The sequence below is a fragment of the Rhinolophus ferrumequinum genome, chromosome 7 (assembly GCF_004115265.2).
Source record: "Rhinolophus ferrumequinum isolate MPI-CBG mRhiFer1 chromosome 7, mRhiFer1_v1.p, whole genome shotgun sequence".
Lineage (NCBI taxonomy): Eukaryota > Metazoa > Chordata > Mammalia > Chiroptera > Rhinolophidae > Rhinolophus > Rhinolophus ferrumequinum.
The window spans coordinates 100,000,871-100,276,429 of NC_046290.1; the positions used below are offsets into that span (position 1 = coordinate 100,000,871).

At 38.1% G+C, this 275,559-nt stretch overlaps 3 protein-coding genes and 2 pseudogenes across 8 annotated transcripts; 1 reads left to right on the top strand and 4 right to left on the bottom strand.

Annotated features, from left to right (window-relative positions):
* Positions 1 to 2,403: 2,403 nt before the first annotated feature.
* MRPS17 (mitochondrial ribosomal protein S17) lies at positions 2,404 to 5,272 on the bottom strand. Of its 3 annotated transcripts, none has more exons than XM_033110864.1 (3): positions 5,152 to 5,272; positions 4,372 to 4,513; positions 2,404 to 2,827 (listed from the first exon to the last, which is right to left on the bottom strand). In XM_033110864.1, the coding sequence occupies exons 2-3, from the start codon at positions 4,492 to 4,494 to the stop codon at positions 2,558 to 2,560; spliced, it is 393 nt and encodes a 130-aa protein (XP_032966755.1). In that variant the 5' UTR covers positions 4,495 to 4,513; positions 5,152 to 5,272; the 3' UTR covers positions 2,404 to 2,557. The 3 variants fall into 3 exon arrangements, with proteins under 3 accessions (XP_032966755.1, XP_032966756.1, XP_032966757.1); XM_033110865.1 differs by lacking the exon at positions 5,152 to 5,272 and adding an exon at positions 5,002 to 5,145; XM_033110866.1 differs by lacking the exon at positions 5,152 to 5,272 and adding an exon at positions 4,955 to 5,145.
* A 24,646-nt stretch (positions 5,273 to 29,918) lies between these two features.
* On the bottom strand, positions 29,919 to 86,217 carry ZNF713 (zinc finger protein 713). 4 transcript variants are annotated; one of them, XM_033110860.1, is made up of 6 exons: positions 85,884 to 86,217; positions 57,018 to 57,108; positions 55,958 to 56,046; positions 46,225 to 46,351; positions 45,084 to 45,176; positions 29,919 to 33,465 (listed from the first exon to the last, which is right to left on the bottom strand). In XM_033110860.1, exons 3-6 carry the CDS (start codon positions 56,042 to 56,044, stop codon positions 32,435 to 32,437), a joined length of 1,338 nt encoding a protein of 445 aa, XP_032966751.1. In that variant the 5' UTR covers positions 56,045 to 56,046; positions 57,018 to 57,108; positions 85,884 to 86,217; the 3' UTR covers positions 29,919 to 32,434. The 4 variants fall into 4 exon arrangements, with proteins under 4 accessions (XP_032966751.1, XP_032966752.1, XP_032966753.1 ...); XM_033110861.1 differs by lacking the exon at positions 85,884 to 86,217 and adding an exon at positions 85,720 to 85,825; XM_033110862.1 differs by lacking the exon at positions 85,884 to 86,217 and adding an exon at positions 84,744 to 84,872.
* On the bottom strand, positions 52,660 to 54,511 carry LOC117025086 (interleukin-13 receptor subunit alpha-1-like; annotated as a pseudogene).
* A 28,675-nt stretch (positions 86,218 to 114,892) lies between the features above and the next one.
* Positions 114,893 to 230,834, top strand: SEPTIN14 (septin 14). Its single transcript, XM_033110640.1, has 10 exons — positions 114,893 to 114,958; positions 115,607 to 115,675; positions 141,654 to 141,774; positions 142,153 to 142,348; positions 172,477 to 172,663; positions 174,335 to 174,496; positions 204,092 to 204,188; positions 206,781 to 206,949; positions 207,822 to 207,954; positions 230,655 to 230,834. Exons 2-10 carry the CDS (start codon positions 115,622 to 115,624, stop codon positions 230,832 to 230,834), a joined length of 1,299 nt encoding a protein of 432 aa, XP_032966531.1. The 5' UTR covers positions 114,893 to 114,958; positions 115,607 to 115,621.
* On the bottom strand, positions 155,026 to 155,855 carry LOC117024930 (40S ribosomal protein SA-like; annotated as a pseudogene).
* Positions 230,835 to 275,559: the final 44,725 nt, after the last annotated feature.

Consider the following 275,559-nt stretch of genomic DNA (forward strand, 5'->3'; position numbering starts at 1 on the left):
ATATAAGTAAACACATACTTGAATGAAAACATTTTGGATGAAAACATTCTCCAGTTCCCGCATAGGCTTGGAACTCCAGTGGGCAGGCAGGCACAAGCCCCATTTCTGCTCTTAAGCCGTCCCAGTTTAGTGGGGTAGAATGTGAAATGATTGGATCAATTGTTGACTTGGAGAGATTCAGAAGACGGGAAGGGAGCACAGACCCGAGAGCATGTGGCTATGGAGGATTGACACCTAGAAGCTGACAGGACAGCACAGTCCCAAGGGAAGGGAGTTGACCACTGGAAGAAGGGAGGGCATTTCCCGCCAGCAATGGAATCAACTTCAAGGCGCGGATCAGGATGGTACTGTTTGGGGGACAATGTATCCTGCCGTAAGGTAAAAGAGCCACAAATGTAACCATGAAAACTGCAATCAAGAGAAGGTGGACAGAAAGGGAGCTAGACAGAGAAGGGGGAGAAGCCGGGAGGAGCTGAGGCTCAGCCCCTAAAGAGAGGAAGCATTTCAAAGTCAGTATCTTCAGAGGGCAAGAGGAAAATGCCCTCAGGACTGGGTATTTTCTGAAGTTTCTGCTACCCAGGCAGGCGTGTGTAGAAGGGCTGGGGGCTTGTGAACTGAGGGCTTCTCTGGAACTGGCCATCTTAAGAGGCGAAAGAAGCATGAGGGCTTAAGGGGTGCAGTTTTCTGACTGGGGCAATGTTTGAACACCTTAATATGGCAAGGACCCAACAGCAAGGACAGAAATAGGTCCTGTAGATGGAGGAGTGGCAATAAGGATTTGGCCCAGACCGGGGACATGCATCTGTCTCTTGAAGGCCAATGGAAAGGAGGCCAAAGGACACAGGGGCAGCAGGCTAGAGGCTGTGTGGCTTAAGAGAGTTCCCTGACTTCAACTGGCTTATGCTTAGTGAGGCTGTAGAGGCTGGATGGACCCCAAAAGGAGGCTGAAGTGAGCTCCCTTCCCCCAAGGGGGAAAGGACATGTCCCAGTCCTACACAGGGGGAGGCTGGGCCTCTTCAAGCCAGTGATGTCAATATGCCCTTGTGACTTTCTCACACCTCTCCCCAATTTCTCAGCTGCATTTCAGGAGACAAAGGCTTTCAAATCTATTTTCCCCGAAATGTAAACTTCGTAGACAGTTCTTTGCTGACCTTGGTTTTATTTAGTATTAGGCCACTCGTTCTGCATTTTTTTTCTCACTATCATTTTGCTCTGGAGTTCCATTAACCTTTTACTGAAGGAGGTACTCTTTTTTTCACAAGTGTGTGGCTTAGGTTACTCAACACCATAGAATGAATGTGGGACATCTTCCTGAAGCATAATTTTTACACCAAGATTTTCAAAAACTGTAAGATAAAAATGATACATTAGAGTATATGCAAACATTTAAAATATTTGAACTTTTAGAGATGGCTTGGACAGGTGTCCTGTCCCTTCCAGGATAACTGGTACCACACAGTCCACCTGCTAGAGACCTAGACAGTCTTAAATACTTCCCTTTCACTCACCCTCTCTGGTACCAAGCCCTGAGAGGTCTACTTTGGAACATCATCTAGCCAACCACTTTTCATCTTCCCTGCCCAACTCAGTTTACTTCTTAGGACTAGTCTTTGAATAGGTGACTGTCTCCCAACCTCTAATCTTTCCCCTTCCAATCCATTCTCTACACTGATGCTATTACTTGTATTGAAATCTAATTATAAATGTTAAATAACCCACCACCACTTACAGTGTAACTTCTATTTCTCTACCTGATTCCCACCCTTGTTCAAAATGTCCCAGCAACCCTCACTGGCTTCCAGAACCCCTTGGTTATGCTTTCTCTTATACTTTGAGGACTTTATACTTTCTTCACTCTGCCTGGTATGCCCTTTCCACATCCCTCATCTATTGGCCTGGAGACTTTCTTTAAGATGCAGTTCTAGCACCATCTTATCTCTTTGGGGAAGTTACCCTCATTTCTTCCCATTCAGGTGCTGCTTTGTTTGCCATGAAGCCCCTGTGTACATCTCCCCACAGGATTATCAGCTGTACGAGGGTTGGCAGTGTCTATGGTCATTGTTGAAACCCTGTGCTTTTCTACATGTCAACATTCTTATTAATACAGACTTTAATCTGATATATTATCTGACCCCAAGCATGTTGATTATGTCCATCAGAGAAAAAGTTTAATTTTGAATACCATCAAAAATATTCACTTAATGTGATTTATCTGTTTATGATATCAAAAGGGTTTCTTCTCTCAAAATAAAGATTCTAAGATAAATTCAAGATTCCTTTGAATGAAAATAAAACACATCTAAAACAGTCAGCTTAAAAAATAATGCAGCAGATTGCCAGGCATACTTAGTGTAACAGGAAGTATGTTCCCTGAAAAGGAAATCTGAAACATAAAGCGTCATGGAAAATTATAACAAACCCTTTATTCATTACTTTTTGCTATTTCATAAATACCAGAAGAGAAATTGGTCAGTTTGTGATGAAACTTAGAAAAATATCTTTTTCCATAAAGCAAACTTATAAATCTTTCCCTTTGGCTCCTTTTTCTAATCCTCCTTCATTGTTCTGAAGAGACACTGAGTTCTTCCAGATTTTTGGTTAGGTGGGTGGTTTCCAAATTAACTGGACTCTCCAGGTAGGTAGTTCCTGCACAGGGTTTTCCCGTCACTGGATCTATGATTTGTCCAACTTTGAAAATGATCTCAGCCAGCTCATGTTTCACATGCTTCGTTCGTGGAACAGGTAATGCTTTAAGAAGTACAATATCCCCAACTGTGCACTTTTGAAGAGCATCATGAGCAAAGTAGGTTTTTCGTTTATTAAAATACTGTTGAGAGAAGGAGGTACAAATCAGTAGTTCCCATCTGTGATCTGGCAATGCAGTACAGACTATGAAAAAGTAATGCACAGAAAACAAGCTGGGACTTGGGAAAAAACAGATAACACGCTTAAGGAGTCTTCCAATACACCAATTAGCTGCTTAATTTCTGGAAAACAGCAATGACTTTTCCAGAGCTGATGCCATTCCTGAGCTCTTCAGTCTATTACCTTCAGGACCCTTACTCTTATCAATGATCATCCTTCCCTCCACTATTTAAATTCTTCCTTCCCAGTGGAGCATCATCCCCAGCCTGTGAACATGCCACTCTCACCACTAGCTGTGTGATTTAGGACAAGTCATGTAATAACTCCAAGCCCAGTTTTTCTCCACCATAACATGAGCCTCTAATACCTGTGCCTCTAAAGTTATTAAGATAATTAAACATTATAATGTACATAAAGCACTTAGCTCTGTACCCAGCTCAAAGTATTGCAAATAAGCCACAAATAATAAATAGAATCATCTATTCCTCAAAACAACCCTGCCACAGCAGGTACTCCCATTTACAGATAAGAAAAACAGGCTCAGGGAAGTTATACATAATGTGCATAGCTAGAAAACAGTCAGTACTCTAAGGTCTTCTAATTCAAAGACCAGATAATGCCATCATCTGTCAGCTTGTTCCTGTGTTTTTAAAGTTCCTGTGTCAGCTTGTTCCCGAATAACAAGCAACATTCCTACCAACCCGTGTGCCCACCCTTGAATGCAGAAGTATCCTTGGCACTTCCCCTCCCTCCCTTGCACATCTAACAAATCAAGGACTCTGTCCCTTCTTTCTGAAATGTACTGTCCACACTACATCCCCATTGCTGCAAGGCCTGTTCAAGTCCTTGTTGTCATCCTCGACTTCTGCAATAGTCTCCGTACCTATTTCCTCACCTTCAATCCTCATCCCTCCCCATCTCCAAACCTTTCCTTTGCTTGTAGGATAAAATCCAAAATAAAACATAAAAGACCCTTCTCAGTGCAGCTCTGACTGTTCTTGCACTCATTCAACAGTGCCTCCTTAGTGCCAGATTCTGGGCTCACCCTTGCCAAAACACCTGCTGTTCCTGTAGACTGTCATACACTTTCAAGGATAAAAGAACTTCTGCAAACTACTCATCACAGCCCGGAATGACTTCCCCCAACCTGGTCCCCTGGAAAAAATCCTTTCTGAGATTCTACTTAAATGTCGCCTAATTGAGGACGCTCTCCTTCAGAAACCTGGGAAGGAAGAATGAGATGTCCCACTCTCTGCTCCCACAATACATTCATTGCACATAGAAAGACTACAGCACTTATTAGACGGAATTGAAATGAACTCTCCATGTCCCTAGAATGTGAGTACAAACCATACTCAGTTCACTTTGTTACACTCATAGACCAGACAGGCCATTGAACAGCAGATGCTGAATGCACTTTTACTGATAGGGAAGTGTTTTTCTGCTTGGAATGCAGAACATGTGGGTGATTTATCAATGCCAACTGAAAACAGAGATGTTTCTCACCTTTAATAAGTAAGGATCCAGAACAAGCCTGGTGACTTTCACTTTAGCAGTTTTTTGCATTGCTGTCCCAATCACCTTCCCCACGATCCACTTGGCATGGACAGATGAACGAGCTACTGACATTTCAGGTGGCTTTAGTCACCTGAAAAACAAATTTCAAAGTTTACTATTCTGGTGGTTATTTACTAGCCAAGTGAATTTTGTCACTACAACTGCCAAAGTTCGGAAACAGCTTTTGTTGGCCTTCTGGAATCATCAAGTCAGCGATATTACACGTTTCCTTATCTCCTTAACTACCCAAACTCCCATCCTTACACTGTTTGCAAAGCTGTAATTTTAACCCCTCTAAGCCTCAGCCCCCTCTGCAAAATAGGAATAGCAGGGCCTATTAACAGGGGTGCTTCGAGCATTTAACTTGTAAGGCGGTCAAAAGGGAGAATAAAAACTCTGGCCTTTACTGGTGTCCCTAATTTCTTTTTATCCCGCTGGGCTGCCTCTCCCATGGCTAACAACTCGGCTACTGGCGGAGCTCAAGGCCTAGGGGAAGCGGCAGAGATGTCCTTCCCACTGAGCGAGACCTTGCCTTAGGGCTGCTTTCGAGGTCAGTTAGTAATACTGAGTCTAACCCACTCGGCCTGGAGAAGGTTGGGGGACGACTGATCCCTCCACCCTGCACAACTCCGAGGTCAGGCGACTCCACGCTCCCTGAGGACTGTAACAGGCTGGCGCCTCAGACCCCGAGTCCACGCCCTGCTGCAACGACGCGCAGCCCGCACTCACCCTCGACTCCACCGTCCCGGCGCACGACTCGCGGAACGCCAGTCGCAGCGCTGTGGCGTCACGCGCACGCAGGCCGCTCCACCCCGGACCGCCCCTTTCATTGCCGCAGGGCCGTTCAGCTCTGGGAGGGGTAAAGGCAGGACTCCGCCCACTCCCCTTTAAAAGGGTTCGCGTACCGTGTGTTTCACCAGGACCTTAAATTCTCTGTACCCCACGTCCACCGAGATAAGAATGTGGGGAATTCTGGCCTTTCCTTTCCCTATTCCGTTTGGTTTCCTCTTCTTCCTTTGAGCTCCCAGGCATTGGACAAGGCCTTCCAAATCAAGGAATTCATTAATTCAAACACTGAAACATCCTACCCTGCTAAATGCTGAGACGTAAATACTTAAGCCTACCCCCACAGCTGCTTTTAAGATAAACTAATGTAGATTTTTATGATTTTATGTGTTATTTCTCAATATCTGTGAGATGGAGAGAAGTCTGGTGTGGATACATATATATGTGCCAATTACGAACGAATTAGATGGACCATAAACTGGCTGCTTGGTGCCTTCTCAGAGAGGGGGAAATTTGGGAAGGTATTAGGCTCTTATTTGGGAATTGATAAGAGGTACAGAAAACAATAGGCTATTGGCATAGACAAATTGAGAGCCAAATTATGGGTGTGGTCAATTGTTTTTTTGTCATTGAAACATCTTAGCAATTGGTGAGGAGAGGCTGGGAAAACAAGAATTAATCCGTACTTTAGTCTGTCCAACACTCAGTTTTTTTTTTAAGCATACATTTATGGAAAACTTTGACTCTCTGCTAGGCATTGGGGACAAAAAAAGATGAATCAAAGGAGACCCCATCCTCAAAAAGCCCACAGTCTAGTAGGGACAGGTGAGTAAAGAAACAATTACAAAACAAGCACAGGTAATGAGAGCATTGAGAAAGGAGTGCCTAACTTTGCAGAGAGAGGAGACTTGATCAATCGGGAATTTGATCCAGGGGCCAGAGCTTGAGAGGAGAGGGACATGGGATATAGGGAGGGCATCTGAGGCTTAAAGAAGAGCAAGTGCAGGGCTGCTGGGATGTGAGAGAACGTGGTAGGATAAGCAGGAGTCCAGGACTACCAAAATATAGGGTGAGGGGAAGAGTGGCAGGGATTGAAGCTGGACAAAGATAGGCATCTACTCCAGGACGTATTTCTTGTTAAGGACCTCATTTTTTCTCCTAAATGATGGGGAGCCTTTGGAAAATATGAGTGGTTTTGCTAGCTTTCAAGATCATTCTGGTAGGAGTGTGCAAGAGAATAAAGGTTGGAAAGATTCATGACTGGATGTTCTGTTAGGGAATGGTGAAGACCTGAACTGGAATGGTTGGGAATGAAAGAGAGAAAGTGAGTTGGAAAAGTGACTGGGAAATTGGCTGTGTGAGGAAAAGGGACAGAGAGGAAGTAAGTGTGTGTGTGTGTGTGTGTGTGTGTGTGTGTGGCTTAAATAACACATTTATTTTCTCATGGTTCTGGAGGCTAGAAGTCTAAGATCAAAGTGCCATCAGAGTCACTTTCTGGTGAGAGCTCTCTTCCTGGTTTGCGGATGGCCGCTGTGGGGACAGAGCCCCAGAAAGCAGTTTCCAGGCTCTCGGCCTCACATAGAAAGGTGCTGGCTCAGGTAGTAAATGGCCATCGACTGTTATCAAATGGCCATCAGCTGTGGCTAGTTGGCCGTCAGCTGTAACCAGTGAGCCATTAGCCATGAATATAACTGCCGTGGCTAGGCTAGCAAAAAATAGGGGCTAGCAAGAAGATGGTGGCTGAGCCTGCAAGCGGTGTAGTGAGGGTTGAGAATTGTGTGGCTCCTGTTTCCTGTTTCTCCAACCCAGCTGCCAGCGAGAGTATAGTGGTGTGACTCCCCTACCTATGGCTCCGTGGGTGTTCCTTTTTGGCCTAGCCATATCCTGCGTTCTTGTGTGGGGAGCGGGACCAGAGACCCCGCAGGCTGCCCTGCATGACAAATGGCGCTGTGAGCAGGATCTCCCGCATGACAGCCGCCTTCTCACTGTGTCCTCACATGTATTTTCCTCTGTGTAGGTGTGCACAAGGAGAGAAAGAATGCATGCTGTTGTCTCCTCCTCTTTTTTCCCATTGTTTTATAAGGACAACAATCTCATTGGATTAGAGCGCCATCCTAATGACCTCATTTAATCCTAATTCCTGTCCAAAGGTCCTATCTTCAAATGCTACCACATCAAGTGTTAGGGCTTCAACATATATATGAATTTGGGGAGGGGGCACACTATCTCACAGTTCAGTCCATAACAATAAAATCAAAGAAGTAAAAGCCTTGTAATCTTAAATTTGAATTGGAAATACAGTGTGAACTCATGATTTATTTTTCTAAAAAAAAAAAAGTCTTTCCTAGAAAGTCTAGAAACAACAATAACCTAGTCGCAATCAGTACACCAAGTACCCAGATTGTGGTATCTATATCATTTGGTATCTATATCATTTGTCTCTAAAAGGCACCAAGGATCCTTGAGAAATCCTTACCTCAGGTCTAGAGCAGAAGTGTATGAGTTAAACTTGGGACATCTTCTTGTCTCAGAAATCAAGGGAGCTATCAAAGATAAATGCAATCAGGTCAAAAGCCAACTTGAAGGAGTTCCCACTGAAGTAAGATGAGATTATATGAGCCTAAAAAGAACAATAACTGCAATGGATTGAAAAACATGTACAATTCTATGTGTTCATACTGGTACTTTAAAATAAAGCCTCATTGGTTATTTTGGAGATTCCTAAGGGACCAAGTCAATAGTTTAATAAATAAAAGGAAAGATCAATATATCCTGAAATATGATACCAAGTACATGTGAGAATGACCAAATAATCAATGCATAAGGAATGACAGAATTGGAAAATATCTTTTTTTGCAACCACTAATGAAATAATGAATAATGTTAACAATAATACCAATAATATCAACAATACCAACAAAACTGTTGGGTGAAAGATTGATGAGGAACTTTATAATAAAGAGAGCAGACTAATAGTACTTGAATCCCCAATTAATATTTGAATTTGTAGAAGTAAGTCAAACTAAACATTACACATCTTTTGGTGTAAAAGAAAAGGAATTACACAGCACCACATATAAAATATTAATGCATAAAAAGTAATCAGAAGCGAATCAATTTACTAGATATTACCCTTATTTTACAAGAAATACAAGAGATACAGAAACAAGTTAGCATGATGTCATAGAGTATTCATTGCTCTAATTCAAGCTCTGACATTCTCATGCCGACACACAAAAACATGCAACAACAATAATGAACGTCACTCAGCAAGACACTGCCACACGTGAACAAGACACTTTCGACATGAACACAGCTGTGAGACACTGATATACCAAGGTTGTGAAACCTTCCCAAGCTCTTTGCTCAGGGCTGCCAATGTAAGTGCACGGTGGCAAGTTCACAAACCTAATTTTCAGACCTTGTACATTCTTTTCAAGCTCACATGAAGTGTTTTCCAGGATAGGTCACATGGTATGCCTCAAATTTACGATTGAAATCATTTCAAGCATCATTTCTGACTACAATGGTATGAAAATAGAAATGAATCACAAGAAAAAAGCTGAAAAACACTGATAAAAATGAACAGAAACTTTAAGAAAACAATCAGTTGGGAGGGTTTACGGGAGGAGTTAGGATTTATAAAAGTGTTTGCACTCTATGTCATCATGTGAACTCTACATGGAAGAACCTACAGGAAGTACTCTATGTTTACAATAAAGTCCATGGTTCTAACTTCCCCCTTCCATTAACTTTCTTTTCCCTTCTATAAATACCCCTCCATCTTGACACACAAGCCAGAGTGTGCACATGGCTTGCCATGTCTGCATGTGCTTGGTTGCAACTCTTTTCTTTCTCCTGAATAAATCCTTTTTGGGATGACACACCTAGCCAATGTTATTTTGCTGTCGACCTTTTGGGAACTCATCTGGGATTACAGAGAACAACACTTGACAGCTTCAAGGTAGGTGAGCAACCAGGTTCTGGTGCCCCACATCGTCACTTTGGATCTCTGTTTGCTCTCTGATTTGGAAGTTCAGGGTAAGTCTTCTCCTGGAATCGAGCTTCTGCTTTTTACATTTTGAAGCTCTTTGAGCTTTATCCAGGAATTGTTTAGAAGGTGTGTGTGTGTGTGTGTGTGCGTGTGTGTGTGTGTGTGTGTGAGTGTGTGTTAAAAAGGCCTCACTTGTTTGTCTGTCTGTTGTCTGTGAATACTCAGTTTGGCATGTTGGCCTGATTTCTTCAGAAACAGGTTGTCCTTTGAGACAAAACTTGTTTTTGCCTAAAGATCTCTTTGGGGACAGATGTCATTTCTACTGAAATTAGTCAGTTTGGCCCAGTATTAGATTATGCTGTCTCACTGAGAGGAGTGTTATTCAGTTCAACTGGAGTCTCCAAGGGTTGGTTACTTTCCTAGAACTGACCTTTGCCCTGGTCCTCTGTGATCAGACTATTACAGGGTGGGGCTGGTAGGTGTCTGACATGCAGGTTGCTCGAGCTGTTGTAAATTACTTTGGACCCTTTGTTCTAGAGAAAAGTTTCTAAAAAATGGGACCCCAGCTATCTAAATATTTTAGGACCTCCTCTGCTAGGGACACTGGTCGAGTACATGATTAAAAGCCATAGACAAATTTCATGAGCATATTTAACTAAATGGATGGCTCTTACTAAAAATAATTCAGCAAATCAGTGGCCACCTTAGGGAACATTTAAGATTCCCAGACTTAATTTTCTTAAAGACAAATTGGACAATAATAGCACTAAAATTGGTAAAACTGAGTGAAACTCCTATTTTTGAATGGTATTTTGAGGCTTCCAAGCAAGACCAAGAACCTGAAGTTGCCTATTAGCAAAATAAAGTCTTAAAATTAACAGCGGCTACTGAAAATTTTAAAAGAGAGAAAATGACATCTGAAGCCACATATTCTTCCTCTGCAGCCCTGTCTTGCCCCTTCCCCTCTACTCCATTTTCTCAGGATCCATTTCGGGTCCACCCTATTTTTCTATGGATACTTTGCCTCAGGCTTCTTCTCCAGCTTGCGCAAGCACTTTTTGCCCGACTCCTTTGCTTCAAGCTCCATCTTCAAGGTCATCTTGCCTTCCACTACCTTCATTACCTTCCATTACCTTCCTTACCTTCAGTTCTGTCTCTGATGCGATTTTTCCCTTGAATCCTCTCCTATTTTTTTTCCCTCTGAACTTATCAGTACTTTCCCATTTAAAGTAAAACACTCTGAGGACCCTAACAGACCCCAAGTTTCGTATGTCCCCAGAACTAAAGCTGAGTTATGAACCATTGTAAAGGAATTCCCTAAGGTAACTGAGGACTCTCACAAGTTTGCTGAGGAATTTGGTGTTACTATTCAGGCCTATCAGCCTGCTTGTCCTGATCTGTATCAGCTAATCAATATGTTAGGTGGTGAAGGCCAGGTTTGACGCTGGATAAAAATTGCTGGATGGGAACATCCCAGAAGAGATTTAGAAGAGCAAACTTCTAATTTTGGGTAAGAGGCTACAGAACTTGCTCAAAAACTGCACCAAGCAATTCCTAAGGCTTTCCCAAAGCCTGTTAATTGGGCAAAGTTCAAACTTGCTCACAAAAGTCTGACGAATCTGTTTATGACTACTATAATAAACTCCAGGTCATTTTTAAGGAAAATTTTGGTCTTCCTTCAGATGTTGACTCCACTCTAACTTTTAATTGTTTGTTAATGAGCTGAACAGTGTTTTTTTCCTCCTAGTTAAGAGAACCAGGATGAAATGGGAGACCATGGCCACCCTGGATTTGGTGAATTTGTCAGCTTACCTATATTCTAGATGAGCCCCCTAGAAGTAATATTGTCAAGATTTTTAATTTTCAGCCTTGGCAAATGAGAGGCCCTATGCAAAACTGAAAGACTCCGAACTTTTGCCATTATTGCAAAGAGCCAGGACACTGGAAAAGGGATTGACATAAATTTAAGTATTTCAGATGCTCTGAGCCCTCTAACCAGCTTTTTAAAGGTCCTTCTAATCCCCAGTGATGGGGCTCTGAGGAATGACAGGGGCTTTTTCCAGTCCTTCCTCTTAATCAGCTTGGAGAAACTTCTCTTCAAGTTGGTAAGGAAACTTTCTGTTCTTATCGACACTGGTGCTACTCTCAGTGCTCAACCCCACTGTCATAAAACAGCTCCTGCCTTGGAGTAATAAAAGAGTTCAAATAGTGGGGATTTCAAGGAAACCTCAACACGTTCATATCTCTGGACTTATTCCATTTTGCTTAGGCTTCTGAAGAGACACACACATTTTTCTCCTTAGTTCTTCTGCCTCTACCCCTTAATTAGACTGAGACTTCCTGGAGAAGTATAATGCTGGAATATCCTTTTCCTGAAAGGGAGAAATAATGTTAGAGTTTGATGATAACTGTCAGAATGGCCAATTGGGTGAATTAAACGGCCTTTCAACATCTTTTATTTGTTCTGTTTTACAGTAGCTGAATCTGAGAGCACTGACAAATTATCCCTATTGAACCAACTGCCATCTTCTTTACAGGCAAAATCTTCAACTGATGTTGGCAGAATCCATATGTACCTCCTATTAAGATTCATATTAAAAAAAAAAGATTCAAATTGATCCTTCAAAACCTCTTCCCAGAATTAATCAATATCTTATAAGAGACCCTTCAATGTATAAAGCCCATAATAGATTACATGAGGTCTGACAATTAGGTTTGCCAACTTGCCACTGTGCACTTACTTCGGCAGCACAGTATTAGGCAGTTCAGTAAGGTTTCACAACCTTGGAATATCAGTGTCTCACAGCTGTGTTCATGTTGATGTGTGGTGGTGTCATGCTGAGTGACATTCATTATCGTTGTCATGTGTTTTTGGGTGCCATCGCGAGAATGTCAGAGCTTGAATTAGAGCAACAAACAAACATTAATTTCTTTTTTTGTTTTTTTTTAATTTTTAATTTTTAGTTTTTTTTAATTTATTGTGGTGACAATTGTTAATAAAATTACATAGATTTCAGGTGTGCAATTCTGTATCACATCATCCATAAATCACACTGTGTGTTCACCACCTAGTCAGCTCCCCTTCCATCACCATACATTTGATCCCCCTCACCCTCATCCCCCACCATCCAACACCCTTACCCTCTGGTAACCACCAAATTACGTTCCCCAGATTAATTTTCAAACCCGTGGCCATCCTGTGGTCACCAACTGCCCTCCAATCCCCTCCCCCTCCCCCCCACCCCCTACCCCTCCCGCCCATCTAGCAATCCTCAGTTTTTCCTCTTTGTCTCCAAAACTGTTTCTGATTAGTTCATTCACTTATTCTTTTCTTTAGAATCCGCAAATAAGTGAGATCATATGGTACTTATCTTTCTCTGTCTGACTTATTTCGCTTAACATAATGTTCTCTAGGTCCATCCATGTTGTTGCAAATGGTAAGATTTCTTTCTTCTTTATGGCTGCGTAATACTCCATTGTATAAATGTACCACAGTTTCTTAATCCAGTCATCTACCGATGGGCATTTTGGTTGTTTCCATGTCTTAGCTATTGTGTATAGTGCTGCAATAAACATAGGACTGCATAAAGATTTTTGAATTGGAGTTTTGGGTTTCTCCGGATAGATACCTAGGAGTGGAATTACTGGATCATAGCGTAGTTCCATTTTCAGATTTTTGAGATACCTCCATATTGTTTTCCATAGTGGCTGCACCAATCTGCAATCCCACCAACAGTGCACAAGCGTTCCCTTTTCTCCACATCCGCGCCAGCACTTGTTATTTGTTGATTTATTGATGATAGCCATTTTGACTGGGGTGAGGTGGTATCTCATTGTGGTTTTTATTTGCATTTCTCTGATGGTTAGTGAGGTTGAGCATTTCTTCATATGTCTGTTTGCCATCTGTATGTCCTTTATAGAAAAATGTCTCTTCAAGTCCTCTGCCCATTTTTTAATTGGGTCGTTTGTTTTTTGGAGTTGAGTTTTTTATAGATTTGTAATACTAATCCCTTATCAGATATATCATTGGCAAATATCTTTTCCCATTCAGTAGGATCCCTTCTTGTTTTATTTATGGTTTCCTTTGCTGTGAAAAAACTTTTTAGTTTGATATAATCCAACATGTTTATTTTTTCTCTTACTTCTCTCGAGCGAGGGTATATATCAGTAAAAATCTTCCTCCGGGTAATGTCTGAAAAGTTTCTTCCTATATTTTCTTCTAGGTATTTTATGGTTTCAGATCTTACATTTAAGTCTTTAAGCCATTTTGAATTTATTTTTGTATATATTGTAAGGAGGTGGTCCAGCTTCATTTTTTTGCATGTGTCTGTCCAGGTTTCCCAGCACCATTTATTGAATAGACTGTCATTACTCCATCGTACATTCTTGCTTCCATTGTCATAGATTAAATGGCCATATAGGCGTGGATTTATTTCTGGACTCTCTATTCTGTTCCATTGATCTATGGGTCTGTTTTTATGCCAGTACCATGCTGTTTTGATTACTGTAGCCTTGTAGTATAATTTGAAGTCAGGTATTGTTATACCTCCCACTTTGTTCTTATTTCTCAAGATTGCCTTTGCTATTCGGGGTCTTTTATGGTCCCATATAAATTTTAGGATTATATGTTCTATTTCTGTGAAAAACGACGTTGGCAGTTTGATAGGAATTGCATTGAATATGTATATTGCCTTAGGCAGTATGGACATTTTAACTATATTAATTCTTCCTATCCATGAACATGATATGTGTTTCCATCTATTTATATCTTCCTTCATTCCTTTCTTCAATGTCTTATAATTTTCTGAGTACAGATCTTTTACTTCTTTGGTTAAATTTATTCCCAGGTATTTTATAGTCTTTGGAGCGATTGTAAATGGGATTGTTTTTTTAATTTCTCCTTCTGATGTTTTACTATTGGTATATACAAATGCCACTGATTTCTGAATATTAATTTTGTATCCTACTTTACTAAATTCATCTCTCAGCTCCAACAGCTTCTTGGTAGAGTCTTTAGGGTTCTCTATATATAGTATCATATCATCTGCATACAATGATAACTTTACTTCCTCCTTACCAATCTGTATGCCTTTTATTTCTTTTTCTTGTCTGATTGCTGTGGCAAGAACTTCCAGCACTATGTTGAATAGAAGCGGAGATAGTGGGCAACCTTGCCTTGTTCCTGATCTTAGGGGGAATGGTTTTAGCTTTTCCCCATTGAGAATGATGTTAGCTGTGGGTTTGTCATATATGGCCTTTATTATGTTGAGATAAGATCCCTCTATTCCCACTTTCTTAAGGGTTTTTATCATAAATGGCTGTTGGATTTTATCAAATGCTTTTTCTGCATCTATTAATATGATCATATGATTTTTATTTTTCATTTTGTTTATGTGGTGTATCACATTAATTGATTTGCGGATGTTGAACCACCCTTGCATACCAGGGATGAATCTCACTTGATCATGGTGAATGATCTTTTTAATGTATTGCTGAATTCTGTTCGCTAATATTTTGTTGAGGATTTTTGCATCCATGTTCATTAGAGATATTGGCCTGTAGTTTTCTTTTTATGTGGTGTCTTTGTCTGATTTTGGGATCAGGGTGATAGTGGCTTCGTAAAAAGTGTTTGGGAGTCTTCCTTCCTTCTGGATTTTTTGGAAGAGCTTGAGGAGAATAGGTGATAATTCTTTTTTGAACGTTTTATAAAATTCACCTGTAAAGCCATCTGGTCCAGGGCTTTTGTTTGTTGGGAGATTGTTGATTACTGATTCAATTTCCGTGGTGGTAATTAGTCTATTCAGGTTTTCTGTTTCTTCTTGAGTTAGCCATGGAAGGTTGTACGCCTCTAGAAAATTGTCCATTTCTTCCAAATTGTCAAATTTGTTGGCATATAGTTGCTCATAGTAACTTCTTAAAACTTTTTGTATTTCTGCAGTGTCCGTTGTCACTTCTCCTCTTTCATTTCTGATTTTATTAATTTGGGTCCCCTCTCTCTTTTTTTTTAATGAGTCTGGCTAAAGGTTTGTCGGTTTTGTTTATCTTCTCTAAGAACCAACTCTTGGATTCATTGATCTTTTGTATTGTTTTTCTGGTTTCTATTTCATTTATTTCTGCTCTGATCTTTATTATCTCCTTCCTTGTGCTCCCTTTGGGCTTATTTTGCTGTTCTTTTTCCAAATCCCTTAAGTGTGAAGATAAACTGTTGATTAGTGATGTTTCTTGTTTCTTTAGGTAGGCCTGCAAAGCTATGAATTTCCCTCTTAGGACTACTTTCGGGGCATCCCATAGATTTTGGGTCGTCGTGTTTTCATTTTCGTTTGTCTCGAGATATCTTTTGATTTCTTCCTTGATCTCCTGCTTGGCCCATTCATTATTTAGTAATAAGTTATTCAGCCTCCATGAATTGGTGTGTCTTCCAGTTTTTTTCCTGTAGTTCATTTCTAATTTCATAGCATTGTGATCAGACAAGACAATTGGTATGATTTCAATATTCTTAAATTTATCAAGACTTGTTTTGTGGCCTAACATATGGTCTATCTTGGAAAATGTTCCATGTGCGCTTGAGAAAAACGTGTATTTTGCAGCATTGGGGTGAAATGTTCTGAAAATATCGATTAAATCCAAGTGGTCCAATGTATAATTTAAGGCTGTTGTTTCCATATTGATTTTCTGTCTGGAAGATCTGTCCCTTGTTGTCAGAGGTGTGTTGAAGTCCCCTACTATGATAGTGTTACTGTAGATCTCTGTCTTTATGTCAGTCAGTAGCTGTTTTATATATTTAGGTGCTCCTATGTTGGGCGCATAGATGTTTACTAGGGTTATGTCCTCTTGTCGGATCGATCCCTTTATTATTACATAGTGCCCATCTTTATCTTTTAATATGTTCTTCATTTTAAAGTCTATTTTGTCAGATATAAGTATTGCAACTCCAGCTTTTTTCTCGTTTCCATTTGCATGAAATATCTTACTCCAACCCTTCACTTTCAGCCTGTGTGTGTCTTTTGTTCTGAGGTGAGTCTCTTGTATACAGCATATACAAGGGTCTTGCTGTCTTATCCAGTCAGCCACCCTATGTCTCTTAATTGGAGCATTTAATCCATTTACATTTAAAGTGATTATTGATAGGTACATAGTTATTGCCATTTTTAAATTTGTAGTTAGGTTGTTTTGATCTTTCTTCTATTTACAGAAGTCCTTTTAGTATTTCTTGCAATGCTGGCTTGGTGGTAATAAATTCCTTTAGCTTATTTTTTTCTGGAAAGCTCTTTATCTCTCCATCAACTTTAAATGATAGCCTTGCTGGATAAAGCAATCTAGGTTGTAGGCCTTTGTTTTCCATCACTTTGAGTATCTCCTGCCACTCCCTCATGGCCTTCAATGTTTCTGTAGAAAAATCATTTGATAGTCTTATGGGAGTTCCCTTGTATGTAACCCTCTGTCTTTCTCTTGCTGCTTTTAGGATTCTCTCTTTGTCTTTAAGCTTTGCCATTTTAACTATAATGTGTCTTGGTGTGGACCTGTTTGGGTTTATCCTGGTTGGAACTCTCTGCACTTCCTGGGCTTGTATGTTGGTTTCCTTCATCAGGTTGGGGAAGTTTTCAGACATTATTACTTCAAATATGTTCTCAATCCCTTGCTTACTCTCTTCACCTTCTGGTATTCCTATGATGCGCATGTTGTTGCGCTTGAGGTTATCGCAGAGGTCTCTTAAGCCATCCTCATTGTTTTTTATTCTTTTTTCTTTCTGTTGTTCTGTTTGGGTGATCTCTGCTACCTTGTCTTCTAAGTCGCTGATTCGATCCTCTGCTTCATCTAACCTGCTGGTAATTCCTTCAAGTGAGTTCTTAATTTCGGTAATTGTGTTCTTTAGTTCTAACTGGTTGTTCGTTATGATTTCTACATCCTTCTTTATGTCTTCTCTAAGCTCCTTAAACATTCTTATCACCAGTGTTCTGAACTCTGTCTCTGAAAGGTTGGTTACGTCTGCTTCATTTGGTTCCAGTTGTGGAGGTTTCTTCTGTTCTTTTATATGGGACGTGTATCTTTGTTTCCCCATTCTGGCTGACTCTCTGTGTTTATTTTGATATATTAGGTAGATCCCCTAGAGTTCTTAGTTCTTGCTAAGTTATCTTATGTAGTATTTGTCCTTTATATTTGACTCGCACCACGTCGTCCTTCTCCTCTGCGTGTGTTCCAAAGGTGACTCTGGTGTTGTGCACACTGTCCCGTTCAAGAAGATCTTTAATTGCTTTTTGCTTGTGAGTAGGTGGGGTTAACTCCTGGGCTGAGCTGTTGTGAGACTTGGCTCTGCCCCCCGCAGGGCGCTCTGCTGCATGAAGGTTGACCACCCAAATGTGGTTTGGCCTCTATTGGCTCCAGTGCCTGCAGAGAACCCCCTCTGGGTGTGTGACCTGCAGGTCAAACCTGGCAGCACTCCGGTTTGGTCTGGAGTTGTCCCCTGGATATGCTGAATCCCGTGCCTCTCAAGCTGGGTCCTGGCAGGGCAGTTTCAGAACAAAGCAAATCACCAAGCACAACAGCAACAACAACAAGAAAGAAAAAAATCAAATACATTCACATGCAAAAACACCCGATAACCCCCACTCGACAAAGGCAAAGATGTCAAAGATATAAAGACAAAGCAAAACAAAACAAAACAAAGCAAAACAAAAAGCAGCGACAGTCTAGGCCTAAGCCCACCAAGCCATGTCCAGGTTGTCCTCTGCTGTACCAAAGAGCCCCCTGCTTATTGCGCAGGCAGAGCCGGTCACCTGGTGCCCAGAGTGACTTTGGGACTGTAGATTTAAATATGTGGGCCTGAGGGGTCTGGATGATAGTTTTTACAAAGTCAATGCAGTTTCTGCCCTTTCCTGCACATATGCACACTGAGAGTAGCACCACCAGACCCGTGTCCAGTACTCCTGAGTCTTATGGCACTTCTTCAGTGTGTGTGTGTATGGGGGGGTGCGGGAGGGAGATTTCTGATCTGCTGAAAGCCCAGAGCTGCGCCTGCCTTACTGCTGATCTCTGGGTGTGTTTCTGCAGTTGCACTTGCCCCGCCCTAGGCAGGCCAGAATGGGTGGGGGCTGGGGATGGAGGCGTCTTCTCTCTCCCAGCCCAGCCACGTGTCACCCTCTTCCCGCAGGCCAGAAAAGGTGGTGGCTGGGGGTGGAGGAGTCTCTTCTCTCCTAGCCCAGCCAAAATCACACACTTCCCAGTCTCCCTGGGTCAGAGCTGCCTGTCAGGCTTCCCAGAGTCTGAGCACTAGTACGGCTCCTCTGTAATCTGACACTACTCCTCAGTTCAGGGGCCAGTTTAAGTCTCTGGAAGGGCGGGGGTAGGATTGAAAGAGCGGGGCGGGGGAGGGGCCCAGGTATGGAGTCTGTGTTCTTTGTCCGCCCTAGGGCCCACTAGCCACCCTCCCGGCAGGAGAGATCAGCCGTGGGATGCAGGGAAAGAGCCCACCTCCTGGCCTCTGTGCTCTCTGTTCCGCCCTGGGATCTCGTGCGTGGCCGGAACTGCGGGTGCCACCGCGGTTTTCGCCGCCGCCGACTGAGACTCTGCTGTGGGCTGGGATTTCCCGCCGCCCGCAGGCCGCGCGTTTTCACTCCGCTCCCTTCCTTCCTTCCCGTGCTCGCCCAATTAGCGCACCTTCAAGTAATCCTTAGATTCAAGTAATCCACGAGTCTCTTAGCTGTTCTGTGTGATGAGCAAAGAGTTCTTTGATGGGTTATAGGTCCTGTTTGTAATAAGATCCGGAGGAGAACTCAGAAAGTGTGCCCTGCTGCCGCCATTCCTATGACGTCACTCCTCTTAAGGGTTTTTATCATAAATGGCTGCTGGATTTTATCAAATGCTTTTTCTGCATCTATTGATATGATCATGTGATTTTTGTTTTTCATTTTGTTAATGTGGTGTATCACATTAATTGATTTTCAGATGTTGAACCACCCTTGCATACCAGGGATGAATCCCACTTGATCATGGTGTATGATCTTTTTAATGTATTGCTGAATTCTGTTTGCTAATATTTTGTTGAGGATTTTTGCATCCATGTTCATTAGAGATATCGGCCTGCAGTTTTCTTTTTTTGTGGTGTCTTTGTCTGATTTTGGGATCAGGGTGATAGTGGCTTCGTAAAAAGTGTTTGGGAGTCTTCCCTCCTTCTGGATTTTTTGGAAGAGCTTGAGGAGAATAGGTGATAATTCTTTTTTGAACGTTTTGTAAAATTCAGCTGTAAAGCCATCTGGTCCAGGGCTTTTGTTTGTTGGGAGATTGTTGATTACTGATTCAATTTCTCTGGTGGTAATCAGTCTATTTAGGTTTTCTGTTTCTTCTTGCATTAGCCTTGGAAAGTTGTACGCCTCTAGAAAATTGTCCATTTCTTCCAGATTTTCAAATTTGTTGGCATATAGTTGCTTATAGTAATTTCTTAAAATTTTTTGTATTTCTGTGGTGTCTGTTGTCACTTCTCCTCTTTCATTTCTGATTTTATTAATTTCGGTCCTCTCTCTCTTTTTTAATGAGTCTGGCTAAAGGTTTGTCGATTTTGTTTATCTTCTCTAAGAACCAACTCTTGGATTCATTGATCTTTTGTATTGTTTTTCTGGTTTCTATTTCATTTATTTCTGCTCTGATCTTTATTATCTCCTTCCTTGTGCTCCCTTTGGGCTTATTTTGCTGTTCTTTTTCCAGATCCCTTAAGTGTGAAGATTAACTGTTGATTAGTGATGTTTCTTGTTTCTTTAGGTAGGCCTGCAATGCTATGAATTTCCCTCTTAGGACTGCTTTCGTGGCATCGCATAGGTTTTGGGTTGTCGTGTTTTCATTTTCGTTTGTCTCGAGATATCTTTTGATTTCTTCCTTGATCTCCTGCTTGACCCATTATTTAGTAATAAGTTATTCAACCTCCATGAATTGGTGTGTCTTCCAGTTTTTTTTCCTGTAGTTCATTTCTAATTTCATAGCATTGTGATCAGAGAAGACAATTGGTATGATTTCAATATTCTTAAATTTATCAAGACTTGTTTTGTGGCCTAACATATGGTCTATCTTGGAAAATGTTCCATGTGCGCTTGAGAAAGACGTGTATTTTGCAGCATTGGGGTGAAATGCTCTGAAAATATCGATTAAATCCAAGTGGTCCAATGTATCGTTTAAGGCTGTTGTTTCCATATTGATTTTCTGTCTGGAAGACCTGTCCCTTGTTGTCAGAGGTGTGTTGAATTCCCCTACCATGATAGTGTTACTGTTGATCTCTGTCTTTATGTCAGTCAGTACCTGTTTTATATATTTAGGTGCTCCTATGTTGGGTGCATAGATGTTTACTAGGGTTATGTCCTCTTGTCGGATCGATCCCTTTATCATTATATAAATAATCTTTTTACTGTATTGTTGCATTCGATTTGCTAGAATTTTGTTTAGGATTTTTGAATCTGTATTCATCAGAGATATTCGTATGTAGATTTCTTTTCTTTGTGTTATCCTTACCAGGTTTGGTATGACGGTAATGTTGTCCTCATAAAATGAATTAAGGAGTACTCTCTTCTCCAATTTTTTGGAAGAGTTTGAGTAGGACAGATCCTCTTTGAAGGTTTGGTAGAATTCAATAGTGAAGCCATCTGGTCCCGGACTTTTGCTTTTGGGAAGGTTTTGGATGACTGATTCAATTTCCTTACTGGTGATCGGTCTATTTAGATTTTCCAGTTCTTCATAATTCAGCCTAGGAAGGCTATATGTTTCTAAGAACTTGTCCATTTCTTCTAGGTTATTGAATTTGGTGGCATATAGTCCTTCATAGTATTCTTGGATGATCCTTTGTATTTCTGTGGTGTCCGTGATAACTTCCCGTTTTTCATTTCTGATTTTGTTTATTAGTGTCTTCTCTCTTTTTATCTTAGTGAGTCTAGCCAAGGGTTTGTCAATTTTGTTAATCTTTTCAAAGAACCAGCTCTTTGTCACATTAATTTTTTCTATTTTCTTTTCGTTCTCTATTTCATTTAGTTCTGCTCTGATTTTTATTATTTCCTTTCTTCTGCTGACCTTGGGTTTCGTTTTTTCTTCTTTTTCTAGTTCTTTAAGGTGTAACGTGAGGTTGTTTATTTCGGATTTTTCTTGTTTCTTGAGTTAGGCCTGTAATGAAATAAATTCTCTCTTAAAACTGCTTTTGCTGAATCCCAAAAATTTTGGTAGGATGTATTTTCATTCTCATTTGTTTCTAGGTATCTTTTGATCTCTCCTCTAATTTCTTCTTTGACCTAGTCGTTCTTTAAAAGTATGTCGTTTATTCTCCATGTAGTCGTGGTTTTTCCTGGTTTCTTTTTGCAGTTCATATCCAATTTCAAAGACTTGTGATCAGAGAATATGCTTGGTATGATTTCAATCTTCTGAAATTTGCTAGGCTAGTTTTATGTCCCAATATGTGGTCTTACATTGAGAATATTCCATGTACACTAGAAAAAACTGTATAGTCTGATGTTTTGGATGAAGTGCTCTATAAATGTCAGTTAGTCAGTTTCATCCAGTGTGTCATTTAGGGCTACTAGTTCTTTATTTTCTGTTTGGATGATCTATCCAAGCTATCAATGATGTATTTAGGTCCTCTAGTATAATTGTGTTTTGGTCAATTTCTCCCTTTAGTTCTGTTAGTAGTTGCTTGGTATATTTTGGTGCTCCCTGATTGGGGGCATAAATATTGATGACTGTTACGTCTTCTTGTTATACAGTCCCCTTTACCATAATGAAATGTCCATCTTTGTCTCTTATATTTTTCACCCTGAAGTCTGTTTCATCTGATCTTCTTATGGCTACACCTGATTTTCTCTGGATACCATTTGCTTGGAGTGTCGATTTCCACCCTTTCACTTTGAGTCTATGCTTGTCCTTGTAGCTGAGATGTGTCTGTTGTAGACAATATATGTCTGGGTTTAGTTTTTTGGTCCTATCTGCTAGTCTGTGCCTTTTTATTGGTGAGTTCAGTCCATTTACATTTAGAGTGAATATTGACATGTGAGGATTTCCTATCATTCTATCTTTAGCTTTCTGGTAAGACTGTGTCTCCATTGTTTCTTTGCCTTTTTGTTGTTATTATTTCTGTGATGTGGTATTTTATGATTTTTCTCTCTGTTTCTTCTTTTATTACAGTATATATTTCAGATCTCGATTTTTTTTGATTCTTTACTAATAAGTTTATGTAAAAGAAAGATTGATATTTAGAGTATTCCATTTTGTTCAGCATGTTTACTTTTCCACTCCGGTCCAGGCCTTTACTGTCCCCATTTTTATGTTTTGGTTGCCACAAATTGTTCCTGTTGATGGTGGTTGAATAGTCTCCTTTAGTATTTCTTGCAGTGCATGTCATATATTAGAAAATTCCCTCAGCTTCTGTATGTCTGGAAAGGTCTTTATTCTTCCTTCATATCTAAAGGATATCTTTGCTGGTATATCATTCTTGGCTCATAATTTCTCTGTTTTAATAGGTGTAATATTTGGTTCCACTCCCTCCTGGCTTGTAGAGTTTCTGCTGAAAAATCTGATGATAATCTAATGGGCTTTCCTTTGTAAGTTACTGTCTTCTTTTCCCTGGCTGCCTTGAGGAGTCTTTCTTTGTCATTGATTTTTGACAGTTTCAGTACAATATGCCTTGGACAAGGCCTGTTGGGGTTGAGGTAATTAGGTGTTCTATTTGCTTCTTGGATTTGAGGATCCAGTTCTTTCTACAAGTTTGGGAAGTTCTCGTCAACTTTTTGTTTGAATATACTCTCTGTTCCCTTCTCTCATTCTTCTCCTTCTGGTATGCCCATTATTCTTATATTGCTCTTTCTGATGGAGTCAGAAAGTTCTTGTAGAGTTCTTTCATTTCCTTTAAGTCTCAAGTCTCTTTCTTCTTCCATCTGTGTCATTTCCAGATTTCTATCTTTGATGTCACTGATTCTTTCGTCCATCTGGTCAACTCTACTACCTAAGCTGGCTATTTCATTCTTAATTTCTTCTATTGAGTTCCTAATCTCCAGAAATTCTATTTGGTTCTTTTTTAAAATTTCAATCTCTTTCGTAAAATGCTCATGTTTTTCTTTGATTGTGTTTCCGAGTTCATTAAACTGTCTTTCTGTATTTTCTTGCATCTCGTTGAGTTTTTTCAGAACTGCAATCTTGAATTCTCTGTCATTTAAGTCACATATTTCCATATCTTTAAGTTCCTTTTCTGGAGACTTTTCACTTTCTTTCTGAGCTGTCTTGTTACCTTGGTTATTCATGGCAATTACTGATTTATTATTTCTCTTCCTAGACATCTACAGGAGTAGGTTCTGCAACAGGTTGATAGGAAGAGGTCTTTCGTTTTCCAGTACGTGTTGGTAGAATGTTTTATTTTCTCTCTGACTGCAGACTTTTTTTCTCTGTCACACTGTAGTGTTTTCGCCTGTGTCGTAAGGCACCGCGTTCTTGTGGGGATGCAGAGAATTTTTGAAGATCCAAAGCTCTTCCTGCACCAGATTCAGAGCCCTTGGGTTTCATCAGTTCTGTTTACTCCTGCAGGGATCTGCCCAGATAGGTGGGAACAGGGGCAGGGTGGGTTGAGAGGTGGCCCAGAGCAATGGAGGCGAACACCACCACAGCCAGTCCTGCATCCACAGCTCCCTCCCCTTTGCTGGAATTAGTTGGGCTGCGAATCTTTGTCTGCGAACCACAGTTCTCAGAATTGCAAATATTCTGTTCTTTTGATCTGACACTGCTACTGTTCCACTTCTAGCACTGGGCAGGTGGGGGTAGGGCAAGCTCTGCAAGGGTAAAGAGCTGGTGGCTATTCTCAGTGCCTAAGGCTTCTGTTCTCGGCAGTGAGGGCTTAAACCACTGCCTTCTTCCTTCAGTCTTTGCTCCGAGGTTTCTGTCGTGTGCATTGGGTTCAGCCGTGTTATTTGCTGTCCCCTCAGCCCTGTGGGACATAAGCGGAGTCCTAGCAGTCCGACTTCTTCCCTCTCCCACAGCTGCGGTAGTTCCAGGATGTAGCGAGCTCAGAGCACTGAGTTAGGTCTGCATCCTGCGCCCGCGCGGTTCCGTCTCCGCACTTCTCCCCTCCATCCTTCCCTGATCGCGCAATTTGCCCACCTTTGGGTGAATTCAATAGTGAATCTCTTTGTCTTGCCTGTCTGCTGTGCAGGGAGTCCTTTGAAGAGTTACAGTTGTTTGATTTGTAGTAAATTCCAGGGGACATTTTCAGTCTCACCTTGTGCCGCCATTTTGATGACATCACTCTAATTTAGTTCTTTTTCTTTGGTTTTATCCTGTTCTTTCATGTGGGATGTTTCCTTGTCTGATTTTGGCTGATTCCCTGTGTTTGTATGTATGAGATAGATCTGCTCTGTCTTGCTGTCTTGCCAGAATGGACTTATGTAATAGGTATCCTATGGGGCCCAGAGGCACATTCTCCATGGTCACTTGAGTTGGGTGCTCCAGGGGTATCCCTTGTGTGAGTTGTGTGTGACCTCTTATTGTAGTTGAGCCTTGATTGCTTGTGGATGGGACTGACCCTTAAGCTGCTGACTGGGAGAGCTGGCCATGACTACAGCAGACAAGGTGTTATGCAGGGGCTGACCCACAGAGCAATTGATTTAGTGGGACTCTGATGCCGCCAAGTCTGCCCTTTGGATGTGTCATTTGTGGAGTTAGTTGGTGGTGCAATGATTTTGTTTGAAGCTGGCCATTAGATGTGTTGGAAGGGGCTCCAGTGCAGACCAAGGTCAGTTTCTACTTGTGCCCTGATTGGGGTCACTTGGTGGGAGCTTCAAAGTGATCTGACATTGGTAGCCATTTATGATGGGCTTGGTGGCTCTTTGGAGAGGCTATGCAGTGAGCTGAGGCAGGCTTCCACTAGTGCCAGGCTTGGGATCCTTTGGTGGATATCACTTGTGCTGGGCTTTTGGCTACTTAGTTGAATCTATGTTCCAAGCTAACATTGGCCATAGCTTATGATATGGTTGGGGCCATCTTATGGGTGTTATTATACAAGTGGAGACCAGTTTCCATTTGTGCCAGGCTTGGGGTTGCTTACCACTGTATAGGGCATGCCAAGGACAGCTGCTACATGTTTGCGGTTGTGGACCTTTGAGAGATTTCAGTAATGTTTGCATCTATCAAAACAGGTGTGTGTAAAAGCTGCTGGAAGAGGTTTGACTGGATTTGTGAGTTGTGTGAGTCTGGATCTAAGGTAATCACCAGAATGGGGCGAAAGGCATTAGCCAAACTAATGGAGAGCATAAATTTTGTGCTTGCCTGTGCCTGCTGGTTAGATGGGAGAAGTATTCAATAAAGGAACAATGGTGACTGCCAGCACTTCTGTCCTGGTGAAAGCTGCCATGACCCTTGCCCTTTCAGCCATCACCCTGAAGGTAGTCAATTTAATTCTTTGCCACATGTCCCTGGAGCATTTTGAGCTGCTATCCTTGTGCTGAAGCCCAGATTGAGTGAGCTTGTGAGTGTTTCCATGCCCGGGCCCCTCAAATGAAAACCTAGGACTCCATAGCTTTGTTTCACTTGAATGCAATCCCTGCTGGTTTCTGCAGGCAGATGTTGTGGAGACTCCTCTTCCTGACATTGAGATGCAATGCTGGGGAGCCCAGTGTGGGACTGGGACCCTGCGTTCCTTAGTGGGGACTTCCGCGGCCAAGATACCCCTCCCAATTCTTAACTCCCAAACTGTGGTGTCAGACCTGCCCAGTCCTCATCCCCACCCCTCTTATCAGTCTCATCATGTCTTCTTCTTTATATTCTTAGTCATAGAAATTTTGTTCAGCTAATCTCCAGGTGGTTCTCAATGATGGTTGTTCTACAATTTAATTGTAATTTTCATGGGGTCATGGGAGAAGGTGAGCAGAGTCTATCTACTCTGTCAAATTGATGGAAGGCCCCCGTATGATTATTTCATTTTTAAAAGTAATATATATATTACTTTTTAACTATATTTTATATATTTATATATTTTATATATATATATGTATATATAATACAGTCTTTTCTTGCTAAATATGTACATATGCATTGTATATTCCTGTTTAATCAGTTAAGAATAAACATAGGGTGCTGGGCAAGCCAAATAATCATGAAATATATTGAGCCTTATCAAGAAAAAGGAAGATTTTTTTTGTTCTATTTATTTAAAAAATGCCATTGGGATTTTGATGGGGATTGCATTAAATCTGTATATTGCTTTGGGTAATATGGCCATTTTAACTATGTTGATTCTTCCAACCCATGAGCATGGAATGTCTTTCCATTTCTTTGTGTCTTCTTCAATTTCTTTTAAAAATGTCTTTAGTTTTCAGTGTATAGGTCTTTCACATCCTTAGTTAAGTGTATTCCTAGGTATTTTATTCTTTTTGCTGTAATTGCAAAATGAATTTTTTTTAAATTTCTTTTTCTGAGGTTTCATTGTTAGTACGTAGGAATGCAATGGATTTTTGTACATTGATTTTGTGACTGGAAACTGTACTGTATTCGTTTGTTTCTAATAGCTTTTTGGTGGAGTCTTTAGGGTTTCCATAAAATGGGCAGAGGACCTGAATAGACATTTCTCCAAAGAGGACATACAGATGGTCAATAGACATATGAAAAGATGCTCAACATCACTAATCATCAGAGAAATGCAATAAAAACCACACTGAGGTATCACCTCACTCTAGTTAGAATGGCTATTATCAGCAAGACAAATAATAACAAGTGTTGGAGAGGCTGTGGAGAAAAAGGAACCCTCATACACTGTTGGTGGGAATGCAGATTGGTGCAGCCAGTATGGAAGGCAATGTGGACGTTCCACAAAAAATTAAGAATAGAATTGCCATATGACCCAGCAATTCCTCTCCTGGGTATATACCCAAAAAAGCTGAAAACATTTATCCATAAAGATATATGTGCTCCAATGTTCACTGCAGCTTTACTTACAGTGGCCAAGACATGAAAACATCCAAATTGTTCTTCGATAGATGATTAGATAAAGATGATGTGGTATATATACACAATGGACTACTATCCTGTCATAAGAAAATGTGAAATAGTGCCATTTGTGACAACATGGATGGATCTTGAGATTATGCTAAGCAAAATAAGTCAGGGAGAAAAAGTCGAGAACCATATGATTTCACCGTTATGTGGGATACAAAACTGAAAGCAACAAAGAAATAAGACAAACAAAGAAACAAAAATGGACAGACATAGGCAATAGTTTAGTGGTTACCAGAGGGTAAGGGGGGGAGTGGTAGATGAGGGTAAAGGAGATCCAATATATGGTGATGAAAAGAGAACTGACTCTGGGTGGTGAACACACAATGTGATATATATCGTATTTCTCTGAAAATAAGACCTAACCGGAAAATATGCCCTAGCATGATTTTTCAGGATGCTCATAATATAAACCCTATCCCCCAAATAAGCCGCAGTTAAGATCATCAGCCAGACGGATGCATTTAGTATGTCCATTGTAACACACGACAGACATATTGAATTATAAAATAATGTTTATAATTAAATACAAATAAATAATATTGACATTAATGCTTAAATGATAATATAAATTATAATTAAGTATTCGTACATACCCAAGTGGGTGCCTTTGGATGAGAGGTAAACGCCTATGTAAACAGATGAACTCTAGATTTATTGCCAAATAACCAATCAGAGTACAGACACAATGCACGAATAACGTGTGTACTTAATAACAAATGAACGTGGTTGTGTCTAATATGAATCTTCATAATTCAAGACATCATGTGTTGTAAGGGATGTACTTAATGCACTTGTGTGAAAAAACATTTTCTGAATTTTGGTGCCTAAAATTTTTTGTCTCTTTTGTATGGCCCATCATTCTTAACTGTCATCATTTTTGTTGCCACTCCTGTCTTGTACATCTTTAATTAATACTTGATTTAATGGTAGATTTAAAGGGAATAATATTTTGACCCCCAGACAAGATGAGTGCAAAAAGAAATAGCTATTCCATTGACTACAAGACAGAAATAGTGGAGGACTCCTGGGGCAAGAATTTTACGGCTTTCTGCAAAGAGAATTTGGATCTCTGAATGGTCCGAAAATAGCGAGCAGAGTACAATAACCTCAGTCAACAGTGGATGAGGGAAATGCTAAGAAGCACAAGTGTGGATCAGCTCGGCAACCATTATTTCCTGAGCTGGAAGACATCATCTGTGAATGGATTGTTGACAGGAGAGCAAAGGCTTTGGTTGTGTGCAGGGCTGATATTCAAGCATTTGCCCTTGCAATGGCTCCATAGTTAGAAATATCGCCAGAAGAATTCAAAGCATCACAACACTGGCTAGATGGCTTCATTCAGTGATATGAACTGTCTCTAAGATCGACAACACTGTTCAAGCTGGAAGATACTGAAGTTATTAAATATGTACTTGCATTCAAATATGCACTTGTTGATGGCATCAACTTTTCAGAATATAAACTCTTGAACATGATTGTTATGAATGAAACTGTAGTGTTTATGGGCCAAGGATCTCAAATGACAATTGATCAGAGGGGTGCCTCGTCAATCTACATTCCCTCCACTGGTTACAAAAGTGCATGTGTTACCTTGGCAATTCGTCTGGATGGAAAGAGAGCCCCACCTCTAATAATCACTAATGGCAAGAAAGATAAAGTTGAACATGTTTCAGGCATTTATGTTCTTGAAACCGAAAAAGCCTCATGCACACAAGCAGTTATAAGGAAGTTGGCCAATTTAATGCTGCCACTTGTTTTACAAGGTGGCCAAAGAAGTATGCTAGTCTGGGATTCAGCCAACACTCACTGCGCTAAAGACATGAAGAACTTCCTTGCAGAGAGAAGAATAGATCAAATAATGATTCCCACAGGAATGATTGCCTATCTCCAGACTCTTGATATTGCAATAAACAAGTTATTCAAGGACCGTTTGCGTGTGGAAATCAATGACTACATTGAAAATAGAATGGAGAGAAATCAGCATGGAAACTTTGTGAAGCCTAGCCTGCAAGAGGTTGTGACTTGGATGAAGAATTCATGGAATAAAATCACTGACAGCTGTGTTGCCAATGCATTAGAGCAAGCTACATGGACAAGACATGCTCATTTAGGGACAGTTCTACTGTTGGACATGAGCAATTGGGGCCAATAGTTCTACAGAAAATGGAGTCGCAAGAAATTCAAGCTGGAATTCGAGGTTTGGAGAGTTATGACGATGTTCCAGAAGATGACGACATGACTGTATTTGAATAAATGTATGTACATGAATAAATGAATAAATGTAGATTGTTGTACATGAAAAAATAAGACATCCCCTAAAAATAAGCCCTAATGAGTCTTTTGGAGCAAAAATTAATATAAGACCCAGTCGTATTTTCAGGGAAATATGGTAGATGAGGTATTACAGAGTTGTACACTTAAACCTATGTAACTTTACTAACCATTGTCACTCCAATAAACTGTAATTAAAAAGAAAAAAGAATGTCAGTTAGTTTCTTAAATTAATAAATTGAACACTAATCAAAATACAAATGAGTATTTTTGTCCAAGTATAGAAGCCTTTTGTACATAAGAATCTATCAACATGATGCTTCTTTAATATTCTGAGGTTCTTAGAAATAGTCACACAGATTTTGGTGTTGAACAGCAATCTTTCATTTTATTAATTTTAATATATTTATCAAATATTTTCAGAATGTTATAAAACACTGTTCTAGGCACTCTTCACATCTACTGGGTTAGGAATAAGATAATCCATGTTTGAGTGACATTTCTTTCTGAGAAACACTGAATAATAAATCATTTATTATGTATGGGCTTAAGTATCTCTTTTCATAAAAGAAGGGCAATACCACCTGGTTGGATGGACCAAATGAACTAATATATGCGAAAGGGTCATGTCTTGCCCTCCTAGACAGAAATGTCATAACAAACAGGTTTTGAATGAGTACTCCTCCTCTGTCGCCCCTACTCCAAGCACCAGTATTTTGATGTAATTAATATATATTTAGGGTTCACTCCTTAACTTGGAATATTTTGAAGAGAACAAAAGACATGAGAATGAATTCACACCAGAATGACATAGTTTACTGTACAATTAACATAAGCATAATCATTTATGATATGTGATATTATATAATCATATATAATAGGCTTCTAATTCACGAAGAATTGGTGAAAATCCTTGGCCAACTGTGGTCTGGTTTAGTCCAGACACTTCTTTTCTGGGTTGTCCAAATTCTGTTGATCCTCTTCTGAAAATTCCATATTGTTCTTGTTTTTCACCTGTCCTGAGATACACTGTATTAAGCTTTTTTATTTCTGGTTGCAAAACTAAACTTTGATCAAAGCCTTACCAGTTGTAATTAATCATTACTTCTTTAATACATACCTTTGCTGTCAGACTTCACCTTGGCTCACTCTCTTCCTGAAATCTGAGTACCCTATATCCTCTGTCTCCTTATGGTAAATGAATGTTAAACATGGCTCCTTTTGGTGAAGAGATACTTCCAGAACTGATCTGCCCTGAAAATGGACCTCCACTACACAAACATTTGAGCAAAAGATACTGTTAGAAATCCTCCCTGACTAGAGTAACTCAGGATTTTATTAAACATTTCATATCCACTGATGTATGGAATATAAATGTACTTTGAAAAGTTTAACTTCTGTGATAAACTGAGTTTACTTTATTATTTCTTGGCGATTTGTGTTTTAATTTTTAAAAGTCTTGAAATCATTTCAGTTTTGGCTCAAGGGCTAAAAAATCTAGTCCTTCGTAGGGAAAAACATTAGGGAAATCTTGAGCTGGGAGAGATGTTAGAAAAAAGGTGAGAAAACAAGGGGACTTCATTCCTACCTTAGTCTCATAGCTTCTTTAGCCATGCCTGAGAAGACCAAGAGAAAAATGAAAAGGCAAGAAACTGAAGCAGCCTCATAGTTACAGCTACTTATGGGTTATGGGAGTTTATATTTATAATGCTTTGTAACATCAAAATGTAATTTTTGTCAAAAAAAGGTAGTAATTAGAAAAATTAAATTGAATCACCTAAATTCTTTTGAGAAAAAGTTGTTACATAAATATCTCTCAATAAATAAAATGAATTGCAAGCCAATTGGTAATACTTCCTTAGTTGTTTATATATAAAGACATTAAGGCTGTTCCCTGATTCTTAGCCTCAACATGACACTGTACCGCACCATGGTCCCTTACTTCTTGTCTTCCACAGTGGTGCTAGGAGGCATAGAGATTCTTAGCCTCTGGTCATTATTAAAAATAAATAAATAAATAAAAATTGTGTATTCAGCAATAAACTTTAAAACAAAACAAAAAACCTTCTCTCTATTCAAACCTCTATTCAAATATAGCAGAAACATTTTTAATTCAAGAGTCTATGTTTACTATAGGGAGATTTAAAATAAGAACAATACGATAGAAAAGTACACTTCTATGAATCACTTTTCAAAGTTCATCAACATGACCCTCAGTCTCCTCCAAGACTTTTCTTAAAGTGATCCTAGGACTCATTTGAGGAGAATAATTGAAGGATTGGAAAAAAACAAACAACAACGAAAAAACCCCAGAAGAATGTTGCCATATCCTATCACATTGTTTCTCAAATAATGGAACAGAGATTTAGGTGATACATCAATGGATATTTTAAATTTCAGGTATATATTTATTTTGATGGAAATTAGAACAAACATAATTAACACATAACAGTCAATTTCCATAAACAATATTTCCTAGGATAAGGCTGAAAATTGAGTCCCTTTAAAGAAAAATATTAAGTAAACACTAAATATGGTAAAATCTGCAAATGAAACATACAAATAACTAAAGTTTGAGAAATGTCTCTTTTCTGTTCATTTCAAGTTTATGTGACTGTCTACACTACATCATTGCCTTGATTAATCAATGTTTATGTAATTAAACATTTTTATACCATAAAACTTACAGGTGAATAATTACAAGTTATTGCCTACAGAATTTCTGGTCATTAAAAAACATTTTACATCAGATTTGAAACATGACATAAATTATTTTCACTATTTATAACCTCTCCTGGGAAGATAATAAGCTACTAGTTCAAAGTCTAAATTTGTTTTCTATGCATTAAATGTTTATTTAGATGTTTTCTCTCTACCATGAATAATTTGATATTGAATGGGATGGAAAGATCTGACAAAAAATTTCCTACATTTATATATTCACATGATTCCCCACCCCATGAGTTAGGTGCTACTAAGTGAAGGACTGTGACTTAAGGCGTTCTCACATTTATTGTATTCACCTAATTTCTCCCGAGTATGGATCTTTCTATGTTGATTAAGGTGTGCACTCTGGCTGAAGGCTTTCTCACATTCGTTACATTTATAGGGTTTCTCTCCTGTATGAGTCCTCTCATGCTGATTAAGATGTGTCCTCTGGCTAAAGGCTTTCCCACAAAAACTACATTCATAAGGTTTCTCTCCAGTATGAAGTCTATGATGTTCAGTAAGGGATGTGATACGGCTAAAAGCTTTACCACATTGATTACATTTATAGGGCTTTTCTCCAGTATGAATTCTTAGATGTTGAGTAAAGGATGAATGTTGGCGGAAGGCTTTCCCACATTCATTGCATATAAAAGGTTTTTCTCCTGTATGAATTCTCTGATGTTGAATAAGATGTATCCTCTGGCTGAATCTTTTCCCACATTCATCACACTTATAGGGCTTCTCTCCTGTAAGGACTATTTGAGGTTGAGTAAAAGATGAGTTGTGGCTGAAGGTTGTCCTACATTCACTGGGTTTCTCTTCCATATGAACATGATTAGTAAGAAGAATATGTTGACTGAAGATTTTTCCACACTCATTATATTCATAAGTATTTTCTCTTACATAGTTTCCCTGATAGTCAATCAATCCTGAATTATGTTTGATGCTATTTCCACATGTGTCGGAATTAAGGGGTACTTTAATTGACGAAATTCTCTGATTCATAATAATGTTTGAGTTCATTTTATAGTTTTCCCCAAATCTATTACATTCAAGGCTTCTCTCCTGTGTGATCTTCTTTTGGGTGAAAGATACTTGTTCTAAATGTCTCTGCTGGTTTTCTTGGTTAAACTCTAACTGGTAATCAAAATCCCAGAGTCCTCCTAGGATGGAGTACCAGAAACTGTCTCCTGTTAGTCTCTCCATTATCATGTCATGGGTTTGATTGTCATCAGAAATATTCTGTTTTGGAGTTGATTTTTTTATTTCAGGTCTATTTTCCCCATCTAAAAGTAATTCAGAACATACAAATACTTTGCAGTATTCTCTATGTTTTGAAAAAGACATTGTTGCATAATAAATTACCAAATGAAATTGACAGTAATGGGAGCAAGGCACTGAAGAGTTTTAAAATAATGTGGCCATGTAACAAGCGAAAAGACTATAAAAAAGATGACAAGAAGCAGTAGACTAGAGGAAATTTTAAAACATGTGGTAATCATAAAGAGATAATCCAGGAGTATCCATGGTTAAAAAGAAAAAACAAAAAAGGAAATGGACAGGAGAATAAAAAATATCAGAGAATGATCTGTGTTCAGAGGTGGGAGATACTAGAGGAAAGCCTGTATTTATCAAAGACAGGTCTCATCGGTAGACTATTCTATAGTAATGACAGCTACTTGTTTATTTAAAAAGTATTTCTTCCTATTTTTAATCTTTTGTTTAAAATAATAAAACTAACACTTGTTTATAGTAACATATTCAAATAATGTGGAAAAAATAAGAATTCTATTTTTTTATTAACGTAATCATTTAAACGTAATCATTGTTAATAGTTTGGGACCTATCTTGCCAGGCTTTTCCTATGCTCACACAAATATAAATGTAAACCATATTTAGAACAAGCATGACTCATGGACTGTTAGAAAAACAAAATTTCATTTCAGTCTCCTACTACTTTAAACTTTATTTAATGGGGGCATTCTTCCTCTGCTTCTAGATGAAGATTTGGGCAAGTCACATGACTTTTCCTCTAATTCTTATATAACAGATACTCCTACTGTTATATTAAATCATAAAGTCTCTATTCAGTAATTAAAATGTTAAGTCATACTATGTAATAGTCAAAACCCTAAAACTCCCCTCCCCTGGGTCTGTTACAGAGTCATATACCTTCTTCTCTGTCCCTGCCTGCCTCTTCCCTCACTCTACTTTCTTCTTGTAAACCGCTCCCCGCACTCTCTCCATTCTAATCTTTTCTCCAACTCTATTCTCCTCTTTCTCCACTTAACTATTTCCCTGCTCACCTCTTCCATCACTCACTACTGTTGTTTAGTTCCATTCTAACAAGGGGAGGAGCTGTGTGGAGGGGGAAGAAATAAGAGATAGGGCAATTTTTGTATGGCTGGTGGTTTCATATATTCTCAGCTTAGCAAAGGGTTAAACAGACTCACTTTGGGGAACTTTTATGACTCTTGGCAGGCATTTGCTGGATCCTTCTCTCTCTTGTAATTTCCACAATCTAGATAGAGACACCTCTATTTTGGGTAGTTCCTTGGGACCAGTCCAGGGCATAAATCCTACTGAACAAGATCCAAGATCATGCTGGCTGACTCATGAAAACACTCATGATACCTTCTCCCAAAAAAACTTGTACGCTGCTCTTAACAGCTTCTCCTAGCTCACGACCAAAGTTATTTCATTAGTCAGCTGTTCTTGGGCCTTGGGCTGCTTTAGCTTTTTAGATTCACACACTAGTCTTGGTCTTCTATCCACAGGGAATGTACTAGCATACCTCGTTTTATTGTGCTCCATTATTGCACTTTGTTCCACTTTATTGTGCTTTTACAAACTGAAGGTTTGTAGCAACTTTACATCAGTCATGTTTATTGACACTATTTGCTCACTTTGTGTTTGTGTCATATTTTAGTAATTCTCACAATATTCCAAACTTTTCCATTATATTTGTTATGGTGATCTGTAATCAGTGATCTTTGATGTTAAGATTGTAATTCTTTTGGGGTGCCATGAACTGCACTCATGTAAGACTGAAGTTAATCTGTTAAATGTGTGTGTTCTGACTGCTCTGACTGGCCCTCCCTCTATCTCTCTACTTCTCCTTGGGGCATCCTATTCCCTGAGAAACAATATTGAAATTAAGCCAATTAACAATCATACAATGGCCTTTAAGTGCTCAGGTGAAAGGAAGAGTTGCACATCTCCATCTTTGAATCACAAGCTAGAAATGATTAAGCTTAGTGAAGAAGGTATGTTGAAAGCTGAGACAGGCTGAAAGCTAGGCCTCTTGTGCCAAACAGTTAGCTAAGTTGTGAATGCAAAGGAAAAGCTCTTGGAGGAATGAAAAATGCTACTCCAGTGAACACATGAATGATAAGAAATTTTAGTGGTTTGGATAGAAGATCAGCCACAACATTCTCTTAAGTGGAAGCCTAATCCAGAGCAAGGCCCTAACTCTCTTTGATTCTATGAAGGCCGTGAGAAGTGAGGAAGCTGCAGAAGAAAAGTTTGAAGCTAGCAGAGGTTGGTTCATGAGGCTTAAGGAAAGAAGCCATGTCCGTAACATACAAGTGCAAGGTGAAGCAGCAAGTGCTGATGGAAGAGCTGCAGCAAGTTATCCACAAGGTCTAGTTAAGACAGTGAATGAAGGTGGCTAGAGTAAACAACAGATTTGCAGTGTAGATGAAACAGCCTTATATTGGAAGAAGATGCCATTTAGGACTTTCATAGCTAGAGAGAAGTTAATACCCAGCTTCAAAGCTTCAAAGGACAGGCCCTCTTTTTATGGGCTAATGCAGCTAGTGACTTTAAGTTGAAGCCAGTGCTCACTTACCATTTCAAAAATCCTAGGGCCCTTAAGAATTATGTGAAATCTACTCTGCATGTGCTATATAAATGGAAAAACGAAGTCTGGATGGTAGCACATCTGTTTACAACATGGTTTACTGAATATTTTAAGCCCACTATTGAGACCTACTGCTCAGAAAAAGATTCTTTTCAAAATATTACTGCTCACTGACAATGCACCTGGTCACCCAAAAACTCTGATGGAGATGGACAGCAAGATTAATGTTTTCATGCCTGGTAATACAACATCCATTCTGCAGCCCATGCATCAAGCATTAATTTCAAATTTCAAGTCTTATTTAAGAAGTACACCTCATAGGGCTATAGCTGCCACAGATGGTGATTCCTCTGATGGATCTGTGTAAAGTAATTTGAAAGCCTTTCAGAAGGATTCACAATTCTAGATGCTATTACAAACACTTGTGACTCATGGGAAGAGGTCAGCATTTCAACATTAACAGGATTTTGGACATAGTTGATTTCAACCCTCATGGATGACTTTGAGGGGTTCAGGACTTCATTGGGGGAGGGGAGTAACTACAGATGTGGTGGAAATAGCAAGAGAACTAGTATTAAAAGTGGAACCTGAAGATGTGACTGAACTGCTGCAATCTCACGATAAAACTAACAGATGAGGAGTTGCTTCTTATGGGTAACAAATTAAGTAGTTTCTTGAGATAGAATCTACTCCTGGTAAAGATGCTGTGAAGATTGTTGAAATGACAACAAAGGATTTAGACTATTACATAAACCTAGCTGATAAAGCAGCAACAGGGTTTGAGAGGGTTGACTCAAATTTTGAAAAAAAGCTCTACGGTGGGTAAAATGTTATCAAAGAGCACTGCACGCTACAGAGAAATCATTCATGAAAGGAAGAGTCAATTGATGCAGCAAGCTTCCTTTCTTACTTTAAGAAATTGCCACAGCTGCCCCAACCCTCAGTAACCACCACCCTGATCAGTCAGCAGCCATCAGTATGGAGGTAAGACCCTGCACCAGCAAAAAGATTATGACTCACTGGACTCCCAGATGATGGTTAACATTTTTAAGCAATAAAGTATTTTTTAATTTAGTACTTATGTTTTTTAGACATAATGCTATCACACACTTAACAGACTACAGTATAATGTAAACATAACTTTTATATGCATTGGGACATACAAAATTTATTGTGACTCACTCTGTTGTGGTGGTCTGAAACTGAACCAGCAATATCTCTCAGGTATGCGTCTAAGGTTTATCAAAACTATAGGAGTAGTGCACTTGATTATTGTCCTAAAGAGGGCATTTAACAGTAGGAGCACCATTAATAGTTATGCCAGGAACTGTTCTGGGGAAATTATATGGAAGTATACCATAATACTGTTTTGTAGTTTGCTTTTTTTACTCACTGCATATTATGAACACATTTCCATTTCAATAATTTCCATATAATTTTACGGCACTTGAAATTATCTAATTTATGGATGTAGTGTACCAAAGTATTTTTAATCAATCCACATTTAGGTCACATTGAACTTACTGTTATCACAAACAGCACAGCAAAATAGTTTGTTGGCGGAACATGAATAGAAATTTTAAAAAGAAAAAAGTCTAAGTCATAAAATTGTGAAAAACAGATCAATATGCTCAAAGATGTACAAGAAGATACATCAACAGAACTTACTTTGGTCTAAAATTATATGTGGAAAAAAGTGATTTAGAAGATTTATTTTGAACCAACTTATCATTTCAATCAAATTATCAACTGGACCACTTTATTTTCAGCTCAAAAGCTTTTGTCTGCTCAGGGGCTTTGACTTTAAAATGTTTGAAATGACTGGCTGGAGCTCTGAAAACTGTCTTTCACATTCTCTTAGCATCCAAATCCATAGCTGCAGGCCTGGCTCCTGGAAGCACAGATAAGTATGGTGCTCTGGCTCCTACTGCCTAAGAGCAGAGTTGCAGACATTAATTCCCTAAGGCCTCACTTCCAGAACTTGTGTGTTTCCTTGTAAACATGGCAGCCTGATCAATGTGACTATGGCCACTTTTGTTGATTTCCTTCTCTTCTTGGCTTGTCTGAATGAGGGGAAAGGGAAAACTTGCTGCTGGTTGACAGACTTGCCACCTACTTGCCACAGTCTGTGATTGTACACAGACTGTACAGGTACTGCTCCCCCACTGTGGATACCCTCAAGGCACGTCAGATCTTCAATGACAGGGTTGCCTATCTATCTTCCAGTTGGCTGCCAGCAGACTCCAGATTGAGACAATGATTTTTTTGGTCTTCAAAGCAGTTCTGAAGAACAAACTTTAATCATTTTTACCCCAGCTCCTCACCTAACCTCAGCCCCCATGTTAGTAGACATGACTGCAAGTGCCTTTCAGAGGAGGGTGGACACTGGTGAGGGTGAGTGCCCTAATCATGCCATGTACATGGGTACATGTAAAGGTGCTGTGCACTCATTACCCACTATCTAGTTCCTTCCTGGTTGGGCCTTACCTGTTGAGAAACCCAATCATTCACCGAAACCCCCAAGCCCTACTTTGTACCTGTTCCTAATCCCCTATCAGATTTCACACCAACACCGCACACACCCCATTGTCTGAGTTACAGACAAAATTGATACTTGGGAAGAAAGTGTTTTCAGATATGGAAGCAGAAGAGCTTCTGAATACACTGCAAGAATGACATGCAATCTACCTTGTGCCCAATCATAAGTTAAATGAGTATAATATCTGTGTCATAGCTACAGACTAAGGCACTGTAGCTTATATATGTCATATAGCATCAGGATTCTATCATTCGTGCAGGGGCATAAGGGTTCTTCGTAAAGAAAAATGGGATTTGCACAGACTACCATAGTCTCTCATGGTTGCTATTCGTCCCCACTGACTCCATTTTCTTCCCTGTATCAACTCTAGGAGTTAGGGTCTTTAATAAAATTAGATTTCTAGGGCACTTAGGACCTCTTTTGTACTGAAGAAGGGATACCTCATCTAGACAGGCCGTTGGTCAGTGTCAGCAAATTGCGATGCCACTGGGCAACTTGGACAACGTCTTGCCAGGCCTCCTGCACTACTTACTGCACACCTCATTAAGTAGATACTTACCTGCTCAGCCCCACCTAATGCCTTCTGAACTGAATTACTCAGGAAGTAGGAAGGAAGAAAACAGAGGAAGGGAGAGACAGAGGAAATGAGGAGTAAGAGAATGAAAGAATTAGGGAGAAAGGGAAGGAGGGAAACAAATTTTTAAAAATTTATCCTTTCTACTTGCAAGTGTTATGATATTTCTAGTTCTCTTTTGTTAACTTAAAAAATGTTTCATGATTTATAGTGGGTTATGATATTAATTTAGTAGAAAGAAATGAACTAAAAAATGTATCAGAACAGACTAAAAGAGAATAGAAAATAGAGTTCATCAGACATAGCAATAAGGACAAATGTTATTGGTAAAACTGTCTCAATTTTACAGCTTATATAGATCTTATGGGTTACAATAAATATGCATTTATTAATGAGAGTGTTAGTCATAAATAATGACTTTAGTAGAGGTTGACAAGCTTTTTCTGTAAAGAGTCATAATAAATATTTCAGGTTTTGTGGGCCATACCTGTTTTAGTGTGAAAGCAGCCATAAACAATATGTAAGAGAGTGTGGTCTGTTTCCATAAAACTATATTTAAAAAACGTGACTCTAGACTACATTTTGTTCATTCAAAGGGTCTACAATACCAAAAAGAGCATCTGGACAGGGAGCCCCTTGATTAGGACATCCTTTTGTTGACTGGTGGTTCATCTTATACCAGCACTGTATGAGACTCATCTTTCTTCCCTATGGACTCATCAACAGTGTGTATTGTCAAACTTTTGGACTTTCGCTAATCTGATAGGTGAGAAAATGTAACCTGGTATAGTTTCAGTTTGTGTTTCTCTTATCATGAGTGAGACTAAACATTTTTTATATGGTAAGGTATTTGAATTCCTTTATCTAAGAACCATTCATATTTGTGTATTTTTCTATTGGGCTGTTGACCTCTTATTGATTTAGAGGAGCTTTCATATATTAATGGGAGATTAGCTCTTTTGGTATAAGTTGCAAATATTTCCCCCATTGCTATTTATCTTTTTATTTTCCTTATTATTATACACCAGGCAGAATATGGGATTTGTACGTATTTAATGTATGAATTTTTTTTATGGCTTCTAAATTTTGAATTATAGTCAGAAAAGACTTCTCCATTTTAAGGTTAGAAAAGATTTCCCCTGTGTTTTCTTCCAGGTCTCTTATTGTTTCATGCTTTACATTTAAAGTCTCTGATACCTTTGGAGTTTATCTTGGTTTAAGGGGCAAGTAAGCTCTGGATCCAATTTTCTCTCTTTGCAAGTGGCTAATCATTATTTATTAAAAGGTCTACATGTTTAATACCAGTTGTCTGAATACCATTTATTAAGATTGCTACCTTTGCCTCCTAATTTGAAATAATTATATTTATCACGTTATGTTATATATCATATCATATCTTTATCATATATTAAACTCCTGTTTACTAATCTGGGTCTATTTCTGGATTTTCTGTTCTGTTCTGTCTTGTTTTAATTTGTGAAATTTTACTGTATATTATCTATAGGGATAATCCCCTTATTGTTCTTCCTTTTAGAGTTTTCCTGATTACTTTGTGTGTTTTGTTTCATATGAACTTTAGAATAAGCTTATCTAGAGCCTCCCATAATCTTGTAGTCACTTTTTATGGGTTTATACTACATGTACTACATGTACAATAGAGAACTGAAATCTTGGAATGTCCATTTAGTCAAGTCTATTTTTGTGTCTGTCAGAAGTGTCTTCAAGTTTTCCTCCTGCAGGTGTTGCACATTTCTTGTCAAAAGTTTATTTCTAGGTGTTTTATCTTTTTATTTGCTATTGAATGGGACTCTTCTTTTCCATTTCATTTTCTAACGATAGTTGTTTGTGCATTTACCTTCATTGTACTTCAACAATCTACTTACCTGGCTAAACAGTTATACTCTGAACTTTGCTCCATATAAAAAATCTCAAACTCAGTGTCACACTTTCCTGCCCAGTGAATGGACTCATGCCCTTATTCACATTCTGCTGGCTTTCTGACTTCCTCTAGACCTCCATTTCCTTGACTCTTTTGTTGTCTTGGTTTTCAGTCCTCTTCAGACCTTACTTTACTTCTTGAATTAAGTAACTCTCACGGTTTTCCTCCTTTAGTTCCACTGGTCGAACAGCCCTCAACCTAGGCTCTACAAACCTCTTCCAATGATAAATATAACAGGAGAAATGGCATACCCATGGAAATTAGAAACCACATATGTATAGGGCAAAATCTCTTTTGGCCCTCAAAGCTGTTCAGTAATCCCTTTACTATTCTTTGGTCATCTTCCTTTGACCTATAGCAAATGCTTCTCAAGTTCTCTACTTGGCCTTCCAATTCCTTTACATTCAACAGAGAACCTTGTCTCCTTTTTTTACCAAGGAAACAGAAATTGCCATGCATGAACTCCTTCAAATCTTCCATGAACAAACTTATTTATGTACAAAATCACCCTAATCTCTCCAATTCAAATCCTGTTTCTTCCAGAACCTTGATCCATCTTCTGTATCTAGTTTACTTACCCTCTCTACTGACTACTTCCCTTCAGCCATTATAAGCATGCTAAAATCATTCCTGCTTAGAATGATCTTCTTCTTCTTCTTTTTTTTTTTAAAGCTTGTAAGAATTTATTTGAGCCAAACTGACGACAATTGCCAGGAAGCAAAATCTTAACAAATTGAGAAAATGCTCCGCAAAATGATAGTTTGCAGCTTATTTTATATATAGAATCAAAGGAGGAGGGTTATATGAAATCCATTGGTAGTAGATTAAGGGGGTGGGAGAAATTAAGGAAATCTCCAGGATTGGATAAAAGTAAATTGGAAGGACAGGTACTTCTCTTACATGGGTGGGTGCAGGACAGTTAATAGTTCACATAGAGATGTTAATCAAGGGACAGGAATAATAAGGAGGGATTCTGTACTTTCCTGCTCTGGTCCGGAAAAGGGAAAAGGGGATTGTGGCATTCTAAGGATGTCAACTTAGGTGCAAAAAGACAACAGACAGGCACACTTAAGGTGAAGATTGACTTTAGGAAGGAAGCTTCAGGCTAAAGATGTTGACTTCTTTCCATAGCCCACCTTAATTATAAATTTTTTTATGTTCATGCCGTCTTATGTGGTTATTTTCAGTCTCCTGACTTTGTCAGGTTTAACCTGTGGCTCCTTTTCCAACCTCAGTTTCCCCTTTTGGTCATAAATGAATCTGAAGGATGCATTGATGACCAACCTTTTGGTTGGATAGTGTGGTCCCACGGTGATAGGAAGGCTCATTGCTAGGAAGTCTTAGTGTCAGCATTTGTCCTGCTGAATGAACCTTATATGGCAATCAAGGCCAAATTTAGAACAATCCTCTTTTTTTAATTTATTTTTAATTTTTTTATTGGGGAATATTGGGGATCAGTGCGTTTCTCCAGGGTCCATGAGCTCCAAGTTGTTGTCCTTCAATCTAGTTGTGGAGGGCGCAGCTCAGCTCCAAGTCCAGTCACCGTTTCAATGTTTAGTTGCAGAGGGAACAGCCCACCATCCCATGCAGGAATTGAATCAGTAACCTTGTTGTTGAGAGGTCACACTCTAACCAACTGAGCCATTCGGCCGCCTGACCCTCCGGAAGCTCAGCGGCAGCTCGTTGTCTTCAATCTAGTTGTAGAACAATCCTCTTTTGATACTACCTTCTTATTCTAGCAAATATCCTCTTTATTGTCTCCCCTTCTCATTCCTGCTTCTTGTAAAGAGTACTGTACACTTACTAGTTCTACTTCCTTATCGCTGTTCACTCAATGTACAAATTGATTGTTCTTCTAATTACTGTCCTGTAATTTATCTTGTTAATATAATTACTAACCTCTTTGCTGAGAAATCCATTGGATGCTTTCTAGGTCTCGGCTAGGAAGAGATTTCTAGATAAATAGACATCAGCAGATGTCAATAATAATGAGGCAAGCAGAACCCCACAGAGCATACCAGAATTAGGTTACAAAAGCCAGATCATTCTATTTCAGTCCTTCCATCAACGGAAATGTTTTACCACATCCTCATAAGTGGAACCACTGTGTCTCACAAGATAATGCAAAAATGCAAAAGTCTCCTTGGAGGAGACTGCTAGCCTGCTTGTCTCTGACAAGGAAGATATGAAAAAGAAATCACCTGTTCAAGTTGATCTATGAACCAAGAGCCATGGGTATCCACATATAAATGCATAAAGATGTCTGGAAATTTTCTTAAGTCAGTAATTATTTTCTCTAGTTGAGGGTCTTGTGGGTAGGGACATAATGGGAGACAGTGTGGATCCTACACATGTCAGCATATGAAACCATGGGAAAGAATAGCTCTGCCTTCTGCTGTAGATGCCTACCCTGGCAATTTACCTGAGAAGGGAGTTTTTAATTTTATTTCTTTAGTTTCCTACTGTCTAGGGTCCAGGGTATGGAGATTCACAGAAATAAAGTCACCCACTGTTGTTAGGGAAAGTGCTAGGTGTTCTTGACAAAATGTTTTAATTACCAGCCTCTACTCATTGAATGCCAGCACTGGTCAGGCCAAAATTGATATTCAATGAGGCTGAAATAGGAACAAAGTTTCCTGCCCAAAATAACCTAGAGCACTAAAAGCAAGGAGGACAGCCAAGTCAAAGTCAAATTGAAAAGGCTGAAGTTTGAATGACACAAAACCATGTAGAAATAATGAAACAAGGTTCCAGACCAAAGAATCAGAGTAGAAAACTAGACAGAGATGGGGTAGGTTAGCTTAGCTTCATGGACAAGAGTGGAAAATAGTATACATTAGAGGTCAACTATTTGCTCATATAACCCAAGTAGGAGCTATGCCAATGATAGCAAATTAAGGAGTGTTTTTTTGTTCATTTGTTGCTTTTTTTTTTTTCGGTCAAGAAGGCTCATATTTAGAGAGATGTTTTAAAGAAAGGAGTATAAAGTCAACAAATCCAGGTTTTGAAATACAGTACTTAATTAAAATAAAAACATGACATTCAAAAACCAAAATATAATCTAAAATCTGGAAAAAGAATTTAGGCGAAATACTTATAGACTAGAAATGTAGTAATGGGAAAATGACTTAAAAGCATTGTACTACAGAATGAAACACAAAGTCCATAAGAAGACACACCTTTAGAAGAATGCGTCTTCTAAAGGAGGGAGAGAAGGTAGTAAAAGGAGCAGGTAAAGATACAGAAGAGGCTGGAAAAGGCAAGAGGAGAATGTATCACAAGCCAGGGTAGAAGAAAATTTCAAAAGAGTAAAGTCAACACAGTCAAACACAAGATCATAGGAGACACAGCAGTCGTTTTTGTAGCCACTAGATATGATTGGAAGGAGGTTAGTGCTAATCTCCAAGAAAATTTTAGTAACGTAAGCAGGATAGGTCATATTGCAAAAGTGAGTGACAGACAAACAATCAGCACTGTGGATTTCAGCCTAGTTTAAAGAGTTTGATAATAAAAGGAAAAAGAAAAAATGAAAAGTAGGTAAAAATGGCAGAGGATATTTGATATTGAAAAGAAATATTTAAAGAATACTGAGAATGTGTGAATAAAAAAAAATGGAAGGAAAATGCTATGTGGAGATTTGCAACATCAAGGTATTTATGGACATTCAAATTAATACTTCACTAAGTAACTTTACTAACAATTGTCATCCCAATAAACTTTAATTAAAAGAAACAAAAAAACACACAAATTAATACTTCAAAATAACTTGTATTATGTAAATTTTTTAAATAAGTATATATAATATGTTTAATCAGAAAAAAATGAGAGCCACTTCCACTTTGGAAAAGTCAAATATGAACTGAATTTTTAAAAAATACTCAGTATTCTTTAAATCCCAGAGGGAGAGATTTGGAGCACAATCAGTTGAGTATTTCAAAAGTGACTATTTCTCTTCACTCAGTAGCAAATGCTAAAAGACTTGCTTCTCACCTGGATGAATATCCAGTGGGCTATCTCTTTCCATCATCCACTGCTCTTCTTGCTCCAATTGAGTGATCACCTCTGGCTTATAAAGTTGATGCCCTGTTCATAGGAAAAATGTATCTCAGAAATTTATACTGAGAACAAAAACTTCTTTCAGAACTCATTTCCAACCTTTTTAGTCTTTAAGGGCCTCTGATTTGGAAAGGGGAGGCTTCAGAGGGAGAAAAATAAAGCTACCCATCTCAAACTCAACAAAAACTTTACCTGAGGAGAAAAAGCAGAAAACAAAGGTCTCTGTCTATGAAACTGATTATCATTCTTTTGTCCTGGCCTGAACTATATTCACAAAGGCTTTGGAAGTTTTCACTACTTGAGAAAATAGTCACCCCTTGTGTACGGTTTCACCTACAGTGGTTTTAGTTACCTGTGGTCAACCACGGTCCAAAAATATTAAATGGAAAATTCCAGAAATAAACAATTCATAAGTTTTAAACTGTGAGCTGTTCTGAGAACTGTGATGAAATCTTATGCCATCCCGCTCTGTCCTGCCGGGGACACGAATCATCCCTGCGTCCAGGGTATCAACACTGTAGATAATGTGCACCCCTTAGTCACCCAGAAGCCATCGGATTAGTAGATGGTATTTACCGTAACAACAGTATCACAGTGCTTGTGGTTAACCAACCCTTATTTTACTTAATAATGGCCTCAAAGTGTAAGAGTAGTGATGCTGGCAATTCAGGTATGCCAAATAGAAGCCATAAAGTGCTTCCTTTAAGTGAAAAGGTGAAAGTTCTCAACTTAATAAGGAAAGAAAAAAATTATATGCTGAGGTTGCTTAGATCTAAGGTTAAGAACACATCAATGTGAAATTGTGCAGGAAAAAGAAGTTCTTGCTAGTTTTGCTGTTGCAGCTCAAACTGCAAGTTACGGCTACACTGCACGATAAATGCTTAGTTAAGAGGGAAAAGGGCATTAAACTTTATAATAGGTGCACAGGAACAGGAAAAAACACAGTACATGTAGGGTTCAGTACTCTCTGTGGTTTCAGGCATCCCCTGTGGTGTTGGCCCATATCCTTGCAGATAAGGGGATGACTGTAAACCCATTAGAATGGCTTCTAGTCTTACAGGGACACCATCCTCACCCAGTGCGACCAGATTTCTGTAGTTTTCCAGCATCACATCTCGGTAGAGGTTCTTCTGAGCAGGGTAGAGCTGGTCCCACTCCTCTCTGGTGAAGTTCACAGCCACATCCTGGAATGTCAGTGATTCCTGAAACATCAAGTACATCACTGCTCAGCCAGGACCCATTTCTTCCTGGGGCCTTAGGGGATGGGGCAAAAACATAGCAGTAGACAAAGGTTAGGAGGTCTAAGCCATTGTGAAGAGAGTGGTCAGGGCTCTCAGTAAGCCACCTCAAGATTTTTGAAACAACAATTAGTGTCTGTCTTTCTATCATCTTTTAAGATATATATATATAAAACATGAAATAATGCTTGCTTTTAAGTTGTTTAGAATTTACGGCACACTTGAAAACACCTCTCTCAACCATAGCTCACACCCAACTGCACCAAACAAGTTGAAACTTGTCACACACTATTATGTGTCACACTGCTTCCCATATTGAAGATCCCTGCCTTTCCATTGGATGGCACTCGGCAGCAGCATTCACCATATATTTTGATCACAATGAAAAGGCTCTGTATCACACATTGCTTCTGGTATATGGCAATTTCTATCAAATAAAAACATTACGGTGTGTCCTCATCCACCTTATTCACTGGATCTGGCACCAATGAAGAGCAACTTTTGTCTCTTCCCCAAAGTCAAAATGATTGAGGACATCGAAGCAGCCACTGTATTAAAAGTGTATTAAAATAGCACTAATGGTAATCACTTTGAACACCTCTTATAATTACAGAAGTCAAATGTGACTTGTATTCATCTTTTGTTATTGGTATATATTGAGTATTACAATTTCAATAGTTTTTTTCTTTCTTAAAATGTGTATATATATTTTTTGGCACCGTGTGTGTGTGTGTGTGTGTGTGTGTGTGTGTGTGTGTGCAGGCGCACACACACACATCCCCCTCCCCCTGCTCCTTTATTACCCAACAACCCCTCCCCAATACAACCCATTTCATGGGTACAATAACTCCTCAATTCTTCAGAATGAGTAGAGTGTGGTATTCCAAATAAGTGTTCTTTCCCATAAGTTAAGATTCAATATTTAAGTAAAGTACTGGCATTTTCTTTAATTTGCATGTTTTGATAACACATCTTTCTAAAATATAATTCAGTGATGAAGGCAATTTAGAGATGAGTCACTAAGGCTAGAAGAAATTAAATAACTTATCCAAGGACATACAGCTAGTAATTAGCAGGAACAGAATTTCATCTTAGATCTTATTCTAAGATGAGAATAAGACTTATTCTAAGTCCAAACTGTGGCCCGCAGGCCAACTGTGGCCCGCAATCCATTTTTAATTGGCCCGCAGCAAATTCCAAAAATATATTTAGTTTACTTAAATAAACCAGGTGAGGCAATACGTACTTCACCTCGAGTGAGTGGCCGGCTGTTTGTGTATTTTACCGCATATGGCCTTTGGTGAAAAATGTTGAAAAAAGTTTGGACACCCCTGTTCTAAAGCCATCTCTTTCTAAAGCCTGTTCTCTTTCCATCATACCACAAAGACGTCTTTTCTGCTTTTGTAATATCTTCCCTTGGGATGATTTTTATTTCTAATTTCCATTCAACTTTTCCCATGCTTCTTTAGTGAAGCACCAGGATGAGGAAAATTATGAATTATAGTTTACATTCTTTAATATCAATATATGTAGTTCTTTTTGACTGTTTTAATCAGTACCATGCCTACAGTTTCTGCTTCCTTATATACCTTCTAATGATGATCTTGTTTGCACTTGGTTACCTGTTTCTTGTTTTTCCTGTTTGCTTCTTTTTTTCATATCCATATTTGAATTCTGTTTTCAGGCAGATAATATAGTAGTATGGTTTAGAAACAAAAACATATTAAAAAGATTTAGTAAAAATCTCTCCCAGGCTTCTTTCCTCTCTGTCCAGCTTCTACTCCCAATAACTAATCATTACTTAGTTTTTAGTGTATTTTCCAAAATTATTCTTTGTGCAAATATGAATACGGATTCTTATTTCCTCCCACTTTTTTTTTTTTTTTTACCTCAAAGGTAACATATTTTATACACTGCTTTTTAAATTAACAATTAATGCTGGAAATCTTTCCATCTTAGACATATTAGGACATAGAGAGCTACGTCATTATTTTTTTTAATTAAAAATATTTTTTACATGATTTCAGATTAAAAAAAATTGCAAGAATAAAAGAAATTCTTCCCTCTCCTCTCCCTTTTACTCTCTCTCTATAATTTTTCTGGACCACTTAAGAGTAAGTTGCAGACATGATACCCCTTTATGCCTAAAAATTTAGTGTTTATTTCCTAAAAAACAAGGAATTCTCTTACATAATAACAGTGCAATGATCAAAATTAGGAAATTAATACTGATACAGTACTCTTGTCTAAACTACATAATTATTCAGATTTCACCAAATGTCCTAATTATGTCTTTCATAACAAAAGAAAATTCAAGATCATGCACTCCATTTGGTTGTCTTGTATTTTTTGTCTTCTTTAATCTGCAATGATTCCTGAGCCTTTCTTTGTACACTGACATTTTGAAAAGTACAGGCTAGTTATCTTGAGAATAACCTAAATTTGGGCTTGCCTAGTTTCTCCTCCTGAGTAGATTCACACAATGCACATCTGGCAGGAAAAGTACAGAAGAGATGCAGGATTCTTCTCAGTGAATCAAACAGGAGGCTCACCTTGTTGACGAGTTTCATTACTGGTCTGCAATGTTAACTTTGATAACCTGGTTAAGGTGGTTATCTACCAGTAATTTCCACTAGAAAATTACTATCTTACCCTGTAATTAATAAGTGTCTTGTGGGAGAGATACTTTGAGACTATGTAAATATTAATATCTTGTTCCTCCTCAAACTTTCATCTACTGGTTTTAGCACCCACTGGTAATTCTTGCCTGAATCAATGGTAATTATGATGGTTACTAAACAGTGCTTTTTTAATCCCATCATTCATTGTATATTGTTAGTTGGCTTTCTACTGTCCTGAAAATATTTCCTTTCTCATTCATTCATCAATTTATATCAAATGGATTTATTTATTTTATTCAATAAATTATAATCATCTACTACCACTATTTTAATGCTCAGATTGTCCTAGATTTAGCTATTAGGAGCCCCTTCAGACTTACTTCTGTGACCTTTTGACCCGTCCCTATCATTCTTGGAGCATTTCTTTACTTCTGGGGACAGAAAATGTTCTTTAAAGAAAGGTTCATCTTGTGTTTTCCTGCCCCAAGCCTGGACTCAGCCATTTCTCCAAGGATCCCTGGTTCCTTTTAATGGTCAAATACTGAGTGTGTCTGCTTCCAACCAGAGTACCACAGGGTTGCAGTGTGTCGTGTTCTGCTCTGCTGATGTAGTACTGAGTGGCTATGTCTCATTTTTTTTTAAATGTAGAATGGCATTTCAGAACTCAGATTTGGGCACTAGGTGTGTCCAATGCTACTGGAGTATGATTGCTTCCAAGCCCTCTCAGTGGCTGTATCTGGAATGTATGTATATAATAATATATGTATATAACATAAAGTTAATACACACAAAATTCTATGTATAACTATATGTATTAAAACTATATGGAGGTTAGGAGGTCTAAGCCATTGTGCTGAGGATCTTCAGGGCTCTGAGTAATCCGGGTCAAAAATTTTAAAACAACAATATCATCTTTCAAGACAGATATAAAACAGGCATAAAAAAGTACTTTCTTTTGAGGTTTTCACAATTTGTTCCAGGGAAAAGTTCTCATATCATCTAAAGAATTAAAAATATATATAGAAAAGATGTCACTGGAGAGGTGACATTTGAAAAAAGATTTGAAAAGTTAACAGTACAAAGGTCCAAGGCAATAGTGTGTGAGGCCTGTGCAAGGGAGGAGAATGAGCCCAGGGTGGCTAGAGTGGCGTGAGCAAGGGGGAGAAATAATGATAAAGTAGGAAAGGTGACAGGCTCAGATGCTAGATTCTGTAAGACTGTTTAGGCATCATAAGGACTTTGGCTGTTACTCTGAGTGAAACAGGAGCAACATATTTTGAGCAGAGGAGTGACATGGCCTTACTTATCATTACCCTGCCCTTTCCTGGGCTACCTTTTTTTGAAATCATCGTTTTTTCTCCTTTGCCTTTACCCCTCTTGCTAATATCTGCTGTTTCCCAAAGCAAAGCTCTCGAACTCACCTATTTTTCTCCATCTTCTAGTTTTAAGCCATCATTTTCTATCATCTAGAATACTCAACTGCTTCCTAAGTGGTTCTCTCCCCTTCCCATTCTTGCCTCGCACAAATTCACTTACTACACAGCATGCACTAGGATGGCTTTTTCATCCTGCCTGAATTCTCTCAAAGTCTTTTCACTGCACTTAGAATGAAACCCATATTTTTTATGGCCACAAGGCACTGCTTACTTAGTCTGTGTATGCTTCTCCAAGCTTATTAGGACAGAAAAGGGGCCACAGGTTAAACCTGACAAGGGAAAATAACCACAGAAGATGGCGTGAACATAAAAAACTCATAACCAAGGTGGGCCACAGCGGGAAGTCACATCTTTAGCCTGACGCTTCCTTCATAAAGTCAATCTTCACCTAAGTGAGACTTTTTATTGTTGTTTTGCACCTAAGATGACATCCTTGGAATACCAGTAGTCCTTTTTTCCAGACCAGAGTAGGAAAATACGGAATCCCTCATTATTAATCTTGTCCCTTGGTTAATATCTCTATGTGAACTATTTACTATAATGCACCCACCTATGCGAAAGAAGTACCTGTCTTTCCAATTTACTTTCATGCAATCCCAGAGATTTCCCTGCTTTGCTTTCTCCCACCCCTTTACTTTACCACCAATGGATTTCATGTAAACCCTCCTCTGATTCTATGTATAAAAAATAAGCTTCAAACCACCATGTTGACACTTACCTCTAGTCACTCTCTCCCTCTCTCCACTCCTACCACAGTGGTGTTATTTTAATTTTTCTAACATTCATAAAAGAGATCTTAAACATTTTATTTTAATTTAAAATATATAAATGTATATTCATTGGCTCATCTTTTGATGTAAAGCTAAGAATAAGAATGAACATTCTTACTGTAGGTTTACTTAGGTATGTGGAGAAAATGCATGTAAACGTTGGAGCCTTGGATGCTGGCTATCAATTTAAGACACAAAACCTACTACTAACTATCTGTGGCAGTAAGGGAAAAGAAGAAAAGATAAAACTATTATTTTTATCAAGCAAACAGCAAAGTTTTAAGTGAAGGTAATACCTCCTTTCTGTTCAGAAAATATGTAGAGAAACAGTAAATGCTGAAAATCTTCAAATAAATGTGACTCACACAGAATTTACAAAATATGCAAGCATTCATCAATGTTTCTACTCACTCTTTACCTGAGATGCAAATCACCCTGCTCCTTTAGGTGTTGTGAGCAGATTTAGATTCTAATATCTAAGGAATGGTGAAAGACTACATACAATGAGGGAGAATGCAAAAGGGAAAATCGGTGTGGGAATTGGGAAGTTGAAAGGTCTGAAACATGACTGGTGGAGAAAAGTAAGTTGAGAACTGAGGAGTCCCAACCAGACTAGACCCTTGGAGAGGCCTGTGCCTCACACCTGGGGGCCTACCACAGTAAATACTGTGGGGGACACACAGTAAATACTTGATCTGAGTAGCAGATGTGAAGAAAAAACAATGTATCATTAGAGACTCTGAGGTTCAAGCTCTAATACCCAGTAAATTATTCTGTCTCTGCTGTCCTTAAAACCCTGCAACGGCTTTGAAAGGCCTTGGTAAAAGAAGCAGTCTCTGCTTTTTCTATAGTTCTCTTCATCAGACCAACACTGCTGTCTGGGCCTTTCAAAGCACTGGGAAATGCTGCTGAAGGAATGAAGATTCAGACTCTTAAGTTTTAATAGCCACAAACATTACTTAATGGGATCTCAAACAACAAAGAACAGATTTTGTCAATTTTGTTTGTTAGGCGTTCTCTGTGACTCAAGTTTGGCATTAGCATTTGCACCCAAAATGAGTTCCCCCACAAATAAAATTTGTTGGTATTGTTTGACACCGAGAATACAAAGCAGGCATAGATCTCACAGGAAGTTGTTACAACTCTTGATAAGATTAACTCTACTATGATCATCACTTTTTGCTTTGTCCCCTTGTTTGAAGCCTTCACAAAAGGTATCTGCTTTTATAATTCAATGAGAACGACTCCACTCTGTTCTCCAAAGGGCCCATTATTTTTGGTTTTTCAGCGCATAGCTCAACATAAAGACGTGTGGCTCTTATGAGCTACCTGTTTTTAAATGATCCAGTAGTTTCAGTTTCCATTTAACAAGTTCCCACTTAACAAATGGAGAATGGGATGAGTCTTCACAAAGTCACACTGAAGGTTAAAATAAATTATGCCCATCACCAAGAGGCTCTCTTCAGGTTTTCTATCAGCACCACAGAGTCATTTTCTTCTTGGGTTTGCTTTTCATAGATGTCATATTTCTTCTGGTGCAGGGTATCATCATTCTGGTCTCCAAACATTTCTTTAAAAATCTTGCCAGGATCAGGAATTGGAGGGAATATAATGATCTTGAGTCTTTTTAAATAAAGCAGAAGGACTATGATTGCATCTGCAACGATCACTGGAATGATGAGCAACATGGTTACAGAGAATGTGGGATTGAAACAGGGCCTGGTTGGGAGCCCCAGAAAAGAGGCTCTGCCTCTCCCTGCCCTAGAGCTTAACGTTTGAGAAACCCCCGCCCTGCAGTTTGAGCTTGGAATGTTCCCTGTCCCAGTTCCTGAGCTTAGGATGTCCCCTGTCCCAGTTCCCTGCTTTAGATAATTACCCTGAAACTTATGCTTGCTTACTAGTCACAATGCCCCCTGTGCTTGCCAATTACAATCTTATTTATTTATTTATTTTTTAATCTGGGAAGGGGAACAGGATCTTTATGGCCTAGCATTCTTTCCAGGTATTGTCATCACTGCTCCTGGGTTGGTGATAACTTTAGAGAGCCACAACGCCAGAGGGGAGGCTCCATGCAGTCCCCCAGAACCATCACGTAGCCTTTAGAGGAATGCCCAGATTTTCCCTTAAATGCCCCAGGCTAGTCTGAGAATGTGAAGGCAGTTTTTGGAGGTGTTAACCCACTGCCTTCTCAGACCACCGGTGCTCTGATAATAAACGCTTATTCTATGAGCCAACTCCTGTGTCGGTCTATTGGCTGAGCGGTGCAGGCAGCACGAGCCCTGGACTCGCTTGGCCTCCATTTTCAGGATTGGCCTTCTTACCTGTATTTATCGCTGGACTCCATTACTGTAAAGTTTGTCCTCCTCATAGCATAAGTTGTTTCTTTTGATTCTTATTCTATATTCAAAGCATCAGGAAAAACACCAGGGATCCAGAAACAACTTGTAGCCTCTTAAGTTTCCCTCAAATTCTAAATGATCACATTTGGGTTCTTAAATGAATAAAATGTAGTGGGTCTCAGTTTGGCTGTTCTTGGCTTCTACTTGATAAGCATCTGGTACAAAAATTCTGTGGAATCTTCCCTAGAAAGTATAAGTCACCACGTGGAAAGAAGGTATTTTTCGTATGTAGAGGATGGGGTTGCACATGAGAAATTAAAGGCACTATATTGAAAGATGGTCTAATTTTTCCTGCATTATCCTTGAACATTACTTGGACACTGTGTTGGTGAAAACTGGAATCCTTCATTTTATTCAAAGCAAAGGAACAAGAATGTGCTGACCTTCTCTATAAAAGTTCTCACATTGAAGGATTTCCCCCGGCTCCTGTGCTAGTAGTAGACAGTATAGTTTCAGGACGTGTGTTCCTTCCAGGGAGCCAAGGACACTCACGTAGCTCAGGTTGTGCCGAATGCATTGTAGCTCAGTCACAGCTGACTCAGATCACCTTCAGGGGTGAGACACACTTTTCCACCAAAGTCCTGGGATTGTCACTTTCATTGGTGCTAAATTGAGACCCCACTTGCAAACAAATCCTCTTGTTCAGGGGCACTTCTTTCGAATGATGAGTTTCTGGAGCAATTTTCTTATCCTGCTTGTTGCCAAAATGACTAAAATACCATAGACTACAATTCATGTTGGCTCCCTCCAGAGGATTCCATGTCACCATGCAGAGGTTTTCAACAGAAACACTCAAATTCGTCCCTGGTGGCTGAGTTTCCATGGGTGTGGAGTTCCCGCTGCCCATGAAGCAGGGCAGCAGCACCCACAGCCCACAGAGTGGAGCTGTCAGCTCCATGCAGCCCCTCGCCCTGGAGCCCAGCAGGCGGCGGCCTCTCCAGTCTCCCTGCCCTCGCTCCCACCCCCACTGGACCTGCGCTTCAGGCCCTGGAGACCCGGGGCCAGCACAGACGGGAGTGGGGGAGATTCTGATTTAGTAGCTCTAGGGTGGAACCTGGACATATATGTATTTATATCCGTATATTTTTCATCTGGGCTGAGTGTAATGCAGAGCCCAGACTGAGAACCACTATATAGGTTTTCTACATGGTCAGAGAAGTTCAGTCGGCTTTTTGGAAGAGCTTGGGGTAAAAAGGAAAACTGTTATGCCCAGAGTCATTTGTCATCTGAATTGATTACAATTCTAGTATTCCTTAGGCAATCATGGGAATTTGTTACTTTCCAAGTATCATGGTTAGTTGTTTGAAAAGGACTATGGCAATCCGAACAGGCTTCTCTGAACAGGTCTGTGTGTATACTGCATGAACAATTACACACGGTTTGGGGGTGGGGGGGGGAATGGTTTTCTTTTTTGTTGTTGTTCTTTCCAATACAGATATAATAAGGGAAATTATGAGAAGACAGGGGATAAGATTAATGACAACAACAAAAAGGAAAAGGTAGAGAACGATGACTAAGAAAGACTGTAGAACAACTACTCAGAAGCTGGGGGCGGGGGGGTGATGGCTAAGAGTGATTTTAATGTCTGAGTGCCCATATCCATATGCATCAGTTTCTGTTTCATTGAAGTGCAACAAGCAAATGACACTTGGGAAATAATATAGGTGTAGAATCCTCTAAGATTTTTATGATTTTCCCTCAGTTTTTTACAGTTTTGCTCATACCTAATTTGATAGCATTTCAAAGAAAAATAGCTGGCATTTACTGAGTCTTTCCAAAAGATTCAACTAGTTTTCATAGAAACAACGTTTTCATACAAACAGTTATACCTCATCGGTTTACATAATACTTAATCAAATTATAGAATTGTAACAATAGGCTTAAACAGGTTTGGAAGAAATACAACAGGTCCTTGATGAAAATTAACTTGTGGCATCAGATGTCCTCACGCATCTTTAATAATACAATTAGCGCCAAAGAGTCATAGTGACCTGGGCATCATTCATTGTTTACAGAGAGAATGGCAAGTGTTGTTTAAATTCTGGTGAGCTACTTAATTGAAGGGTGATTTTAAGAAAGTCTAGGGCTTCTTTTGTTTCCTTTACAACATCTAGCACAGGTGTGAGTACATGATTTGGTAAAAATGCTGGAGGGGAAAATAGCTATAAAGGGATATATAAGGTGAATGGGAAGCATCCTATAGAGATTATCATCTGTCACAAGAGTTTCAAGGACTCTGTCTGTGGAGTTTTGGGGCTCAGCACTTCTGAGAATCGAAAACTGAAAAGTGCACACATTCTGAGAACTAGAACAGCATTTCAGAGGAGAGTAAAACTGAACTAACCTGGGACCTGACTATCTGTGATTCATCATTCATTTCCTTTTCCTCCACGTTGCCCTCCTGGGAAAGTACAGCATTCTGAGAAGGCATAACTGGGAAAAAGAGAAAAGAAGCATCTTGTCAATACATGGAATTAAGGCTGAACCTAACCTTTGAGCTGTTGCTTTGTGTTAGGATGGCAGAGAGTTCAGAGAGAAATCCTCTAAGACATAAGCTTTAAAGGTTGGATGACTTAACTGTGGCATTCTCATTCCTCTACTACATTGAGGAATTCAGTGGAGGACTTCTGTCTTCTGTGGTACAACTCCACTTACTGTGGCACATGGGAAGCTCAAGAGAGCTCAGTGGTTTTCAGCCCTTGCTTCACACTTGGGGGATTTTAAAAAGATGCCAATGTTCAGCCCCTATTCCCAGAGATTTGGGTAAATCCAATTTTATCCAAATTGGTCTGGGGTGGGCCTGGGCAAGAGCATTTTAAATTCTAAAGTCTCCAAGTGATTCTCAATGGGAGACGAGCTGAGGTGACACAAAGAACATATGTTGAAAGCCTATTCTTACTCTTTAAAGGGGATAAATTCAGCCCCAAACTCAAACTCCAGAGATCTCCTCTCCTCTGCTCTCTTTAAAGTGATCCTCCTACTATACAAAGGATATTCCACTCTTCCCATTTTTCAGAATGTTCACCTTCCTGTTTGAATACCTGGATTCAGTCCTCTACCAGGATTACTGCACTCTTTGCAGTTCTTAATTTGTAATGTCACCAAAGCTTTGTTTTCTTCTAGCAGGACAGTCAGGAAATATACCAGTACTAACAGACTCAGCATCCTTGTTAGTCCCTGAAAGCTGATTTTCCTTGTGGGGAACAGTCTCCCCCAAGTATTAAAGGTGCCTCATTTCTGATGAGAATCTCAGGAGCCAATGAATATTCACAAGAATGATTTCTACTTTGCAGGGGCAGCCAGCCACTCTCAGAATCTTGCCTTGTTCAAGGAGGCTATTATTATTATTATTATTATTATTATTATTATTATTATTATTATTATTATTATTATTATTATTTTACCTAAGGCATCAATCCTTCATGTACAGACTCTATGATATCGAAATCTGTCTTCTGGCAGGGATCTTGTAAGCTGTAATTTCATGTTGAGCACCTGCAATGAGATGTACCAGAGTCAACATAAGAAAATCCAGCAGTCTCGATCACCTATACAACTACAGTCTATAAAAAGTCATATAAACTACTCATTCATGAAGACAGAGCACAGTAGGGTGTAGAATTCTTTAAAAGAATAAAAAAAAACATTTTTAGAATTTCTCAGATTTATACATTACAGAAAAAGCAGAAATGTATAGATGCATCAACTACAACAAACTTTAGCCTCAATCCTTTCCCACCCCTTTTTAGAATAGAAAACATGGTCCGTTCGCAGTAAAAAACTTTCAACACCAATGACAGATTAAAATGTACTGATTTGCTAACAGTCATGAAAGAATACATTCTTTTTCTGTTCAGATCAACAAAGTTGGTCTGAAAAACTCTCAAAAACTAGTGATGGAATTAAAGAATGAAGACATTTCCGAGATGCACTTTTTGGAGAGAAACTGTAGCTCCTGTTGGATGGCCCTGTTAGATAAGGAAGTCACTCACTGCCCAAGACATGGTGCGAATCTAGCATTTTACCACCAGTAAGAGGTAAACTTCTCAGGAGTGATTTAAAAGCACTTTAAGAACCACGCCATTATTTCACCAATCAAAAGCTCTAAAAGTCCTACTGTCTGAAGAGCCAGACAGAATATGTGAGAATGCCCTGATGTTTCAAACCCAATCACCTCAAAACCATTTATTCAGGACAACAAAAACTACATTTACCAACTTAGGCAGAACAGGGTTTCTCCTTCATATGTGTGAAATCAAGGGGATGAAGAGCATGTCAAGTATGTATTGTATGAAAATTTAGTTAATTTGAGCATTTTCTTTACGGCATCTGCTAAGAATAAGGTTCCATAGAACACACAATTGGAAATGCTGATTCAGTTCTCAGTTCCTCCGTCTAATGAAGGACTCTAAAGTTGAAGCTTACAGAGCTAAGTGAAAGGGAGCTGCTTCTAGAACCCAAGTCTCCTGAGTCACAATCCTGGGTTCCATCTAGTACACTCTAAAGTCCTACATATTCTTAGTAGTTGTTCTCTATCTTTTCCTTTTTTGGGTTAATCTTATCCCCTTTCTTCTCATAATTTCCCTTATTATTCCTGTACTGGAAAGCATAACAACAAAAAAGAAAACCATTCCCCACCCCCAAACCATGTGCACACAGGCAACACATGCAATACACAGGCAAACCTTTCCAGAGAAACCTGTGGGATTGCCAGAGTCTTTTCAAACAAGTAACCATGATGCTTGGAAAGTAACAAATTCCCTTGACTGCTTAAGGAATACTAGAATTATAATCAATTCAGATGACAAATTACTCTGGGCTTGACAGTTTTCCTTTTTATCCTAAGCTCTTCCAAAAAGCCAATTGAACTTTTCTGACCATGTAGAAAACCCATGTAGTGGTTCTCGGTCTGGATTCTGCACTAGACTCAGCCCAGATGAAAAGTACACAAATGTAAATACATACATATCCAGGTTCCGCCCTAGAGCGACAAAATTAGAATATGTTGGGGTGAAGTCTAGCAACACATTTTTTAAAATGACCTACAAGTTATTTTGATGCAAACAAGAATTCAAACAGCTTTCAGAGCTTTTCATTTCCTTTACTTCCTCAATCCCAATGATTTTCACTATCATTCTACTTTAGTCACCCACTTCTAGAGCCACACCACTTCTGATATCTTTCTTGCCTTAGAAAATACTATATTATGAATCAGGAGACCTAGGTTCTAGACTTGATGGGGAAGAAATTGAAGATAGGAGTGGCTTAATAGATGGGGGAATAGAAAAAAAGACAAGTATTTATCAAAGTGTGGTCTGCAGATCACTTGAATCATGGTATCTGATGAAAGCCGATCCCAGACCTAATGAAACAGCATCTCTGGTGGGTACGAGGTTTGCAAATTAAGTTTGCGAACTTGTTGCAACGATGTTGCTAACTTTTTTTGATTTCAGAGAGATTTTCATTATGAATTTGTACCAACTGGACAAACAGTTAACCAAGTTTACTATTTGGAAGTGCTAAAAAGGCTGTGTGAAAAAGTTAGACAACCTGAACTTTTCACCAACAATTCATGGCTCTTGCATCATGACAATGCACGAGCTCACACAGCACTGTCTGTGAGGAAATTTTTAGCCAGTAAACAAACAACTGTACTGGAAGACCTCCCTACTCACCTGATCTGACCCCAATGACATCTTTCTTTACCAAAGACAAAGGAAATATTGAAAGGAAGACATTTTGATGACATTCAGGACATCAAGGCTAATACAACACCAGCTCTGATGGCCATTCCAGAAAGAGAATTCCAAAATTTCTTTGAAGGCTGGATTAGGCACTGGCATTGGTGCATAGCTTCCCAAGATGAGTACTTTGAAGGTAACTGTAGTGATATTCAGCAATGAGGTATATTGCACTTTTTCTAAGATGAGTTTGCAAACTTAATTATTAGACCTCGTATTATCAACCCAGGAATTTGCACTAAAATGTATTTCTTCCCTGGAATTATTCCATTTTCTAGTGTCCCTACAGGCTTGAATCTATCACATATCTTCTCATTCCTATATCATGAACTTTATTTTTCAACTTTATTGACTCCTTCCTATCATCAGTAATTTAGTGTCTATCCCAACATTAAAAACTTTCACTGGCTATACACTCCTTTCCAACTACCATACTTTCTTTTTCTTTTCTTTTTTTGTTTTAAGTTAAAGTTTATTGGGTGACAATTGTTACTAAAGTTAAACAGGTGTCAGGTGTACAATTCTGCAATACATCTTTTATATACCACATTGTGTGTTCACCACGCAGAGTCAGTTCTCCTTCCCTCACCATATATTTGATCCCTTTTACTCTCATCTACCACCCCCCTACGCTCTGGTAACCACTAAACTATTGTCTCTATGAGTTTTTGTTCCTTAATTTGTCTTGTTCCTTTGTTGTTTTTAGTTTTATATACCACATACCAGTGAAATTATATGGTTCTCAACTTTTTCTGTCTGATTTATTTTGCTTAACATAATAATCTCAAGATCCATCCATTTTGTGACAAATGGCACTATTTCATCTTTTCTTCTGGCAGAATAGTATTCCGTTGTGTATATATACCACAACTTCTTCATCCAATCATCTATCAAAGAAACCTTTGGTACAATTTTGTTTAGGATTTATGCATCTGTATTCATCAGAGATATTGGTCTGTAATTTTCTTTTTTTGTTTTATCCTTATTAGTTTTCGGTATCAGAGTAATGTTGGCCTCACAAAATGAGTTAGGGAGTATTGTCTCTTCCTTAAATTTTTGGAAGAGTTTGAGTAGGACAGGTATTAAATCCCCTTTGAATGTTTGGTAGAATTCACTAGTGAAGCCATTTGGTCCCGGATTTTTGCTTTTGGGAAGGTTTTGGATGACTGATTCAATTTCGTTACTGGTGATCAGTCTGTTTAGATTTTCCAGTTCTTCATGGTTCAGCCTTGGAAGGCTATATGTTTCTAAGAACTTGTCCATTTCTTCTAGGTTATTGAATTTGGTGGCATATAGTCCTTCATAGTATTCTGGGATGATCCTTTGTATTTCTGTGGTGTCCCTGATATCTTCCCCTTTTTCATTTCTGATTTTGTTAATTAGTGTCTTCTCTCTTTTTATCTTAGTGAGTCTAGCCAAGGGTTTGTCAATTTTGTTAATCTTTTCAAAGAACCAGATCTTTGTCACATTAAATTTTTCTACTGTCTTTTTTACCTTGATTTCATTTAGTTCTGCTATGATTTTTATTATTTCCTTTCTTCTGCTGAACTTGGGTTTCATTTGTTCTTCTTTTTCTAGTTCTTTAAGGTGCAACATGAGGTTATTTATTTGGGATTTTTCTTGTTCCTTGAGATAGTCCTGGAATGATATACATTTCCCTCTTAAAACTGCTTTTGCTGCATCCCAAAAATTTTGATAGGAAGAATTTTAATTCTCATTTGTTTCTATGTATCTTTTGATCTCTCCTCTAATTTCTTCTTTGACCTGGTCGTTCCTTAAAAGTATGTTGTTTAATCTCCATGTATTTGTGGTTTTTCGTGTTTTCTTTTTGCAGTTCATATCCAATTTCAAAGCGTTGTGATCAGAGAATATGCTCAGTATGATTTCAAACTTCTTAAATTTGCTGAGGCTGATTTTATGTCCCAATACATGGGCTATCCTTGAGAATGTTCATGTACACTAGAAAAAATTATATGGTCTGATGTTTTAGGATGAAGTGCTCTATATATGTCAATTATGTCCATTTCACCTAATGTGTCATTTAGGGCTGCTATTTCGTTATTTATTTTCTGTTTGGATGATCTCTCCATTACTGTCAATGATGTATTTAGGTCCCCTAGTGTAACTGTGTTTAGGTAAATTTCTCCCTTTAGTTCTGTTAGCAGTTGCTTGGTATATTTTGGTGTCCCTTATTGGGGGCATAAATATTGATGACTGTTATGTCTTCTTGTTGTATAGTCCCCTTTACCATTATGAAATGTTACCTTTTTCACCCTGAAGTCTGTTTCATCTGATATCAGTATAGCTACACCTGATTTTCTCTGGATACCATTTGCTTGGAGTGTCAATTTCCACCCTTTCACTTTGAGTCTATGCTTGTCCTTGTAGCTGAGATGTGTCTTGGAGACAGCATATTTTGGGGTTTAGTTTTTTGGTTCAATCTGCTACTCTGCGCCTTTTTATTGGTGAGTTCAGTCCATTTACATTTAGGGTGATTATTGATATATGAGGATTTCCTATCATTCCATCTTTGGTTTTTTTGGTAGGACTGTGTCTTCACTGTTTACTTGCCTTTTTATTGCTATTATTTCATTGTGGTGGAATTCTAAGATTTTTTTCTTTTATTATGTTATATATTTTAGTTCTAGATTTCTTTTTTTAGAGTGGTTACCATTAAGTTTTTGTAAAAGAGAGATTCATATTTAGAGTATTCCATTTTCTTCAGCATGCTTACTTTCTCCATTCCCTTGGGACGGTTCAGACCTTTACTCTCTCCCCTTTTATGTTTTTGTTGTCACAAATTATCCCTATTCATGCTGTGAGTTGGTTTCTGTACTGCAGTAGCAAGTTGTATTTTTCCTGTTTTTTTTTAAGTGTTTTGTTTTTCTTCTTTACACTGTATTGTATGTTTAAGTGTATAGTGTCCTATTTGGTATAGGGGTTGCTATTTGTTGCTTCTGTCTGTGTGTTCATAATACTACTCATGGTTTTGTATTCTTTTGCTTGTTTTGTTTCAGGTCTAATAAGCCTCCTGCAATATTTCTTGTAATGCAGATCGTGTGTTAGAAAATTCCCTCAGCTTCTGTATGTCTGAAAAGTCTATTTCTCCTTCATATCTAAGGGATATCTTTGCTGGATATATTATTCTTGGCTCATAATTTCTCTCTTTCAATAGTTTGAATATCTGATTCCATTCCCTCCTGGCTTGTAGAGTTTCTGCTGAAAAATCTGATGATAATCTAATGGGTTTTCCTTTGTAGGTTGCCGTCTTCTTTTCCCTGGCTGTCTTAAGGATAATTTCTTTGTCGTCATTTTTTGACAGCTTCAATATGATGTGCTTTGGAGAAGGCCTGTTGGGATTGAGGTAATTAGGTGTTCTATTTGCTTCTTGGATTCAAGGATCCAGTTCTTTCCACAAGTTTGGGAAGTTCTCGTTGACTGTTTGAATATACTCTGTTCCCTTCTCCCTTTCTTCTCCTTCTGGTATGCCCATTATTCTTATATTGCTTTTTCTGATGGAGTCAGGAAGTTCTTATAATAGAGTTCTTTCATTTCCTTTATCATTATTCATTTCTTTTACTGAGTCTTAATCTGCAGAAATTGTATTTGGTTCTTTTTAAAATTTCAATCTCTTTGGTCAACTGTTCATTTTGTTCTTTGATTTTGCTTCTGATTTCAGTAAACTGCCTGTGTGTGTTTTCTTGCATCTCACTGAGTTTTTAAGAACTGCAATCTTGAATTCTCTGTCATGTAAGTCACATATTTCCACGTCTTTAAGTTCATTTTCTGGAGACTTTTCAGTCTCTTTCTGAGCTGCCTTGTTACCTTGGTTGTTCATGGCAATTAATAAATTATTATTTCTCTTCCTAGGCATCCTGTACAGGAGTGTGTTCTGCAGCAGGTTGATAGTAAGAGATCTTTCTTTTCTTTCCAGCAGTGTTGGTGGAATATTTTATTGTGTCTTCCATTGTAGCCTTTTGTCTCATGCTGTAGCAGTTTATTTTCTTCTGTTCCAGCTTCTCACGCAATGGAAAGTATGCTTCTCCTCTCTGAGCAGGTCAGCTGTGTCTCAGGGCAGTGCCTCCATGGGGTGGGGGAGTGGAGGGTGATAGAACTCTGATCTTTTGAAATCCTAGTGATGCCGCTGCAGCCCGATGTAGAGTCTATGTGTCTCAGCAGCTCTGGTTGCTTCTATAAGGATCCACACAGAAATGTGGAGGCAGGTTGAGCTGTGAGAGGCAGGTGGTGCATTTGTGGCTCCGAGTAATGTTGACTACCCGCCCACAGCTCTCTCATGACTATAGCTCTTTCTCTGTCCCTGGAATAAGTCGCACTGTGTATCTGCTTCTGTGGGAATGTTGCTCCAGTTCTCAGGGCTGTAGATATTCTGTTCTTTAATCCAACTCTATTACTGTCTCTTCTGGAACCTGCTTCTGACACTGGGAGGGTGGAGGTGGGGTGAGCTCTGGGAGGTTGGGGGGATGGAGGCGAGTCTCTGTGTCTTTGTTTTCTATTTTCTGCCTGGCAGTGAGGGCTTCAACCACTGATCTCACCCTCTGTATTTGTTCTTTGCACCGAGGTCTCTGTCCCAAATACTGGATTCAGCCATATTATATGATGATCCCACAGGCAGGACTGTAGGCATCAGGGAGTTCTCCTGAAGCCTGAATTCTTCCCTCTCCCAAGACTGCAGTGAGCTCCAGACTGCATCCTGTGGCCTGCAACCTGTGTGTCTGCACTTCCCCCTTCCCTCCTCCCCTGTTCATCCACTTTTCCCACCTTCAGGTGATTCGATATGTGGATCTCTCAGATGTGCTTGTGTGTTGCTTAAGTTATCTTTTGTTGAATTATAGCTGTTCAATTTATTGTAACTTTTAGGTGAGATTTCATGAAGCAATCTTCACAATGCCATTTCTGTGACATCATCGACAATGCTCTTAATAACATTTATATATATATATATATATAATATGTATAATACATAATTATAATACATATAATATATGTATTATATGTATGTATTACATATATGTATTATACATATATATTACATATATATATTACATGTATATGTTATATATAATATATATATCTCTCCTCGGACAAGTGAAAGAAAAGAAAAAATAAACAAATGAAACTGTCAAACTGAAAATTTTTGCACAGGAAAGAAAACCATCAACAAAATAAAACCTACTGAATGGAAAAAGATATTTGCCAATAATACATCTAATAAGAGGCTAGTATCCAAAATTTATAAAGAACTCATGTAACTTAAAAGCAAAAAACACCAATTAAAAAAATGAACAAACAAAGGACCCAAAAAGATACGAGGTATGATCACAAAATACAGTGAATGTTTAAATAAAAAAATTTATTATAGTAAAAGATACATTGCCATTAATCCCCCTCAAAATACTCCCCCTTGCTTCGAACACACTTATCTCATCATCCTTGCCACTTTCTGAAGCAGTTCAGAAGTCCTCTTTCATGTCTTTATTTGCGCTGTTGTGGCTGCCTTGATGTCCTGAATCAATTCAAAACCTTTAATTTTCATGGTCTTTTTGACTTTGAGGAAGAGTCAGAAGTCACACGATGCCAGATCCAGTGAATAAGGTGAGTGAGGACACACGAATTTTTTATTTGACAGAAATTGCCATATACCAGAAGTGATGTGTGACATGGAGCACTGTCGCGATGGAGGATGAAACCCTTTGCTCATTCCTGAGGCTGTTTTCTATGCACATTTCTTAAATGGTTAGTAATCCCATATAATATTCAGAGTTTACCATGGTGTTCCTGGGTACAAACTCAGCTCACACAATTCCATCAAGGTGAAAAAACACAATTAACATCACCTTAATTAAAATCACCACTTTCCATATTGAAGATCCTTGCCTTTCTGTTGGATAGCCCGTGGCAGCAGTATTCATCATATTTTTTTTTGATCACACTTTGTATTTCTCAAAAGAGGACATACAGATGGCTAATAGACATATGAAAAGATGCTCAAGATCACTAATCATCAGAGAATGCAAAATAAAAACACAATGAGATATCACCTCACACCTGTCTGAATGGCTATAATATATTCATCAACGAACAACAAGTGTGGGTTAACATATGGATAAAAAGGAGCCCTTGTGCACTGTTGGTGGGATTGCAAATTGGTACAGCCACCACTGAACACAGTATGGAGATGCCCCACAAAATTAAAAATAGAACCAACCTACGACCCAGCAATTCTACTTCTGGGTATTAATCCAAATAAATCCAAATCACTAATGTGAAAAGATATATGCACCTCTATGTTCACTGCACCGTTATTCACACTACCCAGATATGGAAGCAACCCAAGTGCCCATCAGTAGACGACTGGATAAATAAGATGTGGTATATGTATATCATGCAATGTTATTTGGCCATAAAAACAAATGAAATCTTACCATTTTTGACAACATGGAGGGGTCTAGAGCGTATTATGCTATGTGAAATAAGGCAGACAGAGAAAGACAAAAACAAAAACAAAAACCAACCAACCAAACAAACAAACACTAAATGAGCAAATAAAACAGAAACAAACTCATAGATACATGGAAGAAACTGATGGCTGCCAGATGGGAGTGGAGTTGGGTGACTTGGAGAAAAATGTGAAGGGATTAACAAGTACACACTGGTAGTTACAAAATCGTCACAAGGATGTAAAATACAGCACAGGGAATACAGTCAATAACATTGTAATAATTACATTGTGCCAGGTGGGTAGTAGATTTATCAGGGAGATTACTTCATAAGTTATAAAAATGTCAAAACACTATACTGGAAACTAATAAACTTGAATGTCAACTGCAATTGATAAAAATAAGAATAAATAAAAGAGAACCCCCTAAGAAAATTTAAAGAACTCTACAAGAACTATCTGACTCCATAGAAAGAGTAATATTAGAATAATGGATGTAACAAGAGAAGGAAAGAAAGCTAAGGGAACAAAGAACCTACTCAAGGAAATAATTCACGAGAACTTCCCAAATCCTCTCATTCAAGAAGCTAACAGAACACCTAATTATCTCAATGCAAAAAGACCTTCTCCAAAACACATTATATTAAATCTGTCAAAAGTTAGTGACAAAGAAAGAATTCTCAAGTCAGACAGGGTAGAAAAGACTGTTAACTATAAAGCCAACCCAATTCGACAATCAACAGATTATTCAGCAGCAACTTTAGAAGCTAGGAGAGGGTGGAATGAAATAGTCAAAATATTAAAAGAGAGAAACCACCAGCCAAGAATAATATATGCTGCAAAGTTTTCCTTTAGATATGAAGAAAAACTTTTCCAGACAAACAAAAACTGAGGGAATTTACCACCACATGACCTACATTTGAAGAAATCTTTAAAGGAGCTGTTCTACTTTTGTGTATCATAAACATACACAAAACTTTGAGTAAGATTACACACAGACAAAGACAGAAAATTGCAACTCTATTTCAGAATACGGTATTAAACAATTACAACAAAGTTTAAAGGGGGAAGAAGCATTTTAAAAAACAGTACAACTTCTGCAATTTGGAAATGAATGACAGTATAAAAACGGATAATTTGTTACAACAAAAACATAAAAAGGGATGGGGTGGAAAATGTCTGAACTTGCACAGGTGAATGAAGATAAGATGCAATCAGAAGAAAAAGGACTATTGTATGTATGAAACATTTTTTTTTTTTTTTACATAAACCTAATAGTAACCACAAAAAAAAATCTAGAGTTGAGACATGTAAAAAAAGAGGTGACAGAGACGTCATCAAAATGGTGGCGTGAGGTGAGCCTCTGTAAAGCTCCCCTGGAATTTACAACTAATCGAACAACAATAACATCACAAAGGACTCCCTGCACAGCAGACAGGCAAGACGAAGAGGCCCACTATTGAATTCACCTAAAGGTGGGTGAATCTCGCCAGCGGGGGAGGAGAGAAGGGAGAAGTGAGGGGACGGAGCCGCGCGGGCACAGGACGCAGACCTAACTTAGTTCTCCGAGCTCGTTGCATCCCGGAACTACCACAGCTGTGGAAGAGGGAAGAACTCGGACTGCTAGGACTCCACTTATGGCCCACAGGGCTGAGGGGGCAGCATATAACACGGCTGAACCCAACGCTCACGGCAGAGACCTCAGAGAAAAGACTGAGGGAAGAAGGCTGAAAACGGCTAAGCAGAGAATGGAAGCCTTAGGCACTGAGACTACCCGCCCCCTCCCTACCCTCCCAAAGCTCGCTCCGCCCGCACCTGCCCGGTGCTAGAAGCCGAACAGTGGCAGTGTCAGATCAAAAGAACAGAATATCTGCTGTTCTGAGAACTGTGGACTGCAGACACAGATTCGCAGCCCAACTAGTTAAAAAAAAGGGGAGGGAGCTGTGGAAACAGGACCGGCTGTGGTGGTGGTCGCGGCCATTGCTCTGGGCCACCTCTCACAACTCACCCCGCCCATGGCCCCACCTATCTGAGCAGATCCCTGCAGGAGTAAACAGAAATGCTGAAACATAGGAGCTCTGAATCTGGTGCAGGAAGAGCTTTGGAACTTCCAAAGCTCTTCGCATACCCACACGGTCACTGTGCCTTGTGGCCCAGGCGAACTATTAACAGAGAAGAAGCCCGTCTCCCAGGGAATCCCCCCATTGTGTGAGAAGCTGGAATAGTGCAGAGAAAACATGACACTACCGTGTGAGACAGCAAAAAAAGGCTGCAGTCGGAGAGAGAAAATAAAACATTCTACCAACAAGTACTGCAAAACAAAAGAAAGACCTCTTCCTATCAACCTGTTGCAGAACCTACTCCTGAAGATGTCTAGGAATAGAAACAATAAATCAGTAATTGCCATGAATAACCAAGGCAACAAGACAGCTCAGAAAGTGAAAAGTCTCCACAAAATGAAGGTATGATATGGAAATATGTGACTTAAATGACAGAGAATTCAAGATTGCAGTTCTGAAAAAACTCAACGAGATGCAAGAAAATACAGACAGGCAGTTTAATGAACTGGGAAACACAATCAAAGAAAAATATGAGCATTTTACAAAAGAGATTGAAATTCTAAAAAAAGAACCAAATAGAATTTCTGGACATTAAGAACTCAATAGAAGAAATTAACAATGAAATTGCCAGTTTAGGTAGTAGAGTTGACCAGATGGATGAAAGAATCAGTGACATCAAAGATAGAAATCTGGAAATGACACGAATGGAAGAAGAGAGAGACTTGAGACTTAAAAGAAATGAAAGAACTCTACAAGAACTTTCTGACTCCATCAGAAAGAGCAATATAAGAATAATGGGCATAGCAGAAGGAGAAGAAACAGAGAAGGGAACAGAGAATATATTCAAACAAATTGTTGATGAGAACTTCCCAAACTTGTGGACAGAACTGGATCCTGGAATCCACGAAGCAAATAGAACACGTAATTACCTCAATCCCAACAGGCCTTCTCCAAGGCACACTGTATTGAAGCTGTCTAAAATCAACGACAAAGAAAGACTCCTCAAGGCAGCCAGGGAAAAGAGTAACCTACAAAGGAAAGCCCATTAGATTACCATCAGATTTCTCAGCAGAAACTCTACAAGTCAGGAGGGAGTGGAACCAAATATTCAAACTATTGAAAGAGAGAAATTATGAGCCAAGAATAATATATCCAGCAAAGATATCCATTAGATATGAAGGAGGAATAAAGACCTTTCCAGACATACAGAAGCTGAGGGAATTTTCTAATACACGACCTGCACTACAAGAAATACTAAAGGAGGCTATTCGACCACCATCAACAGGGACAATTTGTGGAAACCAAAACATAAAAAGGGGGAGAGTAAGGCCTGAACCAGAATATGGGAATGGAGAAAGTAAGCGTGCTGAAGAAAATGGAATACTCTAAATATCAAACTTTCTTTACATAAGCTTAACGGTAACCACTCAAAAAAAATACAGAACTGAAATATATAATGTAATAAAAGAAGAAACAGAGGGAAACATCATAGAACACCACCACACAGAAATAATAGAAAACAACAAAAAGGCAAAGAAACAATGGTGACACAGCCTTACCAGAAAACTAAAGATAGAATGACAGGCAATCCTCACATATCAATAATCACCCTAAACGTAAATGGACTGAACTCACCAATAAAAAGGCACAGAGGAGCAGATTGGATCAAAAAACTAAACCCAACCATATGCTGTCTCCAAGAGACACATCTCAGCTACAAGGACAAGCATAGACTCAAAGTGAAAGGGTGGAAATTGACACTCCAAGCAAATGGTACCCAGAGAAAATCAGGTGTAGCCATAATGATATCAGATGAAATAGACTTCAGGGTGAAAAAGATAATAAGAGACAAAGATGGACATTTCATAATGGTAAAGGGGACTATACAATAAGAAAACATAACAGTCATCAATATTTATACCCCCAATCAAGGGAGCACAGAAATATACCAAGCAACTACTAACAGAACTAAAGGGAGAAATTGACCAACACACAATTATACTAGAGAACTTAAATACATCATTGACAGCTATGGATAGATCATCCAAACAGAAAATAAATAACGAAATAGCAGCCCTAAATGACACATTAGATGAAATGGACATAATTGACATATATAGAGCACTTCATCGTAGAACATCAGACTATACATTTTTTTCTAGTGTACATGGAACATTCTCAAGGATAGACCATATATTGGGACATAAAATCAGCGTCAGCAAATTTCAGAAGATTGAAATCATACAAAGCATATTCTCTGGTCACCAGGCTTTGAAATTGGATATCAAGTGCAAAAAAAAAGCAGGAAAAAACAAAAATACTTGGAGATTAAACAACATACTTCTAAGGAACGACCGGGTCAAAGAAAAAATTAGAGGAGAGATCAAAAGATACCTAGAAACAAATGACGATGAAAATACATCCTACCAAAATTTTTGGGATGCAGCGAGAGTAGTATTTTTTTTTTTTTAAATTTATTGGGGTGACAATTGTTAGTAAAATTACATAGATTTCAGGTGTACAATTCTGTATCACATCATCTATAAATTACATTGTGTGTTCACCACCCAGAGTCAGTTCTCCTTCCATCACCATATATTTGATCCCCCTTACCCTCATCTCCCACCCTCCACCCCCTTTACCCGCTGGTAACCACTAAACTATTGTCTATCTTGTCTATGAGGTTTTTTTTTTCTTAGACGTTTATCATTTATATCCCTCACACTGTGGACTCCCCTCCCCCCATCCACTATCTCTCTGACATCGCACCGAGCCATCCCATTTCCACTGTCTCCACTCCAAATGCTGTACTCTGCCTCTTGTAAATGTATACATACCTATACACACACACACACACACACACACACACATATATAAAATTATAGTTGGCATTCATTATTGTTAAGCTTCAGGTGTACAGTGCAGTGATCAGGCATCTACATCTTCCCTGAGATGGTCTCCCAAATGGGACACATGTCTATCGAATACCCTACAAAATCTTTACAACATTATTGATTACGTTCCCCAGATTAATTTTCAAAATCCCGTGGCCATCTTGTGGTTACTGATTGTTTTCTACTCCCTCACCTTCCCCCTTACCCCCACCCCCCAGCCCATCTAGCAACCCTCAGTTTTTCCTCTTTGTCTCCAAAAATGTTTCTGATTCATTCACTTATTCTTTTCTTTAGATTCCGCACATAAGTGAGATCATATGGTACTTATCTTTGTCTGTCTGACTTATTTCACTTAATATAATGTTCTCTAGGTCCATCCATGTTGTTGCAAATGGTAAGATTTCTTTCTTCTTTATGGCTGCATAATACTCCACTGTATAAATGTACCACATTTTCTTAATCCAGTCATCTACCGATGGGCATTTCGGTTGTTTCCATGTCTTGGCTATTGTGTATAGTGCTGCAATAAACATAGGAGTGCATAAAGATTTTTGAATTGGAGTTTTGGATTTCTCCGGATAGATACCTAGGAGTGGAATTACTGGATCATAGGGTAGTTCCATTTTCAGATTTTTGAAATACCTCCATAGTGTTTTCCATAGTGGCTGCACCAATCTGTAATCACACCAACAGTGCACAAGCGTTCCCTTTTCTCCACATCCCCGGCAGCACTTGTTGTTTGTTGATTTATTGATGATACCCATTTTGACTGGGGTGAGGTGGTATCTCATTGTGGTTTTTATTTGCATTTCTCTGATGGATAGTGAGGTTCAGCATTTCTTCATATGTCTGTTTCCCATCTGTATGTCCTTTATAGAAAAATGTCTCTTCAAGTCCTCTGCCCATTTTTTAATTGGGTCGTTTGTTTTTTGGAGTTGAGTTTTTTATAGATTTGTAATACTAATCCCTTATCAGATATATCATTGGCAAATATCTTTTCCCATTCAGTAGGACCCCTTTTTGTTTTACTGACGGTTTCCTTTGCTGTGAAAAAACTTTTTAGTTTGATATAATCCCACATGTTTATTTTTTCTCTTACTTCCCTCACGCAAGGGGATATATCAGTAAAAATCTTACTCCGGGTAATGTCTGTGAAGTTTCTTCCTATATTTTCTTCTAGGTATTTTATGGTTTCAGATCTTACGTTTAAGTCTTTAAGCCATTTTGAATTTATTTTTGTATATATTGTAAGGAGGTGGTCCAGCTTCATTTTTTTGCATTGTCTGTCCATGTTTCCCAGCACCATTTATTGAATAGACTGTCTTTACCCCATCGTACATTCTTGCTTCCGTTGTCGTAGATTAAATGGCCATATAGGCATGGATTTATTTCTGGACTCTCTATTCTGTTCCATTGATCTATGTGTCTGTTTTTATGCCAGTACCATGCTGTTTTGATTACTGTAGCCTTGTAGTATAATTTGAAGTCAGGTATTGTTATACCTCCCACTTTGTTCTTATTTCTCAAGATTGCTGAGGCTATACGGGGTCTTTTATGGTCCCATATAAAGTTTAGGATTACATGTTCTAGTTCTGTGAAAAACGTTGTTGGTAGTTTGATAGGAATTGCGTTGAATATGTATATTGCCTTAGGCAGTATGGACATTTTAACTATATTAATTCTTCCTATCCATGAACATGATATGTGTTTCCATCTATTTATATCTTCTTTCATTTCTTTCTTCAGTGTCTTATAATTGTCCGAGACAGATCTTTTACTTCTTTGGTTAAATTTATTCCCAGGTATTTTATAGTCTTTGGAGCAATTGTAAATGGGATTTTTTTAAATTTCTCCTTCTGATGTTTTATTATTGGTATATACAAATGCAACTGATTTCCGAATATTAATTTTGTATCCTGCTACTTTACTAAATTCATCTATCAGCTCTAATAGCTTCATGGTGGAGTCTTTACGGTTCTCTCTATATAGTATCATATCACCTGCATATAATGATAATTTTACTTCCTCCTTACCAATTTGGATGCCTTTTATTTCTTTTTCTTGTCTGATTGCTGTGGCTAGAACTTCCAGCACTATGTTGAATAGAAGCGGAGATAGTGGGCAACCTTGCCTTGTTCCTGATCTTAGGGGGAATGGTTTTAGCTTTTCCCCATTGAGTATGATGTTAGCTGTGGGCATGCATGGCCTTTATTATGTTGAGATATGATCCCTCTATTCCCATTTTCTTAAGGGTTTTTATCATGAATGGCTGCTGGATTTTATCAAATCCTTTTTCTGCAACTATCGATATGATCATGTGATTTTTATTTTTCATTTTGCTAATGTGGTGTATCACATTAATTGATTTGCGGATGTTGAACCACCCTTGCATACCAGGGATGAATCCCACTTGATCACGGTGTTTGATCTTTTTAATGTACTGCTGAATTCTGTTCGCTAATATTTTGTTGAGGATTTTTGCATCTATGTTCATTAGAGATATCGGCCTGCAGTTTTCTTTTTTTGTGGTGTCTTTGTCTGATTTTGGGATCAGGGTGATAGTGGCTTCGTAAAAAGTGTTTGGGAGTCTTCCCTCCTTCTGGATTTTTTGGAAGAGCTTGAGGAGAATAGGTGATAATTCTTTTTTGAAAGTTTTGTAAAATTCAGCTGTAAAGCCATCTCGTCCAGGGCTTTTGTTTGTTGGAAGATTGTTGATTACTGATTCAATTTCTGTGGTGGTAATCAGTCTATTCAGGTTTTCTGTTTCTTCTTGAGTTAGCCTTGGAAGGTTGTACGCCTCTAGAAAATTGTCCATTTCTTCCAGATTGTCAAATTTGTTGGCATATAGTTGCTCATAATAATTTCTTAAAATTTTTTGTATTTCTGTGGTGTCTGTTGTCACTTCTCCTCTTTCATTTCTGATTTTATTAATTTGGGTCCTCTCTCTCTTTTTTTAAATGAGTCTGGCTAAAGGTTTGTCAATTTTGTTTATCTTCTCTAAGAACCAACTCTTGGATTCATTGATCTTTTGTACTGTTTTTCTGGTTTCTATTTCATTTATTTCTGTTCTGATCTTTATTATCTCCTTCTTTGTGCTCCCTTTGGGCTTATTTTGCTGTTCTTTTTCCAGATCTCTTAGGTGTGAAGATAAACTGTCAATTAGCGATGTTTATTGTTTCTTTAGGTAGGCCTGCAATGCTATGATTTCCCTCTTAGGACTGCTTTCGCAGCATCCCATAGATTTTGGGTCGTCGTGTTTTCATTTTCATTTGTCTCGAGATATCTTTTGATTTCTTCCTTGATCTCCTGCTTGACCCATTCATTATTTAGTAATAAGTTATTCAGCCTCCATGAATTGGTGTGTCTTCCAGTTTTTTTCCTGTAGTTCATTTCTAATTTCATAGCACTGTGACCAGAGAAGACAATTGATATGATTTCAATTTTCTTAAATTTATTATGACTTGTTTTGTGGCCTAACATGTAGTCTATCTTGGAAAATGTTCCATGTGCACTTGAGAAAAACGTGTATTTTGCAGCATTGGGGTGAAATGCTCTGAAAATATCGATTAAATCCAAGTGGTCCAATGTATCATTTAAGGCTGTTGTTTCCATATTGATTTTCTGTCTGGAAGACCTGTCCCTTGTTGTCAGAGGTGTGTTGAAGTCCCCTACTATGATAGTGTTACTGTTGATCTCTGTCTTTATGTCAGTCAGTAGCTGTTTTATATATTTAGGTGCTCCTATGTTGGGTGCATAGAAGTTTACTAGGGTTATGACCTCTTGTCGGATCGATCCCTTTATTATTATATAGTGCCCATCTTTATCTTTTAGTATGTTCTTTATTTTAAAGTCTATTTTGTCAGATATAAGTATTGCAACTCCAGCTTTTTTCTCATTTTCGTTTGCATGAAATATCTCACTCCAACCCTTCACCCTCAGCCTGTGTGTGTCTTTTGTTCTGAGGTGAGTCTCTTGTATACAGCATATACAAGGGTCTTGCTTTCTTATCCAGTCAGCCACCCTATGTCTCTTGATTGGAGCATTTAATCGGTTTACATTTAAAGTGATTATTGATAGGTACATAGTTATTGCCATTTTTAAATTTGTAGTTAGGTTGTTTTGATCTTTCTTCTATTTACAGAAGTCCTTTTAGTATTTCTTGCAATGCTGGCTTGGTGGTAATAAATTCCTTTAGGTTATTTTTTTCTGGAAAGCTCTTTATCTCTCCATCAACTTTGATAGCCTTGCTGGATAAAGCAATCTAGGTTGTAGGCCTTTGTTTTCCATCACTTTGAGTATCTCCTGCCACTCCCTCATGGCCTTCAATGTTTCTGTAGAAAAATCATTTGATAGTCTTATGGGAGTTCCCTTGTATGTAACCCTCTGTCTTTCTCTTGCTGCTTTTAGGATTCTCTCTTTGGTTTTAAGCTTTGCCATTTTAAGTATAGTGTGTCTTGGTGTGGACCTGTTTGGGTTTATCCTGGTTGGAACTCTCTGCACTTCCTGGGCTTGTATGTTGGTTTCCTTCATCAGGTTGGGGAAGTTTTCAGACATTATTACTTCAAATATGTTCTCAATCCCTTGCTTACTCTCTTCACCTTCTGGTATTCCTATGATGCGCATGTTGTTGCACTTGATGTTATCCCAGAGGTCTCTTAAGCCATCCTCATTTTTTTTTTTTGTTTTTTCTTTCTGTTGTTCCGTTTGAGTGATCTCTGCTACCTTGTCTTCTAAGTCGCTGATTCGATCCTCTGCTTCATCTAACCTGCTGGTAATTCCTTCAAGTGAGTTCTTAATTTCGGTAATTGTGTTCTTTAGTTCTAACTGGTTGTTCGTTATGATTTCTACATCCTTCTTTATGTCTTCTCTAAGCTCCTTAAACATTCTTATCACCAGTGTTCTGAACTCTGTCTCTGAAAGGTTGGTTACCTCTGCTTCATTTGGTTCCAGTTGTGAAGGTTTCTTCTGTTCTTGTATTTGGGATGTGTATCTTTGTTTCCCCATTCTGGCTGACTCTCTGTGTTTGCTTTGATGTGTTAGGCAGATCCCCTAGAGTTCTTAGTTCTTGCTAGGTTATCTTATGTAGTATGTTTCCTTTATATTTGACTTGCACTACTTCGTTCTTCTCCTCTGCGTGTGCTCCAAAGGTGACTCTTGTGTATATTGTCCTGTTCAAGAAGATCTTTAATTGTTTTTTGCTTGTGAGTAGGTGGGGTTAACTCCTAGGCTGACTCGTTGTGGGACTTGGCTCTGCCCACCGCAGGGCGTTCTGCTGTGTGAGGGTTGACCACTTAAATGTGGTTTGGCCTCTATGGGCTCTAGTGCCTGCAGAGAATTCCCTCTGGGTGTGTGACTTGTAGGTCAAACCCAGTAGTACTCTGGTTTGGTCTGGAGTTGGCCTCTGGATATGTTGAATCTTGTGCCTCAAACTGGGCCCTGGTAGGGCAGTTTCGGAACAAAGCAAATCACCAAGCACAACAGCAACAACAACAACAAAGAAAAAAATCAAATACATTCACATGTAAAAACACCCGATAGCCCCCACTCGACACAGGCAAAGATATCAAAGATATAAAGACAAAGCAAAAGAAAACAATACAAAGCAAAACGAAAAGCAGCGCCAGTCTTGGCTTAAGCCCACCAAGTAATGTCCAGGTTGTCCTCTGCTGTACCAAAGAGCCCCCTGCTTATTGCGCAGGCAGAGCCGGTCACCTGGTGCCCAGAGTGACTTTGGGACTGTAGATTTGAATGTGTGGGCCTGAGGGATCTGGATGAAAGTTTTTACAAAGTCAGTGCAGTTTCTGCCCTTGCCTGCACATATGCACACTGAGAGTAGCACCACCAGCCTTGTATCCAGTACTCCTGAGTCTTAGGGTACTTCTACAGTGTGTGTGTGTATGGGGGCGGGTGAGGGCGGGAGATTGCTGAGCTGCTGAAAGCCCAGAGCTGCATCTGCCGCTTACTGCTGATCCCTGGGAGAGTCTCGACAGTTGCACTTGCCCTGCCATAGGCAGGCCAGAAAGGGTGGGGTCTAGGGATGGAGGCGTCTTCTCTCTCCCAGTCCAGTGGCGCGTCACCCTCTTCCCGCAGGCCAGAAAAGGTGGTGGCTGGGGGTGGAGGAGTCTCTTCTCTCCTAGCCCAGCCAAAATCACACTCTTCCCAGGCTCTTCCCTGGGTCAGGGCTGCCTGTCAGGCTTCCCAGAGCCTGAGCACTACTATGGCTCCTCTGTAATCTGACACTACTCCTCAGTTCAGGGGCCAGTTTAAGTCTCTGGAAGGACGGGGGTAGGATTGGAAGAGCGGGGAGGAGGGGCCCAGATATGGAGTCTGTGTTCTTAGTCCACCCTAGGGCCCACTAGCTGCCCTCCCGGTGGGAGAGATAAGCCGTGGGCCGCAGGGAAAGAGCCCACCTTCTGGTCTATGTGCTCTCCGTTCCGCCCTGGGATCCCATGCGTGCCCGGAGCTGCGGGTGACACCGCAGTTTGTGCCACCGCGGTTTCTGCCGCCGCCGCCGCTGCTGGCCGGGACCCCACCGCTGCCCGCGCATTTTCACTCTGCTCCCTTCCTTCCTTCCCCTGCTCGCCCAATTAGCGCACCTTCAAGTAATCCTACCACGAGTCTCTTAGCTGTTCTGTGTGATAAGCAAAGAGTTCTTTGATGGGTTATAGGTCCCGTTTGTAATAAGATCCGGAGGAGAACTCAGAAAGTGCGCCCCGCTGCTGCCATTCCTATGACGTCATCCTCCGAAAGTAGTTTTAAGAGAGAAATTTATATCATTACAGGCCTATCTCAAGAAACAAGAAAAATCCCAAAATACTAACCTCACCTTACACCTTAAAGAATTAGAAAAAGAAGAACAAGTGAAACCCAAGGTTAGCAGATGAAAGGAAATAACAAAAATCAGAGGAGAACTAAATGAAATAGATAATGTGACAAAGAGCTGGTTCTTTGAAAAGATTAACAAAATTGACAAGCCCTTGGCTAGACTCACTTAGATTAAAAGAGAGAAGACACTAATTAACAAAATCAGAAATGAAAAAGGGGAAGTTATCACAGACACCAGAGAAAGACAAAGGATCATCCAAGAATACTATGAAGGAGTATATGCCACCAAATTCAATAACCTAGAAGATATGGACTAGTTCTTAGAAAAATACAGCCTCCCTAGGCTGAACCATGAAGTACTGGAAAATCTAAATAGATCATTCACCAGTAAGGAAATTGAATCATTCATCGGAAACCTTCCTAAAAGCAAAAGTCCAGGACCAGATGGCTTCACTAATGAATTCTACCAAGCCTTCAAAGAGGATCTAATACGAATCCTGCTCAAACTCTTCCAAAAAATTGAAGAAGAGACAGTACTCCCTAACTCATTCTATGAGGTTAACATTACCCTGACACCAAAATCTGGTAAGGACAACACAAAAAAAGAAAACTACAGACCAGTATCTCTGGTGAATACCAATGCCAAAATCCTAAACAAAATTCTAGCAAATCGAATACAACAATGCATTAAAAAGATTATTCGTGATGATTAAGTGGGGTTCATCCCAGGGGCACAAGGATGGTTCAACATCCGCAAATCCATCAATGTGATACATCACATAAACGAAATAAAGGACAAAAATCATATGGTTTTATCAATTGATGCAGAAAAAGCATTTGACAAGATAGAACATCCATTTATGATTAAAACAAAAAAATAGGTATAGAAGAAAAATACCTTAACATAATAAAGGCCATATATGACACACCCTCAGCTAATCTCATAATTAACAGTGAAAAACTGAAGCTCTTCGCTCTACGTTCAGGAACAATACGACAGGGTTGTCCCCTATCACCTCTGCTTTTCAACATAGTGTTGGAAGTCCTTGCCAGAGCAATCAGGCAAGAGAAAGAAATAAAAGGCATCCAAATTGGGATTGAAGAAGTTAAATTCTCACTCTTTGTAGATGACATGATGCTATATATAGAAAACCCTAAAGACTCCACCAAAAAGCTATTAGAAACAATCAACGAATTCAGTAAAATTGCCGGCTACGAAATCAACGTACAAAAGTACATTGTATTCCTATATACTAACAATGAAATCTTAGAAAAATACAAGAGATAATTTCTTTTGCAATTGCAGCAAAAAGAATAAAATACCTAGGAATAAACTTAACCAAGGATGTGAAAGACCTATATGCTGAAAACTGTAAGACGTTTTTTAAAGAAATTGAAGAAGACACAAAGAAATGGAAAGATATTCCATGCTCAGTGATTGGAAGAATCAACATAGTTAAAATGGCCATATTACCCAATGTAATATACAAATTTAATGCAATCCCCATCAAAATCCCAAAGGCATTTTTTAAAGAAATAGAACAGAAAATCATCAGATTTGTTGGAAAACACGAAAGACCCCAAATAGCCAAAGCAATCTTAAGAAAAAAGAACAATACTGGAGGTATCACACTCCCTGACTTTAGCTTGTACTACAGGGCAACAAGAATCAAAACAGCATGGTATTGGCAGAAAAACAGACATAATGGAATAGAATTGAGAACCCAGAAATGAAACCACATAAATATGGACAGATAATTTTTGACAAAGAAGCAAAAAACATACAATGGAGAAAATACAGCCTCTTCAATAATTGGTGCTGGCAGAATTGGATAGCCACGTGAAAAGAATGAAACTGGACTGCTATCTGTCACCATGTACCAAAATTAATTCAAAATGGATCAAAGACTTATGCATAAGGCCTGACACAATCAACTGCATAGAAGAAAACATAGGTACGAAACTTATGGACCTTGGGTTCAAAGAGCATTTTATGAATTTGACTCCAAAGGCAAGGGAAGTAAAACCTAAAATAAACGAATGGGACTATATGAAACTTAAAAGCTTCTGTACAGCAAAAGAAACCATCGACAAAAGAAAGAGGCAACCAACTGAATGGGAGAAGATTTTTGCAAACAGTGCCTCTGATAAGGGACTAATATCCAAAATATACAAGGAACTCATGAAACTCAACAACAAAAAAACAACCCAATTGAAAAATTGGCAGGCGACCTGAAGAGACATTTCTCCGAAGACATACAAATGGCAAATAGACACATGAAAAAATGCTCAACATTACTAATCATCAGAGAAATGCAAATGAAAACCACAATGAGATATCGCCTTACCCCAGTCAGAATGGCTATCATCAACGAGACAAATAGTAACAAGAGTTGGAGAGGCTGTGAAGAAAAAGGAACCCTCATACACTGTTGGTGGGAATGCAGACTGGTGCAGTCGTTATGGAAGGCAGTGTGGAGGTTCCTCAAAAAATTATGAATAGAATTACCATATGACCCAGCAATCCCTCTCCTGGCTATCTACCCAAAAAATCTGAAAACATCTACACATAAAGACACGTGTGCTCCAATGTTCATTGCAGCTTTGTTTACGGTGGTCAAGACATGGAAACAACCAAAATGTCCTCTGATAGATGAACGATAGTCGGATAAAGAAGTTGTGGTATATATACACAATGGAATACTATTCAGCGGTAAGAAAAGATGATATAGGAACATTTGTGACAACATGGATGGATCTTGAGAGAATAATGCTAAGGGAAAGAAGTCAGACAGAAAAAGCAGAGAACCATATGATTTCACTGATATGTGGTATATAAACCAAAAACAACAAAAGAACAAGACAAACAAATGAGAAACAAAAACCCACAGACACAGACAATAGTTTAGTGGTTACCAGAGGGTAAGGAGGTGGGGGGTGGGAGATGAGGGTAAGGGGGATCAAGTATACGGTGATGGAAGGAGAACTGACTCTGGGTGGGGAACACACAATGGGATTTATAGATGATGTAATACAGAATTGTACACCTGAAATCTATGTAATTTTACTAACAATTGTCACCGCAAGAAATTAAAAAAAAAACTACCTTGAGACAAATGAAAATGAAAATACAACTTTATGAAAATTATGGGATGCAGCAAAAGCAGTTAAAAGAGGAAAGTTTGTAGCTATACAGGGCTATGTCAAGAATCAGGAAAAATCCCAAATAAACAATCTAAATTTACATCTAAACAAACTAGAAAAAGAGGTACACACAAAACCCAAAGTAAGTAGAAGTAATGAAAATAATAAAGGTCACAGCAGAAATAAATGAAATAGAAAATAGAAAAATAATAGAAAAGATTAATGAAACAAAAGAGTTGGTTACCAGAGGGTAAAGCAGGAGGAGAGATGGTAGAAAAGGGTAAAGGGGGTCAAATATATGATGATAGAAGGAGAACCGATTTTGGGTGCTGAGCACACAATGTGATGATATATAGATGATATATTATGGAAATGTACACATGAAAACTATGTAGTTTTACAAACCATTGTTACCCCAATTTAAAAAAAAGAAACAAAGAGCTGGTTCTTAAAAATGATAAATAAAATTGACAAGCCTCTAGCAAGATCTATCAAGCAGAAAAGAGAGAGAACACAAATAAATAAAATCAGGAACGAAAGAGGAGGGATTATAAGTGACACTACAGATACACAAAGGATCATTAAAGAATACTATGAACAATTATAGGCCGACAAACTTGACAATCTAGAAAAATGGATAAATTTTTAGGAACATACAAACTTCCAAAGCTAAAGCAGGAAGAAACAGAGAATCTGAATAGACTAACTAGTAGCAATGAAACTGAAGCAGGAGGAAAACAAAAAAAAACTCCCCACAAGCAAAAGCCCAGGTCACGAGGGCTTCACAGGTGAATTCTACCAAACATTTAAAGAAGAATTAGTACCTATCTTCAAACAATTTGAAAAAAAAATTGAAGAGGAAGGAACACCTCCAAACTCATTCTACGAGGCCAGCGTTACTGACACCAAAACCAGACAAAAACAATACAAAGAAAGAGAATTACAGGCCAATATTTCTGATGAACATATATGCAAAAATTTTCAACAAATTATTAGCAAACCAATATTCAATAGTACATAAAAAGGATACACCATGATCAAGTGGGATTTATACCAGGAATACAAGAGTGTTCTGAATAATATCTTCAGAACAATTAATGTGATTTATCACATCGACAAAACCAAGGATAAGCATCATAGGATTATCCCAATAGGTGCAGAAAAAGCATTTGACAAAATTCAACATCCATTTACGATAAAAATTGTCCACAAAGTGGGTATAGGAGGAACTTACCACTTTGATAAAGGCTATATACAATAAGCCCACAGCTAACATCATACTCAATGGTGAAAAGCTACAAGCTTTTCCTCTAAGCAGGAAGAAGACAAGTATGCCCACACTCACCACTACTATTCCACATAGTACTGGAAGTCCTGGCCACAGCAATCAGTCAAGGAAAAGAAATAAAACACATTCAAATTGCAAAGGAAAAAGTAAAACTGTCATTATTTGCATATGATGATACTATATAAAAAAAATCCTAAAGAATACACTAAAAAATTAACAGAATAAAGAATTCAGTATAATAGCAAGATGCAAAATTAATATACAGAAATTTGTCACGTTTCTAAATACTAATAATGACCAATCAGAAAGTGAAATTAAGAAAACGATCCCATTTACAAGTGCATCAAAAAACTAAAATATCTAGGAATAAATTTAATCAAGGAGGTGAAAGATCTGCACTCTGAAAACTGTAACATTGAAGAAAGAAATTGAAGAGGACAGATAAATGGAAGGACATACAATTTTCATGGATTGTAAGGATTAATATTGTTAAAATGACCATACTACCCAAAGAAATCTACAGATTCAATGAAATGCCTATCAAAATACTAATGTCATTTTTCTCAGAACTAGAACAAATAATCCTAGATTTATATGGAACCACTAAAGACCTCAAATAACCAAAGCAATCTCTAGAAAGAAGAACAAAGTTGGAGATATCATGACACTTGATCTCAAAATATACTACAAAGCTGTAATAATCAAAACAGTATTGTACCACTACAAAAACAGACACAAACAGAATAGGGAGTCCAGAAATAAACCCTAGCTTATATGGTCCACTAGTCTATGACAAAGGAGGTAAAAATATACAATGGACTAATGACAATCTCTTCACCAAATGGTGTTGAGAAAACTGGACAGATACATGCAAAAACAAAAAAAAAAAAAGAGAAAGAAACTGGACCACTCTTACGCCATATATAAAAATAAACTCAAAATGAGTTAAAGACTTACGTGTAAAACCAGATACCATAAAACGAGAAGAAAACATAAACAGTAAACTATTTGACATCAGTGAGTAACATATTTTTGGATACATCTCCTCAAGCAAGGGAAACAAAAGCAAAAATAAACAAATAGGACTTCATTAAACTAAAAATCTTTGGCACAGAAAAGGAAACATTGAAGAAAACAAAAAGACAACCTACTGAATGGGAGAATATAGTCGTAAATGATATATCCAATAAAGAGTTGATATCCAAAATATATAGGAAATTCATACAACTTAATAATAAAAAAATCAACAATCTGATTGAAAAATGGGCAGAGGACATGAAAAGACATTTCTCCAAAGAAGACATACATATGGCCAACAGATAATATGAAAAGATACTCAATATCACTAATCATCAGGGAAATGCAAATCAAAACCACAATGAGATATCACCTCACTCCGGTCAGAATGGCTATTATCACAAAGTCAAAAAATAACATGTGTTGATGAGGATGTGGAGAAAAGTGTACTGTTGTGCACTGTTGGTGGGACTGCAAACTGGTGCCGCCCCTAAGGAAAACAGTATGGAGGTTCCTCAAAAAACTAAAAATAGATATACCACAAGACCCAGCAATTCCACTTCTGGGTATTTATCCAAATAAAACAAGAACACTAATTCAGAAAGATATATGCACGCCTATGTTCACTGCAGTATTATGTAAAATAGCCACGATATGGGAGCAACCTATGTGCCCATCAATAAATGAATGGATAAAGAAGTGGTGCATATATATACACAATGTAATATTATGCAATAATAAAAAAAATCAAATCTTGCTATTTGCATTAAAATTGATATATCTAGAGAATATTATCCTATGTGGAATAAATCAGGCAGAGAAAGACAAATACCGTCTGGTTTCGCTTATATGTGGAATCTAAAAGCACGAAACAAGTGAACAAACAAAACAAAAACAGACTCAGAAACAGAGACCAAAGGGATGGTTACCAGAAGGGAGTGGGTGGGGGAATAAGTGAAAAGGGGAAAGAGAATATAGTTAATAATACTGTGATAAGTGTGCATGGTGACCAATGATTACTAGAATTAGTGGGGTGATCACATTGTAAGTTATAAAAATTTTGAATACTATATTTCACACCTGAAACTAATATAACCAATATAATATTGTATACCAACTATACGTAAATAAAAAAAATTAGTATCTTTCAAATTGGGGTGATTATTATCTTGGGAATATTTCTTATGATTATTTACAAGATTTATGTATGCTGTACAAACACTAAAAGAAAACCAAGGCATGTGCCAGTTCATGCTGTGATCACTATAAATTAGCTCATTGAACACAATTAGCCATTGATATGTAAAAATAATTGGTCCTTTCCTAATGCTTTAACCTAAAATTGGCATAAATTTTGGTGGGTTATAAGACCCATAAACGGCAAGTGGGTCTCTAACTGATATCCTCCCTCTGAAGGACCAGGGAAGGCATTGCCACCCTGACAATGAGGGACTTTAAAATGTTTTGTTTGATGTTTTCTGAAAGAAAAATCCTGATCAAAAGAGGGAAATGAGGAAAGAGTGAAGATAGGGAATATATAAAATGGAGTCACTTTAACCAAGCTGCTAAAATTATTAATATAATTGAGGCATGAGGAAAGACTATTCTTATAACTAGCCTGGGAACTTAAATTTTTAAAAAATTTTCCAGTCCTGTGTCAATGCCTGGAAATACATCTGGACCTCCAGATAGCGCTCTACTTACCCCTTCAAAGGACTCACTTATCCAGACCAGCTGATTACCCCATGATTACATCCACCTGACATCCATTATCTGGACAACGGGATGTGACCAGACATCTGGTGCCCATCTTCAGGACCACCTGACATCAGGACCATCTGGCATCCATCATCCTGACTGTAATCTGAGTGACAACCATACGGGACCAATCCTAGAGCTAAGAATGCAGGGCGGAAAATTCTTAAGAATATACTTTTTACTACAATAACTTTTTTTTAAATTAAAGTTTATTGGGGTGACAATTGTTAGTAAAGTTACATACATTTCAAGTGACTTTTAACTTTTCTTTCTTTTTTGGAACAATTGTAGGTTTTTGCCTAGCTGTGTTTCCAGTTTGCAAAGTCTAAGACTCTTGAATAAATCTCTATCACTTAGGTATTTCTAGCAAAGCCTCCAGAGTCTTTTTGTTTCTTTGACAATTCAAGACAACAGAATTGTCTTTTTGTTTCAAGACAACTGAGGAAAAAGGCATACTGCTACCTAACACCACAATATTAATACCCAATAAAATATGGGTAAAAAAGTAAAAATGAAGATATTTTAAAAATCCTTTAAGAGTATTAGAAGAAAATAATGGTGTTTTAACATTTTTTAAAAGTTTATTGGGGTGACAATAGTTAGTAAAGTTACATAGATTTCAGGTGAACAATTCTGTATTACATCATCTATAAATCCCATTGTGTGTTCACCATCCAGAGTCAGTTCTCCTTCCATCACCATATATTTGATCCCATTCACCCTCATCTACCATCCCTCCCCCATTACCCTCTGGTAACCACTAAACTATTGTCTATGTCTATGAATTTTTGTGTTTTAACATTCTTGAGATGGGGGAAAACTTTCCAAAAAATGATACCCACCCACACCTCCACAAAAATAAATTGCAGAAGATATTAGAAGAAAACACGTTTATAATCTTGGGATGGGGAGGCGGTCCTACCAAAGAAGGAACACAGGATCTCCAAGAAGATTGAGGGCGTTGCTGGGAGACTCCGGTTCCCGCGCAGGGGCGGCTTCCATGGCAGAGCACCCACGGCCCGCCCGCCCTTCCCTGCGCCCGCCCTTCCCTGCGCCCGCTGCTCGGTCCCAGGCGGGCGCACTCACCAGCCTCCACAGACAAAGGGCGCTCCGCCCCCTGACACCGCCTCCGCCCCCAGTCCAAGCCGAAGCGGGAGAGGGTGAGAGCCCTGATGCCGGAGCCAATGACTCCCAGTGACTGTGCCGTGGGCTCTACCAGCGCCCGGCGCCAGGTGGGCTCTGAAGAAACCCCCGCAATGGCGTCCACGCTCCGCTGGCTTTGGATCCCCAATACGCATGCGCCAGTGGCGCTTAGGGCGGATCGCTTCCCACCTGCCCCGGACCTCCTCGCCGCTGCCGCGCTGTGTGCTTTTCACCAGGGCGGGCTAACCGAGGAAGCGTGGGCCTCGGCCCACGACCCTCAAAGGATTTCGCGTTCTGAGGGGGCCCAGGAGGAGGTGGTGAAGACCCTCCCATAGCCCTTGCCAATCAGAAACATTGGACTGCCTGGCTCCGGCGCGGTGTCCTCTCTTCGTCCCCAAGGCAACAACACAATCCATCGTTCTACTCAGTCCTGGAATACCGCCCCCCTCTGCTCATTTTATATCCACGAAACTCTAAATGTAATAATAATTGGATACATTTTTATTTTTTGCAATACAGGTCTACTGATGAGAATAATGAAATCCTTTTAATGAGGATAACATTTTGCTTAATTGGGATTCAAAATTAGTTCTCCATCACCAAAATGGATTGCTAAGGTTCATCTGTTAATGCTGGTCTATAATAAGATTTTAGAGAATTACATCTTTGAAAAATTTTCAAATAGATACTGCCAAATACTGGTATCCGGAAGCATATGATTTAAATTGAGCATATTCATTGCTTGGAAGGCATTTATAGAATTTTATTATATTCTCTTGACATTTGCCTTTTAGCACCTCATTAAACTGTAGATTAATCACTTCTAAGTTTAGGTTAAGTAGCAGCTCCTCAACTACACAGTTAAGTGTATTTAGAAATACAGAAATGTCGTTTGTACTTGCACAGAGGTGCAAAAGTGCTAACAATAGTTAGTGCTTGGAAATGTATCCTCTGCTGATTTTGCATGAGGTAGAGATCTCACTTCTTGTTTTAATTTTTTTCCGTATAACTTTGTATTAATTTCAGATGTGCAGCACAGTGGTTAGACATTTGTATAATTTAAGAAGAGATCCCCCTTACTAGTCTAGTACCCACCTGGCACTATACATAGCTATTACCATATTATGACTAAATTCTCTATGCTTTACATCCTCATGACTATTTTGTAACTACCAGTTTGTACTTCTTAATCCCTTCACCTTTTTTATCCTGTCCTCCAAACCTTCTCCCATCTATTACCCCAATAATTCTAGAACCCATCTGACCCCATACTTATTACAATATTATTGATTATATTCCTTCTGTAGGGTATACCCTACATCCCCATGACTACTTTGTAACAACAAATTTGTATTTCTTAATCCATTCCCATTTTTACCCATCCCCTCAATACCCCTCCCATTTGGCAACCATCAAAATGTTTTTGTATCTATCAGTGTGTTTCTGGTTTTTAAAATTTTTTTTAATTTTTCTATTTTTTTAATTAAAGTTTATTGGGGTGATATATAGGTTACATAGGTTTCAGGTACTTATGTAATACTGTATACATCATCTATATATCACATTGTGTGTTCACCAACCAGAGTAAGTTCTCTTTCCATCACCATGTATTTTATCCCTTTTACCACCCTCCTTCCCCCCCATCCACTTGTAACCACTAAACTATTGTCTGTGTCTATGAGTTTTCTTTTCTTCATTTGTTTGTCTTGTTCTTTTGTTGTTTTCAGTTTTACATACCACATATCAGTGAAATCACATGGTTCTCTAATTTTTCTCTGACTTATTTCGCTTAGCATTATAATCTCAAGATCCATCCATGTTGTCGCAAATGGCACTATTTCATTTTATGGCAGAATAGTATTCCATTGTGTATATATACCACATCTTCTTTATTCAATCATCTATTGAATGACACTTTGGTTGTTTCCATGTCTTGGCCACCGTTAATGAAGCTGCAGTGAACATCAGAGCACAAATATCTTTACAGATATATGTTTTCAGACTTTTTGGGTAGATACCCAGGAGAGGGATTGCTGGGTCATATGGAAATTCTATTCGTAATTTTTTGAGGAACCTCCACACTGGCTTGTATAGCGAATGCACCAATCTGCATTCCCACCAACAGTGTATGAGGGTTCCTTTTTCTCCACAGCCTCTCCAACACTTGTTATTATTTGTCTTGTTGATGACAGCCATTCTAACTGGGGTGAGGTGATATCTTATTGTAGTTTTTATTTGCATTTCTCTGATGATTAGTGATGTTGAGCATTTTTTCACGTCTATTGGCCATTTGTATGTCCTCTTTGGAGAAGTGTCTATTCAGGTCCTCTGCCCATTTTTTAATTAAATTTTTTTTTTTTTTTTGGTTGCTGTTGAGTTGTCTGAGTTCCTTATATATTTTGGATCTTAGCCTCTTGTCAGAGGTGTTGTTTGCAAAAATCTTCTCCGATTCAGTTGGTTGCCTCTTTATTTTGTTGATGGTTTCTTTCCCTGTGCAGAAGCTTTTTAGTTTGATATAGTCCCATTCATTTATTTTAGCTTTTACTTCCCTTGCCTTTGAAGTAAAATTTATAAATTACTCTTTGAACCAGAGGTCCTAAGTTTAGTACAGTGGTACCTCGGTTTTCGAACATAATCCATTCTGGAAGACTGTTTGAGTTCTGAAACGTTCGAAAACAGCGGAGCCGATAGCCAGGCCTCAGGATCTTGCATTCAGTGGAAGCCGCATAACAAGTTCAACTTCTGAGGCGTGTTGGAAAACCTAAGCATTTACTTCCGGGTTTACCGCGTTGGTAAACTGAAATGTTCGTCAATGGAGACGGTCGAAAACTGAGGTACTACTGTATGTTTTCTTCTATACAGTTTATTGTTTCAGGTCTTATGCTTAAGTCTTTGATCCATTTTGAGTTAATTTTGGTACACGGTGACAGATAGCAATCTAGTTTCATTTTTTTTGCACGTGGCTATCCAATTCTCCCAGCACAATTTATTGAAAAGGCTGTCTTTTCTCCATTGTATGCTTTTGGCTTCTTTGTCAAAAATTATCTGTCCATATTTATGTGGTTTTATTTCTGGGTTTTCAGTTTTATTCCATTGGTCTATGTGTCTATTTTTCTGCCAATACCATGCTGTTTTGATTACTGTTGCCCTGTACTACAAGCTAGTCAGGGAGTGTGATACATCCAGCATGGTTCTTTTTGCTTAGGATTGCTTTGACTATTCGGGGTCTTTGGTAGTTCCATACAAATCTGATGATTTTTTGTTCTATTTCTTTAAAAAAATGCCATTGGAATTTTGATGGGGGATTGCATTAAATCTGTATATTGCTTTGGGTAATATTGCCATTTTAATTATGTTCATTCTTTCAATTCATGAACATGGAATGTCTTTCCATTTCTTAGTGTCTTCTTCAATTTCTTTAAAAATGTCTTATAGTTTTCAGTGTATAGGTCTTTTACATCCGTGGTTAAGTTTATTCCTAGGTATTTTATTCTTTTTGCTGCAATTGCAAAAGGAATTGTTTTGTTTTGTTTTGTTCCTTTTTTGAGATTTTATTGTTAGTATATAGGAATGCAATGGCTTTTGTACATTGATTTTGTAGCTGGCAACTTTACTGTATTTGTTTATTGTTTTTAATAGCTTTTGGCTGGAGTCTTTAGGGATTTCTATATATATATAGCATCATGTCATTGGCTAAAAGTGATAATTTAACTTCTTCATTCCCTATTTGGATGCCTTTTATTCCTTTCCCTTGCCTGATTGCTCTGGCAAGGACTTCCAACACTATGTTGAAAAGAAGAGGTGATAGGGGACAGCCCTGTCATGTTCCTGAACGTAGAGCAAAGGGCTTCAGTTTTTCACAGTTAATTATGATATTAGCTGAGGGTTTGTCATATATTGCCTTTATTATCTTAAGGTATTTACTTCTGTATCCATTTTATTAAGTGTTTTAATCATAAATGGATGTTGTTTCTTGTCAAGCACTTTTTCTGCTTCTGTTGATATATAATCATATGAGTTTTGTCCTTTATTTTGTTTATGTGGTGTAGCACACTGATGGATTTGCATACATTGAACCATCCTTGTGCCCCTGGGATGAACCCCACTTGGTCATTATGTGTAATCTTTTTCATGCGTTGTTGCATTCGATTTGCTAGAATGTTGTTTAGGATTTTTGCATCTGTATTCATCAGAGATATTTGTCCGTAATTTTCTTTTTTTGTGTTATCCTTACCAGGTTTTCCTATCAGGATAATGTTTGCCTCATAAAATCAGGTACAGTATTGTCTCCAATTTTTTTTGAAGAGTGTTTAGGACAGGTATTAGATCCTCTTTGAATGTTTTGTAGAATTCACTAGTGAAGGTATCTGGTCCCGGACTTTTGCTTTGGGGAAGGTTTTGGATGACTGATTCAATTTCTATTTAGATTTTCCAATTCTTCATGATTCAGCCTAGGAAGGCTATATGTTTCTAAGAACATGTCCATTCTTCTAGTTTATTTAATTTGGTGGCATATAATTCTTCATAATATTTGGATAATCCTTTGTATTTCTGTGGCACCCATGGTACCTAACCCTCTGTCATTTCCGGTGTTGTTTATTTGTGTCTTTTCTCTTTTTATCTTAGAGTTTAGTCAAGGGTTTGCCATTTTATTAATCTTTTCAAAGAATCAGCTCTTTGTTGCATTAATTTTTCTATTGTCTTTTGGTTCTCTATTTCATTTAGTTCTGCCCTGATTTTTATTATTTCCTTCCTTCTGCTGACTTTGGGTTTCATTTGTTCTTGTTTTTCTAGTTCTTTAAAGTGTAACGTGAGGTTATTTATCTGGTATTTTTCTTATTTTTTGAGATAGACCTGTAATGATATGAATTGCCCTCTTAGAACTGCTTTTGCTGCATCCCCAAAATTTTGGTAGGATGTATTTTCATTCCCATTTGTTTCTATATACCTTTTGATCTCTCCTCTTATTTCTTCTTTGACCCAGTTGTTCTTTTAAAATATGCTGTTTAATCTCCACATATTGTGTTATTTCCCTGCTTTCTTTTTGCAGTTGATATCCAATTCCAGAGAATTGTGATCATAGAATATGCTTGGTATGATTTCAATGTTCTTAAATTTGTGGAGGCTGGGTTTATGTCCCAGTATATAGTCTATCCTTGAGAATTTTCCATGTACACTGGAAAAGAATGTATAGTCTGATGTTCTAGGATGAAGTGCTCTATAAATGTCAATTATGTCCATTCCATCGAATGCGTCATTTAGGGCTAATATTTATTTATTTTCTCTTTGGATGATCTATTCATAGCTGTCAATGATGTAATTAGGTCCCCTACTATAATTGTGTTTTGGTCAATTTCTCCCTTTTGTTCTGTTAGTAGTTGCTTTGTATGTTTCAGTGCTCCCTGATTGGGGGCATAAATATTGATGACTGTTATGTGTTCTTGTTGTATAGTGCCCTTTATCATTAGGAAATATCCATCTTTGTCTCTTGTTACCTTTTTTATCCTGAAGTCTGTTTCTCTGACATTATTATAGGTACACCTGATTTTCTGTGAATGCCATTTGCTTGGAGTGTCAATTCTTACCCTTTCATTTTGAGTCTATATTTGTCCTTGTAGTTGAGATGTGTCTCTTGGAGATAGCATATGGTTGGGTTTAGTTTTTTGATCCAATCTGCTACTCTGTGCCTTTTTATTGGTGAGTTCAGTCCATTTACATTTAGGTTGATTATTGATATGTGAGGATTTCCTATCATTCTATTTCTGATTTTCTGGTAGGATTTTCTGGTAGGATTTCCTATCATTCTATTTCTGATTTTCTGGAGATTTTCTGTCTCCATTGATTCTTTGCCTTTTTGTTGCTGTCTGTTTTTTCAGTATGGTGTTATTCTATGATTTTTCCCTCTGTTTCTTCTTTTTTTTTAATGTTATATATTTCAGTTCTGGATTTTTTTTTTTTGAGTGGTTCCCATGTAAATGAGTGTTTCATTTTAGAGTATTCCATTTTCTTCAGCATGCTTCCTTTCTTCATTTCCTTGTGCCAGTTCAGACCTTTACTCTCGCCCCTTTTATAATTTTTTTTTTCTCACTAATTATCTCGGTTAATGCTGTGAGTTGATTTCTGCACTGCTGTAGCAAGTTGTCAAGTTGTCTTTTTCCTCTCTATCTCTCTCTTTTTTTGTGTGTTTTTTTCTTCTTTACCCCATATGTTATGTTTAAGTATGTAGTGTTCTATTGATGTAGGGTATGCCATTTCCTGCTTTTGTCTGTGTGTTCATAATAATACTCATGGTTTTGTATTCTTTTGCGTTTTTGTTTCAGGTCGAATAGCCTCCTTCTGTATTTCTTGTAGTGCAGGTCGTGTGTTAGAAAATTCCCTCCGCTTCTGTATGTCTGGAAAGGTCTTTATTCCTCCTTTATAGCTAGAGGATATCTTTGCTGGATATATTATTCTCGGCTCACAATTTCTCTCTTTCAATAGTTTGAATATTTGATTCCAATCCCTCCTGGCTTGTAGAGCTTCTCCTGAAAAACCTAATGATAATCTAATGGGCTTTCCTTTGTAGGTTACTGTCTTCTTTTCCCTGGATGTCTTGAGGATTCTTTCTTTGTCTTTAATTTTTGACAGCTTCAATACAATGTGCCTTGGAGAAGGCCTGTTGGATTGAGGTAATAAGGTGTTCTATTTGCTTCTTGGATTTGAGGATCTAGTTCTTTCCACAAATTTGGGAAGTTCTCATCAACTATTTGTTTGAATATACTCTCTGTTCCCTTCTCCCTTTCTTCTTTTTATGGTATGCCCATTATTCTTATATTGCTCATTCTGATGGAGTCAGAAAGTTCTTGTAGAGATCTTTCATTTCTTTTAACTGTCAAATCTCTCTGCTTCCATCTGAGTCATTTCCAGATTTCTATCTTTGATGTCACTGATTCTTTCCTCTGTCTGTCAGCTCTAGTACCTAAGCTGGTTATTTCATTCTTCATTTTTATTTATTTCTTTTAAAACATTTAACCCTGGTCTGTGACTCAGTTTTTTTTCTTTTTTTTTTTTTGGTGGGGGGAATATTGGGGAACAGTGTGTTTCTCCAGGGCCCATGAGCTCCAAGTTTTTGTCCTTCAATCTAGTTGTGGAGGGCGCAGCTCACTGGCCAGTGTGGGAATCGAACTGGCAGCCCTGCTGTTCTGAGTCGTTTTGTAACCAACTGAGCCATCCGGCTGCCCCGTCATTCTTCATTTCTTTTATGGAGTTGTTAATCTCCAGAAATTCTATTTGGGTTTTTTTTTTTCAATCTCTTTGGTCAAATGTTAATTTTGTTCTTTGTTTTTCTGAGTTCATTAAACTGCCTGTCTGTGTTTCTTGCATCTCGTTGAGTTTTTTAAGAACTGTAATCTTGAATTCTCTGTCATTTAAGTCACATATTTCCATGTCTTTAAGTTCATTTTCTGGAGATTTTCATTTTCTTTCTGAGCTGCCTTGTTACCTTGGTTATTCATGGCAATTAATGAATTATTATTTCTCTTCAAAGGCATTTACAAGAGTGGCATCCTCAACAGGTTGCTTTCCAGTAGGTGTTGGTAGAATGTTTTATTTTTTCTTCTGGTGTAGCCTTTTATTCTCTCTCATTCTGTAGTGTTATATTTTCTTTGCACTGTTTCAGCTTGTCACACAATGAGGGGGTTCCCTGGAAGGTGGGCTTCTCCTCTGTGAGCAGGTTGCCTGGGACTCTGTGCAGAGCTTCTGAAGTTTCAAAGGTCTTCCTGCACCAGATTCTGGGCCTATGTATTTCATCTCTGTTTACCCCTGCAGGGATTTGCCCAGATAGTTTGGGGGTAGGTGTAGGTGTAGGATGGATTGTGAGAGGGCACTCTGAGCAATGGCAGCCATCACCAGCACAGCCAGTCTTGCACCCAAGGCTCTTTCCCCTTCCCCAGAACTATTAATAGTTGGGCCATGTGTCCATGGCTGAGGGCTGCAGTTCTCAGAACTGCAAATATTCTGTTGTTTTGATCTGACACTGCTACCATTCAGCTTCTAGCATGGGGAAGGTGGGGGGTGGGGCGAGGTCTGGGAGGGTAAGGAGGGGTTGGCTTGGTTCTGTGCCTAGGTCTTCTGTCTTCTGCCTCGCGGTGATGGCTTAAACCACCATTTTCACTCTTCTTCTCTCAGTCTTTGCTCTGAGGTCTCTGCCATGAGCATTGGGTTCAGCTGTGTTATATGCTGATCCCTCAGGTGGGACTGTGGGCCATAAGGGGAGTGCTAGCAGTCTGAATTCTTCCCTCTCTCATGACTGCAGTTGCTCCTGAATGCAGTAAGCTCCGCTCTGTGTCCGTCCTGCAGCCTTCATGTGGCTCGTGTCTCTGCACTTCCCCTTTTCTCCTCTCCCGCTCACCCAATTTGCCCACCTTTACATGATTTCAATTGTACATCTCTTCGTCTTGCCTGTCTGTTGCAAAGGACAGGGAGTCCTTTGTGGAATTATAGCTGTTCAATTTGTTTTAAATTCCAGGAGATATTTCCAGAGGCTCACCTTACGCTGATGATGTAATCCCTGTTTTCTTTATGTTGTTCTTTAGATTTCAAATATTAGTGAAATCACATTGCATCTGTCTTTCTCTGTCTGACATACTGCACTCAGCACAACACCCTCCAGGTCCATCCATGCTGCTGCAGATGGTGAGAACTTGTTCCCATCCCTGGCCGAGCAATATTCCATTGTATATATGTACCACCTCCTCTCTATCCATTCTTCCATCAACAGACACCCAGGTCTCCACATCTTGGCCATTGTAAACAATGCTGCAATGAACATATGGATACACACATACCCTCTGAGTAGCATTTTGGGTTTCTTCAGATAAATACCCAGAAGTGGGATTACTGGGTCCTTCTTTGTCTCTTGTTATAGCCTTTGTTTTAAAGTCTATTTTGTCTTGTATAAGTATTGCTACACGAGCTTTTTTTTTTCCATTTCCATTTTCATGAAATATCTTTTTCCATCCTTTTACTTTCAGTTTGTGTGTCTTTCAAACTGAAGTGAGTCTCTTGTAGGCAACATATGTAAGGGTTTTGTTTTCATATACATTCAGCCACCCTGTTTTTGATTGAAGCATTTAATCCATTTACATTGAAAGTAATGGTTGATATGTAACTACTGCCATTTTATTCTTTTTTTTTTTTTTTTTTTTGTCATCTTAAAGTCCCTCTAACATTCTTTGTAATACTGGTTTGATGGTGATGAACTTTAGTTTTTTATTGTCTGGGAAGCTTTTTATATATCCTTCAATTTTAAATGATAGTCATGATGGGTAAAGTACCCTTGGTTGTAGATGCTCACTTTTTCTCATGTTGAATATTTTGTGCCAATCAATTCTGGCCTGCAAAATTTCTGTCGAGCAATCAGCTGACAATCTTATTATAGGAGCACCCTCATAAGTAACTAGTTAATTTTCTCTTGCTGCTTTTAGGATTCTCTCGGTCTTTAACCTTTGCCATTTTAATTTAATATGTCTTGGTGTGGGCCTGTTTGGGTTCATCTTGTTTGGGACTCTCTCTGCTTCCTAGGCCTGTATATCTATTTCCTTTGCCAAGTTAAGAAAAGTTTTCAGTCGTTATTTCTTCAAATAGGTTTTCAATCCCTTGCTTTCTCTTCTCTTTCTGGTACCCCTATGATGTGAATGTTGTTACGTTTCATGTTGTCCCAGAGGTCAGTTAAAGTATCCTCATCTATTTTTATTCTTTTTTCCCTTTTGCTGTTCCAATTGGGTATTTTCTTCTACCTTGTCTTCCAAATCATTGATTTGATCCTCTGCTTCATCTAGTCTGGTGGTGACTCCTTTTAGTGCATTCTTCATTTCAGTTATTGTATTTTTCATTTGTGACTGGTTCTTTTTTTATGGTTTCTATGTCATTTTTTACACTTGTTATCTCTTTGTTGAATTTCTCACTAAGTTCCTTGAGCATCCTTATAACCAGTGTTTTGAATTCTGTCTCTGGTAAGTTGGTTGCCTCCATTTCATTTAGTTCTTTTTCTGGACTTTTCTCCCATTCTTTCAGTTGGCACATATTTCTTTGTTTCTTCATTTTGGCTGCCACTCTGTTTGTTTCTATGTATCAGATAGATCCGTTATGTCTCTTGCCGGATGGCCTTATGCAGTAGGTGCCTGTGGGGACTTGGCACAGTCTCCCTGGTCATCTGAGCTTGGTGCTCCAGGAGTGTACCTTGTGCGGGTTTGAGCCTTGATTGCTGTTGGCATGTCAGTGGGTGGGACTGATCCTCAGGCTGTCTGGCTGAGTGGTTTGGCCACATTCACAGCTTACAGGCTGCTCTGCTGGGGGGCCAACCACACAGAGCAGGATTCACCCCAGGGGGCTCTGGTGCCTGTTGATACCACCTTTGGGTGTGCTGCTTTGGGGGCTAATTGGGTGGTGCTCTGCTGTCCTCTGAAGCAAACCTCCAAGTATGTTTGTCCTTGGGCCTCTTGGGAGGGTCTAGGTACAGGCCAACTTCAGTCATTGCCTGTGACCGGCCAGCAAGTACCTGGTAGGAACTACAAAGCAATCCACAGTTGGTCACTGCCTGTGCTAGACATGGAGGTGTGTGGGAGAGGCCACACTGTGAACTCAGGATGGCAACCACCAGTACTGGGTCTTGGGAAGCTCCACAAAAAACCACGATACACCAAGGCCTGCTGCCACCTGCCAGCTCTGGTGAGGTTCAGCTGCAGATAAAGCCACTTAAGGTATGGACTTGGGTATGGTGGGGTCTCAGTGAGTCAGCAAGGTGGAGCTGCGGAGCTCACCAGGCCAATCAGATTCAGATTTGGCCATACATGAATGGTGCGGGCTCAACACAGGAAAGATAGTGCCTGCCTGCTGGCTGCACAGGAAGAGGAACCAAATAGGGAAATTGCTGACTGTTTTCCAGCCCCCTGCACCTCCCCGCCAAGGCCACACACCATAGTCTGCTTCCCCAAACCCTGTATGCCCCTGACACTCCCTGAATCACCATCCCTCCACCAGAATCCAGGGTGAGTGCCTGCAGCAGCCCTTTAAGAGGATGTCTGTGTTTCCCACAGCCTTCCCTCCCACCCAGGCAATTGGAATCCCCATTGTTTTTCACAGCCAGATGTTTCCCGGCAACAGCACTCCTGGATGGGAAGCCTGGTGTGTGGCTGGGGTCCCTTGCTCCTCTGTGGGGAGCCTCTGGCCAAGATCTCCCTCTAAACTTTCATCTGCCACATGGATGTTTGGGGCCAGCCTGTTTTGCATCTCCACCCCTCAAAGTGGCTTCTTCATTATATCCTTAATTATAAAACTTCTCTTCAGCTAGACTTTAGATGTTTTCCAGGTTGGTTGTTCTATAATTTAGTTGTAATTTTAATGTGCTCACAGGATGAAGCAAGCACAGCATTTATCCACTCCACCATCTTGGATCATTCCTCTCCTTGCTTTAACTTTTGACAGCACTGCAAGTGTATAAAGCAGTTTGCAGTTTGACCTTACTTGTGATTCAATGTTAGTTGTCATCAAAATGACTTTACTGCAGTACAAGTTATACCCTATAAGCTTTGCTTTACCTTGTAATTTTAGGATGAATTCATTAAGAAATATTATCAAGTTAGCAACAAAAGCTAATTTCCAAAGTACCTGCCTAGCAAATTCCACTTGATGTAGTACTGAATGAGGGTTTTCTCAATATCTTTGAAAATATTCTCTCCTGAAGTTGTACACAGATTATTCATAAAAGCTAATTCTTCAGTCACTTCAAAATTCGCATTGACTCCTGAATAAACAAACAACAACTGAACAGAATCTATAACATATGTTGACTCATCAGGAACCAAGCAAATTTACTTTAGTTGCAGACTTATTTTCATTTTTTTAAGTTAAAATTTATTGGGATGTGTAGGGAGCGGGCTGTGAGCTGACAAGGGCCTTGCAGCCTGCAAGGTCATTCCCATGGGAAGCCTCGCCTCAACATCTTCCCAGAAATTACAAGATAACACTATGCAGCCACAGACATAGAAACTTGCCAATACACAAAACAAAATGTTCTACTGATACGTGCTTGTTTTGCTAACACTTGTTTGTATAGACAACTGTTCTAAGACTGTATATATACTGTATGTGAAATAAAGACTGTGCCACTGCTCTGCCATCCGTGGACGGTGGACCTCCCGATTCCAGCTTTCCTGTCTCCTTGTCTTTTCTCAATCTCCTCGCCCTCAGGCCAATCCCTCCTGGCCGTGCGGGCTGCAGCAGGGATGACAATAGATAGTAAAATTACATAGGTTTCAAGTGTACAATTTTAAAAAAATCCGTGAAGAAATTCTGGTGTGATGAAGTATTTCACTTTTGAATTTTCTAATTTTTCTGACCATTGATTTCTGACACAATTATGATAATATTTGGCCTGCAGTCAGCTTGCCTAAAGGATCCAAAGTGAGAGGGTGGTTTGGCAGGTTCCTCGCAGCTTATAATTATCACACTGTTACTGCTGTAAGCAAAAATCCAGGTATAGTGTCATTCACCTGGGTCTTCTGCTTAGAGTCTTGCAAGGCTAAAATTATGATGCCAGCAGAGTTCTGTTCCACTCTGATAGGTCTGGGGATGAATATACTTCAAGTGTCATTCAGGTTGTTGGTTGAATTCAGTTCCTGCAGTTGTAGGACTGAGGTCTCCCTTTCCTTCCTGCCTGTCATCAGGAGTAAGTCTTTGTAATCCTACCAACAGTGCTTGAGGGTTCCCATTTCTCCACAGCCTCACTACCACTTGTTTGTTGATTTATTGCTAGCTAATAGCCATTCTCACAGGTGAGTTTTTATCATAAATCAATGCTGAATTTTGTTTCAATGTGCCTTTCTCTGATTACATTGAGCATCTTTCATATGTCTATTGACCACCTGTGTGTCCTCTTTGGAGAAAGGACTATTCAGTTTCTCTGCCCATTTTTTAATCGCAGTGCTTGTTTTCTTAGTATTAAATTGTATGTGTACTTTATATATTTTGCATGTTAACCCCTGATTGGATGTATGAAGGGCAAATATCTTCTCTCAATTGCTAGATGGTCTTTTCATTTTGTTCATGGATTTCTTTGCTGTGCAAAACATTTTAGTTTTTTTCACCTAAGTCCACATACACTTCTATAAGAGCATAACTTGTAATAAAGGGTTAACAAAACAAATTAGTTTGATGTTGTCCCATTTGTTTATATTTTCTTTTGTTTCCCTTGCCTGAGGAGATATATAACACACACACACACGAAAGATTACTAAGAGCAATGTCAGAGTTTGCAGCCTATGTTTTCATCTCAAAATTTTATGATTTTGGGTCTTACATTGAATTGTTTAATGAATTTCGAGTTTATTCCTATATGTTGTTTAAGAAGGTGGTCTAGTGTCATTTTTTGCATATGTCTGTCCAGTTTTCCCAACACCATTTATTGAAAGGCTGTCTTCACCCCACTGTATGTTCTTGCCTCCTTTGTCACAAATTAAATAACTGTATAGGCATGGGTTTATTCCTGGGCTCTCTGTTCTGTTCCATTGATTTAGGTGTCTGTTCTTATGCCACTACCATGCTGTTTTGATTACTATAGCCTTGTAGTATAATTTGATATCTGGTAGTGGGATACCTCCAACTTTGTTCTTTTTTTCTCAAGATTGCTTTGGCTATTCAGGGTCTTTTATGGTTCCATATAAATTTTAGAATTATTTGTTCTATTTCTTTGAAAAATACCATTGATATTTTGATAGGGATTACATTAAATCTATATATTGTCTTAGGTAGTATGGGCATTTTAACTATATTAATTCTTCCTATCCATGAGCACAGTATATGCTTCCATTTACTTATATCTTCTTCAGTTTCTTTGTTCAGTGTCTTATAGTTTTCTGAGTATAGATCTTTTACCTTCTTGGTTAAATTTATTCCTAAGTATTTTTTTAATGATGCAGTTGTAAATGGGATTGTTCTCTTAATTTCTGTTTCTGATAGTTTGTTATTGGCATATAAAAATGCAACCAGTTTCTGAATAATAACTTTGTATCCTGTTACATTACTGAATTCATTTGCCAGTTCTAATAATTTTTGTGTGTGTGTGGACTCTTTCAGGTTCTCTATATATAGTATGTCATCTGCAAATAATAACAGTTTTACTTCTTTTCCAATTTGCATGCCTTTTATTTCTCTTTGTTGTCTGATTGCTGTGTGCAAGACTTCCAAAACTATGTTGAATAACAGCGATGAGAGTAGACATCCTTATTGTTTTCGTGATCTTAAGCAAAATGTTTATAGCTTTTCCCCATTGAGTATGCTGTTAGCCATGGGTTTGTCATATACCTTGTGTATTATGTTGAGGTACTTTCCCTTTATTCCCCATTTGCTGAGAGTTTTATCATAAATCAATGCTGAATTTTGTCAAATGCTTTTTCTGCATCAATTGATACTATCATATGAGTTTTACCCTTCACTTTGTTTATGTGGTTTATCATGGTAATTGATTTGCAGTTATTAAACCAAACTCGCATCCTGAAAATAAATCCCACTTGATCGTGGTGTATGATCTTTTTAATGTATTGCTGAATTTGAATTGCTAAAATTTTGTTGAGGATGTTTGCAGCTATGTTCATCAGGGATATTAGCATATAATTTTCCTTTTTGCTAATGTCTTTACCTTTCCCCTTTTTACTGAGCCCCCAATCCCTTTCCCATCTGGCTATTATCAGTTTGTTTTCTATCAATGAGTTTGTTTCTGTTTTGTTTCTTCACTTATTTTGTTTATTAGATTCCACATATAAGTGAAATTATGTAGTATTTGTATTTGTCTGATTTATTTCCCTTAGCATAATACTCTCTAGTTCCATCCACAGGTCAAAGATGGTATAAGATTTCCTTCTTTTTTATGGCCAAGTAATGTTCTATTTTATATATGTGCCACATCTAGTTTACTCATTCATTTTTTGATGGACACATAGGTTGCTTTCATATCTTGGCTATTATAAATAATTCTGCAGTAAACATAGGGGGACAAAATTTTTTTGAACTAGTGTTTGGAGTTTTTAGGTAACCAGGAGTGGAATTACTGAGTCATATGGTATGCTCACAGCAGTTCACAGCAGCTCTTGCTGGTTGCCGGCCACTAACGCTGGCCTCCGGCCACTCAAGGCAGCACACAGCAGCCCACGGCTGCTCACGCTGGCTGCCAGCCTCTCACACTGGCTGCCGGCCAGTCACACTGGCCACCGGCTGCTCCTGGCAGCACACGGTAGCCCACGGCAGCACAGCAGCCCCCGGCAGCCCACAGCAGTTCACGCCAACCTCCTGCGGCTCACGGCAGCCCAGCTCCGGGGAGAGTTGTTGTTTACAATCTTAGCTATAGAGGGCGAAGCTCACTGGCCCTTGTGGGAATTGAACCGGTGACCTCAGCATTAGGAGCACGGCGCTCCAACCACTTGAGCCACCGGGCTGGCCCCACATTCAATATTATTTTAATTTCAGGTGTATAGCATAGTGGATTAACATTTATATAATTTAAGAAATGATCCCCCTGACTAGTCTAGTACCCACCAGGCATACTATTAATTACATTCTCTATGCTCTTTACATCTTCATGACTATTTTGTAACTACCAATTTTTACTTCTTAATCCTTTCACCTTTTTCACCCTGCCTCCTAACCCCCCTCCCATTTATTACCCTGATGAATCTAGTACTCATCTGACACCACACATAGATATTACAATATTATTGACTATATTCCTTATGCTATACCCTACATCCCCATGATTACTGTGTAACAACCAATTTCTACTTTTTAATCTCTTCTCCTTTCTCACTCACCCCCCTCACATACACACACACACACAGCTGGCAACTATCAAAATGTTCTCTGTATCTATGAGTTTGTTTCTGTTTTATTTGCTTGCTTATTTTGTTCTTTAGATTCCACATATAAGTGAAATCACATTCAAAGTGATTCTCTGTTTGATGCTCGACTCAGCACATTACCCTCCAGGTCCATCCATGCTGCCACAGATGGCAAGAACCTATTCGTTTCCATGACGGAGGAATATTCCATTGCATATATGTACCACCTCCTCTACCCAGGCTGCCTCCAAATCTTAGCTACTGTAAACAATGCTGCAAAGACAACATCCCCTTAAAGTAGTATTTGAGTTTCTTTAGATTCATACCCAGAAGTGGGATTACTGGGTACTTCTTTGTCTCTTGTTTATATCCTTTGTGTTTTTTTTTTTGTTGTTGTTATCTTATTTTTTTTACTTAAAGTTTATTGGGGGTGACAATTGTTAGTAAAGTTACATAGACTTCACGTGTACAATTCTGTATCACATTATCTATAAATCCCATTGTGTATTCACCATCCAGAGTCACTTCTCCTTCCATCACCATATATTTGATCCCCTTTACCCTCATCTACCCCCCTCCTCCCCCCTTACCCTCTGGTAACCACTAAACTATTGTCTGTGTCTATGAGTTTTTGTTTCTCATTTGTTTGTCTTGTTCTTTTGTTGTTTTTTGGATTACATACCACATATCAGTGTCTGACTTATTTCACTTAGCATTAAAATCTCAAAATCCATCCATGTTGTCACAAATGGTCCTATACATCTTTTCTTACTGCCGAATAGTATTCCATTGTGTATATACCACAACTTCTCTATCCATTCATCTATCGAAGGACATTTTGGTTGTTTCCATGTCTTGGCCACCGTAAATAAAGCTGCAGTGAACATTGGAGCACATATGTCTTCATGGATAAATATTTTCAGATGTTTTGGGTAGATACCCAGGAGAGGGATTGCTGAGTCATATGGTAATTCTATTCGTAAGTTTTCGAGGAACCTCCACACTGCCTTCCATAGCGGCTGCACCAGTCTGCATTCCCACCAACAGTGTATGAGGGTTCCTTTTTCTCCACAGCCTCTCCAACACTTGTTACTATTTGTCTTGTTGATGATAGCCATTCTGACTGGGGTGAGGTGATATCTCATTGTGGTTTTTATTTGCATTTCTCTAATGATTAGTGATGTTGAGCATTTTTTCATATGTCTATTTGCCATTTGTATGTCCTCTTTGGAGAAATGTCTCTTTAGGTCCTCTGCCCATTTTTCAACTAGGTTGTTTTTTGTTGTTGCTGAGTTGTACGAGTTCCTTGGATATCAGCCCCTTATCGGAGGCACTGTTTGCAAAAATCTTCTCCCATTCGGTTGTCTACCTCTATTTTATCAATGGTTTCTTTTGCTGTGCAGAAGCTATTAAGTTTGATATAGTCCCATTCATTTATTTTAGCTCTTATTCCCTTGCCTTTGGAGTCAAATTCATAAAAATGCTCTTTGAACCCAAGGTCCATAAGTTTGGTACCTATGTTTTCTTCTATGCAGTTTATTGTTTCAGGTCTTATGCTTAAGTCTTTGATCCATTTTGAATTAATTTTGGTACATGGTGACAGATAGTAGTCTAGTTTCATTCTTTTGCACATGGCTTTCCAATTGTGCCAGCGTCATTTACTGAAGAGGCTGTCTTTTTTCTATTGTATGTTTTTGGCTTCTTTGTCAAATATTATCTGTCCATATTTACGTGGTTTTATTTCTGGGTTCTCGATTTTATTCCATTGGTCTACGTGTCTGTTTTTCTGCCAGTACCATGCTGTTTTGATTATTGTTGCCCTGTAGTGCAAGCTAAAGTCAAGGAGTGTGATACCTCCAGCATTGTTTTGTTTTTTTCCTTACGATTGCTTTGGCTATACGGGGTCTTTTATGGTTCCAAACAAATCTGATGATTTTTTTGTTCTATTTCTTTAAAAAATGCCATTAGGATTTTGATGGGGATTGCATTAAATCTGTATATTGCTTTGGGTAATACGGCCATTTAACTATGTTCATTCTTCCAATCCATGAGCATGGAATGTCTTTCCATTTCTTTGTGCCATCTTCAATTTCTTTTACAAATGTTTTCTTTGTTTTTGTTATCCTTACCAGGTTTTGGTATCAGGGTAATGATGGCCTCATAAAATGAGTTAGGGAGTATTGTCTCTTCTTCAATTTTTTGGAAGAGTTTGAGCAGGATTGTTATTAGATCCTCTTTGAAGGTTTGGTAGAATTCACTAATGAAGCCAACTGGTCCCAGACTTTTCTTTTTGGGAAAGTTTTGGATGACTGATTCAATTTCCTTACTGGCGATCGGTCTATTTAGATTTTCCAGTTCTTCATGGTTCAGCCTACCGCCCATTTCTTCTAGGTTATTGAATTTGGTGGTATATTGTCCTTCATAGTATTCTTGGATGATCCTTTGTATTTCTGAGGCATCCGTTATAACTGCCCCATTTCATTTCTGATTTTATTTATTAGTGTCTTTTCTCTTTTTATCTTAGTGAGTCTAGCCAAGAGTTTGTCAACTTTATTGATGTTTTCAAAGAACCAGCTCTTTGTCACATTAATTTTTTCTATTGTCTTTTTATTCTGTATTTCATTTAGTTCTGCTCTGATTTTTATTATTTCCTTTCTTCTGCTGACCTCGGATTTCATTTATTCTTCTTTTTCTAGTTGTTTAAGGTATAATGTGAGGTTATTTATTTGAGATTTTTCTTGTTTCTTGAGATAGGCCTGTAATGATATAAATTTCCATGTTAAAACTGCTTTCGCTGCATGTCCAAAATTTTGGTAAGATGTATTTTCATTGTCATTTGTTTCTATGTATCTTTTGCTCTCTCCTCTTATTTCTTCTTTGACCCGGTCGTTATTTAAAAGTATGTTGTTTAATCTCCACATATTTGTCGTTTTCCCTGCTTTCTTTTTGCAGTTGATATCCCATTTGAAAGCATTGTGATCAGAGAATATGCTTGGAATGATTTCAGTCTCCTGAAATTTGCTGAGGCTAGTTTTATGTCCCAATATATGGTCTATTCTTGAGAATGTCCACGTACACTAGAAAAAAATGTATAGTCTGATGTTTTCGGATGAAGGGCTCTATAAATGTCAACTATGTCCATTTATCTCATTAGGGCTGCAATTTCTTTATTTTCTGTTTGGATGATCTATCCATAGCTGTCAATGATGTATTTAGGTCCTCTTCTATAATTGTGTTTTGATCAATTTCTCCCTTTAGTTCTGTTAGTATTTGCCGGTATATTTCAGTGCTTCCTGATTGGGGGCATAGATATTGATGAGTGTTATGTCTTCTTGTTGTATAATCCTCTTTATCATTATGAAATGTTCTTCTTTGTCTCTTGTTACCTTTTTTTACTCTGAATTCTATTTCATCTAATATCAGAATGGCTACACCTGATTTTCTCTGGATACCATTTGCTTGGAGTGTCAGTTCTTACCCTTTCATTTTGAATCTATATTTGTCCTTGTAGCTGAGATGTGTCTTATGGAGGCATCATATGGTTGGGTTTTGTTTTTTTGATCCAATGTGCTACTCTGTGCCTTTTTATTGGTGAGTTCAGTCCATTTGCATGTAGGGTGATTATTGATATGTGAGTGTTTCCTATCATTCTATCTTAAATTTCTGGTAAGGCTGTGTCTCCATTGTTTCTTTGCCTTTTTGTTGCTGTCTATTATTTTTGTGTGGTGGTATTCTATGATTTTTCCCTCTGTTTCTTCTTTCATTATGTTATATATTTCAGTTTTGGATGTTATTTGAGTGGTTACCATTAAGTTTATGTAAAAGAAAGTTTGATATTTAGAGTATTCCATTTTCCTAGCATGCTTACTTTCTTCATTCCCATATTCCAGTTCAGGTATTTAGTCTTCCCCCTTTTTATGTTTTGGTTGCCACAAATTACCCCTATTGATGTTGCTCTAATAGCTTCCTTCAGTATTTCTGGAAGTGCAGGTCATGTATTAGAAAATTCCCTCAGCTTCTGTAGGTCTGGAAAGGTCTTTTATTCTTCCTTCATATCTAGAGGATATCTGTGTTGGATATATTATTCTCGGCTCACAATTTCTCTATTTAAATAGTTTGCATATTTGGTTCCACTCCCTGCTGGCTTGCAGAGTTTCTGCTGAAAAATCTGATGATAATCTAATGGGCTTTCCTTTGTAGGTTACCGTCTTCTTTTTCCTGGCTGCCTTGAGAATTCTTTCATTGTCTTTAATTTTAGACAGCTTGAATACAATGTGCCTTGGAGAAGGCCTATTGGGGTTGAATTAATTAGGTGTTCTATTTGCTTCTTGGATTCGAGGATCCAGTTCTTTCTACAAGTTTGGGAAGTTCTCATCGACTATTTGTTTGAATATACTCTCTGTTCTCTTCTCTCTTTCTTCTCCTTTTGTTATGCTCATTATACTTATATTACTCTTTCTATGGAGTCAGAAAGTTCTTGTAGAGTTCTTTGATTTCTTTTAAGTCTCAAGTCTCTTTCTTCTTCCATTCGTGTCATTTCCAGGTTTATATCTTCGATGTCTCTGACTCTTTCCTCCATCTAGTCAACTCTGCTACCTAAGCTGGCTATTTCATTCTTCATTTCTTTTATTGCGTTCTTAATCTCCAGAAATTCTATTTGTTTCTTTTTTTAAATTAAAGTTTATTGGGGTGACAATTGTTAGTAAAGTTACATAGATTTCAGGTGTACAGTTCTGTATTACATCATTTATAAATCCCATTGTGTGTTCACCGCCCAAAGTCAGTTCTCCTTCCATCACCATATATTTGATCTCCTTTACCCTCTTTTACCTTGCTCCTCCCCAATACCCTCTGGGTTAAAGAAGAAATAAATAACCCGTACACAAAATAGGGCACTATACATTTAAACATAACGTAAGTGTAAAGAAGATAAAAAACATTAAAAAAGAAAAGAAAAAATAGAAGAAAAAGAAAACTTGCTACTGCAACTCAGAAATCAACTCACAGCGTAAGTAGGGATAACTTATGACAACAGAAACATAAAAGGGTGAGAGGATGAAGGTCTGAATCTGCAAAGGGGAATGGAGATAAGAAGCGTGCTGAAGAAAAAGGACTATGGCACATATAAAACTTTCTTTTACATAAACTTAACAGATTTTTAAAAAAATCCAGAACTAAGATATATAACATGAAAAAAGAAGAAACGGAAAAATCATAGAATACGACCACACTAAAATAACCAACAGCAACAAAAGGCAAAAAAACGATGGAGACACCAAGCTACCAGAACACAAAGACAGGATGGCTATAGGAAATCCTCATATATCAATAATCACTCTAAAGTTTAATGGACTGAACTCACCAATCAAAAAGCACAGAGTAGGAGATTGGATCAAAAAACAAAACCCAACCATATGCTGCCTTCAAAAGACAATCTCAGCTACAAGGACAATTATAGATTCAAAGTGAAAGGGTGGAAATCAATACTCCAAGCAAATGGAATCCAGAGAAAAGTGGTATACCCAGAGTCACATCAGACAAAACAGACTTTAGGATAAAAAAGGTTCATTATTTAGGATAAATAATGATAAGGGGGACAATACTATAAGGAGACATAACTTATCAACATATATGCCCCCAACACCATAGTGATAGAAGGAAAACTGCCTCTGGGTGGTGAGCACAGAATGTGATATACAGATGATTTATTATTGAATTGTATACTTGAAACCTATGTTATTTTACTAACCATTGTCACACCAATAAATTTAATTAAAAAATGAGCTATGGATATCATATTAAAGTATATATGTATGTGTGTGTGTGTGTGTGTGTGTGTGTGTGTGTGTGTGTATATATATATATATATACATATATATATATATATATATATATATATATATATATATATATATATATATATATATATATTCCTCCAGTCAGGGAGCACCAAAATATACAAAGCAAGTACTAACAAAACTAATGGGAAAAATTGACCAAAACACAAATATAGTAGGGGACATAAATACTCATTGATAGCTATGTATAGATCATCCAAACAGAAAATACATGAGGAAAAGTCAGTCTTAAATGACACACTAGACCAAATGGATATAATTGACATTTATAGAGCACTTCATCCTAGAACACCAAACTATATATTCTTTTCTAGTGTACATGGAACATTCTCAAGGATAGACCATATGTTGAGACATAAAACTAGCCTCAAAATTTCAAGAAGATTGAAATCATACCAGGCATATTCTCTGATCACGAGGCTTTGAAACTGGATATCAGCTGTGAAAAGAAAGCAGAAAAACCCACAAATATATGGAGATTAAACAACATGTTATTAAAGAACGACTGTGTCAAAGAAGAAATAAAAAGAGAGATCAAAAAGTACATAGTAACAAATGAGAATGAAAATAAATCCTATCAAAATTACTGGGATGCAGCAAGAACAATAATAAGAGGGAAATTTATATCATTATAGTCCTATCTCACGAAAGAATAAATATCTCAGATAAACAACCTCACATTACACTTTAAAGAACTAGGAAAAGAAGAAAAGAAGAACAAACGAAGCCCAAAGTCAGCAGAAGAAAGAAATAATAAAAATCAATGCAGAACAAAATGAAATAGAGAACAAAAAGATAATAGAAAACATTAACGCAACAAAGAGCTGGTTCTTTGAAATGCTTAATAAATTGACTAACCCTTGGCTAGACTCACTAAGGTAAAGAGAGAAAAGACATAAATAAACAAAATCAGAAATGCAAAAGGGGAAGTTATCATGGACACCACAGAAATACAAAGGATCATCCAAGAATACTATGAAGGACTATATGCCACCAAATCTAAAAACCTAGAAGAAATGGACAAGTTCTTAGAAACATAGTCTTTCTAGACTGAATCATGAAGATATGGAAAATCTAAATAGACTAATCAATAGTAAGGATATTCAGTCAGTCACCCAAAACCTTCCCAAAAGTCCAGGACCAGATGACTTCACTAGGGAATCTACCAAACATTCAAAGAGCACTAACACTTGCCCTCAAACCCTTCCAAACAAATTGAAGAAGAGGCAATAATTCCTAACTCATTTTATGTGGCTTACATTACCCAGATACCAAAATCGGGTAAGGATATCAAATACAAAGAAAATTACAGACTGATATCTCTGATGAATATAGATGCAAAAATATTAAACAAAATTCTAGCAAATTGAATACAACAACGCATTAAAAAGATCATACATCATGATCAAGTGGGGTGCATCCCAGGGGCACAAGGATGGTTCAACATATGCAAACTGATCAATGTGATACACTACATAAAATAAAAAGATAAAAATCATATGATTATAGATGCAGAAAAAGCACTTGACAAGATACAACATCAATTTATGATTACAAGACTTAATAAAATGGGTAGAAAAGGAAAATACCTTAACATAATAAAGGCCGTATATGACACACCCTTACTAATATCATAATTAATGGTGAAAACTGAAGACTTTTGTTATAAATTCAGGAACAACACAGTGTTGTCCCCTATCACCACTGTTATTCACCATAGTACTGGAAGTCCTAGCCACAGCAATCAGGCAAGAGAAAGAAATAAGAGGCATCCGAATTGGGAATGAAGAAGTTAAATTGTCACTTTTTGCAGATGACATGATTATATAGAAAACGCTAAAGACTCCACCAGAAATCTATTGGAAAGAATAAATGAATACAGTAAAGTTGCTGGTTACAAAATCAATGTATAAAAATCCATTGCATTCCTATATGCCAACAATGAAATCTCAGAAAAAGAAATAATAAAATAAATTCCTTTTGAAGTTGCAACAAAAAGAATAAAATACCTAGGAATAAACTTAACCAAGGATATGAAGTACCTATACACTGAAAACTGTAAGACATTTCATAAAGAAATTGAAGAAGACACAAAGAAATGGAAAGACAATCTGTGTTCATGGATTGGAAGAATCAACATAGTTAAAATGGCCATATTCCTCAAAGCAATGTGCCCATTTAATGTAATCCCCCTCAAAATCCCAATGGTATTTTTCTTGAAGAAATAAAACAAACAAACAAAAATAATTAGATATCAATGGAATCACAGAAGACCTGAATAGCCAAAGCAATCCTAAGAAAAAGAAGGCTGGAAGTATCACATTCCCTGACTACAGCTTGTACTACAGAGTGACAATCAGTAATCAAAACAGCATGGAAATTACAGAGAAACAGACACACAGACCAATGGAATAGAATTGAAACCCCAGAAATAGACCCACATAAATGTGGGCAGACAACTTTTTTTTTTAAGTTTGTTGGGCAGATAATTTTTGACAATGGAGCCAAAAACATACAATGGAGAAAAGAAAGCCTCTTTAATAAACGGCACTGGCAATATTGGAAAGTCACATGCAAAAGAATGAAACTAGACTGTTATTTCTCACCATATACCAAAATTAACTCAACATAGATCAAAGACCTTAATGTAAGACTTGAAACAACAAACTGCATAGAAGAAAACTTAAGTACTAAACTTATGGACTTCTGGTTCATAGAGGATTTTATGAATTTGACCTCAAAGGCAAGGGAAATAAACACTAAAATCAATGAATGGGACTACATCAAACTGAAAAGCTTCCGCACAGCAAAAGAAGCAATCAAGTGAATGGGAGAAGTATTTGCAAACAATGCCTCCGATAAGGGGCTATATCCAAAATATATAAAGAATTCATACAACTCAACAATAGGAAACACAAACAATCCCATTAAAAAATGGGCAGAGGACATGAACAGACACGTCTCCCAAGAAGACATACAAATGGCCAACAGAAATATGAAAAAAATGCTCAGCTTCACTAATTATCAAGAAACGCAAATAAAAACAACAATGACTTATCACCTCACTCCTGTCAGAATAGCTGTTATCCATAAATCAACAAACAAAAAGTGCTGGTGAAGATATGGAAAAAAGGGAACTGTTGTGCACTGTTGGTGGGACTGCAAATTGGTGCAGCCACTATGGAAAACAGTATGGAGGTTCCTCAAAGAATCAAAAATAGAACTACCTTATTATCCAGCAATTCCACTCCTGAGTATGTATCCAAATAAGTCTGAAACACTAATTTGAAAAAATATATGCACCCCTACATTTACTGCAGTGTTTTTCACAATAGCCAAGACATGGAAACAACCAAAATGCCCATGAATAGATGACTGGATAAAGACATTGTGGTACACGGTATTTGTACAATGGAGTATTACTCTGCCATAAAATATAATGAAATCTTACCATTTGCAACAGTATGGATAGACCTAGAGGAATTTAGGCTAAGTGAAATAAATCAGACTGAGAAATACAAATACTGTATGATCTCACTTTTATGGGGAATCTAAAGAACAGAATAAATGAGCAAACGAAACAGAAATAGATTCATAGATGCGGCGAACAAACTGATGGTTACTGGATGGGAGGGGGGTTGGATGATGGGTGAGAAAGGTGAAGGGATTAAAAAGTACAAATTGGTCATTGCAAAATCGTCACAGGGATGTGAAATACAGTATGGGGAACATAATCAATAATGTTGTAAAGACTGTATGGTGTCAGATGGGTACTGGGCTTATTGAAGGAATCACTTCATAGATTATATAAATGCCTAACCATGGTGCTGTACACCTGAAAATAATATAAAATAATAATGAATGTCAGCTATAATTTGAAAAATAGTCACGGGGATATATAGTACAGCATACGGGATATAGTCAATAATGTTCTAATAACTATGTACAGTGTCAGATGGGTAATAAACTTATTGGGGTCATCACTTTGAGATATATAAATATCTGTTTACTATGTTTTTTTTTGTACTCCTGAAACTAAAAAAAAAAAAAAAAAAAGATAGATGTATCCCTATGTTCATTGCAGCATTAGTCACGGTGGTCAAGACATGGAAACAACCAAAGTGTCCTTAGATAGGTGATTGGATAAAAAAGATGTGGTACATATATACAATGGACTATTACTCAGCCATCTGAAAATTGAAATACTGCCATTTGTAACAACATGGATGGATCTTGAGTTATCATGCTAAGTGAAATAAATCAGACAGAAAAAGTTGAGAACCATATGACTTAACTCATACATGTGATATAAAAATGAAAGCATCAAATGAACAAGACAAACAAATAAGCACAAACTTATAGACACAGACAACAATTTAGTGGTTACTAGAGCGTAAGGGGAAGGGGAGTGGTAGATGAGGGTAAAAGGGGATCAAATATGTGGTGATGGAAGGAGAACTGACTCTGGGTGGTGAACACACAATGTAATGTATAGATGACTAATTACAGAATTGTACACCTGACACCTATGTAACTTTACTAACAATTGTCATCCCAATAAACTTTCATAAAACAAACAATAAAAGAGTCAAATAGTTGATTTGACTTTGTGTGGTGAACACACAATGAAATATATACATAATGTATTATAGACTTGCACACTTCAAATCTATATATTTTATTAACAAATGTCTCCCCAATAAATTTAATAAAAAATATGTTAATACTATACAAAGTCATCTACAGGTTAAATACATCCCCACATCAAAACCCTAGTGATATTTTTGTAGAAATAAAAAACCTGTCCTAAAATCATAGGGCATCTCAAGGGACCCCAAAAGCCAAAACACTGTTGTTTCTTTTTAAAGAAAAGAGGTTGGATGTCTCACATTTTCTCATGTTAAAATTACTAAAAAGCTACAATAATCAAAATAGTGTGGCACTGGCATAGAGACAGACATATAGACCAATGAAATAGAATAGAAAATCCAGAAATCATATATATATATATATATATGTATATATATATGTGTATATGTATATGTGTGTGTGTATATATATATATATGTTGAATATATATATGGGCAGATATATATATATATTGAATATATATATATATATATATATATATATATATATATATATTCAAATTATTTTCAACTAGGGTGCCAAGAACATTCAGCGGGAATAAAAATGGATTTTTTCAAAAAATAAACAAATAGTGTTGGGAAAACATGATATTCACATGTACAAGAATGAAGTTGGATCCCAACCTTACACTATACACAAAAATTAACTCAAAATGAATTAAAGACCAAAGTGTGAGAGGTAAAATTATAAAACTCTACAAGAAAACATAGGAGTAAAACTTGATGGCATTGTACTTGACAGTGATTTCTTATATATGACATCAAAGTCACAGGAAACAAGAGGAAAAAATAGATAAATTGGACTTCATTAATATTTAACACTTCTGTATATCAAAGTACATTATTAATAGAGTAAAAAGACAATCCACAAAATGGGAGAAAATCTGTGGGTCTATCTCACTCTCCAAATGAATCTTGAATTTGTGTATGACTTTATAATGTCATACATTGGTCATTTGGAATGTATTCGTTTATTGAGTCAGCTAACCCCAGTGGTTCTCAGCTGGGGGTGATTTTACCCTCCAGAAAATATTGGGCAATGTCTGGAAAGAGATTTGGTTGTCACACTCTGTGGTTACTACTGATATATACTAGGTAGAGGCCAAAAATGCTGCTAAACATTTTACAATACACAGGATGGTCCTCCATAACAAAGAATTGTACAGCCCCAAATGTCAATAATGCTGAGATTGGGAAACTCAAGTCTATTTTATGCTGACATATTTTATTATACAATATCAAAATTTTCTATTTGTTAATATCACCACCAATATTTTTGGGGAAATTTGTCAGTTTAATGTCAAGATCATGATGGTGGATACAAGTTCTCCCCAAAAGTTAAAGTTCCTTTTTTTTTTATGTTACAAAGCACACCATCTTAGCAATAACTAAGCCTGAAAAACTAGTGTATCATTTGTTTTTGCAATTGGTGTTCCATGAAAAAAGGAATTACTGTATCTCACAATCTCAAAACTTGTTTTACTCAAGACAGCCTCACACTTATATGGTATCAATGTTTAATGGGTACTCACCTTTTTCTTTCTGCTGTGAATGTGTGAAATGCCTAACACAATGACTGATAATACATTTTGGTGCAACTGCCTTGATTAAAGGAGCAGCAGTTTTACCCACCTTTGAGTAAAACTTTTTGAACCATCAGAGCGAATGTCAACACAGTGGAAAAAGCAAATTACCGTCTTTTGTAGACTTATCAGAAAGAGCATTTACACAGAGACACTCTTTTTAAAAATGTCTCCAGCTTTATTGAGATATAATTGACAAATGTAAATTACACATATTTAAGGTATACAATGTGATGTTTTGATATACATATGTATTGTGAAATGGTTATCACAATCAAGCTAATTCACATATCCATCACCTCAGATAGTTGGTGATTATACCGTCTTGGGTATGTGTGTGGGGTAAGAATACTTAAAATCTACTCTTTTAGAAAATTTCAAGTGCACAATATAGTATTATTAACTATAGTCACATGTTGTATATTAGATCTCTAGAATTTTTTTATCTGCATAACTGAAACTTGAGACTCTTGAATTTAAAGTAACGTACTTTGAATTCTGAAAGAGGATAAATATAAGAAGTCAAGAAGGAATCCTTTTTCAGTGGTTTAAATGTTTATTATTGATTTTAATTAAAGACAGGAAATCACTGCAATATTCACTGTTAACATCTGCTAAATAATATAGAATCTTATACATACCAGACTAGAGTAAAACATACTGTAGACTGAAACACTATCTATATTAGAGAACACCATTTACCACTAGGAAAAAGTGAGATAAATCTATAAATTAAAGTGGAATAATCCTCAGGATGAATACACAGAGCCATCCTTTAATTCTGTTTGCTTTTCTCTTTGCTGTACTCTCTTTGCTATAATATTTTTTTCTTAAAACATGTCTTCTTTTCTCATTATTTTTCTGTTGTACTCAAAAATAGGGTAACAATGTCCTTCTAAGGCAGTACTGCTTAAAAATCAGCACAACATGCTCTTTTGTACCTCTCCTCCCTTCTTCCAAACAGTTGCAAACAAAGTAACTATTTGGTCCACAAATAGAAAGAACACCAGTTTTGGAGTCAGTTCAGACTTGTGTCAGCTGCATAGCTGAAATCTTGGGCAGGTAAGTTACTTAATTTTTCTGAATCTGAATTACCTGACCTGTCATATAGCAATGAAAATATATGTATCTCATATCTATCATAAGGACTAAAGGAGGCAAAGCCCATAAGCACTGAGCACAATGCTAGGCGCATAATAAATACTTCATAAATGAGAATCATCGTTCATTTAGTTTAGTGTCTAAAGGACTTGTTTAGGTTTTATAAGCTTTGCTTTTCCAATTCTCCTTCAGTAAGTACACTGTAACACCCCAGCCTTCTCCTGGTAATCTACTCTGGAAAGGTAAGTACGTATAAATGTTTTCCAGGTTCTTTTAGCACTTTTAAAAGCAAAATTTCCTATTTCCCTTCTCATGCCCAGAGAGTCCTTTAAAGAAGAAGAATGCTCTTATTTAAAAATGGAGTTTACCTTTCTTTAGATGATTTTTGCATGTTTATGGTTAAATGTATTATTATACAAGTTGAAAATTATATATTATATAGAAGCCTGTCTAGCAAAACAGCCACAGTTTAAAATGGATCAATAGTATAGACTGAAAGCCAAAACCTGGGATAATGTCTACATTAGACTCCCTTATTGATCTAAGTTATATTGTAAACATATAGCCCTTTAAAGTAATTTTTTAAAGGGTTTTGTTTTTTGTTTTCAGCTCTCTCAGTCTGGCATGGCAGAAAACCCAGTGTGTACGCCCACACAAATACCCGATGAGGAAGATACAGTTGAGTACACCTTTCAAATAGAATTCTTCATTTTGTACTTCAGAAGATTGTGTAGTTTCAAAATATAAACTGAGATAAACCTAGGTGATAAAGGCTTATGTTTATTATGCTTGGACATGAATTAACTTTTATACTAATTGGAGTCAATGATGGTTTAAATAATTGTTGCATGTTTCTTGAGTCTGAAGACCTTTTTTGTAGTGCAAACAGTTATTCCTATTTAACACAAGAGAATAACAAGTTAAAACTCCAGAACCTCCCATTAGGTAACAAGAATAGTGATATTTTGATGCATACATTTGTGGAATTTTATGTATTTTAATAAATAACTTTTAAGTGAAGTTATTTTAGGAAGTCGTTGAGGGACTGCTTGTTTGTTACTTTACTGAGTGGGAGATTGAACCAACTTCCATTTTAAGATGAGCCTCTGTACTAGGGAAAACATAATAATTAACATAAAAATTTACACTAAAAGAAAGAATAGTATGTCTGAATGGGTGAAAACTGGGTTTTAGATCCTTTTGACCAAAATATCAAACATATATATGAGTATTGAACTACATTAAATAGTGTTATTTATGTCTTAATAACCAAAGGGTCTCTTCTTGGTGTTTTCTCTTCCTCCAAACATGCATGTTTTTCTGTATCTTAGTTTTAACTACCAAACTACCATATTTTTTCTCTCTTTCTTCTTCTTGTTACTCCTCTGGAATGAATGGCTTACTCAAACATTATTTTTTATGAGTCACACCTTTAAAATCACTCTTGATCTGCCTTTCATCTTCACTGCTTTTATGAAACTACCGTCAAAGTCATTTCAGTGACTAAACCACTGGCTTATACAAATTCCATATTATCTGTGACGCCTCCTCTGCATTAAATCATAGTATGTACTTCTTGTTTACAAGACATTAAAATCATAATCTTTTAGAATTAGGAGAGATCCCAAAGGCCAGTTAGTCAAACTTTAATCTGATATAAAAATGCTTGGTACAAACCCTTCAGCCAGTAATCTTCAGCAAGTAACCTGTTTTTGAACCTTTTTACAATTGGCAACTTAGTTTATTTTCCTTTTAAATATTAAAATAACATTCTCACATTAATAAAAGAAAATTTCAAACAATAGGGAAGAGAAAACTCTCCTCTCAACCTGCTTTTTTTTAAACCAGCAATAACTAATCTTTCCTTAGCATAATAATCTCAAGATCCATCCATGTTGTCACAAATGGCACTATCTCATCTTTTCTTATGGCAAAATAGTATTCCATTCTGTGTATATACCACATCTTCTTTATCCAGTCATTTATTGAAGGACACTTTGATTGTTTCCATGTCTTGGCCACCGTAAAAAAAACTGCAGTGGACATCAGAGCACATATATCTTTATGGACAAATGTTTTCAGATTTTTTGAGGAACCTCCACACTGCCTTCCATAGCGGCTGCACCAATCTGCATCCCCACCAACAGTGTATGAGGGTTCCTTTTTCTCCACAGCCTCTCCAACATTTGTTATTATTTGTCTGTTGATGATAGCCTTTCTAACTGGTATGAGGTAATATCTCATTGTTAGACAGAAAAAGTAGAGAACCATATAATTTCACTGATATGTGGTATATAAAATTGAAATCAACAAAGGAACAAGACAAACAAATGAAGAAACAAAAACTCATAGACACAGACAGTAAGTAGTTTAGTGGTTACCAGAGGGTAAGGGGAGAGGGGGGTGGTAGATGAGGGTAAAGGGATCAAATATATGGTGACCGAAGGAGAACTGATTCTGGGTGGTGAACACACAATATGATATATAGATGGTGTATTACAGAATTGTACAACTGAAACCTATGTAACTTTACCAACAATTATCACCCAATAAATTTTAATTAAAAAGAAAAAAACTAATCTTTGGACAACTTTTCATAACAGCACATCAAGATAAACCGTATTCTTTTTAATAGTTCTGTATTTTTGCTGTTATGAATGTACTTTTTCAATAATTTTTTTGCTATTTGGTACAACTCTGCATTGAATATTCTATATATCTTTTCACATACATGTTGAAATATTTTCCTAGAAATGAAATTGTTGGGTCAGAAAGGATATGCAAGTTTATATTTGATAGCAATTACCAAATGACTCTATAAAGATATGCCAATTTACATTCCAACCAACAATATGTGAGAATTTCTGATTTTTTTTTTCCAAGTCAAGTTGTTGTCCTTTCAGTCTTAGTTATGGAGGGCACAGCTCAGCTCCAGGTCTAGTCACCGTTGCTAGTTGCAGGTGGCAGAGCCCACCATCCCTTGCGGGACTCAGGGAATTGAATCTGCAACCTTGTGGTTGAGAGCGCACTGACCCATGTGGGAATCAAACCAGCAGCCTTTGAAATCAGGAGCATGGAGCTCTAACCGCCTGAGCTACCGGGCCGGCCCCCTGATTTTTTTTTTTTTAATCTCTCTCGTACTGGAATTCAAGGCTTAAGTAAACCCATTTAATTTTTGGATAACTTTAACTATGAGAAAATCCTTCTTATATATTGTATAAAATTAGACCCTTGAACTTGTCCTTTTGCCATTCCATTGAGTGCCACAAAATAAGTGCAATCCCTCTTTCATATGACAGCCTTCTTGTGTTTTCAGGTCTATTTCTCTAAAATGCGTATTTTGCTCATAATTAAAATATTCAGTTTTCTCATATATTTTTAAAAATTAAAATATAATTAACATATAACATTGTATTCATTTTAGGTGTACAATATAATGATTTGATGTATGTATATTAGTATATTGCAAAGTGATTACCATAGTAGGTTTACTTAACATCCACAACTACATGTGACTATAATTATTTTTTAATGTTGTGATGAGAACTTTTAAGATCTACTCTCTTCTCACATAATGTTTTAACTTAAGTTCTATTATTAGCCTAGTCATTCTCTTTTGTTTTCCTTCCTTCATTTCTCTCTCTCTCCCTCTGTTCCTGTAATTTTCCCTTTGTCTTTTCTTTTCTCCCTATCTTGCTTCTTTTCTTCCAGGCTATTTAATGATCACCAACACCGTACCAGCAATTATGCAAAACATGGACGGATACACAGTGTTCTAGTGTTCCTCTTAGAGTTAAAGATGCATTTCCAGGAAAGGTTCAACCAGCAGAGATAAGTTCATACCGCCCATTTTTTATCTGGATACACTCATCACCATAGGTTTATCTCTGAAGTTGTATTACAGTATTAAATTTTTACACTTATAATCAACCCAGTTTCTTTTGTCTCTTTATGCTTTTATTAAACTTCATTTGCCATTAAACAATGGGTGGTAAGTTTAACATAATATGTTTAATTCTTTTTGGTTTCACCTAGTTTTCTCACCTGTCACAATATTTTCTTATTCATTTATTCTTTCTTCTTCATTTTTTTAATTAAAGTTTATTGAGGTGACAATAGTTAGTAAAGTTACATAGATTTCAGGTGTAAAATTCTGTATTACATCATCTATAAATCACATTGTGTGTTCACCACCCAGAGTCAGTTCTCCTTCTGTCACCATATATTTGATCCCCTTTACCTTCATCTACCACCCACCCACCCTCCTTACCCTCTGGTAACCACTAAACTGTTGTCTGTGTCTATGAGTTTTTGTTTCTCATTTGTTTGTCTTACTCTTTTGTTGTTTTTTGTTTACATACCACATATCAGTGAAATCATATGGTTCTCTGCTTTTTCTGTCTGACTTATTTTGCCTAGCATTATACTCTCAAGATCTATCTATGTTTTCATAAATGGTCCTATTTCATCTTTTCTTACCGCCGTATAATATTCCATTGTGTATATATACCACAACTTCTCTATCCATTCATCTATCGAAGGACATTTTGGTTGTTTCCATGTCTTGGCCACCGTAAATAAAGCTGCAATGAACATTGGAGCACACTTGTCTTTACGTATAAATGTTTTCAGATTTTTTGGGTAGATACCCAGGAGAAGGATTGCTGGGTCATACAGTAATTCTATTTGCAATTTTCTGAAGAACCTCCACACTGTCTGCATTCCCACCAAAAGAGTATGAGGGTTCCTTTATCTCCACAGCCTCTCCAATATTGTTACTATTTGTCTTGTTAATTATGGCCATTTTAACTGGGGTGAGGTGGTATCTCATTGTGGTTTTTATTTGCATTTCTCTGATGATTAGTGATGTTGAGCATTTTTTCATATGTCTATTTGCCATTTGTATGTCCTCTTTGGAGAAATGTTTCTTCAGGTCCTCTGCCCATTTTTCAATTGGGTTGTTTGTTTTTTGTTGTTGTTGAGCTGCATGAGTTCCTTGCGTATTTTGGATATTAGCCCCTTATCGGAGGCACTGTTTGCAAAAATCTTCTCCCATACAGTTGGTTGCCTCTTTTTTTGTTGATGGTTTCTTTTGCTTTGCAGAAGCTTTTAAGTTTGAAGAACCTCCACACTGACTTGTATAGCGAATGCACCAATCTGCATTCCCACCAAAAGTGTATGAGGGTTCCTTTATCTCCACAGCCTCTCCAATATTGTTACTATTTGTCTTGTTAATTATGGCCATTCTAACTGGGGTGAGGTCTGTTTAGATTTTCCAGTTCTTCATGGTTCAGCCTTGGAAGGCTATATGTTTCTAAGAACTTGTCCATTTCTTCTAGGTAATGAATTTGGTGGTATATAGTCCTTCATAGTATTCTTGGATGATCCTTTGTATTTCTGTGGTGTCCATGATAACTTCCCCTTTTTCATTTCTGATTTTGTTAATTAGTGTCTTCTCTTTTTTTATCTTAGTGAGTCTAGCCAAGGGTTTGTCAATTTTGTTAATCTTTTCAAAGAACCAACTTTTTGTCACATTAATTTTTTCTATTGTCTTTTTGTTCTCTATTTCATTTAGTTCTGCTCTGAGTTTTGTTATTTCCTTGCTTCTGCTGACCTTGGGTTTCACTTGTTCTTCTTTTTCTAGTTCTTTAAGGTGTAACGTGAGGTTATTTATTTGGAATTTTTCTTGTTTCTTGAGATAGGCCTGTAATGACATAAATTTCCCTGTTAAAACTGCTTTCGCTGCATCCTAAAAATTTTGGTTGGATGTATTTTCTTTGTCATTTGTTTCTATGTATCTTTTGCTCTGTCCTCTAATTTCTTCTTCGACCCAGTCGTTCTTTAAAAGTTATGTTGTTTAATCTCCATGTATTTGTGTTTTTTCCTGCTTTCTTTTTGCAGTTGATATCCAATTTCAAAGCCTTGTGATCAGAGAATATGCTTGGTATGATTTCAATCTTCTTGTTTGCTGAGGCTGATTTTATGTCCCAATATATGGTCTATCCTTGAGAATGTTCCATGTACACTAGAAAAGAATGCATAGTCTGATGTTTTAGGATGAAGTTCTCTATAAATATCAATTATGTCTATTTCATCTAATGTGTCATTTAGGGCTGCTGTTTCATTATTTATTTTCTGTTTGGATGATCTATCCACAGCTGTCAAAGTTGCATTTAAGTTCCCTAGTATAATTGTGTTTTGGTCAATTTCTTCCTTTAGTTCTGTTAGTAGTTGCTTGGTATATTTCGGTGCTCCCTGATTGGGGGCATAAATATTGGTGACTGTTTGTTATGTCTTCTTGTTGTATAGTCCCCTTTACCATTATGAAATGTCCATTTATGTCTCTTGTTATCTTTTTCACCCTGAAGTCTATTTCATATGATATCATTATGGCTACACCTGATTTTCTCTGGGTACCATTTGCTTGGAGTGTCAATTTTCACCCTTTCACTTTGAGTCTATGCTTTTCCTTGTAGCTGAGATGTGTGTCTTGGAGACAGCATATTTTTGGGTTTAGTTTTTTGATCCAATCTGCTACTCTGTGCCTTTTTATTGGTGAGTTCAGTCCATTTACACTTAGGGTGATTATTGATATGTGAGGATTTCCTGTCATTCTATCTTTAGTTTTCTGGTAAGGCTGTGTCTCCATTGTTTCTTTGCCTTTTTGTTGTTGACTGTTATTTCTGTGTGCTGGTATTCTATGATGTTTCCCTCTGTGTCTTCTTTTATTACAGTATATATTTCAGTTCTGTATTTTTTTTTGAGTGGTTACCCTTAAGTTTATGTAAAAGAAATTTTGATATTAGAGTATTCCATTTTCTTCAGCACGCTTACTTTCTCCATTCCCATATTCTGGTTCAGGCCTTTATGCTCCCCCTTTTTATGTTTTGGTTTCCACAAATTGTCCCTGTTGATGGTGGTCGAATAGCCTCCTTTAGTATTTCTTGTAGTGCAGGTCGTGTATTAGAAAATTCCCTCAGCTTCTGTATGTCTGGAAAGATCTTTATTCCTCCTTCATATCTAAAGGATATCTTTGCTGGATATATTATTCTTGGCTCATAATTTCTCCCCTGTTCATACAATTTGCCCACCTTTAGGTGAATTCTGTAGTGAGCCTCTTTGTCTTGCCTGTCTGCTGTGCAGGGAGTCCTTTGTGGAGTTATAGTTGTTCAATTTGTTGTAAATTCCAGGGGAGATTTCCAGATGCTCACCTCTCTCTGCCATTTTGATGACGCCATTGGTCACAATATTTTAATAATTTACATTATATTGGTATTTTTCTAATTCCCTGTCTGGTCATTCATCATCTCTCTTTAGGTTCATCTCTTCACCTCCTGAGAATGGACATTTCCCATGTCTCATTCTTGGGCCTCTTTTTCTTCCTTCCTTCATTCCTTCCTTCCTTCCTTCCTTCCTTCCTTCCTTCCTTCCCCTGGAAATTGTTTTATTAATATCCTCCAGGGTTCTGGGCTCAGCTAGATGGTTCTCATGCAGGCTCTCCTGTGTGGTTGCAGTTGGATGGCTGCCAGGGCTGGAGTCTCGGAGTTTTTCTCACTCAAGTCTGGAATTAATGCTCTCTGTGGTGGAAACTCAGCTGGGGGTCTCAGCTGAGTACTGACACATGGCCTCTCCATGTGGCCTGTACTTGTGCACAGCATGATGGCTGGGTTCCAAGAGGATTTATTTATTAAATTTATTGGGGTGACAATGGTTAGTAAAATTATATAGGTTTCAAGTGTACATTTCTATAATACATCATCTGTATATCACATTGTGTGTTCTTTACCTGCCTTCAAGCCTTCACTGTTCTCAAATGTATCCAATTACCTTCAGGATATTTTTGTACTTTCCTTAAAATTAAAATTTCAAAACGCAAAATTATTTTTCTTTCACACAAAAAATGCTAGCTTTCTCTTCTGATTTTCTTATTACTTATCATAGTACCTGGTTAGTTGTCAAGTTATTTTTATTCTTTATTTCAGAACATCTCTCTCATCTCTCTCTTTTTCATTCACACCAATAATGTTATTACCACTATTTTTATTAGGAAAATGGCTCCATAGCTTCATAGTCTGGCGCTGGTTTCCTCTCCAAGTCACTTTGCATACTAGTTCTTTATTTATCTTTTTGAAATGCTTCTTTCTTCTAACATTCCCTGACTCAAAAGCTGCAGACATTGTTCATTACCATTTAGATATTTCTTAGCCTCATACTTAAAAGTTTCTATTGTTAGGGTTATTTTTAATCTTTTCTGTTCTCCCTCCTCTGTTTCATAATTTAAAGCTTTACCTTTAAGTACACAAGTTTCTTTCTGTGCAAGGGACTCAGAACCCATTGCCACATTTGTCTCCTGTTCATAGTACTTACCTCCTCTACACAAATATTATCTCATCTTTAAGAGCCAAATTTCTATCTGCAGACTGTGAATTATCTTCAACTATTTCATACCACAGCCATCTATCCTTCTTCCAACTTCTTATATTATTTATTGACTTTTTTATAATTTGGGTACTTGGTATGATGTTAACAAAGATTTTAACTTTTCCTGCATGGGTTTTATTCTTATTAAAATGATAGGTTCTTCATAAATAAGACTTGACTTACAGAATATTAGAGTGTGAAATAATTTTAATATTACCTAATCAAATATTCTCATTTTACAAAAGAGACAACAGAGGCAAAAGTGACTGTCCCAAAGTCTCACAATGACTAGTGAGTTTTCTTATTCAGTTAACTTTTCCCAGTGCCACTAGAAAACAGAGTTCAGTGAGTACAGGTTAAACACTACTGCTTGTCAGAGCTTGTAGAGATTTTTATAGTTTACAGACAGAATTTATGTACATTATCTCATTTGCTAGATGTAATCCATGAGTACTTGCTATCAGGGATTAAAATAATTTATGTTTAACACTTCAGTTTTATGTAAATCCATATGAAGTAATCCTTTTAATAGTAGGTTAAACCTTGTATTTTTATACACCTGCTTTGTTTACTTCTTAATTTGCAGATGGTTCAGAAGTGAATCTTAGAACAAGATTTGAATGATCACAAATTCCAAATTAGTATAATCTGAAATATTTCTTTTCTACATAGATATTGGCATTTTATAGAAATAAATGCTATAAGAAATAACTTCTGGCTCATCAGAAGGCATTTGTTAAAGTAGTAGTGATGATACTGTGGAAATCCCTGCTGTTTGCTCTGTGGTGAGAGCTCAGTGCTAATGAGGCCAAGGTTTCTGGCCCTTTCTTGATAAGACAATGGGCTCTATTTTGTTCTGTTGATGTACAAAGCACTTTGAGCTGATAACTTCCCTGAGCTACAGATTTAAAAACGAGAAAAATATGTTACAAGAAAGTCTAGGCCAGAGTGTACAGTGGAGTGTCCAAATCTATTATTGTTACACTAAAATAATCTTCAGAATATATGGATCAGAATGTTCCCTTCATAAGTAGAGAAGAAATTAGAATTTACTATATATATAAAACCCTATCTTCTGAGAGTGTTTTCTTACAAATAGTAAGGAATAGAAAAATAAAAAGAATATATTTTCTTATTTGATCACATTTTCAGTTTTGTATTGCTAAATACATTCTCTTTGAATATGAAATCCCCATGGAATTTCTGTCAATCTTTTGTTGATTCTTGAAAGGGCTCAGATCTTATCACTACCATTCACTGTTCATTCATCCAACAACTATTGAGAGCTTGTTTGGATCTTAACCCTTTAAAGTAATTATGATACTAATCATAGTGATACTATTAATATAATACAAGTGTTCTCCTTATTCTATTGTATTCATTATTATATTAGAATGCTTATAGAAAGGAAATAATGCAATTTTATTCTCTACACAAAGAATATTTTTTTAAAAGTATTTGGAGAATGCTCTTATTTAGAGCTACCAATTTTATGCTTTCTTTCTGAAAATAAGATTTTAAATAATTTCAGATTTTGACCATACTATTTAAAATATTTATGCTAAAAACATGATATAGTAAATCTATTTTATTCTTACCACTGAACTCAAATAAGAGCCCCATAGCAGAGTGGTCCAGGAAGTGGTAGAAATGTAGAAATAAAACATGGAATTGGAATAGAAGAACAGTAATCCCACGATTATTAATTTTGATGCTCACATATGCAACATTTGGCTAGTAGGTGCCATTTAAACAGATTCTCCTGTGCTTTTAGGATTACTTTTGAATCTCTATATATGGGAGAAAAGAACACCTTAATATTAGGATTTTTCCAATGTATAAACATGATCTATATTTTCACTTACCTAGTTCTATCTTAATTATTCTCATTCTTTTGTAGTTTTCAGTGTAAATGTCTTACATGTCGTTTACTAATTAAGTTCCTATGTATTTTTAATTTGTTGTTATTTTAATGAACTTTTTCCCAGTTGTTTGATGATAGAGTGTACAATACAATTGAGCTTTCTTCAATAAAGAGAACAATTTGATAGTTTTTACACAAGTGAAATCCCAATTCTGCTTGATTATATTAGAATTTCTAGGAAAACACTTAGTAGCTTGACTGTAAATTTTCAGAAAAAGAAATCAGCTATACAATTTTTTTCATTGTGCTTCCAGATATGCATGATCTGATTAAAGTGGGCAAAAGTTTCTTTTTTTAAAAAATTAAAGTTTATTGGGATGATAATTGTTCATAAAGTTAAATAGATTTCAGTTGTACAATTCTGTAATACCTCATCTATATATCACATCGAGTATTCACCGCCCAGAGTCAATTTTCCTTCCATCACCATATATTTGATACCTTCTACCCTCATCTACCACCTCCCCTTTTACCCTCGATAACCACTAAACTATTTCCTGTATTTATGAATGGATTAAGAAATACAAATTCATAGTTACAGAATAGTCATGAGAAAGTAAAGCATATTCAATATTATTCAATATTATTTTATATGAGTTTTTGTCTCTTCAATTGTCTTGTTCCTTTGTTGTTTTCAGTTTTATATATAGAAGATGTGGTATATATACACAATGGAATACTATTCTGCCATAAGAAAAGATGAAATAGTGCTATTTGCAACAACATGGATGTATCTTGAGATTATTATGCTAAGTGAAATAAGTCAGACAGAAAAAATAGAAAACCATATGATTTCACTGATATGTGGTATATAAAACTGAAAATAACAAAGGAACAAGACCATTGACCTTTTGAATGTATTGCTGGATTTGATCTTCTAATTATTTTGTTGAGAATTTTTGCATGTACATTCATCAGGGATATTGACCTGTAAGTTTCTTTTTTTAAAGAAAAAAAGTTTATTGGGGTGACAATTGTTAGTAAAGTTACATAGATTTCAGGTGTACAATTCTGTATTACATCATCTGTAAATCCCATTGTGTGTTCACCACCCAGAGTCAGTTCTCCTTTGATCACCATATATTTGATCCTCCTTACCCTCATCTTCCACCCCCTCCCCCCTTACCCTCTGGTAACCACTAAACTATTGTCTGTGTCTATGAGTATTTGTTTCTCATTTGTTTGTCTTCTTCTTTTGTTGTTTTTAGTTTATATACCACATATCAGTGAAATCATATGGTTCTCTGCTTTTTCTGTCAGACTTATTTCGCTTAGCATTATACTCTCAAGATCCATCCATGTTGTCACAAATGGTCCTATTTCATCTTTTCTTACCACCGAATAGTATTCCATTCTGTATATATACCACAACTTCTATATCCATTCTTCTATCAAAGGACATTTTGGTTGTTTCCGTGTCTTGGCCACCGTAAATAAAGCTGCAATGACATTGGAGCACATGTGTCTTTATGTATAAACGTTTTCAGATTTTTGGGTAGATACCCAGGAGAGGGATTGCTGGGTCATATGGTAATTCTATTCGTAATTTTTTGAGGAACCTCCACACTGCCTTCCATAACAGCTGCACCAGTCTGCATTCCCACCAACAGTGTATGAGGGTTCCTTTTTCTCCACAGCCACTCCAACACTTGTTACTATTTGTCTTGTTGATGATAGCCATTCTGACTGGGGTGAGGTGATATCTCATTTTGGTTTTTATTTGCATTTCTCTGATGATTAGTGATGTTGAGCATTTTTTCATGTCTATTTGCCATTCGTATGTCCTCTTTGGAGAAATGTCTCTTCATGTTGTCTGCCCATTTTTAAATTGGGTTTTTTTTGTTGTTGTTGTTGAGTTGCATGAGTTCCTTGTACATTTTGGATATTAGCCCTTTATCGGAGGCACTGTTTGCAAAAATCTTCTCCCATTCAGTTGGTTGCCTCTTTATTTTGTCGATGGTTACTTGTCGCTTCCAGCGCAACAAGGGCAGTGAAGGTGCGAGAAGGGGCGGTTTGGGTTAAGTTTTTAAGAAAGAAACAAACAGAGACTTAATGCAGTTAAATCTCTCAGAAGGCCAGGGGTCTCTCAGTCTCAGAGGACTGGAGCCCAGAATAAGGCCGACTGAAGATTTTTATTGATAGGTATACAAATACAAGAAAGTAACATTGTTTCTTACACGGTCTGTGAGACTCATACATCATAGCAGAAAAATGTTTATTCCAATCACCGTTTGTCTATAAACAGCCGAAGCACAAGGTCCCATGATGTCTTACCTAAGGTATGTACCTTTTCAGGGTCAAGTCTCTCATATTGTAACAGCTCCGTTGAGATAAGTGGAGAGAACTGATCTTTATTGTCTTCATGATTTCTCTCACAAACAGGTGCAAGGGAAAAGCCAGAGCTGGCAACAGACTTTCCCAGGCAGGGGGAAGGGGAGGCAAGGCCCCTTTCCATATTTCTCTAACGCAGCTCATTAGGGGTCCCCACTCGGTTCCGCCTGGCTTAGGTTGTATCTCCCGTGAGATATCTTACCCGTCTTTGGCTGCAAACCATCTTTTGGGGACCAAAAGAGAGACATAAGGTGTAAACACAAGGATGGAACAGAATCCCAGAAAGGCACAGTCTTATAGACTCTTCTTTCCTTAAGGAAAGACACGAGGGGACAGTTGGCTAGGCTGCTGTGTGACTACAGTTACTTTTGCTGTGCAGAAGCTTTTAAGTTTCATATAGTCCCATTCATTTATTTTAGCTTTTACTTCCATTGCCTTTGGTGTCAAATTCATAAAATGCTCTTTGAACCCAAGGTCCGTAAGTTTAGTACCTATGTTTTCTTCCATGCAGTTTATTGTGTCAGGTCTTATGCTTAAGTCTTTGATCCATTTTGAATTAATTTTGGTACATGGTGACAGATAGCAGTCCAGTTTCATTCTTTTGCACGTGGCTATCCAATTCTGCCAGCACCATTTATTGAAGAGGCTGTCTTTTCTCCATTGTAAGTTTTTTGCTTCTTTGTCAAAAATTATCTGTCCATATTTATGTTGTTTTATTTCTGGGTTCTCAGTTCTATTTCATTGGTGTATGTGTCTGTTTTTCTGCCAATACCATGTTGTTTTGATTATTGTAGCCCTGTAGTACAAGCTACAGTCAGGGAGTGTGATACCTCCAGTATTGTTCTTTTTTCTTAAGATTGCTTTGGCTATTCAGGGTCTTCTGTGTTTCCAAACAAATCTGATGATTTTTTGTTCTATTTCTTTAAAAAATGCCATTGGGATTTTGATGGCGATTGCATTAAATTTGTATATTGCTTTGGGTAATATGGCCATTTTAACTATGTTGAGTCTTCCAACACATGAGCATGGAATGTCTGTCCATTTCTTTGTGTCTTTTTCAGTTTCTTTTAAAAATGTCTTATAGTTTTCAGCATACAGGTCTTTCACATCTTTGGTTCAGTTTATTCCTAGGTATTTTATTCTTTTTGCTGCAATTGCAAAAGAAATTGTTTTTTGTATTTCTTTTTCTGAGATTTCATTGTTATTATATAGGAATGTAATGGACTTTTGTACATTGATGTTGTAACCGGCAACTTTACTGTATTTGTTGATTGTTTCTAATAGCTTTTTGGTGGAGTCTTTAGGGTTTTCTATATAGAGCATCACATCATCTGCAAAGAGTGACAATTTAACTTCTTCATTCCCAGTTTGGATGCCTTTTATTTCTTTCTCTTTCCTGATTTATCTGGCAAGGACTTCCAACACTATGTTGAAAAGCAGAGGTGATAGGAGACAGCTCTGTCGTGTTCCTGAACGTAGAACAAAGGGCTTCAGTTTTTCACCATTAATTATGAGATTAGCTGAGGGTTTGTCATATATGGCCTTTATTATATTAAGGTATTTTCCTTCTATACCTATTTTATAAGTGTTTTAATCATAAATGGATGTTGTATCTTGTCAAATGCTTTTTTGCATCATATGATTTTTGTCCTTTATTTTGTTTATGGGATGTATCACATTGATGGATTTGCATATGTTGAACCATCTTTGTGACCCTGGGATGAACACCACTTGGTCGTGATGAATAATCTTTTTAACGCATTGTTGTATTCGATTTGCTAGAATTTTGTTCAGGATTTTTGCATCTGTATTCATTGGAGATATTGGTTTGTAGTTCTTTTTTTTGTGTGTTGTCCTTACCTGGTTTTGGTATCAGGGTAATGGCCTCATAAAATGAGTTGGGGAGTACTCTCTCTTCTTCAATTTTTTGGAAGAGTTTGAGCAGGATTGGTATTAGATCCTCTTTGAAGGTTTGGTAGAATTCACTAGTAAAGCCATCTGGTCCCAGACTTTTGGTTTTGGGAAGGTTTTGGATGACTGTTTCAATTTCATTACTGGTGATAGGTCTGTTTAGATTTTCCAGTTCTTCATGGTTCAGCCTTGGAAGGCTATATGTTTCTAAGAACTTGTCCATTCCTTCTAGGTTATTGAATTTGGTGACATATAGTCCTTCATAGTCTTCTTGGATGATCCTTTGTATTTCTGTGGCATCCATGATAACTTCCTCTTTTTCATTTCTGATTTTGTTAATTAGTGTCTTCTCTCTTTTTATCTTAGTGAGTCTAGCCAAGGGTTTGACAATTTTATTAATCTTTTCAAAGAACCAGCTCTTTGTCACATTAATTTTTTCTATTGTCTTTTTATTCTCTATTTCATTTAGTTCTGCTCTGATTTTTGTTATTTCCTTTCGTCTGCTGACCTTGGGTTTCATTTGATCTTCCTTTTCTAGTTCTTTAAGGTATAAGGTGAGGTTATTTATTTGGAATTTTTCTTGTTTCTTGAGATAGGCCTGTAATGATATAAATTTCCCTCTTAAAACTACTTTCGCTGCATCCCAAAAATTTTGGTAGGATGTATTTTAATTCTCATTTGTTTCTATGTATCTTTTGATCTCTCCTCTAATTCCTTCTTTGACCCGGTCATTCTTTAAAAGTATGATGTTTAATCTCCATGTATTTGTGGTTTTTTGTGCTTTCTTTTTGCAGTTCATATCCAATTTCAAAGCCTTGTGATCAGAGAATATGCTTGGTATGATTTCAAACTTCTTAAATTTGCTGAGGCTGATTTTATGTCCCAATATATGGTCTATCTTGAGAATGTTCCATGTACACTAGAAAAAAAATGTTTTATGATGAAGTGTTCTATATATGTCAATTATATCCATTTCATCTAATGTGTCATTTAGGGCTGCTATTTCCTCATTTATTTTCTGTTTGGATGATCTATCCATAGCTGTCAATGATGTGTTTAAGTCCCCTAGTATAATTGTGTTTTGGTCAATTTCTCCCTTTAGTCTGTTAGTAGTTGCTTGGTGTATTTCGGTACTCCCTGATTGGGGGCATAAATATTGATGACTGTTATGTCTTCTTGTTGTATGTTACCATTATGAAATGTCCATCTTTGTCTCTTGTTATCTTTTTCACCCTGAAGTCTGTTTCATCTGATATCAGAATGGCTACACCTGATATTCTGTGGATACCATTTCTTGGACTGTCAATTTCCACCCTTTCACTTTAAGTCTATGCTTGTCCTTGTAGCTGAGATGTGTCTCTTGGAGACAGCGTATGGTTGGGTTTAGCTTTTTGATCCAATCTGCTAGTCTCTGCCTTTTTATTGGTGAGTTCAGTCCATTTACATTTAGGGTGATTATTGATATGTGAGGATTTCCTGTCATTCTATCTTTAGTTTTCTGGTAAGGTTCTGTCTCCATTGTTTCTTTGCCTTTTTGCTGTTGTCTATTATTTGTGTGTGGTGGTATTCTATGATGTTTCCCTCTGTGTTTTCTTTTATTACAGTATATATTTCAGTTTTGTATTTTTTTTGAGTGGTTACCCTTAAGTTTATGTAAAAGAAAGTTTGATATTTAGAGTATTCTATTTTCTTCAGCACGCTTACTTTCTCCATTCCCATATTCTGGTTCAGGCCTTTACTCTCCTCTTTTTATGTTTTGGTTTCCACAAATTGTCCCTGTTGATGGTGGTCAAATAACCTCCTTTAGTATTTCTTGTAGTGCAGGTCGTGTATTAGAAAATTCCCTCAGCTTCTGTATGTCTGGAAAGGTCTTTATTCCTCCTTTATATCTAATGGATATCTTTGCTGCATATATTATTCTTGGCTCATAATTTCTTTCTTTCAATAGTTTGAATATTTGGTTCCACTCCTTCCTGGCTTGTAGAGTTTCTGCTGAAATATCTGATCATAATCTAATGGGCTTTCCTTTGTAGGTTACCGTCTTCTTTTCCCTGGCTGCCTTGAGGATTCTTTCTCTGTCGTTCATTTTAGACAGCTTGAATACAATGTGCCTTGGAGAAGGCCTGTTGGGATTGAGGTAATTAGGTGTTCTATTTCCTTCTTGGATTCGAGGATCCAGTTCTGTCCACAAGTTTGGGAAGTTCTCATCAACAATTTGTTTGAATATATTCTCTGTTCCCTTCTCTCTTTCTTTTCCTTCTGCTATGCCCATTATTCTTATATTGCTCTTTCTGATGGAGTCAGAAAGTTCTTGTAGGGTTCTTTCATTTAAGTCTGAAGTCTCTTTCTTCTTCCATCCGTGTCATTTCCAGGTTTCTATCTTCGTTGTCACTCATTCTTTCCTCCATCTGGTGAACTCTACTACCTAAGCTGGCTATTTCATTCTTAATTTCTTCTATTAAGTTCTGAATCTCCAGAAATTCTATTTGGTTCTTTTTAAAAATTTCATTCTCTTTGGTAAAATATTCATGTTGTTCTTTGATTGTGTTTCTGAGTTCAATAAAGTACCTTTCTGTGTTTTCTTGCATCTCGTTGAGCTTTTTAAGAACGCCAATCTTGAATTCTCTGTCATTTAATTCACGTATTTCCATATGTTTAAGTTTCTTTTCTGGAGACTTTTCACTTTCTTTCTGAGCTGTCATGTTGCCTTGGTTATTCATGACAATTACTGATTTATTGTTTCTCCTCCTAGACATCTACAGGAGTGGCTTCTGCAGCAGGTTGTTAGGAAGAGGTCTTTCTTTTGTTTTCCAGTACTTGCTGGTAGAATGTTTTTTTTTTCTCTCTGATTGCAGCCTTTTTTTCTCTCTCACACTGTAGTGCTATGTTTTCTCTGCACTATTCCAGGTTCTCACACAAGGGGGGGTTCCCTGGGAGATGGGCTTTTCCTCTGATAGCAGTTCACCTGGTTCACAGGGCGCAGTGTCCGCCTGGGTATGCGGAGAGCTTTTGAAGTTCCAAAGCTCTTCCTGCACCAGATTCAGAGCCTGTGTGTTTCAGCAGTTCTGTTTACTCCTGCAGGGATCCGCCCAGATAGGTGGGGACAGGGGTGCGGTGAGTTGTGAGAGGTGGTTGAGAGCAATGGTGGAGACCACCACTATAGCCAGTCCTGCTTCCACAGCTCCTTCCTGTTTGCCAGAACTAGTTGGGCTGCGAGTGTGTGTCTGCGGTCCACAGTTCTCAGAACAGCAAATATTCTCTTTTGATCTGACACTGCTACTGTTCTGCTTCTAGCACAAGGTAGGTGGGGGCAGGGTGAACTTTGGTGGGTAGGGAGGGGGCGGCTAGTCCCAGTGCTTAAGGCTTCCGTTCTCTGCTCGGTAGTGAGGGCTTAAACCACCGTTTTCAGCCTTCTTCCTTCAGTCTTTTCTCCGAGGTCTCTGCCGTGAGCGTTGGGCTCAGCCGTGTTATATGGTTTCCCCTCAGCCCTGTGGGCCATAAACGGAGCCCTAGCAGTCTGAGTTCTTACCTCTTCCGCAGGTGCGGTAGTTCCGGGATGCAGCTAGCTCAGAGCACTGAGCTAAGTCTGCGTCCTGCGCCCGCGAGTCTTTGTCTCTGCACTTCTCCATTCCCTCCTCCCTTGCTCACACAATTTGCCTACCTTTGGGTGAATTCAGTAGTGGGCCTCTTCGTCTTGCCAGTCTGCTATGCAGGGAGTCCTTTGTAGAGTTATAGTTGTTTGATTTGTTGTAAATTCCAGGGGAGATTTCCAGAGGCTCACCTCACGCCACCATTTTAATGATGTCTCCTCTTTTTTTTTTTTTTTCAATGTCTTTGGTTTTGAAATCAGGGTATTGGTGGACTCATAAAATGAGCCTGGGGGGTTTCCCTTCTCCTGAACTTTTGGAACAGTTTGAGAAAGATAGCTGTTATTTCTTCTTTGAATGTACTGTAAAATTCATCTCTGATGCCATCTGGTCCAGGATTTTTATTTGTTGGGAGTTTTTAAAATTTTTGATTTGATTTTATTAGTTGTAATTGATCTTTTCAGACTTTCTGTTTCTTTTTTTTAAAAAATTTGTAGTATTTTCTTTCTTTTTTATTAAATTTATAGGGTTTCTTATTGATACAATCTTTGAATAGTGTATGCTTCCAAGAATTTATCCTTTTCTTCCAGATTGTCCAATTTGCTAGCATATAATTTTTGTAATATTTTCTCATAATCCTTTGTATTTGTGGTATCAGTGTCATTTCTTTTTCATATATGATTTTATTTGAGTTTTCCATCTTTTTCTTCTTTTTCACGGGTTTTTATTAAAATATAACTAACATGCAATATTATATTAGTTTCAGGTGTTCACGATAGTTATTCAACACTTATATATCTAAAGAAGTGATCACCATGCTAAGTTCAGCAAATATCTGACACTGTACCATGCTATCACAATATTATTGACTATATTCCTTATGCTGTACATTATGTCCCCATGACTTATTTGTTTTATACCTGGAAATTGGAACCTTTTATTCCCCTTCATTTCTCTCCCCTTTTTAAAATTTACAATTACAGTTGATATTCAATATTATTTTATATTAATTTCAAGGGTACAGCATAGTGGTTAGACATTATATAATGTAAGAAGTGATTCCCCCTGAGTGGTCTAATACTCACTTGGCACTATACATAGTTATTACCATATTATTGACTATATTCCGCATGCTTTACTTTACATCCCCATGACTATTCTGTAACTATGAATTTGTACTTCTTAATCCATTCACCTATTTCACCCTGTCCCCAAACCCTTGCCTATCACCCCAATAAATTAAGTATACGTCTGACATCAGTAAGTATCCATACATAGTTAGTGACTATATTATTGACTATATTCCTTATGCTATACTCTACATCCCCATGACTACATCCCCATGACTACAACCAATTTGCTCTTCTTAATCCCTTCACCGTTTTCACCCATCCCCAACTCCCCTTCCACCTGGCAACCATCCAAATGTTTTCTGTATCTATAGTTTGTTTGTTTATTTTGTTCTTTAGATTCCATATATTAGTGAAATCACATTGTATCTGTCTTTCTCTGTCTGACATACTCCATTTAGCATGATACTCTCCAGGTCCATCCGTGGTGCTGCAGATAGCAAGAACCCATTCTCTTCTGTGGTAGAGCAATAATCCACTGTATATATGTATCCCCTACTCTTTATCCATTCATCCATTGACAGACACCCAGGCTGCCTCTACATCTTGGCCATTGGAAATATTGCTGCAATGAACATATGGATGCACACATCCCTTCAAAATAGTACTTTGGGGTTCTTTGAATAAATACCCAGAAGTGGGATTACTGGGCACTTTCTTATCTCTTGTTATGAAGTCTTTGTCTCTTTGTTTTAAAGACTATTTTGTCTGGTATAAGTATAGCTACCCTCTCTTTTTTTGTTTCTTTTTCCATTTTGATGAAATCTCCTTTTCCATCTTTTTACTTTCAGTCTGTGTGTGCCTTTTAATGTGAAGTGAGTCTCTTGTAGGCAGCTATGTATGCGTCTTGTTTTCTTATACATTCAGCCACCTTCCCTGTTATTGAAGTATTTAATCTATTTACATTTAATATGTTGATAGATATGTAGTAATTGGCATTTTGTTATTCACATTTTTTATCTTTTTTATTTTAAAAAGTCTCTGTATGATTCCTTGTAATACTGTTTATGGTGATGAACTCCCTTAGTTTTTTTTCTTTGTTTGGCGAGCTTTTTATCTGTATCTTCAGTTCTAAATGATATATTTCCTGGGTAGAGTAATCTTGGTTGTAGGTCCTTGCTTTTCATTACTTTAAATATTAGCTGCGAATCCTTTCTGGCCTGCAAAGTTTCTGTTGAGAAGTAGCTGAAAGCCTTATGGAGCTCCATTGTAGGTAACTAACTGCTTTTCTCTTGTTGCTTTTAAGAGTCTTTTTTTGTCTTTAAACTTTGGCCTTTTAATTATGATGTGTCTTGGTGTTGGCCTCTTTGGGTTCATTTTGTTCAGAACTCTCTGCACTTCCTGGGCTTGACTATCCATTTCCTTCCTCAGGTTAGGAAAGTTTTCAGTCATTATTTCTTCAAATAAGTTTTTAATTCCTTGCTCTCTCTCTTCTCCGTCTGGTACTTGTATGATGTGAATGTTGGTATGTTTGATGTTGTCCCAGAGGCCCCTTAAACTGTCTTTTTGTTGTTCTGATTGGGTGTTTTTTGCTACCTTATCTTCCAAATTGCTGATTCAATCATCTGCTTCATCTAACCTACTGTTGATTCCCTCTAGTGTATTTCTCAATTCATTTATATTCTTCATTTCTGACTGGTTTTTTTTTTAAATGTTTTCTATCTCCATTTTTATGTTTCCTGTCTCTTTGTTGAAGCTCACATTGAAATCATTGAGTATCTTAACAACCAATGTTTGGAACTCTGTATCTAGTAGATTGCTTGTCTCCATTTTGTTATTTTTTTGTGGAGCTTTGTTCTTTCTTTTTTGGAGAACATGTTTCTTTGTCTCCCCATTTTTGTTGTCTCCCTGTCTTTGTTTTTGTGTATTATTTTGGGCTGCTATGTTTCCTGTTTTCAGTAGAGTGGCCTTATGTAGTAGGTGTGTTGTGGAGCCCAGTGGCACAATCTTCCTTGTCACCTGAGTTGGGTACTTCTGATGTGTCCCTTGTGTGGATTGTGTTTACCCACCTGCTGGAGTTGAGCCTTGGTTGCTGTTTGCACATCAATAGGAGGGATTGACCTTGGGCTGATTGGTTGACAGAACTGGTTGTGACTATAGTGGAAAAGCTGATGTGCATAGCTGACCCTAGGGAGCAGGGTTTACTTTAGCTGGCTCTGGTGCTGGTCCAGTGTGCCGTTTGGTTGTGTCATCCTTGGAGGTGGTTGACTGATGCTCCAGCTCAGTCAGTGCTGGCCACTGGGCGTGCCAGTCCCAGGGCCTCATTGGAGGAGACCCACTGCTAGCCAAGTTAAGCTGAAGACTGTGCTCTTCCCAGGACCACCCTTCATGGGCCACAGAGCAATGCGCAAATAGCTGCCACCCACACTGGTCTTGGAGGTACCCCATGAGGCCAAATTGCAGATCAAGTCAGGCTGTCACTAGTGCTGGGCTTAGGGCTACTTCAGCCAGAGTTACAGGATGTGCTGAAATCACATGTTAAATGTTTGAGTTTTGTGAAACTTTGAGAGATTTTAGGAACATCTGCAGGTGAGCCAAGACTGGCCATTTGCCTGGAAATGACACAGAAAGTGGCTTAGATGTGCCTGAAAGTTGGGTGGCTCAGGGTCTCAGGGAATCACCAAGGTGGGGCAAATGAAATGTGTTAGCCACGTTGATGGAGACTCAGATACAAGGTCTGACAATTATGTTTGTGAACTTGTTTGCAATGATATTGTTGACCTTTTTTGATATCAGAGGGACTATTCATTATGAATTTGTATCAACTGGACACACAGTTAACCAAGTTTACTATTTGGAAGTATTGAAAAGTCCGGATGAAAAAGTTAGACGACCTGAACTTTTTGCTAACAATTCATGGCTCTTGCATCATAACAATTTACCAGCTCACATGGCACTGTGTGGAAGTTTTTAGCCAGTAAAGAAATAACTGTATTGGGACACCCTCCCTACTCACCTGACCTGGCCCCTGATGACTTCTTTCTTTACCCAAAGTTAAAGGAAATATTAAGACATTTTGATGACATTCAGGACATCAGGGGTAATACGACATCAGGTCTCATGGCCATTCCAGTAAAAGAGTTCCATAATTGCTTTGAAGGGTGGACTAGGTGCTGGTGTCAGTGCATAGCTTCCCAAGGGGAGTACTTCAAAGGTGACCATGGTGATTAGCAATGAGGTATATAGCACTTTTTCTAGGATGAGTTCGCAAACTGAATGGTCAGACCTTGTATGGTGGCCACCTTTGTCTGCATGCCAGGCGTGGGGAGGGAGACAAAGAAACAATGGCTCTGCCAACTCTTCCATCTGGAAGAAAGCTGCCCCTCTGGCCCTCGCCCTGAGCCAGACAATTCAGGTCCTCCCCGTATGTCTCTGAAGCCTTTCTAGCTGCTTCCCCAGGGCTGGAGCTCAGAACGAGTTAGTCTATCAGTGAGTACGTCTGTATGCAGGCCCTTTAAGAAGAGCACCTGGGACTACAGCTGCCCTTGTCTCACTCAGCCACAATCTCTGCTCGTTTCCACTGCCGGAAGTTATGGGGACTTCTCTCCCCAGTACTGGAACCCTGGGCTTGGAAACCTGGGTGTGGGGTTGGGACTGCTCACTCCACTGGGGGTACCTCCACAGTTGAGATATCCCTCCCAATTTTTAATGGTTACATGCTGGTGTGGGATCAGCCTGTTGTGTGTCTCTGCCCTTCCCACCAGTCTCAAGGTGGCTTTTTCTGTATGTCTTTCGTCGTAGGCCTTTTGTTCAGCTAGACTTCAGGTGATTCTCAATGATGGTTGTTCTGTAGTTTACTTTTAATTTTAATGTTGTTGTGAGAGGAGGTAAGCACAGTGTACCTACTCCACCATCTTGACTGGAAATCACCTTTTTTCCTTGATGAGTCTGGTTAAAGGTTTATCAATTTTATCTTTTCAAACAACCAGCTCTTGTTTTCATTGATATTTTGTATTGTTTTTTAGACTCAGTTTCATTTATTTCCATTCTGATCTTTATTATTTCTTTGCTTCTACTTACTATTCCCTTTTTTGCTCTTCTTTTTCTAGTTCCTTTAAGTGTAAAGTTAGACTGTTTATTTGAGATTTTTCTCATTTCTTGAAATAGGCCTGTCTTGTTCTGAATTTTCCTTTTAGGGCTACTTTCATTGTGTCCAACAGATTTTGGGTCAGTGTGTTTTCATTTTCATTTGTCTCAAGGAAACGTTTGATTTCTTCCTTGATCTTGTTCCTGTCCTATTCATTATTTAGCAGTATGTTATTTAGCCTCCATGTGTTTATTGATTTTTCAGTGTTTTTCTTGTAATGGATTTCTAGTTTCATACCCATGTGGTCAGAGAAGACACTTGATAGGATTTCAATCTTGAATTTATCAAGACTTGTTTTGTGGGCTAATGTGGTCTATCTTGCAAAATGTTCCATATGCACTTGAAAAGAATGTATATGCTGCTACTTTGGGGTGAAATGTTCGGAAAATATCAATTGAATCCGTCTGCACTAATGTACCATTTAAGGTTGCTCTTTCCTTTTTGATTATTTGTCTGGAAGATCTGTCCATTGATGTTAATGGAGTGTTAAAGTCCCGTACTATGATTATATTACTGTTGGTCTCTGCCTTTATGTCAGATAATCTTCGATATTACTAATTCTTTCTTTTTTTTGGTGAGCTTTACTACCTATTTCATTCTTTATTTCTCCTGTTGAATTCTTCATTTCCAATATTTCTATTTGGTTCTTTTTAAAAATGTCAATCTTTGACAAAATTGTTCATTTTTTTTCTTTGATTGTGTTTCTGAGTTCATTAAACTGCCTATTTGTGCTTTCTTGCATCTCGTTGAGTTTTTTCAGAACTGCAATCTTGAATTCTCTGTCATTTAAGTCACATATTTTCATGTCTTTAAGTTCATTTTCTGGAGACTTTTCATTTTATTTCTGAGCTACCTTGTTACCTGGGTTATTCTTGGCAATTAATGAATTATTATTTCTCTTCCTGGGTTTCTACAGTAGGTTCTGCAGCAGGTTGATATGAAGAGGTCTTTCTTTTGCTTTCAAGTAGATGTTTGCTGGAATGTATTATTTTCTCTCCCACTTTTTTATTCTGTCTTACACTGTAGTCTTATGTTTGCTCCTGCATTGTTCTGGCTTCTCACACAAGGGTGGGGGTTTGCCCTGGAATGTGGGTTTCTTCCATACCCTCCCATGGAGGAAGTACCCAGGTCACCCAGGATACTTCCTCCACGGGAGGGTATGGAAGTCCATAGAGTTCTAATCTTTTGAGATCCAAATGCTGCCTCTGCAGTCTGATGTAGAGCTTTTGTGTCTTAGGGGCTCTGATTGCCCCCACAGGGATCCATCCAGAAGGTTGGATGCAGCTTGGGTTGTGAAAGGCTGCTTGTGCATTTGTGGTAAGTCACCCAGGTCTCAGGACACTGACTGTGTGGGAGGATGTAATAGAGTTCTGAGCTTCTGAAATACCAATTTTTCCCCTGCAGCCTGATGCAGACCATGTGTGTCTCAGTGGCTTTGGTTTCCCCTGCAGATATGTGCCCAGAAAGGTGGGGGCAGGGTGGGCTGTGAGAGGTGGTTGGTGCTTTTGTGATTCTAAGCAATGGTGACTACCAACACCATAGTTGTCTTGCCCCTACAGTTCCTTTCCTTTCACCACAATTAGTTGTGCTATGAGTCTGTGTCTATGGGACCTTCGCTCCAGTTTTCAGGGCTGTAGATATTCTGCTCTTTAAGCTGACACTGTTACTGTTTCTTCTGGAGGCTGCTTCTAACACTGGGATTGTGAGGGTGGACGAGCTCTGGGAAGGAGGGGGGAGGCAGTCAGGCTTCATGTTTTTGTTTTCTGTTTACTGCCTGGCAGTGAGGGCTTAAACCACTGTACTCACCCTTCTGTATTTGGCCTGTGGCGTGCCAGCCGCCACAAATCAAACAGTACCTGAATGGGGGAGTGGGAATGAAAAAAGACACTCACACAAAATGATGATGCGGCCGGTCTTCAGTGATCCTGAAGCGCGGAGTTTACTTTCCTTTACCAATTTAAACCACCTGTGTACGTGCAGCTTAACAATCACGAGTGTGCATTACCTCATTGAAAGTAAAATTTTCAACTTTTACATATGAACTACAGACTCACTGAAACTTTCCCAAAGTCATTATCTCAATGACAAAGCCCACCAATTACCCTGATAATCATCAGTGATCTGTGTCTGGGAACTGGCCGTTCCCACCTCATTCCTTAGCAGCTTGCAAGCACCCTCCAATTGCAGGCAGAGACAATGCCTCAGGAACTAAAACTGAGCCAGTCTGCAAGGAAATCATGGCTCCCCACATTGGCCTTTGCTCCGAGGTCTCTGCCATGAGCACTGGGTTCAGTTCTATTATATGCTGATCCCTCAGGCAGGTCTGTGGGCCGCAGCAGGTGTGCCTGCAGCCTGAATTCTTCCCTCTCCTCAAACCAAAGTGAGCTCCAGACTGTGTCCTATGGCCCCTTGGCCCAAGTCTCTGCACTTTCTCCTTCCTCCTCTTTCACTCACCAGGTTTGCCCACCTTCAGGTGATTCAATGTGCTGATATATCAGGTGTTCCTGTGTGATGTGCAGGGATTCCTTTGTTGAATTATAGCTGTTCAATTTATTGTAACTTCCATGGGATATTTCAAGAAGCACTCCTCATGCTGCCATTTCTGTGACATCACTCTGCTTTCCTCATTTTTTATTTGGATTGTCTGTTTTTGTTGCTGAGTTGTACAAGTTCTTTATATATTTTGGATATTAGCCCTTTATTAGTGATGTTGTTTGCAAATATCTTCTCCCATTCGGTTTGTTGCCTCTTTGTTTTGTTGATGGTTTCTTTTGCTGTGCAGGAGCTTTTTAGTTTGATATAGTCCCATTCACTTATTTTTGCTTTTATTTCCTTTGCCTTTTGGGGTCACTAATTTTTCTTGCATATATTAACATACATTGAGTTTCCTAGATATATTAACACACTGAATCAGAATGAAAGTATACTAATTTTTTCATTTGTTAATGAAAAATATAATTTCTTATTTTAGAGTAATACACTGAAATTCCTTGAGGTATTTCTTTAATTTCCTACTTTTAAGTTTAGGAACACTGTCTCTCTGAATGTAGTCACAGATAGATTCACTAGTTATAAAAATGATAGCAAAATCTATGTGTCTGGACAAAGACTTCTTTTTTAAAAAATAAATTTACTTAATTTGCTCTTGCCTAAAGTATGATAATCAAACAGTAATCAATTCTAATTTATTTGAAATATTATAATTATGTTTTCAAATGATATTTCCTATTCTAATCAAAATATTTTTACTTATTTTTTCTTTAAGCAAAAAGAAGATAACATCCGTTGCTTAACTATGTTTGGTCATTTTGGTTTTGAATGTTTGCCTCATCAGTTAGTGAACAGATCTATTCAACAAGGATTCTCTTTTAATCTTCTCTGTGTGGGTAAGTGCCAGAGTTTTCATCTGAATTATTACTTAATTTTCCCAAAAGTTCACTTTAACTCGTCTTCAGCAGTGTAACACTGGCAATGGTAATTCAAGAATATATCTTCCTGCTTGTATTGGTTTACATCTTCTTAGCCATATTACTTAAACACTTTTTTTTCTTTAAATGTTTCAGTGCTCTCCAAAATCTGATGCATTTCTATGTATATTTTCTATCTATATTATGTTAATGATTGAGAGTGTCAGGACTAGCATGTATATTATCAAGGACATCTTTGTGTTTGAAGAATTTGGGACCTTTTAAACCACTCTAGGGATTCAGAGTGTTACTTCTTAGCCATCTTATGCCCCTATATGATATATATGTTTATTACAGGGGAAACTGGAATTGGAAAGTCAACACTGATCAACACATTGTTTAACACTAATTTGAAAGACAAAAAATCCTCGCATTTTTATCCAAATGTTGAACTTAAAATTCAGACATATGACCTTCAGGAAAGCAATGTTCAGTTGAAATTAACTGTTGTGAAAACAGTGGGATATGGTGATCAAATAAACAAAGAAGCAAGGTTAGTGTTTTCTTATTTTAATTAAAAGGTTTTCTTATTTCAAGGAATATGCCTTCTTTCTCTATGGACTAAATTGTAATATTTTTCTAAGGCAATTGAAAATTTTCATTCCATATTTTAATTCTGCCTAATTAAGTAATATTTTATCTTGTGATAAAATTGATATTTTTGTATAAATGTTTTCAGATTTTTTAGCTAGATACCCAGGAGAGGGATTGCTGGGTTATATGGTAATAATATTTGTAATTTTTTTGGGAACCTCCACACTGCCTTCCATAATGGCTGCACCAATCTGCATTCCCACCAACAGTGTATGAGGGTTCCTTTTTCTCCACAGCCTCTCCAACACTTGTTACTATTTGTCTTGTTGATGACAGCCATTCTAACCAGGTGAGGTGATATCTCATTGTGGTTTTTATTTGCATTTCTCTTATGATTAGTGATGTTGAGCATTTTTTCATATGTCTACTTTTTAAATTTAAAACTATTGCGGGAGACAATGGTTAGTAAAATTACACAAATTTGAAGTGTACAATTCTGTAATACATCTTCTATATATTACACTGTGTGTTCACCGCTCAGAGTCATTTCTCCTTCCATCACCATATATTTGACCCCATTTACCCTCATCTACCACCTCCTCCTCCTTTACCCTCTGGTGACCACTAAACTATTGTCTGTGTCTGAGTTTTTGTTTCTTTATTTGTTTGTCTTGTTTCTTTTTTGCTTTCAGTTTTATATCCCACATATCAATGAAATCATATGGTTCTTGACTTTTTCTGTGTGACTTATTTTGCTTAGCATAGTAATATCAAGATCCATCCATATTGTAACAAATGGCACTATTTCATCTTTTCTTATGGCATTGTATATATCTACAAGTTAGAATGGCTATCATCAGCAAGACAAAGAGTAACAAGTGTTGGAGAGGCTATAGAGAAAATGGAACCCTCATACACTGTAGCTGGGAATGCAGATTAATGCAGCTGGTATGGAAGGCAGTGTGGAGGTTCCTCAAAAAAAATTAAGAATAGAATTACCATATGACCCAGCAGTACCTCTCCTAGTATTTACCCCCAAATTTGTAAACATTTATCCCTAAAGATATATGTGCTCTGATATTCATTGCAGCTTTATTTGCTGTGGGCAAGACATGGAAACCACCAGTGTCCTTCAATAGATGATTGGATAAAGAAGACTGAGCATCTTTTTATCTGTCTGTTGGCCATCTGTTTGTCCTCTATGAAAAAATGTCTAGTTAGGTCCTCCACCCATTTTTAAATTTTATTTTTTCTTTTAGGTGTTGACTTGTATGAGTTTTTTAAAAAATAATTTTCTGACATTAACCCCTTATCAGATATGTCATTGACAAATATCTTCTCCCATTCAGTAAGATATCTTTTTGCTTTGTTGATGGTTTCCTTTACTTGAAAAATCTTCTTAGTCTGATGTAGTTCCATTTGTTTATTTTTTCTTTTGTTTCCCTTACCTGATGAGATATATCAGTGAAAAAGAGACAACCAACTGAATGGGAGAAAATACTTGCAAACAACAACTCAGATAAGAGGCTAATATCCAAAATATATAAGGAACTCACAGAACTCAACAACAAAAAGACAAACAGTCCAAATAAACAATGGGCAGGGGACCCGAACAGAAACTTTTTCTAAGAAGACATACAAATGACAAGATATATGAAAAAATGTTCAAATTCACTAGCTATTAGGAAAATACAAATCAAAACCACTATGAGACATCACCTCACACCTGTGAAAATGGCTATCATCAGTAAGACAAATAATAACAGGTGTTGGAGAGGTTGTGGGGAAAAAAGGAACCCTCGTGCATTATTGGTGGGAAAGCAGATTGATGCAGCCACTATGGAAGGCAGTGTGGAGGTTTTTCAAAACATTAAGAATAGAATTAACAACATGACCCAGAAATCCCTCTCCTGGGTATCTACTCAAAAAATCTAAACTCATTTATCTATAAAGGTATATGTACTCTGATGCTCATTGTAGATTTATTTATGGTGGCCAAGACATGGAGACAACCAAAGTGTCCTTCTATAGATGATTGGATAAAGAACATGTAATATATATATATATATATATATATATATATATATATATATATATATATATATATATATATACACACACGCAATGGGATACTATTCTGCCATAAGAAAAGATGAAATAGTGCCATTTGGAACAATGTGAATTGATCTTGAGGTTATTATGCTAAGTGAAATAAGTAGGTAGAAAATGTCGAGAACCATATGACTTCACTGATATGTGAGATATAAAACTGAAAGCAACAAAGGAACAAGGGAAACAAACAAAGAAACAAAAACTCATAGACACAGACAATAGTTTAGTTGTTACCAGAGGCTAAGCGGGGATGGGGGATGGTAGAAGAGGGTATTCAGGCTCAAATATATGGTGATGGAAGAACTGACTCTTGTGGTGAGCACACAATGTGATAGAGATGATGTATTATAGAATTGTACACTCGAAACCTATGTAACTTTACTAACAATTGTCACCCCAATAAACTTTAATAAAAAAAGAAAAGCTGCCATATATGTGTGTGTGTGTATATATATATATATATATATATATATATACACACACACACACACACACATACACGTAAGGGTAATGTCTGAGAGTTTACTTCTTATATTTCCTTGTGGGAGTTTTACAGTTTCGTATCTCAATTTTCAATCTTTAATCCATTTTGAGTTTATTCTTGTATATGTCATAAGAAGGTGGTTTGGTTTCATTGTTTTGCATATATCTGTACAGTTTAGCATGTATGAGCTCAGTTTTCACAGTCTGTTTATTAAATAGACTGTGTTTACCCCAAAGTAAATTCTTGCCTCCTTTGTCATAGATTAAGACCCTGTAGACATGGATTTATTTCATGGATCTTTATTCTGTTGCATTTATCTATATGTCTCTCATTATGCCAATACCATGGTGTTTTGATTACTATAGGCTAGAACTTCCAGTACTATGTTGAATAAAGTAGTAAAAGTGAGCATAATTTCACTCTTCAATGTATTATAAATTTCTGAGTACAGATCTTTTACTTCCATGATTAAATTTATTCCTATGTATTTTATTTTTTTGATGCAATAGTAAATGGAATGTCTTAATTTCTCTTTCTGATAAATTGTTATTGGTGTATAAAAATGCAACTGATTTCTGAACATTAATTTTGTATCCTGCTACTTTACTAAATTCATTTATCAGTTCCAATAGTTTTTTGGTTGAATCTTTGTGATTCTCTCTATATAATATCATATCATCTGCAAATAATGACAGTTTTACTTCATCCTTTCATATTTGGATGCCTTTTATTTCTTTTTCTTGTGTTATTGCTGCGGCTAGAACTTCCAGTACTATGTTGAATAAAGTAGTAAAAGTGAGCATCATTGTCTTATTCCTGGTCTTAAGGGGAATGTTTTTGGCTCTTCCCTATTGAGTATAATATTAGATGTGAGTTTGTGTCTTATATGGCCTTCATTATGTTGAGATATGTTCCTTCTATTCATACTTTGTGGACAGGTTTGATCACAAATGGATGCTGGATTTTGACAAATGCTTTTTTTGGATCTGTTAATATGACCACATAATTTTTGTTTTTCATTTTGTTTGTGTGGTGTACCATGTTAATTGATATGTGGCTATTGAACCAAACTTGCATACCAGGAATGGATTTTATTTGATCGTGGTGTATGACCTTTTTCTAAAAAAATATATTGCAAATCGGTGTCACACGGGAGACCCTGCTCGCTGCGCCATTTGTTATGCGGGGGACCCTGCTCACTGCGCCACTTGTCGTGCGAGGTGGCCTGCGGGGTCTCTGGTCCCTCTCCCCACATAAGAATGCAGGATGTGGCTAGGCCAAAAAGGAACATCCACAGAGCCATAGGTAGGGGAGTCATACCACTACAGTCTTGCTGAAGGCACTATACTCTCACTGGAGGCTGGATTCATATGACCTTCAACCTGCTGTCTGCTTCTCTACCTGCCAACCAACCGACTCACTTGACTCGACTCACCAACCAGTGCAACCACAGCAGTTATATCAGGAGCTAATTGGCTAACTGGTTACAGCTGATGGTCAATTAGCCACAACTGATGGCTATCTACTACTTGAGCCAGCGCCTTTCATGTGAGGCTGAGAGCCTGGAAACTGCTCTCTGGGACTCTGTCCCCACAATCAGTTTGCTAATATTTTGTTGAAAATTTTTACGTCTGTGTTCATTAGAGATATCTACATATAGTTTCCTTTTTTGTAATGTCCTTGTTCAGTTTTGGAATCAAGGTAATGTTGGACTTTCAAAATGAGCCTGGGTGTACAATTCTGTATTACATCATCTATAAATACCATTATGTGTTCACCACCCAGAGTCAGTTCTCCTTCCATCACCATATATTTGATCCCCTTTACCCTCATCTACCATTTGAAATCTATGGTGACCCATTAAAGTTTAATTAACAAAACAAAACAAAACAAAATGAGCCTGGGAACCATCTCTTGGATATTTTAGAATACTTTGAGAATAGGTGCTAATTTTTTTTATTTTATTTATTTTTTATTATTTTTTTAATATTTGGTAAAATTCACCTCTGAAGCCATCTGGTCCAGGACTTTTGTTTGTTGGGAGCTTGTTGATTACTGATTCAATTTTGTTGGTAGTAATCAGTTCGTTTAGATTTTCTGTTTCTTCTTGATTCAGCCTTGGAAGATTGTATGCTTCTAGGAATTAATCCATTTCTTCCAGATTGTCCAATTTGTTGATGTGTAGTTGCTTGTAGTATTTTTTTTTCTCCCTGTGGTGTCAGTTGTCACATTTCCTCTTTCATTTCTGATTTTATTTATTTATGTCCCTTCTCTTTTTTCTTGATGAGTCTGGTTCAAGTTTTGTCAATTTTGTTGATCTTTTCAAAAAACCAGCTCTTGCTTTCGTTGATCTTTTATATATTCTTTTAGTCTCGATTTTGTTTATTTCTGCTTTGATCTTTATTATTTCCTTCCTTGTAATCACTCCCTTAGGTGTAAAGATAGACTGTTGATTTGAAACTTTTATTTGTTTCTTTAGGTAGGCCTGCATTGCTGTGAATTTCCCTCTTAGGACTGCTTTTACTGAGTTCCATAGATTTTTGGTCATTGTGTTTTCATTTTCATTTGTGTCAAGTTATCTTTTGATTTCTTCCTTGATCTCATTGTTGACCCATTCATTATTTAGTAGCATGTTATTTACCCTCGATGTGTTTGTGTGTGTTTTTCAGTTTTTTTCTTGTGATTGATTTCCAGTTTCATACTATTGTGGTCAGAGAAGAAACTTCATATGATTTCAATCTTCTTAAATTTCTTGAGACTTGTTTTGTGGTGTATACACATGTGGTGTATCTTGGAAAATGTTCTATGTACACTTGAAAAGAATGTATATTCTGCTTTGGGGTGAAATTCTCTAAAAATTTTGATTAAATTCATCTGGACTAATGTGTCATTCTAGGCTGCTGTTTCTGTGTTGGTTTTCTCTCTGGAAGATATGTCCATTGGTGTTATAGGGTGTTACATTTCTTTCATATGATTATGTTACTGTTGGTCTCTGCTTTTATGTCAGTCAATATTTCCTTTATATATTTAGGTGCTCCTATGTTAGGTGTATAAATGTTGACTAGGGTGATGTTCTTTTGTTGGATTTATCCCTTGATTATTATGTAAAGTCCCTCTTTGTTTTTGAATTTTTATTTTAATTTATTAGTTTCAGGTGCACAAAACAAAGTAATACTTAGACGTTTATCGTTTATATCCCTCACACTGTGTTAACCCCCCCCCCCATCCACTATCCCTCTGACATTGCACACAGCCATTACATTTCCACTGTCTCTATTCCTAATGCTGTACTCCACTTCTTGTAAGTATATACATACATACACACACACACACACACACACACACACACACACACACACATATAAAATTGTAGTTGACATTATTCTTCAACTTCAGCTTCAGGTGTACAGTGCAGTGATCAGGCATCTACATCTTCCCTGAGGTTGTCTCCCTAATGAGACAAGTGTCCATCAGATACCCTACAAAATCTTTACAATATTATTGTTACATTCCCAAAATTAACTTTCATAACCCTGTGACAATCTTGTGGTTACCGATTGTGCTTTCTAATCCCCTCACCTTCCCCGTTATCCCCAGCCCCTCCCATCTTGCAACCCTCAGTTTTTCCTCTATGTCTCTGAAACTGTTTCTGATTAGTTCATTCACTTATTCTCTTCTTTAGATTCCACATATAAGTGAGATCATATGGTATTTGTCTTTCTCTGTCTGACTTATTTTTATTAACGTAATATTCTCTAGGTCCATCCATGTTGTTGCAAATTGAACAAAATCCATGTTGAACAAAGATTTCTTTGTTCTTATGGCTGCATAATACTCCATTGCAGAAATGTACCACAGTTTCTTAATCCAGTCATCTACCGACGGGCATTTCGGTTGTTTGCATGTCTTGGCTATTGTGTATAGTGCTGCAATAAACATAGGAGTGCATAATTTTTTTCTAATTAGAGTTTTGGAATTTTCCAGATAGATAGCTAGGAGTGGAATTGCTGGATCATAAGGTAGTTCCATTTTCAGATTTTTGAGATACCTCCATACTGTTCTCCATAGTGGCTGTACCAATCTGCAATCCCACCAACAGTGCACAAGGGTTCTCTTTTCTCCACGTCCTTGCCAGCTCTTGTTGTTTGTTGATTTATTGATGATAGCTATTTTGACAGGGGTCAATGAGGTGGTATCTCATTGTGGTTTTTATTTGCATTTCTCTGAGGGTTAGTGAAGTTGAACATTTTTTCATGTCTGTCTGTTCATGTCCTCTGCCCATTTTTTAATTGGGTTGTTTGTTTTTTTGGAGTTGAGTTGAGTGAGTTTTTTATAAATTTGTGATATTAACCCCTTATTGGATGTCATTGGCAAATATCTTTTCCCAGTCAGTAGGATCCCTTTTTGTTTCATTGATGGTTTCCTTTGCTGTGAAAAAATTTTTTAGTTTGATGAATTCCCATGTGTTTGTTTACTCTTTTACATCCCTTGCCTGAGGGGATATATCCAAAAAAATATTACTCAGGGTAATGTCTGCAAATTTACTTCCTATATTTTCTTCTACGAGTTTTGTGTTTCAGGTCTTACATTTAAGTCTTTAATCCATTTGGAATTTCTCATATATCGTGTGAAGCGATGGTTCAGTTTCATTTTTTTTGCATGTGTCAGTCCAGTTTTCCCAGCACCATCTCTTAAATAGACTGTCTTTACCTCAGCGTAAATTCTTGCATTCTTTATCACAGATTAAATGACCATACAGGAAAGGATTTATTTTTGGGCTCTCTATTTTGTTCCATCGATCTATGTGTCTCTTTTTATGCCAATACCATGCTGTTTTGATTACTATAGCCTTGTAGTATAATTTGATGTCAGGTAGCATGATACCTCCCACTTTGTTCTTTTTTTTTTGAGATTGCCATAGCTATTTGGGGTCCTCATGGTTCCATATAAATTTTAGGATTATATGTCCTATTTCTGAGAAAAATATCATTGGTAGTTTGATAGCAATTGCGTTGAATCTTTACATTGCCTTAGGTAGTATTGACATTTTAACTATATTAATTCTTCCTATCCATGATCATGTTTCCATATGTTTGTGTCTTCTTTGATTTCTTCTTCAGTGACTGAGTACAGGTCTTTCACTTATTTTGTTAAATTTATTTCTAAGTATTTTTTGAAGCAATTTTGTATATGGGATTGTTTTATTGACTTCTCCTTCTGATAGTTTTTTATTGGTGTATACAAATGCAACTGGTTTTGAATATTAATTTTGTGTCCTGCTACTTTACTAAATTCATTTATCAGTTCTAATAGTTTTTTGGTGGATTCTTTGGGGTTTTCTGTATATAGTTCATCTCATCTGCATATAATGACTTTTAATACCTCCTTTTCAATTTGGATGCCTTTTGTTGATTTATTTATTTTTTGTCTGATTGCTGTGGCTGGAACTTTCAGAACCATGTTAAAAAAAATGGTGAAAGTGGACAACCTTGTCTTGTTCCTGATCTTAAGGGGAAAGGTTTTAGCCTTTCCCTGTTGAGTATGATGTTAGCTGTGGGTTTATCATATATGGCCTTTATTTTGTTGAAATATGATCCCTCTATTACCATTTTGCTCAGAGATTTCATCATTAATGGCTGCTGGATTTTGTCAGATGCTTTTTCTGCATTTATTGATATGACCATATGATTTTTATTTTTCATTTTGTTAGTATGGTGTATCACATTAATTGATTTGTGGATATTGAACCAACCTTGCATACCAGAAATGAATCCCACTTGATTGTAGTGTAATATGTTTTTTTTTAAATTAGTTTCAGGTGTACAAAACAATGTAATAGTTAACCATTTATCATTTATATCCCTCATACAGTAATAATCCCCTCCCCCATCTACTATCCCTCTGATATCGCATACAGCCGTTAAATTTCCACTGCCTCTATTCCTAATGCTGTACTCCACTTCTTGTACATATATATATATTAAGTTGTATATATATATAAAATATATATGTATAAAATTGTAGTTGACATTCATTATTGTTCAGCTTCAGCTTTAGGTGTACAGTGCAGTGATCAGTCATCTACATCATCCCTGAGGTGGTCTCCCTAATGAAACAAGTGTCCATCGGATACCCTACAAAATCTTTACAATATTATTTATTACATTCCCCAAATTGACTTTCGTATCCTGGTGGCAATCTTGTGGTTACAGATTGTGCTTTCTAATCCTCTTACCTTCCCCCTCATCCCTACCACTCCTCCCATCTAGCAACCCTCAGTTTTTCCTGTATGTCTCTGAGAATGTTTCTGATTAGTTCATTCATTTATTCTTTCCTTTAAATTCCACGTATAAGTGAGATTGTATGGTATTTGTCTTTCTCTGTGTGGCTTATTTCACTTAACATAATGTTCTCTAGGTCCATCCATATTGTTGCAAATGGTAAGAGTTCATTCTTCTTTATGGCTGCGCAATACTTTGTTGTATAAACGTGCCACAGTTTCTTAATCCAGTCGTCTACCAATGGGCATTTCAGTTGTTTCCATGTTTTGGCTCTTGTGTATAGTGCTGCAATAAACAGGGATGCATAAATTTTTTTGAATTAAAGTTTTGGATTTCTCCGGATAGATAGCTAAGAGTGGAATTGCTGGTTTATAAGGTAGTTCCATTTTCAGACTTTTGAGATACCTCCATACTGTTTTCCATAGTGGCTGCACCAATCTGCAATCCCACCAACAGTGCACAAGCGTTCCTTTTTCCCCACATCCTCACCAGCACTTGTTGTTTGTTGATTTATTGATGATAGCCATTTTGACTGGGGTGAGGTGGTATCTCATTGTGGTTTTTATTTGCATTTCTCTAATGATTAGTGAGGTTGAGCATTTTTTCATATGTCTGTTTGCCATCTGTATGTCCTATTTAGAAAAATGTCTCTTCATGTCCTCTGCCCATTTTTCAGTTGGGTTTGTTTTTTTGTTGTTGAGTTGCTTGTGTTCCTTGTATATTTTGGATATTAGCCCCTTATCGGAGGCACTGTTTGCAAAAATCTTCTCCCATTCAGTTGGTTGCCTCTTTATTTTGTCCATGGTATCTTTGCTGTGCAGAAGCTTTAAGATTGATATAGTCTCATTCATGTATTTTAGCTTTTACTTCCTTTTTGCCTTTGGAGTCAAATTCATAAAATGTTCTTTGAACCCAAGGTCCATAAGTTTAGTACCTATATTTTCTTCTATGCAGTTTATTGCTTCAGGTATTATGCTTAAGTCTTTGATCCATTTTGAATTAATTTTGGTACATGGTGACAGATAGCAGTCCAGTTTCATTCATTTGCACGTGGCTTTCCAATGCTACCGAGCACCATTTATTGAAGAGGCTGTCTTTCCTCCATTGTATGTTTTTTGCTTCTTTGTCAAAAATTATCTGTCCATATTTATGTGGTTTTATTTGAGTGTTCTCAATTCTATTTAATTGGTCTATGTGTCTGTTTTTCTGCCAATACCATGCTTTATTGATTATTGTTGCCCTGTAGTAAAAGCTTAAGTCAAGGAGTGTGATACCTCTAGCATTGTTCTTTTTCCTTAAGATTGCTTTGGCTATTCGGGGTCTTTTGTGGTTCCAAACAAATCTGATGATTTTTTTGTTCTTTTTCTTTTAAAAATGCCATTGGGATTTTGATGTGGATTGCATTAAATCTGTATATTGCTTTGGGTAATATGGCCATTTTAAGTATGTTGGTAGAGAATTTCATTTGGGAGTGATGCTTGTAGGTTCAACCAGCTAGTGCTCTATTTTGGTCTGATACTGCTTGGGCAGGTCTCCCACTCAGGGTCATTTCAGCCCTGTCTGTTACAGGCCCTTGGCTATCTGGTAGGTGCTTCAAAGCTGTATGCAATTGGCTGTTGCCCATGCTGAGCCTGGAGACATGTGGTGGTGGCCTCTCTGTGATCTAAGGCTGTCTGCCACCAGTATTGGTCCTGAGGCAGTTTAGCAAAAAGGCCCTGGGCCCCCTATGCCTGTTGCCACCTGTTAGTTGCCCATACAGCCCAACTGTTGAAAGAGACTCCTTAGGAGCTTATGTCTGGCTCGTTGACCTGGTGTTGAGGGTGCCCTTGGCAGTGCACACTAGCTGGGCAGGATGGAGTTCAAGTGAGTCACAAAATGAGACTGGTGGTTTTTACAACGTTAATGCAGATTCAGATATTACAATACCTGGCCTGTGTTTCCCTTGTACAGCTCTCCAATGGTAGTGCAGCCATCCTCCACCTCAAGGTCACGAATTCTAGAGAGCTGTTCCCAAGTGTCTGTGGTGCAAGTGGAGATCACTGAACAATACCAAGTTGTCCCCAGAGCTCTGCAGATTATCTGCTATTGTATGAAAACTTTACCACAGCTTGTGGGGGTGGGGCAAGTCACCCAGGCACCCAGAGTACCCCTGACAAAGCTGCTGTAGGTGGGTGAGGTGATGTTACATGTGGCTATAGTCTGTGGTCAGTAGTTTCTACAAATTTAGTGTAGTCTCAGCTCCTGGACCAGTGCTGTGCCCATGCCCACTTCACAGAGCAAAAAGAAAGCAAGGCAATTGTACATCTGAAACCTATTTAACTTTACTCAGAATTGTAACCCCAACAAGCTTTAGTTAAAAAAATTATTACAATGAAAGACAATTGCCTTTAATCCCCCTCAAAATATGTCCCCTCATTTCAAACACACTTATCTCATCATTCTTGCCACTTTATGAAGCAGTTTTGGAAGTCCACTTTCATGAGCATCTTTAGTTGTGCTGTGTTGGCTGCCCAATGTCCTGAATTGACTCAAAACATTTACCTTTCATGGTCATTTTGACTTTAGGGAAGAGCCAGAAGTCGCATGGTGAATACGGTTGATGAGGACACACTGTAATGTTTTTATTTGACAGAAATTGCCGTATACCAGAAGCGATGTGTCACATGGAGCATTGTCATGATTGAGGATGATTTATGGCATACTTAAATACACATCTTCTTTCAACCATAACTTACACTTGACTGACTGCACCGAACAAGTTGAAACTTGTCACACACTGTTACTAAAGTTTGACATGCTGTTGGATAGAATTGAAGATTCTTGCCTTTTTGTTAGATGGCACTCAGCAGCAGCATTCACCGTATTATTTGATCATACCATGTATAGTCCCATAATTTTTGCTTTTAATCATTTTGCCTTTGAGGTCAAATTTATAAAATCTTCTCTAAACCTGAGGTCCGTAAGTTTAGTACCTGTTTTCCTCTATGCAATTTATTGTTTCAGGTCTTGTGTTTAGGTCTTTGATCTTTTTTGAGTTAATTTTGGTGTGTGGTAAGTAGTGTGTTATTTAGCATACATTTCTAGTTTTCTAGCATTTCTCTTGTTGATTTATAGTTTCATACCTTTGTGTCTGAAAAGATACTAGGTATACTTTTAATTTCTAAAACTTTTCTAAGATTTGTTTTGTGATCTATTCTAGACAATGTTCCATGTGCACTTGGGAAGAATGTATATTTTGCTGCTTTGGGGTGAAATGCTCTAAAAATATCAATTAAATACATCTGATCTAGTGTGTAATTCTAGGCCACTGTTTCTGTATTGATTTTCTGTCTGGAGGATCTATCCATTGGTGTCAGTGGGGTGTTAAAGTCCCCTACTATGGTTGTGTTATTGTTGATCTCTGCCTTTATGTTGGTCGATATTTGTTTTATATATTTAAGTGGTCCTATGTTAGGTGTGTAAACATTTACTAGGGTTATGTCTTCTCTTGGATTGATCACCTTATTGTTATATAATGTCCTCTTTGTCTGTTATTATTGTCTTCATTCTAAAATCTATTTTGTCCAATATAAGTATTGCTATGGCAGCTTTTTTCTCATTTCCATTTGCATGAAATACATTTTTCCATCCCTTTACTTTCTGTCTGTGTGTGTCTTCGACCTGATATGGGTCTCTCTTATTTTTTAACTTTTAGAAACTTTATTTTCCATCAACCTTATTTCCATTTTACTTAAGTGTTTGTGGAAGAACAGTTTAGAATCACTCAGTGGTTATACCAATCCATTCATTGGCCTGAGTAGTGGGGGCTGCATACCAGTTTTCAGTGACACGCTGAGCACTCCAGTCTTCAGTAGGAAACTGCTGAATAGGCACAGAGGGCACCTGTATGCCTTTGGACCAGTCTGTGCCCTCAGATTGAGTAGCAGTGAACTCACTACGTGGAGCATTCCATTCACCCAGAAATTCGTCCTTGGTCAAAGCCTTTTAAGGAGAGACCTGCTCTTTCTTTTTAATATCTTTAGGGCCTCTGTAGCAGTAGAGGTCAGGCATGATCTCCCACTGGTGCTCACGGGAAATGGTGCCACACATGCTTCCCAAGCTAACACCCACTATATCAGACCCTCAGAGTGACCTCCCTTGTTGTTGCAAGGGATGGCAATATGCACCTAGCACAGAAAAGAGTCTGTGTTACACATGACAATGGTAGGCAGATTAACATAGGACACCTCTGTGAATAGCTGGTGGTCAGTAACTACCAGAATTCTCACTCTCAGTAGGTTGCCTGGATATTGTCAATGATGGTCCCAGGAGTGAAGCAGCAATAGGAGTGGCTCCATGGCAGCAGCAAACTTCAGCATAGCTTGCTGTTCAGTGTTCTTGGATGATGTGACAATGACATCAACTATGTTTTCAATGGCAGCAATGGCATGAGTTGCTAGCAAAAGCTTCTCCCAGGTTCTTTTCAGATTTATGATGTGACTGCCATCACTTTTCTGTTTGTAGATGTACTGTTCCATTTGGAATTCAAAGTTGGTGTCACTTAAGTGGGTTCCTGCTGCAAGGAATTTGAGGACATCTTCCTCTTTCATTTGCCCTTCATCAAGGACTCTGGATGTTGTGAAAGATTCCCTTTAAGTTATGTGGGAACCAAGAACAATGCCATATGGGTCCCTCTTTGGGTAGCACGGAAAGGTGAGGTGGGTCTCTTGTACACAGTATATACATGTGTCTTCTTATCCACTTAGCTACCCTATGTATTTGGATGGGAGCATTGGGAGCATTTAATCTATTTACACTTAAAGTGGTTGCTGATAATTCATAGTTATTGCCATTTTATTATTCCTATTTTTGATCTTTGTTTGTTTATTTTCTCCTTTCTTCTGCTTAAAGTAGACTTTTTTTTTTTTTTTTTTTTTTTTTGTCTTGTAATACTGGCTTGGTGGTAATGAATTCCTTTAGCTTTTTCTTGTCTGGGATACTCTTTATCTCCTGCATTGTAAATGATAGCCTTGTTGGGTAGAGTAATCTTGGTTGTAGGCTCTTGTTTTTCATCACTTGAAATATTTCCTGCCACTCCCCTCTGGTCTGGAAAGTTTCTGTTGAGAAATCAGCTGATAGTCTTATGGAAGCTTCCTTCTAAGTAACTAGTTGTCTTTATCTTGCTGCTTTTAGGAGTCTCTTTGTCTTTAACTTTTGCCATCCTAATTATAAGGTGTCTTGGTGTGGGCCTGTTTAAGTTCATTTTCTTTGGGACTCTATATACTTCTTGGCCTTTTATGTCTATTTCCTTGGCCACATTAAGAAAGTTTACAGTCCTTATTTCTTCACATAAATTCTCAATCCCTTGCTCTCTCTTTTCTTCCTCTGGTACTCCTGTCATGTGAATATCATTATACTTGATGTTTCCCAGAGGTCCCTTAACTTATCCTCATTAAAACAAATTTTTTTTCTTTTTATTGTTCTGATTGGTTGTTTTCTGCTACCTTGTCTCCTAAATCACTGATTTGATCTTCTGCTCATCTAATCTGCCGTTGATTCCTTCTAGTGTATGCTTCATTTTAGTTATCATATTCTTTATTTCTGATTGTTTCATTTTATTGTTGTTCATTTGTTTGTTTCTGTGCTTTCTTTATGCTTACTATCTCTTTGTTGAAATTCTAAATTCCTTATGCATTCTTATAACACATGTTTTAAACTCTCTCTATGGCATGTTTGTTGCTTCCATTTGAGTTAGTTCTATTTTTGGATGTTTCTCCTCTTCTTTTATTTGGGACAGTTTTCTTTGTTTTCTCATTCTGGCTGCCTCTGTGTGTTTGCTTCTATGTATTATGTAGATCTTGTATGTCTCTCAGTCTTTGCCAGTAGACTTATGTAGTAGGTGTTCTGTGTGGTCCAGTGGTGTAGTCTCTGTGATCACCTGTGCATGTGCTCCAGGAGTGTTTCTTGTGTATGTTTTGTGTATTCTTCTGTTGTAGTTCAGCCTTGATTGTTTTTGGAGCATCAGTGGGTGGATTAACTCTCAGGCTAACTGGCTGTGAGGATTGGCTATGTCCACAGCATATGAGCTGCTATGCATAAGCTAACCCCTCAGAAGGGGATTTGCCCCAGTGAGCTCTTGGGCCTTTGGGTGTACCACTTGTGCGGATAACCAGGTAGTGCTCTGGTGTGGTTTGAGGTCAGCCTCTGCATGTATTGTTTCTGGTGTCTCTTGGGAGGGGTTCCTGTGCAGGGCAATATAAGCCATTGCCTATGAGCAGCCTGGGGCTACCTAATAGGAGCTACAAAGCTATATGTAGTTATTTGTTGCCTGTGCTGGACCTGGAAGCATGTGCAGGTGGCCTTGCTGTGAACCAAGTCCAGCTGCCCCCAGTATGGGGACTTGGGTAGCTTAGCAAAAGGGCCAGGGTCCCCTATGCTTTGTGCCACTTGCTGGCTGCCCATAAGTCTCAGCCTTTGAAAGAGCCTCCTTAGGTGCATGGTCCCAGTTTGTTCAGCCAGTGTTGAGAGTTCCTCTGGTGACGCAGCACCAGCTGGGTGGGGCAGGTTCCCAGGGAGTGTGGTTCTCGGGAGGTGTGGCCTGTGGTTTTTACAAGATTGATGCATTTTTAGCTCTTATGGAAGTGCCTGGCCTGTGATCACTTCTCAAAACACCCTGAGAACACCACAGCCAGCCATCACTCACCTCATGCACACAGATACCTGAGAACCCCCCAAGACAGTCTGTGGCTCAAGTTGTATGTCATGTCTCACCACCAAAACTTCCCCAGGCAGTTTCAGGCTGTTTGCTGCTGTAAATGGCTTACAGAATTTGTGTGGCAGGGCTTATGCCCAGGAGTTGGGAGTGCCTTTGGTGATGTAGTACTGTCAGTGTCAGGCAAGTACCCAGAGTGTCACCAAAGTGGTGTGCATATGTGTATTTTACCAGACCAATGCAGTCTCAGATTTGGCCTTTTGGGGGAAAGATCAACATAGAAAAACTGACATCCTCTTGTAGGGTACACGTGAGGTAGGCTCCGCACAGAAACAATGGTCCCTGTCCCTCCAGCCTTCACCTCAAAACCACATAACTCAGTCTCTCCCGGTATCTCGCTGGCTCCTCTTGAGTTGCTGCCCCTCCACTGGAGACCAGATGAGTGTTTGCAAGCAAGTGAGTCTGTGTGTAGGCCGTCTAAGATGGTGACTGGGTTTCCAGGTGCCTCTGTCTCACCAGGATGGACAGAAAGAGTCCTCAATGATTTTTACCACCAGATGCTGTGGGATCTCCTTTTCTTAGCACAGGACACCTGGGTTGGATAACCCACTATGAGCCTGGTACCCCTCCCTCTTCTGGAGAGAACCCCACCACTGAGGTGTCCCTCCCAGTGTTCAACCACTATCTGTGGACTTGGGGTCAGCCCATTTCACGTCTCCGCCTTTCTTAACACTCTCAATGTGGCCTCTTCTTTATCTCCATAGTTACAAGGTTTCTGTTCAGCTAGTCTTCAGATGATTCTTCGGGTTGATTGTTCTATAATTTGTTTGTAATTTTAGTGTAATCCTGGGAAGCAGTAGGCTTAGCATTTACCTAATCCATCACCTTGGACCTTCTCCCCCAAATCTTAAGATTTTATGTTTTCTCCAGTTCTTATAGCTCACATGGTTGGCTGCTGTGAACCTCTAGTTTTTATCCCCAGAAAGTGTTGCTACAGCTCAAATTTTCCAGAAAGAGTTTTCTCCCTTACTCACAGACACTGCTCTAAATTTTTTGAGCTCATTCTTTTTACCAGATTTCACTCTCACAACTGCACTCAACACTGTGCACACAGAACCAGCTGCAGAATAAGGAAATGTGTGGGTTTAGCATTTGGCCTTTGGAATTGCCCACTTGCCCAATGGGGAGACCATCAGGTGAAGGAAGTTCTCCAGAAGTCCATAAGTAAGCTTCCTACCAAACTCCCAAGTCAGCAAGGACAATGACCCTTGAATGCACTTTGATATTTTTGTCTATTTCTCAATCTTCTCCCTCCCTCCAGTTGTGGAGTTTTTGCCTCAGTACTGTGAGTGCTGTTGGAGAGAAACACATTTCTCCATCAGCATCCTGCATGTCTACGGTAGCGGAGCACTTACTTATCATGCTCCCTTTCCCTTGTGGGAGAGGTTACTGACAGCTAATTCAGCCTCAGGCTGTGCTGCCTTGGGGGAAGATTGACAATGGCAAAATTTCTTTTACATTCTCTAGTACATGCAAATTTTTTCTTTCTTTTTTATGGTTTAATGGAATCTCCCATCTACAAATCTCTTTCATCTGTGGGTTTATGCTCAAGTCAGCACTCTCTACTTTTTCCCTGACTGCATGAAGAAGGGGTTGGGGCAGGTTTACTGGCTTCTGATTGTTCCACTGCCTGTCAGGAGGTGTATCTACCTATTACCAGATGTGCAGTTAGGCAACACTCCTCCTGGTTCCCTGTCATATGGTGCTGGGTTTCACAACTTCCACAGAGGTACTTATGTTCATGGATGGATCAAATTTTAGTTGTTAAAAAGGAGGCTGCTCTGCTGTGGAAGGCAGTGTGGAGGTTCCTCAAAAAATTAAGACTAGAATTACCATATCACCCAGCAATCCCTCCCCTAGGTATCTACCCCAAAAATCTGAAAACATTCATCCTTAAAGATGTATGTTCTCTGATGTTCATTGCAACTTTATTTATGGTGGCCAATATATTGTAACAACCAAAGTGTTCATCTTCAGTAGGTGATTGGATAAAGAAGATGTGGTATATATATACAATGGAATACTATTCTGCCATAAGAAAAGATGAAATAGTGCCATTTGTGACAGCATGGATGGATCTTGAGATTATTGTGCTAGGCGAAATAAGTCAGACAGAAAAAATAGGGAACCATATGATTTCACTGATATGTGGTGTATAAAACTGAACACAGCAAAAGGACAAGACAAACAAATGATGAAACAAAAACTCACTGATGTAGACAATAGTTTAGTGGTTACCAGAGGGGAAGGGGGAAAGGGGCTGGTAGACGAGGGTAAAAGCGATCAAATATATGGTGATAGAAGGAGAACTGACTCTAGGTAGTGAACACACAATGTGATATATAGATGATGTATTACAGAATTGTGCGCCTGAATCCTATGTAACTTTACTAACCATTGTCACCCCCAATAAACTTTAATAAAAAGAAAGGAGGCTGCTTTAGTCATATGCTAAAATTACATGAAACAATTAGTAGTGTGAAATATTTAACCGATTACATCACAATGAATGATGGTATGAGGCATGCCTCTTGAAATCTCCCCTGGAATTTACAACAAATAGCAGCTATAATTCCACAAGGACTCCCTGCTCATCACACAGTTGAGCTTGAGAAACATGCAATTGGAATCAACTAAAGGTGGGCCAATTGGGTGAGTGGGGGAGGAGGGAATAGGGAAGTGCAGAGAAGCGGGCCTTGGGCCACAGGCCACAAGACTCAGACCAGAGCTCAGAGCTCCCTGCAGTCTGAAGCTACCCCAGTTGCAGGAGAGTGAAGTGTTCCCCTGTGGCTCACAGTCCCAACTAAGGGATCAGCATATCACACAGTTGAACCCAACGCTCAAAGCAGAGACCTTGGAGAAACAACTAAGGGAAGAAGGGTGAGAATGATGGTTTAAATCCTCACTGCCATGCAGAGGACAGAGAACATAGGCATGGAGCCTGGCCAAACCTCTCCCCAACTTCCCAGTGCTAGAAGCAAAACGCTAGCAGTGTCAGATCAAAAGAACAGAACATTTACAGCTCTGAGAACAGGATCCTGGCAGCCATGGACTCACAGCACAACAAATTGTAGTGAGAGGGAAGGAGTTGTAGGGGCAAATTAACTGTGTGCAGGTCAGAGTCACCTCTCAGAACCCACCCAGACCCTGCCCCCACCTATCTGGGCAGATACCTGCAGAGGTAAACAGAGCCACTGAAACACACAAGCTCTGAACCTAGTGCAGGAAGAGCTTTGAGACTTCTAAAGCTCTCTACATCCCCCCATGGAGGTGGTCCCCTGAGACCCAGGTGACCTGCTCACAGAGGAGAATATCACTTCTAGGGAAGTACCACAGCATGTGAGTAGTGGAAGAGTGCAAGAGAAAACATAACGCTACAGCATGAGAGAGAATAAAAGGCTGCAGTGAGAGAAAATAAAACCTTCCACCTACACCACTGGGAGAGCAAAAGAAAAACCTCTCCCTATTAACCTGTTTCAGAGCCCACTCCTGTAGGATGCCTAGGAAAAGAAAGAAGAATTAATTAATTGCCAAGGTAACAAGGCAGCTCAGAATCAAAATGAAAAGTCTTCAGAAGATGAACTCAAAGACATGGAAGTATATGACTTCAATGACAGATAATTCAAAATTACAGTTCTAAAAAAACTCAACAAGATGCAAGAAAGCACAGACAGGCAGTTCAATGAACTCAGAAACACAATAAAAAACAAAATGAACATTTCACCAAAGAGATTGAAATATTATAAAAGAACCAACTAGAGTTTCTGGATATTAAGAACTCAATTAAAAAAAAAATGACGAATGAAATAGCCAGCTTAGGTAATAGAGCTGGCTGGTGGAGGAAAGAGACAGTGACATTGAAGATAGAAATTTGGAAATGCACAATGGAATACTTTTCTGCCATAAGAAAAGATGAAATAACATGCTGCAAACATCCATTTGCAGCAACATGAATGGATCCTGAGATTGTTATGCTAACAAAAACAGTCAGACAGAAAAAGTAGAGAACAATATGATTTCACTGATATGTGGGATATAAAACTGAAAACAAAAAACAAACAAGACAAACAGATGAAGAAACAAAAACATATAGATACAGACAATAGTTTAGTGGTTACCAGAGGGTAAGAAGGTAGAGGGGTGGTAGATGAGGGTAAAAAAGATCAAATATATGGTGATGGAAGGAGACCTGACTCTGGGTGGTGAACATACAATGTGATCTCTATCTATCTATCTATCTATCTATCTATCTATCTATCTATCTATCTATCTATGATGTGTTACAGAATTGTATACCTGAAAACTATGTAACTTTATTAACAATTGTCACCCCAATAAACTTTAAGAAAATAATTTAAAAAATAGCTATTTTCATGTAAAAAATTGAAAAGATCGTATAAGAACGTTAAGGAATGTAAATATAGTTAATCACCTCTACTTTGAAAACAAAAGAAATTTTGAAGTTACACAGATGGCATAAGAGAGAGACTTGAGAGTTAAAAGCAATGAAATAACTCTACAAGAACTTTTTGACTTCATCAGAAAAACCAGCATACAAGTAATAGGCATATCAAAAGGAGAACAAAGTGAGAAGGGCACAGAGAGTATATTCACACAAATAGTCAACGAGAAGTTCCCGTACTTCTGGAAGAAAGTGGATCCTCAAATCCAAGAAGCTAATAGAACACCTAATTACCTCAATCCCAACAGGCCTTCTCCAAGGAACATTGTATTGAAGCTGTCAAAAATTAACAACTAAGAGAGAATCATCAAGGCAGGCAGGGAAAAGAACGGTAACCTACAAGGGAAAGCCCACTAGATTATCATATTTTTCAGCAGAAATTCTACAAGTCAGGAAGCAGTGGAATCAAATATTCAAACTATTGAAAGACAGAAACTATGAGCAAAGACTAATATATCCAGCGAAGATACCCTTTAGATGTGAAGGAGAAATAAAGACCTTTACAGACATAGAGAAGCTGAGGGAATTTTCTAACACATGACCTATACAACAAGAAATACTGAAAGTGGCTACTCAATCTGAAACAAAAAAGCAAAAGAATACAAACCATGAGTAGTTTATGAACAGGCAGACAGAAGCAGGAAATGGCAACCCCTACACCAAATAGGACACTACACACTTAAACATAACATACAGAGTAAAAAAGAAAAAAAAAACATTAAAAAAAGAGGAATTTTCTTTTTTTGTGATCAAAATGGCGGCGTGAGGTGAGCCTATGGAAATCTCCCCTAGAATTTACAACACATTGAAAATTATAACTCCAAAAAGGACTACCTGCACATCAGACAAGCAAGACAAAGAGTCTCTGCTGAATTCACCTAAAGGTGGGCAAATTGTGCGAGCAGGGGAGGAGAGAAGGGAGAAGTGCGGAGATGGAGCCTCACGGGCACTGGACGCACACCTAGCTCAGTGCTCCGAGCTCACTGCATCCCGGAACTACAGCAGCTGCAGGAGAGGGAAGAACTTGGACTGCTACGGCTCCATTTATGGCCCACAGGGCTGAGGGGACAGCACATAACACAGCTGAACCCAACTTTCACGGCAGAGACCTCGGAGCAAAGACTGAGGGAAGAAGGCTGAAAACAGTGGTTTAAGCCCTCACTGCTGCAGAGAACATAGATTTGCAGCCCAACTAGTTCCGGCAAAGGGGAGAGAGCTGTGGAAGCAGGATTGGCAATGGTGGTGGTTGCCGCCATTGCTCTGGGCCAATTCTCATAACTCAGTCCGCCCCTGTCCCCACCTATCTGGGCAGAACCCTGCAGGAGTAAACAGAACTGCTGAAACACACGGGCTCTGAATCTGGTGCAGGAAGAGCTCTGGAACTTCAAAAGCTCTCCTCATCCCCACAGGAACGCAATGCCCTATGACCCAGGCAAACTGTTAACAGAGGAGAAGCCCGACTCCCGGGAATCCTCCCATTGTGTGAGAAGCTGGAATAGTGTAGAGAAAATATAACACTACAGTGTGAGAGAGAAAACAAAGGCTACATTCGTAGAGAAGATAAAACAATCTACAAACACGTACTGGAAAACAAAAGAGAGACCTCTTCCTATCAACCTGTTGCAGAATCCACTCCTGTAGATGTCTAAGAAGAGATTAATTAATCATTAATTGCCATGAATAACCAAGGCAACAAGACAGCTCAGAAAGAAAGTGAAAAGTCTCCATAAAATGAAGGTATGATATGGAAATATGTGACTTAAATGACAGAGAATTCAAGATTGCAGTTCTGAAAAAACTCAACGAGATGCAAGAAAGTACAGAAAGGCAGTTTAATAAACTCAGAAACACAATCAAAGAACAACATGAGCATTTTACGAAAGAGATTGAAATTTTAAAAAAGAACCAAATAGAATTTCTGGAGATTAAGAACTCAATAGAAGAAATTAAGAATGAAATTACCAGCTTAGGTAGTAGAGTTAACCAGATGGAGGAAAGGATTAGTGACATTGAAGATAGAAACTAGGAAACGACATGGATGGAAGAAGAAAGAGACTTGAGACTTAAAAGAAATGAAAGAACTCTACAAGAACTTTCTGACTCCATCAGAAAGAGCAATATAAGAATAATGCATACACCAGAAGGAGAAGAAAGAAAGAGGGGAAAAGAGTATATTCAAACAAATCGTTGATGAGAACTTTCCAAACCAGTGGAAAGAACTGGATCCTCGAATCCAAGAAGCAAATAAAACCCCTAATTACCTCAACCCCAACAGGCCATCTCCAAAGCACATTGTATTGAAGCTGTCAAAAATTAACAACAAAGAAAGAATCTTCAAGGCAGCCAGGAAAAAGAAGATAGTAGCCTACAAAGGAAAGACCATTAGATTATCGTCAGATTTCTCAGCAGAAACTCTACAAGCAGGAGGGAGTGGAACCAAATAGTCAATCTATTGAAAGAGAGAAATTATGAGCCAAGAATAATATATCCAGCAAAGATATCCATTAGATATGAAGGAGGAATAAAGACCTTTCCAGACATACAGAAGCTGAGCGAATTTTCTAATATACGACTTGCACTACAAGAAATACTAAAGGATGCTATTCGACCACCATCAACAGGGACAATTTGTGGCAATCAAAACATAAAAAGAGGGAGAGTAAAGGCCTGAACCGGAATATAGGAATGGAGAAAGTAAGCGTGCTGAAGAAAATGGAATCCTCCAAATATCAAAATTTCTTTTACATAAACTTATGGGTAACCACTCAAAAAAAAAAATCCAGAACTGAAATATATATTGTAATAAAAGAAGAAACAGAGGGACACATCATAGAATACCAGCACACAGAAATAATAGACAACAACAAAAAGGCAAAGAAACCATGGAGAAGCCTTACCAGAAAACTAAAGATAGAATGACAGGAAATCCTCACATATCAATAATCACCCTAAATGTAAATGGACTGAACTCACCAATAAAAAAAGCAGAGAGTAGCAGATTGGATTAAAAAACTAAACCCAACCATATGCTGTCTCCAAGAGACACATGTCAGCTACAAGGACAAGCATAGATTCAAAGTGAAAGGGTGGAAATTGACACTCCAAGCCATGGAATCCAGAGAAAATCAGGTGTAGCCATAATGATATCCGATGAAACAGACTTCAGGGTGAGAAAGGTAACATTTCATAATGGTAAAGGGGACTATACAACAAGAAGACATAACAGTCATTAATATTTATGCCTCCAAGCAGGGAGCACTGAAATATACCAAGCAACTACTAACAGAACTAAAGGGAGAAATAGACCAAAACACAATTATACTAGAGAACTTAAATACATCATTGACAGCTATGGATAGATCATCCAAACAGAAAATAAATAACGAAATAGCAGCCTTAAATGACACATTATATGAAATGGACATAATTGACATTTATAGAGAACTTCATCCTAAAACATCAGACTATACATTTTTTTCTAGTGCACATAGAAAATTCTCAAGGATAGACCATATATTGGGACATAAAACTAACCTCAGCAAATTTAAGAAGATGGAAATCATACCAAGCATATGCTGGTTTTGAAATTGGATATCAACTGCAAAAAGAAAGCACGAGAAACCACAAATACATGGAGATTAACCAATATAATTTTAAAGAATGACCCGGTCAGAGACGAAATTAGAGGAGAGATCAAAAGATACATAGAAACAAATGAGAATGAAAATACATCCTACCAAAATTTTTGGGATGCAGCGAAAGCAGTTTTAAGAGGCAGATTTATATCATTACAGGCCTACCTCAAGAAACAAGAAAAATCCCAAATAAATAACATCGTGTTATACCTTGAAGAACTAGAAAAAGAAGAAATGAAACCGAAGGTCAGCAGAAGAAAGGAAATAATAAAAATCAGAGCAGAACTAAATGAAATAGAGAACAAAAAGACAACAGAAGAAATTAACATGACAAAGAGCTGGTTCTTTGAAAAGATTAACAAAATTGACAAACCTTTGGCTAAACTCATTAAGACAAAAAGAGAGAAGACACTAATGAACAAAATCAGTAATGAAAAAGGGGAAGTTAGCATGGATGCCACAGAAATACAAAGGATCATCCAAGAATACTATGAAGGACTATATGCCACCAAATTCAATAACCTAGAAGAAATGGACAAGTTCTTAGAAACATATAGCCTCCCTAGGCTGAACCATGAAGAACTGGAAAGTCTAAACAGACCGATCACCAGTAACGAAATTGAATCAGTCATCCGAAACCTTGCCAGAAGCAAAAGGCTGTGACCAGATGGCTTCACTAGTGAGTTCTACAAAACCTTCAAAGAGGATCTAATATGAATCCTGCTCAAACTCTTCCAAAAAATTGAAGAAGAGACAGTTCTCCGTAACTCATTGTATGAGGCCAACATTAGCCTGATACCAAAACCTGGTAAAGACAACACAAAAAAAGAGAACTATAGACCAATATCTCTGATGAATACAAGTGCAAAAATCCTAAACAAAATTCTAGCAAATCGAATACAACAATGCATTAAAAAGATTATTCATTACGACCAAGTGGGGTTCATCCCAGGGGCACAAGGATGGTTCAATATATGCAAATCCATCAATGTAATACATCTCATAAACAAAATAAAGGACAAAAATCATATGATTATATCAATTGATGCAGAAAAAGCATTTGACAAGATACAACATCAATTTATGATTAAAACACTTAATAAAAATAATATAGGTATATAATATAATAAAGGCCATACATGACAAACCCTCAGCTAATTTCATAATTAACGGTGAAAAACTGAAGGCGTTTGCTCTACATTCAGGTACATGACAGGGCTGTCCCCTATCACCTCTGCTTGTGAACATAGTGTTGGAAATCCTCCCCAGAACAATCAGGCAAGAGAATTAAATAAAAGGCATCCAAATTGGGAATGAAGAAGTTACATTGTCAGTGTTTGCAGACGACATGATGCTATATATAGAAAATACCTAAAGACTCCACCAAAAAGTTATTAGAAACAATAAAAAAATACAGTAAAGTTGCCGGCTACAAAATCAACGTACGAAAGTCCATTGCATTCCTATATACTAACAATGAAATCTCAGAGAACGATATAAAAACAAACCAATTCCTTTTCCAATTGCAGCAGAAAGAATAAAATACCTAGTAATAAACTTAACCAAGGATGTGAAAGACCTATATGCTGAAAACTATAAGACATTTTTAAAAGGAATTGAAGAAGACACAAATAAATGGAAAGACATTCCGTGCTCATGGATTGGAAGAATCAACATAGTTAAAATGGCCATATTACCCAAAGCAATATGCAGATTTAATGCAATCCCCATCAAAATCCCAATGGCATTTTTAAAGAAATAGGACAAAAAATCATCAGATTTGTTTGGAACCAAAAAAGACCCCAAATAGCCAAAGCAATTTTAAGAGAAAAGAACAATGCTGGAGGTATCACACTCCCTGACTTTACCTTGTACTACAGGGCAGCAATAATCAAAATAGCATGGTACTTGCAGAAAAACGGACACGTAGACGAATGGAATAGAATTGAGAACTCAGAAATAAAACCACATAAATATGGACAGATAATTTTTGAAAAAGAAGCAAAAAACATACAATGGAGAAAAGATAACCTCTTCAATAAATGGTGCTGTCAGAATTGGAAAGCCACGTGAAAAAGAATGAAACTGGACTGCTATCTGTCACCATGTACCAAAATTAATTCAAAATGGATCAAAGACTTAAGCATAAGACCTGAAGCAATAAACTGCATAGAAGAAAAAATACGTACCAAACTTATGGACCTTGGTTTCAAAGAGCATTTTACGAATTTGACTCCAAAGGCAAGGGAAGTAAGAGCTAAAATAAATTAATGGGACTATATGAACCCTAAAAGCCTCTGCACAGCAAAAGAAACCATCGACAAAATAAAGAGGCAAACAACTGAATGGGAGAAGATTTTTGCAAACAGTGCCTCCGATAAGGGGCTGATATCCAAAATATACAAGGAACTAATGCAACTCAACAAAAAAACAAACAACCCAATTGAAAAATGGGCAGACCTGAAAAGACATTTCTCCAAAGAGTACATACAAATGTCAAATAGACATATGATAAAATGCTCAAATCACTAATCATCAGAGAAATGCAAATAAAAAGCACAATGAGATATCACCTCACCCCAGTCAGAATGGCTATCATCAACAAGACAAGTAGTAACAAGTGTTGGAGAGGCTGTGGAGAAAAAGGAACCATCATCCACTGTTGGTGGGAATGCAGACTGGTGCAGCCACTATGGAAGGCAGTGTGGAGATTCCTCAAAAAATTACAAATAGAATTACCGTATGACCCAGCAATCCCTCTCCTGAATATCTACCCAAAAAATCTGAAAACATTTATCCATAAAGACACGTGTGCTCCAATGTTCATTGCAGCTTTATTTACGGTGGCCAAGACATGGAAACAACCAAAATGTCCTTCGATAGATGAATGCATAAAGAATTTGTGGTATATATACACAATGGAATATATACACTATTGGCTGTGGTATATATACACTATTCAGCAGTAAGAAAAGATGAAATAGGACCATTTGTGACAACATGGATGGATCTTGAGAGTATAATGCTAAGCGAAATAAGTCAGACAGAAAAAGCAGAGAACCATATGATTTCACTGATATGTGGTATATAAATCAAAACCAATAAAAGAACAAGACAAACAAATGAGAAACAAGAACTCATAGACACAGACAATAGTTTAGTGGTTACCAGAGGGTAAGGGGGGAGTGGGGTGGTAGAAGAGGGTAAAGGGGATCAAATATATGGTGATGGAAGGAGAACTGACTCTGGGTGGTGAATACACAATGTGATTTATAGATGATGTAATACAGAATTGTACACCTGAAATGTATGTAACTTTACCAACAGTTGTCACCACAATAAACTTTAATTTAAAAAATTAAATAGAGGGAAATATCAAATAACCAAAATCAGAAATGAAAGAAGGAAAGTTAGCACAGATGCCAAAGAAATACAAAGGATCATCCAAGAATACTATGAAAAACTATATGCCACCCAATTCAATAACTTAGAAGAAATGGACTTGTTCTTAGAAACATATAACCTTCTTAGGCTGAATCACAAAGAACTGGGAAATCTAAATTGACTGATCAACAGTAAGGAAATTGAATCAGTTGTCCAAAATCTTCCCAGAAGTAAAAGTTGAGGACCTATGGCTTCACTAAGTGAATTCTATCAGACATTCAAAGAGAATGTAATACCTGTCCTTCTCGAACTCTTCCAAAATATTGAAGAAGAGACAATACTCCTCAACTCATTTTATGAGGTCAAAATTACCCTGATACCAAAACCTGATAAGGATAACACAAAAAAAGAAAATTACAGACCAATGTCTTTGATGAATACAGATGCAAAAATTCTAAACCAAATACTAGCAAATCAAAAGCAACAATGAATTAAAAAGATAATATACATCATGACAAAGTGTGGTTCATCCCTGGGGCACAAGAATGTTTCAACATATGCAAATTGATCAATATGATACACCACATAAATCAAATAAAGGACAAAAATAATATGATTATATCAATTGATGAAGAAAAAGTATTTGACAAGATACATCCATTTATTATGAAAACACTTATAAAACAGGTATAGAAGGAAAATGTCTTAGCCTAATAAAGGACAGATAGGAAAAACCCTTAGCTAATATTAATGGTGAAAAACTTAAGCCCTTCGCTCTATGTTTAGGAACAAGACAGGGCTGTCCCCTATCACCACTGCTTTTCAACATACGAGGTCTGGCAATTAAGTTTGCACTTTTGTTGCAACGATGTTGCTAGCCCTTTTTTATATCAGAGGGATTATTCATTATGAATTTGTACCAACTGTACCAAACAGTTGTCAAATTTACTATTTGGAAGTGCTGAAATGGCTGTGTGAAAAAGTTACACAACCTGAACCTTTTACCAACAATTCATGGCTCTTGCATCACGACAATGCACCAGCTTATATGGCACTGTGAGGGATTTTTTTAGCCAGGAAACAAATAACGGTATTGGAACACCCTCTGTACTCACTTGATCTGGCCCCCAACGACTTTTTTCTTTACCCCAAAATAAAGAAAATATTGAAAGGAAGACATTTTGATAACTACAGGATATCAAGTGTTATATAACAACAGCTCTGATGGCCATTCCAGAAAATGAGTTCCAAAATTGCTTTGAAGGGTGGACTAGGTGCTGGCATTAGTGCATAGCTTCCCAAAGGGAGTACTTAGAAGGTGACTGTAGGGATTTTCAGCAATGAGGTATATAGCATTTTTTCTAGGATGAGTTCGCAATCTTAATTTTCAGGGCTCATATACTGTTGGTGGGAATGCAGATCAGTGAAATGCTATTGAAGGCAGTGTGGAGTTTCCTCAAAAAATTAATAATAAAACTACCATATAACCCAGTAATCCCTATCCTGAATATTTACCCCAAAAATCTGAAAACATTTATCCATAAAGATATATGTGCTCTGATGTTCATTGCAGCTTTATTTATGGTGGCCAAGACAGGGAAACAACCAAAGTTTCCTTTGATAGATGATTGGATAATGGCTATGTGGTATGTATATGCAATGGAATACTATTCTGCCATAAGAAAAGATCAAATAAGACCATTTGTGACAGCATGGATGGATGTTAGGATTATAATGCAAGTGAAATAAGTCAGACGGGAAAAATCAAGAACCATATGATTTCACTGATATGTGGGATATGAAACTGAAAACAACAAAAGAAGAACACAAACAAATGAGAAACAAAAACTCATAGACACAGACAATAGTGTTTAGTGGTTACCAGAGGGTAAGGGGGATGGGGGGTGGGAGATGAGGGTAAGGGGGATCAAATATATGGTGATGGAAGGAGAACTGACTCTGGGTGGTGAGCACACAATGGGATTTATAGATGATGTAATACAGAATTGTACACCTGAAATCTAGGTAATTTTACTAACAATTGTCACCCCAATAAATTTAAAAAAATTAAAAAAAACCTGAAAACAACAAAGGAACAAGACAGACAAATAAACAAAAACTCATAGAAAGAGACAATATTTTAGTGGTTACCAGAAGTTAAGGGAGGGGTGGTGGTAGATGAGGGTAAATGGGATCAAATAAATGGTGATGGAAGGAGATCTGACTCTAGATGGTAAACACAATGTGATATATAGATGATGCATCACAGAATTGTACACCTGAAACCTATGTAACTTTACTAACAATTGTCACCCCAATAAACTTTAATTAAAAAACAAGGAACACTTAACATTCAAGGAAAAAAATATTTAACAATGAATGCTAATAAAAGAAATATTTTTTTTAAAGGAGGAATGTATTCATTGCCAGGATGCTTATGTCACTCTTCTCATATTTAAATACAGCAGGACTCACTTCTTATGGTGTATATTTCTGTAGGATTTTAAGAATTCAGAGTTGTATATCCCCCCTCTGAGTTGTGACATAGAACAGTTCTATCACATTCAAAAATTCTCTTGTACTTTAGCCTATCTGTTCTTGTGCTGTTGCCACATCGTATTATTTAAGCTTCATAATACGACCTGATATATGAAGAATATATCTCCTTGGTTTTCTTCAGTATGTCTGACTACTACTCTTAGTCCTTTGCACTTCTATATTTATAGACATATAAAAATTTTGGTTTTTGATTGGCATTATGTTGAATTGATAGATCACTTTGCCATTTCAATGAACAATGTAAAGCACGGTCCTTTTATTGGTTTGTAATTGTTATTTTTGTGAGGACAGTAATGCACAGTTTATGTTACTGTGACAAACTATTGAGTATACATATTAACTACTTATTAAATGGTAAAAATGCAGACTTCAGATGTTATTAATATGTTATGCTAAATGTTTAAATAATTGTTTTTCAGTTACCAACCAATAGTTGACTACATAGATGCTCAATTTGAAGCCTATCTTCAAGAAGAATTGAAAATTAAACGTTCCTTTGTTGACTACCATGATTCTCGTATCCATGTGTGCCTTTACTTCATTTCACCTACAGGACATTCTCTGAAGTCCCTTGATCTATCAACAATGAAGAGCATTGGTAGTAAGGTGTGTTCGGTAAATCTACCAACCTATCAGGATTTGATGATTATTTTCAGATAATGCATACCTTGAAGCTATTTGCATACAATAACTTACTTTGTAATATGTGTATATTTTTCTGTTAAATTTGAAAGATTTCATAATAGTTTCCTAGGAATATCATTACAAAATACCACAGACTTACTGGTTTAAACAACAATTTTCTCACAGTTCTCAAGGCTAGAAGTCCAAGATCAAGGTATTGGCAAATTTTGTTTCTTCTGAAACCTTTCCACTTGGGTGGCAGATGGCTGTGTTTTCACATGAGCTTTCCTTTGTGCACGCATCTGATATTTCTTTGTATGTCCAAGTTTCCCCTTCTTATAAAGACACAGTCAGATAGAATTAGGGCCCACCCTACTGGCCTTATTTTGACTTAATCACCTCATTAAATGACCTTATATTTCCAAATTCAGTCACATTTTGAGACATTGGGGATTGAGACTTCAACATATGCATGGTGTGGGGGGGACATTTTCAGCCTATAACAGCATTTGATAAATTTCAATATTAGCTTGCTTTCTAGAGAAATTTAATTAGAATAACGCATCATTTAGGACAATAGGATGCCGGTAAAAAAAATCAGTTAACTGATTTTTAGTTTTTTTTTGTGATTAAATGATAACTCAGATTATGGTCAGTTGCCCATATTTTTGAAATAGAATTTACTCTATAGTACTATAAAGTAATTTCATTAACATTTACCTGGTGCCACAGATTTAGTGAAACATGAAGCTTTCATGATCTTGGCTACTGGTCTTATTAGAGAGAATACAGAATGCAACATATATATTTTTCCAACAGAGGGTCAATATATACATATGAAAAAACTTATGTCATGAGATTCTTTTCTACACTCAGCCCTTATAAAACATGCTGTTTTCAATTTTATTCAGTTGAAGAGAGGAAAAGTTCTAAAATTGTTTTTTCTGTCAAAGAAGTCTTGACTTTTGATATGTATTATTCAAACTAGAAAAAATTTTGTGCTTAATCTCATATATAATCAAGTAGTTTAAGATGGATGTATGGAGAAAGTAATGCAAAAGACAGGAAAGTAAATGAATGATAGGTAGAGGACAAATTATTTTATAATTTTTTTTTCATTTTTTAAATTTATTGGGGTGACAATTGTTAGTAAAATTACATAGATTTCAGGTGTGCAATTCTGTATCACATCATCTATAAATTACATTGTGTGTTCACCACCCAGAGTCAGTTCTCCTTCCATCACCATATATTTGATCCCCCTTACCCTCATCTCCCACCCCCCAATATTTTATAATTTTGATGAAAGGTCTCTTCTACCTTTATAGCACTCAGTAAAATAAGAAATCAAATTTATAATGAATTAAATAGATTACATCACCTTACTACTTACATTTTACTAACTCCTGATGTGTTAGAAGTGTAGAAAGGAACAAAAGTTAAGACTTCTAAATCTGAACTCTGACTTAAAAAAAAAATTATCTTCAAAATACTGAGTATTTTGGAAAGAAATTTTGTGAGGAAGGCATGATAATCAGTGATTATCTAGTTACAAATATTTATTGTCAGAGACTGTGAGGTTTTACCTGTAAAACTTCCAGGATTAACAACAAATCCTCAGTGGTGACATTTTGTTTCCTTCCTTCTTCATAGGTGAACATTATACCACTGATTGCCAAAGCTGATACAATTTCTAAAAATGATTTACAGAAATTTAAGTGTAAGATAATGAGTGAATTGGTTAGTAATGACATCCAGATATATCAGTTCCCAACATATGATGAAACTACTGCTCAAGTGAACACCTCAATGAAGGTAAGCTTCTAACTATTTAATATCAACTCTATTTTACATGTGGGAATAAAATATAAATTGTAAGTAACAATATTAGTAATGTATTATCACTTTTCCTGATAAAGAGAATATAAATAGGTGTGTTTTTTTTAAATCCAGTGTGGAAAAAATTTTATTTCCTTGATTTAAAAAAATGTTCACTAAAAATCACTTCTATTTTTTTTTTTTGTGATAGATACGTGGTGTTTATTTTGATTATTCCTTAACCAGCACAATACATTTTATATATGTTTATATATGATATATGTTTATAATAAAAGTTAAAAAGAAAATAAAGATAGTTCCATGTTTCTTTAGTCTTACTCAAATCAGTTCTATTTTTTTAAATTAAAGTTTATTGGGGTGACAATTGTTAGCAAAGTTACATTGGTTTCAGGTGTACAATTCTGTATTACATCATGTATAAATCCCATTGTGTGTTCACCACCCAGAGTCAGTTCTCCTTCCATCACCATATATTTGATCCCCTTTACCCTCATCTACCACTCCCCTATCCCCCACCCTCTGGTAACCACTAAACTATTGTCTGTGTCTATGAGTTTTTCTTTCTTCATTTGTTTGTCTTGTTCCTTTGTTTTCAGTTTTATATACTGCGTATCAGTGAAATTATATGGTTCTCGACTTTTTCTGTCTGACTTAATTTAGCTTAACATTATAATCTCAGGATCCATCTATGTTGTCACAAATGGCACTATTTCATCTTTTCTTATGGCAGAATAATATTCCATTGTGTATATATACCACAACTTCTTTATCTAATCATTTATTGAAGGTCACTTTTGTTGTTTCCATGTCTTGGCCACCGTAAATAAAGCTGCCATGAACATTGGAGCACATATATCTTTATGAATAAATGTTTTCAGATTTTTTTGGTAGATACCCAGGAGAAGGATTGCTGGGTCATATGATAATTTTAATTTTAATTTTTTTAGAAATCTCCACACTGCCTTCCATAGCGGCTGCACCAGTCTGCATTCCCACCACAGTGTATGAGGGTTCCTTTTTCTCCACAGCCTCTCCAACACTTGTTACTATTTGTCTTGTTGATGACAGCCATTCTAACTGGTGTGAGGTATCTCACTGTGGTTTTTATTTGCATTTCTCTGATGATTAGGGATGTTGAGCATTTTTTCACATGTCCATTGGTCATTTGTATGTCCTCTTTGTAAAAATGTCTATTCAGGTCCTCTGCCAAATTTTTAATTGTATTTTGTTGTTGTTGTTGGATTGTATGAGTTCCTTATATATTTTGGGTATTAGCCTCTTATTCGATTTTTACAAAAAATGTTTGTAAAAATCTTCTCCCATTCGGTTGGCTGCCTCTATTTTATCAATGGTTTCTTTTGCTGTGCAGAAGCTTTTTAGTTTGATATAGTCCCATTCGTTTATTTTAGCTTTTACTTCCCTTGCCTTTGAGGTCAAATTCATAAAATCCTCTTTGAACCCAAGGTCCAGAAGTTTAGTACCTATGTTTTGTTTTACGCAGTTTATTGTTTCAGATCTTCTGTTCAGGGTTTTTTTTTTTTTAATCCATTTTGAGTTAATTTTGGCACATGGTGACAGATAGCAGTCTAATTTCATTCTTTTTCATGAGGCCCAGCACCATTTATTGAAGAGGCTTTTTTTTTCTCCATTGTATGTTTTTGGCTTCTTTTTGAAAATTATCTGTCCATATTTATATGGGTTTATTTCTGGGTTTTCAATTCTATCCCATTAGATCGTGTGTCTGTTTTTCTGCCAATACCATGCTGTTTTGATTATTGCCCTGTAGTACAAGCTAAAGTCAGGGAGTGTGATACCTCCAGCATTGTTCTTTTATCTTAAGATTGGGTCTTTTGTGGTTCCAAACAAATCTGATGTTTTCTTGTTCTATTTCTTTAAAACTGCCGTTGGGATTTTGTTTGAGATTGCATTAAATCTGTATATTGCTTTGGATAATACGGTCATTTTAACTGTGTTTGTTTTTTCAATCCATGAACACAGAATGTCTTTCCATTTCTTTGTGTCTAATTCAATTTCTTTTAAAAATGTCTTATAGTTTTCAGTGTATAGGTTTTTCACATAAGTTTATTCCTAAGTATTTTATTCTTTCTGTTGCAATTGCATTAGGATTTAAAAAAAATTTTTTTTTTGATATTTCATTGTTAGCATATAGGAATGCAACAGGTTTTTGTACATTGATTTTGTAGCCGGCAACTTTACTGTATTCATTTATGGTTTCTAATAGCTTTTTGGTGAGTCTGTAAGGTTTTCTCTATATAGCATCATATCATCTGCAAAAAGTGACAATTTAACTTCTTAATTCCCAATTTGGATGCCTTTTATTTCTTTCTCTTGCCTAATTGCTCTAGCTAGGAATTCCATTACTGTGTTGAAAAGCAGCGGTGATAGGGGACAGCCCTCTCTTGTTCCCAAACATAGAGTGAAGGGCTTCAGTTTTTCACCATTAATTATGATATTAGCTGATTTGTCATTTATAGCCTTTGTTATGTTAAGGTATTTTCTTCTACACCCATTTTATTAGGTGTTTTAATTATAAATGGATGTTGTAGCTTGTCAAATGCTTTTTCTGCATCTATTGATGTAATCATATGATTCTTGTCTTTTATTTTGCGTCAAGAATGACTGCTAGGCTCACAGTCTATGCTGTAGTGTCTTCCTGCAATTTAAAGGGACTTAAAGAGAGACTCTCAGAACCCCAGGATCTACCTGCCACTTACTGAGGCATCTGTGGTAGCCATGGCATAGTTGAAGAACAGAGCATGCAAGATCTTAAATGCCTTTCAGTATGTTCTTTACTCAAATATCAATCGTCAACACATCAAACAGTAAAGCATCAATCATCAATACACCAAAAAGTAAAGCACACAGAGTAATACAATAGAGTAACGAGCAAGTCCCAAAGTCAATCAGAGTCCTGGTGGAGCAAGGAAGGATGGCTGGCCTGGGAGGTCAGTCCAGCAGAGGTTTAGTCAGAGAAGAACAGAGAAGAATGTAGGGTTCTCGGAGCAGAGTGGTAACATGGTCACCTCTCAGTCTAGATGGCTCTCAGAGCTGTAAAAGTCCTCAATTCTTATGCAGTTCTAGGCCTTCCTGATGTCACCTTACCAGGGCAGCCAGCCAGCGACCCTGATGTCCTCATATCTTTAGTAGCAAATCTTTGGAGTGTAGTTGGTTATACCCAATTACCAGGGCAACTGGGTAGCTCTCTGGATGTTGCCTGCTAAGTTCTCTGTGCCATGTCCAAAATAGAGTTACTCTTGCTCATTCAGGGAGTCACTCTTGCTCACACAAAACTCATTCTAACAGCTTCCAAGGACTCTACACATTTTGTTTATATGGTGTATCACATAGATCAATTTACATATGCTGAACCATCTTTGTGTTCCTGGGATTAACCCCAATTGGTCATGCTGTATAATCTTTTTAATGCATAGTAGTATTTGATTTGCTAGTATTTCATTTAGGATTTTTGCATCTGTATTCATCAGAGATATTGATCTGTAATTTTCTGTTTTTGCGTTATCCTTACTAGGTTTTGGGATCAGGGTAATGTTGGCCTCATAAAATAAGTTAAGGGGTATTGTCTCTTCTTCAAATTTTTGGAAGAGTTTGAGGAGCACAGGTATTAGATCCTCTTTAAGTGTTTGGTAGAATTCACTAGTGAAGCCATCTGGTCCAGACTTTTGCTTTGGGGAATGTTTTGGATGATTGATTCAATTTCCTTCTGTTGATAGAAATATTTAGATTTTCCAGTTTTTTTGTGATTCAGTCTAGGAAGGCTATGTGTTTCTAAGAACTTGTCTACTTTTTCTAGGTTATTGAATTTGGTGGCATATAGTTCATAGTATTCTTGGATAATTCTTTGTATTTCTGGGGCATTCGTGGTAACTTCTCCCTTTTCATTTCTGATTTTGCATATTTGTGATTTTTCTCTTTATATCTTAGTGAGTGTAGTCAAGGGTTTGTCAATTTTATTAATCTTTCAAAGAACCAGCTCTTTGTTGCATTATTTTTTTCTATTGTCTTTTTGTTCTCTATTTCACTTAGTTCTGCTCTGATTTTAATTATTTCTTTCATCTGCTGACCTTGGGTTTCATTTGTTATTCTTTTTCTAGTTCTTTAATGTGTAACGTGAGGTTGTTTATCTGGAGCTTTTCTTCTTTCTTGAGATAGGCCTGTAATGATATAAATTTCCCTCTTAAAACTGCTTTTGCTGCATCCCAATAATTTTGATAGGATGTATTTTCATTCTCATTTCTTTCTATGGATCTTTTGATCTCTCCTCTTATTTCTTCTTTGACCCGGTCGGTATTTAAAAGTATGTTGTTTAATCTCCACATATTTGTTGTTTTGTCTGCTTTCTTTTTGCAGTTGATATCCAATTTCAAAGTCTTGTGATCAGAGAATGTGCTTGGAATGATTTTAATAATATTAAATTTGCTGAGGCTAGTTTCATGTCCAATATATGGTTTATCCTTGAGAATGTTCCATGTACACTAGAAAAGAATGTATAGTCTGATGTTCTAAGACGAAGTGCTCTGTAACTGTCAATTATTTCCATTTCATCTAATGTGTCATTTAGGGCTGCTATTTCATTATTTATTTTCTGTTTGGATAATCTATCCATAGCTGTCAATGACATATTTCGGTTTCCTACTATAATTGTGTTTTGGTCAATTTCTTCCTTTATTTCTGTTAGTAGTTCTTTTGTATATTTCAGTGCTCTCTGAATTGGGGGCATAAATATTGATGACTGTTATGTTGTTGCATTGTCCCCTTTATCATTATGAAATGTCCATTTCTATCTTGTTACCTTTTTTTTATTCTGAAGTCTGTTTCATTTGGTATAAATATGAATACACCTGCTTTCCTCTGAATACCATTTGCTTGGAGTATCAATTTTCACTCTTTCACTTTGAGCTATATTTGTCTTTGAAGCTGAAATGTGTATCTTGGAGGCAGTATATGGTTGGATATCTTTTGTGAATCAGTGTGCTATTCTGTGCCTTTTTATTAGTGAGTTGAGTCCATTTACATTTAGGATGATTATTGATATATGAGAGTTTCTTATCTTTCTATCTCTGGTTTTCTGGTAGGATGGTGTCCTCGTTGTTTCTTTGCCTTTTTGTTTCTGTCCATTATTTCAATGTGGTGGTATTCTGTGATTTTCCCCTCTGTTTCTTTATTTTTATGTTATATATTTCAGTTCTCAATTTTTGAGTGTTTTACATTAAATTTATAAAAAGAAAGTTTCATATTTACAGTAGTCCTTTTTGTTCAGCATGCTTCTCCTCTCTATTCCCCTTTGCAGGTTAAGAGCTTTACTCTCTCCCCTTTTATGTTTTTGTTGTCACATGCTTTTCTTACTTATGATGTGAATTGATTTCTGAGTTGTAGCAGTAAGTTGTTCTTTTCTTCTTTTTCCTTTTTTTTTTTCAAGTTTTTTTCTTCTTTACCCTGTATGTTACGTTTTGGTGTATAGTGCCATATTTTGTGGAGGGGTTGCTTTTTCCTGCTTCTGTCCATCTATTCAGAACACTATTCATGGTATTATATTCTTTTGATTTTTTTGTTTAATATCCAATAGCTTGTTTCAGTGTTTCTTGTAATGCAGGTTGTGTGTTAGAAAATTCCCCCAGCTTCTGAATGTCTGGAAAGGTTTTTTGTTTTTTCATATCTAAAGTCTATCTTTGTTGAATATATTGTTATTGGCTCATATTTTCTCTTTTTCAATCATTTGAAAATTTGATTCCACTCCCTCTTTGCTTTAGAATTTCTGCTGAAAAAAATGTGATGATAATCTAATGGGCTTTTCTTTTTAGGTTACTGTGTGCTTTTCCTTGGTTGCTTTGAGATTCCTTCTTTGTCATTAATTTTTGACAGCTTCAAAATAATGTGCTTTGGAGATGGTCTGCTGGGATTGAGGTAATTAAGTGTTCTGTTTGCTTCTTGAATTCTAGGATCCAGTTCTTTCCACAAGCTTGGGAAGTTCTTTTTGACTATTTCTTTGAATATGCTCTCTGTTCTCTCCTCCCTTTCTTCTCTTTCTGGTACAACCATTATTCTATTGCTCATTCTGATGGAGTCAGAAATTTCTTATAGAGTTCTTTCATTTTAACTCTGAAGTCTTTCTCCTCTTCCATCTGTGTAATTTCTAGATTTCTATCTTCAATGTCACCAGTTCTTTCTTTTTTTTTTTTGCCACTAATTCTTTCCTCCATCTGGTCAGCTCTATTACCTAAGGTGGATATTTAATTCTTCATTTCTTTTATTGAGTTCTTAATCTCCAGAAACTCTATTTGGTTATTTTTAAAAATGTCAATCTCTTTAGTAAAATGCTCATTTTGTTCTTTGATTGTGTTTCTGAGTTCTTTCAGCTGCCTGTTTGTGTTTTATTGAATCTCGTTGAGTTTTCTCAGAACTGTAATCTTGAATTCTTTGTCATTTAAGTCATATATTTCCATGTCTTTAAGTTCATTTTCTGGAGACTTTTCATTTTCTTTCTGAGCTGCCTTGTTACCTTGGTTATTCATGGCAATTGATGTATTACTGTTTCTCTTCCTGGGCACTTACAGGAGTGGGTTCTGCAGCAGGTTGATAAGAAGGAGTCTTTCTTTTGCTTTCCAGTAGGTGTTGGTGGAATGGTTTATTTTCTCTCCTGCTGCAGCCTTTTGTTCTCTTTCATGCTGTAGTATTATATTTTCTTTTGTCCTGTTCCAGCTTCCAATATGATGGGGTGTTCCCTGGAAAGTGGGCTTCTCCTCTGTGAGTAGGTCACCTGGCTCTCAAGGCACTGCCTCTGTGGGGGGATGTGGAGAGATTCTGAAATTCCAAAGCTCTTCCTGTACCAGTTTCAGTGCCTGTGTGTTTCAGTGGCTCTGTTTACCCCTGCTGGGATCCACCCACATAGGTGGGGACAGGGGTGGGGTGGGTTGTAAGAGGTGGCTCAGAGCAATGGTGGCGACCACCAGCCAATCCTCCACCCAAGGCTCTCTTCCTTTCACCAAAACTAGTTAGACCATCACTCCATGGCTGATGGCTGCAGTTCTCAGGACTGCAAATATTCTGTTCATTTGATCTGACACTGCTGCTCTTCTGCTTCTAGCACTGGGTAGGTGGGGGTGGGGCGAGCTCTGCGAGAGTAGGGAGGGGTCAGCCAGGCTCTGTTCCCATCCATTCCATCCTCTGCTCAGCAGTGAGAGCTTAAATCACTGTTTTTACCCTTCTTCCCTCAGTCTTTGCTCCAAGGTCTCTGCCATGAGTGTTGGGTTCAACTGTGTTATACTATGCTGATCACTCAGGGGGGACTGTGGGCCATAAGGAGAGTGTTAGCAGTCTGAATTCTTCTCTCTCCCAAGATTGCAGTAGCTCTGGAATGCAGGGAGCTTCCAGCTCAAGTGTCCAGCCTGTGCGCGGCCTGACATCTCAGCACTTTCCCCTCCCTCCTACCCCGGCTCACCCAATTTGCCCATCTTTAGATAATTTCAATTGCACATTTCTGAGTTGCCTGTGTGCCATGCAGGGAGTCCTTTGTGGAATTGTAGCTATTCAATTTGTTGTAAATTTCAGGGAAGATTTCAAGAGTCTCACCTCACACTGCCATTTCTATGACGTAATCTCACATTCTCACTTTTGTTCAACAGATCTCCAGAAAAATAATCTTTCATGCCTTTTACCAATAACTTGCCTCACATCCTGGCAAACACCATTCTACTTTCTGTTTTTTTAATTTGACTATCTTAGATAGCTTATGTAAGTGGAATTGTACATTATTTGTCTTTTTGTGATAGGCTTGTTTCACTTGGCATAATGTTCTCAAGGTTCTTCCATGTTTCAGAGCTTGACAGGATTACTTTCCTTCATATCTATATCTATATATATGTCTATATGTATATCTATATCTATAATCTATATCTATCTATCTGAGAGATACCCACTGCCAGCCATGTTAAGCTGAAGCCTGTGCTCTTTCTGTGGCTACCTGTCATGAGCTACAAAGCAATGTGCAAATAGCTGCCACCCACACTGTGCTTGGGGTTGCCTCATGAGGCCAAGCTGCAAACCAGGTCAGGCTGTCACTAGTGCTGGGCTTAGGGCTGCTTCAGCCAGAGGTACAGGATCTGCCAAAGCCAGATGTTACATATTTGAGTTTTATGAGCCTTTGAGAGATTTTAGAAAAGTCTGCAGATGAGCCCAGACTGGCCATTTGTATGGAAATGACACTGAAAGTGGCTTAGGTGTACCTGAAAGTTGGGTGGCTCAGGGTCTCAGCGAATCATCAGGGTGGGGCAAATGAAATGTGTTAGCCAGGTTGATGGAGACTCAAATATGAGGTCTGACATTAATTTCGAAAACTTGTTTGCAACAATGTTGCTAACCTTTTGTGATATAAGAGGGATTATTCATTATGAATTTGTACCAACTGTTAACCAAGTTTGCTATTTGGAAGTGCTGAAAAGGCTGCATGAAGTAGTTAGACAAAAACAACCTGAACTTTTCACCAACAATTCATGGCTCTTTCATCATGACAATGCACCAACTCACACAGCAGTGTCTGTGAGGAAGTTTTTAGCCAGTAAACAAAAAACTGCATTGGAACACCCTCCCTACTCAACTGATCTGGCCCCCAATGACTTCTTTCTTTACCCAAAGATAAAGGAAATATTGAAAGGAAGACATTTTGATGACATTCAGGACATCAAGGGTAATATGATGACAGCTCTGATGGCCATTCCAGAAAAAGAGTTCCAAAATTGCTTTGAAGGGTGGACTAGGCACTGGTGTTGGTGCATAGCTTCCCAAGGGGAGTACTTTGAAGGCGACTGTAGTGATATTCAGCAATGAGGTATGGAACACTTTTTCTAGGATGAGCTTGCAATCTTAATTGTCTTTGTTATATATATATATATATATGGTGCCAAAAATGTGTACACATTTTTAAGAAAGGAAATAACAGTATTAACTGTAATACTCAATATATACAGAAATGAATACCAGTCACATTTGACTTCTGCAATTACAAGAGGTGTTCGAAGTGGTTCCCATCAGTGTCCAAACACTTCTGATTATGGTGAACTACTGCTTGAGCTTAGATAACGTCTCTTAAAATGTGTATACATTTTTTGGCACCTCTGATATATATGTGTGTATATATATGTTATTGATAGACATTTGGCTTGCTTCCACCTCTTGGCTATTGTAAATAGTGCCACAATAATTAGCATAAGTGTCCAAATATCTCTCTGACACCCTGATTTCAATACTTTAAGTTAGATTCCCTGAAGGAGGATTGTTGAGTCATATGATAATTCCATATTTAATTTTGAGAGACAACTATACTATTTTCTATAATGTTTCTATTATTTTATAGTCCCACCAATAGTGCAGAAAGTTTTTAATTTTTTTGATTCTAATCAAAGCTTGTTATAGTCTTTTTAAAAAAATAATAACCATCCTAATAAGTGTGAGGTAATATATCATTTTGGGCTTGATTTGTATTTCTCCAATGGTTTGTGATGTTGAACTTATTTTTATATGCTTGTTGGCCATGGTTATTCATCTTTGGAGAAATGTTTATTCAAGATTTTTGCCCAGTCTTAAATTTGTTTATTAATGTTTACTGAGTTGCAAGAGTTACTTATATATTCTGGATATTAACCCCTTATCTGATTTGGTTTGAAAATACTACCTCCCATTACATAACTTGCCATTTTACTCTGTTGATCATGTACTTTGCTGAACAGAAATTTTTAATTTTGATGTAGTTCCATTGGTCTATTTTGCTTTTTTTGCTTGTGTTTTTGGTATCTTATCCATGAAATCCTTGTCAAACCTATCTGTTATGTTTTTTCTAGTAGTTTTATAGTTTTACATTTTATATTTAGGTCTTTAATTGAGTTTGAGTTAATTTTTATATTTTGTAAGGTAAGGGACCTACTTTATTCTACTGCCTATTGATAATTAGGTTTCCCGACACCATATATTGAAGAAATTGTCTTTTTCCAATTTAGTTATCTTGGCACTTTTGTCAAAGATCATTTGATGAAATACATAAGGATTATTTCTGGGTTCTATATTTGATTTCATTGGTCTTATATCTTTTTTTATGCCAATACCAATCTGTTTTGATTATGGTAGCTTTGTAATAAGTTTTTAGATTCAGGAAGCATAAAACCTCCAACTTTTCTCTCATTTTTCAAGATTTTTTGAGGTATTCAGGTCCTTTGATTTTCGTATGAAGTTTTAGATGAATTTTTATATTCCTGCAAATTTTGACATTAGGGCTTAAATAGGGATTGTGATGAAGCTGCAGATTGCTTTGATTAGTATGGACAATATTAACTGTTCCAATCCATGAACACGGGAGTCTTTCTGTTTATCTATCTTTTAATTTATTTCCGCAACAATTTGTTGTATTCAGACTTGCTGTACAAAATAGTATAGGGAATCCTAGAATGTGTAATTAGGCAAGTAAAAAAATAAAAGGCATCCAAATTGGAAACGTTGAAGTAAAACTCTCACTATTTGCAAATGACATGATATTATGTATAGAAAATCCTAAAGACTCTACCAAAATGCTGTTAGAATTAATAAACAAATTCAGTTCGGTGTCAAGACAAAAAAATTAATATAAAAATGTCAGTTGTGTTTCTCTATACTAATAATGAACTACCAGAAAGAGAAATTAACAAAACAATCCTACTTACAATTGCATCAAAAAGAATAAAATACCTAGGAATAAATTTAACCAAGGGAGTAAAAGACGCATACACCCAAAACTATAAGACATTGATAAAACAAATTTAATAAGTCTCAAATGAATGAAAAGATGTTCTGTGCTCGTGGATTGACAAAAATAACAATATTGTTAAAATGTTCACACTACCCTAAGCAATCCACAGACTCAGTGCAATCCCTTTCAAAAATTTAATGGCAGTTTTCACAGAAATAGAACAATCCTAAAATTCACATGGAACCACAAAGATCTTGACTAGCCAAAGCAACCTTGGAAAAGAAAAACAAAGCTGGACATATTATGTTTTCTGATTCCAAACTACATAACAAAGTTATAGTAATCAAAATGTAGGTTTTGGCATTAAAAGCAGACACAGAGATTGATGGAACCAAACAGAGAGCTTGGAAATATACTCATGCATATATACCTAATTAATTTAACACAAAAAAGCTAAGACTATACAACAGGAAAAAGATAGTCTTTTTAATAATATAATGTTAGGACAATTGGACAGTCACATACAAAATAATGAAACTAGATCATTATCTTACACAATACAGAAAAATTAACTCAGAATGGATTAAAAATTTGAATGTAAGACCTGAAACCATAAAACTCTTATAAAGAAATGTAGGCAGTAATTTCCTTGACATTGGTATTAGTGATAATTGTTGGATCTGTCACCAAAAGCACAAATAAATGATTGGGACTAGATCTAACTAAAAAGCTTCTGCACAGCAGAAAAAAAAAATCAATAAAATGAAAAAGCAACCTCTGGAATGGAAGAAAAGATTTCAAGTTACATAGCTGTTAAAGGGAGTTAATATCCAAAATATATAAGGAACTCATAAAATTCAGTAGCAAGAAAATAAACAAAAACATAAGCCCAAACCTAAACCTACCAAAAATTCAATTAAATAATAAAAAAATCAGCTGAATAAAATTTATTTTCAAATGAAAAATACAGATGGCCAACAGATACATAAAAAGGTGCTTAACATTACCAGTCATAAGGGAAATGCCACAATGAGATATCACCCAACATCTATTAGAATGGCTGTTATAAAAAGTGAAGCAATAACACGTGTTGGGGAGGATGTGAAGAAGAGGGAATGCTTGTGCACTGTTGGTGGGAATGGAAATTGGTGTAGTCACTTTGGAAAACAGTATGGATGTTCCTCAAAAATTAAAAATAGAACTACAATGTCATCCATCAATTCTACCTCTGGGTGGGTATTTATTCAAAGAAAATAAAAACACTAATTTGAAAAGATATCTGCAAATTTATTTAAACATTACTTACAATAGCCATAACATGGAAGCAACCTAAGTGTCTGTTGATCAAGAAAGAGTGGTATATATACACAATTGAATAATATTCAGCTATAAAAAAATGAAATATTGATATTTGTGACAACAAAGATGGACCTTGAGGCCATTATACTTAGGGAAATAAGCAAGACTAGAGGAAGAAATAATGTATGCTCAAACTTAAAAGTGGATTCTAAAAAACAAAATCAAAACCCAGATGCTGACTTCATCAAAATGGTGGCAAGAGGTGAGCCACTGTAAATCTCCACTGGAATTTACAACAAATCAAACAACTATAAATCCACAAAGGACTCCCGGCACAGCAGACAGGCAAGATAAAGAGACCCACTACTGAATTCACCTAAAGGTGGGTGAATCACACAAGCAGGGGAGGAGGGAAGGGAGAAGTGCGGAGACAGAGCCACGCGGGCGCAGGACGCAGACCTAGCTCAGTGCTCCGAGCTCGCTGCATCCTGGAACTACCGCAGCTGTGGGAGAGGGGAGAACTTAGACTGCTAGGACTCTGCTTATGGCACACAGGGCTGAGGGGACAGCATATAACATGGCTGAACCCAACACTCGTGGCAGAGATCTCTGAGAAAAGACTGAGGGAAGAAGGCTGAAAATGGTGGTTTAAGCCCTCACTGCTGAGCAGCGAATGGAAGCTTTAGGCACTGAGACTACCCACCCCCTCCTTACCCTCCCAGAGCTTTCCCCGCCCCCACCTGTCCAGTGCTAGAAGCAGAACAGTAGCGGTTTCACATCAAAAGAACAGAATATTTGCTGTTCTGAGAACTGTGGTTGTCAGACACAGATTCGAAGCCCAACTAGTTCCAGCAAAGGGGAGGGAGCAATGGAAGCAGGACTGGCTGTGGTGGGTGGGTGCAGCAATTGCTCTGGGCCACCTCTCACAACTAAACCTGTTCCTGTCTCTGCCTATCTGGGCGGATCCCTGCAGGAGTAAACAGAACTGCTGAAACACACGGGCTCTGAATCTGGTGCAGGAAGAGCTTTGGAACTTCAAAAGCTCTCCGCATACCCACACGGACACTGCGCCCTGTGACCCAGGCGAACTGTTAACAGAGGAGAAGCCCATCACCCAGGGAATCACCCCATTGTGTGAGAAGCTGGAACAGTGCAGAGAAAACACAGCACTAGTGTGAGAGAAAAAAAAAGGCTGCAGTCGGAGAAAAAATAAAACATTCTTCCAACAACTGCTGGAAAACAAAAGAAAGACCTCTTCCTATCAACCTGTTGCAGAAGCTACTCCTGCAGATGTCTAGGAAGAGAAACAATAAATCAGTAATTGCCATGAATAACCAAGGAAACAAGACAGTTCAGAAAGAAAGTGAAAAGTCTCCAGAAAGGAACTTAAAGATGTGGAAATACGTGAATTAAATGACAGAGATTTCAAGATTGCAGTTCTGAAAAAACTCAACAAGATACAAGAAAACAAAGAAAGGCAGTTTCATGAACTCAGAAAAACAACTAAAGAACAACATGAACATTTTACCGAACAGATTGAAACTTTAAAAAAGAACCAAATAGAATTTCTGGAGATTAAGAACTCAATAGAAGAAATGAAGAATGAAATAGCCAGCTTAGGTAGTAGAGTTCACCAGATGGAGGAAAGAATCAGTGACATTGAAGATAGAAACCTAGAAATGACACAGATGGAAGAAGAAAGAGACTTCAGACTTAAAAGAAATGAAAGAACTCTACAGGAACTTTCTGAATCCATCAGAAAGAGCAATAAAGAATAATGGGCATAACAGAAGGAGAAGGAAGAGAGAAGAGAACAGAGAATATATTCAAACAAATTGTCGATGAGAACTTCCCAAACTTGTGGACAGAACTGGATCCTGGAATCCAAGAAGCAAATAGAACACTTAATTACCTCAATCCCAACAGGCCTTCTCCAAGGCACATTGTATTGAAGCTGTCTAAAATCAACCACAAAGAAAAAATCCTCAAGGCAGCCAGGGGAAAGAAAACGGTAACCTACAAAGGAAAGTCCATTAGATTATCATCAGATTTTTCAGCAGAAACTCTACAAGCCAGGAGGAAGTGGAACCAAATATTCAAACTATTGAAAGAGAGAAATTATGAGCCAAGAATAATATATCCAGCAAAGATATCCTTTAGATATGAAGGAGGAATAAAGACCTTTCCAGACATACAGATTCTGAGGGAAGTTTTCAATACACGACCTGCACTACAAGAAATACTAAAGGAGGCTATTCAACCACCATCAACAGGGACAATTTGTGGCAACCAAAACATAAAAAGGGGGAGAGTAAAGGCCTGAACCGGAATATGGGAATGGAGAAAGTAAGCATGCTGAAGAAAATGGAATACTCTAAATATCAAACTTTCTTTTACATAAACTTAAGTGTAACCACTCAAAAAAAAATCCAGAACTGAAATATATACTTTAACAAAAGAAGAAACAGAGGGAAATATCATAGAATACCACACAGAAATAATACACAACAACAAAAAGGTAAAGAAACCATGGAGACATAGCCTTACCAGAAAACTAAAGATAGAATGACAGGAAATCCTCACATATCAATAATTACCCTAAATGTAAATGGACTGAATTCACCAATAAAAAAGCACAGAGTAGCAGATTGAATCGAAAAACTAAACCCAACCATATGCTGTCTCCAAGAGACACATCTCAGCTACAAAGACAAGCATAGACTCAAAGTGAAAGGGTAGAAATTGACACTCTAAGCAAATGGTATCCACAGAAAATCAGGTGTAGTCATACTGATATTAGATGAAACAGATTGCAGTGTGAAAAAGGTAAGAAGAGACAAAGATGGACATTTAATAATGGTAAAGGGGACTATACAACAAGAAGACATAACAGTCATCAATATTTATGCCCCAATCAGGGAGCACTGAAATGTACAAAGCAACTACTAACAGAACTAAAGGGAGAAATTGACCAAAACACTAGGGGACTTAAATACATCATTGACAGATATGGATAGATCATCCAAACAGAAAATAAATAACGAAACAGCAGCCCTAAATGACACATTAGATGAAATGGACATAATTGAGATTTATAGAGCATTTCATCCTAAAACATAAGACTATACATTTTTTTCCAGTGTACATGGAACATTCTCAAGGGTAGACCATATATTAGGAATAAAATCAGCCTCAGCAAATTTAAGAAGATTGAAATCATACCAAGCAAAATCTCTGATCAGAAGGCTTTGAAATTGGATATCAGCTGCAAAAAGAAAGCAGGAAAAAACACAAATACATGGAGATTAAACAACATACTTTTAAAGAACGACTGTGTCAAGGAAGAAATTAGAGGAGAGATCAAAAGCTACATAGAAACAAATGACAATGAAAATACCTCCTACCAAAATTTTTGGGATGCAGCAAAAGCAGCCTTAAGAGGGAAATTTATATCATTACAGGCCTATCTCAAGAAACAACAAAAAAAATCCCAAATAAATAACCTCACGTTACACCTTAAAGAACTAGAAAAAGAAGAACAAATGAAACCCAAGGTCAGCAGAAGAAAGGAAATAACAAAAATGAGAGCAGACCTAAATGAAATAGAGAACAAAAAGACAATAGAAAAAATTAATGTGACAAAGAGCTAGTTCTTTGAAAAGATTAACAAAATTGATAAACCCTTGGGTAGACTCACTAAGATACAAACAGAGAAAACACTAATTAACAAAATCAGATATGAAAAAGGGGAAATTATCACGGATGCCACAGAAATACAAAGGGTGATCCAAGAATACTATGAAGGAATATATGCCACCAAATTCAACAACCTAGAAGAAATGGACAGGTTTTTAGAAACACAGAGCCCTCCTAGACTGAACCATGAAGAACTGGAGAATCTAAACAGACCAATCACCAGTAACGAAATTCAATCATTCATCCAAAACTTTCTCAAAAGCAAAAGTCCGGGACCAGATGGCTTCACTAGTGATTTCTACCAAACCTTCAAAGAGGATCTAATGCCAATCCTGCTCAAACGCTTCTAAAAAATTAAAGAAGCGACAGTACTCCCTAACTCATTTTATGAGGCCAACATTACCCGGATACGAAAACCTGGTAAGGACAACACTAAAAGAGAAAACTACAGACTAATATCTCTGATGAATACAGATGCAAAAATGCTAAACAAAATTGTAGCAAATTGAATACAACAATGCATTAAAAAGAGTATTCATCACGACCAAGTGGGGTTCATCCCGGGGGCACAAGGATGGCTCAACATCTGCACATCCATCAATGTGATACATGACATAAACAAAATAAAGGACAAAAATCATATGATTATATCAATTGATGCAGAAAAAGCATTTGACAAGATACAACATCCATTTATGATTAAAACACTTAATAAACTAGGTACAGAAGGAAAATACCTTAATATAATAAAGGCCATATATGACAACCCCTAAGCTAATCTCATAATTAATGGTGAAGAACTGATGCCCTTTGCTCTACGTTCAGGAACACGACAGGGCTGTCCCCTATCACCTCTGCTTTTTAACATAGTGTTGGAAGTCCTTTCCAGAGCAATCAGGCAAGAGAAAGAAATAAAAGGCATCCACATTGGGAATGAAGAAATTAAATTATCACTGTTTGCAGATGACATGATGCTATATTTAGAAAACCCTAAAAACTCCACCAAAAATCTATAGAAACAATCAACGAATACAGTAAAGTTGCTGGCTCCAAAATCAACGTACAAAAGTCCATTGTATTCCTATATACTAACAATGAAATCTCGGAAAAAGAAATACAAAAAACAATTCCTTTTGCAATTGCAGCAAAAAGAATAAAATACCTAGGAATAAACTGAACCAAGGATGTGAAAGTAACCTATATGCTGAAAACTATAAGACATTTTTAAAAAAGATTGAAGAAGACACAAAGAAATGGAAAGACATTCCGTGCTCATGGATTGGAAGAATCAACATAGTTAAAATGGCCATATTACCCAAAGCAATGTACAGATTTAATGCAATCCCTATCAAAATCCCAATGGCATTTTTTAAAGAAATGGAACAAAAAATTATCAGATTTCTTTGAAACCATAAAAGACCCCGAACACCCAAAGCAATCTTAAGAAAAAAGAACAATGCTGGAGGTATCACACTCCCTGATTTTGGCTTGTACTACAGGGCAACAATAATCAAAACAGCATGGTATTGGCAGAAACACAGAAACACAGTCCAATGGAATAGAATTGAGAACCCAGAAAGAAAACCACGTAAATATGGACAGATAATTTTTGACAAAGAAGCAAAAAAAGTACAATGGAGAAAAGACAGCCTCTTCAATAAATGATACTGGCAGAATTGGATAGCCACGTGCAACAGAATGAAACTGGACTGCTATCTGTCACCTTTTAATTAATGTCACCAAAATTAATTCAAAACGGATCAAAGACTTAAGCATAAGACCTGACACAATAAACTGCATGGAAGAAAACATAGGTACTAAACTTATGGACCTTGGGTTCAAAGAGCATTTTATGAATTTGACTCCAAAGGCAAGGGAAATAAAACCTAAAATAAACGAATGGGACTATATGAACCTTAAAAGCTTCTGCACAGCAAAAGAAACCATCGACAAAATAAAGAGGCAACCAACTGAATGGGAGAAGATTTTTGCAAACAGTGCCTCCGATAAGGGGCTGATACCCAAAATATACAAGGAACTCATGCAACTCAACAACAAAAAGACAAACAACCCAATTGAAAAATGGGCAGAGGACCTAAAGAGCCATTTCTCCAAAGAGGACAAACAAATGTCAAATAGACATATGAAAAAATGCTCAACATCACTAATCATCAGAGAAATGCAAATAAAACCATGGTGAGATATCACCTCAACCCAGTCAGAATGGCTTTCATCAACAAGAGAAATAGTATGTGTTGGAGAGGCTGTGGAGAAAAAGGAACCCTCATACACTGTTGGTGGGAATGCAGACTGGTGCAGCCGCTATGGAAGGCAGTGTGGATGTTCCTCAAAGAATTACAAATAGAATTACCATATGACCCAGCAATCCCTCTCCTGGGTATCTACCAAAGAAATCTGAAAACATTTATACATAAAGACACATGTGCTCCAGTGTTCATTATAGCTTTGTTTATGGTGGCCAAGACATGGAATCAACCAAAATGTCCTTCGATAGATGAATGCATAAAGAAGTTGTGGTATATATACACAATGGAATACTATTCGGTTGTAAGAAAAGATGATATAGGAACATTTGTGACAACATGGATGGATCTTGAGAGTATAATGCTAAGCGAAATAAGTTAGACCAGAAAAAGCAGAGAACCGTATGATTTCACTGATATGTGGTATATAAACCAAAACCAATAAAAGAACAAGACAAACAAATGAGAAACAAGAACTCATAGACACAGACAATAGTTTAGTGGTTACCAGAGGGTAAGGGGGGGGGGTAGGGGGTGGCAGATGAGGGTTAAGGGGATCAAATATATGGTGATGGAAGGAGAACTGACTCCCGGTGGTGAACACACAATGGGATTTATAGATGATGTAATACAGAATTGTACACCTGAAATCTATGTAATTTTACTAACAATTGTCACCCCAATAAATTAAAAAAAAATTAAAAAAATAACTATGCTATAGCTGGAAAAAAAAATCCCATATGTGAAGGGTTGTGGCTGGACAAAAATGTGTGAAGGTGGTCAAAAGGTACAAACTTTCAGTTGTAAAATAAATAAGACTGGAAATGCAATGTACAGCAAGGTGATTATAGTTAATAATTTTGTATTATGTGTTGAAATGTTGCCAAAAGAGTAGATCTTAGTGATGTCTTCACAAGAAAAACATTGTAACTGTGGTGATGGATATCACCACAGTAAATTTATTGTAGTGATCATTTTACAATATAAACAAATGTCAAATCATTATGTTGTACACCTGAAACTAATGTTTTATGTCAGTTATATCTCAATTGAAAATATATATTACAATTGTTAGTGAAGCTATTTTGATTTCAGATGTACAATTGTGTAATACATTATCTATATATCTTTAGTAACAATTGTCACCCCAAAAAACTTTAATTTAAATATATATGAAAAAAGATTATGTTATCTGTGAATACAGAAAGTTTTACTAATTCCATTCTGATTTGAATGCCTTTTATTTCTCTTTTTATTATTTTTTTCTTATTGCTCTTGATAAGACTTCTGGTACTAAGTTGAATGTTTAATAGGAAATTTGAGAGTGGGTATTCTTTTTTTTTTTTTTGTACTTTACCTATTTATTTATTTATATATTTATTTATTTTTATTATTTTTTAAATTTATTGGGGTGACAATTGTTAGTAAAATTACATAGATTTCAGGTGTGCAATTCTGTATCACATCATCTATAAATTACATTGTGTGTTCACCACCCAGAGTCAGTTCTCCTTCCATCACCATATATTTGATCCCTCTTACCCTCATCTCCCACCCCCCAACCCCCTTACCCTCTGGTAACCACTAAATTACGTTCCCCAGATTAATTTTCAAACCCCGTGGCCATCCTGTGGTCACCGACTGCCCTCCAATCCCCTCACCCTCCACCCCACCCCCACCCCCCCGCCCACCTAGCAACCCTCAGTTTTATCTCTTTGTCTCCAAAACTGTTTCTGATTAGTTCATTCACTTATTCTTTTCTTTAGATTCCACATATAAGTGAGATCATATGGTACTTATCTTTCTCTGTCTGACTTATTTCACTTAACATAATGTTCTCTAGGTCCATCCATCTTGTTGCAAATGGTAAGATTTCTTTCTTCTTTATGGCTGCGTAATACTCCATTGTGTAAATGTACCACAGTTTCTTAATCCAGTCATCTACCCATGGGCATTTTGGTTGTTTCCATGTCTTGGCTATTGTGTATAGTGCTGCAATAAACATAGGAGTGCATAAAGATTTTTGAATTGGAGTTTTGGATTTCTCCGGATAGATACCTCGGAGTGGAATTACTGGATCATAGGGTAGTTCCATTTTCAGATTTTTGAGATACCTCCATACTGTTTTCCATAGTGGCTGCACCAATCTGCAATCCCACCAACAGTGCACAAGCGTTCTCTTTTCTCCACATCCGCACCAGCTCTTGTTTGTTGATTTATTGATGATAGCCATTTTGACTGGGGTGAGGTGGTATCTCATTGTGGTTTTTATTTGCATTTGTCTGATGGTTAGTGAGGTTGAGCATTTCTTCATATGTCTGTTTGCCATCTGTATGTCCTTTTTAGAAAAATGTCTCTTCAAGTCCTCTGCCCATTTTTTAATTGGGTCGTTTGTTTTTGTGGAGTTGAGTTGAGTGAGTTTTTCATAGATTTGTGATATTAATCCCTTATTAGATATATCATTGGCAAATATCTTTTCCCATTCAGTAGGATCTCTTTTTGTTTTATTGATGGTTTCCTTTGCTGTGAAAAAACTTTTTAGTTTGATATAATCCCACATGTTTATTTTTTCTCTTACTTCCCTCGCACGAGGGTATATATCAGTAAAAATCTTACTCCGGGTAATGTCTGTGAAGTTTCTTCCTATATTTTCTTCTAGGTATTTTATGGTTTCAGATCTTACGTTTAAGAGTTTAAGCCATTTTGAATTTATTTTTGTATATGGTGTAAGGAGGTGGTCCAGCTTCACTTTTTTGCATGTGTCTGTCCAGGTTTCCCAGCACCATTTATTGAATAGACTGTCTTTACTCCATCGTACATTCTTGCTTCCATTGTCATAGATTAATTGGTCATATAGGCGTGGATTTATTTCTGGACTCTCTATTCTGTTCCATTGATCTATGTGTCTGTTTTTATGCCAGTACCATGCTGTTTTGATTACTGTAGCCTTGTAGTATAATTTGAAGTCAGGTATTGTTATACCTCCCACTTTGTTCTTATTTCTCAAGATTGCCTTTGCTATTCAGGGTCTTTTATGGTCCCATATAAATTTTAGGATTATATGTTCTATTTCTCTGAAAAATGACGTTGGTAGTTTGATAGCAATTGCATTGAATATGTATATTGCCTTAGGCAGTATGGACATTTTAACTATATTAATTCTTCCTATCCATGAACATGATATGTGTTTCCATCTATTTATATCTTCCTTCATTCCTTTCTTCAATGTCTTATAATTTTCTGAGTACAGATCTTTTACTTCTTTGGTTAAATTTATTCCCAGGTATTTTATAGTCTTTGGAGCGATTGTAAATGGGATTGTTTTTTTAATTTCTCCTTCTGATGTTTTATTATTGGTATATACAAATGCAACTGATTTCTGAATATTAATTTTGTATCCTGCTACTTTACTAAATTCATCTATCAGCTCCAATACCTTCTTGGTGGAGTTTTTACGGTTCTCTATATATAGTATCATATCATCTGCATACAATGATAATTTTAGTTCCTCCTTACCAATTTGGATGCCTTTTATTTCTTTTTCTTGTCTGATTGCTGTGGCTAGGACTTCCAGCACTATGTTGAATATTAGGGAAGATAGGGGAAAACCTTGCCTTGTTCCTGATCTTAGGGGGAATGGTTTTAGCTTTTCCCCATTGAGTATAATGTTAGCTGTGGGTTTGTCATATATGGCCTTTATTATGTTGAGATATGATTCCTCTATTCCCACTTTCTTAAGGGTTTTTATCATAAGTGGCTGTTGGATTTTATCAAATGCTTTTTCTGCATCTATTGATATGATCATGTGATTTTTATTTTTCATTTTGTTAATGTGGTGTATCACATTAATTGATTTGCCAATGTTGAACCACCCTTGCATACCAGGGATGAATCCCACTTGATCATGGTGTATGATCTTTTTAATGTATTGCTGAATTCTGTTTACTAATATTTGGTTGAGGATTTTTGCATCTATGTTCATTAGAGATATCGGCCTGTAGTTTTCTTTTTTTGTGGTGTCTTTGTCTGATTTTGGGATCAGGGTGATAGTGGCTTCGTAAAAAGTGTTTGGGGGTCTTCCTTCCTTCTGGATTTTTTGGAAGAGCTTGAGGAGAATAGGTGATAATTCTTTTTTGAACGTTTTGTAAAATTCACCTGTAAAGCTATCTGGTCCAGGGCTTTTGTTTGTTGGGAGATTGTTGATTACTGATTCAGTTTCCATGGTGGTAATCAGTCTATTCAGGTTTTCTGTTTCTTCTTGAGTTAGCCTTGGAAGGTTGTACGCCTCTAGAAAATTGTCCATTTCTTCCAAATTGTCAAATTTGTTGGCATATAGTTGCTCATAGTAACTTCTTAAAACTCTTTGTATTTCTGCAGTGTCCGTTGTCACTTCTCCTCTTTCATTTCTGAATTTATTAATTTGGGTCCTCTCTCTCTTTTTTTTAATGAGTCTGTCTAAAGGTTTGTCGATTTTGTTTATCTTCTCTAAGAACCAACTCTTGGATTCATTGATCTTTTGTATTGTTTTTCTGGTTTCTATTTCATTTATTTCTGCTCTGATCTTTATTATCTCCTTCCTTGTGCTCCCTTTGGGATTATTTTGCTGTTCTTTTTCCAAATCCCTTAAGTGTGAAGATAAACTGTTGATTAGTGATGTTTCTTGTTTCTTTAGGTAGGCCTGCAAAGCTATGAATTTTCCTCTTAGAACTGCTTTCGCGGCATCCCATAGATTTTGGGTCGTCGTGTTTTCATTTTCGTTTGTCTCGAGTTATCTTTTGATTTCTTCCTTGATCTCCTGCTTGACCCATTCATTATTTAGTAATAAGTTATTCAGCCTCCATGAATTGGTGTGTCTTCCAGTTTTTTTCCTGTAGTTCATTTCTAATTTCATAGCATTGTGATCAGAGAAGACAATTGGTATGATTTCAATTTTCTTAAATTTATCAAGACTTGTTTTGTGGCCTAACATATGGTCTATCTTGGAAAATGTTCCATGTGCGCTTGAGAAAAACGTGTATTTTGCAGCATTGGGGTGAAATGTTCAGAAAATATCGATTAAATCTAAGTGGTCCAATGTATCATTTAAGGCTGTTGTTTCCATATTGATTTTCTGTCTGGAAGACCTGTCCCTTGTTGTCAGAGGTGTGTTGAATTCCCCTACTATAATAGTGTTACTGTTGATCTCTGACTTTATGTCAGTCAGTACCTGTTTTATATATTTAGGTTCTCTTATGTTGGGTGCAGAGATGTTTACTAGGGTTATGTCCTCTTGTCGGATCGATCCCTTTATTATTATATAGTGCCCATCTTTATCTTTTAGTATGTTCTTCATTTTAAAGTCTATTTTGTCAGATATAAGTATTGCAACTCCAGCTTTTTTCTCATTTCCATTTGCATGAAATATCTTACTCTAATCCTTCACTTTCAGCCTGTGTGTGTCTTTTGTTCTGAGGTGAGTCTCTTGTATACAGCATATACAAGGGTCTTGCTTTCTTATCCAGTCAGCCACCCTATGTCTCTTGATTGGAGCATTTAATCCATTTACATTTAAAGTGATTATTGATAGGTACATAGTTATTGCCATTTTTAAATTTGTAGTTAGGTTGTTTTGGTCTTTCTTCTATTTACAGAAGTCCTTTTAGTATTTCTTGCAATGCTGGCTTGGTGGTAATAGATTCCGTTAGCTTATTTTTTTCTGGAAAGCTCTTTATCTCTCCATCAACTTTAAATGATAGCCTTGCTGGATAAAGCAATCTAGGTTGTAGGCCTTTGTTTTCCATCACTTTGAGTATCTCCTGCCACTCCCTCGTGGCCTTCAATGTTTCTGTAGAAAAATCATTTGATAGTCTTATGGGAGTTCCCTTGTATGTAACCCTTTGTCTTTCGCTTGCTGCTTTTGGGATTCTTTGTGTTTAAGCTTTGCCATTTTAACTATAATGTGTCTTGGTGTGGACGTGTTTGGGTTTATCCTGGTTGGAACTCTCTGCACTTCCTGGGCTTGTATGTTGGTTTCCTTCATCAGGTTGGGGAAGTTTTCAGACATTATTACTTCAAATATGTTCTCAATCCCTTGCTTACTCTCTTCACCTTCTGGTATTCCTATGATGCGCATGTTGTTGCGCTTGATGTTATCCCAGAGGTCTCTTAAGCCATCCTCATTGTTTTTTATTCTTTTTTCTTTCTGTTGTTCCGTTTGGGTGATCTCTGCTACCTTGTCTTCTAAGTCTCTGATTCGATCCTCTGCTTCATCTAACCTGCTGTTAATTCCTTCAAGTGAGTTCTTAATTTCGGTAATTGTGTTCTTTAGGTCTAACTGGTTGTTCGTTATGATTTCTACGTCCTTCTTTATGTCTTCTCTAAGCTCGTTCGTTATGATTTCTACATCCTTCTTTATGTCTTCTCTAAGCTCCTTAAACATTCTTATCACCAGTGTTCTGAACTCTGTCTCTGAGAGGTTGGTTACGTCTGCTTCATTTGGTTCCAGTTGTGGAGGCTTCTTCTGTTCTTTTATTTAGGACGTGTATCTTTGTTTCCCCATTCTGGCTGACTCTCTGTGTTTATTTTGATATGTTAGGTAGATCCCCTAGAGTTCTTAGTTCTTGCTAGGTTATCTTATGTAGTATGTGTCCTTTATATTTGACTCGCACCACGTCGACCTTCTCCTCTGCGTGTGCTCCAAAGGTGACTCTTTTGTTTTGCACACTGTCCCGTTCAAGAAGATCTTTAATTGCTTTTTGCTTGTGAGTAGGTGGCGTTAACTCCTGGGCTGAGCTGTTGTGAGACTTGTCTCTGCCCCTTGCAGGGCGCTCTGCTGCGTGAGGGTTGACCACCCAAATGTGTTTTGGCCTCTATGGGCTCCAGTGCCTGCAGAGAACCCCCTCTGGGTGTGTGACCTGCAGGTCAAACACGGCAGCACTCCGGTTTGGTCTGGATTTGGCCCCTGGATATGCTGAATCTCGTGCCTCTCAAGCTGGGCCCCTGCAGGGCAGTTTCAGAACAAAGCAAATCACCAAGCACAACAGCAACAACAACAGCGAAGAAAAAAATCAAATACATTCACATGCAAAAACACCCGATAACCCACACTCGACAATGGCAAAGATATCAAAGATATAAAGACAAAGCAAAACAAAACAAAACAAAGCAAAACAAAAAGCAGCGACAGTCTCGGCCTAAGCCCACCAAGCAATGTCCAGGTTGTTCTCTGCTGTACCGAAGAGCTCCCTGCTTATTGCGCAGGCAGAGCCGGTCACCTGGTGCCCAGAGTGACTTTGGAACTGCAGATTTAAATGCGTGGGCCTGAGGGGTCTGGATGATAGTTTTTACAAAGTCAGTTCAGTTTCTGCCCTTGTCTGCACATATGCACACTGAGAGTAGCAACACCAGCCCCGTGTCCAGTACTCCTGAGTCTTATGGCACTTCTTCAGTGTGTGTGTGTATGGGGGGGTGCGGGCGGGAGCCTTCTGGTCTGCTGAAAGCCCAGAGCTGGGCCTGCCTCACTGCTGTTCTCCGGGTGTGTCTCTGCAGCTGCACCCGCCCCACCCTAGGCAGGCCAGAAAGGATGGGGGCTAGGGATGGAGGGGTCTTCTCTCTCCCAGCCCAGCCGCGCGTCACCCTCTTCCTGCAGGGCAGAAAAGGTGGTGGCTGGGGTAGAGGAGTCTCTTGTCTCCTAGCCCAGCCAAAATCACACACTTCCCAGTCTCCCTGGGTCAGGGCCGCCCGTCAGGCTTCCCAGAGCCTGAGCACTACCACGGCTTCTCTGCAATCTGACACTACTCCTCAGTTCAGGGGACAGTTCAAGTCTCTGGAAGGGCGGGGTAGGATTGGAAGAGAGGAGCGGGGGAGGGGCCCAGGTATGGAGTCTTTGTTCTTTTTCCGCCCCAGGGCCCACCGGCTGCCCTCCCGGCGGGAGAAATCAGCCGTGGGACGCAGGGAAAGAGCCCACCTCCTGGTCTCTGTGCTCTCTGCTCCGCCCTGAGATCCCGTGCGTGCCCGGAACTGCGGGTGCCACCGCGGTTTTCGGTTTTCGCTGCCGCTGGCTTAGACTCCGCTGCGGGCTGGGCGTTTTCACTCCGCTCCCCTCCTTCCTTCCCCTGCTCGCCCAATTAGCGTACCTTCAAGTAATCCTTAGCTTCAAGTAATCCACGAGTCTCTTAGCTGTTCTGTGTGATGAGCAAAGAGTTCTTTGATGGGTTATAGGTCTTGTTTGCAACAAGATCCGGAGGAGAACTCAGAAAGTGCGCCTGCTGCCGCCATTCCTATGACGTCCCCTACCTATTTCGAGAGTGGGTATTGCTTTATTTTTTATATTAGGTGAAAGCTTACAGCTTTTCACTGTTGTGTATGATGTTAGTTGTAGAGTTTTCATGAGTGACCTTTGTTATATTGAAGTATGAAGTGTGATCAAACAATATGGTGAATGTTTAAATAGAAAATTTTAATACAGGAAAAGACACACTGCCATTAATCCCCCTCAAAATACTCCTCCATGGTGCAAGCACACTTACCCCATCATTCTTGCCACTTTCTGAAGCAGTTCTGGAAGTCTTCTACCATGAGTGTGTTTCGTTGTGCTGCCATGGCTGCCTCGAAAATCATTTTGACTTTGGGGAAGAGCCAGAGGTCCCATGGTGATAGATCCAGTGAATAAGTTGGATGAAGACACATTGTAATGTTTTTATTTGACAGAAATTGCCATATACCAGAAGCAATGTGTGACGTGGAGCGTTTTCATGATGTAAGATGATTTATGGCACACTTTAAAACACACCTTCTCTCACCCATAGCTCACACCAGACTGACTGCAATGAACAAGTTGATACTTGTCACACACTGTTACTTAGGTTTGACACATCACTTCCCGTATTGAAGATCCCTGCCTTTCAATTGGATTTACCATGGCAGCACATGGCTTTCAAGCAGCATTTACCGTATTTTGTGATCACAACGTGATCAAAAGGCTCCGTGTCATACATCGCTTCTGGTACGGCAATTTCTGTCAAATAAAAACATTACACTGTGTCCTCATCCACCTCATTCACCAGATCTGGCACTGTGTGACTTCTGGCTCTTCCCCAAATTCAAAACGACCATGAAAAGTAAACGTTTTGAATCAATTCAAGACATGAAGGCAGCCATAACAGCACAACTAAAGACATTCATGAAAGAGACTTCCAGAACTGCTTCAGAAAGTGGCAAGAAGGATGGGATAAGTGTGTTCGATGCGAGGGGAGGTATTTTGAGGGAGATTAATGGCAATGTGTCTTATTGTAATATTTTTTAACATATTTTTAAAATTTAAGCATTCACCTTATTTATTTTTTATTGGGGAATATTGGGGAACAGTGTGTTTCTCCAGGGCCCATCAGCTCCAAGTCATTGTCCTTCAGTCTAGTTGTGGAGGGCGCAGCTCAGCTCCAAGTCCAGTCGCCATTTTCATCTTAGTTGCAGGGGGCACCGTCCCATGTGGTGAACCAACAACCAACCAACAACCTTGTTGTTAAGAGCTGCTGCTCTAACCAACTGAGACATCTGGCGGTCCCTCTGGCAACTCAGCGGCAACTTATTGTCTTCAATCTAGTTGGGGAGGGCACAGCTCACTGGCCCTTGTGGGAATCGAACTGGCGACTCTGTTGTTCAGAGCTCGCGCTCTAACCTACTGAGCCATCTGGCCACCCACGTTCACCTTATTTTTTTTTAAATCAGACCTCATAGTTTCCTTCTATTCCTAGTTTGTTGAGTCTTTTTAATATAAATGTGTTGAATTTTGGCAAATGCTTTATGCATTAAGTGAGATTTATCATGAGGCAGATTACATTAATTGATTTTCATACAACGAATTATTTTTGCATTTCAGAAATAAACCTTCTTGGTCATTGTGTATAATCTTTTAATAGGCTCTTGAGTTTGATTTCCTTGCATTTTATTTATATTTTTTTGCATCAATATTTATGAGGGATTTTGGTCTATAGCATTCCTTTCTTTGTGACTTTGTTTGGCTTTGGCATTGATGATTCATAGAATCAGTTTGAGAGTGTTTCTTCTTTTTTAATATCTTTTAAGAGTTTCAGGAGGATTACAGACATTGGTTTTAATTCTCCTGTAAATCATTTTTTGAGGGTAGCTTTCAAATACACATTCATGAAAGAAGACTTCCTGAACTGCTTCAGAAAGTGGCAAGAATGATGGGATAAGTGTCCTTGCACCAAGGAGGAGTATTTTGAGGGGGATTAATGGCAATGTGTCTTTTACTGTAATAAAATTTTCTATTTAAACATTCACCATATTGTCAGATCACACTTGATACTTCAACGTAACAAAAGTCACTCATGAAAACTCTACAACTAACATCATACACAACAGTGAAAAGCTGTAAGCTTTCATCTAATATAAAGAATAAAGCAAGAATACCCAGTTTACTAATTCCATTCTGATTTGAATGCCTTTTATTTCTCTTTTTATTATTTTTTTCTTAATTACTCTGTCTAAGACTTCTAGTACTAAGTTGAATGTTGAATAGGAAATATGAGAGTGGGTATTCTTTGTGAAGTGCCTGAAACACAGGGTCTAGAAAATAACAAGTAAATGTTAATTCCATGTCTTTTATTTATTTTTTCTTGGTTTTCATACTCTATTTATTTTAAGATATCAAAAACTAAGATTTTTGAATCAAAAAGCTGAGTAATGTAAAGATTTTAATTGTCTTTCTATACTGTATTTTATTTAGATCTTGTCTTAAGTATTTTGATCTCTCTTATCTACTTATACCCTGAGAAACTCATAGAGAATAGTTTTTCACCAAAAGTAATTAATATACTACTGTTAATTGTTAAATATATAACATGATGTTGAATAATTTTTACTTTAAACATCATCTGTATAATCAACTCTTCTATTAAGACAATCTATATAACTTCTGACAGATCTTTAATATCCTATGTATTCTCCTTCTGCATCCTGTTCAAAACCTTATCCTTAACCTATGATTACCCTTCCTACTTTGCTTATCTTTTTCCCAAATCTCCCTTAGTTGACCTCATTTTTTAGACTTCCCCTGACACTCACTATCCAAAATGACCCTTCCATCAATGTATTTAGAATTTATATAGCACTATTTATTAATATACTTTATATTGTGTATACATTAACTAATTATAGTTATTCTTATACTTTGTTTTTTAACTTAATACTGGATTTAAAAGTGATTTGTATATTATTTCCCTGACCTTATCTTTGTGTTTCAGGGTAAAGATAATGTGAGAAAAATGATATATCTACTAAAAATCTTTTCTCTTTGTCCCACAGCATAAGCATAATGTCTTGCTTTAGGCTCTACTCAGTAGACAGTTTTCAATTGTGTGCGCGACCTAACACTAATGCTTGCAGAAATCGATTTACTTATATTTACTGCCAAGTCATAAAATCTGAGGCAGGGTAGATCCCTTGTTTGAATAAACTTATTATGTTATTCTTGTCTCTGTTATTTCCATAACAGAAATAAGAGTAACAGAGTATGTTATGTTGATATAAGGAAACATAATTAAAATTTCTTTTTATCTCTAGGGACACTTACCTTTTGCTGTAGCAGGGAGTACGGATGAGGTCAAAGTTGGAAAAAGGATGGTCAGAGGCCGTCAGTACCCTTGGGGAGTTATACAAGGTAAATATTATGATAGTGAGCAGGCTTGCTCTGGACTGATTATGTTAATAATATGCATATTATCAAAGTCTCAAAATATCAGTTTAACTTGAGCCAATATTGGTAACTGTTGCTAAATAGTAAAATAACAGTTGCTAATAAGAAGCACAGATTCTGTTTCATTTAAGCTAATGCTTACTTTGATTATGTTTTATTCTCATATCACTTTGCTGGATAGAGTTTTAGGAAACAACCCACAGAGGCTGGACAGAACCTCCTCATTTGCCCCAATCTTCCATATGCATATTACTTCTCTATACATGAGCCATCACATTCAAGATGTTGGAAAGTCCTTTGAACAAAAGTACTTTGAACAAAATTGAAACCTGAATACTAGAGTTTAAATGAATGGCTATCATCAACAAGACAAATAATAACAAGTGTTGGAGAGGCTGTGGAGAAAAAGGAACCCTCATACACTGTTGGTGGGAATGCAGATTGGTGCAGCCGTTATGGAAGGCAGTGTGGAGGTTCCTCAAAAAATTAAGAATAGAATTACCATATGACTCGGCACTCCCTCTCGTGGTTATATACCCCCAAAATCTGAAAACATTTATCCATAAAGACATGTGCTCCAATGTTCATTGCAGCTTTATTTATGGTGAACAAGACATCAAAACAACCAAAGTGTCCTTCAATAGATGATTGGATAAAGATGTGGTATAGATACAAAGTGGAATACTATTCTGCCATAAGAAAAGAATACTATTGTGCCATTTGTGACAATGTGGATGGATCTTGAGATTATTATGCTGAATGAAATAAGTCAGACAGAAAAAGTCAAGAACCATATGATTTCACTAGTAAGAGAGATAAAACTGAAAGCAACAAAGGAACAAGACAAACAAATACAGAAACAAAAACTCATAGACACAGGCAATAGTTTAGTGGTTACCAGAAGGAATGGGAGTGGGAGGTAAAAAGGGTAAAGGGGGTTAAATATATGGTGATGAAAGGAGATTTGACTTTGGGTGGTGAACACACAATACAGATCACATATTATAGACTTGTACATTTAAAGCCTACATAATTTTATTAATTAATGTCACCCTAATTAATTTAATTAAAAAATAAACACATTACATGAATTAGTTACTACCTTATTTATAAAACATTTAAAATGGTCACTAGAAAAAAGATGGTAAACTATTTTTAAAATAAAGAAATATAATTTACCTTTGGGTAAATTATACCTACACTTTTATATTAGTTGTTTAGCATCATGATGAGTTAGACTATTATAATAGGTAGTCATTTATTGTCTAGTTCATATGCTTATGATGCTAATTATTTGGGATAGGATTATCTCTACATGGTCTAATTTCCAAATGTTGTTTTCAATTGACATATTAGAAATTTCAAATTTATGAAACATACTTTAAAACATTTTAATTCATATTAAATTTGTTTATAATATGCACAATACAGAATATATTATGCTCAGTCTCCTGGATATGAGAAACACAGGAGTTAGCCATGTCAATTTATTGATTTATTCTGAAGATTGACTAACTCAGTCTCATAAATATTTTGTATAAACAGAATTTGATAACTTAAGCATGTACAATTATTAAGATTTTGTGTTAGCAGATTTAATTTAATGAAATTATTTACTTTGGTGAAAGTATATTATATTTTTTGTTAGTGCTCTGTAAAATACCTTGAGGGTAGATTGTAAAATGCAAATATAATTATTAATGAAAACATATACCATATAACAATATAACATGTTATTTCACTGTTTCATATTTGTTCTTTGGCTAATAAATTTAAAGCAAAATTTCTGGTCTATAAATAAACTGTCTATAATTGGCGTACCATATAACCATACAAAGACTGACAATTAAGTTCGCGAACTTGTTGCCATGATGTTGCTAACTTTTTTGATCTCAGAGGGATTATTCATTATGAACTTGTACCAACTGGACAAACAGTTAATCAATTTTGGTGTGCTGAAAAGGCTGCATGAAAAAATTGGATGACCTGAACATTTCACCAACAATTCATGGCTCTTGCATCATGACAATGCACCAGCTCACATGGCACTGTCTGTGAGGGAGTTTTTAGCCAGTAAACAAATAACAATATTGGAACACCCTCCCTACTCACCTGATCTGGCCCCAAATGACTTCTTTCTTTACCTGAAGATAAAGGTAATATTGAAAGGAAGACATTTTGATGACATTCAGGATATCAAGGGTAATACGACAACAGCTCTGATGGCCATTCCAGAAAAAGAGTTCCAAAATTGCTTTGAAGGGTGGACTGCCAGCTATGCACTGGCATCAGTACATAGCTTCCCAAAGGGAGTACTTCAAAGGTGACTGTAGTGATATTTATCAATGAGGTATGTAGCACTTTTTCTGGAATGAGTTCTAGAAAACTTAATTGTCATACCTCATAATTACATGGTTAAAGCAATTATAGCTGTTAATCAGAATTATCTCTTAGTTGTTATTTTAAATATGTTTTTCATGCATGCATTTATTTAATAAAACATCTTGAGTGTTAGGGATTGATGATGTGTTGTGGCTTTATTATTTCCCTACATAGTGGAAAATGAAAATCACTGTGATTTTGTTAAGCTCCGGGACATGCTTCTTTGTACAAATATGGAAGACCTAAAAGAACAAACTCACACCCTGCATTATGAACGTTATAGGTGCTGTAAACTGCAGAGAATTGGCTTCACTGATGTAGGCCCAGACAACCAGCCAGTTAGGTGAGTAGAGATTTTTCTTGAGCAAGCTAATGGATAATTTACAAAGTTCCTACATTCATGAGATACAATCATTTGTGAAATAACTGTACTTCTCATATCCTGGGTTATCCTGAATTTGATGTTTTTCAATCATCTTCAAAGTTAGATGGAGAACATTATTAGGAGCAACATAATGCAAGGAATCATTTATATTCTGAAATATGTGTATCCAGTATATGTATATAATAATGTGTGTATCCAAAAGAGAAGTTTAGGAAGAAAATTGACAAATAGTAGCAAAGATTGGCAAAGGCTGGCAAAGGATATTGAGAAGAATGCAATAAATATTGAGAGTTGGATGGAGGAAAGAGGAAAAACAACAGTATAATATTATGGAAATCAAATGAAAATAGTTGGAAAGTAGGTGTACTCAGCTATTTTGAAGATGAATAGGATTTGTGCTGCAAAAACATATAGTCATATAATCTAGTTATATTAGTTATGGCACATTGAAGACAACCAAAATTGAATTAGCTACCTTAAATAAATCATACTTTGAAAGATACCTGACTTTTTAAATTTTATTTATTTTGAGAATGAGAGGTTTTCCCAAATTTTATTGTGAAAAGATGTGAAGAAATATGATATAATAAAAAGTTGTGGGAACTAGAAATCACTGATGTAACTATTTTCAAATTTCTAGTATATTGTCATATTCAATACTGCACCTACGTCATTTTTTAATATTTCATGATATAGAAATTTCCATTTCTATACATGGAAGAATATTGGTAAATATCTTTACATGAGACTTAATATATAATATATACTTTTACATTATACTTTTATTTATATTAGCATTTTAATAAAATAGTAATAAAATTCCTTTGTAGTTTTCAAGAGATCTATGAAGTCAAAAGACAGGAGTTCTATGATCAATGCCAGAGGGAAGAAGAAGTGTTGAAACAAAAGTTTATGCAGCGAGTAAAGGAGAAAGAAATAACATTTAAAGAAACTGAAAAAGAGGCAAGTATTTCCAGTTTAATATAATTGGTATTCATTTGTAGGTGTCCTATTAATTTAGGGTATTTAATCTCAATAATTTAGTTGATGTTTTGGGAGACTCATTGCTATTTTTCAAAATTAGCTATTTACCATGTAGGTTTTGAACACAGACTTTAAAAAATTATAGTCTGTAATTTTTATCTAGAGGATTTGGAAAAATTGCTTTTTTTTAACTTTTTTAGTAGTTTGTTTATTTTAATAATTTAAAAAATTTAATTATCGTATACATACAATATTATATTAGTTTCAGGTGTACAACATAGTGATTAGACATTTATATAACTTATGAAGTGATTATCCCAATAAATCTAGTACCTATCTCATACCATACATAGTTATTAAAATATTGACTTAAAATATTCCTTATGCTATATTTTACATCCTCATGACTATTTTATAACTACCAATATGTACGTCTTAATCCCTTTAACTTTTTCTTCTCCTTTTTTTTTTTTGAGGAAAATTTTTTTTAAAATTTATTGGGGTGACAATTGTTAGTAAAATTACAGGTAAAATTACAGTAAAATTATAGATTTCAGGTGTACAATTCTGTATTACATCATCTATAAATCCCATTGTGTGTTCACTACCCAGAGTCAGTTCTCCTTCCATCACCATATATTTGATCCCCCTTACCCTCATCTCCCACCTCCCACCCCCCTTACCCTCTGGTAACCATTAAACTATTGTCTGTGTCTCCTTTCCCTTTTTCGACCATCCCCCCAAACTTCCTCCCAGCTGGCAACCATCAAAATGTTCTCTGTATCTATGAATTTGTGACAGTTTTGTTTGTTTATTTATTTTGTTCTTTATACCCCACATATAAATGAAATTATATGGCGTTTGTCTTTCTCTGTTTGACTTACTCAGCACAATGCCCACAAAGTTCATCCACGTTGTTGCAGATGGCAAGATTTCATTTTTTATGGCTGAGTAATATTCCATTGTGTGTGTGTGTGTGTGTGTGTGTGTGTGTATTACATCATCTTTTTTTTTTAATTTATTGGGGTGACAATTGTTAGTAAAATTACATAGATTTCAGGTGTACAATTCTGTATCACATCATCTATAAATTACATTGTGTGTTCACCACCCAGAGTCAGTTCTCCTTCCATCACCATATATTTGATCCCCCTTACCCTCATCTCCCACCCCCCACCCTCCTTACCTTCTGGTAACCACTAAACTATTGTCTGTGTCTATGAGATTTTTTGTTTGTTTGTTTGTTTGTCTGTTTGTTTTGTTTTTTACTTAGACGTTTCATTTATATCCCTCACACTGTGGACCCCCCTCCCTCCATTCACTATCTCTCTGACATCGCACCGAGCCATCCCATTTCCACTGTCTCCACTCCCAATGCTGTACTCTGCCACTTGTAAATGTATACATACCTATATATACATATATATATATATAAAATATTATAATTGGCATCCATTATTGTTCAGCTTCAGGTGTACAGTGCAGTGATCAGGCATCTACATCTTCCCTGAGATGGTCTCCCAAATGGGACATGTGTCTATCGGATACCCTACAAAATCTTTACAACATTATTGATTATGTTCTCCAGATTAATTTTCAATCCGTGGCCATCTTGTGGTTACTGATTGTTTTCTAATCCCCTCACCTTCCCCCTTACCCCCACCCCCCCGCCCATCTAGCAACCCTCAGTTTCTCCTCTTTGTCTCCAAAACTGTTTCTGATTAGTTCATTCACTTATTCTTTTCTTTAGATTCCGCATATAAGTGAGATCATATGGTACTTATCTTTCTCTGTCTGACTTATTTCACTTAACATAATGTTCTCTAGGTCCATCCATGTTGTTGCAAATGGTAAGATTTCTTTCTTCTTTATGGCTGCGTAATACTCCATTGTATAAATGTACCACATTTTCTTAATCCAGTCATCTACCGATGGGCATTTCGGTTGTTTCCATGTCTTAGCTATTGTGTATAGTGCTGCAATAAACATAGGACTGCATAAAGATTTTTGAATTGGAGTTTTGGATTTCTCTGGACAGATACCTAGGAGTGGAATTACTGGATCATAGGGTAGTTCCATTTTCAGATTTTTGAGATACCTCCATACTGTTTTCCATAGTGGCTGCACCAATCTGCAATCTCACCAACAGTGCACAAGCGTTCCCTTTTCTCCACATCCGCACCAGCTCTTGTTGTTTGTTGATTTATTGATGATAGCCATTTTGACTGGGGTGAGGTGGTATCTCATTGTGGTTTTTATTTGCATTTCTCTGATGGTTAGTGAGGTTGAGCATTTCTTCATATGTCTGTTTGCCATCTGTATGTCCTTTTTAGAAAAATGTCTCTTCAAGTCCTCTGCCCATTTTTTAATTGGGGCGTTTGTTTTTGTGGAGTTGAGTTGAGTGAGTTTTTCATAGGTTTGTGATATTAATCCCTTATCAGATATATCATTGGCAAATATCTTTTCCCATTCAGTAGGATCTCTTTTTGTTTTATTGATGGTTTCCTTTGCTGTGAAAAAACTTTTTAGTTTGATATAATCCCACATGTTTATTTTTTCTCTTACTTCCCTCGCGCAAGGGGATATATCAGTAAAAATCTTACTCCGGGTAATGTCTGTGAAGTTTCTTCCTATATTTTCTTCTAGGTATTTTATGGTTTCAGATCTTACATTTAAGAGTTTAAGCCATTTTGAATTTATTTTTGTATATGGTGTAAGGAGGTGGTCCAGCTTCATTTTTTTGCATATGTCTGTCCATGTTTCCCAGCACCATTTATTGAATAGACTGTCTTTACCCCATCGTACATTCTTGCTTCCAATGTCGTAGATTAATTGGCCATATAGGCGTGGATTTATTTCTGGACTCTCTATTCTGTTCCATTGATCTATGTGTCTGTTTTTATGCCAGTACCATGCTGTTTTGATTACTGTAGCCTTGTAGTATAATTTGAAGTCAGGTATTATTATACCTCCCACTTTGTTTTTATTTCTCAAGATTGCTGAGGCTATACGGGGTCTTTTATGGTCCCATACAAATTTTAGGATTATATGTTCTATTTCTGTGAAAAACGACGTTGGCAGTTTGATAGGAATTGCATTGAATATGTATATTGCCTTAGGCAGTATGGACATTTTAACTATATTAATTCTTCCTATCCATGAACATGATATGTGTTTCCATCTATTTATATCTTCCTTCATTCCTTTCTTCAGTGTCTTATAATTTTCTGAGTACAGATCTTTTACTTCTTTGGTTAAATTTATTCCCAGGTATTTTATAGTCTTTGGAGCGATTGTAAATGGGATTGTTTTTTAAATTTCTCCTTCTGATGTTCTATTATTGGTATATACAAATGCAACTGATTTCTGAATATTAATTTTGTATCCTGCTACTTTACTAAATTCATCTATCAGCTCTAATTGCTTCTTGGTGGAGTCTTTAGGGTTCTCTATATATAGTATCATATCATCTGCATACAATGATAACTTTACTTCCTCCTTACCAATTTGGATGCCTTTTATTTCTTTTTCTTGTCTGATTGCTGTGGCTAGAACTTCCAGCACAATGTTGAATAGAAGCGGAGATAGTGGGCAACCTTGCCTTGTTCCTGATCTTAGGGGGAATGGTTTTAGCTTTTCCCCATTGAGTATGATGTTAGCTGTGGGTTTGTCATATATGGCCTTTATTATGTTGAGATATGATTCCTCTATTCCCACTTTCTTAAGGGTTTTTATCATAAGTGGCTGTTGGATTTTATCAAATGCTTTTTCTGCATCTATTGATATGATCATGTGATTTTTATTTTTCATTTTGTTAATGTGGTGTATCACATTAATTGATTTGCCAATGTTGAACCACCCTTGCATACCAGGGATGAATCCCACTTGATCATGGTGAATGATCTTTTTAATGTATTGCTGAATTCTGTTCGCTAATATTTTGTTGAGGATTTTTGCATCTATGTTCATTAGAGATATCGGCCTGTAGTTTTCTTTTTTTGTGGTGTCTTTGTCTGATTTTCGGATCAGGGTGATAGTGGCTTCGTAAAAAGTGTTTGGGAGTCTTCCTTCCTTCTGGATTTTTTGGAAGAGCTTGAGGAGAATAGGTGATAATTCTTTTTTGAACGTTTTGTAAAATTCACCTGTAAAGCTATCTGGTCCAGGGTTTTTGTTTGCTGGGAGACTGTTGATTACTGATTCAATTTCCGTGGTAGTAATCAGTCTATTCAGGTTTTCTGTTTCTTCTTGAGTTAGCCTTGGAAGGTTGTACGCCTCTAGAAAATTGTCCATTTCTTCCAAATTGTCAAATTTGTTGGCATATAGTTGCTCATAGTAACTTCTTAAAACTTTTTGTATTTCTGCAGTGTCCGTTGTCACTTCTCCTCTTTCGTTTCTGATTTTATTAATTTGGGTCCTCTCTCTTTTTTTAATGAGTCTAGCTAAAGGTTTGTCGATTTTGTTTATCTTCTCTAACAACCAACTCTTGGATTCATTGATCTTTTGTATTGTTTTTCTGGTTTCTATTTCATTTATTTCTGCTCTGATCTTTATTATCTCCTTCCTTGTGCTCCCTTTGGGCTTATTTTGCTGTTCTTTTTCCAAATCCCTTAAGTGTGAAGAAAAACTGTTGATTAGTGATGTTTCTTGTTTCTTTAGGTAGGCCTGCAAAGCTATGAATTTCCCTTTTAGAACTGCTTTCGCGGCATCCCATAGATTTTGGGTCGTCGTGTTTTCATTTTCGTTTGTTTCGAGATATCTTTTGATTTCTTCCTTGATCTCCTGCTTGATCCATTCATTATTTAGTAATAAGTTATTCAGCGTCCATGAATTGGTGTGTCTTCCAGTTTTTTTCCTGTAGTTCATTTCTAATTTCATAGCATTGTGATCAGAGAAGACAATTGGTATGATTTCAATTTTCTTAAATTTATCAAGACTTGTTTTGTGGCCTAACATATGATCTATCTTGGAAAATGTTCCATGTGCGCTTGAGAAAAACGTGTATTTTGCAGCATTGGGGTGAAATGTTCAGAAAATATCGATTAAATCCAAGTGGTCCAATGTATCATTTAAGGCTGTTGTTTCCATATTGATTTTCTGTCTGGAAGACCTGTCCCTTATTGTCAGAGGTGTGTTGAAGTCCCCTAAAATAATAGTGTTACTGTTGATCTCTGTGTTAATGTCAGTCAGTACCTGTTTTATATATTTAGGTGCTCCTATGTTGGGTGCATAGATGTTTACTAGGGTTATGTCCTCTTGTCGGATCGATCCCTTTATTATTATATAGTGCCCATCTTTATCTTTTAGTATGTTCTTCATTTTAAAGTCTATTTTGTCAGATATAAGTATTGCAACTCCAGCTTTTTTCTCATTTCCATTTGCATGAAATATCTTACTCCAACCCTTCACTTTCAGCCTGTGTGCATCTTTTGTTCTGAGGTGAGTCTCTTGTATACAGCATATACAAGGGTCTTGCTGTCTTATCCAGTCAGCCACCCTATGTCTCTTGATTGGAGCATCTAATCCATTTACATTTTAAGTGATTATTGACAGGTACATAGTTATTGCCATTTTTAAATTTGTAGTTAGGTTGTTTTGATCTTTCTTCTATTTACAGAAGTCCTTTTAGTATTTCTTGCAATGCTGGCTTGGTGGTAATAAATTCCTGTAGCTTATTTTTTTCTGGAAAGCTCTTTATCTCTCCATCAACTTTAAATGATAGCCTTGCTGGATAAAGCAATCTAGGTTGTAGGTCTTTGTTTTCCATCACTTTGAGTATCTCCTGCCACTCCCTCCTGGCCTTCAATGTTTCTGTAGAAAAATCATTTGATAGTCTTATGGGAGTTCCCTTGTATGTAACCCTCTGTCTTTCTCTTGCTGCTTTTAGGATTCTCTCTTTGTCTTTAAGCTTTGCCATTTTAACTATAATGTGTCTTGGTGTGGACTTGTTTGGGTTTATCCTGGTTGGAACTCTCTGCACTTCCTGGGCTTGTATGTTGGTTTCCTTCATCAGGTTGGGGAAGTTTTCGGACATTATTACTTCAAATATGTTCTCAATCCCTTGCTTACTCTCTTCACCTTCTGGTATTCCTATGATGCGCATGTTGTTGCGCTTGATGTTATCCCAGAGGTCTCTTAAGCCATCCTCATTGTTTCTTATTCTTTTTTCTTTCTGTTGTTCCGTTTGAGTGATCTCTGCTACCTTGTCTTCTAAGTCGCTGATTCGATCCTCTGCTTCATCTAACGTGCTGGTAATTCCTTCAAGTGAGTTCTTAATTTCGGTAATTGTGTTCTTTAGTTCTAACTGGTTGTTCGTTATGATTTCTACATCCTTCTTTATGTCTTCTCTAAGCTCCTTAAACATTCTTTTCACCAATGTTCTGAACTCTGTCTCTGAAAGGTTGGTTACCTCTGCTTCATTTGGTTCCAGTTGTGAAGGTTTCTTCTGTTCTTTTATTTGGGACGTGTATCCTTGTTTCCCCATTCTGGCTGACTTTCTGTGTTTGCTTTGATGTGTTAGGTAGATCCCCTAAAGTTCTTAGTTCTTGCTAGGTTATCTTATGTAGTATGTGTCCTTTATATTTGACTTGCACTACTTCGTTCTTCTCCTCTGCGTGTGCCCCAAAGGTGACTCTTGTGTTTTGTATATTGCCCTGTTCAAGAAGATCTTTAATTGCGTTTTGCTTGTGATTCGGTGGGGTTAACTCCTAGGCTGACTCGTTGTGAGACTTGGCTCTGTCCACTGCAGGGCTTTCTGCTGCGTGAGGGTTGACCACTTAAATGTGGTTTGGCCTCTATGGGCTCTTGTGCCTGCAGAGAATTCCCTCTGCGTGTGTGACTTGTAGGTCAAACCTGGTGGTACTCTGGTTTGGTCTGGAGTTGGCCTCTGGATATGTTGAATCTTGTGCCTCTTAAGCTGGGCCCTGGTAGGGCAATTTCAGAACAAAGCAAATCACCAAGCACAACAACAACAATAACAACAAAGTAAAAAAATCAAATACATTCACATGTAAAAACACCTGATACCCCCACTCGACACAGGTAAAGACATCAAAGATATAAAGACAAAACACAACACAACAAAACAAAACAAAACAAAAAGCAGCGCCAATCTTGGCTTAAGCCCACCAACTAATGTCCAGGTTTTCCTCTGCCGTACCAAAGAGCCCCCTGTTTATTGCTCAGGCAGAGCCGGTCACCTGGTGCCCAGAGTGACTTTGGGACTGTAGAGTTGAATGCGTGGGCCTGAGTGGTCTGGATGATAGTTTTTACAAAGTCAGTGCCGTTTCTGCCCTTGCCTGCACATATGCACACTGAGAGTAGCACCACCAGCCTTGTATCCAGTACTCCTGAGTCTTAGGGCACTTCTTCAGTGTGTGTGTGTATGGGGGGGTGCAGGAGGGAGATTTCTGAGCTGCTGAAAGCCCAGAGCTGCGTCTGCCGCTTACTGCTGATCCCTGGGAGTGCCTCCACAGTTGCATTTGCCCCGCCCTAAGCAGGCCAGAAAGGGTGGGGGCTGGGGATGGAGGGGTCTTCTGTCTCCCAGCCCAGCCGCGTCACCCTCTTCCACATGCCAGAAAAGTTGGTGGCTAAGGATGGAGGAGTCTCTTCTCTCCTAGCCCAGCCAAAATCATACTCTTCCCAGCCTCTTCCCTGGGTCAGAGCTGCCTGTCAGTGTTCCCAGAACCTGAGCACTACTATGGCTCCTCTGTAGTCTGACACTACTCCTCAGTTCAGGGGCCAGTTTAAGTCTCTGGAAGGGCGGGGGTGGGGGGTAGGATTGGAAGAGAGGGAAGAGGGGCCCAGGTATGGAGTTTGTGTTCTTTGTCCAACCTGGGGCCCACTAGTCGCCCTCCCGGCGGGAGAGATCAGCTGTGGGACGCAGGGGAAGAGCCCACCTCCTGGTTTTTGTATTCTGTGTTCCGCCCTGGGATCCCATGCGTGTTTGGAACTGCGGGTGCCACCGCAGTTTTTGCCGCCTCCGCCGCTGGCCAGGATTCCGCCGCTGCCACTGCTGCCGCCACCAGCCGGGACTCTGCCGTGGGCCTGCGCGTTTTCACTCCACTCCCTTCCTTCCTTCCCCTGCTCGCCCAATTAGCACACCTTCAAGTAATCCTTCCACGAGTCTCTTAGCTGTTCTGTGTGATGAGCAAAGAGTTCTTTGATGGGTTATAGGTCCCGTTTGTAATAAGATCTGGAGGAGAACTCAGAAAGTGCCCCCCGCTGCTGCCATTCCTATGACTCCGAACCTGTATTACATCTTCTTTATCCACTCATCCATTGATGCACACAATATCTCAGTTATTGTAAATAAAGCTGCAAAATATATATAGATAGATGATAGATAGATAGATAGATAGATAGATAGATAGATAGATAGATAGATAAAAAGATAGATAGATAGATAGATAGATGCACATGTCCCTTTGAAGTAGTGTTTTGCATTTCTTTGGATAAATACTCAAAAGCGGGAATACTGGGCCCTTCTTTGTGTCTTCTTATAGCCTGTGTTTTATAGTCTATTTTGTCTGGTATAAGTATTGTTACCCCAGATTTTGTTGTTGTTGTTGTTGTTGTTTTTCTTAATTAAGTTTATTGGAGTGATAATTGTTAGCAAAGTTACATAGATTTCAGGTGTACAATTCTGTAATACATCATGTATATATCACATTGTATATTCACCACCCAAAGTCAGTTCTTCCATCACCACATATTGGATCCCTTTTACCTTCATCTACCACCCTGTCATACCCCCTTACACTCTGGTAACCACTAAACTATTGTCTGTGCCTGTGAGTTTTGTTTCTCATTTGTTAGTCTTCTTCTTTTGTTGTTTTTGGTTTACATACCACATATCAGTGAAATCATATGGTTCTCTGCTTTTTCTGTGTGACTTATTTCGCTTAGCATGATAATCTCAAGATCCATCTATGTTGTTGCAAATGACACTATTTCATCTTTTCTTATGGCAGAGTGGTATTCCATTATGTATGCATACCATCTCTTATTTATCCCATCATGCGTCTAAGGACACTTTGGTTGTTACCATGTCTTGTCCATTGTAAATATAGCTGCAGTGAACATTGGAGCACGTATATCTTTATGTATAAGTGTTTTCAAATATTTTTGGTATATACCCAGGAGAGGGAATGCTGGGTAGTATGATAATTCTATTCTTAATTTTTTGAGGAACCTCCATACTGCCTTCCATAACGGCTGCACCAGTCTGCATTCCCACCAACAGTGTATGAGGGTTCCTTTTTCTCCACAGCCTCTCCAACACTTGTTACTATTTGTTTTGTTGATGACAGCCATTCTGACTGGGGTGAGGTGATATCTCATTGTGGTTTTATTTGCATTTCTCTTTTTATGTTTCTATTGGCCATCTGAATGTCCTCTTTGGAGAAATGTCTATTCAGGTCCTCTGCCTATTTTCTAATTGGATTTTTTGTTGTTGTTGGTGAGCTGTATGAGTTCCACATATAGTTTGGATATTAGCCCCTTATCAGAGGTGTGCTTCACAAATATTGATACACATTGGGTTGATTGCCTTTTTATTTTGCTGATGGTTTCCTTTGTTGTGCAGATGCTTTTTAGTGGATATAGTGCCTTTCATTTATTTTAGCTTTTACTTGCCTTGAGGTCAAATTCATAAAATCCTTTTTGAATCCAAGGTCCATAAGTTTAGTACCTATGTTTCCTTCTATGCAGTTTATTGTTTCAGGTTTTATGTTTAGGTCTTTGATCCATTTTGAATTAACTTTGGTACATGGTGACAGATGGCAGTCTAGTTTCATTCTTTTGCATGTGGCTTTCCAAATCTCCCAGCACCATATAATGAAGAGGCTGTCTCTTCCTCCTTGTGCGTTTTTGGCTTTGTCGAAAATTATCTGTCCGTATTTATGTAGATTTGTTTCTGGGTTTTCAGTTCTATTTCATTGGTCTGTGTGCCTGTTTCTCTGCCAATACCTTGCTGTTTTGATTATTGTTGCCCTGCAGTACTGCTGGAAGTCAGGGAGTGTGATACCTTCAGCATTGTTCTTTTTGTTAGGATTGCTTTGGCCATTTGGGTTCTTTTGTAGTTCATACAATCTGATGATTTTTTTGTTCTACTTCTTTAAAAAAAAAAGTGCCATTGGAATTTTGATGGGGATTGCGTTAAATCTGTATATTGCTTTGGATAATTTGGCCATTTTAACTATGTTGATTCTTCCAATCCATGAACATGGAATACCTTTCCATTTCTTTTTGTCTTCTTTAATTTCTTTTAAAAATGTCCTATAGTATTCAGTGTATAGGTCATTCACATCTTTAATTATGTTTATTCCTAGGTATTTTATTTTTTGGTTCAAATGCAAAAGGAATTGTTTTTTTTATTTCTTTTTCTGAGATTTTATTGTGAGTATATAGGAATGCAATGGATTTTTGTACGTTGATTTTGTAGCCGGTGACTTGACTGTATTTGTTCATTGTTTCTAATAGCTTTTTGGTGGAATCTTTAGTGTTTTCAATATATAGCTCCTAGCCACCTGAAAAAGGTGACAATTTAACTTTTTCATTCCCAACTCGGGTGACATTTATTTCTTTCTCTTGCCTTATTGCTTTGGCTAGAACTTCCAGTATATGTTGAATAGCAGTTGTTATAGGGCACAACCCTGTCTTTTTCCTGAATGTAGAGTGAAGTGCTTCAGTTTTTCACCATTAATTATGATATTTTCTGAGGGTTTGTGATATATGACCATTATGTTAATGTTTTTTCTATACACATTTTATTAAGTGTTTTAACCATGAATGTGTGTAGCATATTGTCAAATGCCTTTTCTGCATCTATTAATAAAATCATGTATTTTTTGTCTTTTATTTTGTTTATGTGGAGTATCACATTGATTGATTTATGTATATTGAACCATCCTTGTGACCCTGGGATGAACCTGGGATGAACCCTGGGATGAATCAAGTGGAAATCACTTGATTGTGATTTATAATCTTTTTAATGTCTTATTGCATTTGATTTGCTAGAATTTGGTTTAGGACCTTTACATCTGTATTCATCAAAGTTTTGGTCTGTACTTTTTTTTTTTGAGGGTAATCCTTACCAGGTTTTGGTATCAGGGTAATGTTGGCCTCAGAAAATGAGTTAGGGAGTTGTCTCTTCAATTTTTTGCAAGACTTTGAATAAGACAGGTATTAGATCTTTTTGAATGTTTGATAGAATTCATTAGTGAAGTCGTCTCATCCCGACTTTTGCTTTTGGGGAAGTTTCAGATGACAGATTAAATTTCTTTACTGTTGATCAGTAAATTCCAATTCTTCGTGATTCAGCCTAGGAAGGCTATATGTTTCTAAGCACAGGTCTGTTTTTTCTAGGTTATTGATTTTTGTGGCATATAATCCTTCATAGTATTCTTGGATGATCCTTTGTATTTCTATCCTATATGTGGTAACTTCTTTTTCATTTCTGGTTTTGCTTTTTTGTGTTTTTTCTCTTCTTCTTATCTTAGTGACTCTAGCCAACGTTTGTCAATTTTATTAATCTTTTCAAAGAACCAGCTCTTTGTTGCATTAATTTTTCTATTGTTTTTTGGTTCTCTGTTTTAATTAGTTGTGTTCTGATTTTTATTATTTCCTTCCTTCTGCTGATTTTGGGTTTCCTTTGTTCTTCTTTTTCTACTTCTTTAAAGTGTAACATGAGGTTATTTATCTGGGATTTCTCTTCTTCTTTGAGATAGTCCTGTAATGGTATGAATTTTCCTCTTAAAACTGCTTTCGCTGCATCCCAAAATTTTTGGCAGAATGTATTTTTCTTCTTATTTGTTTCTATGTATCTTTTGATCTCTCCTCTTATTTCTTCTTTGACCCAGTCGTTCTTTAAAAGTATGTTGTTTAAACTCCATGTATTTGTGGTTTTCCCTGCTTTCTTTTTGCAGTTGATATACAATTTCAAAGCCTTGTGATCAGAGAATTATACTTAGTATAATTTCAATCTTCTTAAATTTGCTGGGGCTCATTTTATGTACCAATGTATGGTCTATCCTTAAGAATGTTCCATGTACACTAGAAAAGAATGTATAATCTGATGTTCTAGGATGAAGTGCTCTATAAATATCAACTGAGTCCATTTCATCTAATGTGTCATTTAAGGCTCCTATTTCTTTCTTTATTTTCTGTTTGGATGATCTATCCATATCTGTCAATGATGTTTTTAGGTCTCCTAATATTGTGCTTTGTTCAATTTCTCCCTTAGTTCTGTTAGTAATTGCTTTGTGTATTTGGTACTCCATGATTGGGGGCATAAATATTGAGGACTGTTATGTCTTTTTGTTGTATAATCCCCTTTATCATTATGAAATGTCCATCTTGGTCTCTTTTTACCTCTTTTATCTTGAAGCCTCTTTCATCTGATATCCATATAGCCACACCTGCTTTACTCTGAATACTATTTGTGTGGAGTGTCAATTGCCACCCTTTCACTTTGAATCTATGCTTGTCCTTGTAGCTGAGATGTGTCTCTTGGAGGCAGCATATGGTTAGGCTTTAGTGTTTTAATACAATGTGCTACTCTTTGACTTTTCATTGGTGAGTTCAGTCCATTTACATTTAGAGTGATTATTGATGTATGAGTATTTCCTACCATTGTATCTTTTTTTTCAAATTATTGGTGTGAAAATTGTTAGTGAAACTACATAGATTTCAGGTGTACAATTCTGTGTTACATCATCTATAAATACCATTGTGTGTTCACCACCCAGAGTCAGTTCTTCCATCACCATATATTTGATCCCCCTTACCCTCATCTCCCACCCCACCCCCTTACCCTCTGGTAACCACTAAACTATTGTCTGTGTCTATGAGTTTTTGTTTCTCATTTGTTTGTCTTGTTCTTTTGTTGTTTTTGGTTTATATACCACATATCAGTAAAATCATATGGTTCTCTGCTTTTTCTGGTCTAACTTATTTCGCTTAGCATTATACTCTCAAGATCCATCCATGTTGTCACAATTGTTCCTATATCATCTTTTCTTATTGCCGAATAGTATTCCATTGTGTATATATACCACAGCTCCTTTATCCATTCATCTGTTGAAGGACATTTTGGTTGTTTCCATGTCTTGGCCACCGTAAACAAAGCTCCAATGAACACTGGAGCACACATGTCTTTATGAATAAACGTTTTTCAGATTTTTTGTGTAGATACCCAAGAGAGGGATTGCTGGGTTATATGGTAATTCTAATCGTAATTTTTTGAGGAACCTCCACACTGCCTTCCATAACGGCTGCACCAGTGTGCTTTCCCACCAACAGTGTATTTTTGTATTTCTTTTTCTGTGATTTCATTGTTAGTATATACGAATGCAATGGAATTTTGTACATTGCTATTGTAGCCAGCAACTTTACCGTATTCGTTGACTGTTTCTAATAGCTTTTTGGTGGAGTCTTTAGGGTTTTCTTTAGGGTGTAGGTTTTCTATATATACCATCATGTCATATGTAAAGAGTGATAATTTAACTTCTTCATTCCCAATTTGGATGCCTTTTATTTCTTTCTCTTGCCTGATTTCTCTGGCAAGGACTTCCAACACTATGTTGAAAAGCAGAAGTGTTAGGGGACAGCCCTGTCGTGTTCCTGAACGTAGAGCAAAGGGCTTCAGTTTTTCACCATTAATTATGAGATCAGCTGAGGCCTTGTCCTATATAGCCTTTATTATGTTAAGGTATTTTCCTTCTATACCTATTTTATTAAGTGTTTTAATCATAAATGGTTGTTGTATCTTGTCAAATGCTTTTTCTGCATCAATTGATATAATCATATTATTTTTGTTCTTTATTTTTTTTATGTGATGTATCACATTGATGGATTTGCGGATGTTGAACCATCCTTGTGCCCCTGGGATGAACCCCACTTGGTCGTGATGAATAATCTTTTTAATGCATTGTTGTATTCGATTTGCTAAAATTTTGTTTAGGATTTTTGCATCTGTATTCATCAGAGATATTGGTCTGTAGTTTTCTTTTTTTGTGTTGTCCTTACCAGGTTTTGTTATCAGGATAATGTTGGCCTCAAAAATGAGTTAGGGAGTACTGTCTCTTCAAATTTTTGGAAGCGTTAGAGCAGGTTTGGTATTAGATCCTCTTTGAAAGTTTGGTAGAATTCACTAATGAAGCCATCTGGTCCCGGACTTTTGCTTTTGGGAAGGTTTTTGGATGACTGATTCAATTTCGATACTGGTGATCGCTCTGTTTAGATTTTCCAGTTCTTCATGGTTCAGCCTTGGAAGGCTATATGTTTCTAAGAACTTGTACATTTCTTCTAGGTTATTGTGGGGACAGAGCCCCAAAAAGCAGTTTCCAGGCTCTCGGCCTGACATAGAAAGGTGCTAGCTCAGGTAGTAAATGGCCATCGACTGCGATCAAATGGCCATCAGCTGTGGCTAGTTGGCCGTCAGCTGTAACCAGTGAGCCATTGGGCAATAATATAACTGCCGTGGCTAGGCTAGCAAAAAATGGGGGCTAGCAAGAAGATGGTGGCTGAGCTAGCAAGCGGCACAGTGAGGGTGGGAATTGTGTGGCTCCTGTTTCCCATTTCTCCAACCCAGCCGCCAGCAAGAGTATAGTGGTATGACTCCCCTACCTATGGCTCCGTGGGTGTTCCTTTTTGGCCTAGCCATATCCTGTGTTCTTGTGTGGGGAGCGGGACCAGAGACCCTGCAGGCCATCCCGCATGACAGTTATTGAATTTGGTGGCATATAGTCCTTCATAGTATTCTTGGATGATCCTTTGTATTTCTGTGGTGTCCGTGATAAATTCCTCGTTTTCATTTCTGATTTTGTTAATTAGTGTCTTCTCTCTTTTTATCCCAGTGAGTCTAGCTAAGGGTTTGTCAATTTTGTTAATCTTTTCAAAGAACCAGCTGTTTGTCAGATTAATTTTTTATATTTTTGTTCTCTATTTCATTTAGTTCTACTCTCATTTTTATTATTTCCTTTCTTCTGCCAACCTTGGGTGTCACTTGTCCTTCTTTTTCTAGTTCTTTAAGGTGTAACATGAGGTTATTTATTTGGGATTTTTCTTGTTTCTTGAGATAGGCCTGTAATGATGTAAATTTGCCTCTTAAAACTGCTTTCGCTGCATCCCAAAATTTTGGTAGAATGTATTTTTATTGTCATTTGTTTCTATGTATCTTTTGATGTCTCCTCTAATTTCTTCTTTGACCCAGTCGTTCTTTAAAAGTATGTTGTTTAATCTCCATGTATTTGTGTTTTTTCCTGCTTTCTTTTTGCAGTGGATATCCAATTTCAAAGCCTGGTGATCAGAGAATATGCTTGGTATGATTTCAATCTTCTTAAATATGCTGAGGCTGATTTTATGTCCCAATATATGGTCTATCCTTGACAATGTTCCATGTACACTAGAAAAGAATGTATAGTCTGATGTTTTAGGATGAAGTGCTCTATATATGTCAATTATGTCCATTTCATCTAATGTGTCATTTAGGGCTGCTATTTTGTTATTTATTTTCTGTTTGGATGATCTATCCATAGCTGTCAATGATGTATTTGAGTCCCCTAGTATAATTGTGTTTTGGTCAATGTCTCCCTTTAGTTCTGTTAGTAGTTGCTTGGCATATTTCGGTGCTTCCTGATTGGGGCCAGAAATATTGATGACTGTTATGTCTTCTTGTTGTATAGTCCCCTTTACCATTATGAAATGTCCATCTTTGTCTCTTGTTATCTTTTTCACCCTGAAGTCTGTTTCATCCCATATCATTATGGATACACTGATTTTCTCTGGATACCATTTGCTTGGAGTGGCAATTTCCACCCTTTCACTTTGAGTCTGTGCTTGTCCTTGTAGCTGAGATGTGTCTCTTGGAGACAGTATATGGTTGGGTTTAGTTTTTCAATCCAATCTTCTACGACTTTTTATTGGTGACTTCAGTCCATATACATTTAGGGTGATTATTGATATGTGAGGATTTCCTGTCATTCTATCTTCAGTTTTCTGGTAAGGCTGTGTCTCCATTGTTTCTTTGCCTTCTTCTTGTTGTCTATTATTTCTGTGTGGTGGGATTTTATGATGTTTCCCTCTGTTTCTTCTAATATTACATTTATGTTTCAGTTCTGGATTTTTTTTTGAGTGGTTACCGTTAAGTTTATGTAAAAGAAAGTTTGATATTCAGAGTATTCCATTTTCTTCAGCACGCTTACTTTCTCCACTCCCATATTCCAGTTCAGGCCTTTACTCTCCCCCTTTTTTATGTTTTGTTTGCCACAAATTTTCCCTGTTGATGGTGGTCGAACAGCCTCCTTTAGTATTTCTTGTAGTGCATGTCTTGTATTAGAAAATTCCCTCAGCTTCTGTATGTCTGGAAAAGTCTTTATTCCTCCTTCATATCTAAAGGATATCTTTGCTGGATATATTATTCTTGGCTCATAATTTTTCTCTTTCAATAGTTTGAATATTTGGTTCCACTCCCTCCTGGCTTGTAGAGTTTCTGCTGAAAAATCTGATGATAATGTAATGGGCTTTCCTTTGTAGGTTACCGTCTTCTTTTCCCTGGCTGCCTTGAGGATTCTTTCTCTGTCTTTGATTTTAGACAGCTTCAATACAATGTACCTTGGAGAAGGCCTGTTGGGATTGAGGTAATTAGGTGTTCTATTTGCTTCTTGATTCGAGGATCCAGTTCTGTCCACAAGTTTGGGAAGTTCTCATCAACATTTTGTTTGAATATATTCTCTGTTTCCTTCTCTCTTTCTTTTCCTTCTGGTATGCCCATTATTCTTTTATTGCTCTTTCTGATAGAGTCAGAAAGTTCTTGTAGAGTTCTTTCATTTCTTTTAACTCTCAAGTCTCTTTCTTCTTCCATCTGTGTAATTTCCAGGTTTCTATGTTCGATGTCACTGATTCTTTCCTCCATCTGGTGAACTCTACTACCTAAGCTGGTTATTTCATTCTTAATTTCTTCTATTGAGTTCTTAATCTCCAGAAATTCTATTTGGTTCTTTTTTAAAGTTACAATCTCTTTCATCAAATGCTCATGGTGTTCTTTGTTTGTGTTTCTGAGTTCATTAAACTGGCTTTCTGTGTTTTCTTGCATCTCGTTTAGTTTTTTCAGAACTGCAATCTTGAATTCTCTGTCATTTAAGTCACGTATTTCCATATTTTTAAGTTCCTTTCCTGGAGACTTTTCACTTTCTTTCTAAGCTGTCTTCTTGCCTTGGTTATTCATGGCAATTACTGATTTATTGTTTCTCTTCCTAGACATCTACCGGAGTGGCTTCTGCAACAGGTTGATAGGAAGAGGTCTTTCTTTTGTTTTCCAGTACTTATTGGTAGAATGTTTTATTTTCTCTTCGACTGCAGCCTTTTTTCTTCTCTCTCACACGGTAGTGCTATGTTTTCTGTGCACTATTCCAGCTTCTCACACAATTGGGGGATTCCCTGGGAGACGGGCTTCTCCTCTCCCAGGCGAAAGTTAATAGTTCGCCTGGGTCACAGGGCACAGTGTCCGCGTGGGTATGTGGAGAGCTTTTGAAGTTCCAAAGCTCTTCCTGCACCAGATTCAGAGCCTGTATGTTTCTGTTTGCAGTTTCTGTATGCAGTTCTGTTTACTCCTGCAGGGATCCGTCCAGATAGGTGAGGCCAGGGGTGGGGTGAGTTGTGAGACGTGGCTCAGAGCAATGGCGGTGACCACTACCACAGCCGGTCCTGCTTTCACAGCTGCCTCCCCTTTGCTTGAACTAGTTGGGCTGCGAATCTGTGTCTGCGGTCCACAGTTCTCAGAACAGCCTGTTCTGTTCTTTTGATCTGACACTGCTACTGTTCTGCTTCTAGAACCGGGCAGGTGGGGGCAGGGCGAGCTCTGGGAGGGTAGGGAGGGGGTGGCTAGTCTCAGTGCCTAAGGCTTCCCGTTCAATGCTTGGCAGTGAGGGCTTAAACCACCGTTTTCAGCCTTCTTCCCTCAGGGTTTTCTCTGAGGTCTCTGCCATGAGCGTTGGGTTCAGCCATGTTATATGCTGCCTCCTCAGCCCTTTGGGCCATGAAAGGAGCCTTAGCAGTCCGAGTTCTTCCCTCTCCCGCAGCTGTAGTAGTTCCGGGATGCAGCGAGCTTGGAGCTTTGAGCTAGGTCTGTGTCCTGAGCCTTTGCGGCTCTGTCTCCGCACTTCTCTTTTCCCTCCTACCCAGCTCACGTGATTTGCCCACCTTTAGGTGAATTCAGTAGTGGGCCTCTTCGTCTTGCCTGTCTGCTGTGCAGGGAGTCCTTTGTGGAGTTATTGTTTGATTAGTTGTAAAATCCAGGGGAGCTTTACAGAGGCTCACCTCACGCCGCCATTTTGATGACGTGCAGTCTTTTTTTTTTTTTTTTAATAGGATGGTGTCTTCATTGTTTGCATTTTTTTTGCTGTCTTTTATTTCAGTGGGATGGTATTCTACATTTTCCTCTATGTTTCTTCTTTTTTTAAGTTATATTTTTCTGATCTGGATTTTTTGTTTTTGAGCTGTTTTCATTAAGTTTAATTGAAAGAAAGTTTCATAGATACAGTAATCTTTTTTCTTCATTATGCTTCTGATCTCTATTCCTGTTTGCAGTTTCAGACCTTTACTCTCTCCCCTTTTATGGTTGTGTTTTTCTTTTTTTACCTTCCTTCATTTTTTGATATTTTTGCTTGTCACAAATTATCCATACTTGTGCTATGAGTTGATTTCTGGGTTTCAGTAGCAAGTTGTCTTTTTTTTCTTTTCTCTTTTTAATTTTTTTTTAAAATTAAAGTTTATTAGGGTCACAATTGTTAATAAAATCATATATATTTCAAGAGGAAAATTCTGTAATACATCATCTATATATCACATTGTGTTTCACCACCCAGAGTCAGTTCTCCTTCCATCACCATGTATTTGATCTCATTTACCCTCATCTACCATCCCCCATCCCCCTTACCCTCTGGTACCACCAAACTATTGTCTGTGAGTTTTGTTTTTTTTCATTTTTCGGTCTTTTTTCTTTGTTGCTTTCAGTTTTATAACCCACATATCAGTAAAGTTATATGGTTCTCTGCTTTTTCTGTGTGACTTATTTTGGCCAGCATAATAATTTCCAGACATATCCATGTTGTTGCAAATGGCAGTATTTTGTCTTTTCTTATGGCAGAATAGTATTGCATGGTGTATATATACTACATATTTTTTATCCAATCATCTATCGAAGGACTCTTTGGTTGTTTTCACGTCTTGGCCACTGTAAATAAAGAGGCAATGAAATAAATGTTTTCAGATTTTGGGCGGTATATACCAAATGAGGAATTGTTGATTTAGTTTGTAATTGTATTTGTAATTTTTTGAGGAACCTCCATACTGCCTTCCATATAGGCTGTACCATGTAGCAAAATTAACTCAAAATGGATCAAAGGCCTAAACATGAGACCTCAAACAATACATTGCATAGAAGAAAACATAGGTATAGCAAACTTATAGACCTTGGGTTCAAAGAGGATTTTATGAATTTGACCTCAAAGGAAGGGAAGTAAAAGCTAAAACAAATGAATGGGATTAAAGGTTTTTTTCTTACAAACCTTTTTTAGATTACAATACTTTCTCACCAACATTGTATGAGCATTCCCTTTGCTCCACATCCTCACCAACATTTGTTGTTGGTTGTTTTGAATTTTGGCCAGTCTAATAGGTGTGTCATGGTATCTCATTGTTGTTTGAATTTGCTTTTTCCTGAAGGGGAATATTATTGTGTGCTTATTTGCCATCTGTCTGTCTTCTTTGGGGAGGTGTCTGCTAAGCTATTTGATCCATTTTTAATCAGGTTGTTGTTTTCTTATTGCTGAATTTTAAGTTGTTTGTATATTTTGCACAACATTCCTATGTCACCTGTCTTTTACAAATATTTTTGCCAGTTTTTGGTTCTTTTATAATTTTATTAACATTTTCTTCTGCAGAAAAAGAATTAATTTTACAAATCCCTGCATATCAATTATTTCTTTCATGGGTTGTGTCTACAGTTATATCTATAAACATCATCATATCCAAGGTCATCTAGGTTTTCTCCTTTATTATGTTCTAGGAGTTTTATAGTTTTGCATTTTACATTTAGGTCTATGACCCATTTGAGTTATTAACAGTTTTTATGAAGAGTGTAAGTGTGTGTCTAGATTCATATTTTTGCATGTGAATGTTCAGTTGTTCCAGCACCACTTGTTGAATTGATTATTTTTGCTTCTTAGTTAATTTACCATATATATGTGCATCTATTTTTAGGCTACTTTGTTGCATAGATCTATTTTTCTATTTTTTACCAATATCATATTATCTTGATCACTGTAATTTTAGTCAGATTACTATAGTCAGTCTTAAAGCTGGGTGACATCAGTCCTCCACCTTTGTTCTCCTTCAATATTGTGGTGGGTATTCTGGACCTTTTGTTTTGCCCCATAAACTTTAGAATCAGCTTGTCCATATCCATAAAATAACTTTCTGGAATCTAGATTTGGATTGCATTGAATCTCTAGATTATGTGGGAAGAATTGACATCTTCACAACATTAAATCTTTTTAATCCATGAATATGGACTACCTCTCCATACTTCTCTGATTTTTTTTTTTTAAAATCAAAGTTTTGTAGTTTTCCTCATATGCATCCTGTATACTTTTGTTAGGTTTATACTAAGGTATCTCATTTTGGGGGGTTCTAATACAATTGGTATTGTGTTTTAATTTCAAATTCTACTGTTCATTACTGGTATATAAAAAAACAATTAAACTTTGTGTATTAAGCTTGGATCCTGCAACCTTGCTATAATCTTTTCTTAGTTCCAGGAGGTTTTTTGTCAATTCTTTTGGATTTTCTACATTGATGATCATATTATCTGTGGAAAAGACAGTTTTATGTCCTCCTTCCCAATCTGTATAACTTTTATGTCCTGTTACTTCATTGCATTACTAAGTACTTCTAGTACAATAGTGAAAAGGAATGGAGAGAGGGCACATCTCTGTCTCGTACCTGAGTTGGGGGAAAACTTCAAGCTTTTCACCAGAGTAGTTGATATTTGAAATATTTATATATTAAGATGAAGTTTAGCTTTTTCTGACTTACACTCTCACCCTCCCACCTTTAAGTTAAACATTTTCTCAATGATTTTTGCTGTCATTTACAGATACTACATTCTCATATCCCTGGCATTTCCAATTCTTCTTGCTATTGTGTCCAGATGGTTATTTGTTTCTCAGGGCTGAAGACGTAATTCCAAGAGACATCTTACTCCAGGAAACCAAAAAAATTTTATTTAGAAGCACAGATCTCAACATTTGCTGCTCACTAAAATCACCTGGGAATTTTTTTGTAAAGCATGGGTCCCTGGATTTCATCTCTAGATAGTCTGATGTAATTAATCTGTGTGCAGCCTGAACATTGGGAGATTTGCAAGATCACTGAATAATTCTAATGGACACCTAGAGTTTAAAACCACTGGTGTTAACACTGTGTTTTTCACCACCATATACACCAGCTGATTAATATTATGGCAGTGGAATTCCCTAGCCTATTTGTTTTTCAAAAAAGTTAAAGTGCAAATAAGCTTGCTGTGGGGACAGAGCCCCAGAGAGCATTTTCTAGGCTCTCAGCCTCACATGGAAAGGTGCTGGCTCAGACAGTAGATGGTCATCAGCTGTGACTAGTTGGCCATTGGCTGTTGCTAGTTAGCCATTAACCGCTGATTTAACTGCTGAGGCTAAGCTAGCAAGCGTGGAGTGTGGCAGAGTGTGGGTTGCGGATTCTGTGGCTTCTGCTTCCTGTGTCTCCAACCCAGCCACCCGCGAGAGTATAGTGGTATGGCTCCCCTACCTATGGCTCCGTGGGTGTTCCTTTTTGGCCTCACCATGTCCTGCGTTCTTATGTGGGGAGCGGGACCAGAGACCCCGCGTGACTCCCCGCATGACACTTGCCCTCTATAATTTTATGACATACAAGTGATAGCTTTAAAACACATACCTCCTCTGGTGCATAGAAGCAGTCTTTGTGTTGTTGAATAAAATTACATTAAAGACCCAAGCCAATCTCTAATGGAATCCAAGGTGATATCATGTCTTTTATCGGGCTAATTTGATTTATTGTAAATCCCACAGATTAAAAAATACCTGACAAGTAAATACAAATTAACTGAATAAGGTCCTTGAAAATTTTTATCCTGTAATTATGCTAATTTTACTCAACAAGAAAATTATAACTTGCTTTCAAAAGGTATTCATCTATTAAAGTCTCAACAAATGTTTCAAAATCCATGCTATAATTTCATGTATATATGTTTAGTGAGCATGAATCTATCAAATTTTATTCGAAGAGATTTGTGGGGCAATATAGAGTGAAAATATACCTCATTAGAAAAAGCAAAATGTTTTATAGTTGTGGATTTTATTACATTTGGCTCCTTGGGGACACCTAAAATTCAATTGATGAAGACATAAAATGATTAAACATAAAAATTTTTAATTGTTATTAAAAAAGAATGTTGGGGTTGCAGGATAGGGGAGCATTAATAATAAAAAGAAAAGAAATTGTTATTAAGATCAAGCTCTACTCTGATGATTAACATATGTTTGATAACTAGGAAAAAAAACAAGCTTGTTCCTGGAGATGTGCCACAATAGTGTGCTTTGAGTCATAACTGCATATTTGTTTCACAGTTACAAGACAAGTTTGAGCAACTTAAAAGAGTCCAACAAGAGGAGACAATAAAACTTGAGGAGGAAAAACGACAATTGGAAGAAGAAATTATAAATTTTTATAAAATGAAGTCTGGCTCTGAAACGTTCCAGACTCAGGGTTGCACCAGTATAAAAAAGGACAAAGAACGTAAGAAATAGCCCTCTCTTACCATTGTCTATGTTGTGGAGCCCTATAACTCTTGATCCTATCTTTCTGTGAGATTGTCTTCATAGATTTTACTCTGATTAAAATTCTATTAATTTTAAAGATTTGTCTGCTTGTTGTATGTGTCTCCCAACTAGAATGTGAACTCCTTGAAATCAGGTACCTTGACTATCTTTTTAGCTGCTGTATCCTCAACATTTAGAACAAAGACTAGCATAGAGTTGATACTCAATAAGTATTTGCAAAAATAAAAATAAAATCAAAGAAATCTATAACACAGTGTAAAAAGTGTTGATTAGCAGCAGAAATTCTTTTACAAAGCACTGCCTATGGCTCCAGTATACAAGTATGGTTGCTTTAAAAAAAAATCTAGTAGTTTGATAAAAATGGCGGCATGAGGCGAGCCTCTTGAAATCTCCCCAGGAATTTACAACAAATTGAACAATTATAAGCCACAAAAGACTCCCTGGACAGCAGACAGTTAAGACTAAGAGGCACACTACAGAAATAACCTAAAGGTGGGCAAATTGCGTGAGTAGGGGAGGAGGAAAGGAAGAAGAGCAGAGATGGGCCCACGCGGGCACAGGGCGCAGACCTAGCTCAGTGCTCCAAGCTCACTGCATCCTGGAACTATCACAGCTGTGGGAGAGGGAAAAACTCAGACTGCTAGGGCTCCGCTTATGGCCCACAGGGCTCAGGGGACAGCATATAACATGGTTGAACCCAACGCTCACAGCAGAGACCTCAGGGAAAAGACTGAGGGAAGAAGACTGAAAACAGTGGTTTAAGCCCTCACTGCAGAGCAGAGAATGGAAGCCTTAGGCACGAGATTAGCTGCCCCCTCCCTACTTTCCCAGAACTCGCCCCGACCCCATCTGCCCAGTGCTAGAACTGCAACAGTAGCAGTGTCATATCAAAAGAACAGAATATTTGTAGTTCTGAGAACTGTGGTTCGCAGACACAGATTGACAGCTGTGGGGACAGAGCCAGGAGTGCAGTTTCCAGGCTCTCGGCCTCATATGGAAAGGTGCTGGCTCAGGTAGTAAATGGCCATCAACTGTGATTGGATGGCCATCAGCTGTGGCTAGTTGGCCATCAGCTGTAACCAGAGAGCCATTGGCCACTAGTATAACTGCCATGGCTATGCTAGCAGAGAAAATGGGGGCTAGCAAGAAGATGGTGGCTGAGGTAGCAAGTGCAGATTGCAGTTAGCACGGCAGATTGCAGCTAGCAAGTGATGTTGGTTGGCAGAGAGAAGTGGACGGCAGTTTGTAGATAGTGTGGCTACTGCTTCCTGTGTCTCCAACCCAGCCGCCAGCGAGACTATAGGGTATGACTCCCCTATCTATGGCTCTGTGGGTGTTCCTTTTGGGCCTCACCATGTCCTGCGTTCCTATGTGGGGAGCGGGACTAAAGACCCCACCTGACAGAGAGGGAACTGTGGAAGCAGGACTGGCTGTGGTGGGGGTTGCCGCCATTGCTCTGGGCCAACTCTCACAACCCACCACGTCCTAGTCCCCACCTATCTGAGTGGATCCCTGCAGGAGTAAACAGAAGTGCTGAAACACACGGGCTCTGAATCTGGTGCAGGAAGAGCTTTGGAACTTCAAAGCTCTCCACATCCTCACAGGGACTGGGCACCCTATGACCCAGGCCAACTGTTAACAGAGGAGAAGCCCTCCTTTGTGTGAGAAGCTGGAATAGTGCAGAGAAACCATGACACTACAGTGTGAGAGAGAGAAAAAAGGCTCAGTCAGAGAGAAAATAAAACATTCTACCAACATATACTGGAAAACAAAAGAAAGACCTCTTCCTATCAACCTGTTGCAGAACACACTCCTGTAGATGTCTAGGAAGAGAAATAATAAATCATTAATTGCCACAAATAACCAAGGCAACAACACAGCTCAGAAAAAAAGTGAAAAGTCTCCAGAAAATGAACTTGAAGATATGGAAATATGTGACTTAAATGACAGGGAATTCAAGAGTGCAGTTTTGTAAAAACTCATCAAGATGCAAGAAAACAAAGACAGGCAGTTTAATGAACTCAGAAAAACAATCAAAGAACAACATGAACATTTGACCAAAGGATTGAAATTTTTAAAAAAGAACCAAATAGAATTTCTGGAGATTAAGAACTCAACAGAAGAAATGAAGAATGAAATAGCCAGCTTAGGTAGTAGTGTTGACCAGATGGAGGCAAGAATCAGTGACATTGAAGATAAAAACCTGGAAATGACACTTATGGAGGAAGAAAGAGACTTGAGACTTAAAAGAAATGAAAGAACTCCATTATAAGAACTTTCTGACTCCATCAGAAAGAGCAACATAAGAAAAATGGGCATACCAGAAGGAGAAGAAAGAGAGAAAGGAACAGAGAGTATATTCACACAAATAGTCGATGAGAACTTCCCAAACTTGTGGAAAGAATGATATCCTCGAATCCAAGAAGCATATAGAACACATAATTACCTCAACCCCAACAGGCTTTCACCAAGGCACATTGTATGGAAGCTGTCAAAAATCAATGACAAAGAAAGAATCCTTAAGGTAGCCAGAGGAAAGAAAAGGAAAGCCCATTAGAATATCATCAGATTTTTTCAGCAGAAACTCTACAAGCCAGGAGGGAGTGCAATCAAATATTCAAACTATTGAAAGAGAGATATTATGAGCCAAGAATAATATACCCAGCAAAAACATCCTTTAGATATGAAGCAGGAATAAAGACCTTTTCAGATATACAGAAGCTGAGAGAATTTTCTAATACACGATCTGCACTACAAGAAATACTAAAGCAGGCTATTTACCACCATCAACAGTGAAAATTAGTGGCAACCAAAACATAAAAAGGGGGAGAGTAAAGGCTTGAACTGGAATATGGGAATGGAGAAAGTAAGCATCCTGAAGAAAATGGAATACTCTGAATATCAAACTTACTTTTATGTAAACTTAGTGGTAAGCACTCAAAAAAAATCCAGAACTGAAATATATACTGTAATAAAAGAAGAAACAGAGGGAATAATCATAGCATACCACCACAGAAATAATAGACAACAAAAAGACAAAAAAACAATGGAGACACAGTCTTACCAGAAAGCTAAAGATAGAATGATAGGAAATCCTCCCATATCAATAATCACCCCAAATGTAAATGACCTGAACTCACCAATAAAAAGGCACAGAGTAGCAGGTTGGATCAAAAAAGTAAACCCAACCATATGCTGTCTCCAACAGACACATCTCAGCTACAAAGACAAGCGTAGAGTCAAAATGAAAGGGTGGAAATTGACACTCCGAGCAAATGATATCCAGAGAAAATCAGGTGTAGTCATACTGATATCAGATGAAACAGACTTCAGGGTGAAAAAGGAAACAAGAGACAAGGATGGACATTTCATAATGGTAAAGGGGACTATACAATAAGAAGACATAACAGTCATCAATATTTATGCCCCCAATCAGGGAGAACTAAAATACACCAAGTAACTACGAACAGAACTAAAGGGAGAAATTGACCAAAAGACAATTATACTAGGGGACCTAAATACATCATTGACAGCTATGGATAGATCATCCAAACAGAAAATAAATAAATATCAGCCCTAAATGACACATTAGATGAAATGGACATAATTGACATTTATAGAGCACTTCATCCTAAAACATAAGACTATACATTGTTTTCTAGTGTACATGGAACATTCTCAAGGATAGACCATATATTGGGACATAAAACTAGCATCAGCAAATTTAAAAACATGGAAATCATACCAAGCATATTCTCTGATCACCAGGCTTTGAAATTGGATAGCAACTGCAAAAAGAAAGCAGGAAAAACCACAAATACATGGAGATTAAACAACACACTTTAAAGAACGACCAGATCAAAGAAGAAATTAGAGGAGAGATCAAAAGATACATAGAAACAAGGAGTGACGTCATAGGAATGGCGGCAGCAGGGCGCACCTTCTGAGTTATCCTCCGGATCTTGTTGCAAACGGGAACTATAACCCATCGAGGAAATTTTCGCTCACCACACAATATAGTGGAGAGATTCGTGGATTGCTTGAAGCTAAGAAATTCTTGGGGGTAAGCTAACTGGACGGAGCAAGGAGAGGAGGAGGAGAAGCGGCGTGGGAGCGCCCGGCCGGCAGCGGCGGGAGAGCCCAGCCCCCAGCGGAGCCTCAGCTGGTGGGGGCGAAAACCGAAAACCACGGAGCCGGGCAAGCACGGGATCCCAGGCGGAGCGGAGAGCGCAGAGACCGGGAGGCGGGCTCTTTCCCTGCGTCCCGCGGCTGATTTCTCCAGCCGGGAAGGCGGCGCACCCTGCGGCGGACGGGGGGCGCAGTCTCCATACCTAGGCCCCTCCCCCCCGCCCTGCTCTCCCAATCCTACCCCGCCCTTCCAGAGACTTAAACCGGCCCCTGAACCGAGAAGTGGTATCTAAGGCTCACGCTTTGGGAAGCCTGACGGGCAGCCCTGACCCAGGCAGATTGGGCAGTGTGCGTGATTTTGGCTGCGCTATGAGAGAAGAGATGCCTCCACCCCCAGCCACCACCTTTTCTGGCCTGCGGGAAGAGGGCGACGCATGGCTGGGCTGGGAGAGTGAAGACCCCTCCATCTCCAGCCCCCACCCTTCCTGGCTTGCCTAGGGTGGGGTGGGTGCAGCGGCCGAGACACACCCGGAGATCAGCAGTGAGGCAGGCACAGCTCTGGGCTTTCAGCAGATCAGAAATCTCCTGTCCGCACTCACACACACACACTGAAGAGGTGCCTTAAGACTCAAGAGTTTTGGTCACGTATCTGGTGGTGCCACTCTCAGGGTGCATTTGTGCAGGCAAGGGCAGAAACTGCACTGATATTGTAAAAACTATCATCCAGACCCCTCAGGCCCACGCTTTTAAGTCTGCAGTCCCAAAGTCTCTCTGGGCACCAGGTGACCGGCTCTGCCCGCGCAATAAGCAGGGGGCTCCTTGGTACAGCAGAGAACAACCTGGACATTGCTTGGTGGGCTTAGGCCGAGACTGTCGCTGCTTTTTGTATTGCTTTGTTTTGTCTTGTTTTGCTTTGTCTTTATATCTTTGATATCTTTGCCTCTGTCGAGTGGGGTTATCAGGTGGTTTTGCATGTGAACGTATTTGATATTTTTCTTTGTTGTTGTTGTTGCTGTTGTGCTTGGTGATTTGCTTTGTTCTGAAACTGCCCTGCCGGGGCCCAGCTTGTGAGGCACGGTCAGCAGATCAGAAATCTCCCGCCCGCACCCATACACACACACTGAAGGAGTGCCCTAGGACTCACGAGCTCTGGACAAAGGACTGGTGGTGCTCCTCTCGGTGTGCATACGTGCGGACAAGGGCAGAAGCTGCACTGACTTTGTGGAGACTATCATCCAGACCCCTCAGGCCCACGCTTTTAAGTCTGCAGTCCCAAAGTCTCTCTGAGCACCAGGTGACCGGCTCAGCCTGCGCAATAAGCAGGGGGCTCTTTGGTACAGCAGAGGACAACCTGGTCATCGCTTGATGGGCTCAGGCCGAGACGGTCGCTGCTTTTTGTTTTGCTTTGTTTTGCTTTGCTTGGTTTTGTTTTGCTTTGTCTTGTATCTTTGATATCTTTGCCTGTGTCGAGCGGGGGTTATCGGCTGTTTTTTTTTTTTTTTTTTTTTTTTTTTTTCCTCTTTGCTGTTGTCGTTGCTGCTGTGCTTGGTGATTTGCCTTGTTCTGGGACTTCCCTGCCGGGGCCCAGCTTGGGTGGCACGGGACTCGGCATATCTGGGGGCCAACTCCAGACCAAATCGGAGTGCAGCCGGGTTTGACCTGCAGGTCACACACCTAGAGGGGGTTCTCGGCAGGCTCTGGAGCCCATAGAGGCCAAATCACATTGGGGTGGTCAACCCTCACGCAGCAGAGTGCCCTGCGGGGGGCAGAGCCAAGTCTCACGGCAGGTCAGCCCAGGAGTTGACCCCACCTGCTCATTAGCGGGAAGCAATTAAAGATCTTCTTGAACGGGACAGTGTACACAACACAAGACTCACCTTTGGAGCACACGCAGAGGAGGACGACGTGGTGCGAGTCAAATATAAAGGACACATACTACATAAGATAACCTAGCAAGAACTAATAACTCTAGGGGATCTACCTAATATATCAAAATAAACACAGTCAGCCAGAATGGGGAAACAAAGATACACGTCCCAAATAAAAGAACAGAAGAAGCTTCCACAACTGGAACCAAATGAAGCAGACGTAACCAACCTCTCAGAGACAGAGTTCAGAACACTGGTGATAAGAATGTTTAAGGAGCTTAGAGAAGACATAAAGAAGGATGTAGAAATCATAACAAACGAGCTTAGAGAAAACATAAAGAAGGATGTAGAAATCATAACGAAAAACCAGTTGGAACTAAAGAACACAATTACCGAAATTAAGAACTCACTTGAAGGAATTACCAGCAGGCTAGATGAAGCAGAGGATCGAATCAGCGACTTAGAAGACAAGGTAGCAGAGATCACCCAAACGGAACAACAAAAAGAAAAAAGAATAAAAAACAATGAAGATGGCCTAAGAGACCTCTGGGATAACATCAAGCGCAACAACATGCGCATCATAGGAATACCAGAAGGTGAAGAGAGCAAGCAAGGGATTGAGAACATATTTGAAGTAATAATGTCTGAAAACTTCCCCAACCTGATGAAGGAAACCAACATACAAGTCCAGGAAGTGCAGAGAGTTCCAACCAGGATTAACCCAAACAGGTCCACACCAAGACACATTATAGTTAAAATGGCAAAGCTTAAAGACAAAGAGAGAATCCTAAAAGCAGCAAGAGAAAGACGGAGGGTTACATACAAGGGAACTCCCATAAGACTATCAAATGATTTTTCTACAGAAACATTGAAGGCCAGGAGGGAGTGGCAGGAGATACTTAAAGTGATGGAAAACAAAGGCCTACAACCTAGATTGCTTTATCCAGCAAGGCTATCATTTAAAGTTGATGGAGAGATAAAGAGCTTTCCAGAAAAAAATAAGCTAAAGGAATTTATTACCACCAAGCCAGCATTGCAAGAAATACTAAAAGGACTTCTGTAAATAGAAGAAAGATCAAAACAACCTAACTACAAATTTAAAAATGGCAATATCTATGTACCTATCAATAATCACTTTAAATGTAAATGGATTAAATGCTCCAATCAAAAGACATAGGGTGGCTGACTGGATAAGACAGCAAGACCCTTGTATATGCTGTATACAAGAGACTCACCTTAGAACAAAAGACACACACAGGCTGAAAGTGAAGGGTTGGAGTAAGATATTTCATGCAAATGGAAACGAGAAAAAAGCTGGAGTTGCAATACTTATATCTGACAAAATAGACTTTAAAATGAAGAACATACTAAAAGATAAAGATGGGCACTATATAATAATAAAGGGATCGATCCGACATGAGGACATAACCCTAGTAAACATCTATGCACCCAACATAGGAGCACCTAAATATATAAAACAGGTACTGACTGACATAAAGGCAGAGATCAACAGTAACACTATTATAGTCGGGGACTTCAACACACCTCTGACAACAAGGGACAGGTCTTCCAGACAGAAAATCAATATGGAAACAACAGCCTTAAATGATACATTGGACCACTTGGATTTAATCGATATTTTCAGAACATTTCACCCCAATGCTGCAAAATACACCTTCTTCTCAAGCGCACATGGAACATTTTCCAAGATAGATCATATGTTAGGCCACAAAACAAGTCTTGATAAATTTAAGAAAATTGCAATCATACCAATTGTCTTCTCTGATCACAATGCTATGAAATTAGAAATGAACTACAGGAAAAAAACTGGAAGACACACCAATTCATGGAGGCTGAATAACTTATTACTAAATAATGAATGGGTCAAGCAGGAGATCAAGGAAGAAATCAAAAGATATTTCGAGATAAATGAAAATGAAAACACGACGACCCAAAATCTATGGGATGCCGCGAAAGCAGTCCTAAGAGGGAAATTCATAGCTTTGCAGGCCTACCTAAAGAAACAAGAAACATCACTAATCAACAGTTTATCTTCACATTTAAGGGATCTGGAAAAAGAACAGCAAAATAAGCCCAAAGGGAACACAAGGAAGGAGATAATAAAGATCAGAGCAGAAATAAATGAAATAGAAACCAGAAAAACAATACAAAAGATCAATGAATCCAAGAGTTGGTTCTTAGAGAAGATAAACAAAATCGACAAACCATTAGCCAGACTCATTAAAAAAAAGAGAGAGAGGACCCAAATTAATAAAATCAGAAACGAAAGAGGAGAAGTGACAACGGACACTGCAGAAATACAAAGAGTTTTAAGAAGTTACTATGAGCAACTATATGCCAACAAATTTGACAATTTGGAAGAAATGGACAATTTTCTAGAGGCGTACAACCTTCCAAGGCTAACTCAAGAAGAAACAGAAAACCTGAATAGACTGATTACCACCACGGAAATTGAATCAGTAATCAACAGTCTCCCAACAAACAAAAGCCCTGGACCAGATGGCTTTACAGGTGAATTTTACAAAGCGTTCAAAAAAGAATTATCACCAATTCTCCTCAAGCTCTTCCAAAAAATCCAGAAGGAGGGAAGACTCCCAAACACTTTTTACGAAGCCACTATCACCCTGATCCCAAAATCAGACAAAGACACCACAAAAAAAGAAAACTACAGGCCGATATCTTTAATGAACATAGATGCAAAAATCCTCAACAAAATATTAGCAAACAGAATTCAGCAATACATTAAAAAGATCATTCACCACGATCAAGTGGGATTCATCCCTGGTATGCAGGGGTGGTTCAACATCCGCAAATCTATTAATGTGATACACCACATTAACAAAATGAAAAATAAAAATCACATGATCATATCAATAGATGCAGAAAAAGCATTTGATAAAATCCAACAGCCATTTATGATAAAAACCCTTAAGAAAGTGGGAATAGAGGGATCTTATCTCAACATAATAAAGGCCATATATGACAAACCCACAGCTAACATCATACTCAATGGGGAAAAGCTAAAACCATTCCCCCTAAGATCAGGAACAAGGCAAGGATGCCCATTATCTCCGCTTCTATTCAACATAGTTTTGGAAGTTCTTGCCACAGCAATCAGACAAGAAAAAGAAATAAAAGGCATCCAGATTGGTAAGGAGGAAGTAAAGTTATCATTGTATGCAGATGATATGATACTATATATAGAGAACCCTAAAGACTCCACCAAGAAGCTATTAGAGCTGATAGATGAATTTAGTAAAGTGGCAGGATACAAAATTAATATTCAGAAATCAGTTGCATTTGTATATACCAATAATAAAACATCAGAAGGAGAAATTAAAAAAACAATCCCATTTACAATCGCTCCAAAGACTATAAAATACCTGGGAATAAATTTAACCAAAGAAGTAAAAGATCTATACTCAGAAAATTATAAGACACTGATGAAAGGAATGAAGGAAGATATAAATAGATGGAAACACATATCATGTTCATGGATAGGAAGAATTAATATAGTTAAAATGTCCATACTGCCTAAGGCAATATACATATTCAATGCAATTCCTATCAAACTGCCAACGTCGTTTTTCACAGAAATAGAACATATAATCCTAAAATTTATATGGGACCATAAAAGACCCCGAATAGCAAAGGCAATCTTGAGAAATAAGAACAAAGTGGGAGGTATAACAATACCTGACTTCAAATTATACTACAAGGCTACAGTAATCAAAACAGCATGGTACTGGCATAAAAACAGACACATAGATCAATGGAACAGAATAGAGAGTCCAGAAATAAATCCACGCCTATATGGCCATTTAATCTACGACAATGGAAGCAAGAATGTACGATGGAGTAATGACAGTCTATTCAATAAATGGTGCTGGGAAACCTGGACAGACACATGCAAAAAAATGAAGTTGGACCACCTCCTTACACCATATACAAAAATAAATTCAAAATGGCTTAAAGACTTAAATGTAAGGTCTGAAACCATAAAATACCTAGAAGAAAATATAGGAAGAAACTTCTCAGACATTACCCGGAGTAAGATTTTTACTGATATACACCCTCGCGCGAGGGAACTAAGAGAAAGAATAAACATGTGGGATTATATCAAACTAAAAAGTTTTTTCACAGCAAAGGAAACCATCAATAAAACAAGAAGGGATCCTACTGAATGGGAAAAGATATTTGCCAATGATATATCTGATAAGGGATTAATATCACAAATCTTTGGAAAACTTACTCAACCCAACTCCAAAAAAACAAACGATCCAATTAAAAAATGGGCAGAGGACTTGAAGAGACATTTTTCTGAAAAGGACATACAGATGGCAAACAGACATATGAAGAAATGCTCAACCTCGCTAACCATCAGAGAAATGCAAATAAAAACCACAATGAGATACCACCTCACCCCAGTCAGAATGGCTATCATCAATAAATCAACAAACAACAAGTGCTGGCGCGGATGTGGAGAAAAGGGATCGCTTGTGCACTGTTGGTGGGATTGCAGACTGGTGCAGCCGCTATGGAAAACAGTATGGAGGTATCTCAAAATTCTGAAAATGGAACTACCTTATGATCCAGTAATTCCACTCCTAGGTATCTATCCGGAGAAATCCAGAACTTCAATTCAAAAATCTCTATGCACTCCTATGTTTATTGCAGCACTATACACAATAGCTAAGACATGGAAACAACCAAAATGCCCATCGGTAGATGACTGGATTAAGAAACTGTGGTACATTTATACAATGGAGTATTATGCAGCCATAAGGAAGAAAGAAATCTTACCATTTGCAACAACATGGATGGATCTAGAGAACATTATGTTAAGTGAAATAAGTCAGACAGAGAAAGATAAGTTCCATATGATCTCACTTATTTGCGGATTCTAAAGAAAAGAATAAGTGAATGAACTAATCAGAAACTGTTTGGGAGACAATGAGGAAAAACTGAGGGTTGCTAGATGGGCGGGGGGAGTGGGGGGTGGGGGGGAGGGTGAGGGGATTGGAGGGCAGTCGGTGACCACAGGATGGCCACGGGGTTTGAAAATTAATCTGGGGAACGTAATTTGGTGGTTACCAGAAGGTAAAGGGGTTGGGGGGTGGGGGATGAGGGTGAGGGGGATCAAATGTATGGTGATGGAAGGGGAGCTGACTCTGGGTGGTGAACACACAGTGTGATTTCTGGATGATGTGATACAGAATTGCACAACTGAAATCTATGTAATTCTACTAACAATTGTCACCCCAATAAATTAAAAAATAAATAAATAAATAAATAAAAAAAAAAAGAAAATTACTTAAAGAACCCCCCAAAAAAAAAAGAAAAAAAAAAACAAATAAGGGAGAGGTCACCTAAAACAAATACTTTTGAGAGATCAGCTAAGATTAGAATAGAGACCACTGAACTGGGTAGCATGAAGGTCATTTGTGACCTTGACGGATGTTTAGTGGAGTGATGGAGACAGTCGGCAAATAGGGTGGACTGAGAGGGAATGAGAAGTGAGGAAGTAGAGTCAAAGAAGTATTATTTTGGGTTGCTAGATGGGCGGGGGGGGAGGGTGAGGGGATTGGAGGGCAGTCGGTGACCACAGGATGGCCACGGGGTTTGAAAATTAATCTGGGGAATGTAATTTAGTGGTTACCAGAGGGTAAGGGGGTTGGGGGGTGGAAGATGAGGGTAAGGGGGATCAAATATATGGTGATGGAAGGAGAACTGACTCTGGGTGGTGAACACACAATGTAATTTATAGATGATGTGATACAGAATTGCACACCTGAAATCTATGTAATTTTACTAACAATTGTCACCCCAATAAATTTAAAAAATAAAAATAAATAAAAATAAAAATAAATAAAAATAAAATAAATAAAGAAAAAAAAATAAAAAATAAAATGTACCCAAGACTAGAGAATGGAATAATGAACCCCCTTGTACTCATCACCAGTTTCAAAAATATTTTCCAGTTTTATTGAGATATAATTGACATATTACATTGTATTAGTTTAAGGTATGCGACATAATGATTTGCTATATGTATATACAGTTGATTCTTGAACAACATGGGGAAATAGGATGCCGACACCCATGCAGTTGAAAATCTGCATATAACTTCTGGCTTCTAAAAAGCTTAAGTTGTCCCTCAGTATTTACAGGGGGTTGTTTTCAAGACCCTCAGAATCCATGGATGCTGAAGTCCTCTATATAAAATGGCGTAGACCAGTGTATACAGTCTGCCTTCCACATCCACAGACTCCCAACTGTGGATCAAAAATAGTACAGGTATTTATTGAAAAAAAAATCGCGTGTAAGTGGTCATACGCAATTGAAACCCGTGTTGTTCAGGTGTCAGTTGTATTGTGAAATGGTTACTACAATAAGTCTAGATAACATCCATCACCTCACAAAGTTACAATTTTGTTTCCTGTGATGAGATGATGAGATCCTTTAAGATCTACTCTTCTAGCCACTTGCAAATACACAGTATTGTTAACTACAGTGGCCTTGCTGTTCATTACATTCCCAGAACTTTTTAATCTTAAAACTGGAAGTTTATACCTTTTGGCCACCTTCACCCACTTCCAGCACCTGCAATAATTTTCAACATTTTGTCATTTTGTTTCATCTATCCCCCGCCTTCCTTTTTTTTTTTTTCCTAATTCCGATTTACTGATCTCTTTTAAATTCAGTGAAAGGTCTTACCAAATTCAATCCCAGTGGTGTACTGGTGTGATTCAGATTGCAAGGCGACTGAAAGGAAAGGAGAAGGGCAGAAAGGCAGGTGATGGGACGATGCTACGGGTCAGGAGCTTTGACTCCTTTCCTACTTGACCTAAACTACCTCCTTGACCCTCCTGGCCTGTGAGGACACCTTAGGCCTTGCTCTGTTGGCCAGTTTCCTGTTTAACCTGCCTCTCGGCCAGGATCCTGCCCTGCTCTGTCACTGCTGAAGTCTTAGCTCAAAAAACCCGATTCTTCCTTTCCGCGCTTCCTCTCCATCCTTCTGTCATCACCATAAGACGCAAATCAGCTTTTTCTGGAGGAAATAAATGGGCAGCCCAATTTACCCACAAAAAAAAAAAAAAAAAAAAAAAAAAAAAGATACATAGAAACAAATGAGAAGGAAAATACATCCTACCAAAATTTTTGGGATGCAGCGAAAGCAGTTTTAAGAGTGAAATTTATATCATTGCAGGCCTATCTCGAGAAACAAGAAAAATCCCAAATAAATAACCTCACCTTAAAGAACTAGAAAAAGAAAAACAAATGAAACCCAAGGTCCGCAGAAGAAAGAAAATAACAAAAATCAGAGCAGAATTAAATGAAACAGAGAACAAAAACACATCAATGTGACAAAGAGCTGGTTCTTTGAAAAGATTAACAAAATTGACAAACCCTTGGCTAGAATCATTAAGCTAAAAAGAGAAAAGAAACTAATAAAATCAGAAATGAAAAAGGGGAGGTTATCACGGACGCCACAAAAATACAAAGCATCATCCAAGAATACCATGAAGAAATATATGTCACAAAATTCAATAATGTAGAAGAAATGGAAGTTCTTAGAAACACAGAGCCATCCTAGGCTGAACCATGAAGAATTGGAAAATCTAAATAGACCGATCACCAGTAAGGAGATTGAATCAGTCATCCAAAACCTTCCCAAAAGAAAAGTCCGGGACCAGATGGCTTCACTAATGATTTCTACCAAACCTTCGAAGAGAATCTAATACCAATCCGGCTCAAACTCTTCCAAAAAATTGAAGAAGAGATTACTCCCTAACTCATTTTATGAGGCCAACATTACCCTGATACCAAAACCTGGTAAGGACAACACAAAAAGAGAAAACTACAGACCAATATCTCTGATGAATACAGATGCAGAAATCCTAAACAAAATTCTAGCAAATCGAATTCAGCAATCCATTGAAAAGATTATTCATCTCGACCAAGTGGGGTTTATCCCAGGGACACAAGGATTGTTCAACATATGCAAATCCATCAATGTGATACATCACATAACCAAAATAAAGGACAAAAATCGAATGATTATATCAACTGATGCAGAAAGAGCATTTGACAAGATACAACATCCATTTATGATTAAAACACTTAATAAAATAGGTATAGAAGGAAAATACCTGAACATAATAAAGGCCGTATATGACAAACCCTCAGGTAATCTCATAATGAACAGTGAAAAACTGAAGCCCTTTGCTCTACGTTCAGAACATGACAGGGCTGTCCCCTGTCACCTCTGCTTTTGAACATAGTGTTGCCAGAGCAGTCAGGCAAGAGAAAGAAGTAAAAGGCATCCAAATTGGGGATGAAGAAGTTAAATTGTCACTCTTTGCAGCTGACATGATGCTATATATAGAAAACCCTAAAGACTCCACCGAAAGCTATTAGAAACAATCAACGAATACAGTAAATAAAGTTGCCGGTTACAAAATCAACGTACAAAATTCCATTGTATTCCTATATACTAACAATGGAATCTCAGAAAAAGAAATAAAAAAACAATTCCTTTTGCAATTGAAGCAAAATGAATACAATACCTAGTAATAAGCTTAACCAAGGCTGTGAAAGACCTATATGCTGAAAACTGTAAGATGTTTTTAAAAGAAATTGAAGAAGACACAAAGAAATGGAAAGACATTCCGTGCTCATGGATTGGAAGAATCAACATAGTTAAAATGGCCATATTACCCAAAGCTATATACAGATTTAATGCGATCCCCATCAAAATCCCAATGGCATTTTTTAAAGAAATAGAACAAAAAAATCATCCGATTTGTTTGGAACCACAAAAGACCCCGAACACCCAAAGCAATCTTAAGAAAAAAGAACAATACTGGAGGTATCACACTCCCTGACTTTCGCTTGTACTACAGGACAACAATAATCAAAACAGCATGGTATTGGCAGAAAAACAGACACATACACCAATGAAATAGAATTGAGAACCCAGAAATAAAACCACATAAATATGGACAGATAATTTTCGATAAAGAAGCAGAAAACATACAATGGAGAAAAGACAACCTCTTCAATAAATGGTGCTGGCAGAATTGGAAGCCACGTCCAAAAGGATGAAACTGGACTGTTGTCTGTCACCGTGTACCAAAATTAATTCAGAATGCATCAAAGGCTTAAGCATAAGACCTGAAACAATTAATTGCACAGAAGAAAACATAGGTACTAAACTTACGGTTCTTGGGTTCAAAGAGCATTTCATGAATTTGACTCCAAAGGCAAGGGAAGTAAAAGCTAAAATAAATGAATGGGACTATATCAAACTTAAAAGCTTCTGAACAGCAAAAGAAACCATTGACAAAATAAATAGGCAACCAACCCAATGGGAGAAGATTGTTGCAAACAGTGCCTCCGATAAGGGGCTAATATCCAAAACATACAAGTAACTCATACAACTCAATAACAAAAAAAAAAAAAACAACCCAACTGAAAAATGGGTAGAGGACCTGAAGAGACATTTCTCCAAAGAGGACACAGAAATGGCAAATAGACATATGACAAAATGCTCAACATCACTAATCATCAGAGAAATGCAAATAAAAACCACAATGAGATATCACCTCACCCCAGTCAGAATGGCTATCATCAACAAGACAAATAGTAACAAATGTTGGAGAGGCTGTGGAGAAAAAGGAACCTTCATACACTGTTGGTGGGAATGGAGATTGGTGCAGCTGCTATGGAAGGCAGTGTGGAGGTTCCTCAGAAAATTACGAATGGAATTACCATATGACCCAGCAATCCCTCTCCTGGGTATCTACCCAAAAAAATCTGAAAACATTTATATATAAAGACATGTGTGCTCCAATGTTCATTGCAGCTTTATTTACGGTGGCCAAGAAATGGAAACAACCAAAATCTCCTTCGATAGATGAATGGATAAAGAAGTTGTGGTATATATACACAATGGAATACTATTTGGTGGTAAGAAAAGATGATATAGGAACATTTGTGACAACATGGATGGATCTTGAGATTATAAATGCTAAGCGAAATAAGTCAGACAGAAAAAGCAGAGAACCATATGATTTCACTGATATGTGGTATATAAACCAAAACAACAAAAGAACAAGACAAACAAATGAGAAACAAGAACTCATAGACACAGACAATAGTTTAGTGGTTACCAGAGGGTAAGGGGGGAGGGGGGTGGGAGATGAGGGTAAAGGGGATCAAATATATGGTGATGGAAGGAGAACTGACTCCGGGTGGTGAACACACAATGGGATTTATAGATGATGTGATACAGAATTGTACACCTGAAATCTCTGTAATTTTACTAACAATTGTCACCCCAATAAATTAAAAAAAAAGATGTCTCAAAAGTGAAAACATTAATAGTCTTACTAACATGGACAATCGATAGAACACTGGTTCTGCTGCCTTATCTTCTAAATCATTGACTCGACCACTACTTCAGCTAATCTGTTGATTTCCTGTAATGTATTCTTCATCTCAGTCTTTATTTCTGATAGGTTCTTTTTTATGTTTTCTCTCTGCATTTTTATGTTTTCTACCTCTTTGTTGAAGTTCTCCCTGAGATCATTGAACATCCTTATAACCAATGTTTTGAATTCTGCATCTGGTAGATTTCTTGTGTTCTGTTTAAGTCTTTTTGTGGACCTTTGTTCTGTTCTTCCATTTGGTACATATTACTTTGTCTCCCCATTTTGGTTTCCACCCTATGTTTGTTTCTATGTAGGGCTGCTATGCCTCCCAGTTTTAGCGGAGTGGCCTTATGTAGTAGGTGTCCTGTGGGACCCAGTGGTGCAGTCTCCCTGGTCACCAGAGCTGGGTGTTTCAGGTGGGTCCCCTGTGTGCAATGTGTGTGTAACCTCCTCTTGTGGTTGAGACTTGACCACTGTTTACATGTCAGTGAGAGAGACTCACTGGTTGTGAGGACTGGCTGTGACTACAGTGGAGGAGCTGTTGTGCAGGGGCTGACCCTACAGAGCACAGTTCAGTTGGGTGGGGTTCAGCTGCCTGTCAGATCAGCCATTTAGATTTGTCATCCTTGGAGGTGGCTGCGTAATGCTCTGTCTCATTTTAAAACTGGTAACTGGTCCTGCCAGCCCCAGAGCCTTCTGAGGAAGGCCTCACTGCAGACCAAGTTCAGTTGCCGTCTATGTCCTGCCTTAAGGCACCTGGCATGAGCCTCCCATTAATCCGCAGATGGCTGCAACCTGCACTGTACTTGGTGGTGCCTTGAGAGGCCAAGCCACGAACTGAGGCCAGCTGCCACCAATGCCAGGCTTAGGGCTACTCAGCCACAGATACAGGACATGCTGAAGCCACATGTTGCTTGTTTGGGTTTTGTGAACCTTTGAGAGATTTTAGGAATTTCCATAGCATGAGTCAAAGTAGGCCATTTTAATGGAAAAGCAACTGGAAGTGGCTTGGGTGTGCCTGAAATTTGGGTTGGGCGGGGTTTCACAATCACCAGGGCAAATGAATAGCATTAGCCAGTTTGATGAGACTCAGATGGGACATCTGTGTGCGTCTGCACGCAGGGAGGGGCAGGGCTGAACAAACAAATAATGGCTTTCACCTCCTCCTCCGCCCAGGAGAAAGCAGCCCCTTCAGCCTTCAGTTGGAATCCAGACAATTCAGTTCCTCCTCCTATGTTCCTGGTACCTTCTGAGCTGCTACCCCAGCATGGGAGCTCAGAGCCAGTGATTCCATTGGTGGGTAAGTCCGTTGTGTTCCCCCTTAAGAGGAGCGCCTGGCAGTGTAGCTGCCCTCTGTCACACTCAGTCATAATCTCCCCTGGTTTTCCCAGCCAGAAGTTATGGGGACTTCTCTCCCCGGCACTAGAGCCCTGGGCCGGGGAGGGGTTGGGAAACCTCCCTCCTCTGGGGAGGGAACCTCTGCAGCTGAGATATCCCTCCCAATTATTAATGGTCATATGCAGGTGTGGGGACAGCCCATTCTGTGTTTCTGGTCTCTGCCCCTCCTACTAGTCTCAAGGTGGCTTCTTGTGTATGTTCGCAGTGGCAGGGCTTCGGTACAGCTAGACTTCAGATGATTTTCAATAATGTTGTTCTTAGATTAGTTGTACCTGATGTGGTCCTGAGAGGAGGTGAGCACAGTGTTTACCTGCTCTGCCATTTTGACCAGAAATCCCCAAGCTATGTATTTTTAGAGGAAAGGTGATTTAATCCTCCAGGTGAAGAAGCTTCTCTCAGTTGTTTTGAAATAATAAAACCATAAGAGATGATTTTTCTGCCACAACTTAATGAATATTTTATAGGAGAAAAGATTCCAGGTTGTGGTGTGTGAATCAAGGCTGAAGAGAGAAAAATGCAGCTCCTGAGAACAGGAAGCTGAATGTGTTAAGTTATAGCAAAGTAAATGGGAGAACTTAAGATGACATGGAGAGTTTCATTTCCTGGGAAGGTGAGAGGTGGAGTCGTTATTATAGCTGAGCGTGTTACAAAATAAGCATCTTTGGCTAAACTATGATGGTCACCCTGACATTACTGACTACAGTGCCCCAAAATTTGAGAGATAATTTGTAGGCGGAAAAGAGAGACTTTCACCTCATTTTCCCTAAAGCTGCAGCAGAATCTGGTACAAAAATGTCAATGAATTTGAGGGGATGGTGGGTCTCTGTCAAATTAACTTTGTGACATCCCACAATATACAACAGCAATTAAAAAAAAAAATCATTGAAGGTGCACTTACAATGCACCTCAGATGACTCGAGCTTATGAAAAATTGATTTTGTAGGATCATTGGGTGGTGTATAAATTACACGTATCAAATTCTTCTGGTTCTCCAGTTCCAGGAACCACCTCTTGCTTCCCAGGCATCAGCCACATTTTGTTGGGCTGGATCGTGCCTGAACTCTCTGCGCAGACATAGATATGGCTCTAATGGACTCATCAATTCCCTGCTGGAAAGAAACTGAAAAGCTAGTGAAAACTTATCGTTTTCAACCTTTTACATGTGTTTTAGGTCTACGCTAATACATTTTGAATCCAAAGTTCATGATTTTTGGTTCAAGTACATAATTCTTATTTTGTTTACAATCTCAAGAGTCTTAGAATAAACTGCTACTTTCATCATTCTAGACCCACAAGAAAAATGACCTGCCAGTTTGAATTAAAGGTAGTTTCCTTTTTTTTCAATATTGTAAGAAAAACCTTGTTGTTTGGAAGCACTGGACAAGCCCTAGACCTTCTGTTCAGATACTTAAAATATGTACACAGAATGGTCAAAAACAAACAATAGAGTTTTATGTTTAAACTATTTCCTACTCTAATTCTATGTTAGTATATGAATAATTTTATGTGTTATAAATTATGCTATAAACATCATAGAAAACATACAGGAAGGTAGATGGTGCAGTGACTAGTGCAACACACAAGATTCAGGTAATTCTAGACTCATTTCTGTTCCATCTTGGCTGTGTGACCTTCACTGAGTCATTCAGTCTCTGAGTTTTACATTTCTTATCTGTGAGTGTGGATACTAATATTTGCCTCCCACACACTAGTGACTGACTTATACCCTGCATGTTTCTAAAAGTCATATGCAGGAACCTCATGGCACTACTTACATCAATGCCTCATTTGGGTCAGGAAACGACTTATAGTGACCAGTGAAAGGTATTTTAGTTATAGTTGAAAATATCAGAAATTGAATATCCATGGTAAGAACAGGGATACATCATCCATATATCGCGTTGTGCGCTCACCACCCACAGTCAGTTCTTCTTCCATCACCTTATCTTGCACCCCTCAAAATGCAGGAACTTAGTTCTTAAGACATGTCTGGGGTCTTTGGATAGGTCTTACTTCCTCCCTTTACAGAAAATCTTCCTGTATATTGACTAAAATCTTGTTGTCACTTGTTTTGGTTCTCCCAGGGACAGCGTCCAGAATTAAGGTAACCCCTCCCCCGCACAAATGGTGTTTTGTACACTTAAGGACGGTAACCCTGATGACTCACCTTTATTTTCTGAGATTCCTGCTGGCTTTTGGGTATCATCGTTCTGGCAACTTTCCTCTGAATAGTTGGGCTTTACACACACTCTCTCAAGTATGTTGCTCAGAACTAAACATAGTAGTACTGCAGCTGTGCTGGGGCTACAGAAAGAACAAACAAGCCTGTGTTCTTTCTTGTTCTATTGTCTGTCCATTTCTATTAGTGCAACCTGAGCTTTTAATGGCTTTTTCTAGTAGTTGTCACCTACATCTGACTCATTCATTCAAACAACGTTCATTGAATGTCTACTATGTACTGCAGTCTCTTCTAGACAAATAGAACAGTGAACCAATCAAACAGAAATACACATTAGAGAAGTATATTTAATGAAAATCTTCACTTTTGCATGATATCTGTCATTAAACCATTCTCTCCACCTTGAAATATTTTAATTCTTATTTACATGTAAGAAGGACTTTGTATTTTTCTATTTAAGTTTAATCTTCAAGTACATAGTATACTCTTTTAACCTTCTGAGATTTTTGTGGAATTTTGATTCCATTATCCAATGCATTTACAATGACTTGGCTGTGTGAGTAAAAGTGATAAAATGTGTATCTTTTTTTCACAGTAGGGATTAAAATGTTGATTCGGAAAAGGCTGAAGACAGAGCCAGGTGGCACAGACTACAAAACTCAAGACAGATGCGTAACACATTATTCTGTACCCTTTAGGTGTCTACAATTAACTATATATTTGTCCATTTGATTGACCCTTGATCCAACCATGTTCTTGCTCTGTGTGTGTGTGTGTGTGTGTGTGTGTGTGAGAGAGAGAGAGAGAGAGAGAGAGAGAGAGAGGATATCAGAAAAGATTTTGCCAAATGCCTTGCTGAAGACTTGTTAGTCAAATTTTGAAATAACTTAATGGTGAGGCATGATGTTCTCTGTCACAGCTCAGAGCAGATGAATCAAGAGGATACAGGACATGAGGAAGTAGTTCTGCTCCTCATTTCTATGGCTAAACATAAGCTAATCTAACTACAGTCGCTGACTCCTGAAAGGAGGAAGACCAGTCAGCCTATTGTCCAAGGGACTAATCAGCTCAGCTTTAATGCAGCTACAGCTGGCATCTAACATTAAACCAGGTCGGTGAAGCACAGGGAGTGAGATAAAACCCAAGCACAGGTCAGTTCTTGGGAGTCAGGGATGTAGGCTGAGGCCACTTTCTCTATAGAGTTCTCTAACCTGGAAGGAGGGATGGTATGAGTGAAAATATAAGGGGTCTTGCTTCCTATGTTCATGTTTAGGGCAGGGATATGGTCTTATAGGGATGCACAGTCAAAACTAAGAAGCTATGCCATAGGGAGAAGCAATATAGTGTGGCCTGGCTCAACAAAGAAGCAAAGAGGGAAGATAGATAAAGTGGAGCGTTGCTCCTCAGTGAGGTGGAAAGAACTGGAAAAAGGACTTTTGGGACACAATGTGACTTTGGTTTTAGGATCCAAAGTCTTAGAGTATGGTTCTAAGGATTTCCGTTTGATATAGTAATTATTAAGGTCAAGAATAATGAATCCTAGCTTCATCTTAGATGCAGTAGGGAAGACTTAAAGGTAAATATATTATTATATCATGATATAAGTGTCATAAAAATTATGTAGGGAGCACCTAATACTGTTACAATAAGATTAGATAAGGAAAGAGATGACACTGGGATTGTAAGGTGATAACCATAATAGTTGTTTTCGGTAGATGGGGACAAAATTTGGAGGGATCAAGATGGAGTATTTTTGGCCAACGAGACAGAATTTATTGAGCACCAACCATATATCAGGCACTGGAGTGGGCACTGAAATTTACAGTGATGAATGACACGATGTACCTTTACTCAGGGAATTTATAATCAAGCAAGAAAGTAGCCTGGGAAAGTTGTCGTTAGGGTGAATGATGCATGGGGAAAGGACGTGAGTCATCCACAAATGGACCTGGCGTGGAGTCAGAGTTTTCACTTGCAGACAACAGAGAGCTATGAAAATATTTTTACAGGAGTGGAATAGGGCAAAATTTATATTATGAAAACATAATTTCTGATAGTGCGGAAGATAAAGTAAAGGGAAAAAGGATCTGACGGAATTTTGACTTATGTCTTAAATCATTTTATTCTCAACAAGTTGAGAAATCAGCAGTGGTTTGGGGGAAAGACAGGGCATGGACATGAGTCAGCTCTTGTTCATTTGTAAGAACGGTGAACATGATTCATAAGAAATAAAATCTTTGACATAGTTGTTTAAAATAAACAAACAAAAAAATCTAATATCTCACATAATTTCTGCAGGTCAGGGATATGAGAGAGGCTTAGCTGGAGGGATCTGGCTCAGTGTTTTTATGAAGTTGCAGGAAAAATGTTGGCCAGAGCTTCAGTCATGGTAAGGCCTGACTGGGGTTGGATAATCAATTTTGAAGGATTATGCACGCATCTTTTAATTAGAGGCCTCAGTTTCTAATTGGATGTTGACAGAAGGCTTTATTTCCTTAGTTTCTACCACATGGACCACTTCTAACATTGGCACAGCTGGCTTTCCCAAGAGATGAGGGAGAGAGAAGAATGGCATTGTCTTCAATAATGATAAATAAATGAGGATAACTTTATTCCAATAATACTTTATTTAAAAAACAAACAACAACAAAAAAAACCCATCCAACTAGGTTTTGCCTGTGGGGTACATTTCATGACCTCTTCTCTGCTTGTATCCCAGTTCTTTGACTTGCTGATCTAGAGCTCTCTCAAAGAAGGAATTAAAGCAAAGTGTACACAATTTGTAATAAGTGACCACAAGCTGGGCCCTGGTGACCTTGGTTTCTTTTCCTGAACATTTACAGACCCTGCCTCCAGTAATGTAGTCTAGCATTTTGCACATCGTTGATGCTGAGCTCACTGGTGTATAGAATCCATCTTTGCCTCTGTTTGAACAATGGACACAATTTATGCTCATATTCCCTTTTGGGGCATTTTCAGGAATCAATGTCAGCCATATGGTATTTCATTTTAAATTCTTGTGGCACCCTGATATATGGTGTCCCTGAGGAGCTGAAGTCATTTAGAGATGCTACATTCTCTCTTATAATCTCATTTCTCATCATGGACTTCAATTCATTTTATTCAGTATTCCCTTTCTCAGCTTCTCCCTGTCAGATTTATATTCAAAGATGTGTTGGGTGAAGTTCTGTGTTTAGTTGATCATCCATCAGTATTCCACTCTTCTCAGCAGCACAAACAACACTCAGGTAACACATCCCCCACCAGTTACTGGCCCTTTCCTCTGCTCTTCTTTTTTTTTTTTTTTTTTTAATTTATTTTTAATTTATTGGGGTGACAATTGTTAGTAGAATTACATAGATTTCAGTTGTTCAATTCTGTATCACATCATCCATAAATCACACTGTGTGTTCACCACCCAGAGTCAGCTCCCCTTCCATCACCATACATTTGATCCCCCTCACCCTCATCCCCCACCCCCCAACCCCCTTACGCTCTGGTAACCACCAAATTACGTTCCCCAGATTAATTTTCAAACCCCGTGGCCATCCTGTGGTCACCGACTGCCCTCCAATCCCCTCACCCTCCCCCCCACCCCCCACTCCCCCCGCCCATCTAGCAACCCTCAGTTTTTCCTCATTGTCTCCCAAACTGTTTCTGATTCGTTCATTCACTTATTCTTTTCTTTAGAATCCGCAAATAAGTGAGATCATATGGTACTTATCTTTCTCTGTCTGACTTATTTCACTTAACATAATGTTCTCTAGATCCATCCACGTTGTTGCAAATGGTAAGATTTCTTTCTTCTTTATGGCTGCATAATACTCCATTGTATAAATGTACCACAGTTTCTTAATCCAGTCATCTATCGATGGGCATTTTGGTTGTTTCCATGTCTTAGCTATTGTGTATAGTGCTGCAATAAACATAGGAGTGCATAAAGATTTTTGAATTGAAGTTCTGGATTTCTCCGGATAGATACCTAGGAGTGGAATTACTGGATCATAGCGTAGTTCCATTTTCAGAATTTTGAGATACCTCCATACTGTTTTCCATAGCGGCTGCACCAGTCTGCAATCCCACCAACAGTGCACAAGCGTTCCCTTTTCTCCACATCCGCGCCAGCTCTTGTTTGTTGATTTATTGATGATAGCCATTTTGACTGGGGTGAGGTGGTATCTCATTGTGGTTTTTATTTGCATTTGTCTGATGGTTAGTGAGGTTGAGCATTTCTTCATATGTCTGTTTGCCATCTGTATGTCCTTTTTAGAAAAATGTCTCTTCAAGTCCTCTGCCCATTTTTTAATTGGATCGTTTGTTTTTTTGGAGTTGGGTTGAGTAAGTTTTCCATAGATTTGTGATATTAATCCCTTATCAGATATATCATTGGCAAATATCTTTTCCCATTCAGTAGGATCCCTTCTTGTTTTATTGATGGTTTCCTTTGCTGTGAAAAAACTTTTTAGTTTGATATAATCCCACATGTTTATTTTTTCTCTTAGTTCCCTCGAGCGAGGGTATATATCAGTAAAAATCTTACTCCGGGTAATGTCTGAGAAGTTTCTTCCTATATTTTCTTCTAGGTATTTTATGGTTTCAGATCTTACATTTAAGTCTTTAAGCCACTTTGAATTTATTTTTGTATATGGTGTAAGGAGGTGGTCCAACTTCATTTTTTTGCATGTGTCTGTCCAGGTTTCCCAGCACCATTTATTGAATAGACTGTCATTACTCCATCGTACATTCTTGCTTCCATTGTCGTAGATTAAATGGCCATATAGGCGTGGATTTATTTCTGGACTCTCTATTCTGTTCCATTGATCTATGTGTCTGTTTTTATGCCAGTACCATGCTGTTTTGATTACTGTAGCCTTGTAGTATAATTTGAAGTCAGGTATTGTTATACCTCCCACTTTGTTCTTATTTCTCAAGATTGCCTTTGCTATTCGGGGTCTTTTATGGTCCCATATAAATTTTAGGATTATATGTTCTATTTCTGTGAAAAACGACGTTGGCAGTTTGATAGGAATTGCATTGAATATGTATATTGCCTTAGGCAGTATGGACATTTTAACTATATTAATTCTTCCTATCCATGAACATGATATGTGTTTCCATCTATTTATATCTTCCTTCATTCCTTTCATCAGTGTCTTATAATTTTCTGAGTATAGATCTTTTACTTCTTTGGTTAAATTTATTCCCAGGTATTTTATAGTCTTTGGAGCGATTGTAAATGGGATTGTTTTTTTAATTTCTCCTTCTGATGTTTTATTATTGGTATATACAAATGCAACTGATTTCTGAATATTAATTTTGTATCCTGCCACTTTACTAAATTCATCTATCAGCTCTAATAGCTTCTTGGTGGAGTCTTTAGGGTTCTCTATATATAGTATCATATCATCTGCATACAATGATAACTTTACTTCCTCCTTACCAATCTGGATGCCTTTTATTTCTTTTTCTTGTCTGATGGCTGTGGCAAGAACTTCCAGAACTATGTTGAATAGAAGCGGAGATAATGGGCATCCTTGCCTTGTTCCTGATCTTAGGGGGAATGGTTTTAGCTTTTCCCCATTGAGTATGATGTTAGCTGTGGGTTTGTCATATATGGCCTTTATTATGTTGAGATAAGATCCCTCTATTCCCACTTTCTTAAGGGTTTTTATCATAAATGGCTGTTGGATTTTATCAAATGCTTTTTCTGCATCTATTGATATGATCATGTGATTTTTATTTTTCATTTTGTTAATGTGGTGTATCACATTAATAGATTTGCGGATGTTGAACCACCCCTGCATACCAGGGATGAATCCCACTTGATCGTGGTGAATGATCTTTTTAATGTATTGCTGAATTCTGTTTGCTAATATTTTGTTGAGGATTTTTGCATCTATGTTCATTAAAGATATCGGCCTGTAGTTTTCTTTTTTTGTGGTGTCTTTGTCTGATTTTGGGATCAGGGTGATAGTGGCTTCGTAAAAAGTGTTTGGGAGTCTTCCCTCCTTCTGGATTTTTTGGAAGAGCTTGAGGAGAATTGGTGATAATTCTTTTTTGAACGCTTTGTAAAATTCACCTGTAAAGCCATCTGGTCCAGGGCTTTTGTTTGTTGGGAGACTGTTGATTACTGATTCAATTTCCGTGGTGGTAATCAGTCTATTCAGGTTTTCTGTTTCTTCTTGAGTTAGCCTTGGAAGGTTGTACGCCTCTAGAAAATTGTCCATTTCTTCCAAATTGTCAAATTTGTTGGCATATAGTTGCTCATAGTAACTTCTTAAAACTCTTTGTATTTCTGCAGTGTCCGTTGTCACTTCTCCTCTTTCGTTTCTGATTTTATTAATTTGGGTCCTCTCTCTCTTTTTTTAAATGAGTCTGGCTAAAGGTTTGTCGATTTTGTTTATCTTCTCTAAGAACCAACTCTTGGATTCATTGATCTTTTGTATTGTTTTTCTGGTTTCTATTTCATTTATTTCTGCTCTGATCTTTATTATCTCCTTCCTTGTGTTCCCTTTGGGCTTATTTTGCTGTTCTTTTTCCAGATCCCTTAAATGTGAAGGTAAACTGTTGATTAGTGATGTTTCTTGTTTCTTTAGGTAGGCCTGCAAAGCTATGAATTTCCCTCTTAGGACTGCTTTCGCGGCATCCCATAGATTTTGGGTCGTCGTGTTTTCATTTTCATTTATCTCGAAATATCTTTTGATTTCTTCCTTGATCTCCTGCTTGACCCATTCATTATTTAGTAATAAGTTATTCAGCCTCCATGAATTGGTGTGTCTTCCAGTTTTTTTCCTGTAGTTCATTTCTAATTTCATAGCATTGTGATCAGAGAAGACAATTGGTATGATTGCAATTTTCTTAAATTTATCAAGACTTGTTTTGTGGCCTAACATATGATCTATCTTGGAAAATGTTCCATGTGCGCTTGAGAAGAAGGTGTATTTTGCAGCATTGGGGTGAAATGTTCTGAAAATATCGATTAAATCCAAGTGGTCCAATGTATCATTTAAGGCTGTTGTTTCCATATTGATTTTCTGTCTGGAAGACCTGTCCCTTGTGGTCAGAGGTGTGTTGAAGTCCCCGACTATAATAGTGTTACTGTTGATCTCTGCCTTTATGTCAGTCAATACCTGTTTTATATATTTAGGTGCTCCTATGTTGGGTGCATAGATGTTTACTAGGGTTATGTCCTCATGTCGGATCGATCCCTTTATTATTATATAGTGCCCATCTTTATCTTTTAGTATGTTCTTCATTTTAAAGTCTATTTTGTCAGAAATAAGTATTGCAACTCCAGCTTTTTTCTCGTTTCCATTTGCATGAAATATCTTACTCCAACCCTTCACTTTCAGCCTGTGTGTGTCTTTTGTTCTAAGGTGAGTCTCTTGTATACAGCATATACAAGGGTCTTGCTGTCTTATCCAGTCAGCCACCCTATGTCTTTTGATTGGAGCATTTAATCCATTTACATTTAAAGTGATTATTGATAGGTACATAGATATTGCCATTTTTAAATTTGTAGTTAGGTTGTTTTGATCTTTCTTCTATTTACAGAAGACCTTTTAGTATTTCTTGCAATGCTGGCTTGGTGGTAATAAATTCCTTTAGCTTATTTTTTTCTGGAAAGCTCTTTATCTCTCCATCAACTTTAAATGATACCCTGCTGGATAAAGCAATCTAGGTTGTAGGCCTTTGTTTTCCATCACTTTAAGTATCTCCTGCCACTCCCTCCTGGCCTTCAATGTTTCTGTAGAAAAATCATTTGATAGTCTTATGGGAGTTCCCTTTTATGTAACCCTCCGTCTTTCTCTTGCTGCTTTTAGGATTCTCTCTTTGTCTTTAAGCTTTGCCATTTTAACTATAATGTGTCTTGGTGTGGACCTGTTTGGGTTAATCCTGGTTGGAACTCTCTGCACTTCCTGGACTTGTATGTTGGTTTCCTTCATCAGGTTGGGGAAGTTTTCAGACATTATTACTTCAAATATGTTCTCAATCCCTTGCTTGCTCTCTTCACCTTCTGGTATTCCTATGATGCGCATGTTGTTGCGCTTGATGTTATCCCAGAGGTCTCTTAGGCCATCTTCATTGTTTTTTATTCTTTTTTCTTTTTGTTGTTCCGTTTGGGTGATCTCTGCTACCTTGTCTTCTAAGTCGCTGATTCGATCCTCTGCTTCATCTAGCCTGCTGGTAATTCCTTCAAGTGAGTTCTTAATTTCGGTAATTGTGTTCTTCAGTTCCATCTGGTTTTTCGTTATGATTTCTACATCCTTATTTATGTTTTCTCTAAGCTCGTTTGTTATGATTTCTACATCCTTCTTTATGTCTTCTCTAAGCTCCTTAAACATTCTTATCACCAGTGTTCTGAACTCTGTCTCTGAGAGGTTGGTTACGTCTGCTTCATTTGGTTCCAGTTGTGGAAGCTTCTTCTGTTCTTTTATTTGGGACGTGTATCTTTGTTTCCCCATTCTGGCTGACTGTGTTTATTTTGATATATTAGGTAGATCCCCTAGAGTTCTTAGTTCTTGCTAGGTTATCTTATGTAGTATGTGTCCTTTATATTTGACTCGCACCACGTCGTCCTCCTCTGCGTGTGCTCCAAAGGTGAGTCTTGTGTTGTGTACACTGTCCCGTTCAAGAAGATCTTTAATTGCTTCCCGCTAATGAGCAGGTGGGGTCAACTCCTGGGCTGACCTGCCGTGAGACTTGGCTCTGCCCCCCGCAGGGCACTCTGCTGCGTGAGGGTTGACCACCCCAATGTGATTTGGCCTCTATGGGCTCCAGAGCCTGCCGAGAACCCCCTCTAGGTGTGTGACCTGCAGGTCAAACCCGGCTGCACTCCGATTTGGTCTGGAGTTGGCCCCTGGATATGCCGAGTCCCGTACCACCCAAGCTGGGCCCCGGCAGGGAAGTCCCAGAACAAGGCAAATCACCAAGCACAGCAGCAACGACAACAGCAAAGAGAAAAAAAAAAAAAAAAAAAAAAAAACAGCCGATAACCCCCGCTCGACACAGGCAAAGATATCAAAGATACAAGACAAAGCAAAACAAAACCAAGCAAAGCAAAACAAACCAAACAAAAAGCAGCGACCGTCTCGGCCTGAGCCCACCAAGCAATGACCAGGTTGTCCTCTGCTGTACCAAAGAGCCCCCTGCTTATTGCGCAGGCTGAGCCAGTCACCTGGTGCTCAGAGAGACTTTGGGACTGCAGACTTAAAAGCGTGGGCCTGAGGGGTCTGGATGATAGTCTCCACAAAGTCAGTGCAGCTTCTGCCCTTGTCTGCACGTATGCACACCGAGAGTAGCACCACCAGTCCTTTGTCCAGAGCTCCAGAGTCCTAGGGCACTCCTTCAGTGTGTGTGTATGGGTGCGGGCGGGAGATTTCTGATCTGCTGAAAGCCCAGAGCTGCGCCTGCCTCACTGTTGATCTCCGGGTGTGTCTCGGCAGCTGCACCCACCCCACCCTAGGCAAGCCAGGAAGGGTGGGGGCTGGAGATGGAGGGGTCTTCACTCTCCCAGCCCAGCCGTGTGTCGCCCTCTTCCCGCAGGCCAGAAAAGGTGGTGGCTGGGGGTGGAGGCGTGTCTTCTCTCCTAGCGCAGCCAAAATCACGCACACTACCCAGTCTGCCTGGGTCAGGGCTGCCCGTCAGGCATCCCAAAGCCTGAGCCTCAGATACCAGTCCTCGGTTCAGGAGCGGGTTTAAGTCTCTGGAAGGGCGGAGTAAGATTGGAAGAGCGGGGCGGGGGAGGGGCCTAGGTATGGAGACTGCGCCCCCCGTCCGCCGCAGGGCGCGCCGCCTTCCCGGCGGGAGAAATCAGCCGTGGGACGCAGGGAAAGAGCCCACCCCCCGGTCTCTGCGCTCTCCGCTCCCGTGCGTGCCTGGCACAGCGGGGCTCCACCGAGGTTTCCAGTCCCAGTCTCTGGAAGGGCGGGGTAGGATTGGAAGAGCAGGGGGGGGGGCCCAGGTATGGAGACTGTGCCCCCCGTCCGCCGCAGGGCGCGCCGCCTTCCCGGCGGGAGAAATCAGCTGTGGGACGCAGGGAAAGAGCCTACCCCCGGTCTCTGCGCTCTCCGCTTCGCCTGGGATCCCGTGCGTGCCCGGCTCAGCGGTTTTCGGTTTTCGCCCCCGCCAGCTGAGGCTCTGTTGGGGGCTGGGCTCTCCCGCCGCTGCCGGCCGGGCGCTCTCACGCCGCTCCTCTTTTTCCTTTCCTTGCTCCGTCCAGTTAGCGTACCTTCAAGAATTTCTTAGCTTCAAGTAATCCACGAATCTCCCCACTATATTGTGTGGTGATCGAAAATTTCTTTGATGGGTTATAGGTCCCGTTTGCAACAAGATCCAGAGAACTCAGAAAGTGCGCCCTGCTGCCGCCATTCCTATGACGTCACTCCTCGCTTATGGTGTTTTGATTATCATCTTGATTTCAGCTGATTGGTTTATGGATGAGTACTCAACCTGAGATAAGCTAATAAGCCCCTTCTCTGGGATTTTTGAATTTAGCACTCAAAGAATTAAGGTCAGTTCATTTCCAATGTAGACTCTGTGTGGTATAGTCCTATAGATTGCAATATATTAGGATTTTAACTTGATATCTTAGGTTCTAGAGCCAAATTGCTTAGATTTGAATCCTGAATCTGACATTTACTATCTATGTGAGCTTACACCATGGCTTAATCTCTCTTCAGTTTCCTTATCTGTCTGGGGCGCCACTCTTCCAAGGCTTCGGTTTCCAAGTGTCTCCTCTGCTCTTCTTAATAGCCCAGTTTTCTTCCTTTCTTTCCTTCTTCCTTTTCTTCTTCCTCCCTCCCTCCCTCCCTCCCTCCCTTCCTTCCTTTTTTCCTTTCTTTTTAAATTAAATTTTATTGGGGTCACAATTTGTAGTTAAGTTACATATATTTCAGGCGCATAATTCTGTAATACTTTATCTATATCTAACATTGTTCACCACCCAGAGTCATTTCTCTTTCCATCACCATATATTAGACCCTGTTTCCCCTCTCCTAGAGCCCCTCTGCCTGCTCACTCTCTGGTAACCCCTAAACTATTGTCTATCTATGAGTTTTGTTTCTTCATCTGTAAGCCTTGTTCTTTTGTTGTTTTCAATTTTATATACCACATATGAGTGAAATCATATGGTTCTCTACTTTTTCTGTTTGACTTATTTCACTTAGCATTATAATCTCAACATCCTTCCATGTTATCACAAATGGTACTATTTCATCTTTTCTTACTGCCGAACAATATTCCATTGTGTATATATACCACAACTTCTTTATCCATTCATCTATTGAAGGACATTTTGGTTGATTCCATGCCTAGGCCATTGTAAATAAAGCTGCAATGAACATTGGAACACACTTGTCTTTGTGGGTAAATGTTTTCAGATGTTTTGGGTAGATACCCAGGAGAGGGATTGCTGGGTCAGATGGTAATTCTATTCTTAATTTTTTGAGGAAACTCCACACTGCCTTCCATAGCGGCTGCACCAATCATAGTGTTCCCACCAACAGTGTATGGGGGTTCCTTTTTCCCCACAGCCTCTCCAACACTTGTTACTATTTGTCTTGTGGATGATAGCCATTCTGACGGGGGTGGGGTGATATCTCATTGTGGTTTTCATTTGCATTTCTCTGATGATTAGTGATGTTGAACATTTTTTCATATGTCTGTTTGACATTTATATGTCCTCCTTGGAGAAATGTCTCTTCAGGTCCTCTGCCCAATTTTCAATTGGTTTGTTTGTGGATTGTTTGCTTTTTTCGTTGTTGAGTTCCATGAGTTCCTTGTATACTTTGGATATTAGCCCCTTCTCAGAGACACTGTTTGCAAAAATCTTCTCCCATTCTGTTGGTTGCCTCTTTATTTTGTTGATGGTTTCTTTTGCTGTGCAGAAGCTTTTAAGTTTGATATACTCCCATTCATTTATTTTATCTTTTATTTCCCTTGCATTTGGAGTCAAATTCATGAAATGCTCTTTGAACCGAAGGTCCATAAGTTTAGTACCTATGTTTTCTTCTATGCAGTTTATTGTTTCAGGTCTTATGCTTAAGTCTTTGATCCATTTTGAATAAATTTTTTTACATGGTGAGAGATAGCAGTCCAGTTTCATCCTTTTGCACATGGCTTTCCAATTCTGCAAGCATCATTTATTGAAGAGGCTAGATTTTCTCCATTGTATGTTTTTTGCTTCTTTGTCAAAATTATCTGTCCGTATTTATATGGGTTTATTTCTGTGTTCTCAATTCTATTCCATTGACCCGTGAGTTTGTTATTCTGCCAATTCCACGCTGTTTTGAATATTGTTGCCCTATAGTCCAAGCTAAAGTCAGGGAGTGTGATCGTTCCAGCATTGTTCTTTTCTCTTAACAACGCTTTGGCTATTCAGGGTCTTTTGTGGTTCCATACAAATCTGATGAGTTTTTTGTTCTATTTCTTTAAAAAAAGCCAGTGAGATTTAGATGGGGATTGCATTAAATCTGCATATTGCTTCAGGTAACATGGCCATTTATCTATGTTGGTTCTTCCTACCCATGAGCACAAAATGTCTTTCCATTTTTCTGAGTCTTCAATTACTTTTATTTATTTATTAAAGTTCATTGGGTTGACAATTGTTAGTAAAATTATATAGATTTCAGGTGTACAATTCTGTATCACATCATCTATAAATTACGTGTTCACCACCCAGAGTCCGTTCTCCTTCCATCACCATATATTTGATCCCCCTTACCCTCATCTCCCACCCCCCAACCCCTTTACCCTCTGGTAACCACTAAATTACGTTCCCCAGATTAATTTTCAAACCCCGTGGCCATCTTGTGGTTACTGATTGTTTTCTAATCCCCTCACCTTCCCCCTTACCCCCACCCCCCCGCCCATCTAGCAACCCTCAGTTTCTCCTCTTTGTCTCCAAAACTGTTTCTGATTAGTTCATTCACTTATTCTTTTCTTTAGATTCCGCATATAAGTGAGATCATATGGTACTTATCTTTCTCTGTCTGACTTATTTCACTTAACATAATGTTCTCTAGGTCCATCCATGTTGTTGCAAATGGTAAGATTTCTTTCTTCTTTATGGCTGCGTAATACTCCATTGTATAAATGTACCACAGTTTCTTAATCCAGTCATCTACCGATGGGCATTTCGATTGTTTCCATGTCTTGGCTATTGTGTATAGTGCTGCAATAAACATAGGACTGCATAAAGATTTTTGAATTGGAGTTTTGGATTTCTCCGGATAGATACCTCGGAGTGGAATTACTGGATCATAGGGTAGTTCCATTTTCAGATTTTTGAGATACCTCCATACTGTTTTCCATAGTGGCTGCACCAATCTGCAATCCCACCAACAGTGCACAAGCGTTCCCTTTTCTCCACATCCGCACCAGCACTTGTTGTTTGTTGATTTATTGATGATAGCCATTTTGACTGGGGTGAGGTGGTATCTCATTGTGGTTTTTATTTGCATTTGTCTGATGGTTAGTGAGGTTGAGCATTTCTTCATATGTCTGTTTGCCATCTGTATGTCCTTTTTAGAAAAATGCCTCTTCAAGTCCTCTGCCCATTTTTTAATTGGGTCGTTTGTTTTTTTGGAGTTGAGTTGAGTGAGTTTTTCATAGGTTTGTGATATTAATCCCTTATCAGATATATCATTGGCAAATATCTTTTCCCATTCAGTAGGATCTCTTTTTGTTTTATTGATGGGTACATTTGCTGTGAAAAAACTTTTTAGTTTGATATAATCCCACATGTTTATTTTTTCTCTTACTTCCCTCGTGCAAGGGGATATATCAGTAAAAATCTTACTCCGGGTAATGTCTGTGAAGTTTCTTCCTATATTTTCTTCTAGGTATTTTATGGTTTCAGATCTTACGTTTAAGTCTTTAAGCCATTTTGAATTTATTTTTGTATATATTGTAAGGAGGTGGTCAGCTTCATTTTTTTCATGTGTCTGTCCAGGTTTCCCAGCACCATTTATTGAATACTGTCTTTACCCCATCGTACATTCTTGCTTCCATTGTCGTAGATTAAATGGCATATAGGCATGGATTTATTTCTGGACTCTATTCTGTTCAATTGATCTATGCGTCTGTTTTTATGCCAGTACCATGCTGTTTTGATTACTGTAGGCTTGTAGTATAATTTGAATTCAGGTATTGTTATACCTCCTACTTTGTTCTTATTTCTCAAGATTGCTGAGGCTATACGGGGTCTTTTATGGTCCCATATAAATTTTAGGATTATATGTTCTATTTCTGTGAAAAACGTCGTTGGTAGTTTGATAGGAATTGCGTTGAATATGTATATTGACTTAGGCAGTATGGACATTTTAACTATATTAAATCTTCCTATCCATGAACATGATATTGTTTCCATCTATTTATATCTTCTTTCATTCCTTTCTTCAGTGTCTTATAATTTTCTGAGTACAGATCTTTTACTTCTTTGGTTAAATTTATTCCCAGGTATTTTATAGTCTTTGGAGCAATTGTAAATGGGATTGTTTTTTAATTTCTCCTTCTGATGTTTTATTATTGGTATATACAAATGCAACTGATTTCTGAATATTAATTTTGTATCCTGCTACTTTACTAAATTCATCTATCAGCTCTAATTGCTTCTTGGTGGAGTCTTTAGGGTTCTCTATATATAGTATCATATCATCTGCATATAATGATAATTTTACTTCCTCCTTACCAATTTGGATGCTTTTTGTTTCTTTATCTTGTCTGATTGCTGTGGCTGGAACTTCCAGCACTATGTTGAATAGAAGCGGAGATAGTGGGCAAACTTGCCTTGTTCCTGATCTTAGGGGGAATGGTTTTAGCTTTTCCCCATGAGTATGATGTTAGCTGTGGGCTTGTCATATATGGCCTTTATTATGTTGAGATATGATCCCTCTATTCCCACTTTCTTAAGGGTTTTTATCATAAATGGCTGTTGGATTTTATCAAATGCTTTTTCTGCATCTATTGATATGATCATGTGATTTTTATTTTTCATTTTGTTAATGTGGTGTATCACATTAATTGATTTGCCAATGTTGAACCACCCTTGCATACCAGGGATGAATCCCACTTGATCATGGTGTATGATCTTTATCATGTATTGCTGAATTCTGTTCACTAATATTTTGTTGAGGATTTTTGCATCTATGTTAATTAGAGATATCGGCCTGTAGTTTTCTTTTTTTGTGGTGTCTTTGTCTGATTTTGGGATCAGGGTGATAGTGGCTTCATAAAAAGTGTTTGGGAGTCTTCCCTCCTTCTGGATTTTTTGGAAGAGCTTGAGGAGAATAGGTGATAATTCTTTTTTGAACGTTTTGTAAAATTCACCTGTAAATCCATCTGGTCCAGGGCTTTTGTTTGTTGGGAGATTGTTGATTACTGATTCAATTTCCGTGGTGGTAATCAGTCTATTCAGGTTTTCTGTTTCTTCTTGAGTTAGCCTAGGAAGGTTGTACGCCTCTAGAAAATTGTCCATTTCTTCCAGATTGTCAAATTTGTTGACATATAGTTGCTCATAGTAACTTCTTAAAACTTTTTGTATTTCTGCAGTGTCCGTTGTCACTTCTCCTCTTTCATTTCTGATTTTATTAATTTGGGTCCTCTCTCTCTCTTTTTTAATGAGTCTGGCTAAAGGTTTGTCAATTTTGTTTATCTTCTCAAAGAACGAACTCTTGGATTCATTGATCTTTTGTATTGTTTTTCTGGTTTCTATTTCATTTATTTCTGCTCTGATCTTTATTATCTCCTTCCTTGTGCTCCCTTTGGGCTTATTTTGCTGTTCTTTTTCCAGATCCCATAAGTGTGAAGATAAACTGTTGATTAGTGATGTTTCTTGTTTCTTTAGGTAGGCCTGCAAAGCTATGAATTTCCCTCTTAGGACTGCTTTCGCGGCATCCCATAGATTTTGGGTCATCGTGTTTTCATTTTCGTTTGTCTCGAGTTATCTTTTGATTTCTTCCTTGATCTCCTGCTTGACCCATTCATTATTTAGTAATAAGTTATTCAGCGTCCATGAATTGGTGTGTCTTCCAGTTTTTTTCCTGTAGTTCATTTCTAATTTCATAGCATTGTGATCAGAGAAGACAATTGGTATGATTTCAATTTTCTTAAATTTATCAAGACTTATTTTGTGGCCTAACATATGGTCTATCTTGGAAAATGTTCCTTGTGCGCTTGAGAAAAACGTGTCTTTTGCAGCATTGGGGTGAAATGTTCAGAAAATATCGATTAAATCCAAGTGGTCCAATGTATCATTTAAGGCTGTTGTTTCCATATTGGTTTTCTGTCTGGAAGACCTGTCCCTTGTTGTCAGAGGTGTGTTGAAGTCCCCTACTATGATAGTGTTACTGTTGATCTCTGTCTTTATGCCAGTCAGTACCTGTTTTATATATTTAGGTGCTCCTATGTTGGGTGCATAGATGTTTACTAGGGTTATGTCCTCTTCTTGGATCGATCCCTTTATTATTATATAGTGCCCATCTTTGTCTTTTAATATGTTCTTCATTTTAAAGTCTATTTTGTCAGATATAAGTATTGCAACTCCAGCTTTTTTCTCATTTCCATTTGCATGAAATATCTTACTCCAACCCTCCACTTTCAGCCTGTGTGTCTTTTGTTCTGAGGTGAGTCTCTTGTATACAGCATATACAAGGATCTTGCTTTCTTACCCTATGTCTCTTGATTGGAGCATTTAATCCATTTACATTTAAAGTGATTATTGATAGGTACATAGTTATTGCCATTTTTAAATTTGTAGTTAGGTTGTTTTGATCCTTCTTCTATTTACAGAAGTCCTTTTAGTATTTCTTGCAATGCTGGCTTGGTGGTAAATTCCTTTAGCTTATTTTTTTCTGGAAAGCTCTTTATCTCTCCATCAACTTTAAATGATAGCCTTGCTGGATAAAGCAATCTAGGTTGTAGGCCTTTGTTTTCCATCACTTTGAGTATCTCCTGCCACTCCCTCCTGGCCTTCAATGTTTCTGTAGAAAAATCATTTGATAGTCTTATGGGAGTTCCCTTGTATGTAACCCTCTGTCTTTCTCTTGCTGCTTTTAGGATTCTCTCTTTGTCTTTAAGCTTTGCCATTTTAACTATAATGTGTCTTGGTGTGGACGTGTTTGGGTTTATCCTGGTTGGAACTCTCTGCACTTCCTGGGCTTGTATGTTGGTTTCCTACATCAGGTTAGGGAAGTTTTCAGACATTATTACTTCAAATATGTTCTCAATCCCTTGCTTCCTCTCTTCACCTTCTGGTATTCCTATGATGCGCATGTTGTTGCGCTTGATGTTATCCCAGAGGTCTCTTAAGCCATCCTCTTTGTTTTTATTCTTTTTTCTTTCTGTTGTTCTGTTTGGGTGATCTCTGCTACCTTGTCTTCTAAGTCGCTGATTCGATCCTCTGCTTCATCTAACGTGCTGGTAATTCCTTCAAGTGAGTTCTTAATTTCAGTAATTGTGTTCTTTTGTTCTACCTGGTTGTTCGTTATGATTTCTACATCCTTCTTTATGTCTTCTCTAAGCTCCTTAAACATTCTTATCACCAGTGTTCTGAACTCTGTCTCTGAAAGGTTGGTTACGTCTGCTTCATTTGGTTCCAGTTGTGGAGGTTTCTTCTGTTCTTTTATTTGGGACGTGTATCTTTGTTTCCCCATTCTGGCTGACTCTCTGTGTTTGTTTTGATGTATTAGGTAGATCCCCTAGAGTTCTTAGTTCTTGCTAGGTTATTTTATGTAGTATGTGTCCTTTATATTTGACTTGCACTACTTTGTTCTTCTCCTCTTTGTGTGCTCCAAAGGTGACTCTTGTGTTGTGTATATTGTCCTGTTCAAGAAGATCTTTAATTGCTTTTTGCTTGTGAGTAGGTGGGGTTAACTACTGGGCTGACTCGTTGTGAGACTTGGCTCTGCCCCCCGCAGGGCGTTCTGCTGTGTGAGGGTTGACCACTTAAATGTGGTTTGGCCTTATGGGCTCTAGTGCCTGCAGAGAATTCCCTCTGGGTGTGTGACTTGTAGGTCAAATCCAGTAGTACTGTGGTTGTGTCTGGAGTTGGCCTCTGGATATGTTGAATCTTGTGCCTCTTAAGCTGGGCCCTGGTAAGGCAGTTTCAGAACAAAGCAAATCACCAAGCACAACAGCAACAACAACAACAAAGAAAAAAATCAAATACATTCACATGTAAAAACACCCGATAACCCCCACTCGACACAGGCCAAGATATCAAAAATATAAAGACAAAGCAAAACAAAACAAAACAAAGCAAAACAAGAAGCAGTGACAGTCTTGGCTTAAGCCCACCAAATAATGTCCAGGTTGTCCTCTGCTGTACCAAAGAGCCCCCTGCTTATTGAGCCGGTCACCTGGTGCCCAGAGTAACCTTGGGACTGTAGATTTAAATGCGTGGGCCTGAGGGCTCTGGATGATAGTTTTTACAAAGTCAGTGCAGTTTCTGTCCTTGCCTGCACATATGCACACTGAGAGTAGCACCACGAGCCCCGTGTCCAGTACTCCTGAATCTTAGGGCTCTTTTTCAGTGTGTGTGTGTATGGGGGGTTGCGGGCGGGAGATTTCTGAGCTGCTGAAAGCCCAGAGCTGCGTCTGCCTTATTGGTGATCCCTGGGAGTGTCTCGGCAGTTGCACTTGCCCCGCTCTAGGCAGGCCAGAAAGGGTGGGAGCTGGGGATGGAGGGGGTCTTCTCTCTCCCAGCCCAGCTGCGCGTCACACTCTTCCTGCAGGCCAGAAAAGGTTGTGGCTGGGGATGGAGGAGTCTCTTCTCTCCTAGCCCAGCCAAAATCACACTCTTCCCAGCCTCTTCCCTGGGTCAGGGCTGCTGTCAGTTTTCCAAGAGCCTGAGCAGTATGGCTCCTCTGTAATCTGACACTACTCCTCAGTTCAGGGGCCAGTCTCTGGAAGGGCGGGGGTAGGATTGGAAGAGCAGGGCGGGGGAGGGGTCCAGGTATGGAGTCTGTGTTGTTTGTCCAACCTAGGGCCCACTAGCCCCACTCCCGGCGGTAGAGATCAGCCGTGGGATGCAGGGAAAGAGCCCACCTCCCGGTCTCTGTGCTCTCCGTTCCGCCCTGGGATCCCGTGTGTGTTTGGAACTGCGGGTGCCACCGCGGTTTTCGCCGCCGCCACCACTGCCGCCGCTGCTGCCGGCCAGGACCCCACCGCGGGCCCACGCGTTTTCACTCTGCTCCCTTCCTTCCTTCCCCTGCTCGCCCAATTAGCGCACCTTCAAGTAATCCTTCCACGAGTCTCTTAGCTGTTCTGTGTGATGAGCAAAGAGTTCTTTGATGGGTTATAGGTCCCGTTTGTAATAAGATCTGGAGGAGAACTCAGAAAGTGCGCCCCGCTGCCGCCATTCCTAGCTCCTCCGCTATTTTTAATTTTTTGAGGAGCCTCCACACTGCCGTCCATAACGGCTGCACCAGTCTGCATTCCCACCAACAGTGTATGAGGGTTCCTTTTTCTCCACAGCCTCTCCAACACTTGTTACTATTTGTCTTGTTGACGATAGCGATCAAACTAAGGTGAGGTGATATCTCATTGTGGTTTTTATTTGTATTTCTCTGATAATTAGTGATGTTGAGCATTTTTTCATATATCCATTTGCCTTTGGAGAAATGCCCCTCAGATCCTCTGCCCATTTTTCAATTGGGTTTTTTTTTTTTTTTTATTGTTGAGTTGCATGAGTTCCTTGTATATTATGCATATTAGCCCCTTATCGAAGATGCTGTTTGCAAAGACTCTTCTCCCATTTAGCTGGTTGCCTCTTTATCTTGTCAATGGTTTTTTTTGGTATACAGAAGCTTTCAACTTTCATATAGTCCCATTCATTTATTATAGCTTTTACTTCCCTTGCCTTTGGAGTCAAATTCATAAAATGCTCTTTGAACCCAAGGTCTATAAGTGTAGTATCTATGTTTTCTTTATTGCAGTTTATTGTATCTGGTCTTATGCTTAAGTCTTTGATTCATTTTGAATTAATTTTGGTACATAGTAACAGATAACAATCCAGTTTCATCCTTTTGCACGTGGCTTTCCAATTCTGCCAGCATCATTTATTAAAGAGTCTGTCTTTCCTCCATTGTATGTTTTTGGTTTCTTTGTCAAATATTATCTGTCCGTACTTATGTGGTTTTATTTTTGGGATCTCAATTCTATTCCTTTTGTTTATGTGCTTGTTTCTCTGTCAATACCATGCTGTTTTGATTACTGTTGCCCTGTAGTACAAGCTAAATTCAGGGTATGTGATACATCCAGCACTGTCCTTTTTTCTTAAAATTGCTTTGGCTATTTTGGGTCTTTTGTAGTTCCATACAAAGCTGATGGTTTTTTGTTCTATTTATTTAAAAAATGCCATTGGGATTTTGATGGGGGATTGCATGAAATCTCTATATTGCTTTGGGTAATATGGCCATTTTAACTATGTTGATTCTTCCTATGCATGAGAATGGAATGTCTTTCCATTTCTTTGTGTCTTCTTTTAAAATTTCTTTTAAAAATGTCTTATAGTTTCCAGCATATAGGTCTTTCACATCCTTGGTTACATTTATTCCTAGGTATTTTATTCTTTTTGTTGCTATTGCAAAAGCAATTTTTTTTGGTCTGTTTGTTTCCTTTTTGGAGATTTCATTGTTAGTATATAGGAATGTAAAGGAGTTTTTTACGTTCATTTTGTAGCCGGCAACTTTACTGTATTCGTTTTTTGTTTCTAATATTTTTGGTGGCCTGGGTGAGGTTCTGCCAAAGGGTTTTACAGTGGTGTAAGAAGACTCATAGCCCTGCTCTTACTGTCGATGTCCCCACAGAGGTGTTCAGTGACACTAAGAGTTGAAAAAGGGAGACGTACATTTGTTTGCATATGAGTGTATTTGGGGCAGTAAAGATAGATTATTCGTGGTGATCTGAATATGTGGAGAAAGTAAACACAAGGGTGTATGGGCCTGTCCATTTGGTGTTCCGGCAGGTAGATGAGGAAGATGATGAATTAGGTAAAGTGTCTGGAGGAGATAAGGGGTAATTCTAGGGAAAAGTTCATGAGAGGGAAGAGTAATACAATGAAGAAAACCATGAGGGCTTATGTCTTCTCAGGGGTTGAGAATACAGGTGGTGGAATTAAGAAAAACTCTTAAATGAACCCGTGGAGTTTAAGGGGAAATGTATAAATAACTGAGAGGAATTGTCAAGAGCAAAGGAGACGGGAGTGAGGTTGGAGTTGTTTATTTCATGAAGCGAGGACAGGCAAGAGTAGGGATCACCTTTCATGAGTCTCCCTTTCTTTCCACGCAGATCTTGTCAGTCGAAGCCAGGTGGGGCTCAGGACTGAGGTGTGATATCATTGAGCCTGGGCAGTCACGTGGAGTGGTAGGACAGGCGGTTCAGCTATTATTACTTCCAAGACAGGTGAATCCAAGAGGGGTGACCAAGCAGCCGGCTGCAGTGGTGTTGGTGAGAAGGTGCTGGCAGGGGCCTTTCCCCCTTTGTCGTTAAGTCTGAGAGGTTGCGATGGACCCAGTCTCTGGGGACTTGGAATGGGAGAGAAACAGAGGAAGTGTCTTGGGGGCTGGGAAGAATGCGGTCTGTATACTCCCTCTGGATCTGCTGAATGAGGCTGAAGGCTAGGAGGTAGTCTCTCATGGGTGAGCTACTAGGACAGTGGTTATCTGGAAGGAAGGGTCTGACATATGTGAGCTCGAAAAGACTGAGGAAGGTGGAAGCCCAAGGATGTGCTATTGAGATAATTTTGGAGATACCAATGGCCACGATGGCCATGGGGATGGAGGTAAGATGGACCTCCAGGTAGAAAACTGAGGAGGTAGAGAGTTGTGCCTTGTGTGGGGATAGCAGGTAGCCCTTGTTACTGTGGGACACAAGAAGGGTAGCGAAATGGCAGAGAGAGTGAGATAGACTGCACAAATGGAGATTATGCACGTCGAGTAGGGGTGTATTGGGAGAAAGGCTACATCAGCCTCTAGGGCCTGGATGAAAATGGGGGCTGTACCTAAACCCTTGGAAAAGATTGTTGTCTTTGAGGTCTAGGACTGTGAAGTGAGCGGGTTTAGGAGGGGAGTGGGGATGTGAGAAAGAAGGGTATACGTGTTGGTTTGGAAAGAAGGATGGATCGCAGAGCTAGAACTCGACAGTGTGGCCATAGAAGGGGTTGAGGTGGCACAGACAACTGGATCGACGAGGGATGGCCGTAAGGGGATCACTATCGGAGTGTCAGAGGGGTAGAGTGCAAGGAGTAGGATGGGTTCTGGGTTGGGCAGACTGAAATGAAAGAAGACTCTGAATCAGAGTGTGGGCCACCTGGGGAGTAAGAGAAATGAGTGGTAATAGCTGAGTTATGAAGTGAGCCAGTTAGGGCTGCTATAGTTAGACATTGTGAGATAAGGCCATCAATCACATATGGGAGGGATGAGTAGCTCCAGAAAATTTGTGGAGTAAACAGAAGGTAACCCGCACATGTATTAAGAAAGAAATTGGCTCTCTTGCCACTTGAGGTGTAAGCTTGGGCTCCGCTGTTGTGATGCATGAGGGAATTGGAGTCCTGGGCTCTGTCTGTCCTCTGTGTCAAAGTCAGGAAGGCGAGGAGGTAGGATGAGGTTGGATCCTCTCAAGGAATAGGGGATGGTGGAACGACTGGATCGCAAAAATTTGAGCGGCCTCGTCTATGGACCGAACTCAGTTAGTGGCGTTGAGCAGGAACTTAAGTTCTGACCCAAGGGGGAGAAAGTGGTTATAGACTCCGTCATGGGGATGGGCTGGAAGCCTTGCTCAAGAATCATCTACAGCTTTAATAGACTTGATTTTGGAAGAGATAATCTTGACCAGAATGTTAAAAAGTCAGGGTCCAAATAGGATTAGACCAAGGATAATGAGAAGTGGAAAGATTAAAGGTGAGAGAAGGGATTAAACTAGGGTCCCTAAGAGTGAGAAGTGCATCCCAGGCAGTTGTAAGTAAAGAGGAAAACTAGAGATCTTACGATAAAGGTATTAACAGGAGCTGTAGGAGTCTGGGGTTAGTTATAAGTAGTGATCAGTCCTGGCACAGTGACACGTCTGTCTGCTTCAAAAAGAGCTTAAGGTCTGCAATCGACTCACAGGAATACAAGCAATAGTGTTTTGGGTTTTTTTTGTTTTGTTTTGTTTTGGTTTTTTCTTGGGAGTGATGTGGAGACTTTTAATCAAACATCGAGGGTTGAGCTCAAAGAGTAAAGAACATAGGGAATTTGTGACCATTTTCCCTTGTGGTGACAGAAGTTAGATAGGTGTCAGGCAGTTTTGTAGTAAAAGATAAATCATGTGGTTCGAATCTCCTGTAAGATGAGCCTGAGGGCGTGTAAGTTGTGGAGGAGACAACCAAGGGATGCAGATTTCCCATGGACCGAATGTGAGGTCCCCATGGCCCCAATAGATGGAATGAGAAAGGTGAGGAGGGAGCCTCCTATTAAGGGGAGAATAAGAGGTTGAGGTGTCCCAAATCCTGGTGTTCAACCCTCACAAACACGAGTACGAGAGATCACTCACAGACTGGTCATCCCCAAGATTGGGAGGATCTGGGCCCCCTGGGGCAAGAGGAACCTTTTGGCCTAGCTCTGGGATCTTCATGGAACCCTAGAACAATGAGGGAGAGGCAGAAGTTCCGAGACACGAAAGGAGGTTTCACTCACCCGGCGAGAAATTGGCCTGCTGTTGTCTGGGATGTCAGCAAGGGAATGGTGAAAGTCCTGAAAGCGTCCTATGACAGGTCCGGGAGGGAGGCCAGAGAGCGGATCAAGTTTGGGGCGAGGCAGAAGACAAAGAGCAGGAGTTGTCTTGCATTCTCCGGCGTACACCCTCCAGGATTCGGCACCAAATGATAGGTCGGCCCATAAAGGAACACACATGGTCCCTCAAATTAAGAAATCTTTATTTTAAGAGAGCAAGCGTTTATCAGGATGAGTAAAAGATGGCTTGCTCCGGGCGGCATGTCTAAAGGATAGATGCAGGCCCGGAGGAAGGAGTGAGGAGGGTTTTATAGGGGCTGTGGTGACAGGGTAGCAAAGTTTGACAGGAAATGTTGACTGACTTCAAGCCAGTAGCTGTTTTGTTGCATTTTGTGATATCGCAAGTTTGCCTCTTTGTGCAGGTGCAGGTTAGCGGACAAGGCTCTGTCTGTAAGTCGAGGTATCTGAGACCTAACATTCAGAGACCAAACATGAAGTCAAGGTCTGTAACATTCAGAAACCTACCGTTCCCGCCTTGCTTGTTATTAAAAATGAGAGGGGCCGGCGTTTCTCTCTTCCTTAGCTGCTTCTAGCAGAACGGGGGTGGCCAGAGATGGGGGGCATTATGAGATGGGCCGGTAATGTTGTAGGTGAAGCATTTCATGGACAGCTCCGTTTGTGAACAGTGGGAGTCCTCTCTGGAGGAATTGGGAGGAAAGGCGGAGGAGGTGGGGACCAAATCTAGGACACAAAATGATAATGATTAGAGGCCCTGCGAGGGCGGGAGCATGGGCCTCAGTTTCTTATGCACCAGGAGCTCCACGGGTTCCTGTGGCGGTCTCTGTGTTCCTCGGCCTGGGCGAGGTCCTGTGACAGGGTTTGAAACGGTGTAAGGAGACTCTTAGCCCTGCTCTTCCTGTCGCTGTCCCCACAGAGATGTTCAGTGACACT

Excerpts from the sequence above, each read along its gene's own strand:
- MRPS17 (XM_033110864.1), bottom strand. The coding sequence starts at position 4,494 with ATGTCAGTAGCTCGTTCATCTGTCCATGCCAAGTGGATCGTGGGGAAG. Across the intron at positions 2,828-4,371 it reads TGGATCCTTACTTATTAAAG|TATTTTAATAAACGAAAAAC; the intron begins GTGAGAAACATC and ends TTCTCTCAACAG.
- SEPTIN14 (XM_033110640.1), top strand. The coding sequence starts at position 115,622 with ATGGCAGAAAACCCAGTGTGTACGCCCACACAAATACCCGATGAGGAA. Across the intron at positions 115,676-141,653 it reads TACCCGATGAGGAAGATACA|CAAAAAGAAGATAACATCCG; the intron begins GTTGAGTACACC and ends TTTTTCTTTAAG. Across the intron at positions 172,664-174,334 it reads TGAAGAGCATTGGTAGTAAG|GTGAACATTATACCACTGAT; the intron begins GTGTGTTCGGTA and ends CCTTCTTCATAG.
- ZNF713 (XM_033110860.1), bottom strand. The coding sequence starts at position 56,044 with ATGCCTTCTCAGAATGCTGTACTTTCCCAGGAGGGCAACGTGGAGGAA. Across the intron at positions 46,352-55,957 it reads CACAGATAGTCAGGTCCCAG|GAATCACTGACATTCCAGGA; the intron begins GTTAGTTCAGTT and ends TTGATGTTTCAG. Across the intron at positions 45,177-46,224 it reads CAGAAATCTGGTCGCACTGG|GGCATCAACTTTATAAGCCA; the intron begins GTGAGGATGGTG and ends TCCTATGAACAG.